At 32.1% G+C, this 288,358-nt stretch overlaps 1 protein-coding gene across 1 annotated transcript; it reads right to left on the reverse strand.

The window, feature by feature from the left end:
• Positions 1–91,353: 91,353 nt before the first annotated feature.
• Positions 91,354–221,905, reverse strand: LOC124368994. Its single transcript, XM_046826591.1, has 6 exons — positions 221,832–221,905; positions 211,346–211,377; positions 120,502–120,536; positions 114,219–114,350; positions 97,266–97,380; positions 91,354–95,887 (listed from the first exon to the last, which is right to left on the reverse strand). The coding sequence occupies exons 3-6, from the start codon at positions 120,523–120,525 to the stop codon at positions 95,595–95,597; spliced, it is 564 nt and encodes a 187-aa protein (XP_046682547.1). The 5' UTR covers positions 120,526–120,536; positions 211,346–211,377; positions 221,832–221,905; the 3' UTR covers positions 91,354–95,594.
• Between the last annotated feature and the right edge of the window lie 66,453 nt (positions 221,906–288,358).

The following is a 288,358-nucleotide window of genomic DNA, read 5'->3' on the forward strand; positions in this document are numbered from 1 at the left end:
ATTTTTAAGTATTTCTGGCAATTCAAAACATTTGACAATGTATAGGTGCGTATTATTCTAGTAATTTTCCTGTGATTTATGTTTTTTGCTGTTTCCAATGTTGTTACTACGTTAAAAAATTAAATCAAAATCTGTATTGTCGTTTTTATTTCCCCAAGGAATACTTAAACCAATAAGTGATTAACATTACACAGATTCTAATTTTCCGTGCGTAGTCTCTGTGTAAATGTGAAATTTTTTGATCATTTTGCATTGTTTTTCAGAGATAAATGTAAGACAATTTATTTAGCATAACTTTGTTAAGATTTTTAATATATTTATCTTTAAAGCATGCAAGGAGGCCAGAAACAACTTATATCCTCATATTATGGTTTCTCTTATGTTTTAAATTATTTTAGTATCTGTTACGTCATATAGAAATAGAGTTAGTTTTAATTAATTCGATTTCATTATTGCAGGGAATACCGTACGACCATGCTAAATATAAAAAACAAATTTCTTTCATTTATAAATAAAACTTTAATTCTAAATTTTATGCAGCACTACTTAATATTTTTCCATGTATAAAATGTACATTGACATTTTAAAGTTAAATTTCCTTTTGCCATCGACTGTCAAATATTTCCTTCCTATTAACTCAACTTAACTATTACTTATATTTGTCTGTATATTCTGTTTCTGGTTGTTCCTTGTTTTCACCTTATTTCTCATACCGTTAAAAATTTATTTCAAAATTTTTAGGCAGAGCGTTAAGAGAATAAATAAAAATAGTCATTTAAATTAATGCAGCAATGCATTAGTAAAGTAATTTAATTGTAAATAATACTACACCCATAAAGTTTAAGATTTTAAGTTGAGTTACATACATTTTTCACGGAGTACTTTAGATCCTGAGTTTTATTCTAAAAACTTTAGATGATTATAGAATATCATAACATAAAATAAACTATAGAACCAACTGAATAGACCTACTTCAAATGAACCATTATTTATGACGCTAATCAGCGATCAATATTGCTACTTCAGTCATGACTCAATTTTCACCGGTATATGACGTGATGACTCCGTTTGGCCTCATGTGCTTGGTTTTTTCTTTGATGCATACATCTGCATGTGTGTTTCATTTTGTATTCAGCGTAAATGAGATTCAAAAGTTAATAAGACATAGTCACCTCTGTCATGTTTTGACAGTCTCACAAATATAATAAATGTATGTGGGAATACATATATAATATATTAAAATTATACCTAATAATCTCGTTTTTAAGATTATATTATCTTAATATAAGTGCCACCATGATATTGATTTGTTCAGAAATTTGAGTTTCAAAATTAAAAATTGAGTTTATTTTTGGACAATATACCCTGTATACTGAATATAAGTCATAAAAATATATTATTTGAAGGTAATCGTAATTTTAATAGTTCCGTGGCATTGAGACAATGACACCTATGGTGGGTGTGGTGACTAATCTGCTCTTGAGAGTTTACAACGCTAGATATTGAACATACTGCTAACTGAAACTCCAAGGATTGACATAGTCTACTGTAGGTATATTCACAGTATCTTGTGGGTGGCAGGTACTCACCCCTCATGTGGTGTGGTGGCTACCCTGCTTTGATGGTATAAGCAGTATGCCAGATACTGCACATATTGTACCGGGTACTTAATTATTATAATCAATCGGGTAGAGCCATATAATAATATAGGTGGCAGGTGAATATATTATTTTGATTTTACGGCTTCTTTAGTCTAGATACTACACGCATATAAATTATTTTCTTTGTGTCTACCAACGGCTTAGCCATATTTATACAACAATGGTGGATTCATTTAAAAATTAAAATGGTATTCTGCATAAAATAACAACTTCACAGCAGCATAATAAATACAATACAATAAAATAACATCGTATGGCCATTTAACTAATAGAAGTCACAATAATCTTAGGCAAATTACATAAAGGGAAAAACATTTATTCCATTAACAGTATTAAACTAAAAACAACCTAAACTTAGATCGTATCAAGACCAGACAATAAATTAACTATTTACAGAGTATTAGAACAGATTGTGTTGAAACTTAACAAAACTAAACGACAACAGTAGAACCATCGAGTATGTAAATTTTCAGAGTATAAAGAAAACAAATATCACAATAATAAAAAAAAAAAAAAAAAAAAATTGATTTCCCAAAGTCGTCCATGGGAATGAATGTAGTACAAAAGTTTTAATTTAAGTTTTTAAATTATAATGTAAACTATGATTGGGAGAGCACCCTTCTAAAACAATGAAAATGCGGTAGATATCAAACCCAATCCAATTAAAAATTGTGGTAATTTAATTTTTTAATTAATGTGATAAATATCAACACGTTTGATAAGAAAATATCTTTTTAGTTAATAATAATATAAAACACATTTTAATGTATTTTGCAAAAAAGATCCACGATTATCTAGAGGTATTAATATTTCCATAAAGGATTTTCATTTTTTTCTCTATGGAGGGTAATAATTTGTATTTCTCAACGTGACGAAGATCCTGATCTAGGTAGACACAAGGTTCTCTACTTTAACACGTTCAATCCCGGTGACTCCACGGTGGCGTCGTGCACATGTCACATCACTAGTACCGACGACGCCGCTGTGGCGTCGGGTATAAGGGAGTTTTTAATCCACCGAACGTTTTACTATTTCATAATAAATCGTAATTATTGCTATATTAAATGTTTATTTAGATGTCTATGAACGCCAAATCGACCTTGGTTTCCGGAAATCAGCCTTCAAAGTATTTATTACTGCTCCATGTTTACAACTTGAGTTTCAGCTGATTTCTAGTCAGCTGTTCTGAATCGATGACTTGATTGCCGCCAGTGACTCACTGGCTGACTCGGATTCCCTCTATTTTCTCACCACTATTATTTGGGAGTTTAGTGACTTTCAGGTTACGAAATGTGTTCTGTGTGATCTGTTTCATATGTGAATAATTTTACATTTCCGGAAACATGGACTCTTTACCGTCGCAACGGCATGTAAAATCAGCAAAGAATACCATTTCTCATGATAAACAAAGCAGTTTATTTAATCGTAGTCTAAGCTCGCAGAGTACCGAGGATGAAGATATTGTGAGTGACTTCGACATTGACTTTCCCGACGAGCACTTTCGTAATTCGACGCCGGTGCCGGACGATGATGTTTTGTATGATTTTTCAAGGTCACCGTCACTTAAAACTAGATCTGCTACGTCTGTGAGCACAGTAGCCTCTACTTCCGGTTTACACAGTGTAATCCCCTCTCCTTCTCAACTCAATAATATAGAACAGTCTGCTGCTTCACAGTCATATGATTTGCCAAGACCACAAAATATTGCACGTAGGCCTACTAGACTCGTGGTTGCCCCTGATGTTCAGTGGACAAATGATAGTTCCTCAATGAAGACCTCTTATTATATTTCTAAATAGGGACTAAAAATACAAATGCCAAAAAATGCTGAACCTTTAAATTTTTCAAAACTCTTTGTAAATGACGAGTTTCTTGATTTGCTTACAACTGAAATAAATGTTCAAGCTCAGTATATAATAGGAACTACAAATAAAAGACCTCACTTTTGAATAAACCTTTGGAGTGAAGTAACCCAGGAGGAAGTAAAAATATGTTTGGGCCAATTGTTACATATGGGTGATATTCAGTGCCCCAGAATGAGAGACTATTGGAAAATGAAAGACTCATAAAGCTTTACAATATTTCATGTTCCAAGCAGTATATGAGCCGAAACCGGTTCTTACTTATTATGCAATGTTTGCATTTTGCTTGAAACACGTTAAGTGAAGAGCCAGTACCGACTTTACAAAATTCGGCCAGCCGTATAACACTTCAACAACACTTTGAAAGCTATTTATAAACCAGGACGAGAACTGTGCATTGATAAGTCTATGGTGTTATGGCAGGGAAGACTAAATTTCCGCAAGTACATCATTAACAAAAGACACAATTATGGTATCAAGTTATACTCGTATGTACTGACGGAGCCAAATGGACTGGTCGTAAATTTTGCTGTGTATGCCGAAGTCAATAATTTTGACCTTGGCGGTGTTGGTCATTCAAAAACTGTGGTCTTACATCTTATGCAAGATAGGCTTGACTTAGGTCATGCGTTATACATGGATAACTATTATAATAGTATTGACTTGTCCAAAGAGCTACTTGACCGGAAGAGATACACTACAGGCATCGCAAAAATATACCTTCCGAGGTTGTAGAAACCAAGGTTGTAAGTGGGGAGGTAACATGCTACTACGCTGATGGAGTTGCAATTGGTAAATGGCATGACAAAAGAGATGTACGTTTTATTTCAACATAACATGTCCTTGACATGAAAGAGTGTACGAATAAACGAGGTGAAACAACATTGAAACCCACTGCTACCGTTGAGTACAACAAGTACATGAAAGGTGTAGATCGTCAAGGTCAGATGCTGGCATATTACCCTGTCACACACAAGACTACACGGTGGTACAAAAAACTTGGAATACACATTATTGAGATTATGTTGGTGAATTCTTACATGTTGATTAAAAGCTTTTCTGGAATACAAAAACTCTCTCTTTATGATTTTCGCCTCTGTGTGGTTGAACGCTTACTACCACCTGATTATGTCTCCTCTAATCGATGAAGAATGTAGATGTACAACCAACGCCATGAATGAATGTTGCATCCAAGGTGCCTGTTGATCCTAGTAGAAGGACGCCACGATAGAGATGCAGTCTGTGTCTACTAGAAGGGAAACGAAAAGATACGATCTACTATTGTACTAAATATCCGGGGCAGCCTGGTCTGTGTTTGGACACTTGTTTTATTCAATTTTACTGTGAAAGATAAATGAATATGTAAACTTCTGGTAAATAACCATGCATTAACATTTTATTGTATTCGATGCATTGCGATTATTTGTGTTTGACAGAGTAATTACAAAACGGTTTATTGTAGCAATGCGTCTTTCATTCATCCCCATATTCTATTATCAGTAATTTTTTTAGTCATTAAACCGTGATAAGCAAATATTTTTAAGCAATGTATAAAAAAACAATATTTATATTCTACGCAATGACTACTGCGCAAATATTTAGTCAGTGTTACACGTCTCCACACTGTTAGGACCGATGACGCCATGGTGGCGTTAGAGCAATTTTAATATGAAAAAACTGTTTTTTTTTAGTGCTTATATTTCGTAATTATAAAGCTAAATGAAGAAATTAGGCTAAAAAAACTAGGTTTGGGATTTCAGGTGCTACAACCCGAAATAGGGCTGGGCTTACACGAGACATCTGTGGAGAGATGTCTGTGGAGAATTACTCGTTGGAGAGGGATTGAAGAAGTTCCGCAAGTTATAGACATAATTATTGGTACAAATATGTTTGAAAAGTTTCAGGGCCACTTCCTTTGGAAGAATCTAATGCAGGCAGCTTCTTTTCCACCTGATCCACTGAAAAGGCAGTCTAGATATTGTGTCAGGTCTTTCTATTTACGAGCGAGTGGTTTTGATACAGGAGTAGAAAAAAGTTAAATAAAATAAATTATTAGTTAAATTAAATAATGAAAAGTTCACATTTATTTATTCACGGAATCACCTTTTACAATATAGATCAATAAAATGCAACTATGGCTATTGGCCAGAAAGTTAAAGATAATATTGAGTTAAGCTAATACTAAAATTAATTCTAAGTAAATGATAACATTATTAGATTAATTAATATGACATGCAAATCAATAATAACAGATAATAATATTTTAACAACAACCAAATACAACAAGCAATACAACAACAAATAATAAATAACCAATATAACAGACATGTAATTGTGCTGTATGACTAGAAGTAATATTAGATGATTAGAAGCAATAAATTAAATGGAATAAATGAACTGAGAGTATCAAATTATTGGCAAAACAAACAGATGAAAATAGTAAATTAAAAATGTATAACAGTATCCAACCTCACAACATTAGAGGCATTCATAAGGAAAAGAAGCAACAGTAAGTCATAAAATCCACTAGACAAACAATTGATCATATACATTTAAATTGAAATAGATACTAATATTATTAATACTGACTGCTACTAAGTAGTAAATATAAGTCGTGATCAAACACAAATCTATATTTCCTCACATTGTAACACATCCTCAGTAAGGGAGCATCCAATTGCTTTCTTTGTGACTTTTCTGTACATGTTCTTATAGAGTTTACAAAAATCCAAAACACACAAATATTTCTTTAATTAAAAATTCCATACGTATAGTAATTTGTATAGCAGTTTTTAGAATATTTATAACTTTTTAACTGGTCGCAAAGATAAGAAAAGCAGTAAAATAAAATAGGTTTGAGAACTACTTATATCTCTTCTGATAAATTTTCTTCTTGATAGTAAGTATATTAAATTCTTATGAAACCAATGGAAGATGTAAGGGGCTCTGAACTTTCTGGATGAATCACATTGTTGAACAAGTTATTCAGACCTGTATTGAGTCGATCAGACTTCTCATTTATATCGTGTTCAAAGTTGAAGAAGTCCAAGGATGAATCAATGAGATTTTGAACAAGCCTCTCTTTACTTGAGCCAGACATGATCCTGAAGTAACTGTATAATAGACAAGGTAGTTTACCATGGATAAAAGTGGATAGTGATGATTTGAAGTCTAAAGTTGGTCCATTGCTCGTGAAACCTGTTGCTAAGCATTGAAGTCAATAGCTACTCCTCTATAGTTAGGGATCAATCTCACCTGTGCCATATAATAAAAGATGAAGTAAAGTTGCCAAAGAAGCCAGGCAGGTAAATCAACAGTTAAGATAACATGTGACGGGTGAATGGCCAAAGAGAGCTTCGTTGAAGACATAGCGACATCCATAGTCACTAAAGAAGAGCTACCGGGCGGACCTTAACGAGCTGGAGCTGCTGCCCCCGTGAGCCAAACACAAAGCTGTAATAACGCCGGTTATTTGGCATCATTTTATTTCTCTTTCCACTCACTTGTCTCTAATCGTACATAAGAAACGCGTGTAAATTATTGCGTGCACGCTACCATAACTCTAGACGCCTCACTAATGTACATCTGATTCACAAACTGGACATCCATATCGTGTCATTAATTAATAAAGTTCAAACTAAAATAAAACTTCTTCTTGAAAATAATCAATGGATTTAAAATTAAAATAAAAACTTCTAGATTACTTTTAAGTTGTAACTTGTAATATATTTGTCACTCAAAAATTTCACAAAGTTCTCACAGCTTGTCTTTTATTCAATTTTTAAAATTCAAAACTTTCACACTCTAATCTGATCTGGCAATTCTTCACTTTAATTTATCTTCAAAATTCAATTTTATTCTATTACTAATTTCTTTATTTTACTTGAAATATAAACAATATTTATACTATAAAAATGCTTCTGTGTTAGAGAATTAAAATTATTTCTTTTCAGTGTTAGAGAATTAAATTGCTGAAAGCATCTGTAATAATCACAAAACTCTTTTAGTATTTTTAACATGAAATTTTATATACATGTGCTCACTGCCCCAACAAGTTTTACATTGCACAGATCAAAAGGAAAAGTTCCTAAATTCCCATTTAATTTAATTTTCACAATATTTCTTTCCCCAAGATTATCCAAAATAACTAAGAATGAATATTGACTGGACTCCATTTAAAAGTTCACTTACCCGCAGGTTCGATGACGATTAGCAAGAAAAAAACTCTAAACACTTTCAAAGGCTTTACTCGTTACCACTACTACAGATTAACTGAGACGGGAAGTACCTCAGTAGTCTACCTTGAAGTCTACCTCACTCCACCTCTCAATTTCGTTATCAAACTCTCCCATCTGCGATGCGCGCCTCGCTGATAGAAGGGTTTTTGTACTGTCCAGTCCTTATCATTCTTCTGGGCCTACTCCTTCCACCGGTAATCCAGTTACCCCAAAATTAATATTTAATACAATCGGTACAAGGTCTTCAGGAAACATAATTATTCGATATTATGATAGATTTTCCATGACTTAAAAATTATAAATAATGGAAAATAAATATAAAATTAACATTTATTGTAACTATAAAAATAATTATTATGTAATTACACTGCGTATGTGCATTGTTATACACTTGTAATACTCATAAAATAAAACATAACTTTACGTTAAAATTAACTTTTATCATAAGCAAAAAATATATATATTTATCGATATACTCAGAAAGATTTATATTTATGATTAAATTGCTAATACTACGTAGAATAGGCATAAATTGATGTGGTTCTATTACTCAGTCTTAATTTAAAACTGTGATTTATTCGTTTAAAAATTCCTATAATGATGATTTTATTTTACTGGGTGTACATAACAATTGTCATGACAATGAAGCCGTTGGTATGCTTCCTATTTAACAGTTTTAATAGCATTTAACCCTAAATTAAAATCAGTCCCGATACTGTAAGCATTACTCTGTAATATGTACTGCGCTATGCGTCCGTTATGATATTATAATGTGCTCTTTGACATGTGGTCTTTAAAATGTTATTGTTAAAAGGTTCATCTCTTTATTATGTATTTTAAATGATATCTACACTGTATATATATATATATATATATATATATATATATATATATATATATATATATATGTGATACGCTGTATGTATATGATATTATTATTACGGTAAAATGGCAAAGTTAACGGTTCGTAAAAAAACTCACTATCCTCAGCTCAAATGTGACGAATATTTATTTTAACCGAATGTAGTTTTTAATATAATTAATTGCTTCTAGGTCTCAAAAATTTAATGATTACCATGTATAATGACACATTTTGCATAAATATTTGGCTCTGCCTTTCATATATATATATGTGTGTGTGTGTGTGTGTGTGTGTGTGTGTGTGTGTGTGTGTGTTTGTGTGCACTCGTGTGTGTGTTTGTTTGTTTGTGTGTGTGTGTGTGTGTGTGTGTGTGTGTGTGTGTGTGTGTGTGTGTGTGTGTGTGTGTGTGTGTGTGTGTGTGTGTGTGTGTGTGTGTGTGTGTGTGTGTGTGTGTGTGTGTGTGTGTGTGTGTGTGTGTGATTTCTCCACTAAACCGTCCTTAAAACAACGTATCCAGTTATAGTGTGGGGATTATCAGGTTTATGTGGTGTGGGTGGAAACATATACGGTATGGAAGTGCTGCGGATGTGGACATTTTCTCATTTGATATACAATTTTGTACTTGTTAACTGCAACAGGAACGATATTTTACTATTGTAAAATGTACTAAAAAAACACATTTTGTATTATCTAGAACTCTTAAACTATCAAAGAAAATTTTATGTTGAATGTTAATTCTGTTATAATTGTTAACATGTATGTACGTTTACCACTCAGTTGTACTATTTAAATTAACCCTAAGTTTTATTACATCATCTTTGCAATCTTGCAGAATTAGATAATCGTCACATATTATTTCATGTTTTATAGATTACAGCTACAATATTTTATTATCTGCAGTGATTTAGTAACTCTGACAGACTGTAACGCCGCCCCGCTGTGCTGCTTGTGTCTCGGGTTTATGCCGGAGGGCATTCAGAGACTGGTGAACATTGGAGAATAATAAAGTTGGAAATGGATTTGGAAGGTTTATCCAAACTTTATAATATCTCAAAGCTTTCATAACAGTTTTATAGCAACCGACTTTATGAAATAATATTATGCTTTATAGTTAACGAATGGTAAGAACGTGCTGCACTAGACAAGTAGGTATGAACACAAGCATTTGATTATATAGAATAAAAAGTGGAAATAATATATTCCACAATATGTATAAAAATGTTGTAGTAGACTAGTTAAGACAGATTTTTTCACAGTAAACCTAGTAATATAGTTATTATAAATCTAAATATATATGTGTGTGTTGAAAGATCGAGAGAGAGAGAGAGAGATTGAGGGGGGGGGGGTGTCCCATATGTCAAGGATAAATTCTAAGAGGTGATAATATTCTATTTTCATCTCACCATAAGAACCTGTGGTCTGAAAATATTGATATTCCCGATCTGATAGCAATGGTTCACTACTGTGAAATTATTATCCTTGATTTTCTTCGAACCTTTACATCGAATTCCATACGAGGTCTTCCTTCTCCATGTCAATCACAAGGTATTACGGCTACGAAGAAGGCCTGATGAATATTTATGAAATTGCGATAATCAGGGAATCGCAATGCATTAAGATACTTTGCCCGATACATGATAGTAGCCGTATTGCCATTGCCGTGGAATTCACCATACATTAAATGCATGTTTCATATTTACGCACAGAATACTGAGCAGGCATGGTTAAAAACTCTATTAGGCTAATAAATTTTAATCAGGAAGACCAAGTTTAGGCACACAGTGAAGTTATCAGACTAATAAATACCTACATGTAAGCAACACATATCGCACACAGATACTGGTGTCCCTCGGATTGTTATCTGGGACTGATTCTCTTTTCTGGTCAACAATCAATAATAGTTCTTTTAAATACAACAGCTGTTTATAATACAACGAATTGTTCAAATAGAAGTGTACATATCATTAATTATAATAATAAAATGAGTAACTTTTGTAATAATGTAAAACATTTTCTTATTATCAAGTGGAAAATTATATAATTATACCCTTTTGAAATTCCCACATCATGAACAAGTTTTAAGTTAATTATGTCAGTTTAGTAACGTCATACATCCTAGCACGAAAACAGGAATTCACAGACGCATTTGAGACTGATAGGGTTAGTCCAATTTTGTAATTTGTGGGTCATTATCATTCATGTCTAGTTGTAGTTTAATCTCATTGGTTAATTATGTCCCTAAAATTCTGTTTATAAGTTCTTAATAATTAATCCATCCAGAAGAAGGCATGGAGTTCATGCGACTTATTTATCGCATCTCTTGCCTCTTTTCTCTCATTACATGTGTTCTAAAAATTATGAATATTTTCTAACAGTTGTAAACAGAAAATCCTAGTTTCATGAAGTTCTCTTTTCAACACCTACCATTTTAACGTATATTCATTATATTAAAAGTAGGCTATGTTTTTGAATGAGGGCGTTAATGTTGGAAAATAGTTGGAACGTTACAAAATATATTATAAGAATGACATTTCATCTACTCACTTGTTTTATCTTGCTAACATTATAATTTATTTCTTTGTTATAATTTATACATTGGAAATGAAAAGTAAACTAAAATATACTGTTGAAATTTCGCATGAATATTTAGCAAATTAGAATATAAGTTGATTGACATTTTTAATTTTCTAATTTAAATAATGAATTTAGCATCACTCGTCAAATTTTTCCAAACCTGAAAAAATGTAATATAATTCTAGAAATTGTATAAAACATTTACGAAGGAATGCATTTTTCAAAATTCAGTCCAAGTAATGTAAGTGAACTATATGAAAAACAATGATAGTAACAAAACCTCAATCTACTCGTATTTATCAACTGCTCAGTGACTGTTTCTCCTCAATCATAAAGCATTATCTCCCGGCGGATCCAATCCTGGCTTTCCGCTTCCAGTCTTCTTTATCGACCCAGAACTGATGATGTAATATCTTTACCCTAGTTGCGAGATAATAAAAGAGGAATGATAAACAGATTTGTAACTTTTTTGGGAAACCCTTTATAAAGCTTTTATATTAAATAAGATAACAGTTACATTAGTATATATGCATGCATGATAATTATAGAAATAAAAAATTAATTTATGTTTGAAAATAATACTATTTAAATCGTGAACTGCTATTGGATTGGTAGTATTTTTACAATTAAAGCAATGAAACCGAATTTACAACATGACATCTCAAACCTTCAATTAAGAACATCTTAAATAATGAAAACTTTTTATAATTGTAAAATATTTGAGATTTTCGCAGAGTCGCGATTTCTGAAATTAGGCTATTCAGTGAAAGGTACATACATATTTTTAGAGAAGGAACAAACTACCACTTCCAAAGACGGTCGAAGTTTAAGACCGTCGAGTACTTAAAGAGGTTTCATAACTTAATGGGTTTCAGATATTTTGTGAATGCATTTGGTTATAATGAATGAATTTAAACTTGTTCTGGGCAAATTCTGAAGTTAGAATCCTCCTTCCATTTCAAACGTATCATATGGTGCAATAATATTGTGTAATAACTGCTTTTACCATAAATTTACTTAGATTTAGGAGTCCTCCAAATAAAATTTTTAACGTTAAAAAATCTTTGAACATCTCAATTTAACGTTATAATGAAATATTATTTACTTCTTGTGTACCTATAAAAAGTCACACTATCAGATTTGTGGCCTAAACACACTGCTATTTAAAGGTTAAGTCCAAATATTCTAAACATGTTGAGTAGATAGAAAAATTTTTCAGTGGTCATGGCTTAGCTCGGGGGAACGTGGCAAGTAACTAAAAAATGAATGCCTATGACGTCCCAGGAATTTGGAAGCAAATTGCATAGAAATCCGTAGGTAACTGCAAGCCACTTCTAGTAATTATAGATGACTGTACATTCAGATATAAATACTAGGCGTGGTTAATGAACAATTAATTAAGTAAAACGTGGTGCCAGAAAAGATTTATTATTGTTTATTTCTTTACCTTTTCGATACCCTCAAATTTTATCACCATCACACTAACGTGGCTGACGATTAATTCTTTCTAAGGGAAATTACATTCTTGATTTAAGGAACGCTATAGAAAACTGCTTCTATTTCCGTAGCTCACTATCATTTCCAAAGCATGTTTAAAGGAAAAGAAATTATAAGTGGATTACCACAGTTAAATATGTGGAGTTATTACGGCAAATGTGATTTTGTTCTCGTTTTCTTACCTGAGAAAAACATTACAACACAATAAAAATAATCAGCATACTATTAAGACTTAACTGTTTTCCTCCAATTCTTTTGTTCGGCTTTAAAGCATCCTTCACATTAAGATTCATGGTAACTCAAAATAAAACCTATTTTATTTAATTAATTTCATTTTAAGGATATACATATTTAGATGTTCTGAGTTCATGCTCAAAGGGGACGGACTTTCTTTAGCCGACAAAAGGAGGGATAAAATAACGAACCCTGTTATTAATGTTTCGACAATCACATCGATTGTCGAACCCTGGATTCGAACTGTGTTAAAAGTTAAGCAACTTTCTTATTTTTTAGAGAAATTATTTCTGTTTAAATAACAATTAGTGAATCAAAGAGCAATAACAGTACAATTAATTTAAAATTATGTGTACAGTTTGTGCATGTTTTTATGGTTAGTTTATCAATCTCACTAAAGAAGACGTCGCCTTCCTCCAAAAAAATAGTAATTATGGCGTTGCAAACCCTAGTAGCAATTCCAGGTGGAAGAGTATGCTGGCGGAATAAGCAATAGGAGAAGAAAGTGTAAGTGTTTAAAAGAGTATTTTATCTTTTGTAAGAAATGCGTGAGGAATCAGAAATTCAAATAGAGAATATAAAAACTGACATTGACAAATAAAAAAAAATCATTATTATTCTTATGTAAGTAAACTAACACAATAAAATCATAATCAATATGTAATAGCTAGAATCATATGAGAATTTACATGAAGAAAGAAATAACAGTACTGGCAAAAAGACTTAAATGGTGAAAATGCGGTAGTTAAATTAGAACAATAGTTTGTAATTTTGTAGAAATAAACGGCGTTGCCGGGCAGTGAAGAAGTAACCAACACTATAAAGAAAACAAGTACAAGTTTAGGAACCCAGATAGAGGATTAACGCCTGCTACCCCGGAACAAATAAAAGTGGTTTTAGCGGAAGCAAACCTAGTGGCATGATGGTGAATTTCAACCATCGAGTGCTTAATAAAAGTAATTATTGAAATGGAGAGTCAAGCGGAAGCTTAATGTATAGGACATCGGTTTTACCGACGGACTTGCTTTCTTGGTGTACGTGAATGTTTGAACCTGGCAAGAAGACGAGTGTATAATGCGAAGAAATAGGACTTCCTGTTCGTCTGAGTGAGTAACGGAAGAAGTTTGATTCGGGCAGAGGAAGGAGAAAAGATGATGGTGATGACGTCACTTGACCATGTGAATAATCTTGGGAAATCCAGAGGCCGCGCCCACTCATTTTAACCCCTAGCTTAAACTTAATCATGTCTTACGGACCTCAATTCAGATGTGTCGTATTCGCTTTAATGAACAATGGAGGTGCATTGTATACTGCAAACTAATAATGTTTACCTACGGTTCAAAAGAAGATGAAATTAGCTCCCATCCTGGTAGCTTATTAATTTATAATAAGCCCATGTTGTTTTTGTGTAGTATAAATTTAATTTCTCCAGATAGACTAAAAACTTATTTTTTTAAATAGTTTTAATAATTAAATAGAAGGAATTATAGGTATCAAACAACAAATTTTAAGCATTAGGAAAAACTTATATTTGTTTATTTTGAAAATTTTATAAATAGTCACACGTTGTAATTTTAACTGAAGTTGGAATACAGAATCACGAGATATCAAAATAATGCTCAATACTAAATTTTGTAACTTTTGATAGTTTCAGTTATAACTATAGAGCACCTGGTATTTTGATTTATCTGATATGCTGTGGTTTATTGTTAAATTAAAAATAGACACGTCACTTTTTATGTCTGTCCTTGCTCTTTATTGTCAACATAAGTATAGTATTGACTTGGTTTTTCAGGAGCAAGGCTATTAATGGAGATGTTCGTATTGTTTTATTTGAGAATGGACCTCAGCTAGATAATTACTTGATAACAATGCATAGCCAAGGGTTGTGTTCGCTTATTGATCAGCCCACAAGATTCTCTGAGGAAACAAGCACTAGCATTGAACATATATTTTTAGTCGAGTTCTATGATTGACCATATTATAGTTGGGTAATAAATAACGAAGTTAGTGGCCATCAAATGACAGTTGTTAAAGTAAAATGTAATCATGTTAATAAATATAACTTTAATGAGATAACTAGTTTAAGAATAGATTATGAACAATTAGTTTTACGACAAGAGCTTTGACATGTTTAATTAATATTGGGCGTATTCTTAAAATAATACTTTTATAGGTTTAGATATTTTTTTGGATAGTTTGCAACATCACATCTTGTATTCCAAGGTAAAATTAAGAAACCTTGGAATGAGTAAATTTAAACTACCGATGAATGACAATTAATGCGTTTAATAATAAAGAAACACTATTTATAGAAGCAATCCTTGTACAACCTAATAAAATTACTTTCAGATCTTCCTATGGATAATTTAATATTGCACTTAAAGTAAAAATCAGAAGAACAAAACACGACTTTTATAAAAGAAAATTTATAGATTTTCAGAAAAACAAAAAAGCAGTGGAGAACTACAAATAAGCTAATATAAAATAAATTATGAGCTGAAAACTAATATTAAGTGACGCAAATAATATTAACATACAGGATTAAATCAAAGTTGCAAATATGTTTAACGATTTCTTAATTATATTTACTGATATATTGACAAATAAAATTAAAATGGATATTAATGAGATATATATATATATATATATATATTAGGTAATTACAATGCAGTCAGAAATGGGTTTTCCCAAAAATGATCATATTTAACAAACTTGCTTTTCTCGTATTCCATTTATGTATTTGAAATTATAAGTATTGTAAATCAATTAGAAAAGAGAAAAGAACCAGGATTTGACGAATCACTTCTGTAGTAATTAAATATAGACTAAGTAACATTGAGTATGTACTGATGTACTTGATCAATTGGAATAAATAGTGGAATAATCCCTAATTATAAAAAAACTTAGAATAACAAAACTATTAAATGAATCCTAAAAAACTATTGCCTTACGTTAAATCAATGTTAGAAAAAGTTGTTTGGAACAAATCTGTTTTTTTTTCACAATCTTTAGAAGTCACAAGAATACAACTGATGACTTAGGTTTTATGTTATAGGTTTATGAAGGCGTTAACATAGGAAGTGTTGTGGAGGGATTTTTGTTGAGGTGATGAAAGCCTTTGATACTCTTGATCATAAAATGTTACTTTCTAAAATATATGCTGCTAGTGTCCGAGGTATTCCTAAGTGGTTTAAATCCAATGTATTAGATATAAGTCATATCACTTAAATAATAAGGCATTCAAATAATAGAAAATTTGCTATGAACATTTCGTTTTTAAGTACAAATTATTTTACTATATTTGCTAAGATGATTGCAGTTTTTTGTCAGATTTAAAATTAATTGTAAAATCCTTTTTAGCTAACTCGTATTTGATAAGTAATTTTATAAGGAGTTCTCAAACTAAACTAGTCTGATGTAATTACAAATCAACACGTATATTGTATAAGGTCAGAATCGACGGGGGATTCCTCCTTTTTGAGTAACATTTAGTACAAAAAAATTTAAAATGGTGACCTGTCTAAGTAAACATTTGTATGGTTATCAACCAGATACTTGTACATTCTTACACTTATACAGCAGATTTGTTTCTGTTATGTTATTAGGAAACAATTAACAGTTATAATTAAAATATAAAATTACTAAAAAATTAAAATTTATCACCCCCAAATTCTCAATTACTCACAAAAATGTAATTTTCTTGACTTTATTTTATAATAAGGATTGATTATGCGAAATAAGAACCTAACTACTATTTATATAAAGTTAGATACTTTTTTAATTTATATTATTTATTTAATTTATTTTTAATTATTTAAGATTCTGTACAATGTTTTGGAGTAAAAATGGCATTTACTGCTTTAGAAGTGAAAAAATTGTAAAGAAAAGCTCGAAACACAAAATGTAAAACATATAGAATGATTTTCCATAATGTGCTAAATTGAATCTGGTTTATCTTGTTGGTACAAACGATATTAAATATCTTGAAACTATAAGAAAATGTCAGAGTTAAATGGGAAACAGCGCTGGAATGTATTGCACATATTTATTTCCCTCTGGTAATGCAGTTTTATAAACCTCAATATTTGTTTTTCATTTTCCCATCTCACTTAGACGCCGTGGGAAAACCTATGCAGAGAAAATATTTAAGATGTATCAAGGTTACATAATAATCTACATTTATATACTGATTGTAATTTAAGTAAGGTGACACAGATACTTTATTGTTAATAGTTTTACATGTGGCAGTAACAATTCTCGTTCTTCAGTGGAAATCATTTAGTTTAAATAAATTTATTAATACATCTAATTTCTACGAATCCCTGTAAAGTACTGTAATATAAAACAGTATTTGTTTTCATAAGGACATTTTCATATTTAAGGGGATTCACTATTAAAAATAAGGTAAAAATCATGATTTTTTAACATTTTGTGTGTGCTTATTTTGTCTATTACATTATACTACAAAATAAAAATATGTAATTATTTTTGTTTCAACATTATAGCAAATATTATTCTTTATAGGTTAGTATGAAAATATGTCCCCCTATTTATGAATATATTTTTATTTTTATTCAATATTTATGAAAAAAGGTAACTCGACGAAAGATTTGACAGCTGATCAGCTGAATTGACTTAGTAGTGAAATAAGATGGAATAAAACACATTGTGTGTTGCTGATCGTGTGACTATTGTTTATACTGATCACATTTACTAACTTATTAATTGTTGGTAGAGTGAAGTAGAATGGGCAAAATATTACACCATAAATGAACAATAATATTTTAAAAATATATATGTAGCTGTATTAGATTTAATATCTATTGAATTGGCAACTACTGACAATGATGATGAATGTGATGGAAGCAGATATATCTAGACCTCGTACCTTAGGAACTACTAGCACAGTTTCCAATAAATATAGTCCTTTAGTAGATAAAGATGAAAGTTTCCAAAAATATATATTAGTGGATATACAAACGTACATCATACTTAGCATACTTCGAATAACATAAATGAGTAGGTCGTCTGGAAATAAATTAATTACCAGCGTAGTGACTGCAATCACGAAGAATCTTTCAATACTTCTGAACAAAATGTGACAAGGACTCACACTACTGTCGTTTGACGTAAATCGGAGAGCGATTCCAGGTTTCTATTACCGGAAAATGACATAGTGGAACTTTTAGCATAGCCTTAAATATGAAACCTATAAATGTAAGGCCTACAATTCGCATATAAAGTATATGGACAAGTAATAAGTCAGTGTTTGAAAGGAAGCGCTGGAGAAAGGTCGCAAAGAGGTTTTTTTTAAGCTTATGATATTATAAATAATACTTTGGACGCACCTGGAATAATAAACATCTCGGTCGGTTTCGATGGTAGTTGGCAGAAACGAGGGTTTACTTGGAAAATGAAATAAGCTACACTAGTTTCTGGTTGTGATTTTAAAAGATTTATTCATCTGACTAAGTTGAATATCAACAAAAATCACAACATAGAAAAAGGGCGAACATCTGGGCGACAAGGCCTATGGAAATTTGAAATGTTTGAACATCGATAAAGTGACTACTTACTAAAAAATTCAATTCAGAATAACTTGTGAGATTTAGAAAAAATTAAAAATCTATCTTTGAAACTGTAACAAACGGTTCATCAACTTGTTATAGATAAACCAAACTACGACAAATGCTCTCAAGTGAAAGAACCTTGGTGTTTTTATAATAGGACTCTTAGACTAGCAAAAATACCGGAGTCAAACAAAATAGAATAAGAAACCCTCTGACTGAAAGAGTTGTTTGCAAAATACTTCGCCTGTATAAAAGTTTATCAAGTAACAATTTGCACAGAACGGTGTGTTTCTGGAAAAACGCTGAACGCCTATGAAGCACTGCATAGCAAAATTTGGTCAAAGTGTCCTAAAATTACTTTTGCAAATTGGAAAAGTTAAAAACTAAAAATTAAATTGGAAATTGAAATATGTGCAGCAGTATGCCAATACAATTGTGGACATAACCAAAGTATATTGGACCTACAAAGTCAGTTGGTCGAAGTCCCGGCACAAACACAGAAAACATTGTGAAGATGTTTGACCAAAATAAACTTAACTTGCTCAAAGCCGCAAACAGAAAACGTTTCAAGATTATGGAAGAAATTTTAGACATCGACAGCTACAAGAAGAGCAAATAAAGAAAGAAAAAAGAGGGTTTAACGTACAACGCTGGCGAGTTTTAATTGAAAGCAGACGCCATATAATGGAAGGAATTTATTTTATTTTATTATTATGATTTTAAAGATTTTTATTAGCAATATACATAAAACATGATAGGATTTCATTTGTTTACCAAAGTTATATTTAATAATAAAAGATCATAAACAATATGTCTCGAGAAGTGGCAATTGTTCTGCAGTAACTTTAAAATTAACGACATAATGTTCTTAAATTTAAGTATGAATCAAAACTTACAAACATGATGGTTAAGATACCAAAGGTATACACGATAATATATAATAATGTAATCTATATTACGCACCCTCCTACCCGTAACATAGACCTACAGATTCTCCGTTCTGAACCATTAGCCATGTAATAAATATACGGGACACACTTACAAAGCACCTCCACCACAGACAAAACTGGCAATGAACAGAATATTTTTAAAGTAAAAATTATACATTTGAATTATTCCACTCTGTGAGGAAAATTGGACAATTTTATTATTTGTCAACGCAATATTCCATTTATTATGTACATTGAAAAATCTTGAATTAATGTTGCTAACAGGGATTTTCTAACAAAATAAAGCTAATTATTTTGAAGCTAATTTATGTAAAGCTAAATTATATCTTTAAAAAATTCATCATATTGCATGTACTCTACAGAGACAGCTTAGTCAGCTATATTTCACATTAAAATGTTCGAAATAATTACATTTTAAGTTTTATTTCATTTCATGAATGTGACAAAACATACAAAAGGATCTCTATTAATGTTATGAAAACCATTTTTTGCATTAATGTATTTAAATACCTACACTATTTTCTTCTAATTGACCTATTTAAATTCCTCCATTGGAAAAATTTTTTAGATTATAAAACGCTTAATCATAATTATATAATTCAAAATATTATATTAAAATTTAAAGGATTAATCTATTTACTTAAATGGCAAGTAGTCAAATTACAACAATACAGCAACAAGATACCATACGAGTAGATAAATAGGAAAAATATTATGCACTAGGAATAATAAGACCATATGACCAAAAGTAACCACCATCATATTTATGGTTCAACAACTATAAACATAACAACAATTCAAATAAATTTATGCAATAAAGGTAGAAACAGGCTTAAATAAATATAACAACCATAACTAATTTTTTGGAAGTTTGACGGTCATCTTCGTAACAACAGCGTGAGGTTGTTACAGAAGATACCACATTCCGATGCGAGAGATATCCTTTTCTCACCAATCTAGCCATAGGGCTAGACTACTCAAAGTGTGTAGCATGATATTTGCGATTTATAACATTATATTAGAGGTTCCTGTTTCCTTAGAGATGTTACATTGATTATTGTGTACCGATTGTATTAAATTTTAATTCTGGGGTAACTGGATTACCGGTGGAAGGGGTAGGCCCAGAAGAACGATAAGGAATGGACATTACAAAAGAGGCTGCTATCAGCGAGGCGCGCATCGCATATGGCAGTGTTTGATAACGAAATTGAAAGGTGGGGTGTGGTAGACGTGCCGTACCTCCCGTCTCAGTTGGTCGGAAGTAATAGTAACGACTAGTCTTTGAAAGTGCTTAGAGTTATCTTTTTGCTAATCGTCATCGAACCTGCGGGTAAGTGAACTTTTTAACTGGAGTCCAGTCAATATTCATTCTTAGTTATTTTAAATAATTTTGGGGAAAGGAATATTGTAAAAATTTAATTTAATGGGAATTTAGGAACTTGTCCTTTTGATCTGTGCAATATAAAACTTGTTGGTGCAGTGTATATACAATTGTATGTAAAAATATTAAAAGAGTTTTTAGTGGTTGTTACAGATGCTTTCAGCAATATAAATAAAAATTTCTAACACTGAAAATAAGTAATATTTAAAGAAAAGCAAAGAAAATTAGTAAGAAAAAATAAAATTGAATTTTGAAGATAAATTAAAGTGAAGAATTTCCAGATCAGATTAGAGTGTGAAAGTTTTGTATTTTGAAAATTGGATAAAAGACAAACTGTAAGAACTTTGTAAATTTTTGGAGTGACGAATATATTACAAGTTTGAATTTAAAAGTTATCAAAAAGTTTTTATTTTAATTTTAAATCCAGTAATTATTTTCAAGAAGAAGTTTTATTTAAGTTTGAACCTTATTTATTTCAGAAGATTTTCGTTTTCCTTTTTTGAACCTCACAAAAATTTAAATTTCAAAACTAACCCCTCATGTGCCAGTAAAACGGTAGAATTGTTTCAGTAAGCATGTTTATAAAACTTTATAACGAAATATTTATTTCGATTACCGTTTCGGGGAGCGCTGGATCCTCCAAAATTAAATAACAATGTCGAAAAAATACGTTAATTATAAAGGACGGTCTATAACTTTAAGCATCAAAGAAGGAATATGATAAGTATATTTTGATAGAAAATTGCACATCTAAGTATATGCTCGAAAAGTTTTTATTTCTAGCTCTTGCAGAGTATCAACACTGATTTAAAATATATGCATTCGATCAAGAAATACAAGAAAATGTGTTTTATAATAGTTTTCATTGAAGCTGATATTAGTTTTCCTAAGTGACAACATAGCAAATTAGGTATTTCCCTTTCTAGTTGAATGCTTATCCCTTACTAATTGAAATAGTTAAATAAAAACAGTTCTAGTTATAAACGTAAATGGTTCAGATATCAAAAACCTTAGTTATTTCTTGCTTATAGGATTCTCAAGTATTCCTTGAATAGGACGAGTGTTTGTTCCTATAGGGAAAATTGATACTACGGGGTGAACGGCGATTCACCCTTGATTACGCTGATTCATACGGTACCTAATATTGTGAATGTAGTGTGATAATTGTTGTCACAGTGTTTGTAAAAAAGTAAAGTAAAGTGAAGAATGTCTTATTTTACCAGGCGAAGTTAGGGCTAAGAAGCCCTCACTAACACTGAGGCTAACACTGTTTGTATATAATGTTGAAGAAAGAAGGTGTCGACGTCATTCCTACTTCAGTAAAGTACCTGCTATTGGTAAAGGTAAGGGTTTTGACAGTATCGTTTCTTCAGCTCAAGGTTACCTGACCAGCAGTTTTTTTACTATCGATTTTTCGTACAAGTTTTACTTATTTTTATCATTTTTTAACTATACATGTCTTAAGAAATATTAGGTTCTTATGCTTTTTATAAGAAAACTATTATATATATATATATATATATATATATATATATATATATATATATATATATATGAAACTGGTGTTGTTTCTTGTTTCTAGCCTTCTAGCGACTAAACCGTAAGTCGTAGCTGAAATCTAATCGTAAAGGGGATTTAGCGAATTTTCTGATCTACAAAATAGGCACATTAGTTTTCTCAGCATAGTTTATTTCAGTTGTTGTATTGTTGTACTTTGTACTAATATGTCACAATATGTCCCACATTATATGTTTTTATGTGTCAAATTCATGAGTATAGAGATAGATGATATATATTGGCTTAAAACGTAAAGCCGGTCAGACAAGTTTGTTGCATTCTACAGGAGTGTCTTCCATTCTAGAAAATTACATAAAAGCCAATTTCCACCACAAAGGGGTTGGAGTGCAACCTTCCATTAGAGCGACAAAGTGATCTGAAAAACTTCGACGCCAGCAAGAACAGTCTGCTGTATTTTTACCTTTTACTAATTCCTCAATATCACGATTCACTTTGATATTGGTTTAAAGAAATATAATTATACTTTTTTTTAATAAACTCAACACATTTCGTATATGTATAATTGAACTTGTTCTATGACAACTTTTACATCAATGTCACGACTTAGCAACGAACTTGTATGTATGTTTTAGTAACATCTATGAAACATTACACGCACTCTTGTCTAGGATAATTAGTAATAACTGTAAGAAAGGTGTATGACCAACACTAATATTAAGAAACTATTATAATCTATTTATATACAAGTAACGTCCAGTGAAAGACCCATCACAAAATTTCCGAAAGTACAAAAAGGATTTACATGAAACTTTGTATACATGTCCATCTTACCTCTTAGGTATTTGCTAAGAAATGGTTTTTAAATTACCCCAGCATGACCACGGAAATCCGTGAAGACCACACTACTTTAATGACAAACTTTACAACATTTAAAACTGTTTCAGACATTAACATATCCAAGAGGCTCCCACACGAGTCCTGCAAAAAAGCTCAAGGCGAGGTTTTTTTCATGATTTCATAATAAATAGAGAGAATTCGCAAACAAGTATGATATTATAATAGGATTGTCACCACGAAATCCCGAAAGAACAGATCGGGTTTAAAGTAAATTTGTACACTTTAGCACCTATTAGGTGTTGACTAAAAAAATGTATTGAACATTTCACAGCCTGACCACAAAAATTCGCAACTAGGTTAGAAAACTACGTTTATATATTTATTTGTAAAAGAAATTAATTCCATTATCTTATGGTACCCTGCGAATGTGCATTCAAGATTAATATTCAATCCTATGAAAGTATTTAATAAAATTCTATGAAACTATTTAATAAATAAAAATTTTTATTAATTTCTTTATTTAATTTTTGGAAAACCACTTTTACAGCTATACTATTAAGCTCAAAATATCTTCAACGTACAAATACAGCTTCAATCGAATTTGTATAAACTCCTGAAGTTTGTTAAAATTAATTGTAGCGTAAAGAGGAAGTAAATATTGACAATACACTGCCCTGAGATGTGTTTTTTTCCTTTCTGGAAAATATTCCAATTTATTTAGTTATAATGAACTAGTTAATTAATATTTTGATTGTCTTTTATTTATAGTAAATATTTGATAGACCAAAAACACATTATAAGGGAGAGAAGTAATTTCGTTACAAAATAACATTATTATACAATATTAGTGTCAGGAACGTAGAGTTTAACAAACCGTTATATTGCATGTTACCACCTTAAAGCTTAAATCACCTTTAATCAACTCTAAACTACTGAAATTAATTACGTCACGAACTCAGCGGTACTTTTTTTTACATGTTCAAAATCGTATTACCACCGTCTAGGATTATAGATCAATAAAAGTTCAAGTATATATCTTAGTTTACAACATATCGTAAAACTAATTAGGAAAACGTTAATTATTATTTTTTTTACGTACTTACGCTGATATTTCACCTTATCTCTTCCATATACAGCTATAAAATGATTTTAATTGCAATTAGTGTGTGTATCACTAAGAGCCTGACAAGGCTTTCTAGAAATTTGGTCCTTGTCCATGTCTGTACTAATGACCGTTCATCCGTATGATCATATGTGTGATAACTATCGATACAAAAAGTCAAAGAGTTTTGAAAGTTGGTACATAGGTTACTCTTCATCCAACTTAGACTACTCTATCTAATTTAGAGGGCAAAATATCAAAGGGCAGTCTGTCTGTCTGTCCGTCTTGCCGCCTGTGCTTTAAATCTTGATAAGAAGGTTCGAGAGACTTTGAACTTGCAACATAGGTTCTATTGGTCCAAGGAAGAACTCTATTTATTTGGAAATCTGGAAATGAAACTCTGGTCCATTCGTCTGTATGTGAGGTTTTCCCTACTTATAAGTTATATCGGGCCCTTCAGTTATCACGTTTATTTCAAATAATATAAAGTTTTTACTGTTCCTTTTATCTAATAAAATCCATATTTTATCAAACACGTAAAGTTATGCTAGAGAGATTTGCAGATTAAAACCTGCAGGCAATGAACCAGATTAATATCATGATAAAATACAATTTTCAAAGCGAAATAAACAACGTATTTTCTACTCGACCTATAGACCTACTAGAGCACGACCATAAGATTTGTTGGAATGCGAGTGTGGTGTCAGAAAATACGATGATGGTAGCCAAATAATATATAGATACACGTAAATATTTTTATCATGAGATTGGTCATTTGATCAGAGCAATTGTTCAAAATTGATAGTTCAATGTGAATACTTAATAATAATAATATTATGATGATTTTATATGTTTTACATACATTAGTGTATTAGTGTTGCAAATTCCGCAACAGACAATACATTTTTCTACATAATAATTAGAATTTTGGAGTAATTCATATAATATAGCTTTTATCCCTACTTTGTAAACCTAAGAAGAATGAAAGATTTACTATTCAATCAATAATTAGAACATAATCTATATGTATGCATATGTACCAGGGTTTAAAATACGGACAGACCATTACAAAGTTTTCTTACAATTATGAATGCAAGAGATTATGGATTTAAGTCTGCAACGTTAAAGTACCTACCAATCGAACAGCAAGTACAACAGTGGGCGGAGCACCAACGAGCATCCTAGTACAGTATAAGCTTACAATCATTGCTTAAAATTCTTTCTTTAAACAGTTAGAGAACTGTAAAATTTTTATCGTCATAAACATGGCAAAAAAAATAAGTGTAATATCTTTGTACGAATACCCTCTTTTGATAATATTTAGTTCACGTTTTCGGTATTAAAACATGTTCGGATAAATTACTTTAAATCTGTAGTATGAATTTTCGATTGTACCATACCACGGTATATTGAAAACTTAATTCATTCTTGGGACGCTATGAAACACTTGGATTTTACAAACACAGTATATCGCATATTACATACTTTGATAGTACGGTAAAACAAACGTCAAGAACGCTTGTTTTAAACAGCTGAATTCAACACAGACTTATGCTATAAGTAAGGATATTTCCGTTAAACATATTGATCTGTCTCAGCTTCGATGCTAAATCTAGCGATCTTTGTCCGTAGATATTTATTTTGCGTGTTACCACCGTCAATAAATCAATAAATAATAAAAATCAATAAATAATTTTGATAAGATAAATGTACGCGTTAATCGTTATTAGTTTGTATTAATTAATTATTGATTATTTATTAACTTACCATTAATCATAATTGCAATTACGTTATACACGTTAAGGTTATATTTTAGGGTGATTAGACTGATTTTTTAAAGTAATTTATCCGAACATGCTTTAATACAGAACACGTGAACTAGCTTAAGAAAAAATGCCGTGAGATCGGCTACACCTTCGCCTGGTGCAGGGACGCCAAGTTCTTTGCCAGGAAAGATGAGGGAGGGCCTGTAAAAAGGATCACCAGCTTCGAAGATATTGAAAAGCAAAAGTGAAGCTAAGTCAGAGTTTGTTGTTATCATGCTAAAGTAGTAATTTGTTTTCCTCTTATAGATTAGTTTTCTTTTTTAATTTAAAATTAAATTATTGTATTTTCCTAGCTAACATAAATATTTTTAATGCCGGAATATTTATTTTCACTGAGTAGTTTTTTTGTTGACGAGGAGGGTCATGACTTAGTTTATGCAAATATTAGAAGTTTGAGGAAAAATTTTAATAAATGTTTGTTGGAATTAAGTCGATTAAAAACAAAAATCAGTATAATAGTTCTTTGTGAGACCTGGATAAGTAGTGATGAAGTGGGGTTATATCAAATTCAAGGGTACAATACATATCATTGTTGTAATAATACATATAGAGCAGGTGGAGTGATTTGCTACGTTGATATTCAATTACGGGTTACCATTTTAGACATTAAATTTATAACTGAAGACATGTTAGCATTAAAAATTCAGATGCATAAAGCTTGTTTTAATTTATTATGTATGTATAGGCTACATAGTTTTCCAGAAAACAATTTTACCCAGGAATTGCAAACAAAAATAAGTACTTTAGGGAATAATTCCATTTTAATCGGAGACGGGAATATATACCTACTAGGGGATTCTTTAGCAAGCCAAAATTATATTACTAAGATAAATGGTTTGGGATTTTCACAAATCGTAAATTGTCTTACTAGAATAACTTCCCAATCAGGGACTTGCCTTGATCACATTTTTATAAGACATAAAAATTTAGAACTTTTTCGTAGTGCAGTTTTTGATATCGCATTGACTGATCATTGTTTACTTGGTTTAAAAATCATGAACACAAAATATGATGAAGAGAAAATAGATAACAATTTTCCATTTTCAGACAGTAAATTTGTTATTGACTACAACTTAGTAAAAATTAAACTGCAAAAAGTAACGTTTGCGGAAGTTTACAAAGAAAATGATGTAAATATAGGTTTTAATATTTTCCATGATATGTTGTGTAATGTGTTAAAAATTAGTTGTAAAAAATCTGTAAATAGAGTAACCAAGTTACAAAGACCTAAAGCCATAACTCCATGGATAAATAACACACTTTTGTCCAAACTAAATAGGAAAAAGCAGCTGTACAATATTTTTTAACGAATGCCGTATAACAGAACCTTTAAGGAATACTTTTATCGTTTTAGTCAAAATCTTACGAATGAAGTAGATGAAGTAAAAAAGCGTACTATGCAAAAAAATTTTAGATTGTAAAGGCGACTCAGCACTTCAATGGAAAATTATTAATGATTTGACAGGAGTTAACAAGAACAAAAGTATTGATCGAATTGAGTTAGATAATGGAGAAACCATAACAGACCCGTGCCTTGTTGCTCATGAAATAAACAAACATTTTATTTCGGTGCAAGTAGACTGTACTCAGACCGAGAGTACTCAGATCGGCCATATTAATTTGAGAAACAGATTAGCATCTTTTTTTTTATAGAACCAACTACATTATTTGAAGTGTTGGAAATTATAAAAGGCTTAAAAAATAAGAAATCCTCCGGATTTGATAATATCAATACGAGTCTTATCAAAAGTATAGCAGAAATAATATCTCCTGTTTTAGTTTACATTATCAATCAAAGTTTTAGCTGTGGGATTTTCCCAGATAAATTAAAGGCATGTGTTGTAATTCCAATATTTAAGAAAGGAACTTCAATAAAACTGGACAACCTGCGTCCCATCAGCCTTTTATCGGTTTTCTCTAAAATTTTTGAAAAAATAATGAAATTAAGGCTTGTAAAGTATCTTAATGATTTCAGTTTTTTTAGCCCAAATCAATACGGTTTCAGAAAAGGTAAATCGACGGAAGACGCCCTTGTTAATGTAACGGATTTAATTTAAAATAGTTTAAATTGTAGTAATAAATCGACCGGTTTATTTATTGATTTTAGGAAAGCTTTTGATTTGGTAAATCATTAAATCTTATTAACCAAATGGAGGCCGCGGGTGTGAGGGGAGTGGCTCTCAGCTGGTTCCGTTGTTTTCTCACGGGCCGGGACCAGCGAGTCCGAGTGGGCGAGTGTCTCAGTGAGCCGCTACCCGTCACAGCCGGGGTTCCCCAAGGATCTGTAATTTCTGCTACATTGTTTTTAATTTTTATAAATGACATGTTAGAGATAAATTTTAAGGGAAATCCCAGTGTTTTTGCAGACGACGTGGCTCTTTTCTATTCATATAAAAATATCGAAACCTTATCTAATGACATGACTGACGATTTGAGGTCGCTTAGAAAATGGTGTTCAATAAATAAAATGTTCATTAATGTTAATAAGACAAATTATGTCAATTTCGCCTTTAAGGGATTTGACTTGGTAACAGATTTAAAATATCACGATACGGATTGTTTAATGGTAAATTGTTGTTGCGATGACATCACTAAAGTGCCGACTTTCAAATATCTAGGAGTAACATTAGACGAAAAACTAAATTGGGAGTCACATATTAAAGAAATTTTGTCAAAATTAAAATCATCGATTAGGAAATTCTACCTTTTGAAAAATTTTTGCTCCACAGACCTATTAAGATCTTTATAATTTGCTTTAATTGATTTTAGAATGCAATATGGATTAGTTTGTTGGGGAGGGACATATAAGTATTTAATAGACAAATTAAGGGTTGTTCAAAATCACTTTCTACGAATAATACTAGGTAAGAAAAAGAGAGACAGTTCTTTTCCATTGCATGTAGATTTAAAAATACTGCCTATTCAACATCTGTACGTATTTAAGGTTCTAAGGTTATTTTATTTACGGAGTAGTGGCAATACCGGAACGACTGATCTTTTATATGCAACTAGAAGTATAAATAGAAGAAATTTCAGAATGCATAAAGTAAATAAATCATTTTTTAAACATTCTTTTATATATAGTGGACCATCATTTTTTAATAGATTACCTCAACATATTAAAGAAACTAATAATATAAAGTATTTTAGTCTGAAAGTAAAATTTTGGTTGTTTAGTCATCACGATATTGCGATTCTAAAAACAGATGTTGGCCTAAATGCTTAACTATTTATTTTTATTCTTTTTAATGTAAATAATATTTTAAGAACTTGTTTGTTTTAGTATAATTAGCTGTCCCTTCATATTTTGTAATCTGAGTAATGCATAATTTGTATACTGTAGTTTTAGTTAGTTTTGTATAAGTCTTAACTTCTGGAATATAGTCAGCTAAGTCTGACAGACGCCACAGAGTGCGGCTTAACTGGCAGCAACATGAACATTAGACCTGGACTCAAGAAGTAACTTTGTTTTTATATTTTTGTTTTAACTGACCACATTACTTGTAAAAGTGGTCAGTCATTCCAGAGTTTTTTAAGTTGTGTTATCCATGTGTATTCTATTATTGGAATAAATCATTATTTTCATTATTTTTATTATTTTTATTTATAAAATTGCCTACAATAATGTGGCTCATAAATATAGATTTGTCACTCAAGGCAACAAACGCTTAATGTTATGTGCTTCCTTCCTAAATGCCTATTTTATTTTAGGAGAATGTAAAGTAAGTAACAATTGTTGATACAATAACGTTAGCGAAACTTTGATAAACTTAATTTGTACAATGTAATTTTATTCAACGATATTTTCCGTTCTAATAATTATGAATATATTTTTATCTAAAGAAGGAATTATAATCAATCAATCATATATTTATTGCTTTCAAACAATTTTACAGTGTATTTGCAAACTTCAATAAAAAAAGCTAAAAATCCTGCAATTTGCTATTCTAAGATTGATTCACTGCTCGAATACATACATTAAATTACATTCTCCCTCTCATTCATACATGGTTTCAGTATCGGTACTAAGTTACGAAAATTTAGTGGTCCCAGTGGCGTAACATGAACTCATCTACAGAGTAAAACACTTCAAACACTAAAAGGTCCTTTAATTGAACTTTATACAGGGTTGGGTTGTTTACATTTTTTATGCTCTCAGGGAGATTATTAATTAATCTGACACCAGCTTGTGAAGGAAGTTGTTCAGATGCCAGTGTTCTATGATGTTGCATCATGTAGCTGTCCCCACCTCTAGTATCATACCTGTGGACGTCCCTGCCACGCACTAACTCACATCGGAATCGGCAATACAGAGCTACCCAAGATATAGAGGCAGGGTAAAGTCAGAAAACCATGCTCCCTGAAAGCATCGCGGCACGACTCTCTAGGATTCAATTTGCACATAATTCTGATGACTTTTTCCTGAAGCCTGAAAACTCTGTTGAATCTGATCCTGGCACATCCACCCCAAAGGCGTATGCCGTAGGTCAAATGAGGATATAAAAGGCCAAAATAGGCCATCTATAGAATGTCAAAATAGCAAACCTGTGCCAAATTCCTCAGGGAAAAAACGCCTGAAGCAACCCTTGCACATACATGCTAAAAAAGGGACACTATTGTAACAGCGACGCACCGTCTAGACATTGTTGCAGCTTTGTACAGTCATTGACCTCTCGACCTAGACCAAGCCTTGTGTTAAAAGGGACCTCTCCTGGGGCCTACGAGAAGAAAATTCCTGATATTTATCGACTAAAGACATTCCACTACACTACTCTAGTAAGCAGATAAATAAAAAACTGACAAGGCTTTAACTGTCAGAGAGTGGTCGTAGGTCGCTGCTGTACCCAGGACATGATAAGTTTCATGTTTGAGTTGTAATGTGAACATAATGAAATACCTGTTGTTTTAGTATAAAATTGTAACTGAGTAGATGTAAAATCGGTATGCTATAACAACGTGATCTTACCAAATGCAAAGTGGTTAATTTCAGACTTTGAATTTAAAGACAAATCCGGTTTTAAAATATGTAGTATGATAAGGTGAACTCAAAACTACATAAACTGTAAAATAACCATATCTGATGTCTTAATTTCCATAAAACATTGTATCGTCAAGTAATTTGGAGAGGAATATTCTACTTATTAAAGCAGAGATCTTAAAATTAGACTGAAAATAGAAGTGAATATAAAATACGATTAAATATTGGTCTTTCAAGTTCTTGATACCGATGTACATTTCTAGAAGTTCAGGCTGTATTACATCAAAAAAAGCAAACATATTTGCCATTGGCTAAACTTATATATATATAAGTATATATACATATTTATATGTATATACGTTCTTTTGCGATGTGTGGTTTCAGCAACTGTAAAGATTATAAAAAAATACAATGGAATGACTGAAAAATATTTTTAGGGCGAAACCTTGAGCTTTAAAAAGGAGGATGGATACTTTCGGCCGTCCATAATTTATGAGAACATGCTCAGGATATGGATATGAGAGTGGTTTGTGAAGTATAATCTTCTGCTGCTAAAGATTTATTAGTGAAGGTTTCAGGATGGAGTTTACAAGCACTAGACGTACAGCTATCACAAAAATGTTCATACTTTTTTTTATTAAGAAAATATCACTGCTAAAATACATTTCAAAATAATCCATTGAGTTCTGATGCTGCATATAACGGCTTTAACAGTTGGGCTGTTTTAGACTGAATTCAATTCAAAATCATACTCATGTAAACATAGAACAAATGAAGGTAGATTATTGCATTAAATAACTATAAAACACATATATAAACTTGCCTAGTTCAATTTTTTTAGTTTATATTTACCAGTGTTAATTTTTAATATGTTTTTATTATATAACATTAGAAGTTTTTGTGCTAATAACGCATAGATTGGTTTTATCGTTAATCATTAAATGTAATCAGTCCAAAAACCTTTAAAGAACATTCCTTTAGAATTAACCAACACTATGAAAATATATTAGCTCTAACGTAAAGCCCTAGGTATTCTATAACCTTATTCCTTACCTACTTCAATTATATAAATAATATTAAATCGTTTTATCTGTTTTAAAAATGAATATTAATATTCAGATAAAATTTTATCTAATATAGGCGTTACTATAATTGTAGATACGGACAGAACAGATGATGACAGGCTAACAATAAAATAGTATATTTGACTGAAAGTTAACACTTCTGTCGTATATAACGGATCTTCTACATCCGTGACAATGTGCAGTGTAAAGATAAATATTTAGGCTTCCTTTATAAATAGTGGTAAGAGTCATTTATCTACATTCATAGCTCCACTATTCACTATAAATGTTCTCTTTATTTAGGGAAATAGTAGTCTTATAGAGTATATTAAATATGCAAAATTATGAAGCTGTAGGTAGATGCAACCAAAAGAATTATGAAATCATTTGAGTCATACACTTAATACATTTTAAATTATGAACTGGTTTACAATAATAAATCAAATATAAAGCTTCATTTACAAGTATTTAGAGAATGGGTTGGAACATTTTTGGCTATCAGCCAGAACAACAACTCTATTCCTTGCCGTTAATTGAGGTGGCGAGGAGCTAATGGTCATTTTAGTAAAGGAATAACGAGAAGTTTCTAAATCCTATATTATATACAGCCGCATGTGTAACTCACTCACTCACTCACTGACATATAATCATACTAATTCTAACATAGTTCTAGAAGTGCTGGAAACGTGAAATTTTGCACGCACGTCGCTTGTATCTTCAAACCTCCGGGAAAAGTCTGAAAACCGGAGTTTTTTACTTTTGAACCCCTCAAAAAAATTCCCGAACGGACCCCTGTTTTGCCCTTGCAGGCTTTCCTTTGAAGCCCGATATTGGGTGTGAAACCGTTGGAGCTAGCCTTCGATCTGACGAAAAATTCATAATCAGGAATGAAGTGAACTACAAAAAAGGTCCAGTGACTTTTCGCTCTAACTCCATCGGTTCGGCCGCAAAACGCGATTACATTAAAATATTTTGAAATTTTCGCCTAAAAATTTACATTTCGGGCTCGATAGCGGCTAAACGGTTGGTCGTAGCTCAAAACAAATTTTCAATGGGATTTAGTAAAATGGCGTGATCTACAAAAAAGGTTCAGTAACATTTTGCCCTATCATCAACGGTTTGGCCGTATAACGCGTTTTAATGTATTGATTTTCTAAGTTTTACGTGAGATTTTGTTTTCTGGGTTTTATTGCGGCCAAACTCCTAATTTTAGCAGAGAATAAAAATTTTATTTTATTACTAATTAATGCGATCTACAAAAAAGGTCCAGTGACATTTTGCTCTATCTCAATGGGTTCGGCTAATAAATGTAAATATTTCGTAATTTCTTTTTAATAACTTTGTTTCTAGAGTCGATAGCGGCCAAACGGTTAGTTCTACCTTAAATCTAAAAACTTTTATGGCTATAAATTGATGGGATCTACAAAAAAGGTAATGTAACTATTTGTTGTATGTCCTTTAATAAGCCAGAAAAACGCTATAAATAGCTAAATATTTGTCGTAGATTGGCAATTTTTGGAGTTTTTAAATTATTATGTGACTAATATTTGTGTAATTCATTCCAGATTCAGTTTGCACTTGCTTTGCTACGTTAACGAGTGAATACAACTCCACATTAGAAACTGGCTGAGCGTTAGTTAAGCGTCAATAGTAGATAGGGACAGAGAAAGATTTTATTATTTTCACAGACACAACACCCTCTAAAAAGGCCCAAGTGTGTCATTAACCCCCGGTAATATTAACCCCCCCCCCGGGGATTTCCTGGTATGACCTGATAACCTCCTGAGTACATTCAACCCCCTGATGTGTTAACCCCCCTGGTAAACATTAAACCCCCCCAGGGAATTTCCTGGCATGACCTCATGTCCGAATTTGACCAGTCACCAAATCTCTTAAACCCACTGGGAAGTTCCTGGTATGACCAGATAACCCCCCGGAGTCTTATCCCCCGGTAACGTTAACCCCCCCTGGGAATTTGTTCAAATGACCAGACAATATCCTGACGAATTTAAACCCCCTGATGTCTAACCCCCTTAACATTAATCACCCCCCCCCCGGGAATTTCTCGCCTTGACTAGATAGTCTCCTGGTGACATTAAACCCCCTGTTCCACTTAAAATACTGCCTTAAGGTCGGTTTTTATTATGTTTATACTAAACAATTCAAGATAGCTGACCCGTGCAGACTTTTCTCCCGAGCTCATTCCTGGCTAAACCATAGGTCGTAGATCAAATCTGAGGGCACAATCGAACAGCCGCAAAACGCCCTCAAAGTCAAAAGTTTGGGTAAATCCGGAAAATTAAACTATGGTATACATACGTCCTCTGACTTTGGTTAAAACCAAATTCTTCTTGTCTCCAAATTTCACGAACACATAACTTAACTCTTCTACCACATCAATTGATTAACATTATACACAGCACATCTTTTGGCTGAGCGTTAGCGAAGCATTGCGACCCGTAAGATTCTCGAGAACGGATACATAAAATTTGGAAACTTCACGTCTGAATTTAGCCAATCACCGAACTACGCTTATCCCCGAATTTAGCCAACACCCAAATGGGGGCCTGGGGGCGTAGCCCCCAGCGAGCCGAAGGCGAGTCTAATATATATACAACCGCATGTGTAACTGACTGACTCACTCACGTATACTAATTCTAACCTACTTCCAGATGAGTTAGAGACTTGAAATTTGGTACACAGATAGCTTTCCACGTGTAACCACCAGAAAAATCCCGAAAAGTGAGAATTTTTCATTTTCAACCCCTCAAAAAAATTCCCAAAAAATCGCGCATTCTTCACCCCTGCAGGCATTTTTTGTAAGCCCGATAGCGGGCGAACCGTTGGAGCTAGCTCGGATCTGACGGAAAATTCATAGTCAGGAATGAAGTGAACTACAAAAAAGGTCTAATGACTTTTTGCTCTATCTTCCATGGTTTAAGCGACAAAACGCTCGAACATTTGAAATTCCAGAGATTTTTTCGATAAAAATAATGTTTCAAGCCCGATAGCGGCCGAACCGTTGGTCGTAGCTCAAATCTGATTGACCCATCAAATTAGCAAATTGCGCGATTCTACAGAAAAGGTCCAGTAATCTTTTGCCCTATCTCGATTGGTTTGGCCGAAAAACGTGATTATGTACAATTTTGTTGTAACTTTTACGCGAAACCAACAATGCACGCGGACCAATGGCGCATTGGTGTGGTGCATTGCTTTACAATATCAACAGCTACAAGCTAAAGAAAACTTGCCTTTGGAATGATGACGTATTTATATGTCCTCACTGCCAAGCACCTCTGTTCGCGGAAGAAGAAGATAGAAAAAAGTGGTGTTGTGGAGAGGGAGCATACAATGTGACCGGTTTACCACCTCTCAATGCACCATTCTACTTTAACCGACGCTTCCTCGACAGAGCGCGTGCCTACAATGACCTCTTTGCTCTTTGTGCCCTCGAAATTTCTGGCGGATACCGGCACCCAAGTGGCCTCTCATTCTTCAAAATCGAAGGGAGGATGTATCACCAGGTGTGCAGCTTGGACGCCCCCGTCCAAAGGTTTGTTACTGCGGGCGGTGACGTCCAATTCGTAAATCGGTGTCGCCTTTATATCGACGATGGCGAAGAACGCAGAAACATAGCCATTAGTAGATCACTTGATGCCGCCACAGTGGACGAAATTAAAAATTATTTAGATTCATTGAACCCTTATGTCCATGAATTCCGGCGGTTAAGTGATGAGCCCTCGGTCAACGCTCACTTAGAATTCCAGCTGACAAGTCGAGCTACTCATGGCAATGTTCTTGGTGACAGGCAAAGAGGTATTGAAGTGCACGCCGTGCTTAGTTGTGATGACGCAGTCACTGAGCCTCGTCGGCTCACCGTCTGGAAAGTGGGGGCTGGAAGACCTTCTACCATCGATCTCTTTAGTCCTCTGATGGAGCCCTTCCAGTACCCGCTTCTCTATCCGCAAGGGACTTTGGGTTGGCACATCGGCATGCTGGATAATAACGGGAAAAAACTTTCTCAGTATAACTATTCACGTTGTCTCTTGCTCTCCAATCCTCGTTTTTCTTATCTTGGCCGACTTTCTCAAGCTTGGCAGGTCGAGATGTTTGCGAGGTTTGAAGAGGAGAGACTTCGTTTTATAAAATTTTCACAGTCAAGGTCGTCAGCCCAAAATGCCATGCGGATAGGACAGCTGAATGAACTTCTTGACGCTCAACGTGATGGTCTGGCAGGAAGGCAGGTTAGCGACGACATCGCTCGGGATGAAACAGTCCAAGGCGAGGGTGGGGCACAGCCTGGAAAGATTTACCTCCCAAGTACGTTCACTGGTGGGCCCAGGTACATGAAGATCCATTACGAGAACGCGATGGCTCTCGTCACACGCCTGGGTTCACCAACGTACTTCCTCACGTTTACTTACAGCGCGACTTGGGAGGAAAACAAGAGAGCGTGTCCTCACGGCAGTGGACGCAGTGACCCTAGCACGGCTTGCAGAGTCTTCCAGATCAAACTCCTCGAGCTTCTTCGAGATCTGCGGAGCGGAGCGATGTTCGGCTGCACTAACTATATCGTCTACGTCATCGAAATGCAAATGAGGGGCCTTCCTCACGCCCACATTGTGTTTAAGATTGACGGAGACGGTCCAGTACAAGCAGACGAAATCGACTCTGCAATCCGCGCGGACATCCCCTCAGAAGAAGAAGCCGGTGGAAGACTCAGGAAGTTGGTGTTGCAGCACATGATCCACGGTCCTTGTGGCACTGATCATCGCACCGACTTCCTGTGCTGGGACGCTGTGAAGGGTCACTGCACAAAGTTCTATCCTAAGCCTTCATGCCAGACAACCCACGTAGATGATAGAGGATTCGTTCAGTACAGGCGGGATTATAGTAATACTGGTAAAATCAAGTCACGCAACAGGTCTGTTACTGTTCACGATGGATGGGTTGTGCCATATAACGCCGCACTACTGCTAAAGTATGAAGCACACATTAACTTGGAGCTTGCGTCTACTCGTCGCGTCATCAAGTATCTATTCAAATACCTGATGAAGGGTGGATCACTTCAAAACGTCACCGTCACTCCTTTGTGGCAACAAGAGGACGAGGTAGAACACTATGTGACTAAGAGAATGGTTGGTGCAAGCGACGCATGCTGGCGTCTCTTGGACTTCCCAATCTCAAAGTCAGAACCGACAGTTGAGTGTCTACCCGTCCATCTTGAGGGTAAACAGCACGTCTGTTTTCGTCCCGGTGATCTCACCTCCGCGATAACTAGATCAAGCTCCAAGTTAATATTGTATTTTAACAGACCTGTTGATAAAACTTTTGACAGTTTAACTTACCTGACATTTTTTGAGAAACTACATTATTCATGACAAAAGACCAAAAACAGAACCGATATATGAACATCAAGACGGGAAACACTTCATCACACCTCGCCAGCGTGGAGGGAAGGTATGTAGGGTCTTTTGGGTCTCGCCTAATCGTGGAGAACTCTACTACCTTCGGATGCTTCTCTTGTCAACACCTTGTCGCGGCTACTCCGACCTCCTGTCACGCGGTGGTCCTGATTGCCGTACGTTCCAGGAGGTTTGTCGTCAGCTCGGCTTGATTGAGGACGAGGATGAGTACCGCGAAGCGCTGCGAGAGGCTTCTGGGTTCATGGTCGCTTCGAGACTTCGTTCCTTCTTCGTGCTCCTTTGTAATATGGGTGCTCCTGCAGCAATTCTGTGGGATTCCTTCCGTGACACCCTTTGCGAGGACCACTTGGAAAGGAGCCCGCTTGACCCCGAAAGAGCGTATACACTTTCCTTGATCGATATCGATCGCAGTCTACGTCGGCAGGGATTGTCTTTAGTGGATTGTGGTCTCCCCGACGTGCAGGATGACACGACGGAAGTGGGAAGGGAGCTGTTGGACTATGGCGAGCACCAACAGCGGGCCATTGTCGAGGAATGGGAACAAAAGCTCTCAGAAGACCAGAGACGCGTTCTGCAACACGTGCGTTCCCTTCTCGACAACCCCGGTGACCGCCGATCCTCAAGAGTAATCTTCCTCGATGGTCCCGGGGGATATGGTAAAACGTCACTTCTTCGTGTCATACTGGCACACACGTGCGTAGTTGTCGTCAGATTGCACTGGCCGTCGCCAGCTCGGGCATCGCTGCTGGAAACATGCCTGGTGGTTCAACGGCTCACAGCATGTTCCGGCTTCCGCTCGATCTGGGCGACGGGTATGGCGTTTGGAACATAACCAACGGGTCCCAGCGCGCAGAACTGATAAGAGCTGCACAGCTCATCGTCTTCGACGAGGCCCCGATGGCCCATCGCTACATCTTTGAGATCCTCGACCGCTCGCTTCGAGATCTCATGAACCGTGATGAGCCATTCGGTGGCAAGATCTTTCTGTGCTCTGGAGATTTCCGGCAGATCGCACCCGTTGTTGTAAAGGCACGAACGGCAGATGCCGTCGCGTGCGTTTCACTTCGGGCCTCGCGTCTGTGGCGACTGTTCCGCGTCTTCTCTTTGACGACACCGCACAGGACGAGCAGTTCCGTTGACTACTCTGACTTCCTTCTCGCAGTAGGCAACGGCACTGTTCCGTCCACAACTTTCGGGGAGGGTAGAGAGAGTGACAGACTTATTCCCTTGGCCGAGGTGAGGTATGTCACTGCATTACAAGTGCTCATCTCAACCGTCTTTCCTGCCGACGTACTCCGCGATCCCGATCAGTGTGCTCGTCGTGCGATCCTCTCGACTCTGAACGTGAACGTTAGAGAGATCAACGACATAATCTTGAACTCTGTAGACGGTCGCCTTCATGAGCTGCGAAGCGCCGACACTGTGGACCGTGAAAACGATGACAATCTGGCTGTTGAAGTCCCTCTACTGAACCAGGCTACAGGCAAGGGTGTTCCTGATCACGTGCTGCGACTTAAGATCGGCTCGGTGTGCCTCATCATGAGGAATCTAAATATCGCTGACGGCCTTGTAAACGGCACTAAGGTCATTGTGACGGCTATAAACCAATCGGTTGATTACCGTCAGACGCCCTCACGACGCGCAACCTATCGGTATTCCTAGAATAATCTTTAGGTTCGCGATCGTTGAAGGTTCGCCGTTACTTGTCCGTCGACGTCAGTTTCCTCTGATGCTGGCATACGCGATGACCGGCCACAAGAGCCAAGGTCAGACAATAGATCAGGTCGGAGTCGATCTTCGCACTGATTGTTTCACTCATGGCCAGCTGTACGTCCTGCTCAGTAGAGTTCGATGTCCGGAAGACATAGTTGTCCTCGTCCGCCCCGAAAGGGTACAAAATGAAGTCGCCTACGCGAAGAACATCGTGTACGGCGAACTTCTTCAGTGAACCGGATTGAGATTAGCAGTAGGCTAGGGGGCCTGCCCAAACAAAACTCCCCGTCGAGATTGACACTGGCAGTAGGCTAGGGGGCCTGCCCCAAACAAAACTCCCCGTCGTGATTGACACTGGCAGTAGGCTAGGGGGCCTGCCCAAACCAAACTCCCCGTCGTGATTGACACTGGCAGTAGGCTAGGGGACCTGCCCAAACAAAACTCCCCGTCGTGATTGACTAGGCAGTAGGCTAGGGGACCTGCCAAAACAAAACTCCCCGTAGTGACTGATTAGGCAGTAGGCAATGGGACCTGCCAGAACAAAACTCCCCATTCTGATTGATGCGGCAGTAGGCTAGAGGGCCTGCCAAAACAAAACTCCTCGTCGATGTAAATAGTTTTCTGTATATATGTAAATATATGGTCTCTATGTTTGCCGGCCTCCCCGTGGCGAGACTGGATACGTCATGCTTGCATTTAAAGCATTGACAAAACTAACGGGCAAAACAACAATTTCAACAATACATTATTAACAAATAATTAGACACAAGTACATACACAACTAAATATGCAAAGATGTACACGACATTGAAGATTAACATTAACCAACGATTGATGTAATTTTGTTAATAATATATGGTCTCAACGTTTGCTGGCCTCCCCGTGGCGAGACTGGATACGTCATGCTTGCATTTAAAGCATTGACAAACTAACGGGCAAACAACAGTTTCAATAAAAAAACATTATTACCCAATAATTTTTACACAAGTATATACACAACTAAATATGCAAAGATGTACACGACATTGAAGATCAACATTAACCAACGATTGATGTAATTTTGTTAATAATATATGGTCTCCACGTTTGCCGGCCTCCCCGTGGCGAGACTTATCCCCCGGTAACGTTAACCCCCCCTGGGAATTTGTTCATATGACCAGACAATATCCTGACGAAATTAAACCCCCTCTTGTCTTAACCTCCTTAACATTAATCACCCACCCAGGGAATTTCTCGCCTTGACTAGATAGTCTCCTGGTGATATTAAACCCCCTGTTCGACTTAAAATACTGCCTTGAGGTCGGTTTTTTATTATGTTTATACTAAACAATTCAAGATAGCTGACCCGTGCAGACTTTTCTCCCGAGCTCATTTCTGGCTAAACCATAGGTCGTAGATCAGATCTGAGGGCACAATCGAAAGACAAAATTAAATTTCCAACAAGAAAGGTCCAGTCACTTTTTGTCGTATCTCTAACGGTTTAACCGCAAAATGCCCTCAAAGTCAAAAGTTTTTACGAATCCGGAAAAAAATCTATGAAAAAGGTCAATTTTTAAATCCCTTGTCATTTACTTAATGTCCGGACTTAACCAGTCACCGAATTCCGCTTATCCCCGAATTTGCAAGCGTTTACTTTGGGGGCCTGGGGGCGTAGCCCCCAGCGAGCCGAAGGCGAGTCTTAACTATATCATGAAGTGCTGAACAAAAGAAAGGGAATAGTATCAATATTAATTTATAACAATTTATTTTGGTTTATTTTTGTGCCATTTTCTGTCATTGAGTACACAATTAAGTGCATAAATATGAAGTTATAGTGATTTGTAACGTTAGTCATTGCTGCCAACTTGGAAAACACAGAAAATATCTTAGATCATATATTACTCCATATCGTTAAATATCTGAACTCATTAGAATTTTGATCTTCACATTAAATCTTGATACTGATATTTAATGTTATTACTTGAGTCTTGATTTCATGTGATGCTGAGATGTCAATGAACACTTAGATTGCTTTTATTTGTTAAGTTTAACATTTTTGTTCTTGATTGATTAATATTCCAGATTAGAGAAGTACATTATCTATCTTCATGTTTCCACGAGGATATATATTAGTAGGAAATAGCCATATTTGCTGCATTAATGAATAACAGTTAATTGTAATAGGCAGTCATGAATAAAACATATTATTTGGAAATAATTAATAAAATACCCAATACTTAAAAGAACGGAAATAAAACCCTAATTTTTAGTTTAAATCCTCAAATTCATACTTTAAAATTAGATTCAAAGCCACATCGAATATAATATTACGAATAATTCTTTAAACTCAAAGCGAAACCTGGATGATGTTATTACTTATTTTTAGGCAATCGATTTTCAGTTCTCGCTTTATTAATTCTAAGCATGATGTGATAAATTATGAAGTTTTCACATAATAACTTTTAGTTTTTACGTACAGGGAGGTGTACACTAATAAATGAAAATTATAGTGTTTGCGGAATTTGGCTTCGTGAATAAAACATACCAATATACCAAAATATACTGTATAGACATGTACTAAATAGCAAAAATTCGTTTCTAGTTATATTGTGGGATCATTCTCCTTTATTTTATGTTGTTGTTGTAATCTGGATATAGTAAAGCTTTAGTATTTTGCTAGGTAAACTAGGTAAATTTCACTAGCCCATCTATGATATATTACGTTTATTACTTTACCCACTAGATTGATTCATTGATTAGAGAATAGGAACGATAACCTAAGGGTCACCAGTTGTATTCTGCCACGGGGCCATCGCTGGGGTAATATACTCGTATTTGGATAAAAACTTTTTTAAGGTGCTTTGGGAATTGTTTTAATGTAGAAAACACCTAGAAAATTAATATCGCTATCTTTTCCTGAATAATACTAAAAACGTAGATGAGTATTTTTACATAATTAATCTCCGCTATCTCAAAACATAAATTATGCAAATCCCTTTCTGACTCTTATAATATCACAATATGTAAATGAAGTGACGTTTAAGGTCTGTTTTAATTTTCTTTTGTATTTATGATTAATATTGTTTAGATTAAAAATTACGATTAATTTTAACCTTAAATACTAATCCTTACCTCTACAAACGTCTCTGTGATATGATTCAGCTATAAAATATTTCATATAATTCATAGTCATATTTAATAAACTTCGAAAAGAATTTACGATAACTGTTTGGCAAATTAATAATTGGATGAATATTTTGAGAGTAATTCTTTATAATAAAATCGAAATTAGATTAATTGTATATTTACAATTTGTTACTAAAATACTTGCGTATACATACATACATATATATATATATATATATATATATATATATTATATATATATATATATATATAAAACCATGATAACTTGTAGCCTCTATAATCGTTCTCAATACGATCTTTCACTTGCCTTTACTTAGCTCTTATCAAGTGATTATACCAGAAATGGTAATGCAAAAGCTTTAAGGTAAATTTTTATTGCCTAACTGTGACACGTCATCTCAAAAAGTTACTTTTTTTATAAAGAAATGAGAATAATGAAAAACAGATTTTTTAACACATTTCAAATGTGAAATGTAATCCTAGTATGTTTAATTAAAAAAAACACATATAATTTGTTTTGAAGTGGAGGGATTTCATGAATATTAATGATTTAAAATTCATGGTGGTTTGAGTAACAACACGAATTCAGTTTTAGTTTTTTACGAAGAAACATTTTTTATACAATGTCATTACACTTACATACACAATAACATGAAAAAGAAACCCACGCGACCCAGTGTGGTGTTCCCTTGAGTAACATCAAGCAAAATGTTAACAGTTTTTGTTATATAACCAATGGTTTATTTTGGGAACTTTAGGGTAGAATATATTTTTTGTAATTTGGTGATTCTATATTTGTGTAACGTGATAATGGAGCTGGATAACGCTCTTGTGGGTTGCACCACTATATGAAACAAGGCAGCTCTGGATATAACTGAGCCGTTTTCTTTAAATTCGGCATCAGTGATTACAAAAACTAACAAATAATGTAGAAGCTGTTATACACCGATATTGAACAATATTATAATATTGACTCGCCTTCGGCTCGCTGGGGGCTACGCCCCCAGGCCCCCAAAGTAAACGCTTGCAAATTCGGGGATAAGCGGAATTCGGTGACTGGTTAAGTCCGGACATTAAGTAAATGACAAGGGATTTAAAAATTGACCTTTTTCATAGATTTTTTTCCGGATTCGTAAAAACTTTTGACTTTGAGGGCATTTTGCGGTTAAACCGTTAGAGATACGACAAAAAGTGACTGGACCTTTCTTGTTGGAAATTTAATTTTGTCTTTCGATTGTGCCCTCAGATCTGATCTACGACCTATGGTTTAGCCAGAAATGAGCTCGGGAGAAAAGTCTGCACGGGTCAGCTATCTTGAATTGTTTAGTATAAACATAATAAAAAAACCGACCTCAAGGCAGTATTTTAAGTCGAACAGGGGGTTTAATATCACCAGGAGACTATCTAGTCAAGGCGAGAAATTCCCTGGGTGGGTGATTAATGTTAAGGAGGTTAAGACAAGAGGGGGTTTAATTTCGTCAGGATATTGTCTGGTCATATGAAAAAATTCCCAGGGGGGGTTAACGTTACCGGGGGATAAGTCTCCAGGGGGTTATCTGGTCATACCAGGATCTTCCCAGGGGGGGGGGTTTAAGAGATTTGGTGACTGGTAAAATTCGGACATGAGGTCATGGCTGGAAATTCCCTGGGGGGGTTTAATGTTACCAGGGGGGTTAACACATCAGGGGGTTGAATGTACAGGAGGTTATCAGGTCATACCAGGAAATCCCCGGGGGGGGGGGTTAATATTACCGGGGGTTAATGACACACTTGGGCCTTTTTTAGAGGGTATTGTGTCTGTGAACATAATAAATATTCCTCTGTCCCTATCTACTATTGACGCTTAGCTAACGCTCAGCCAACTCCCGAAGTCACTGAACCTTTTCTGTAGATCACGTGATTTCCTAAATCCCGTTTAAAATTTGTTTTGAGTTACGACCAACCGTTTAGCCGCTATCAAGCCCGGAATGTAAATTTTTAGGCGAAAATGTCCAATATTTTCACTTAATCGCGTTTTGCGGTCAAACTAAGGGAAATATAGTAAAAAGTCACTGGACCTTTTTTGTAGGTCATCTTATTTCCTAAATAAAACGTTAGTCTTATTTTGACCTCCGACCAATGGTTTCGCCGCTATTGACCCCAAAAACAAAAGTTTCGCGTAAAAGTTACAACAAAATTGTACATAATCACGTTTTTCGGCCAAACCAATCGAGATAGGGCAAAAGATTACTGGACCTTTTCTGTAGATCGCGCAATTTGCTAATTTGATGGGTCAATCAGATTTGAGCTACGACCAACGGTTCGGCCGCTATCGGGCTTGAAACATTATTTTTATCGAAAAAATCTCTGGAATTTCAAATGTTCGAGCGTTTTGTCGCTTAACCATGGAAGATAGAGCAAAAAGTCATTAGACCTTTTTTGTAGTTCACTTCATTCCTGACTATGAATTTTCCGTCAGATCCGAGCTAGCTCCAACGGTTCGCCCGCTATCGGGCTTACAAAAAATGCCTGCAGGGGTGAAGAATGCGCGATTTTTTGGGAATTTTTTTGAGGGGTTGAAAATGAAAAATTCTCACTTTTCGGGATTTTCCTGGTGGTTACACGTGGAAAGCTATCTGTGTACCAAATTTCAAGTCTCTAACTCATCTGGAAGTAGGTTAGAATTAGTATACGTGAGTCAGTCAGTCAGTCAGTTACACATGCGGCTGTATATATATAGGATATGATGTATTAAAATGTTTATTTCATAAAAATAAACCACATCCGGTTCTTTATGAAAATGATTGCAATACCCAGTTGTAGCAGCTCTTTAATGCACATGATCAATTCTCTAATACACCATGTCCAGTAAACATTATGAAGTACATAAAATAAACTCTAAATTAAAATTAAAAGATCTTCACTTTATTACTTATTTTAAGTACTAACTCAAAACGAAACATAAATGTCAAACCTTTCGAACAGAAACTCTAAAGCAGAATTTAATATAAGTATGCTTTATTTTTAACATTGGAAATTTTAAGTGACACGTGGGGAATAAGAATATTTTTATGTTATTGTAGGACTAATATAATAATTATACGCCCACAAGCTTCGTTTAAATGTGTGTCTGTTTCACAAAACACTTACACAAAATAATGTTAATAACATTGGCATATTGGTGATATTAACTTATTTTTTATATAATTAGTGTTTTGTTAGAGAATCTTAAATTATTTGATCAAACATAGTGTTTTAGTGATATAAATTTCTAAAATAGGAAACTAAACACCAAATTGCGTGAAAATTCACATCTTTATAAAACATTTTACATAAATTTTTATACTGCTATCAATTGTGTCTGATTAATTTAAATTGTAATTTATTCTAATTAAGAAGACACAAAATAGATAGGGAAAAAGGTTTTCATTTTTGTCATAAGAGTGGCTCTCCTAGCTTCATAGCGAGTGATCGTAAATCTTAGATCTTATTATTATTTGAAATTTGTAATTTTATAAAAATACTTTTATGAAATATATACCTTAATACCTTACAGATAGTGCTGTTTTTATACCGTTGGGTAGCTTTTTAAATACGTACAGTGAATAATTTTCACATTATCCTTTGGTCTGTTACTAGTTCTACTAGGATAATATTGCTTACTCTGTGCTATTGCCATATTGAGACATAAAAGGGACAATGAGGAAATACCAGATAAAGCACGTAGCGCAGTGTTTCTTATATTGCTATTTTGGGTTATAAAAAGACTTTAAGATAATAAGAAGACATAATACTACTAAATGCCATTACACTAGGACGTAATCCAGCTCGGAATGATGTGGCATCATCTAACTGATAAACAACTTCTGGATGAATTTGTAAACACGCAGTGTGATACAGGCATACTTAGTGTATAATGGATTTCTCTTTCACTCTTACCAACCCTATCTTACCAATTGTTTAACTTTTCATCTGAATCAAGTAGTAACAACTGCCTTTGACCGCTTACTGATTTGGAACTGATTTTTTCTCTCCAATAACTTCACATAGTCCAACATTTGAGATATATTTTCCCGCCATTATGCAGAAACGTTGATTTTGGAATATAAACAGAGGCTTGAACAGTACGTGATACATTAGGCTTATTAGTCATGAATGATGAAGTCAAACAGGGAGGTGTAAGATTGAAAAAATTAAATGGATCTCATGATAGAAATCATACCGTATGTGAGATTAGCAGTATTTGCTGCAACAGTTTGTTTAATGTTTTGCTACCAGTAAGTAGGTTATGTATATAATATTTATATACAATTAGTGAAATTCTAAAAATCTAAATAACTAAAAGTTTTTGCAAACTTGTTTTTGAAAATAGTAATTTTTATTTTGTCATGAAAATAGAACAGGTAAAGCACAAAAATATGTTTCTCAATTAAAAATAAAAATCTATTTAAATTAATAACTTAAGTCTTACTTATAAATACGTTTTTTAGTTAATATATCTTTCAATATTTAAGAAATTTAAGAAAACTATCACTTATAAATGCCAATCAAATTCTGTCCAATTCAGTTATTTGACATGTATGTCTTAATCTCCACCGCGAGTAAGAATAGTAAACTACTCGTTCCATTGATATCATATCTATGGTAATGACCTGATAATAACCACAACGAAAACCTGTGTCTAGGGTGTCTAGTTCACACACATTTGAAGGCATTCATAAACATTGCCAAATTCTACCGCATACAGTGTATCAAAATTTTCTAGAATAATCCAACTTTAATTTCCCAAGCAATAAATCGAGGAAAAGCAGGGAGGAAAATGAAGGCTAAAAATCTCAAACATTTCTCCAATTTAGAATAATTTGATGTCATTAAAATAAGTGATTTCAAATCATCATCTGTCTACTTTTTTTAGGCACACAATTCAAAGTTAATGAACATTGTTATATATTGCAATATTCACTAACGTGAGATGCAGTTATTATATTCGTATAGCCTCTTCTGAAGTATAAACGAAAGTGTGGATGTTTGAGAACGCCTAAGACGAGATGGATGAGAAAATGTGCATTCATGATGAATCACGTCGAAAATCTTCAATGGGCACTGTAAGTCAGTCATCTGTTCGATGACATGTGAGGTTCAGATAGAGGATATTAATCTGGTCGGTTTATAAAAAGACCATCAAGGGATACCCAACCGACCTGTCAGAATTAGGTAGAAGCTTAAATATGCTATCGTATTCTTGGGGTGGTCAATACCGTCTCTCAGGGAAGGTTATAGTACCACTTGTATCTAAAACCTCAGGCAGACCTCAGTATCTTGTAAGCGTCTGGATATTGCTTATTTATGTACCAATAATTTTTCAAGCAGTTAAAGATAAATATTCTTTATCCTTGTCTTTCCATAACATGTTCATAAGTTTACAATCCTCTTCTTGACCATCATATTTTGTCCCATTGTTTCAAATGATACAACGCGGTCTGACGAAAAAGCCGATATCGATATTCTTGATAGTATTCCCACTTTCGCCTGTATTGGTGTCGTCTGTGATTGTAATTCTTGTACTCAGACTAGTGCTCGGGATTTTCATTCCGTGCTGTGACAACGCCTGGCCTAGACTCCAAACAGCTTTTAGGTATGTTTAAACCCTTTTCTTTATCTTCATTTATTCTTTCTACTCTAAACTTTTATACATAATAATACCTCAGCCACCATACGGAGATAACAGTTTCCAATTCTCCAAATATTATGTTATACCTTTTATAACATAGAACGATGGCAAATGTCCGAAATCATGTTATCCTTTCAAACGTTCCATTGTCAATAACAAACATTAAACGAAGACCATATGTGATAGTAAATTTCATTACTTGTCTTGGAAATAACCTATTGAGGAGCGATATTGCACTTACGCCCTTGGCAAAGCCGAGCGTGAAAAAGTACATTTTATCCATTTAAACTAATTCTTGAGGTTATTATTTAACATGAAATTTCACAGATTTGCCAAAACATACTAGACATGTATTACATCATAAGGAACTTAATATTTTGTTCGTGTATGTAGAATACTTTTTTTAACTTTTTTCCAAAAAAAAAACTGAAATATTTATTTTTGTAGGAAGTGCCTGTTATAATGTTTATTGGCGCGCGGCGTAATTGTATGCGTGTTTCTTTCTACATAATATTTGAGTTTATGTACTTATACTTTATGACTTCCATTTTAAATACGCTACGTAAATGAGTATTTCGTTAGTTTCCAAAAATAGTTAAATAAATAAATCCTGTATAACGTAATGTTTATGGATTTACTTTAGTTTTAAACAACAGAATGGTCTAAAGCGGTGATTATTAATAAAATATCATGTATTAAGAGATCCTTCTTAACCCTTAAGATTTAGATACATAACTCCTTCAAAATTATTAATATAAAAATTTTATTATTACTCTTTAATTTCATCTCATGTATAGTTAATGTAAAGTAAGTAAATTGTGCAATCCATTATAATGTAATTACTATTGCAATCGTTTGGTAGACCTGCTAGCACTGATAGCAATGTAATCACGCCGTGTTTTGTTCATGTTAACCTATCCCAACAAATAAATTAATGAATATACATATGATTAGTTTATCATATTGTATCGACGTCAAGATCAAAAAGGGATACTAATATCTAAGGTGAATTCAACTTAAAGCTCATCATGGCAGTCTCAATTACACTTCATATAAACTAAGCCATGATGTAAGGATAATCTTTTATCAAACATAGTCTACATATCGTAAACTACATTATATAATGTCCACAGTAAATATTTTTGTATAACTTCAATATGATGAAAACTATTTATATAGTGAGAGAAAAATCTGGACACAATCTTATATAAGGTGCAAGAAATAATCTTGTAAACTGAATTTTGATTATTTTTTTAAATAAGAAAGAAAGGAGCAAGACGCACATCATTTTGAACTACCAGATTCTCACGAATACACATGAGAAATCTATTTAAAGATATTTTTCTAAGAATTTACGAATTGTCAAGATCTGCCGATAAGTTAAAAGTTAGTTTTATTTTGTCAAATAATTACACATTTTCAGTTAGAATATATCACTGAAGATTATCGTTCTAAAGTATGTAATACATGATACAAGTTGTCTAAAAAATATTGCATAGTTATGTTTAATCACAAGCGATTTAAATAAACGTTCTTATCATGAACGTCGTTATTGATGTTTCAGTTGAAACCACTCGTTTACGTCGAGCAGCAATAAAAGACAATCTATCCCTATTGGAGATACTGTTATGAGTTGAATTACTCTTTTACGGCGCCGGTTAGTCTTAAATGTCTGTAAATGGATTCAGAGTACGTGGATGTTCTTGTTGAAGAAACTCGTCGTATAAATTGATGGACTAAAAATAATATTTTCAATGAAATTTGAGTTTGTAATGATTTTCTAGACTGTCAATATACAGAATCTAACGATGTTACAATGTTATTACAAATTCCACAATAATAAAAACAATAAAACAGCAATAATTGAGGGTATTTAATGTAAGGTTTTAAACCATAGAATACTCTTGTGAATAGTCTTTAATACATTATAATTTTATTTTTGAACTACTTGGTGAAGTTAGCCCAGCTGTACAGTATTTCCTACTACACCACCATCATGACACATTAAATGTTTGGTGTACCAAACTTTAAAATAATTGCTTATAAATTATTTTGCAAGGAAATACATACACACAATAATAAATCTATATATATTGAAAACAATTTCTATACGGCAATAACTTGATTTTATTCTAATAAAGATTGAATCACAAAAAGTCATTGCTCTGCTGGGACTCGACCCTGATCTCTCTCTCACTCACATGGCAATCGAAAGTCCGGGTTCGAATCCTGAAGGAACAAATACATTTTTAGATTCACTCTTTATTATTTATATTATATATATATATATATATATATATATATATATATATATATACCTATGAGTGGGTGTGTTTGCGTTTGGTTGTGTACGAACTTTTTGCGAAATTTGTGGCTCTAACCACAGAAATCCACGCAAAGACTCAACCCTTCATTGCAATGTTTTATCACATAAAAAATTTAAACAAAAAAAAATACCAGTTTGATAGTACATGAGTTCTTTAGTAAGGCTTAAGACGAGTTGGTTTCATGAAAATCGTGAACACTGCAAACAAACATTATACCTTTAATTAAAATATTAATAAAATTTATTATCAAAGCATTAAAATGAATATTAAACAATATTACACTTTATTGAACTCATATCCTGTTACAGTTTAAGCAACACTGCCGATATATGTAGTCTATTTACTTTCCAATTTTTTTTATTAGGTTCTTACTTACTTGCTCTTCTTTCTCGACATATATTTTTATATTTTATACATACAGGCGCCAACCCCCGTAGATTCACCTGTCATAGTCTGAATGCGATGTTGTGTGTATATTTATAGTCAATGTAATTAATTTCGATGTTATTATTTTTTGTCCCATTACTGATTTTTCTTCTACTAACCAAGATAATAAATATACATACACAGCTATAAGAACCCTATTTTTGTAAAAAGACAACCTATAATTTAGGTTTGATAACAGTCTTTAAATATAAAGTCAAGGTTAGACATTGTCTCTCATATCTGCACTGCTAGCAGTACCTGCTCTTTTGCAGGCAATTTAGTAGGCGTTGCATTTGTATGACCGTTGCTGGTTAGAGTGCATTATATTTCCGACACTAATGTTGAATTTGCCTTGCTTCTACGATCAAGAAAATACCTCAAAAAGTTTATATTTGTGGCCATTATAATTTACTTTGTTATATAGTAACATTGTCATGTATATTTAATATTTAATAAAAATTTACAGCTAAAAGTACAGTCTTTATAAACTAAAAATTATTAATAATACTTACGAAACGTTTATTTACTTAGAACATTTAGAGCTGTAATTTTTACATTAGATAAAAAGCACAGTTCAGCGAACTTTCATCGTAGCGTAATCTCTCTGACTGCTTCAAATGGAATCTTCGATGTCAAATTCTCAACATATTATGTTTTGTGGCATATTGTAAGATAGATGAGTACTTAACTAATTGCTTACATCTAAAACGGCGTAAAAAAATATCTACTCACTATAAATGCAATCAAATTGTAAATAATAGACAATGTTTACTCATAACAGGTGATTACATTAGAAATGCTCTGTTAATTAATATTTCTCAACTTTAAAGACCAGTGGAACGTAGCCCGGAGGGATTATCAAAATAAGAATACGCTTATATTCATTCCAGGAACCCTAAGAGTGTCCATGTAAAATTTCAGCGCAATCGGTTGAATAGTGTACGCGTGAAAGCGTAACAAAGAAACTTACTTTCACCTTTATAATATTATTAGGATAACAGCTTTAGTGAGGTTGTGTTTTTTTTGTTTCATTAGTAGTACTACGAGTATTGCTCGTAATAGTAGTTTAACTGTGATTTAATTATGTCATACTATAAGTTCCATTAAGTAAAACTGTGATCTACTAATGTTGTAATTAAACTGCTATGATAATTTTGATGTTCTAATATTCTACGACAAGTATTTACAGAAATTATTTTATGAATTTGAGATGGACATTTATACATTTTGTAGGGTTTGTGCTTGTGCGTTAGGAAATGAGGAGGAGGTTTAGCCACAGTTTATAATTCCTTAATACGAGTTTAACAAATTAAATATAAATAAACTATTTTATAACATTGCTGGAACATTACGAACTTATTGGAATAACATTACAGATTTCAGATCCGTATATGCAATCAACTCAGAGTATAGTTTGTAGTATTGATTATTTCTTAACGAATTATCACTTCAGTTGGATAACACTTATAATAATTGAAATATAGTAATGGTTGAGGACACACATATAAATGCTTATTGTCATTTCTAGAATCATTTATTATATTATTTGAGTATTTTGTTGCCTAAGGTACTGGATAGAGTAAGTTATGGATTGGGGAAGAATTTAGAGATGAAATATGATGTTCATCTTTCATTTGCAGTGTATCTATTAGAAATGTTTCTACATTTGAGAAAATTCTAGGGGGTGGTCTTAGGTTTAAAATTTTGGATATTTATCGTGATAGATTAAAACTGGGGAGAGTTGAATTTGTGAAATTTGTGATTAACTTTTGTGAACCTGCCTATAACAGATAAAGCAAATAAAATTTTAAACTAATGAATTTGCCAAGATAAAACTCACATATGTCTATCAACTGTATAGTCAACAGTCTTTTTAGATCAATTTAGGTTTATAAGTAAACCCCAAAGCAATGAAGAAACGAAAGTAGATGACCAATAATTTTAAAGATATAAAATAGCAAATGGATAGTATATATAGAAAATGGAAAGCCAATCCGAAATATAGCTTTTATTAGATTAACTACACTTACTTTTGGATTAGAGTAAACATTAAAATTAAAACTTGAATAATTCTTTTTTCAAATCAATAGAAATTATCCTATGAAACTTTAAGAAGGAATAAATATAATATTAGGTTGATTCTCAGATATAAATTTCGATAATCATACAATGCATATCGGACATTGCAAAATATAACACATGGATTTGCCAACCAATACGATACATGTGTATGCAAGTTAAACATTGCTGTGCTAATAATGGTAGATTTACTGGTACACTTAACAATGCCAAACTAGCTTATATATAAGTAAGGCAACCACAAAATAGATTAAATGTATTATAGAGACCTGCTATAAGTAAAATGCTCCCGAAAGAGATGGGATTATGTATAAAGATTTTAAAATATTATCTGGATTCTTCGCTCCTGCTTTTGTAAAATCTAAAGTTATACGGATTAATTTGGGTTATTTCCAGGAATCTAAAAACCAACATACTTTTTAATTTGTGCTTAACTAAATTTATAAGTTATCTAAACTTCTTCAAGTTAAATATTTTAGAGAGGGTTGCACAATGACAAAGATAAATTTCAATAGAATTAATAACTGTAGGAATATATTGTGTTTTGATGTGTAACAGGAATAATTTATGCTGAAATAGAGTGAAGCCTAGGCAATTGTGGGTGTTAATAAAACGTCCTTAGACAAATACCTTCTGTCAGAACCGATTTAATTTGTGTTGGTTGTGTTAGGAAAGTAATAGACTATAATGACATAGGAAATGATTCTACTATCAGAAGAATATGAATGAATACTCTGCTGTAACGTGATTAAAAATATGTTATACAAGTCGCAATACGTTTTCCGTCACGTAAGGTTGTTTTCTTAAATAAAAGAAACTGTATTATATGGGGTGGTCCATGAAAATAGACGCCAAACCCTAAATCCGTAACAGTTTTCACTATCAGCATTGTTTATTTTCTTTGCATTTTCTTTCTATACAAATACTTCCTCAGGTCACCCTAAATCTTGTTACCTAGATGCGATTAATCTATGGACTTGATGTATTGATTATTATGTAAGTCGTTTGTTTTTTATAAATACTTATAGTCAGAATTTCGAACCTATTCTTGTGGTAAAATTAATATATAGAAAACATTATGATGTTTTGTAATGTACGTTTTATTATTTTGATGAACTGTGTATTTTTATATTTATTAGTTACTACCATTACATTTATAAATCACAATTACCTTTTAGTTAAGGATTTCCATTCATAAATTTTAATTATATTGCTACACAATAGCTTTCACTCTCAATTTACAGCTACGATAACACAAAATCATACGTTTCATACAAAATAACCCCAGTGGTTAATATCCTGCCTATGTAGCTTGTGGGGGAAACTGTAATGTTCATAAAAAACTGCAACCCTTGTACTTCTTACATGACAATGAGTTCAAGCGAAATAGTGTTACTGTATTCTTTTAACAACGTTTAGTTAGTGTGTAACGTTAAAAAAAGAAGTATGAGGAAGAATAGTAAATCAAATATTTCTTACTTGATGAAAACTAACAGTTTTCCCAGCAGGTAAAATATTTAAAGAAATAGTTTTTAGTGATGTGAATGTTTTCTTGTGAATGCGATGAATGGAGAAAAAAAAACACGTGGACTATCAATCTACTGTTCCAGTTCCTTTTTGTCCATTTTTCAGAACACTACGTAAATAATGGGGCACAACATTATTTATAAAAACTTTTCCCAATATCCTTTCTTCTATTCCAAGCATCTGATTAATACAAACAGCAGATTTAAACTCACTACGCCACTACACAGTACACTAGTCTCTTGATATCTAGATTTAGTAACTATTTATTGTTAGTATAAAGTTGATAACTACCATAAACTAGCGGAGCGAGATACAATTGAACTCGTGTATATACATTTTCCACCTTGTATTTTGAGAATTGTATGAGGTGGCTACTAAAGAGCAAGTCCAAGAAGTCCTCGTCGCGTCTAGGTACGAAGACCAATAGATGTAATAACGGGGTTAACCAATCATCATCTCTCTTGAGTGGGAGAGATGATAGAGAAGAGATGATAAACTCATAATTGATTGAAATCGATCTAAATTCACCACAGTCTTGCTTCGTGTGCATGACATAACTGCAGTCGTTACCCAATATTACTGTAATGAAATTTAATGTTTCGTTAGAACTCGTTTAAACTGTACATAATGTCCACCTTTTTCCACAACCTAACAGCTTTAACGATAGTTACATAGATGTATTGGAAGAGATAATTATTGATAAATCTAATTCCTTTTTTATTTAACCATATTCTTTTGATTATTCACCCTGATCAATACCACTGACCTATTTGTCTAGTTTAACAAATTTTTCAATTATTAAAGTTCCTTATACAACTAAATGCATAGAAATGCCAAATGTATTATAACATAATAAACATTGTGTGTAATATTTACTTATACTATCAGTAGACTAATTAGTAGCTCTGACATTGTACGAATAACATGATAATATATAAACTATGATATATCCTTTCCGTGTCAACCACTACTATTACATAAATGAATTGACCGACAATTTGATATAGTTATATAATTTAACTGTTGTATATCATGGTCAAAAATGTTTCCTCTAATTAGTATAGCTTGTCGTGAATTATTATTATAATATTTAATTAATAATGTATTATTTCAGAAAAAAGCAAATCTATTTTATTCAATTCAATCAATACGTGTGCGTAAAAAACGGCTAGTGTTCATATGAGTCCTTCAAAGATTTTGAAAAAATATACCCTGAATTCTCCTATCTATAATTAGACGTAATATTGTCTGGTAGAGTCCCAGTGTGGTTACGCATAGGCGATTAGCACATGTCACGTTAATTATTCTAATGCAAATATTAACAGTACATAAAGTCAGCTGGCTTCCCTTGAGAGAATCTATATTAGCTCTGTTTGCAGCAGACGCTTTACGTTGCTGCCATACTGTACTTTGCCAGTCATACTGCTTCATAAATAATTTAGAGCAGGAAATCTCTTAATTACTATATAAAATGGTAACTTTAAAAAATGTATATCTTAAAGTAAATACTAATTTTATAAGATTTATAGTTTGTACAATCCACAAAAGTTACCATATGGAATGTTTTAAAACCGTTCAACATATATTCACAAAGATTTAATATGAATTAAATTCTTATTAATACAGCAATAAAAATAAATTATTTGTTGAGTCATTTTTGCTCTGCTTGGCGACAAGTATAAACAAATTAAAACCGACAAAATTAATTAATTAGACTGATTAATACATATTTTTTATTTGAATTCTTCCAATTGCTAATTGTAGTCGTCTCATTAAAGTATAAATTACTTCTAAGGGCATAAACTACAGGAGTTGAAGTAGTTGAAGGTAGACAAATTTGCCTAACTAAGCTCATATTACCTTTTTAAACAATAATAAATTATCTGTTTGAAATTATATTTATAGTCTGAATGATTATTTAGGATTTAAAATCAAATTAAACAATTGTTTAATCATAACCTTAAATTCAACATTAAGTACAACATACGTAACGAATTCCATCAAATATATTCTTTTATAGTCTTAAATTACTATGTATTAAATACACAAATAAGTAACTAACTAGTAACTTAAAAATTTGATGCTAAACATCTGAAATATAAAGCCCTTGTTAAAATAACTATGTGATTATAGTAATTTAAACAGTTTTAAATTTCAGCAGATAATTTTAATAGCGTAACATTGTACCGAATGACGATAACACATGGGGGTGGTGACTTCTGAGGTCGTAGTAATAAATACTCGAATTGCAAAGTTTATTTATAAGTTCAATTTAATTAGTGAAACTTACAACCGCCACTTTTAGTTGGTAAATGAAATGTATGCCTTGCCACATTGCTGCCAATTAGAGTACAAGAACTAAAAATGTATATCTGATAGGTGGGCCTAAAATATCCAATGTTCTATGGAATTATGCCTACGATATTTTACTTTATAAAACTTTAAGATTTTACTTCCCTTCGCAATATGTAGACTCACAACCCGGGCGTCGGCGTCTTGGCACGAGACATTGAAGCTGTAGTCTAAGAAGGGTTATTTCTAGTCGGTAATTACTAGAAGAGGAGTAGAAGTTATGAAAGTGGTAGCCATCTACTCAAATAATACGTGAGCTCGCCTAAAACAAATTCGCGACGGTATTAGCCATTTAATGAGACAAAAATCTTATGACGACAACGTGCTCGTCAGAATGACGACGCCACAAGTAGTATTCATTTCAATCAAGCAAATAAAAGATCTTCAAGGGTAAGTTACTTTACTATTTACAACTTTACTTTACGTTACATTCATTTTTATATGTTTGGCATCAAAGGGCTAATGTAATAATACGAAAATATAAATTTTACTTACGGACATAGCGCGCGAGGTGAAATCGGTCACGTAGTTGGGCTGCTACAAAGGGTTACAATAAAATATTCATACGCGTGCCAATTAGGTAGTTAGTCCACCGATAATTTAGTTCCGGAACATTGGATAAAAAATAATATTAAGTTGTACTGGCTACATAGGTTGTCAAATTTTGCATTATATAAAATCTAACTAACTAACGGTACAACATATTACGGTGAGCAACAATCTACATGCGCTGAAACAATTTTATGATCTAACAAACTTTTTCTCTTTGTAAGTGAGCCGGGTCACAATTCTCGTGCCCCTTTCGGTTTTCCCGACTCTTTTTTGTTATAGTGTTTTATTCTGTTGTTGGTGTTTGCTCTCGTTGACTCTTCGAGGCTTTGGTGTCGTCTGCGACTGGATCGAGAGAGTAGCGACTTTCACTTCTGTTCAGACCGTTACTAGTGAAGTTTATTTTGTTTTTACCCTTTTATTTAGTTTTGGGTTTTGTTTTGGGTTTTGTTCTGCCCCAAATGTCTGGCTAAACAACGGCTGTGTCAACTGACGAGTGAGTAACCGTTCTCTATTTATATTTTAACTTATATTTGTTCGTTTAGCAGGTTAACCTCAATAAGCGTGTGGTTCTGAATTTAAGTTATAGGTTCTGGGGATTCTAGTTTTGTATTTATTAGTTATGTGTTATTTAGTAACTTGTCTCCTTTTCTCCCAGCCTTAGGAGGCGCTAAATTGTTTTTTTTTACTCACCCTTGAAACTGGCAACTTTAACTTTTCCCATTGTTTTTGTTTCTTAGTCTAACTGTTATTTGGGGGAATTTAAATTGGGATTTATGTTTTCCGGATTTAAACTTTTATTCTGTCAACTCTAGGCAAACTGTTTTCACCCTGGTTCTAAGTTTAAGTTTTTAGCCTAGATAGGGCCTAGAGTTTAATATAAGCCTAGATGAAAGGGTTTCTTAGGCTATCTTTTGTTTCCCTAAATTTTCAGGGGGGATTTACCTTATTATAGCTGCAGGGAGCTTTTCCCTGCTTTTCAGAAAGTTTTCAGCTAATTCGGTTCAGGAATTAACTCTACATAGTGTATTTTATAAGTTTTTTCATAATTTTAGTTTCCTTGGTAGTTGTCTTGTATTATGGTTATTATTTTTTTTTATTGTACCACCAAATGTTTATATTAAGCTCTCTCTGCTTGACCCAGATGTCCCTGCTACTTTTACTAAAGGTTCCAACTTCTTTTGTGCTTGCTTTTACTTACTGTTAGTCTTTAAAGTTGAAAATTCTGACCTTATCTTAATTTTTTGTACTTGGTTATATGAGTTTCTTTTGTTTTTTTAAACCAAAGGTTTTCTAGACTTACCTTTTGTTTTGTACTGTAACTATTACTTATGTCACAGCAGTTAATTATAACTTTAACATGTAATTTCCTGTATATTTATTGATTATAATAGTTTTTACCTTCTAAATTTTTTTTTACTATTTTCTTTTTTTTTCACTCTTAATTCTTAACTTTTATTCTTTTGAACTGTTTTCATGTACCCAGGGCTTCTGAAACTTGTTTATACACTTTTACTTTGTTGAAATGTTTACCTAGCAAGACAGGCTATAGAAGCACTCTGTGCTTGCAGGGTTCACGAGCTCCAGCTCCAATGTCCGCCTCTCCCATGATTCTTGGGCCGGGTCCTTACACCGGTGCCATGGCGGGCTACTAAGGTTTTCCTACCTGAGGACATTATTTCTCTGTGATACCCTGCTGTGATATTGTCTCAGTGTGCCTGTTATTTAAGTATTGTTATCCAGTTTGTTATCTAGTTTTAAGTAGTTAAGTTTAGGTTAATTCTATCCTTCCAGGAACCCGCCCTGTGCCACAGGACTCCGGGTGATTTTGGCTTTTCCTGTTTGAAATTTGGCGCTCTAAATTCTATCTAACTTAAATTTATAAAGCTTTTTAATTTTATCCATAAGTCTGGGTTGACCACTTATAGTTTTGTTCTCCAGGTGCACCTGAGTAGGCAAGCTTTCTGGGTAGTTTTGTCTGCGTTTGTCCCCTTGTTTTTTTTCTTCTCAAATATTATATATATATTTTCACTATGGCTGGCCATCCACGTTCTTTCTTTGCCTTTCCTTTCTCTCTCTCCGTGAGTCGGGCCCCGCTCCGCTTCAATGGGAGCACGTTCTTTGTTAAGCTAGCTTGGTACGGGCGAGCGGAAGCGGGGTGTGGCTCTTAAGAAGTATTATACCATATTTATAAAGTTTTTTATAAATAATTTTGTGAATAAAGGGATCATTATCCTTCTTTTAAAAACCGTTTGGTTAATATATTTGCTGTATATTACGAATTGGTTTAGTGAATCGATTCAGGAGCAATTTTAAGAGGAAGTTCTTTACCAACTACGTTTAAACTCTACTCCATGGTTTATATTAGGCACAGTACAGCAACCTTTTACGTACAAATGCAGACCATTTTTTGGGACTAAAGACATTCGTGGTACAAAAACGGTTTCGCCATTAACTACACTGTACACGCCATGAAATCGTAGTGTACTTAAAAAACGGTTTCCAAGATAAGTGTTTTATTGTATAGTTGAGAGGGTAGAATATAAAATTAGGAAAGAATAAAATTATAAATATATATAAACACACACACACACACACACACACATATATATATATATATATAAACAAGATAAAAGATTTAGCAACATACAGTAATAATTTTTGAAATAAAATTATGTTAAGTGTTCAAATTGCTTTCTATGTGTTGTTTGGCAGTGTTCCATCTTATATAAAAATCCATTAACAACATTTTGTAATACACCGGTATTCGTTGAGCATCTTCCGTATTACGCTGGGTTTGCTATCTAATTTAGGAATTATTAGTTTTATAAAATTGTTGTTTAAAATATCCCCATAAGTAATACCCTAGAGGTTTTAGGTCACGAAATCTAAGTGGCCACTCAAATTTCGCCCTACGCCCTATCAAACGTCACTGAAATCCAGCAGTGATCTTGCATGTACAGCGTAATGAGGTGGTGCACCATCCTGCAAAACCATAGTCTATTAAAATGTTGTACCATTAAAGCTCGTAAAGCTGGTACAATGGAATTTATCGTAAGTAATTAAAAAGAATCCCTATTACTCGATTAGTTATTTATGGTTGACCCAACAACGTGGGAGTTAATAATCCCAGTCGCAACATTAACTTTGTCTAGTCGGAGCGTATGGCTCTCATTGACTCAATGCGGATTTTAATCACTCCAAAAATGTCAGTTGTGCTACTTACTTCTCCATTAAGGGTAAAAGGTGGTTTCGTTAGAAAACACATTACCTAAAAGGTTAGGTGTGGTCACACTTAGTCATCATACTTTACAGAATTCGACTGTTCGGTCGATATTGTCCTTTGAAAGCTCCTGGACTAATTTAACCTATACGGATGATATGAATTTTTCTTTAGCAGTTTCAGCACTGAATAAGGACTTACATCGTTATAAGAAGCATGATTCCTTATGGGGATGTAGGCTCTATGAGAATCGTTTGCAGTATTACTAAGGAGTCATTTCCATTAGTAGTACATAAGGATCTACCACTTTTAGGACGATCTTTATCACTGACTGTATCCTTAAAATGTTATACTGTTTTGAATACAGTGGACTTCGATATCAATGGTCTGTTGGGAAACGTGTCGTTAAACAAGTTTTCAACTTCTTCACAAGACCGTTCCCGTTCACCATATCCCAAGAGAAAAATTTAAATCAAATGATATTTTAAGAGAAAAATATCAAATCACCATAACCACATGACTAGAAAAATACAGCAATTTTAAAAATACTTCTAATTAATAATAACTGACGTATGATTCGTTTTTTGTAATGAACAGCTGATTAATTCTGGTGTATTAGATGTTTGAATTTTCTTCATAATTTAAAATTATCCAGTTTTTATACATCAAGTTTTAACATCCAATGAACAAATAAAGTCTTTTATCTAAAAGTTTACCGCTTTTAGTGATAAGGCATGTCACCAAGAGCGTAACCAAAAAAACAATTTGTGCAAAGAAGTTTATTGCATAAAAAGTATATATCAGTAATGGTTTTAAAAATATAAAGAGGTTTCAAAACTTTTTAAACACAATCCATGTTCAATTTATGTTCAATCCAATTCTTAACTTTAACTAAGCTGTAAAGCAGCAATACTTTCTTCGCCCAAGTTTTGAATTGTGATCTCGGAACATAATAATAAAATTATGTATAATACTAAACTTAAATTTACTCATAAGCAACATACTCAATAAGAATATAGTGAACATATATGTAACTGAACAGTACACAAATACCCAAAATACAGTACTTCACTCCTGAATCTGTATGATTGAATATGTTACTGTACTCTTTTACGAAAACGTTGAAAATTATAACTGAAAAAGATTTTCAAAATTAAGTATGGCGTGAAACTGTGTTTATTGTGTAATAACCTATATAAATAAATGGATAAGGAAGTAATGATTAAATGTTTACTACGCAAGTGAATTACTTTTCTAGAGTAAATATCCCAAAACAGGCTTTCATATAAGACATAAGTATTCAAGTAATAAGTTTTAAGGACAATATATGTTTACTTGAAGATAAGGTAGTTCTATGCGTTTCTTATAAGTTGAAGCAAATTACTATAGCATATAAAATAAACTCTAATGAAAAAAGGCAATTTGATCCTCCGAGTTCCAAACGTTATTTCGTGTACGACATAGTGGAATTTATTACAGTAAAACCGCCACCTAGTGTTAAAATGTAAAGAAAACGGTTTATTAAAATTACTATAAACTTATATAAAAACTACTACAGTATAAATAACCTAGATTTATTTAATAACATACATTCTTGATTGTCCTTCACCTTCCAGTTGTTCGATAAATGTAAGTAGGTGGTAAATTAGAGATTTTCTAGATCGTATCAGACAATTTCAGAAATGCAACGTTATTTGTATACAACGCTGGTTATAGATGAATAAGAGAAGGCAGCGAGAACAATTTGGCTATAACACGAGTACCTACAAACTGACTAACACATAATAAAATTAATATCACATTATAACATTAAAGTCTGATAGCGAATCCTTACGGCATAGTAGAAACGCTTTTCAACACCGTTGGGGTTGCATAAATAAGTGTAGAAAATTCACAATTAGACGTGATTTTCTTTTTCTTGAAGGTCATAGGGTTAGAGCTCTGAAGTTGAGAAATAAAAGAAATCCCATTGAAGTTAGTAAATTAATAAACGTTCCATTTGTATCAAGTGACCCATTAAAATGTTTCCAAGAGCTAAAATGAGATGGACCCTTAGCACCCAACGTAGTATTAAATCATAATCTATTGAATTTTGCTTTGTAGTTTAAAATCTTAAACGCTGAAATGTAGATTCCAATTATGAACAAAACTTTTTTAATAGTCCAAATTCAACTATACTAATATTAAACCTTACAGTGTGTTTATTAATTTAGGTTTTAAAAACTACACTGATGAATTAAATTTTTTCCTTCAATATTTGTAGGTTTCTTAAAACATTAAACAAATTAAGAGAAGTGGAAACCTCGTTATTTCACTTTTAAATCTAAATTAATGTTCCTTACGAATAACGTAACATTGGTGATATTAGAAACGATATATTTCAATTCCAAAGCATTCGGTGGCGTTCCCATTTCCAAACAGTCTCAGCAAGAATCAATGTCCCTTCTATCAGGCGTTCCCTGTTCCACCGTTGCATCATGTTTATGTATGGAACGGAGGTTCAAATCTAATGTGGATAATCTCACTCACTATTTACTAGGATTTCCGTAAATAAATATTCTGTTTATTAAGGCAACATTCAAAGTGTTTGTTTTTTATTGGCCTTTAATAGGTCACGTTATTCTTGTGTTAACATACGTGTATGTAGTTATTAATGTGCTATGTTGTATGTATACATTTACGTTTCTGCTAGTTACAAATGTGAGTTATGTTTTTTCACCAAACCTTTGGCATATATACATTTTTCGCAAAGAATTTCCATTCCCAAACAGCACTCTGATCTAAGCTTCCATAACTTTAGCAAACGCTAAGGCTCCAGTTAAAAAATATAAACATTAAATCTTTGCTTTTTATCAACACCTGTGGCGTGTTAAATGTACGGAGTGTTCTGAAAAGGAGATTATAGACTTATGTAGCAGATAGTACTCATAATTTCAAACTTCAAACAAAAAACAGCCCATAAATACTAGTCGAGAAATGCGTCGTTTAGCCGCTAGCTACAATTTTGTTTTAATCTCTGGAACTAGTGAAGATACAAAGTAATCGTGTGACTTGGGTTAATATTAACAATACCTATTAATGGTCTTTGTTAAAAATGTTTGAAATTGTTGAATAACAAAACAACCATTGTTTATATAAATATTTCTAAACATATATTATATTTTTTAAATTATAAAATATTATATTTTTATTGCAATACTAATATTTCTCTTTCGACAAAATCCATCAATGTATAAGTGAAGATGCCACTTTGAACGTATACCTGCAAAGCCGGGTCCAACAAACATTATGTCAGGTGAATGGCATCAGCTGTTTTGGTACGTTTCTGGACTGTCATGTACCAATGCTACATGTTATACCTTACTGTCTTGATTTATTGTCTAGAAAACTCCCTAATAACTAAACCGTTAGATATTAGCATTATTTACCTTTTACCGCGGTCCTCTTCGCCGTAGTCTCCGACCAAGTGGAACACAACCACCACAGTCCAGGGAATCGTCGAAAACAATCTTGATCTCACTTATAGTGTCATGTGTATGTGTGTTGGTTTGTTACTAGGGAGTGGTCTTAAACAAATTCGTTTATGTTGTAGTAGGGTTTAGTTAAGAGATATTCTTTGAGTTTTTTTAGTTAAGTTTTAGTAATATTTGTACATTTACACATTTATGGAAGTGTATTAAACAGTTTAGCCCCCATAAGTTGTGGTGTTTTGCTGGTTTTGGTTTCTCTATGTTGTGATATGATAAAGTTTATTTTGGCATTTCTTAAGTTATATTTATGGACATCATTTCTATGTTTGAGTGGGTTTAATTTTAAACATTTTACTGTTTCTAGGATATAGAGGGCTGGGAGAGTTAAGATCCGATTTTATGTGAAAAAAGGTTTGCAATGGTGTTGAGAATGTAGTGAGTCTAAAATTCTCAGTGCTCTTTTTTGTAGAGTTAGGATTTTTTTGTGCAGCAGTCTGATGCATCTTCAGATCCTCAAGCTATAATGCCGAATTTATATGGCTTCCAAATAAGGCAAAGTATGCAAGTTTTACGCTTTTTTGTCTGTGGTGGCTCAGATACTTCTCATAGCGAAAAGTGATAGTAGCTTCTTTTCCAAAGTTGTTAGGTGGTTTTGCCAGGATAGATTATGGTCAAGTGTTATGCCTAGAAAATTAGTATGTGTTGCTGTTTCAATTGATGCTGGTGTATTGTTTTATTCTTCTGTATTTCGGTTTGTAGTTGAGACATTTAGGTTTATTGTTTTGGAATTGTTGATTTTTAGATTTAGTGATGAGCAAATTTCGGTTGTTTTTTTATACTTTCTTCAATTTTATCTATGTTTAGATGTGGTGTTGTGGGAAATAGAATAGTGGTGTCATCTCCGAAAATGATGCAAACTTTTTCAGTGGGTACCATGTCTGGAAAAGATGTTATGTAATTTATAAAAAATAGTGGTCCGAGGATTGAGCCTTGGGGAATTCCTCTTGGGAAATTACTTCCTATTCTTAAACTAAATTGTTGGTACTTAGTATATCCCGAAAATACCACACTTTCTAAAAAAATGCTGTCTCATATAGCTAAACGCTGTATGTATTTAAATAAATCTTTTGAAAACCAAAACATTTATAATGTAATTTAATTACATACAACGCTATTTTAATGCTGTTATGGAGAAAGTACGTCAAACGTTCAATGCAGTATGTTCCCTCACTGACTCACTCTCGTCCAGAGTACATAATTTACTGACACCATAGGTAAAACACATATAGAAGTGATATCCCGACACATAAAATTCATCAGTAATCGATGACGTGGATCACCTGATATTCACAATGATAACCCCGATTGAGGTGCGTTGTGAGATATTACGTAATCTGTCGTCCAGTCTTTCATGTCAGTATATATTATTAGAAGTAGTAATAAATAAGTATAATTTATACTAATGAGAATGTTTATTTCAGATTCATTTTACCATTCGCTTAGCACCGTGTCTTGAATCTGACGCTGTTGCAGACTTGACTCTGGAATCAGGCGTTCACGTCCGTGTATAGAGATCCAAAACTGAACTATTATTGTAGCTGTCAGGTAAGATTGATTCTTAAATAAAAGAAGCTGTATTATATGGAATGGTCAGTGAAAATAGACGATAAACCCTAATTCTGTAACAGTTTTCATTATCAGCCATTTTTCGTTCTGTGCATTGTCTTCCCGTGAAAAGTTCTCTTTATGTCACTCTAAATCATGTTACTATTGACGCAAATGAACTTGTTGTATTAATTATTTTATTTATTTTAATATATACTTCTACTCAGAATTTCGAACCTATTGTTGTGGTATGGTTAATATATACTAAATATAATTATGTTATGCCTTTACATTTTATTATTTTGATGAATTGCGTGTTTTTATATTTTAACTGTGAAGTAACATCAAATTTTCAAATCAAAATTATCTTTTAGTTAAGGATGTCCATTCATATATTTCAATTATATTGTTACACGATAGCTTTCCCACTCTTTTGGTAACACAAAACCACACGTTTCATAAAAAATACTCCTATTGGTCAGTATCCTGACTATGTAGTTTGAGGTGGAAACTATAATATTCATAAAATACTGCAACCCACTGTACTTCTTCATAATGTACTTCTTATACCACAAAGAGTACAAGCGAAATAGTGTTACTGTATTCTTTTGACAACATTTAATTACTATATCACTTTTAAAAAAGAAAGAAAAGGAATTTTTCATACTGGTTGGAAACTAACAGATATATTTTCGGTAAAATATTTAAAGAAATAATTGTTCGTGAAGTGAATGCTTTCTTGTGAATGCAATGAATGGAGTGCAAACATGTGGACTATCAATCTACTGCCCCAGTTCCATTTTGTACTGTTCATCACTAGGTTTCAGGGCACTAGGTAAATAATGGGACATTATTAAAAACCTTGTCCCAATTGCCAGTCTCCCATTCCAAACATCTGATTTAAACGCACTACGCTACTAAAAATACACTAGTTTCCTGATATCTAATAAATAACGGTGTATTAACTATTGTGTTTAGTATATAGTCAATAACTACCATAAACTAGCGGAGCCAGATAGAATTTCTCTAACTTATATAAATTTACCACCTTATATTTGGAGAATTTTATGAGGTAACTACTAAAGAGCAAGTCCAAAAAGCCCCCATCGCGTCTCAGTACAAAGACTAATAATGTAATAACGGGGTTAACCAGTCACCATCTCTATTGAGTAGAACCAAGACAAGGTCTTTACTAAATAATCTAACTTACGATTAGATTCAAGCGGCCTGAATAGGCGCTCGGAATTCTATTTTCCTTGGGCATTATCTGTAGCAACAAAGTTTTGTGTTCGGATTTTTCCATCAGTTTTTCCTATTCTTCCTCTAATAATTCTGTCACTCGTCACAAAAAAGTATCAAACTACTTGAATGTAATTAGAAGGTATCGAGACATTCCTGAGACAGTTCATATTTTGGGATAGTGTGGTCTCGATGAAGAAATTCATAAAAAATAGTTTATATCAAACCAAAATATTAGCAGCTTTTAGGATAGAACATCGCAGTAATACAGACGTATACTAAGATTTCAGTTGTATTACCAAAATTTCAACAAGTTGAGAACCGAAAAAAACGTAGTTGATAGTTAAAATGAGACTTTATTTTCCAAAGGTTGGTACAAACAACACCAAAAGATAACACAACACCAGATTGTTGTTGGATTTATAGATGATACAATTAAGGCTTCGGAGAAGTTTAACCAGTACTCAAATAAAATGTGTTATACGTTTGTGGTTGCTGCTAAAGAGAAATTTATTTGAGTAAGTGGTCATTCAATAGCAGCATCGCCTAGCTGAAAAAAGCATTTCAATATCATATGGTGAAAAAACTATACGCATATTTCCGATTCTGTCCCTGTGTTATCCGGGTTTAGGAATGTCCGAGTAGGTTTGAACCTTAGATGCCCTTTTTAAAGTTGTATTGTTTGTAAATTTATCTTAAAAATAGTTGTAAATGATAATTGTTTTTCTTTATATCTTGATAAATCCCTGCTTTAAATCTTCAATAATTATACAATCGATTTAAGCTTGTGAAAAGCAATATAAAAATCAATAATATTATTTTTAAAAGTAAGTGACTATAGATTATACACAATTTTTATATTTAAAGTTTTAGTAAATAAAGTACAGTTTTTTAAAAATAATTTCATCGGTCTTATTAAAGTCCTATACAGGGTAAGGTTTTTGTGGATATTAATATCGCAGTTAAATTAGCGATAATTTTTGATTTTGTCGATAAAAATAATGATGAGTCAATGGATGATTCAATAACTATCGTTCTGATATGATAAACACAAACAAAAAGAGGACCAAGAATCCCATATAATTCATTATTGGAACGTTTTTCATTATTGTAATGAGTTTAACTATTGACTGGTAATTGGAAGAAACACCGTTATATTAATAAAAAGTAACAACATTAAAATGTTACTATAGCTAATAAAATTTCCTCTCATTCTAATACCAAACTCGGAATGAAAAATTATTATGTAGGATTGCAGTTGAGTCCCGAACAGTGTGCCGAGCTTGACGAGATAAAGGGACCAACAAAATCAATTTATTCTCGCGCCCACTGTGAAAATTCCTGCCACTGTTATCATTGGTGCTGGTTTATTTCCAATACCACACAGAACCTAGTGAAGTAAGTATGTCAGAGACTCAATGAACTGCTAAAACTATCTTCCACTTGACCCGATATGGATGATGGCAAAGCCAACATATTCTCACTGCCAATGTAAAACCACCTGTGGCACTGTTGTCGATGCTGACCTATATTCAACCAATCAATCAACACCTTTTCACTGTATGGTAATGGTTCTATAATAATAATAATATACAATACATATTATATTATACTAGTCAAGATTAAATAGTATAAAAGACTTACATTAAATATAATAAACGTAGCCTCATAAATGATTTGACATGTCATACATTCTATAATCAACACATTAAACCAATTAAAAACTAATATAACTTATATTACTCTCCAACAAGCTAAAAGTACCGTGAACTGGATGCTCTCTTTTCAAGCAAGGGATTTACTCAATTTTTAGTGACTTAAAATAGTCTGGCCTGGAATCTTTCCACTCCAACCGTGTAAAGTTAAATTTATCACAGGTTTCACACGGGCTCGCATATCGTGATCGGTATATAGCAACGCCATCTATTACATTTTAACTAATTAATTTGGGCATATATTATGATATCGTAAATGTATAAATGTGGGAAAGTTTTTAGGTACTTCCTTCAAGAGATTTCTACATAAGCTTCCGAGACGTACACGATACGTCAGAAGTGTAATGATCTACGCACAGGGAGGCGGTACTCAACCTAACCATTCCTGGCTACTCTACAAGAGCCACTGTAAGGGGTTACATGCGGGTCCCTGTCATTGAGATGACTGTGAGCCTGACGAACACATACTGTGTAGCGAATGCATTATACAGCCGCTTGTCTCCAGTGATGAGAGACCTGCAGGCCGTCCCACTCACGGCTACTCTACAAGAGCCACTGTAAGGGGTTACATGTGGGTCCCTGTCATTGAGATGACTGTGAGCCTGACGAACACATACTGTGTAGCGAATGCATTATACAGCCGCTTGTCTCCAGTGATGAGAGACCTGCAGGCCGTCCCACTCACGGCTACTCTACAAGAGCCACTGTAAGGGGTTACATGCGGGTCCCTATCATTGAGATGACTGTGAGCCTGACGAACACATACTACGTGGCGAATACATTGTACAGGTGGTTGTCTCCTGTGATGAGAGGACCTGCAGGCCGACCCACTCACGGCTACTCTACAAGGGCCCCTGTAAGGGGTTACATGCGGGTCCCTGTCATTGAGATGACTGTGAGCCTGACGAACACATACTTTGTAACGAATGCATTATACAGCCGCTTGTCTCCAGTGATGAGAGACCTGCAGGCCGTCCCACTCACGGCTACTCTACAAGGGCCCCTGTACGGGGTTACATGCGGGTCCCTGTCATTGAGATGACTGTGAGCCTGACGAACACATACTGTGTAACGAATGCATTATACAGCCGCTTGTCTCCAGTGATGAGAGACCTGCAGGCCGTCCCACTCACGGCTACTCTACAAGGGCCCCTGTACGGGGTTACATGCGGGTCCCTGTCATTGAGATGACTGTGAGCCTCACGAACACATACTACGTGGCGAATACATTGTACAGGTGGTTGTCTCCTGTGATGAGAGACCTGCAGGCCGACCCACTCACGGCTACTCTACAAGGGCCCCTGTAAGGGGTTACATGCGGGTCCCTGTCATTGAGATGACTGTGAGCCTGACGAACACATACTGTGTAACGAATGCATTATACAGCCGCTTGTCTCCAGTGATGAGAGACCTGCAGGCCGTCCCACTCACGGCTACTCTACAAGGGCCCCTGTAAGGGGTTACATGTGGGTCCCTGTCATTGAGATGACTGTGAACCTAACGAACACATACTGCGCGGCGAATATATTGTACAGCCGCTTGTCTCCAGTGATGTGAGGCCTGCGGGCTGAACCAACCGGTCCGTTCAAACAGCTGGTTATACCTGGCTGCGGATGGTCGGCTCTGTTAATTCTCTCCTCACTCGTACTTACCATTGTTAACTCCATTTTACTATAACTACTTTCATCTGTCTTGCCTACATGTAACCATATATAATAGTTTAACCGCTGTTTCATTCTTTTCTTCATTACTATTATTGAATTTTGATTAATTATTTTAACACTGAAATTGTGTTATTGTATGGATTTTATATTTATTTATTTATTATATATATATATATATATATATATATATATATTCAGATATCAATTTTCTGTTACTATAAATATTGCTTTTAAGAATAACTTGCTGACAACCACAGGCCGCTTCCAGTGTGTGACAATATTTTCAAATAAAAAATGAACTTTAAATTGTATAATATTTAGACTAAAGGGTAATTTTACTATTAAAATTATTTTTTGCAGACAGGTAAGGTGATAGTAAATTTAAAGCATTAGTTCAAATATTTTAATAATAATCGATGTGTATAAAATCGCTTAGTATTACCCAATAATGTAATATCTCCTCTTATAAATTCCCCCAACAACTGAAAAGTGACCAGAAAGAAGGAATAATATTAGCTTACAAGGGTCCTCAATTTGAGTACGTACAAGCCTTCAGTAATTCACTGGAAATGTCACCAGCACTACTAGAAATTTAGCATTTTTATGGCATTTATTATCTCAGCCTGTCTGACGGGATACAACGAAATGAAATATACTATTCTAGCAAACGAGTTGTCAACATTAGGTATAAGTTCTGTTGATCTGACATTTAATTCATCTTCAACTGTAGCAAAATAATTGTTTATAATATGTTATACTTCTTGTTTATCCGTTACTGTTTTGTAATTATATCTAAGAAAGTAATTTATGGGATTTATTTTGTTACTCTTTTCATTAATTTCCAAGCTTTACTGTTATTCGTTTAGTGAAATTTTATCAATTACAAATCAGTTTAAGAAATAAAGTTTAAAACGTGTTACATGCCACAGTTCTGAGTAATCCAGTAAAAACAATCTGATATTCGCCATCATCTCGTTAAGTTGTCATGTAATTAGGTGAGTGTTAAATAAATAAAGTCGCTAATTTTCTATCCTTGCGTAATTCTCATACAGTAACTCACCTACTGGAAGCCAGGTGGTAGAGCCATTTTTATTGAATGAAACTTGAACTCTGGTAAATATTTATCTATGCTTCAAAATAAAATAATTTCTGCCTTACAACATATTTCTGGTGATAACTTTGGAACACTCTGGTTTCAACAAGATAGAGCTCCGCCACTCTTCAGTTTACGCATAAGACAGCATTTAAACCATGTTTTCCCAGGCAAATGGATTGGTAGAAGAGGCGCGATAGAATGGCCAGCCCGATCTCCTGACTTATCCCCACTTGACTATTATTTCTGGGGTTATCTTAAAGATCAAGTTTACCGGACCAAACAGCTTGATTTGGCAGAATTGAGACTCTGTATTGAAGAAGAAGCTGCACGTATTCCAGTAGATGCAATAAACAACGCCTTGTCAGCGTTGTATCATCGGCTGGGCTATTGCCAAGAAACCGAGGGAAAACAATTTTAACGCCTCATATACATTCAAGGTAGGTTAATTATGTTTACTAATTGTTACAAATTGGAAGGAAAAGTTAAATGTGTTACATTAGATTACACACAGCTATTTATCAACATTTCAAATTCAAGCCATCTTTAAATAGCTGCCATTTCGGGCTCGGTTGTCCGTTTAAAGTCGGATTTGGGGTATTGTATTCTACTAATAAAGACCTTTAATTTGATGTGCATATCAACCTATGCTTATATTTAAGATTTTCTTCCGACTCCTTGTGGGCCGTCCCCCTGAAGTGGTAGCGGCTCATTGAAATTGTAGTAAAATATTGTTTCATGCCCAATAACAGTGTACCAACTTGTATCGCTCCATCTATAACGGTTTTAAAATATTAAGCCGTCCCGGGACTTTCACCAACCTTGTATATTGTCATACATAAGGAATCTTTGTCTCTTTACTATTCATCCTATTCTACCTCAGATATGATGTTAATTAAAATCCAATATCACATCACTGTCTATTCCTTCTCAAAACTCATGGTTATCAGATTTATTCTCTTAAATTAGAGCTAGGTTTAGGCTGATTTAGAAAATATTTCGACGTTGGAATACGTTTATTTAACGATTTTACTATAAAAAAACGTGCTTCAGTTTGCGAAAAGAGTATTTTACTGTTTCCAATTTTCAGATTAGATACAAATGTATCACCAACAACAAAAGGTTTTGGATTTAAATAATGTAAACAATATTTTGTGTAAGCCTTTTATTTAAATTAGTCCAATCCTGCACAAAAATATAAAGATAATTATGTGAACCACTTTGGTATATACCAATATGACTGTTATACAACTATAATAACGGGACTATAGAGTGCTAACGCCAAAAATACATGATCTTGCGTCCGTTCACAACAATAAATATATTTGTACACAATGAAACAAATAAGCACTCTTAAAATTTACATATTTGAACCAAGTGTCTTCAATAACAAGTGCTATGTATGTGATTCGTGTTTCAATTTCAAATCCAAAGCATTAATACGAATCTGCTGGATATTGAATCGACTTCAAGTATGTAAAACCTTTCTTACCTATCTTACAAGTTATACATTATATAATTATTAATACGTGTTGATTCCGTTGCATACAGCTTAAATTGTTGTAATCAATAACAAATGTGTTTAGAGTAAAAGAGTTTGGTTCCTTTACGAATATTTAATAATGTCTGGAATTAGTAGAGAGTAAACCATAGAAAGTGAATACAACAAGGTTTTTACGAAAATTATGACAATTTTGTAACCTCTACTTTTAATACAAACAATTATTTTTTTTAAATTACACGAATCAAACTAATATAACATAGAGAAAAAAAGAATAATTTGTCATAAATAGTTTACTGTACTGTATTTAATCAGGTTGGAAAAAGTAACACTAAATAGTACGGTAGCTAGCACTTCATTATCTTTATGTTGGCGAGACTTGACATTACTTTTAGTCTACATGTGTATTAAAAAACTAATATAAATTTCGAAATATGGTTATTGTTAATTTGAAAAGCAACATATTTATAATATTATGGCATAATATAACTGTATCTGGATGATACAACTTTATGGATGAGAATCGTGTTAGTATCCATAAAGCTTCATATTACTGATGTTTTAAGGAAAAAATATGAGGTGAGATGCTTTCTTTAAAACGATGATAACAAATTGGCCCACACCACCGGAGGCTTTGGATTGACTAGTTTAGGAGGTTAATACTGCCTCAGGTCCTGACTAGGTTCCGAATAGCACCATCAGGAAGACTGGTCGTGAGTTATTTGTATTTTATAACACTGCTACCAGGTGGTTTGTTAAACTAATATGTTCTATATCCTGGGAAGAGACGAAAACGTTTCACATTGTTGAGAAATGAAATCTTATATTAGCAAGTAGACTTTAGGAAATATCTTCCACGTTCAGATGGGGCCTAATAGACTTAATGTACAGATCTTATCCAAATTTCTTAGGTTGCGCTACCAGTCACAACCCGTGGAAAGAATTGCATAGCACATATCTATCTAACATGTTTCACGTTTTAGTATATTTAAATGTCAATGTCAAGAATCGTAATATATGGCAACTGTACATAATATTTTGTTATTTAGTTCAAAATAAATGTACATTTCTGTTTTTTTTTTCATGCACCATTTACATTTGATTTATTAAACCTCTAAACAAGAATTTAACATTTAAAGTTTTATCAAGTTAAACAATTTCAAATGTGTTCCTGATAATGTGTTTGCCATTAAATTACGTCCTATTAAAGTTTGATTAAAAGTTATAAATTGAACTGGGTAAAATAAACAATGTTTGTTTTCTGTTTATCTATCTTTTACGAAAAGTACTTTAATTTAAAAACATTTTCAATAGGTTTACACATATCGTACTTTTTAATGCATCGATGTCAAAGAAATAAGGAATAGAACACCCATAAATAGGGTAATTCTTCTCACTATATAAATATTCCTGTGCTTATGTCTACATATCTCATTCAATCACTGCACTTTTAGTAACACGATTTTGTAAAGGGATGTGGATGTATTTCATATAGAAGGTATAAACGTAATTTGGTATTTATTATGAAACTCGTCAACATTCTAAGTTTGAATTATGACGGACACGTTGTATATGCAACCGTTTTTATACATTGTTATGGATAAGGTATGCCATGTTGTAAGGGTAGTGTCTTGTTAAACTTTTATGACGAGAAATTTCTCTGTGTAAAGACGCGGGAATGTGTACTTCTAACACATCTCTACGGGTAGGCGAAGGCACTTCTCTGACTTCTTTTATTGATATTTGCGACTCATTAATGCTTCATAGAGATATCTCTGAATTGAGTTAGGCTATATCATTGGAAAGTTACTCAGTATACTACCTCCACTAAATAAAGGAGTATATTTGCTTTAAAACTAATAATTGACAATATATTTAAAACAAGGCCTATTTTCGAAATCAAATTTTTGCTTACATTGTGCAAACCGTAAATTTTCATTGAGGTACGAAGAATATATAAGAAAAATTTCTTCACCCAAGTTTCCTATTGCTTGGTATTTACATGGACAACCAGAATAACCTTATTCCGAAGGCATGTATTTTTATTATTACGAAACTTTTAAAACAATAAAATATAGTACATTTGATACGTAAATAACATGAAATATGACGTCTTAAACACAGTACATTGTATACCTTTGCCTATTACTATAATACCCTAGAAGGTTTAGATCTTTACGTCACTTTCGCTCTAATATTTTATATTTTTACATGCAACTGAAATAATATTTTGGTTACATATAAATTCAATATGTTTTTATCTTAGTGAAAAATGTTGCATTTTAAATCAAAATATTTTTTAAATCCAAAAATTTAAAAATCGTTATGGATAAATTAATAAAATAAACTTATGTTGTACCGTATGACGATAACACATGGGGGTGGTGACTTCTGAGGTCGTAGTAATAAATACTAGAAATACAAAGTTTACTTAATTAGTTCAGTTTAATTACGAAAACTTAAAAGCACCACTTTTTAGATGGTAAAGGAAAAGTTATGTAATGCCACGTTGCTGCCAATTAGAATATAATAACTAAAAAGTATATCTTCTAGGTGAGCCTAAAATATCCAATGTTCTATTGAATTAGGCGTACGACGTTTTACTTTACAAAACAATAATATTTCACTTCCCTTCGGAATAGGTAGACTCACAACCCGGGTTTCGGCGTCTTGGCACGAGACATTGAAGCTGTAGTCTAAGAACGGTTATTTCTAGAAAAAGGAGTAGAAGTTGGGAAGTGGTAGCCATCTATTCAAACAACACGTGAGATACATCAGCTACGTAAACTCGCCTAAAACAAATTCGCGACGGTATTTAGCCATTTAATGATACAAAATTACTATTTATAACAACGTGCTCGTCGCCATAAGGACGACGCCACAACCTTTATCTATCTCAATCAAGCAAATAAAAGATCTTCAAGGGTAAGTTACTTTACTATTCACATCTTTACTTTAACGTTACATTCATTTTATAGGATTTGGCATCAAAGGGCTAATTTAATAATACGAAAAGATAAATTTTACTTACGGTCAAAGCGCGCGAGGTCTGATCGGTTACGTAGTTGGGCTGCTACAAAGGGTTAGAAGAAAAAAATTCATACGCGTGCCAATTAGGTAGTTACTCCGCCCAATAATTTAGTTCCGGAACATTGGATGTAAAATAATATTATATTATACTGGCTGATTAGGTTGCGAAATTTACATTGTATGAAATTTAATTAACTAATTTACGGTACAATGTATTTCACGAATATTAGACTATGCGTGCGGTCACACTGTGCCAAATTAGAATTTAAGATTTTTGTAGGCATTTAACAAAAGATTTTGGGCGGAGAATTTTCACTAAAAGGCATTACCTGTCATTCACCTGCCATTTCTGGACTATCCTGAAGTGCGTATAACGAATTTTATAAGTTCTTCTTAAGCTTCTTTAAAGTAATGGCTCTCTTTAAAAGTCAGTTAATCGTCTGTGAGCTAATAAGTACAAACGCAGTGTTTTAGTCATAAATATTTCTGATTTTGATATTTGTTTACCTTATCAAGTCTAGAAAGAACTATCGCTGTAGTTTCCTTTTATAACTGAAGCCAACTAATACAATTAGTGACTACATTTTAAATTGATGTATACACGTTTTGGACTTGATGATATGCGAATTAAAACCGCAGGGGCTTAAACAGCACCTGTGACTTCGGCTCCATTGTTTATAAACTAAAGTGGGTAATCCTGTAACCTATTGTTCCCAGTCTTTTGTTTGCTGCACCAGCTCTACCTCTTACTGCAGATAGTTATGACAATTTGTTCCGTTGTAACTATGAATGTCAAACATATTGTTTAAGTGCCGATTAAAAAATAGGTATTTCTTTCAAAGTTTGTATTCAAATTTTTCTTAGTTCTATAGCAGTGGCCAATGCTTTGTATATTTATTTGCAAAGAACACATACTTTTTGTTTCTACGTTATGCTTTACTCCATATAATTAGAAATATACTGATAAGTTTGTGAGTTAACAATATGCATATGTTTATGCATTAAAAGGTGTCCAATTCGTTTTATAATTTAATGTAGTATTCAGTAAATTAACAGATTAACATTGTGTAAAAAGGATAACACAATTTCAGATATTTCCCATCGTTACTTGATACAAAATTAGAACAATTGCCAAGTGTCAAATTCTTGTTAATTTTGTTTTGTTTCGATCTCTTCCTTAGTTAAGAGTAAATTTATTCGCTATATACGATATTTAAAACTTCACGAAAACCTAAAAGTAACTCAATCCAATTATAAACATTAAAAAAAAACTGAAATAATTTTATTTTACAGAAACATTGGCCTTAATATAAAAAAATATCAATGAATTAAAATCCAACTCTTTAAATAGTATCAATAAAAAATGTAGTTTGATCAGTATTAATCCTACTACGACACAGACTTCCTCTTAATCCTTACGAAAGGTATGATTTTCATTCTTTACAGTATCTATATATAAAATGGATGCTTTTGCTTTTATTGGTTTTAATGTAATATAATATACTATTGTGTTATCTACTTTCAATCAAATATATTTTCAGCAACTCTTTATAATCAATATTAGATTAAATTCAAAACAAAGTCATCACATATAACTAGCGCATTATCTTTAACACATTTCTAACCTAAATTTAATTTCTTTCAAAATACTCAATTCAATATATTCTAACACTTTTTTATATTTAAATTCATTTATCTATTTAATCTTATTAATAGATAAAACTCATCAGATAAAACTCGTCTTAGTTGTATTAATTAGGCCAGTGATATTTGACATATAGCTATCACTTCATGTTAAGAAGCAAAACAATGTATAAATGATTTGTTATTAAACGTTTAGGAAACGTGGGAATAGTAGAATAATGGGTAATGTTTTAAGAATGAACGGAAAAGAATGGGATTTATAAAACAAAATAATTCAATACAATTAAATAATAGAATGCAATTTGTTATAAAGCCAATGTTTTTAATCTTATTTTTACAGATACGTTTTATGTTTACGGTGAATGTTTTTATGTTTTAAATAACTCGATAAAATATATCTCGTTTTGTTTCATTTCACATATACCACAGTGCATGTTGTTTGGTAAATTCTGTTATTTCAGTTTAGTAGGAATTGTGATAAAAATGTATTTTCAAGACAATATTAGGTATATATTTGATGTCACATATTTATTGTGACACATTTAAACCATACATAACTGTGAAAACAGTTTCCATGTGAATAACCAGTGCTCTGCTTAGCCACTATACGAATATTGCTATTGCTTTATTGAATTCCCGGGGTTTATTGATTATTCCTGCTAGAGAAATAAAGAATACGGATATTCCAACGATTTCTTTCCAAAAAACGTAATCTATCACGAGGAGAATGATGTTACCTATTACTATCACTTTAGCATGTAGTATTGAATAATTGTAAATTTTTTATATGCTAAATTATCCATCTATGTATAACTGGACCCATGTTCAGTATTAAAACTCTGTATGTATTAAACATGAGACTTCAATTCAGTTATTGACCGTTTTATGTATGGTAATTAATACTCAAATGTCATGAATATATGTCTACGTACTATTTCAAAACGTGTCCTAATATGTACATTATAGATATTGAGATTGTAAGGTATGTTTTATTTTTATATCACAAACTGTTTTAACGAATACAAAAGTTAAATTTTTAATGGAAGATTCTTTGGAATTTAATAAACCTTTCCACTGATAAATATGATAAATAACCTACAGATGAAATTGAGCTAAAAATGAAGTATTTAATGACTGACTAGCAGTGCTAGGTTTAAAGGAGCATAATCATGCGGGGTCAGCCAAAGGGCTAAACATGTTCATACATTTTTTATGAAAGCTTCTGTATAAGCCTCTATATAAGCTTGGAAGTTGTAGGTGATACTATGATTGATGATGACAAATTTGATGTTTTTTCTGACTCCTAGCATTCTTTTTTGGTAAAAACTTAGCGCCACAGAACCCAGTATAGCTGAGCCGCGCTCGTTCGTGCCCACGAATTTCAGTTACTCTGATAACGGTTCTACCGTTGTTGTCCAATATCCAATGTATCCTGGCTCGCGTTTCCACCGTTATTGTCACGTTCACGAATTTATTTCAAATTTTATTACCCATTTAGTTTGTTTACCATTATTTAAAAATCAATTTGTATTTAGAATCTTTTTGGTTTCTTTTCTCATTTCTTGTAATAATGCCACACATATTTTCCAACGCCAAGTACGCAGATATGGTTTATGTGTATGGCATTTGTAATAGCAATGCCAGCTTCACTTGCAAAATATCAATGTTGGTTTCCTCAACATAGGTTACCAGGACATTTGTAAATATTAGTAAAACTGGTTGTTTTCTTACCGCAAGAATTTCATCTGATTAAGGTTTTCAACATGAGGTCGATGCTGAAAGTATTCTTCAAGCTGTTGAACATAGTTCCACTACTAGTTTGCGGAGAATACCTACGTAACTGAATATTGAAAAACTCGTGTGTTGCGAACTTTACACTTACACAGATTGTATCCATTTCATGTACAACAAGTACAACAACTTCAGTTAGGAGACAATGCTACGCGTCTGCGAATCTTTGAATGGATTAAAACGCATCATTGTATGGTTTCGAGAATATTTTTTTATGTCGAAGGTACATTTCCTCATGAGTGTTTAAAACTCCATGAATTTTCATCAGTGGTCAGATGAAAATCCTCAACCTGCAGTGGATAATGAGTTTCAGCAGCGCTGATTTTCGGTCAATATGTGGTGTAGTAACTGATGAATTAATTAGCCCTTTCATATTACAGAACCCACTTGTAGCAGAAACACACGTAGAATTTCTATGTAATGGATTGTTTATTTCTCAGGAAAATATATGTTTTTAACTCAAATGTAATTTTTTTAAACGGTGCTCCTCCGCATACTGCTTATCGAGTTAGAGAATTTTAAATGAACACTTTGCAGACATACTGATTGGTGTTGGAAGGGTTATTAAACGGCCACCAAGTTCTCCAGACCTGACCCCTCTAGACAATTTAATACGGGGTTGAATGAAAAGTGAAGATTACTGGAATGTTTGATGCTACTGCCCTGATTTGTTAAATGCTTCCATAACTACATTGGAAAATTGTGCTATTGTCATCCCTCACGGTAAGTGTAATCTTCTAGTTCACACTAGTTATATTGATAGTTAATTATAAGTTTCAATATAATTGTAACAGTTTCATGATACACGGATCGGGAACTAAATTCTCTCGTTTAATGTGTGCCCTTTATTTTAACCGTAATTCTCATTTTAAATGTGTTAGGAACATTAGTGAACAGATGTTTAACGTTAAAACTAACAAGCACGTCAGTTTGAGCAAACTTCAACGTGTTTTGTTCTTGGCGAAATCATTAGAGTTTTTACTAAACGAGACAGTTTGTCTTCGGGATTCCCAAGATCACTTTAGATGTAATTCCCACTTGGAGAATTCGGGAAACTAAATATTTGCTGAAGCAGGCCAGGTTTGTAAACTCATAGGAGGCTATTTCAATAATCTATACTATAATGTGGAGGAGTTACTTTAAGTAAATATTTTCCGGTGTGTTTTATAATTATAATGGGATATCGCTACTTTATACGCTAACTTATTCATTTAACCTTTATTTCAAATAATATATGAATTATTATCGACATTTGCGAGTATTCAAAGATTGTATCAACTTATCTTTATCTTTATACGTTACTGTATCTAGTATAACGGTAGCGATACCTTTGTTGGATAGTAATATTTTGACTTTAAAATTTTTTCCAATGACCTATACAAACTTGAATGATTCCTTAGTAAAATTGGATTTTGTTGGAGGATATGTTTAGTGAGAGACCAGCTTGTCAAAGAAAGCGATCACGCTGTTTCTCAGGTAACTAGAAAGTGGCCGACTCAAGTCCAATTATGTAGTGTGGGCTTTTACTGGGTTGTAAGTCATGGTACATCGTCAAGTACTGGTTTAACCCTTTGTATAGAACAGCAATTTCTTTTTGCCTAGTAGTACTCTGAATTACAGGCGTTAAAAATTTTTTATCGTTTGCAACTTTTTTTTTTTTTTTTTTTTTTTTTTTTTTACTCAGAAGGTAAATAATTTTGTTAGAGCATGATTTTTTTGTTTAGAAATTTTTATTTTTATTGTTAGTTTTTACAATATTTTAAATGGATTTGGGATGCTGTGAAGAATAATTTGTAGATTTTGCCAGTCAAATTAATGAGTCTTTTCTTATTTTATTTCAATACTGCTTTGAGGGATTTTTACTTCCATGATAAAACCAAGTCCAAATGTAAAAAAATACTGTTATGCTTTCAAATTATTTATCTTTAATAACCGAATTTATACAAACAATCGATTAATTTGTAATGTGTTTTGTTTAATATTAGTAAATGAAAAGTAAGTATCTCTTGTAGTACCATTGGTATTCCTTAATTACTTCCTATGTGTTATTTCATTCATTTTTATGTAATGAATGCTTATTTTTAAAGAAGAGAGAATTATGTTATATTTACGAGTAATATACTAAATCTAAGTAGTAATTTGAATTTTAAATTTATTAAAATCAACATAACGCGTAAAGGAGCGGAGAAGAGACGTCATTGTGGACACGATCAACAAACACACGAGATACTCAAGGTAGTCTGCCGCAGGGCGACGTCTCGTCACAGGTCTTGTTACTCGTGGGTTTAAGACAAAGACATCTTTGTTTTGCTCTTTTCGCTCTTCGTTCTATACTACTAACCCACAAAAAAGCAACTTGTTTTTGTATGCTAATCTCCTTAAGTATCTATGAGCATGATTTCTAAAAAAAAAAAAAACAAAATAACTTATAACACAAGTTTAATCTAAAACTCTGAATGAAATAATTGGTTGTATTTATACCTACATACTACACTCATAAGAAAATACTCTAGCATTTACATAGCCGCTACATTCTAGTTTAATACTGGCCGGTCAGATCACTTACATTTTAAAAATAATCAATTCGTACAACGCCTTGAAAAATCAAAATATAATACAAACTAAAAGAAGATGAAAGAATTAAATTTGAATGTTTTGACGATTGTGTGTATTTGATTTCCTAACATTGTTATGTATATATTATTTCCTTATATTCATCGTTTCACACTTTCTTCTCAGAGCAAGAAACGGACCACTAATTATTTTAACTTATGCTACTTATTGGCAATATACATCGTCCACCGTACGTTAGTCTATCACTAGTTGTTGTGGTTAAAGGTCAGGAGAGTGTTGTGTTGCCTTTATTTAATATTTTGTTAATGAACATTTTCACAATGTACCTCAGCTACTTTGACATTTCTCTTTGGATCATACAGGGTTGCCTATACGGTTAGTGTAAGACTGGTTTAAGACCATAAATCTGTATAAACTATCCATACTCTAAATTTTGTTAAATTTTAGTATGGATTAAATTAAAACTTAATTTGTCATACGAGCTGTATACTTGTATCTCAGGACGGTAATTAATTGTACTTGAATTCTCAAGAGTAGTTCTACCAATCGGGGGTCATTTGTCAGTTGAATGGTCACTGGTTATACGGTTGAGAGCATTTAAACAACTAAAGTGTTCTGCAATCAGAATGAAAAAAACTAAGAATTTAACAGAGATGATATTAATTAAAACACGTAGTAGTAGAGTCTTGAGAGCATTTGCAAAACTTATATTATATATTCCAATTTGTATTTTGACGCAGTGTTATGATATGCTTGACAGTTTGATGCGGATATAGTTAGTTTAGTTCTGGTGCATGCTCGTTCTGGTGGCACGAATAAAATTTAACACATACTTCTTCATTAAATGCAAATTTCTTTTAGCAGGAATAAAACTGTCATAATTTTTAATGATTTAAGGACTTTTATTATAGTAAATTATAATAACAAATAATAATGTTACTGCTTACAAAATAATTTATATTATAAGTCTTCACGCTGGTGTTTGGTCTACCAGTTATATATATATATATGTAAAACAGTGAAAATAAAAATATAATTTAATAGCAGTGAGTATATAATAATATTGGGTGGTTAGGTAGGCTCTTTTTTAAATATTACGTGGTAAGTACTAAATATACTATGTCATAAATATAATTCAAGGGAACGGTGGCGAATTTATTAAACCAATGTTTCTATTCCAGTTCAAATACCAAACATGTACAAATATATTGTCCTGACAGTATCACACTAGCATACACTGACTGAGGCTGTTACATTCTAAAACCGGGATCGAACCGAGATAAATTCAGACATATTTTTCAGTATTTAACTACATAAAATTCAACTAACATAAATTATTCATTTATAACTCGTTATGTTAAGCTTTTCATGCTAGACAATTTAAAAATCCTTACTGAATCGAAATTACTCTGCAAAAGAATATTACGATGAGAACCATTGAACATATGATAACCAGTTAACCAAACATAACGTGTTCAAATATTACTAGACATTAATTTAACTCTCCAGCGTTACAGCGGTTTTCAATCCACCACTGGTAAAAATTATGCCACCTGAAGTTTTATAATTCTACGTATGAAATAACGCATGCCTTGAAATAGTAAAAAATTTATGTACAATGTATCATACTATACTTCTCATAATGAGAATTCTAACATCCATTAAGTAATATATATTAAGAAATATTTTATCAACGATTTTATTCTCTTAAACTTGGATCTTTATGATGAAATATTATTACGTATAAATATATATGTCAATTAAAGTAATATGCTGAAGAAATTAGATTTAATATATGAAAGCCTTTAATAAACCTTGTTACAGTTGGTATTTAATAAATATGCAGTAAAAGACTGCATAAACAACTTCATGAGACATTCTTCTGTCATAGCTCTTACATGTGTAACAGTCTTCAATAGTAATAGACAAAAGTGATAATTGTCAGCTAATGATATAAATGACTAAGACAGCCGTGTTAAATGATGTCAGCCCTGCTGACAATCAAACTTTATTGAAATACGATAAAAAACATTATTAACTGGCTATTGTAAGTAAGTATATTCTTCTGATATAACGGTTATTGTGGTTGGTCACTGATTTCGTTATTTTTTATCTAACCGTGGTTGGAAAGTTCTCTCAGGTCACACCATAGGTTGGGGACCATATCGGCATCATTTGAGTGTAGACGGGATATTACCGTAGTATATTTCTACAACTAGACTTATAATTGAAGAAGATTCAATGCCTATAACCAAGCAAGATATACCAAGATACATGTTTATTTACTAAATACGTATTTCTTGCTTGGTAGAATGTTTGTTGTAAAATTAAATTCCAGAAACTAATACTTCGCTGTTAATAGCCGTGTGGCACATAATTTTATTCAGAATTAAATTTTCTGCAAGTTTCTTTGTAAAAATGTGGGTCTTCAATGCCTATTTAACAAAATAACTGTCCGTTAAACCTTAAAAAAGTGTTTTCAAAATTATTTTATTTCTGTTTTTTGTAGTATAACAAAAAAACTAAATGAGATACAGCTATGAGATGAACTTTATTAAATTTCTCATCTAAAAATCCGTTAGAAAAAGTTGCATTCGCCTATAAATATCTCTTCATAAACACGCGGCAAATCATCATTTGACCTCCTGCACACAATTTTTGGTGAAATCTTCAATTGGCCATAACCCAGTAAGGAAGCATTTCCGGACCCATGTTTATATGAACTTTTTTCTTTATTTTTTTATAGTAAAATCAGCTCAGAAAGTGCCGGTAACACTAACCGAATCACCCTGTATAAGATACATTCCCCTCATCACGTGCTTAAGTAATTGTGATCGAGTCACTAAATTGCTTTCTGCCATTGCTCAAACAAAGATTTTACATAGTTTCTTACCAATTGTCTATAATTATGTCATGCTATATATAACGACTTGGATTGAAGATATTAATATTCCAGAATAATAATATTTAAATTATCAATGAGACATCCAAGATGATATAAAATATTTATTGCTTAGTAAGCTCCGAGTGGATATTCAGTAAAATTTATTACTAGATTTTAAAACTATTAAATATTATCTGGTTTGTTTTAAATAAAAATAACAGTTCTAAATTAAAATAATGGATTTATTTTAAACTGGCAAATTAATAAGTTCAACGTTTTAGAATTTTCAACGCAAGAAATAAAAATATTAATCAAAATCAAACTAAAAATCAGAGCTCTCTTCTAATATAAAATAATAAAGTTTTCAAATAAAAACTAAACACCACTTGGAAATAACTAAAATAAAAATGTTCACTTCTTAGTTCACTCAAAATTCAAAAACTTCTATTTCAACTAATTTTACCTTAACTTTCAAGTCTTTGCAGCTTAGATACAACTCTCTCAAACAATAATTAATGTTCAATTAATTTCCAATTAATAATTCACAATAAAACAGTTCCAATTAAATTTTAATAAATTACTCAATTACCAAATCTCAATTAAAGTTATTAACAAAGTTCAATTTTAATTAAATTTTCTTGCAAGTATGAACCAAATGCAACTTGTATGATTCTATTGTGTATGATTCTATGAAACTGTTCATCGAGAATAAGTTATTCAGATTGCTCTGTAGTTTCTATGAATTTAACTTTTTCCTATAAAACAGACAACAAAATTAGTTTAATATCATATCTGGAAGGTTATTTCAATATAACGTACAATAAATTTGGTGCTTACCTCAAAATCCCTCGCTGAAAGAAATTTAGAAACACGGCACACTGTAATCAACTCAATTCACAAAAATTACCAAAAGAAGGGCGAAAATTATGAGCTGGCTCTTATATACTCTGCCCCTCCAATCAATTCTGGTGGACATCCGCGGTGTTCTCTCATTGGTCCAGCTGTATCAAACAAGGAGAACAATAGCCGTAACTAGACAAGTTCTAATCAATTTAAGGCAGTCAACCGCCTTCCTAACAATTTAAAACTACCAATAGTAACTTGCCAAAGGATTACATATTCGTTTTTACCCTAACTTCTCACAATCTAATTTGAAATTAAATCCACATATTTCGTTCCCAACATTTTCATTTAATTTAACTTTTAAATAAAAAAATAAACCAATGGAGCCCAAAAATATGGAAACCAAACCAATGTAGCTTTAAAAACGCCTTGAATATATGTTTCATTTGATATATATATATAAACTAAATTAAACAATTATTTTTTACAGCTTTTTAAGCCTATGTATTATATTTGGTTTTTTTAGCTTAACTAGTGTTTATTATAGAAAATACAAAATGGCTGCTAGTGGTTTAAACGAGAAATTTATCAACCTTTGTTTATAAGACATTACCCTGTGTGTGTGTACATGAAATAATGTAAAACATTATTGTTTCATTTTGTTTAGTATTAACAAAACAGCGTCTGTTAAAAACTTTAAAACACTAATAAAAAATTCAAATATATTAATTAAAGATTTACTAGACATTGAATAGCTGAGAAATTTCATTTAAATTCTAACGGTACTTGTTTCTACGAAAGCCGTCAATCCATAAGTGAGTACGACCATATAAGCATTAAATTGTTATTTTTCAGAACTGATTTGTGGGAAGTTGGAATCAAAGTGCACATGATCCAAAGTCTTTAATTTGGGCAAATTGAAAAAATGGAAGTGAATTAAATGGGAAGAGTTTAGCAAAATTTCACTAAAACTGTAAAAAAGATAAAAATTTCAAAAAACTGTAAATAAGTTTGGAACGTGTGCATTTTAGAGCTGATTTGAGAATCATGTGAATTTTTAACATAACTGATTGGAACATGTGAGCTATGGAATTACAGACTTTCTAAGAGTGACTTCAGTCAAAAAGGAAAAAAGTAGTACTTCCCCAAAAAATATAAACAGTATGTTTTAAGCGAAGAAATAAAAAATAGTTAATAATAAAAATCAACTTTAATGTGTTAGTAAATTGTAAATGTTAAACTTTTCTAAATAACAATACTCGAACGTTTTTACGTGGATCACACAAGGCTACTTTATTGGACAGACGAAGCATCATGTATGGTTTTGTTATAAAATTTGAGATTGTCACTATTTCTCTAGGTCTTTCCAAAGTGCTTACGTTGAAGTATCTCAAGTTTTTTCTTGTCCTCGGTCACAGAGCTACTTTTCTCTATTGCGTCAGGATTTAGGTTGTTTCCCGAATACTCTTTTTTGTGAGAATCTGTTCACCCAGGCCATTCACATATGTACTCTTCCCTCCTGATAATTTCCTGCTTTGGTGAAATGGATTCTTCTTCTACACTTTGAAATCTGGAAATTCCATTGTTTTAGGTATTGCTGACTGTTGAGGACAAGGCAGAGAATATGACCTACTTCGCGTTAACTCCAACTAGTTTCACGGTGGCATAAGCTGGAGAATACCATCGTTTTCCACGTTTCTAAGAGATATCATTCAGCCTGTAGCTAGCAAATATCTAGTAGTGATTAGAGTAGTTGCTGGTATGTGGTGAGATGTTGCAATCGTGTTTTCTGCACAGATCACCTCTGGCTCCCGTATTAGAAAATTATATAATTTCCTGTACACAATGTATACGAATATGCCTACCTTTGGTCCCGTTTGTGTCAAGTTGGTTTCAGAGTCAGATGAGTGTGCTTTGTGTTACGGGATGTGAAAAATGGTTTGAAGGGGTCTGTTTATGAGACCTTCAGTTAGTAACTACTAAATTAAATAACCTTGAGAGATTTAGTAAATTAAGAGTAATGATGTTGCAGGAGATCAGTTGTATGAGGATCATATTTCAGAGTGTAACTATTGCTCTTGGCGTTCAGAATTTTTATCGTTCACAAGCTGAACGATCAAGGTTTTTCAGACCTCTTAACCTCCAATGTTAAAATATTTGAAGTTCACCATTTTTTATTGGGCAAAAATATTCGAAAAATCTCTCCCTATGGTAAATCTACATGCCTTATGATAGTCTGGCTGTTCGCGTGTTTAAAATTGTAGATTATGATACTTTGTGCAATAACGCACACGTTTTATATATATATATAAAAAACGTGTATAGATATATATCTATATATATATATATTTTTTATCATTATCATTCATAGTAAATTACACAAAGAAACTTTTGAAAATTTATATACATTAAAACCAATACGATCAATAAAAAATAATTCAAATACATCAAAATTAAGAAATTTAGAACAAGCATGTCAAATTGTCACAAAATCTAAATTTCCCTATGGATTAAATCTTCGATAAATTTTAATCATCTGAACACTCATCACATCTTTACACCCACAGTTTGAACATATGTTTATCATTTCAAGAATATTATGCTTATTAATTTATTTATCTGTTTACATGTATGTTTTTAATTATTTTATGTGTTTTGTTATGTTGTTTTGACCTGAAGAAGCGTAATGCGAAATATAGTCAATTAATATTAATATGTTGGCCTTTTTCTACATATATATATATATATATATATATATATATATATATATATATATCTCATGGCCAAAAAAAACTTGAGAGTAAGCACCTTCTACTGTCCCGAACTACCTTGAAATTAAGACAAAATGCAGGTGTGACTAATTTAACCATTATGTTTCCACACGTAATTGTTACAAAAAAAATCATTCACAATGGCAAGTACGAAATTTTATGAACTTCTGTTACTGAAATATAATGTGTCTTTCCAAAGAGTTAGGTCGATCCAAACTCATCCGGTTAAAAACAATCTGTCTTCATCCCTAAGTAATATTCTTATACTCCGGTGGTGGTTCATTAAAAGCAGGTATTGTTACTAACCGCCTGTAAACCACTTTTGATAACAAGAGTGCATTTGTCCTTGCCACTATTAGTCTAGCTCTCAATTTTCTAGTTGGTTCCATTTATAATCCCCCTTCAAGGCCTATTTGCGTTTACAGTCATTCACTCCCTCTACCAGAACAATCATATTCAGAACCATAAAGGAGTATCACTTAAGCCCGTTTTCTGCTGTGAGAAAGATGATATTACTAAAGGAGATGACTGGCTTTAGTAACAGATATGCATGATATCCATTACCCACCACTCATACTACCTATCACACAACCTACAGACCAGCCAACAACATGGCTTTGCACGTGGGAAATCCAATGAAACTAATCTTTTGCTCTTCCAAAATTATGCCTTTCGCAAGAAAACTAAAGGTAGACACAATTTATCTTTACATTAAATCTAAAAGGCTACGAAGTCGATCCTCCATTGTCTTGAAATTCTAGCTGCCTCTGTGATTACTCTATGTATGTTAAAATCGACCCTGTCAAATTCTCACCTATTTCATGTATCCCACAGGCCTCGCTATTGGAGGGCCCTATTTCTTAAATGTGTTTGTAAATGGTCTTCTGGAAATGGATGAAGACCTTAAGATATTTCCGGAAATTCAAATTCTCTGAAAGTCCTTGAAATAGATTACACTAAATAGACGTATAGTTCGTCAGAAATAATATGTCTGTGAACTTCAGTAAATATTCTACCGTTACTTTTAATAGAACCAAAGTCTCTAATTATGTATTCATTCAAAGACTTCATAATAGACGGCCGTTCATTTTAGGACTGATATAAGATTCTATAGTCACCTGGGTAAGATTTGCAATCTGGAAAATAAATTCTTGGATTCATGTACAAACTTCTCAAAAGCACTCAAAGTTTCAACTTCGAATTGCGGCGTTATATGGCAGACTACTGATACTATGAACGATTGTAAATTCTAATGTGCAGTGCCTAGATCTCTTAGCTAAAGAATAATAAAGACCAGATATTATGGGCACGCCCAAAATGTTTCATGAACTACACCACCACAAGAAACAATAAACAATGTTTCAAACTTATCTGATTGCAAAATCCGATTTTTTAAACCTTCCAATGCATTTTTAGGCTTATAATTTAACTTTTCTGTCTATAAACATAATCTTCTTTAAATACAATACCATGCCGATGGTATGAATAATTTTATAAGTGTATAAAATTATTATTGTAATAGAACATATTTTAAGAAGTTTGTGCATTTCCCTTAATTTAGTTTCAATTAAATTACATGTAAAATTTGTAAAGGAAATAGGATCCTGGAAAATTATTTTGGTAAAACAAGCTTTCGTTCACTGGGAAGGATAGGAAGGGATCATATGGATCCACAATGAGTATGCTACTGTGCTGTTTAGAGTATTTTATGAACATATATGGATGCTCAGGGAGTATACTATTGCAATGTGACTGTGTAGGGTATTGTATTAATATGTAAGTATATTTGGTTTAGTTTTTTTTATAAGAGCTATTATTTAACCCTAAATGTAGTAGTTATTCATCGATCTGAATGTAGTTGACTGGGATGCTTCTCTATTAGTCACCAACTAGAATCTAGTATAAATGTACTGTTTTTTTTTCATACTATACCAACTAATGAAATAGATTTATTATCTGTATGTTTGTAATAAATACACTATCAAAAATAGTTATTTATGGTGAAAATAGATTTGTCCATTTAAAAAAAATAATATATCCAATGGATGGTTGGTGCCGATCATTAGTGAGGTTGAGTGGTAGAGAGGGCTAAATAGCCCTAACTCCGCCTGTTAAATAAAGGCATATTTCATTTCATTTCATTATGTTTTTTTTTGTTTTGAAACACAAAAATGTATAGAATAAAATAAATGTTTGGAAATAAATCAAACGCTTAGAGAAATTGTACTTTTTCTCAAGGAATAACTGTATGGTTTTAATGTTTAAAATCGTAATTATAAAATTTTAATTAAGTTAAATATTTACTATTGATAAATGTATAACATTTTACTATATCACTACTAAATATTGTAATATGATAAAATAACAATTTTACTCAAGTAATAAAACATACACCTGTAATACTATCATTATAAAACATTATAAGGTAACACGTAAATTTATATTTTTGATGGCTAGTGAATAGATCTTGTATTATTATTTATATCATTTTTGCAAAGTTACGCGTCTGTTGAGACGTTGAGTACACCTCTCTTTTAAGATTATACTTTAGAGTCTTACTATACTAACTTACTTAGTATACTTAGAGTATACTAAGAGTATACTTAGTATACTTAAAGAGTATAACTTAGTATACTCTTAGTATACTTTACTTAGAGTCTTTGATGTGAAAACTATGCAAAATATTAGTTTTGGCCTTCTTTTTTGACTACTCTTTGTCACTTTGAAGGGACTTTGACCCCAGATTCCAGAAGTTAAGTTTAAGACAGCATCAGTTTTTAGACGCAAAACTTAACGAAAGATGTAATGGAGCTAAACTCAACATTCATATACATAAGTTAATTTACGGAGTACTCCTGTTAAGCAGGCAGTATATCTTTAAGGACACATTGTGCCCTTAGGTCTATTTATTTTACAAGTAGTATAAAAGTTACTCTTTTAAGGAATGGCAAAAGGAAAACAAGTTATATTTCAAAATTGTATTTCAATTTACATAGATGACATACATACAAGAAAATACTGTTTATTTCATACTTATGTATTAAAAATATAATTATTTACATTCGTTTCTTTAGTATTAATGTTCTTAGTAAGCTGATTAAAATAAGTTTAATATTATTACACTAAGAGGCAAAAACAATTGTCTGAAGTTAGTGTAATATTCTTAACTGCATGTATAAAGAATACAACAGAGCCCATACAACCATAATTTATTGAAATTACATTTTATTTCATACATTTATAAAAGTCCACACGTTCCGCAATATATTTGGGTCCAATTGACTTTCACAATCTTTGATGCATAATGTATCGTTAATAAATACATTGATGCCATAAAGCGCTATTTGAGCTAGTAACCCATATTAAACAATATTATATGATGCTACGTCTAACATAATATAGATCAAATAAAGTAAGCTGGCTGAATAGATTACATTTTTAAACGTTGCTGTAATTATAAACGTGGTTTTTACAAAATAATACTAGGTACCAAGTTTCAGTAATATAAAGAAGATTTCCATTAATTCCACAACTATGTACATGAAATATTTTCTCAGTACAAATATTTCGTGTAGTTATATATACTGTGATGGGGTGAATTCAATCGTGCTAATAACATAGACGGGAGACAGTGAATTAATATGTATATACACCGTCGGCGGCAAGATCCTCTTTGATATGTACTAACAGTAATTTTACCTTACCTCTGTGAGTTTCTGTTTAGCAATACACCCGTAGCATTTACACCTTAGGTCTACTTTTTCAGGAAACCGTTGATACTGTCATAGAATCTGTATGGTTTTTTGTTGTCAAACTAGTAAATAATGGTAATAGTAACAGCACAGCTGATAAACTACTTTGATGGTAACTGAAGTATAATGCTGAATACAAAATATCATAGTAATAAAAGCGGTACATAAACGTATTCATTTACCTTCATCAAGTATTTTGTTACGCATACGGGTAGTTCTTCCCAAACCTTTGGCAAAACTGTGGTCTGAAGACAGATAAGTTAGTTTCTTTACCTTAATCTAGACGTAGATTTATTTAAAGATTTAAACTGAAATATTCTTCAAAACATTAAAACTGACCAATTTATAAACATATATGCGCAAATAAAATTACACATGTATGGTATTATGTCTTTATCGTGTTGCATATTAATTTTTTCACAACATGTATTCTAATACGAAAGGTTTCTTACATCATTGTATCAAAATTATTTATGATAATTGGGGTTTGCTATTTATTCTTTCAATAAATTGAAATAAAATGGCTGAGATTTTTAATATAATAGAGATGGTACCATTTGTTTACATCATTTTCAACAAAGAAATGAAGAGTATCAACTGAAACTAAAAAATGAGCAATGCAATAGGAATCATGTGTAGGTCAATGTTACTTAATTTATATTTTACTTCTTTGCAATTTCTAACTTGGTTAATCACTATTTAAAACTATTTAAATAGAGAGGTCTTTTTTTGTCTGAATAGTTTGAAATATGTTTTGCATTATCAATTGTTTCCCCTAATAAAGAATGATCGTTTTAACATAAAATGCGAATGCAAAATTGGAGATTGAAAGTTATAAATGGACATTAATATTAACTGAGTTTAATATAGTTTATAATATTATTATAATAATCATTTGCACGTTAGTTGGAATCTACATCAAACATCGTTTCTCTAGTAATGTGATATTTTCCTTTTTTTCTAAGAAAGCACCTTTTTTCCTAAGACTGAACCACATTTTTTCATAGTAAAACGTAAATAAATATTCTTAATTCTTTTTCGCGGAATAAAACCGACGTGATGACAACGACTTTTACACTTATTATATAATGCATATTTTAGTTTCTACTTTGATATATTAATTTGAAGCTATGAAACTATTTGATTAAACTAATCAGGATTTGTTGAATTGAAACGTCTGTACTTCCAGTTGGAGGGGTAATGTAACAAATAAGGTTAACATAGAGCACATATATCAAAATATCTGGTCTACTCTTAAGAACAATTGAGTTTACTAACATACATGATTCAAGGTAATTAAATTGTAGGGTTTTTAAATTAAACTACCAATAACTAAAACATATAACTAACAGTTCAGAAGATACAAATCCAGCAAATCAATTTAAAGCAAGCATTTCACTAATATCCAAACTAGTTATGACCACATTTTGGCTCAAGAGTTTAAAAGTATACAGAGTGTTGATACTTAATAAAAAGAAGTAAAATATATAGATTTCATAATCACAATCTATAATACCTAAATCGGATACTTTACTCAAACATCGACTAGTGTCATGACGTTTCATTTGTCATGTAGCATATTTGAGAATAATATCAATTACGGAAGCTATCAATGATTTAGAACATAATATGGCTAATATAAAAAACATGCTATACACTTTGGAAGAGTAGCTTTCCACGCCTAATCGCGTGTATGTAAAAATTAATGTTTTAAACATAATTGTGGCCTTAGACATTAAGAAAATAATTGAGTCATTAATTACAATTTGGAGAAAAGAAACGTGGATACAATAAATAACACCTTCCAAAGGTAACTTTTATATATATATATATATATACAGTATATATTAATATCATAAGCAATAAATAATAAATATATTATGTGTAAAAGGCATACTTAAAACTATCTGGAAGTCCAAAGACAAAATAAATTGCAGGAGAGGATTAAAAAGTCAAATTAGTATTTGGACATATAAAAATATTGGATAACTGATATAAAAATATTAGCTAAGAACGTATTTTCCAAGAATTACTTATGCAGTATTAAACAATATTGTTTCATTTATTATCTTAATACTATTTTAAATTTAAAACTCTCATTGTTACGTGTTTTAAATTTTGGTAAAATAATTAATTTTAGTCAATAAAATAAAGTTAACATGATGGTTGAATTTTGTTAATTGCACCAAAAGTTAAACTTGGTGCTTACTGGTCTTCTCACTTACAATTTCAATGCTGTATCTTATCAAAGTAAATGTTTTTGGCCTGGTTTATAGAGTGGAAATAAACACAAAATGCACATTCATATAGAATATTTGAAAGTATCATCTGTTCACAGATTATGTTTAGATAATAAGAGGGTTCAATATGTTTTGAACTCAAAAGACTCATTAATATTCATCATATCTGAACGTTTTGCTACTCTCATAGAAAGTACTATACATCATGTCTGTAAACGTAATAGACTTAATACAATAGGTGGTAGAACACTAAAATCTTACTAACCAAATCACCTTCCAAACCAAAAAATAATCAGATTTTTATGGTCATATTTAGAGATTTAATACAAAAGGTCAAACGCATAGAAGGGCTTTATCTTATGTAGTCTTTGGGGAACATGAAATGTGTAGGTGCTGTCGAGAAAGGAAACTCAGGTGCCCAGAAGTCTCTTTCAGATGACCATTATCTGTGGAAATAACGAACTAACAGCGTTACATGTTGGACTAGTTCGTGTAAATTGACCAATACATTAATTGTATTGTTCCACTAACAGAAAAAACTGTGGTACGTATGCAGTTGCCAGATTAGTGTATACTCCCATTAGAGTGAAGCTAGTGTTGATAGGCACATGTTTAGAAAAGAGTAATCCAAATATAGACCAAGAAATAAACGCTGAGATCAAACAGTTTACCTGGGTAATAAAGGGCTGCTTAATGGTACAAAGAACTCCAGACCACAGCATAGTTTGTTTTTACGATAGGACCGAAAATTATACTAATTTCTAAAGTGAACGAACAAAGTTTCAAAGAATTCATTACAATTTATGGGATTCCATTAATTGCCATGTTCAATTATTTTCTATTGGTCACGGGATAAAATACTTGGAATAATCCTGGAAATTAAGTCCTTTTAATACGTTTTTAACTGTTACCTAATATTTACATTTCCAACAAATTCACGTTTTTACTCTCATATAACACATTACTGATGTTTAAAAAATAAATCACTTATGAATTGAACTAAGGAACACAAACATTAAATTTACCAACGACTATAAAGAATTGTCTGCGAATACTGTTTCTCAGTTCTTTGTGAATTATCCATGCTTCTCACTGCCCAGCTCCCATAATGAACGTTTTCAGACGACCCAGGCCACCCGACTAGGCCGATCCACTGATAGTGCCGTTTGACAGCCGATAACACTGACCGCCGGCACATGCGACGGTTCCGAGGCGATCCCTGGTCAGTCCGGATCGTATCGGCAGTCGATCCTCAGCACCAGAGCGATAGCGGCTAGGTTTAGCACGGCTATCAGCAGGAGTACACCGGCCATGACGGTATTCTGTGGAGAGACGAAGAGTGACCCGAGACAGAACACGAAGAGGATGAGGTGCAGCACGACGGAACACAGCCAGAGGATGGTGAGAGGAACGGCCACGCGGACCGTAGGACCCAAGAAGCGGAAGAGCGAGAGTGGAGGCGCACAGGTCGGGCTAGTGTAGCCGCTGAAACCGCGGCTCGTGTGGATGCTCACCGCTGGAATATACAACATTTTATTATGAGTAATGCAATTTGGACTATTAATTATTAATTCGATTTGGGTGTGTAGAAATCTTATTTTATAATTTTAGTCAATTTAATACATTATGCTACGAGCATCATTTTAGGAGCTTTATTATCATTTGTTATTATGCTACATTACAAATCTTCTGAACAGAGCCCTCAGGTATTGATTGATATATCAGTGTATTATTATTGTGAAAGAGAGAGGCAATAGTTTTGTCTTTATTTTACAGGTTGGCACGGTGTCTTAAACAAGTCTTACTTTATTGACTCTCTTTAGAATAACTTTGTAAAACGTGACGATATGTTGTAAAACAGATGTTAATTTATTTTTTTCGTATTGAACAGTCACGCAAACAATTACTTCTCTTTCTCAGGCATCGTTCCACTGAGAATATTATTTAAAGTAGAGTGGAGTGGAAGTCCCGATCAAAAAAGCTTTAGAAGCAAATAGGTAGACTCCCACAATTATTGGGTTTATACATACTTACTCCGGTTCATTTATTGGTGATAATGATTTTGAACTATCCTATTTCTATCATTAAGTTTTATACTAGGTTATGTTTTATTAAAAGTATATAATTATATCAGCTTTTAAAATACTACAGTAGTATACTACGTCTATAATATATGTACACAACTTTTCTCATGACCGAAATGATCTGGAAAACATATGACTAAAAGTAATATTTACCAGTTCAAACAATATATTTTTACATATAATGCACACTTTGTTACGTTACATTATGAGCACTGACTGCTAATCTAAGCTTATAATGACAACCCTAGACAAACATGAATGAAGTATGCAAGTTTACATTAGTTACTGGTTATTAGTTATTGGTTAGTTTAGTTTAGTTGTCATTTAGAAGATTTCTTAATTATATTAAAACTATATTACATATCTGGAGCATGTTATTTATAATACTTCAATTACCAGTAAGATAATCGCTTTTAATATATTTAAATAAAGCTTCTAATTATTCTTAATTGTAGAAAACTGAATTCCTATACATTTATAGATACAAATTCTAAAACCTAACGTAACAAGAAAGTTGTGAACAATAACCAGGCTTTAGATTTTATTCCATTTTCAAACTTTAAGAGGCATTACTGTTTGAAAGAAACTTCAAAAATGACCATCATTTTATAAACCTGTGGCAGAACTTGAATATAAAAATTAATAGCCAGTATTTAATGTTTTCTGAAAGATAGATGAAAATTGATGACCACGCTTTTTAAAATTTTCTTCTGCTTAATCGTTTTAAGATACCAGTATCGGGCTTAGTTAATATGGACTGCTTGTATATTGCTAATGTTTTGAAGACCAATGAATTAAAAAAGAAAGAACCTGCGGCTGCTACTGTGAGGACACCAGCCGGCATCCCGAGGCCAAGATGGAGACGACCTCGCTCCTCTATAAAAGCTACTGCTCCCATCACTAAAGCTGATATACCGCAAACTATCTGCACAGACAAGTAATAATTTATATACAGTAAACAGAGGACTAATAATAGAGATTTATAAACAATTATTCAGTACAAAGCTCTCTTCAATCGTTGTTTTTTCATCAAAATATTTGCCCTACGAATTACTTCAACTACTATTTTGCACACAGCATGTATTACAGTAAATATATTAATGACACATTTCAGTGAACTTTATTAGTCTAGATAATAGTTTATAGCTAAGAGCAATGATGATTTATGTAGCTGTTGACAGGTTAGGTCTGTCAATAAACATACATTTGATTTATTAGTTATCTTATTATTCGTAATTTTAAGTCTACTAGTAGAATATTCTTTTTTTTAAGTAGTTTCCTTCAATTCCTAGAATGACGATACTTTATCCTCAAGGTAACGATATTGTAAGTAATCACATGTTGTGCCTAATTACAATCCTCTCTAAAAATTCCTCTTTAAAAAAAGTAGAAACTAAAAATCCGTTTTATTTACAAATATCAACTTATCGTTAAAGTCCAAATTCATCAACATACACATAACGTAGCTATGGTGGGAGGGCTATGTGAATGTCAGTTCAGCCTAAATTCTCATTCCTCTTAGAAAATCTGACGATGTCGAAGACTCCTGGTATCAGGAGTAATTTTCGACTTGAGAGCCAAAACATTCGGCCACAAAGTACGAGCTACTTCCGCAATAATGTACTGAATTCTGTTAGAAAAATTTGCCTACCTAGCCAAGTAGCCCCTCAAGCTCTGTCCGTAAGTTTTAGTTTTAATATTATAATATTAAAATAATATTATAATAGTTATAAAGCCAAGAACTTATTAGAATTATTAAGATTTATGTATCGTATTTTATTGTAAACGATAAAAATATGCGTATGTTATTGTTTTTTACTATGCAATTAGTGATCTAGCATGTGTTTCACCCATCTATGTAAGCAGATTTTATTTTGTAATTCATTTCTCCGCTTAAAACTAATTACAATTTGTATTGGCAGCATTACGTTGTAGCCACTTTCGTGGAGTTATGTATTTTCTTATCAACCATTTCTTTTCTTCAGTGTTTTTGGATCCATGAATTGTAGTTATTCTGTATAAAGGGGACTATTTATATTATATTTATTTATGCTTAAATTAATGTAATATAATATTAAAATATTCTATTTTAATTTCCTTTCCACTTTCTTACATTTACGAAGTGTGCGTTTCGAGATGCGTCTGTATCACGGCAGTCACGAGAAGAAATGCGAGAGATAGCATTAGCATAAGCAACAGGTGCTCGAGCTGCGTCAGCACCTGCTGACAATAGCTTTGTGCGACTGAGGAGAAGCAGACTGAGCGAAATGAACTAGGAGTTCCACGACCTAGCGTCCACACGCGGGACTTTCTAACCTTTTGACTTGAAGGATTGAAACCCGTGCCCAACGAATGTCAGACAATTATGGACTTCTGGGATTTCTCTACAGAGTGAGAAAACGGCAATCTGAACTCACACAAGTACATCAGTGCGGTTCAGTTTTGTCAGCACGCGCCGAAGAAACTCCAGCAACCGCATTTAATACTACCGCATGAAGGAGGTTATTAAATGCTTTCAACTTCCTTAACTGGTCATGCTCCAGTGGTCCTCATCCTTACTAGAAGCGATTTCATCCGCAATCTGGGTTGCTATACACTCCTCAGCGTTAAAACGGATTTTTCACTTTCAAAACTAAGTTCCTTTATTCTTAAGTTGACGGTTAAGACATAAAGGGACCAACCAATTGTCACGTAACTTCAGCTCCTTTGGGAAACCTTACGTTGAGTAAAGGACTAGATACTAAACTTAATTAATCATCGGCGTTGTTTAGTCTCTTCCGACACAGATAAAAGCTGTCGCTGTTGTAGCATTTGCTACATATGCAATTTAAAAACGATTTACTAAATATTGGTGGGAGAAATAATATGCGAAAATATTTTAGAATTAGTGATGACAAAATGTAGGTAAATTGAATTATGTAATTTCTCAAGAAAGTGTCTGCGTATGTAGGATGTTACAGTAAGACAGTTTTTACGGTAGTATACTTTGTTAACAGGTATACAATGAGAGTTGACTCTTGTTATCTCTGACCCTTTGATTGGATAGTTTGCTTATTATAGTTAGCTGGTTAGTGGAAGGGGTCGGCTTAAAAACCTACGACACGCGCTTCTTTGGCGTCTTTTAAGTATCTATTTTTGGTAAATCGTTAGTGGTTTGCGTTTTATTTTGACGTGACAACGTCTTAAATTAGGTTGCGGCTCGGAGTCACTCATGAAAAAGTGTAACGCCCAGTAACGTTACGATGCCCGTCCAGTGGGTCCGCCCGCACGGGATCCGCACGGGATAAAGCAGATAACTGTGGGTCCGCCGCACGGGATAAAGCAGATAATTATGTTTATTCGTGAAAATGTGGAGTGCTTAGATTCGTCATTTACAACAACTACAACAATAAAGGTAAATAATTGTACACTGATATTTCATTATCGTAAACTATGATTGATTGATTAATTGTTAGATTGACACAAAAGTTGAGAAACTGAGTTTATAGGTTATGTCATACTATTGACAAATGTTGATAGTGTTAAGTAAATTATTAGTTTAAATCACTCTGCAATCAATCGTAATTCAGTCGATTGAGAAGAAACAGCGCGTATTGCTAGTCAAACATTTAAAATAACAAATTATAACCTCTAACCTGTCATAACAGTGCGACCAAACAAACGAACTAAACCGACCAATCACCACGCGCGGAGTTAGAATTTAACTGTGTTTAGCAAGAATTTCAAATTCCAATTTTAGTAAATGTTTTATTCAACTTTACCATTTACAATAACAAATTTTTAATTAATTTCAAATTATGTACAATGTTTTAGTAAACAAAATATATTTGTATAGTTAAAATTTGTGCAATTCTTATTTTCATTCAATTCCTTGTTCCTATTGTGCAATTTAATAATATTCATATCAATAAATATTCTACCGAGAAAAAGACGTTGTCACGTAAAATCTTCGCCCGTAAAAACCGACTTTACAGGCAACCATAATGTTTTTTTACCGTACCATTCTGTTTGGGAATTTGCGGATATTGAATAATTTTGTTTCAAAGGGAAAAAAGAATATTTGAATTCACTTAATAATTAACACAAGTTTTCATGAAAGTTCATGTCGTTGCAGGTATTTCTCAAAGTAAAGTCTCCAAATTTTGGTATTATTTCAAAGTTAATTGTAATAACCAGTATAAAACAGTAACATGAATTTGTATACATCAAGACACAAAGTTCTTAGTAAATATTTTTTGGTAAAACATAATTAAATTACAGATTGAACTTCGTGTCTGTACCAATAGTGACATGTTAAGAAATAAGTAATATGAAGAATTTTCAGGAAATGTTTAGTTCAATATTATATTACCTAATTTATAATAGAGAAAATTACATCTCATTTTGAATTAAATTATAAATTTTATTTTCTTAGAATTGTATAAGAAAGTTACATTTATAGTTAGATTTTGTTTTTCAAACAAGAAGTTTTATATGAAAGAAGAAAGTATTTTCTTGAGAAAACTAATACAACAAAGGTGGTTGTGTAAGCTTTTGTGAATTAAATCCAAACATCTAACAGGATTGTTAAGTTAAGTCCACTTTCATTTAAATTTAATTAACTAGTAATTAATGAACTGCTTGTTAATAAAATATATTTAAAGTGATTAGAGAAAATATCCTCCTGTCTGTCTATGTACCCTAATAAATATAATTAATTAGATTTTAGGCTGGATAATTAAGTGCATTTAAAGTAATAAAAAATTACGTAAATGTATTTCGTTAAACTTGCGGATTACTCTACAGCTGTGTTGTAGCGTACTCAGTCAAAGACCGAGAGCTCTCTCTTCCAGTACCATCCCAGTCAATGTAGAAGACTATACTTTAATACTATGAACAGAGAAGTAGCCGATTGTGTGAGAAGGGCATGACGTTAAGTTTGGGTTGCTGTAGAGAGTTCAACAAAGAGAAGGAAGAGATAGCATCTGTTTGTTTATTTTTCCCGTCAGTGAGAGCGGGAAGTTTGGCTGAGGAACATATGGAGATAATTATTAACGGAATGTCTTACTTACACTATGCACTGATTAAATTTTTCAGAGAGACTTTTTACGTGTTAAAGCACAATCCTAATACTTCATAACATTTATCCATGTTACTTTTTTCCAAGTAAACTTTTTAATTTGTTTTTCTTACTGGTAATGTTTAATGTGAAAAAGATAAAGTAAAAGCTAAAGGTCAATATTTATAGCATTTCACAGGGACCACGTTAAGGTTTCTGCAAAGCTAAGTCTCTTGATTAACTATGTTTTTTTTTTTTCATTTAAATCAGAAGTGGCGACAATATTAAATGGAAATTTATTTAACCTGTTTCGCAGAATAATTAGTTCAGATTGAGAGAAACGTTCGAGTGTTTTAGTTCAAGCTTTTAATGAAACTCTAATAGTAATTAACATATACTAATTAAATCTAAGTAAATACTTCTATAATTCCATGAATATTTTGCAGCTAATAATAGAAGTACAACATGATACTGCAATGGTTTAAGGATTTGTTGGTAATTAAAAATTGATTGCACAGTATAAGATAACGTGCAATAAGTTATACGTTGTTTAAGTATGGGATAAAAATAACTGAAACGAATTTAATGTTGATAAATACTAATATGTTCAAATATTACAAAGAAAAGCATATATTGCAATCAAAATAATACTATGCTGCTTGAAGAACAAGGTTTTTAACATTAAATCATGAAACTAAACAAAAATGTACCTACGTCAAATTGAATATATTAAATAAAAACTTCTACATAATAAGAAATGAAAATACCATAAGTAATCCAAAAATATTTCAAGAACATTTTGATAATTAAAATTGACATATAAATTTCAATAATATTGTGTAAATGGTTTGATATTAATATCATAATTAATTCACGTTCGGCCCTATGGAGGAATACAATTCCAAACGAAAATGGCATCTTATCTTCTTAGAATCTCATTTGAAGAGAGTGTCTCAATTATTAAAATAATAAATGATTTCAATAAATATTTATTCACAAAAAGGTCTTCCTCCAACAAAACTCGAACTCAAATCTATAATTTGCCTGTAACCACTACACAAGTATGCCCTCACTTTTTGTGAAATAATTATTTTGTATTTGGCTGTATCTGTCACACGTGTTTAAAATAACTAAACTAATATGATATGTAAGACCAAATATCTCTCAAACTACTATTAATATTCATTACGTTTTGTAAACTATTGTACAGGCTAATTTAATGTATTACACCATACATATACAATTTTACTTTTTACTTTAATTGATAGTATATTGTACCTAAATTATTTCTAGTTAGAGAATAAAACATTATTATTATCCTTTTAATCGTACTTGTGCACACTGCACAATGATCATGTATACAGTATCATAAGGGATTGGAATGATATTGCCACGGAAGTTATGCAATCCGTTTAGGGAATTTTTAATGTAAAGTAGATTTTTTGGTAAAAATGTTAGTACGATATGTAGATTTTGAATATAAATTTAGTTTTGATGAAGTTCAGCACATTTTGGGATTATTTTCTTGTACTCCTTAATTAATATTAATTATGAAGCTGATATGAATGAATTTTCATGAAATATTTACAAATTCCATACTTAATTTCATCAGTTAAGTTATATCTTTTTGTAATGAATGATTAATCCTCCATGTCTATAGTTGCAATTAATTATGTCTATATTTTTAAACTGTTGTATAGCGGTTACATGAATATGGAGGAATATCTATGGAAGAAACAAATACTGTACTACCGTAAATGATCAATCGCATTAAAACTAGTTTAATGGGATATAATGCGATTTCAAGTATGTTAACATGGATTTATATCATTACACTCTTCTTAAGATGCCCAGAATATTACTTTAAAACTATCATCTGTGAAATAATAGATGGTTTCATATGTGAAATATATAAACTAATTACTTCACTATTGTTGAATAATAAAAAGGCGACTAAAATAATAATATTGATTGGAAGCTCAAATAAGTGATACCCCACTACCTGCCCCCATTATATGGCACAATTGAACATTGCAGTTTTCAACATTCAGTCCAAATAATATAAGTGAACGATATAATAAACAATAATAGTAACAAAACTCAATCTAATATTATGTATTTATTGCTCAGTGACTGTTTCTCCTCAAGCATAAAGCATTATTTTAAAACGGATTCGATGCTGGCATTCCGCTTCCAGTCTTCTTTATCGAATCAGAACTGATGATCCAATATCTTTAACCTCGTGGTCATAACGATAGAGAGGCTTATAACTTTATAGAGACACGTTTATAATAAACCTTTAATAAAAGGAGAGATTAGTTAATAATGTATCCATGCATAATAATGGTAGCGATAAAATATCATTTATATGTGAAAACATGACTATTTAAATAGCAAAATAGTATTGTATTTGTAATATTCTAACACTTAAAGCAATGAAAGATAATTAATGACAGAATGAAACCACTAACCTTCAATTGTGAACATTTTTAATAATGAGAAAATGTTAAAGTTACGAAATATTTCAGATATCCGCAAAGTCGCGATTTCTGTAATTAGGCTAGTCAGTGAAAGGTAAATACATATTTTCAAATAAAATGACAAACTACCACATCTAAAGACGGCCAAAGTTTAAGACCATGCAGTATTTAAAGAGATTTCATGATTTTACGGATTCCACATATATTGTGAATATATGTGGTTATACGATGAATGAAATGAAACTTATTCTGGATAGATTCTAAAGTCAGAATCCTCGTTCCGTTTCAAAGTTATTATAGGGTGTAAATGTATTATGTTATAAATGCTTTCAGCCAAAAAATACTTAGACTTTAGGATTCATCCACACCAAAGTTGTCCACACACTACTGAAATCCTTAATCCTTTCAAATTAAATTTTATGTAGTGATTTAGTGAAAAATGGTTTACTTTCTTCTGCACTTTTAGAAATCTCACTATCAGATTTTATGGTTCCAAAACACTGGCACTGATCTTTAAAGTTTAAGTACAAATATTATAAAACTGTTGAGAAGATAAGAATATCTTCCAGAGACCATGACTTAGCTCAGGGATGTCTGGTATGTAATTAAATAAATATATGCATGTGACGTAGTGGTTATTTAGAAGAGAGTTGCATATAAATCAACAAGTAACTGTATACCTACCTCTATTAATTGTATATGACTTTGTAGCTTTAGATATTTTGTTGCTTTTAAATTACGAATTGAGGCTAAAAAGAAGTTTATTGTTACAAACACGTTATACGTATGCTCCTTCTTGATGACTAGACCATCACACGAGAATTGTTTCAATGTGCAATGAAAAGTACACATTTCAACTTTGTTAAACTCTCTGGCACACCAAAGAGGGTTTTTTTTAGAATTAGTAACATTTAAAACTATATCAGTGAGAAGAATGTATTATCGCTTAAAGGTTCTATTACTTATTTCTTGAAACGTAATTTCCTTTAGTCATGTCATGCAGAATCGGATCACAAAGTAATTATTATAATATGGTACAGCTTTTATAAACCCACCTGTATTGTAAAGTTTGTGTCTTACGCATTATAGAATAGCTTTTGACTGTTCAACAACAGTGCGAATAAGTAAATAATCAAATACCATGTCAGTAAAACTAAGTGTAAACATTTTTTCTTGCCACCTTAAACAATATTGAGTAGGAACGGAGCCAGATTATTAATAATCCATTAAAATGTTAGCAAAACTATCTGTTCGATGATATTGTTTGCTAACAATAAAGTGTACTTATATGACACTTTTTCAGAGACCAGCTAAAATAAATTACATACAATGTATGTTATTTACCATAAAATACAATGTTAACTGCACAGAGAATAGAAATTACAAATTGAATTACAAATCTGAACTACAAATTCACTAAATATTAAAAAAAAAAACAGTCAATGAATTGAACCAATGTTGAATATATTACTTGGAGAAAGTAATATTACTGCAAACTGCAAAAAATAGTACTGTAAAATAGGTTAAAAGTAAAAACATGTTTTTGTAAGATTACAGTTTTGTTAGCTTGATTCACTCAAACACCATATTCAGGCGGAAAGTGAGATATATTATATATAAAATATTGGCCAACCCTACAAACACCGACTGTTTTGGGTTAAAATGCGAATTTATTTCGCAATAGTCCGGTGATGAAACCATTATTTATGTGATTGACAGGGTGTCAAGCTAAGTAACATGTGAGAACAGAAAAAGGATATTATTTATTTCTTTGCCTTTTTGATACCCTTCCCTTTTGACTTCCACCAAAACCATTGTGGCTAACGATTAATTCTTTCTACGGGAAAATAATCCTCTTTATTTTACGAAAACTATTGAAAACTGCTTCTATTTTCGTAGCTGTCTATCAGTTATAAAACGTCCTTCAAGAAAATGAAATTCGAAGTTGATTACTGCAGCAAAATATATAAAGTTTTTTTATGGAAAGTAAGGTTTTGTTTTTGTTTTCTTTCCTATCAAATAAGTACAATAACATAACAATAATCTTCATGCTACAAAGACTCCAATTTATATTTTTTGTTTTTTTTTTAAGTATTCTTCGCGTTAAGAGCCATAGTAATTCGAAATAAATTATATTTTATTTATTTAATTGTATTTTATACCATCATTGTTGTTTTAAAGATTGTAAAGAAGGTATTACAATAATTCAACAAAATATAAAAAGCGTTGGGAATAACTTCGATTTGTTTAATTTAAAATTTCAATCTTTAATAACAATTCTACATTGCAATTTCAACTGAAGTTTGGAAAACGGATTAATGGATCACGAGACACCACAATATTCAATACTAAATTCTGTTACTTTTGCTAGTTGTGGAAATAATTCTAGAATCGGTTGGTATCTTGGGTTATCTGTAGGATCAATTATCTGAATATCGGAACAGCTAGACTCCAGTCATCTGATATGCTGTGGCTGATTGTTCAATTTGAAATAGACAAGCCACTTGTTATCGTCCACATATGTATAGTGTTGACTTGTTTTTCAGGAGGTGGGTGATATTTTAAATTAATTTCATAGCTACAATGTGGTTGGTTATTCATGGAGTTGTTGATATTGATTTATATGTGAAAGGATCTTAGTTAGATAATTACTTGATAACAATGTCTAGCTATGGATTAATTTCGCTTACTGACCAACACACGAGAGTCGCTGATCAAACAATCGCTTTCATTGAACATATATTCTTAGACTAGTTCTCTGATTAATCATAATAGTTTCGTAATATATAACGAAGTTAGAGACCACCAAGTGACAGTTGTAAACATAAAATGAAATTATGTTGCTAAATATAACTTTAATTAGAGAACTAGTTTAAAAATAGATTATAAAAAAATAGAGAACAGCTTTTAAACGTTTAACTGGAATTGTGTGTATTCATTAAGTAATACTTCTATAGGTTTTATTATTTGTTTGGATAGTTGAAAATAAAATATCTTTTATTCCAAAGTAAAATTTAATATACCTTCCCATGTAAGACTTAAACCACGGTTGAATGATATTTTATTGCGTTTAATAATAAAACAATGTATACAAGAAATTATTAAAACAGCCTAATAATATTACTTTCAAACCTTCTTATAAAATAGTTTAATAACGCACTTAATTTAGAAATCAGAAGAACGAAATACAACTTTTATCAAAGAAAATTGATAGGTTATCAGGAAAATCTAAAATAATTGTGAACTACAAATGGGCTAATAGAAAATAAAATAAACGCAGATGAAAAAAATAATATTAAGTGACGCAAATAATATTATTGTACAGGATCAAATTAATGTTTAATATATTTTGAACGATTTATCCCTTACTATCGATGATTACCTTAAAGTTATAATTAAAATAGATGTTAATGCAATAAAAGTGTTACGTAACGACAATGTAGTCGGAAATGATTTCCCCAAAAATACCCACATTTTGTAAAATCACTTTTCTTTCATCCAACTTCTATATCTGAAATAAAAAGTATTGTAAATCAATTAGGAAAGAGAAAACACCAGGATTTGACGAAGTCACTCCTGCGGTAATTAATAAAAATAGACTATTAGTCTACATAGAGGATGTGCTCAGCTACTTGATCAACTTGAGATTAAGTAGTGGAGAATTCCCTTACATTTAAGAGAAACCTTTATATAAAAAATAATAGAATGAACTCTAGACATTATTGCACAATTGCCTTACGTTTAATCTCCTCAAAAGTTTTTAAAACTCGTGTGTTAATTTTTTATATAATAAATCCTTTTAGTTACAGTACATCTGTAGAATTCTGAAGAGTATAAACGATACCTTTTTAGATGTTATGAAACAGGTTTATGAAGGATACAATATAGGAATTCGTAGTGGAGAGATTTTTGCTGACGTGATGAAGGCCATTGATACTCTCCAGCATATTTGGTTTACTTTCGAGAATGATTAATGCCTGTGTTCGAGGTATTTCTTTGAAAAATGTTAAATTTTGTCTATTTGATAGAAGTCATATTATTAGAGTAGAATGTTTTTATAGCAACACTGGTATAGTAAGACACGGTATACAGCAGGTTTCGGTATAATCAGGACCTCTATTTTTAATTTATATGAATAATCTATGTGAAAGCTCCTTTAAAATTTATAAAATACTCAATACTTCAATCTCACGCCCTTTGCATAACATATTGTTTGATAGTAAAGATAGTTTATAGCAAGTAAGGAGTAACATGCAGGACGACGGAAATGATTATTTAATATGATGGTTCACATAAAACTGTATGGTCAAAAGTATATAAATTTCAACTTGTCACCTGACATTGTTTTTACTCACCCTTTGAAGCACTATAACCTGAATTGTAAGATCCTAGAGCAAATAAAATATATCAATTAATTAGGCTGAAACTTTTCAAACTATCTTGGAACAATAAATTATTTGAATACATTAAAATTTTATTTTTGCCTAAGTCTATTTGCAAGAAAGAAGTTTTAACAGCATTATCATGCTTTGATAAGTTTAAAAATCGAATATAAAATAGAAATTCGGGGAGGAGCATACCTTGCAAGTTTAAAACCAATAATAACCCTTCTAAACACATTGCTAGAATGGTATCAAACAAAACTAAATTTGAACATACCGATCCTTCATTTAGAGAAATAAGATTAAATTTGCCTTTCAGATTTTTCAATAACATACCTAATCAAATATAAACATGTAGCTGGACCTTTTTCTACTTACAAAAAAATAAGTTATTTATATAGGACGTAGCACTAACTTACTATAATGTTTCTTGATTGGTAGGTGCTGTTTGTTTTATTATATTTTCTAAGATGATCGTTGTTTTTGTAAAAATTACAATTGATCGTTGAATCCTATTAGCTTACTTCTATTTGGTAAGTACTTATAAATTATAAGGAATCATCAAACAAAACCGGTCAGATGAAATTATAAATCAACAAGTACATTGAATAGGGTCAGAATTGGCCGGGGAGTCCTCCTTTTTGACTAACTTTTAGTATAAGATGTGAACATCAAGAACACGTTTCAACCTATATATATGTGTGTGTGTGTGTGTGTGTGTGTGTGTGTGTGTGTGTGTGTGTGTGTGTGTGTGTGTGTGTGTGTGTGTGTGTGTGTGTGTGTGTGTGTGTGTGTGTGTGTGTGTGTGTGTGTGTGTGTTATATTTAATATCGATCAATAATTTTTTTTATTTGATGTATGTTGTCACCATATGAGTCAAAATGTTTACAATTGTGATACTGATGTACACAATATACATGCGCTGCATTCCTTGGCCAGGTAAAAAATAAAAAAGAAATTAAGTTTATCCAGTAAGTGAAGACAAACATTTGTCTATGTCTATTTGTATAAAATGTTAGACAGACTTTACAATATGCAAACTAAACCTTATTTTGTAAGGGAAAAATAGAACAAATGATTTATAATGTGCTTATTCAAATAGCAAATGTTCCGTTAAAAGGTACAATTTCTTAATTCATTCTACTATTATAAATAGAGTTTTAAAAAAATATTCGCATACATTTTATTGGATTTCTAATCTAACTCCTAATATAATATACAATACTCAAATTGTATAAATATTGTACAAAGCAATAAGTAGTAAAACGATCGCAAAGATTCTCAGCAGGTATGCCGCTTGTCGTCAAGGTGCCTTTGCTATGATCACTTACTCCAAGCAAAATAGCTTTATTTATGTACTTTAGCGAGTTTTGTGGAAAGAGAGGTGGAATTCCAGGGTCGACGTACCGTCAGCGTGAATAATGTACTACACTGTACAGCCTCATGTTGGGCTTAGGAATGCCAAAGGCTCAAAGCGAACGTACTTTTCACTTTTTACTAAATATAGTTTAAATAAAAGGTTAACAAACAAACCAATAAGTCTGAAATATTTTATTTTGAACTGGTAATGGTAAAAATTCAGTGGTAATAATTATATTAGATGAGTGTTTAAATGTTACTGAATATATCCTACAGCTCTTAAATAAACAAACAATATATCAATATCTGATAGAATTTAAATTAGGTTGCGATAGGATTCTATATTCTATGTTTTAAATTTCATTAAACTAAATATCAGAAATGAAAGACAAAATTTGTATTACAACACATTTAAATGGTAAACTCACTTATAATTTAAATATAAAGCTGGGAAAACTTCATATAAATTTACGCAATCACTCCACTAAAACTCAATTATACACAACAATGTATATTCCGTGACTGAAAATAAAAATTGGTTTATTAAAATAAAAACCAAAATATTATTTAAATTATGCTTGATGCTACTTACTTATTTTATTAAAGCCTTTTATCAATGTTTTGTAGGAATGCAAAACATGTACTGCTGCATAAAGAACTGAAAAACTTGTAAATAAAAGCTAAATTTAATCTGGTTTATCTTGTCGGTGCAAACGATATTCAATATCTTGAATCTATAAAGGAATTTCAGAGTTAAAAGGAAAACAGCATTGGAATTGATTGTACATATTTATTTCCCTCTGGTAATGTAGATTTAGAAACCTCAATATTACTTTTTCAGTCAGCCATTTCCCATAGACGTCTTGGGAAAAATATGTAATAGCCTGAGTGGCAGAGCAAACATTACACGGTACAACATGGTACATAACCGGTGCCACGGTTACATAACATATATTTAAATACTGACTGTAATGTAAGTAAGGTGATGGGGGTACTTTACTGGTGATAGTTTCACGTGTAGCAATTTCCTGTAGTTTATTCAGTGGAAATAAGTTACTACTAAAAAAATTCAGTATTTTTAGAAACCCATTTGCAGTTTTTCATGACGAAATAGCCGTAATGTGAAATAGTATTTGGCCTGACACCAACTTTTCTCATTTAAGGGGATTTGTGACAGAAAATAGATAATAATCATGATTATTTTTAAGTTTATTTGGGCATCTTGTTTATTGGTTATATTAAAAGATAAATAATTACTCATGTTTCTACATCATTAAAAACATATATATATATATATATATATATATATATATATATATATATATATATATAATTATTTTATTATGTTGAAACATTTGATATAAAAGTTCCTTATTTTCACTAAATGGTAATTCTTATGAAACTTTTGTATTTATATGAAGAATGGTGACGTAAAAAAAGATTTTAACAGTCAACTGATCAGCTGATTTCACATAATGGTGAATTAATATGGAATAAACCATTTTGCTGCTGCTTGTTTTATTATTGTTTATTATATTTTCTAACTAACTAATTATGCGTAGAGTTAAAAAAGTGGGCAAATTATTGCACCTTAAATAAAGAAATATTTTTTAAAAAGGTATGACGTGTGGTGGTATTAGATTTAGTGTCTAATGAAATAGGAACTGATGAAAATACTGATGAATATGATGGACACATATATGTCTAGATCCCGTGTCTCTAGAGTCAATAGCACAGTTTCAAATAACAGGTTTGAAGATCTCGACAAACCTATAGGGTTTGCGCTTTACATTACATATAGTTCTGTAGTATACGTAGACATTCACATGAATATCAATTAGTGGATATAAACAAACTCACATAGTTCTTAGAAAAATTAAAAAGCCCTTAATGTGTGTGCGTGTAGTCTGCAATGAAAAGCATGTTGGATGAGCATAATTGTTATTACTGTAAATAGTTCTTAAAAATTTTTAATGTGTAGTGACTGCGTTGAAAATAATCTTTCAATACTTCAGAACAAATAAGAAAATGTGACAAGGACTCCACACTACTGTCGTTTGACGTTAAATGGAGAAATGAAAATTGTATAGTTTTATTATTTGGCTAAGCAAACTTTCGATCAGCACACACACACACACACACACACACACACACACACACACACACACACACACACACACACACACACACACACACACACACACACACACACACACACACACACACACACACACACACACACACACACACACACATACACACACACACACACACACACAAATATATATATATATATATATATATATATATATATATATATATATATATATATGTATATAGCAATCAATATATATTTCAATAGACGTGCATAGACGTTCATATATATATATATATATATATATATATATATATATATATATATATCACTATTAAATTGATGCAATAAACATAACACCAGGTTTAAATAAATATAACAACCATAATAAATTTTAGAAGGTCTGAAACTTAAGGAAAAACGTTCGTAACAACAGCGGGAGGTTGGCATAAAAGTTTTCACGCTCAGATGCTAGATATTTCCTATTCCAAATAATATAGCCATAGGGCTTTACAACTTAAAGTATGTACGATTAAGTTATTTGTGACTTTGAAAATCACATAAGGTGTTACGGTTCCTTTAGAGATATTACATTGTTGATTGATTCAATAGGCATACGAGTATTTCTAAAAATGTATGACGTGATTTATATTTCCATTAGCAACTATAGTACGGAACGTTAGCCTTTCAAAAATAAAATAACGAAACTGATCAAATTATTATAAACGTATTAATTATAAAGGACGGTCTATAACGTTAAGCATTTTAATATCTTTACTGTGATCGATTCGTTTCACATATATGGTATTTAACAACGTCACATGGTCCATGTTGGTCATGTTAAAAACATACATGATGTCTATTCTGATAGAAAATTGCACATATAAGTATATGCTCACAAAGTTTTTTTTTCTAGCTCTTGTAATTGCCTTGAATCACTGGAAGAGTATCGACAGTGATTTACAAATAGCTGTATTCCAACAATAGAAGTGTTTTCTTACAGTTTCCAATGACTTTCTGATATTAAATATCAGTGGCAACATTGCAAATCAGGTATGCCTTATTGAATGATTATTTTTTTCTAATATAAATTGCTAAAAATCCAGTTTTAGATATAAATGTAAACGGTTCAGATATTCAAAACCTTTGTTATGACTTTGTTATAGGATTCGCAAGTATTCCTTCAATAACTCGGGGGTTTGTCCCTACAAGGAATATTATCCTTCATGGCAGATGGTAATTCACTCTTGATTACGCTGATTCAGTACTACGTTGAATGTTTTGTGATAACGTTTGCCATAGTGTTTGTATATAGTGTTGGAGAAAGAAAGTGTCTACACCATCCCTACTTTAATAAGGTACTCGTACTTGCAAACGATAAAGCTATGGATTTTGACAGTATCTTGTATTTACCTCAAGGTAGGCTTTATCTACAGAAGCCCCACTCTTTCGGAATATGCCATAACTGCTATTGAACGGTCTCCTATTATTTACATTCACTTTTTGGCTTACTGCTACGACTGTTCGGCAGTTGAAGACCGGATATTGTACAAGGAAATTAGCTTAATAGAGATTTAAAGGTATAATCCGTCAGTTTTTCACATAAAGTGTTCTTCTTGACATCTCAGATAGAAGCCACGAGCTATTGTAGCCAGTTCAAGGTGGCATTATGTAAGGAGAATCTATTATATAATCACAGATTTATATTATTACATGGAGACATAGACTGAAAAGTACTATGACTATATTGTCTGTATTGGAGATTATATGATGGACCTTTTGCAATCAGACACATTATAATGATATAGCAATTTTTACAACAGCCGTTACCCGACTTTAGCCGTAATTTTACTATCGGTGTTTCATGCAAGTGTCACATATATTTTAGTTTTTTTAGTATTGATGTAAGGTCATATTGAATTGTTATGCTTTTTAGAAGAAAATATATTTAAACATTTACAATATACTCATTTTTTATGTACACATTCATCATATGAGAACAAACTTTATAAAATATCAAGCTAAACATATTCAAAAACATTTAGACTTGAATTTGAAATAAATATCTATATACGTACAAATAAAGCTTTCCGCTCAATTAGCTTTTTCAGTATTTGAATAATGTCTACTTCAAAATACAAAATTTTCCATTTTAAATGGCGTTTTATATCGTTTCATTGACTTCTAATACGTATTTATATTCTATATTGGTATTTTATACTGGTAAATATGTTCGATAAGAAGTACGAAACCAATTTAATTACACGATGAGGAATTTTACGAAATTACTGGAAATGTGTATTTATAAGTTTATTAAATAGTTTGGCTATGCCAGTCTGTAATGGTTGTGCTTATCCAAATTGTCTGTTACGGGTACATTTTACTAAATTATAAAATAATGAAAGTTACCTGGAGAACTCTGAGTCTCAGGACAACAGCAAAGGGGTAGCCCGTGAAACCAGTGAGGACACGATCCTCCGAGGGTGTGATGTCGACGCATTCCTGAACCTGGAGCGAGTCCTTCCTGTGGTTTAAGCGACTCTGCAAGTAGCGAGCAACAGTTAGACCAAATAAAAACTACCTATTTGATGTAATTACAGCTACAAAATGTTAAATTAAATTCTATTGCACAAGTTGTTTAGTGTGCTTTATTAAATATTTTTGTAAGACAAATGTAATATTATTCCAGAACATAATGGTATAATTATGAATTTTCCAACAGTATTGTACTGTAAATTAACTGAAATATAAATGTTTAAAAATTAACTGAAGTAAAATTAAATATCATAGTTTGTTACAGTTATTGCATTGTTTTACTTTGTACTAATATTCAACACAATATATTATGTTATAACTGAAATTCATGACTATATATATATATGATGGATATTGATTTCAAAACACGTAAAGCCGGCCCGGCGAGTTTGTTGCCTTCTAAGGGAGTGTCTTTCATTCTAGAAAATTACATAAAAGCCAATCTTACACCACAAAGAGGTTGGAGTGCAACCTTCCATTAGAGCGACAAAGCGATCTGAAAAACTTCGACGCCAGCAAGAAGTCTTCTGTGTTTTTACCTGTTACTAACTTTTTAATCTCAGTATTCAATGAGATATTGTTTAAAAACCATAATGATTATTTATAAAATAAATTCAATACATTTCATTCGCGTATAAATGACCTTGTCCTATGATAACTCTTACATCAGTTATGACTTGGCAATTTTCTTTTATGTAACGGGTGTCCCACGAAGAGATTTAAGGATTTGATTACATATTACTTGCCCAGTTATGTACCAAACATTTTCAAACTCTACACAGTTCATTAAAGAGGGTTTAAAAGTATTATGTGAGAATTTCAGCTCTCTAGAAATTGTTGAAACAAAATTGTGGCATTTTGAAAAACTATAATTTAAAAACAGTAAGAAAAAACAGTATTTTTGGTTTTATAACATAGCCAATTGAAAAACCTACAATCTCAGTCTACAATTATTCGAACTGTAATCCATCCACAGCGATACACTGATAACAGCGCTTAACAAATTAATCTTAAGCTCTTACAAAGAAATTTGCGGCATCTGTAGAAGTTCCTCTTCAATTGATTGTTTCTAGTCCTCATCATTATTGATGATACGAGTAAAAACTTTTTTCTTTTAGTAACCCCATAGAAAAAATCACACACAGTTAAATCTGGGGATCGGGGTGGCCAACCTAAAAAGTCACTTCCACGTCCAATCCAACGGCCTTGAAGGCTTCATTTAGTAATCGCTTGACAGGATTTGCGAAATGAGGAGGAGTGCCATCTTGTTGGAAGATTTGCTTGATTCATTTCTTGAACCGTAAAATAAGGCAAGACTTGTTCATTTAAAACCTGTTCATACCTATTCCCAGTCAGTGTACTGTCTGAAATGTCGTAAGATAGCACCCCATTACAACTGACTGCTACCCAAACAGTAATTCCTTTTGATTTGAGTAGAGTCTGTTCAAGAATGTGTGGATTAATGGTGTTGTAATAATTACAATTATGCCTATTTACAACAGCATTGTGGTAGAAAGTGGTCTCGTCTGAAAAAACATTTTGAGTATGCCAATTAGGATCCAGCTCATGAACCTCAATGATACGAGAACCTCAAATCTCCTGTCCGGATCATCTTCAAGAAGATTATGGACAGATGATGTATGGTACTCCAAAGTGAGTACCAACATACCAACTTATAACACAACATATCAACTCATTGCGAAGTTTTGTAAATATTAGTCACCGACACTAAAATTATAAAGCTTTCTGTTTACCATTGGGGTTACAAGGAGAACCTTTGGGCTAGAAGAGAAAAATGTAAATTGTTTCCAAACCGAACTTGAAATGTTATATTTATTGAAATGTGCTATTGGTGTTTGAAACACCAAATTAAATATGGTTTTATTAGAAATGGATATATATCAGACTTGACCGCCAATATAACATCCAAGTGCATGTCTGCAATCACTGATAAATAGAACTCAAGGTCCGGTTTACGGCTGTTATCAGCTGCCCCCTTTATTGTACTCCCGTCCTATCACTTTTCACAAGCAATACTGCTGTGAATAACATCACAACACTGCAGGTGACACCTCCAATGAGTTTACTATTCATTTCATACAATTTACTTTGAAAGCTATTGTTTAGTTTAAGTTCTTATTTATTCGCTCTTATTTTCTCGACTTATACTTTATTACTTTCCAGATACAGATCCCCCCACCCAGGTCTAGCTGTCATGGCCTTTATCAGAGTATTCAGATATCATACTGTTTGACTGCATTACGATATGTTATTTTTCTCACTTTTGTTTTTCCTATTACCATCTTTATGACACTCTTTTCGTAGCTTCTCTATAAGACAGTTTTAATTAAAATTTTTCTGTTTTTAATAAAATGTAACTATTGTTTTATAGGTGTTCTATGTTTGCTCATGATTCTTTTTTTCTTAACATAATTTCTTTTGTAACGCAATGAAATTTTCAGTTAATCTCTATCCAGTAGCAAATTATTTGTATATAAAGATCTCTCATTAAGTAGTATAGGTTCTAGGTGATAGCACATGTTGCAATCCTCTTTTTTGCTTTGAATTTTGAGGGCAACGTTAACCATTGCACAGGTGATGAAGTGGTGGAAATCAGTAAGACTCACCTATCCTATAAAACTCAGTAGCATCATCTAATGTTCTGATATAGGTAGGATGAGAACTATATCAATATTCATCAGTAGTACGTACCAAAGCAATCTGCAGTCGACTCCTGAAGTTACAAGGATAATGATGTGATATGGTGAAAAGTGATGCCTACTGCTGTTCCGTATCCTATTAAATCATTTTTTGGTTTATATGTATCGAAAATCGAGATTAGTGACAGAGTTTATTCCCTAAAATAAAAAAGATAAGTGAGTAATATTTACACCTGAAAGACGCCATGAAATAAATACACTGATTTATCAGAGCTTGGCAAGATGGTTGTGTTTCCATAGATTTTTAATGAAGGATTCCGCTTTAAGTATAAAAAAATACAACATGCTAGATTTACGTGCATCATTTTGGTTAACCGGATCTTTTCGTAATATTTACCTGGAACGAGGATTTTTCCAATTTATTGAACACTTAGGACGATGCACAGAGAGGCAGTACATGAGGAAGAAGCCTTTATCTCTAGCACATCTAACAAAATTCTTGAGCTGTATGCTATCATGCTGGTATCTTGCCAAGTTAGAGACCTCATAAAACTACTGGAGCAATATATTGATACTCTTGCTAAAAATTTTAGAAAATGGAGATATTAAGCTCAATTTTCATCATATAGACACGTATTAAATCATTTAAATAAAAATAGGTTCCCATGAGCTCCACAGGTACTCTTACTGTGTTGTTTATATGATGTCATAACAGATCGCGAGAACCCGTGAGGAACACGTCGTAAATATTAGATATATAGCTTGAAATATGGATAGATAGATTTAAATATTTGAGCACAATGATGAATATAACGGTGCTCGATATTGATAATACTCGTATAGGAAATTATTATATAATGGACCTCGTGCATTAAAGAGGGTCTGGGGTCATAAAATGTTGAATTATTCTAATGAATATCACAGTTTTAAGCGATCTTAGGGAAGAGGACGACAACAACGTAACAATGTACAAGGTGAGTTCTACGGTTGGAATCGCTTCGAATGAAGCCGCACTTACATCCAAATATTTCAATATCTATAAACTATAAACACGTACAAATACAGCTTAAAACGAACTTTATACACCCCCGAAGTATGTTACATTAATTGTAGGGTAAAGAAGGTATGGAGGAAAGAAATGCTGACAATACACGATTGCCCTCAAGTGTTTATGTTTCCCCTCTGACAAACGTATCAATGTATTTGTTGAAATGAACAAAATGTTGGAAACACATACAGAATAGGTGTCTATTCTGTACAAATTAATAATTATATTGTATTTTAGAATAAAGAAACATTATTTTTCGGTCCTTTATTACTACATTATTCAATGTATTTAGTTCAATTTACAACGAATTATAACAAAACAAATAGGATTGTAATATTTTACGAAAATATAAACATTAAAGGGGTTTCAGATTAAATATATTTGATGGAATAAATCTGTTTGAAGACATATCACTCGAGTTAAATAAAATATTATTAATAAAGAAAAATATCAGCAAACAATAATGCAGAAATAAATGTGAATTACATAAAAATTTGTCAGTCGGTTGCGTTTTTAAAAGTAGTATAAAATTTAATACAGTAAATATATATAAATATGATACAAGATTAAAGAATTAAACAACACGTTACTTTGAAATTGAATCCCCCGTTCACTTATTTCAGAATATATAAACATATTACTTTTATTAAATGCTCGAAAAAATCTTATCTACAGTTCTCCGTCGGTAAAGCTTTCCTTGCATTAAATAACAGGTCGCCATTATTCATTTTAATGATTTATTCAAATATTAAATATCAATTGTAAAATATTAAATTCAACAAATACTCCTGAACGTTAAAATAACTAATCTAAACCAAGGCTTTATTAAAACAATATTATTACTTAGTAATAAAATTTGATCAGTCGTTTATATATTCACACATCAAAAGCTCATAACATGAAAAACTTTTTAATCTGTCAGATTTTATAGTGGTTTCATTTATAGTAAATTTTAAATTCATTAATATTCCTATTTGTATAAAAGATAATTCATGAAATTAATGCAAAATGTAAGGGAGCGAAGTAATTTCGCTACAAAATAACATTATTATACAATATTAGTGTCAAGAACGTAGAGTTTAATACACCGTTAAATTGCATGTTACCACCTTACAGCTTAAATCACCCTTACTCAACTCTGATCTACCGAAACCAATTACGTCGCGAACTTAGCGTACTTTGTTTTTTACATGTTCCAAATCGTATTACCACTACCTACGTTTCTAGATCAATAAAAGTTTCAAAAATATAATTTAGTTTACAATATGTTGTAAATTTAAATGGGAAAACATTAATTATTTTTCTGTTTCGTGTACTTACGCTGATGTTTCGCTTTATCTTTACCATATACAGTTATTAAACATAACGTATTTTACTAAAAATATACTTTAGTCGGGTAGATAATACGTTATTTTCAACTATAAGTAAAATTACTGCAAAACAGTGCACGGAAAATGTAAATATTCCAAATAATAAAATACCACCGTAAGGTAGTCTAATCTTGCATACATATACGACATGACTGTATAACAACTTAATAATCACTTCTAGTTATAGCTAGTATGTTGTAATGATTTAAATTGGAATTAGTTTATGTATCATTAAGAGCCCGGCAAGGCTTTCTAGAAATTTGGTCCTTGTCTGTACTAATAACCGTTCATCCGTATGATCATATGTGTGATAACTATCGATACAAAAAGTCAAAGAGTTTTGAAACTTGGTACATAGGTTACTCTTTATCCAGAGTAGACTACTCTTAATTTTGAGACAAAATATCGGGAAATCTGCCTGTCTGTCCGTCTTGCTGTCTGTGCTTTCATTCTCATTTATTACCTAAACTATTCTCAGGACAAAATTTCTAAACTGGTGGTTCACATGGGTTTTACAGTTTGTGAGTAAATCTTAAATACAATTTATTTAGACTTAGCAATCAATAACTCCTCCGTGTTACATCAGGAGTGTAATAAAAACTCATGGTCTTATTAATACCAGAACCCGTAAGAAGAAACTCTTCTTGAAGCAAATACTCTTATACGTTTGGATTTACTATTTCCTGTATAGAAAATTAAATAAAATAATAAACATTAGGAATCACTTACCCAAACCCAAACTCATTACAGTTAACATATTCATTGATAAGGATAATTACTTTCGCATATTGGATTACCTATTTGTTATGTAACCAACATTTCAATAACCAATATGAATATTTTTTATAATTATATGATGATTTTTACATGATTTTACATGCATTAGTGTTTTAGTGTTGCAAATTCAACAACAGAAAAACATTTTTGTTAAACAATTAATAAAACATTTAAAACTCAATCACTAATTAGATGAAAATTCAGTTAGAAAATCTAAGGTGGTATCAGAAAAATGTCCCTCGTTATAAGGCATAGCACCTAACTGTTGTAGATGAATTTTCAAATATAAATTCAATACTTACTCCTTTGTGATCTATCGTCTTCATGTTGCCTTCACCTGTAACAAGATACATTCCTTTATTTACATTTTCGTTACGAGTTTCAAAAATATATGTACAGGTCATACTTCAAATATTATGCCTACTTTTTATTATACCCCCATAACTTTTTATTGACGCCACTGTTTACTTATATTTTGGAACACTTTTCTTTTTCGCTTATTTGCTTTATGACACTCAAAATTTACTTCTACTAATTATCTATATAATAGGGATCACGTAATGAACTAAATGCGCTAAAACTATTTCACCATTCTTAAATTAAAAGATTATTTATTCTTAGTACAAAAACATCCTTTCGCATAATCAGTAATGTAACTTCCCGAGAGTCACGTAGCATCTCAAATTACTTACATCTCCAGCGCTGTGTGTGCTTTATACGGTCGTGACCTGTCATTCCATTGCGTAATAATAGCGACAAGTGACAGGGATGTTCACAATTATTATACAAGTGCCGGAGAAAACTACTGAGTTTCTCAACACAAGCTACAGATCCCAGCCATATCCCAATTCAGATGAGTGTCAAATTTGCACTAAAAACAATACAATTCATCACCAATGAAGTAAAATGTAATGCCAAACGTATTTTATTCTATAGGGGAGTTCCTGTAACATAACTAATGTCAACCAGGAGGTGAAATATACGTCGCAAGTTGGAAGAAGAGCAACTCCATTGAATTTTAATTAATTAAACCTATTTTATAACTTTTTTACTAATAGATTGTAGATTTATTTTGTCTTTAATGTTTCATTTACTGTGTGTCTATAATTTAAGGTTACACATTTAAAGCTTTCTGTCATGATTATTTACTGGCCGATCATTTGACACTTTTCAACAAGAACACTAAGAAAATGTACTACTATATTATGTTGTCAAGATAAATGGTGGGTGAATGAAAAGTATTTAAAATTCAATAAATACATTGTACTTTGATGGAAACTGCTTTTACTAAATACCGATGAAAATGTAATAGTAAAAATATTTATTCTTAAATCAACAAACAAAAACAGTGAACTAGAAACGTAACAACCATAAACAAATAAACACTTAATTGATCAAACTGTATCACGAAGTTTATTGAAAGATAAAAACAGAGATAGTCAGACAAGCGACAAATGTCATAATAATTAAATTTATCACACTAGAGCATTATTTAACTGAACAATGGACATTGGAGAGTGCGTACTGTGGACATTCTGTAAGATAATGGGGACAAGTAGCATTGGGAGTGTGAGTGCAATTTAGACGTTAACAACTTACCGTAAGTTCATCGGCTAAGTATTGCGAAAGATTTCATAGACCTATCACGAGTGTAGACGACCAGAAAGCTGACCTGGCGATCACGGGTAATTCCGAGATCGTCTTATGCAATTTTGTGAAACAGAATATAATAATGATTAGTGCTGTTTGAAGTATGAACAAACCTTTTGTTGTTTTACTGAAAACTTTCCGCCACTAAAATTCAATTGTATGGTCATAAATATTAGAGCTGTATCGACTTACCAGGTCACTTTCATGGAACCAAAGAATAATTTAAAATTTGTTTTGAAAATGTCAAATCCACCTTAATTTCAGCAAAATTCAAACATTACTCAAATGTATTAGCAATATTAGCGAGCAATGTGATTTTCATAATTGAAACGTATATCGAAGAAATGTTACTGCATTTAAAATTTGTGTCTGTTAAATTGAATACGCTTACACTGAGCCAATGCATAACATAAACAACTTGGTGTTACATTAAAGCCTGTTTTTAGTAACGTTCACTTCAGCAATGTCATCATACTGGAATATTATGATGCTTTTATTCTTTGGTTCAGTGTTGCAATATTCTACTCCCTAGATTCTTGTAGTATATATAAATTGATTTGAATCATATATTTAGGTTTTCATTAGTAACAAGCTATAAAAAACTATTAGTATTTAGTACTTATCGCCCAGTATTCTTTTATTTCCAAAAGTAAAAATATAATTGACTTATACATGTGAGATGGCAGGATGTTTCTTTTTATTTCTTTCATGATCTTAAATGTATCAAATTGAACAGTCGATTACAATTCTGGATAACTATGCCAACTGATTGATTAATATTTTGTCATTTTTAACTATTATTTATTTGCAATAACCTATAAAATATATTTTATTCTAACATAATATGCTTAACATACAGCTTCAATCACCTTATTTTAACGCCATATACAGATAAAATATATGCTCATAGGTATTAAAAAGGAAAATATAGGTTAAATAAAAGAAACCTTTACTGTTTATCTTTAACAGGATTACGGTTACATTGGTGGCTTATCAATTGTTACTTATTTTATGATCTTCTAAAATAAAATAAGCATGTACGACGGAAGTACATAAAATTTAGCGATTGTTGCTTTGAGTGACAAATTTGCACTCATTAATCACACCGGAGAAGACATTTTATAAATCAGTAGAATTTATTATAAGATGCCCTTAAAATATAAGCTTAACGAGTATGTTGCAGTTCTTATCAATGGTAGGTTTATTAAATACTATTCACTTTTAATAAATATAAACAATTTCTTTTTTAAAACAAATGAATAATTATTAACTGAACAAATTAATAACGATGAACGCGTACAGTTGGCTTGCCAATAATAATTAATGACCTACTGGTTTTGAATTTAGTGTGGGAGAGTGATAAAATATCTTACATTAACTTGCCTTTACACGTGCAAAATTTTATGGTGGGAAAATAGACAACATTAATCCAATATTAGAGTAGAATATGTTACACAAAACTACAGGGTTTTGTACGCCAGTAAATACATTTCAGCCTTCAGAGGTGACAGTCATTCGTTGTATCACTTTCAGGTATTAAAAAATTACAATTTTCTGTATAGAATGTCGCTGACTAAGTTGATGTACGTAGCCTTTAAAAGTAAACCCATAGCTAAATCCATAACACTTAAAATGTTCAATGATATATTTCTAAATAAAGTGCTACCTCTAACTTAACTCCTCTGCATGCCGATGATAATGTAAGCTGGTATCTCGAAGTGTTCAATTTGAATATTGACCACAAAATGAAAGTTGCCACGAATGTTAACCACTAAGTCCTTGACAACGAACATGAATAAACTAACCACAAATTAATTAGCTGTAAGGCTAGCCAATAATTAATAAAAGAAATGGCTTCACCAGAAGAGTTAAGCACGTTCAACTGGCTTCAAGCATCAAAAACAGAAGATAAGAACTTAATTACTTTTATTATTTACTATATTTTTATTTATTATGATTAATATTTACAAGCCTTTCTTGGCCTTATAACTATTATATAATGCAAAATTAATACTATAGGACACAAATAGAGGAATTTAGCACCGTGAGTGAGGCATTTCTAACGAAAAATCACCACACTTATACAAAAAGTAGGTAATTACCTGAGCCGTGTAAAAAATAAGTGTCCATCACGTTTGTTTTACCGTAATATCAAATTGTATTACTGCGTTTTTATAATCCAAATATTTCATAGCTTCCCAAGAATGCATTACGTTATCACTCGTACTGTGATATTTATTGTACAATCGAGAATTCATAGTGTAGTTTTAAAAATGTATGTCCAAATAAGTCTCAATACAGAACATGTAAACCTACTACTGAATTATCAATAATAACACGAACCATACACATACATATACTTGTGTTCTTTACCCTCCTTGTACGATAAACAGTCACAGTTCACTAAGTTTATACTATACTAGGATGCTCGTTGCGGCTTCGCCCACTGCGGTTTTAGCTGTTCGATTGGTAGGTACATTTCAGTTGCAGACTTAAACCCATAATCTCCTGAGTTCAAATATGAATACCATATGAAAGCGCCATTGCATTCATTAATGTAAGAAAATGTTTTCAATGCTCTATCCGTATTTCCAACCCCGGTATTCAATATATATTTGCGGCCCTCCACAAGTTATGGGGGGGGGCTGGTTGAAACCGCCATGTGAGTACCTACGGTACTTAGGTACTCGTGCTGTTATATGTTAAATAAATATATGGTAGGTCTGTACCTACTTGGATGAATTAATGTTGTTATTGTGTCTGAATTATTAATTTTTTTTATTTCTATGCATGGATTTATTGTTGAAATGTATATACATTGAACGGCAGTGGATGATCATAAAACCTATTACAGAGTCACTTCTCACAGAATTAGGTTAGCTTTTCAAGAACATATAGCGAGGGTCTTTTCGTTGCTTTCAAGATTGGTGCATGCTCACTTCAACCCTAGATTAACCAACTGCTTTCAGAAACTGAACACTTCACGCACCACGCGGAGTTTCCCTCACCACCTGCCGCTGCTACTGTTACAGCGAAGAATCTGAACGCGAAACCCAGCCGTATTCGACAACTGCATCTTTAATTCTACGGAGGCGACTTCCAGTAATTTATTTTCAGGTTATAATATCGCCATCCAATTAGAAGAAACAAAACACAGCAAACCTTACATTATTTTGGACAAATATAAATACAGATTGGATAGAACATTGGTAAGCGAAAAAGCTACTTGGAGATGCTTGGGCAAAGACTGCTCGGCATCAGTAGGTACAAATTCAGACTATACCGAGCTGATAAGCCGCAAGAACTCTCACTCAGGGAAACACCCGGTTACTATAAGATCGCTCATTCCTGTCTCATCATCCCCTAATATAATCACGCCAAGCAACAGCCTCCCGACAACTGCATTGGTATCCCAACTTCTTTTTAAATAATAAATGACAGACTCTACTCAAACTGATCATTCAGACTCCAAAGAAATAAATCTGTTAACAAAGGAAATAATAATTTAAAACTTGACATAGAAGATATTAGATCCAAAGCCCTTAGTCTGGTTAAAGATAACAAAACCAAACTAACAATTATTGAATATTTAATTGATAACATAAATAGTCTAAATTTGAAACTATAAGAAGTAAAACAAATAAATATAAAATGGAATAAAGAGCATCTAGTGTCTATATTATATAAAGCTAATGCACTGATAACATCGGCACTTCTAATACTCACATCTCACAGGTTTCTGCCTCTTGCTGAAAAAATGGACTATTCGGACCTAATAACAAATTTATCTTCATCTTTAAAATCAGTCCTAGAAATCATTCCAAAGTAAGGTCAAGAGCTAACGGTATGAATAAATATAATTTAGACATCGTGAAAAACTATGCAACCCTACAGTAGCATGGCAGAATCTTCTCCAGATTCAAGATTTGTTATCGCAACATTGCCTACAATATTTGATCTCAGTTCTTACTTGCGTGAAAACAAAAATATAAGAAATCTTAACGCTAACTTGAAATATTTGGAAAAAACATAGACAACATCAGAATACTACATCTAGCCTTGAAACAGCGGTTTCTTTTAAATGGTGTTCACTTGTATCAGGCGTGCATAAGGAATGTTACCATTGATTTGTTTAATATAATTGAAAACTGGACAATGCAGTCACGATCTCTGCCCTACAACTCAAAGACGCCAGGCAACATTCGAGTGTCCGTGGCCGGTCCGTCTGGTCTTCAGCCCGTTGAGTTGTCTCAGACTATGGACGGTATGGTGGACTCGCCGCTGGCACTACCTCGCCCGACTACAGCCGCCTCACCCTCATCAAGCCCCTGCTCGCCCAGTCCTGAGTGTTCGACTTCTCGCTCTCATGTTTCATCGACCCGAAGTACACCAACATCAACATCAAATGAATCTGTTTTAGCCACACCAGCTTGTATGATCAGATAAACTCAGTTCATGCTGTAGACATTGTGACTGGCTCGCAAAATCCCTCCCAAAAAATGTATTAGTATGCTCCGATGCAACCTGCATTGCCTTAATGAATAATCACCTAAATTGTTTGTGATTATACCTACTATATTAACCTTTGCTGAACACTAGTTGAAACAACACAACTCCTTTCTGTTACATACGATTAAAATTATAATCTGGCCTCGTACCATCTAAAACCTAACCGCTTACGGGGATGAGTTTGCGTTTTAGTGAGAGACTTCTTAAATTTTAACACACTTTAAAGTTTATGGTTTTTGCTATTTACAGGCCACCTAACCAAATTAAGAGGCATTTAAAATCGCTTCTTTTAAAAGCTGCATGCCGTATTAAAACGTGTGACATTAAAATATCTTAAGAGAACACTTTTAATCTATAATTTTAATATTAGTCTATTATACAATAAAAGTAATAAACACAGTTCATAGATTTATTGAAATTTTACAGTTTACGCCCACAAAATTTTGAACCGACATGCATAAGTAAAGAGTCTTTGAATGTGGTGTTTCCGATCACCTAGCGCAGTGTATCGCTATAGATACAATGCCTATTAAGAATATAAGAGCTAAACACTGCCTTTTTGTCTCTATAAAGATACATTTCAACAGAAATAACATAAATAGATTGATTTGTATTTTAAGAAACAATTCCTGGAAGTGTTTTATTTGGTTTAACCACTAAAAGTAATACAAATGTGAATTTTAACTAAGTTTTTAAATATATTTAGTATTTATTTTGACTTGGCGTTTCCTTTGGTTAAGAAAAGTAAATTTGAGCCAGTTGGGAAGGGCTGAGTCACTCGTGGGTTTACAATATCGAATGTTCGAAGGCGAGATCTTCACCAGTAGTCAAAACGTTAAAATGATCCGAATGTCATTGCCTATGTAAAGGAGTACAAGGAAGGTTTTAAATAAATGTTTCAGTGCCACAAAGAGATTGCATAACAAAGATTTAATGCGTAAATAATGTAACAAACAGACAGAAAACAGCGTGAAATATAATCAAGTGTGAGTTGCAACAAGAGCCAACTAGACCGGCCATTAATCTGGAGGACTGTCTATAACCGACTCTTACGTTGTTTCTTATCGTTTTAACAAATATTTCAACAATTTTGCAACAAATTAAATGTTTGCACAAACGTCCAAAAATCTTTTAAAGAATTCAATGAGATATAACAATATAATATTTCAAACTTTGAACCCATTTTTATAGACGATATAATGAAAATAATACCGGAAATAAAGTCTACTCGGGCAGCTGGCCGGAATGGTATTCCTTTTTTTCCAAAAGAATGAGCCTTAATTATTGCTCCACCCCAAACCCACTCAATAAACCCCTTTAAAATGGAGTGTTTCGCAACAAAGTAAAATTGTCTTCTGCCACTCCAAGTTTCAAAAAATGCAATTAAAGTCCTTACAAAGCTATAGACCTGTATCCATTAATCCTTACATTTTCTTTGTTTTTGAAAAGGCTGTTCTATATTTTTTTAACTGATTTCTCAGAAAGTAACTATCGCCGTCATTACTTTCAATTTGGATTCCGAAAGAATAAAAACATACATTCCGCCTTTTAAAACTTTTCTCAGTAGGGTCACCACTGCTTTGGATGAGCTACTAAGTACCGTCGAAGTATTATGTGACCTGTCTAACGCTTTCTCATCTGATAAACAAGTTATCAGTCTGTGGTGTGTAGGGTAAAGTAAAAGAATGGATCTCCTCTTTTACTGGAGATATAGGAAATCGCCAGTAAAAGATCATCATTAGAGATCACCCATTTCTGCAACATGTCTCAATGTTCAACACGGAGTTACAAAGAGGTGTGTAGGGCTACTTTTGTTTCTGATCAATGTACGAGTAAATGAAATTTCCAAAATTTATTTCAAACTGCACTCTTATTTCATACACTGATGATGCCACCTATTAAGAATTCAACTATGTCATCACCTTGTATCATAAATTACAAAACTGAAAGAGTGGTTCACCAATAATGGCTTACTTTTAAATAAAGAAAAGATATTCCCAATAAATTTTCATTTCAACTATCCCAGGGGTGCTATAGCGGATGATTCCTACCTCCAGCCACTGCTCAACACTACTCCGATAGGAATGTTTCTGGGCCTCCAGATCGAGGCAGTGTCACCTAGGGAGCTCACGTGAGAAGAACTTTCAATCACCTTAAATAGAGTCCACTATGCCATTCTTACATTACAAAAAAAATCATATATATATATATATATATATACACTGTATCTTTTCTAGGGTATTCTGTTTTGGGGATCTACGCCGTATTTGATTTGATTTATACAAGTATAGTATGGAGGTGAAGCTGTATCTGGAAACCAATAAAGTACATATCAATAAGATAAGAACTTAAATAAAACAATAAACATGTAAAAAAACTACAATAAAATCCTGAAAATAAATTGTTAATAACAGGACCACATTATTGCCCATGAAACGAAAGAGGAGGGATTCAATAAAGAGTGAACAGACAGATGCATACGGCCACAGTCGTTAGTATTGTGGAGTGGTGATAATGGAGCAGCTGATAACAGCCTTGCACTATAAAACTGTATTGATTTTCAAGCTTATTGATTGATTATGATAACGGAAACCTTAATTGACAGCTTTTGCGATCTAATAATAAGATACTTTTATACTAGCATTGAAATTAAATTAGATTATATCGACGAATACTGCTTGTATGATTAATATAGTTTACATTAGTAGACAATATCCCCATATTTTGTGATAAATAAAGGTTTGAGTTTGAATATTTTACAAAATTATAACGTTAAAAACGTCTTCTGAGAATGACGTAACATTTTTAAATCTTTTTTACGGCAGCTGTGTTTTTGCACGTCTCTTAAAATTAAAATTAGTTATATTATACATTCAGTATGCGGAAAGGTATGGTTTTTGATCACAGATTTTAGCAATTTTTAAAAAGATTTCAATGTGTTTTCGTTGGCAATATAGTACAGTTTGTAAACTTAATAAATAGAAGTTTTTTAATATTTCAAGATCACAGTTTTTAAAAGTATTTAAATGATTTATTAAAAATGAGAATCGTCCCTTTGATTCTGTTATATATTTTTTAATTCACAATTACAAAAACATATTGTATTCGTTTTTAATTATTTAGTCCCACAAGATTCATTTACTTTTTCCTACATTACCATCAAATAAATACTTTGTTCTTCAACATATTTTTTAATTTATTGTCATAAATATAGCAAACATTAGTTATTAATATCATACATAACCTGCATCAAGTAGTACGAAATTCGTGGTAATGGCACGTGTATAAAAGTGGCAACCCTCATTATTGGTTTGGATTTAGGGGACATGGATATTATTATCCATAGCAGAGGCGATAAAGGGGTGTACACTAGTGAGACGCAAAGTGCCTAAGCCACTCAGACGCTACCGCTGATGTTTTGCCGTGGCGAAGATGGGTGCAATATGAATATTCCTTAGTGAGAACCAAAGACGGCTGCTTCTCTTAGGATACAGATTCTGAAACGTCTAGAGTTACAGTACAATGGTGCATAAAGGCTCATACTAGTTTCTATTACGGTTGATTTATATTGGAAAATAAACATGAATTGGATTTGCCACAATCAATAAAAGGTGTGAAGTGAGGAGTACGAGTACCTCAGTAATGTTTTGTTTCCTTTAGCTTTTAATGGATAATACTGATATATGAATGTAAAAATAAAATTTGTTATAATTTACATGACCCATTTTGAATAACTTGGAATTCTCTTTACATTTAGCAGTAATCTGGAATGGCTATGCCACCAAGCTTTTAAAAGATGTTCAAAGGCCTTATGGCGGTCCTGAAGTTGGTGCAAGGATGTCTATTTATATTTCTGCGCATATTAAACTATATGTACTCTAAAGTTTGAATTTGTTTAGTCCCTCCAGTTATCACGTGTAATCTGTGGAATTGCCTACGTATATAATCTCATGCTGTTAGAAGATAAGATAAGACGTGAGTTCATTGGCAAAATGATAGTCGCTGAAATGTCCAATCTTAACACAGACTCATCCCTCTGCGTAATTTTCAGGACTACTATATTTCTATTCTATAGAATTTATGTGGACACTTCAACTTCTTGTATGAGAAAGTGAACTTGACCTAAAATATCCCAATCCCATCAGAAGGCGGTTTACTCTTAACACAAAAGGCATCGTTATTGATAATCATTGGGTAGGTTCAAAAATCCCCAGTGAATTACTTGCATACTGCCAAATTTATCAGGAATACCACCGTATGCTCTTTACAGGTAGTGGTTCAATTGTGGTCTTGCGAAATCTAAACCCACCTAATCTAAAGTAAAGTAAAAACCATCAAACTTCAAGTGAAAACTGAAAAAAACACGCACTTGAGTCTCTGGTTTTAAAGAAGTTAATTTATTTATACTACCAATTTCTCTCAAACAACACACTTTCACTTTTATTATTAAGACCACCATATTTCCTATGTGCCATTGCATACAATACATGTGCCATTGACTATCAATAAATCAGAGGGAAAGGGTTTGAAAAAGGTTAGTTTTGGTAGCTTGTCCCAGATCAGTTTACCAGACAGTCTGCTAATCCTCCATCTTCAGAAAAACCGAGGAATGTTGTTTAATAGATGATACTGAGGATTTCATAAAAGCCAACAGTACAAATTCTTAAAACTAGATACAAATATAGAGACGTTCAAAAATTTAGTATAACAGAATCACAGAGCCCAAACCATTTATATATTTAACGATTTATAATTTTATAAACCGCCAACAACATTTAAATACTGTTTAAGGTTGTGGTCTTTAAATTAGTGAAAACGTCGTATTTAATAACTCTTTAACAAGTTATGCTATAATTAACACCAAAACTCATTATAATCTTTAAACAAATAAAACCAAATATCCAAAATATGTTGTTTTATCACAAATATCTTATGTTTATACATACCAAATAGATAATGAGTAATGCTTCAGTTTACACTTTGTATTCTAATAGACACCGCAAATCCCAAATATCCTAGAAAAAAACGGGCTTTAACATGTTACAACTTAATCGTGCATTTTAGTGGAAGACGAATTTTTAACGTAATTATATTACGAAATATTAAACCATAAACATCTTTAGGACCATACATATGTCCCATAGCTACTCTTAAGACGGCGTCTGATACCAAGGATTGAAATATTGAAACAAAGTTTTAAAGACTTTCTTTCAATGTATGTAATAGCGCTCGATAATATTCATAATTACACTCATGAGATAATAGACTTCGTGTAGTAGAGGGAGGCAAGGTGCAAACCTGGTGACATTCTAATGCCTATCACAGATTTTAGCATTTTTTGGGAACAGTGTGAGATCACCGTAAGTGCAGTTGTCAATCATACACAGCAGCGTGCGAAGCCGTAAAGGGCGTGCTAGTAAAATTATAGATTATAGACAGTTTACTGATTGGTTTTATTGGAATAAATGAAACTGTGTTTGCTCTCAGTCTTAAATATTTCATTATGACTCAAGCCCATGAAATGTTGCACTGTAAATTGAAACTATCTCAAATACTAAACCTGATACCTGACATAAATAATAAGTGCCTTTATTTGTCATTTTAAAGTAGCCATTAAATAAAAATTTCAGAAGTATAACAGATTTTTAATTAATTTCAAATTTTATTAGTTCTGATCAGATTGTTGTATACCAGTTTGTTTATGTTTCGTTTAGCAAGCCAAAAGAAATGGTCACTTCAACAAGGAGCGACAGTCACTTCAGTTGCGGTCCGAGCGCCGAGGAGAAAGGACGTCTTATCTCGTTCCGGCCTTATCTGAGCGCCTGCCTTGACCTGCCTAGAGCCTACATTACTGTACATGTCTGGTCTGTTCTAAGTTTGTATATTTCGTTCTTAATTATTTTTGTTCTATTTTCTAAATTTCACTATGAGTGTTAAGTGTGGGAAGTGTGACGCCTTGACCACCGCCGGTGACGCGGCCGTGAAATGTACCGTGTGCAAGTCGTCGTTTCACAACACGTGCGTGCGGAACATCGCGAAGACTAAAACTCGTTCGTGGAAGTGTGAAGGGTACTTCGTCAGTTTCGTCTGTTGAAAAAGACTCTAGTGAGGACAGAACATGGTTTCTAAGTGCCCTGGAAGACTTGAAAATTAAAATTAACTCTAACACCGATGAAAAAATACTTGGTTTACAAAATGAGCTGTCGCAATTTAAAGCACAACTTGAAGACATATCGACACGAACTAACGTTATGGAATCGTCTCAGCAGCACCTAGTACAACGCTGTGACATGCTGGAGCAAGAAAACGTGCGACTCCTAGGCGAGGTTCTCACAGCCCACGCGAAACTCGCAGACATTGAGCAATACACATGCGCCAACAACCTGGAGATAATCGGCATACCTGTCACCGCAGAGGAGGACGTCTACACCTGTCTGGAGATGCTATCGGGAGTCATTGGCGTAACCTACAGACGAGATGACGTCTCGATCGCCCATCGGCTTCGCCTTTATTCCAAGAAGCTCTCGTATCCGCCGATCATCGTGCAATTTACTACAAGAACAGCAAAAGACACCTGGCTGTCAGCGGTGAAGCGGAAGAAGACCATCGAGACGTCGGAGATAGCAGCGGCCCTACGACCGGGTAAAATGTTCGTGAACGAACACCTAACGGCCTACAACAAAACCCTTCTTGGACGTGCCAGACACCTTCAGCGGAACGAGAAGCTGCATTTCGCTCGATACGTCAACGGGAAAATCCTCATTAAGCAGTCCGAGGATGCATCTCTCATCCGAGTCCAGAGGATGGCGGATATGGACCAATTTGACAAGTGATGACAATACATTTTCAGTACCGTATATCTTAAATGTATGTATGATCTTTTTTTTGTTTTTGTTTAGAGACGTTTGTTTGAGGTGTGTATTTCTTAGTTTTAAGGATGTATTTTGAAATTATATATATATATATATATATATATATATATATATATATATATATATATATATATATATATTCTCAAGTAACTTTATAGAGAATTTAATTCGTATAATTTGGGAAACTATTGAATCACAGAAAATCACATAAAATTTACCTTTAGTAAGTTGAACATTTATAAATCTGTCTTTATATTATTACAAAATTCAACTAATATTAATTACATGTACTAATTACTATGAGTAATAATGTTTTATATATGTCACCTAAGATGTATATCAGAATAGTTCTCACTCACATTTAAATGTTTTATATTATTGTTTTCATAATTTGTTATCTTACGTGATTTTTTTGGAATTAATATCATTACAGTCTAGTTTCATTACATTTTAAACAGATGTCTATGTACAAGATGTGTAATTTACTGTTTTTAATCACTTATTATGTGTGTAAAATAATTAATACAGCAAGGCCTTTTGCTTTTCTTTTAGAGTATAATTTTAAGTTCATTGTTACATAAGGATTGTTAGAATGGCGCAGGTGGGCTGTTGCTGGATGATGTTCGGTGACAGAGATGAAAACACAAACTTCGTATTTAATAGCTGTTTGGAACTGGATAGTGATTTTGATTGCAATCGTTTTTTCAATGAAGTGCCAGTAGACGGTAGTTGTAAAATTTTGCACACAAACATTAGAAGTTTTTCAAAAAATTTTGACAATTTTTTAGTATATTTAGAGTCTCTTTCAACTAAGTTAGATATCATAGTTTTAACGGAGTGTTGGTTGAGTGGGGGGGAGATAGCTCACATTGACGGGTTCGACTGTACAATGACAGACACACAAAATAACAGGAATGACGGCGTCATTGTGTTTATCAATAAACGTTTATCTGCTACTGTTACACAAATAAACATTAACCAAGTTTTCGGCTTATCTTTGGAATTCAAACTTTGTAATAAAACGTTTAACATTTTAGCTGTATACAGAACTTTCGACAGTGATATTGTTTCTTTTGTAAACGGGTTAGAAAACTTTTACAATAGCGTAAGCAAAAACAAGACGTGTGTATTTTTGGGTGACATTAACATCGACCTACTTAAAACTGATACAATTACCGACTCTTACCTGAATTGTTTACTGGGCGCTGGACTTACTCAGTGCATTGACACACTACCAGAGTGACACATAATACATCTACTTGCATTGACCACATTTTTGTTCGTTTTCACGATATGAGAGGTGTTAAAGCCGCTGTTGTTCATTCATATGTCACGGACCACTACAGTACTGCACTGACTATCTCTACTACTGATAACATAAATACTGACACTATTACAGAGAACCGTAGTCGCACCTACATTGACCACGCACTTTTAACTAGACATATCTCACAAACCCACTGGAGCCCAGATTCTTGATAATTATGATGTTAATCAGTCTTCAGCTTATTTTACTACTACATTGAGCAGCTGTATTGAAGCCTCTAGAAAAACAAGCAATCATTGTTCGTCAAGATTAAAAAAAATAAAGCCTTGGATAAATTCGGAATTAATTAAACTCATTCGTAAGAGAGACAAATTAAGTAAAAAACTAAAAAAACAACCATTCAATTTATTACTGATAAATACATTTCGATCCTTGCGACATACATTGGAGCAAGACATCAAAAAAGCAAAAAAAGATTATTATAGGGGGAAAATAAATGAGTCGAGCAGAAATCCAAAATCGTTTTGGGAAATTATTACACGAGCTGTCTGGTAGACATAACCACAAATAATCGTTCCCTTTCGAGAAATACCTACCTGGCTCTTCAAATGACTTGAATTTAAAATTGCAAATTTCTAATGATTTTAATTCCTTTTTCACGTCTGTGGCCTCTAGGTTAGCCGGCTCACTCAACTCTGGAGGGGCTCCGGTCATCAACGACGCAGACTATTCGCTTGACCCTAACTTTACTTTCAATACTGTCACTCAACTCGACATAGTACGTTACGCCATGGGTCTTCGCGGAGGGTCGGCACCTGGTCATGATGGTATCTCGGCCTTCGTTCTTAAGGATAACATACATTTAATGTGCGCACCTCTCTTGCACATTGTAAACCTGAGCTTGACTTCGGGTGTTTTTCCGGATAATTTAAAATTAGCAAAAATTATTCCACTGCATAAATCCAATGACTTCACAGACATGAATAATTATCGTCCAATTTCTTTGTTAATTGTTGTAGCTAAGATTATAGAAAAAATTGTCAAAGACCAACTTGTTTTCTATCTCCAACAGTTTAAAATTATTTGCAATTCTCAATATGGGTTTAGAAATGACAAAGACATATCTGATGCTTTATTTCACGTTAACAAAGGTATAAATGAGGCAATATCGAATAATAAACGTAGTATGCTAATTTTTTTAGATTTAAAAAAAGCTTTTGATTCCGTTGACAGAAACTGTTTGTTACGAAAACTTGAGTTCATCGGGGTGCGGGGTAGCGCCCTCGCGTGGTTCCGTAGCTATTTCACAGATAGGCTACAGATTGTCTCGCTAGGCAAGGTGTCAAGCGATGTTTTGCCAGTGGACTACGGCGTAGTCCAGGGTTCGAATCTTGGCCCTGTTCTTTTCTTAATTTATATTAATAATATTTCAAAGCTTCAAACCAATGGTAAATTAACTTTATTTTCAGACGACACTCTTATTTTCATTACTGGTTCAACGTGGAAGGAGGTAAAAAACAAGGCAGAATCAGACCTTTTCTTACTAAAAAATTGGCTTGACCAAAATATTTTATCCTTAAATATATCAAAAACCAAATTCATGCCTATTTCGTTACGTAAAACAACTGATTACCAACTCGATAATTTAAAAATTCATGTCTGTAGAAGTCCCTTTAATAACGCGTGCTTTTGCAGTGGAATAAACAAAGTGTACTAGTATAAATACCTAGGAATTTTATTTGATTCAAATATGAAGTGGACTGAACATGTACAATTCTTAAAAAATAAATTACGGAAATATATCTTTGCTTTTAATCAGCTTAGTGAAATATTAGAAGAAAAAGAAATTAAAATGGCCTATCATGCTTATATTCAGTCTTTGTTATCGTTTGGTATTATTGCATTTGGAGGAGCTTATAAAACAATTTTACAACCGCTTTGTGTAATTCAAAAATCTATTCTTAAAGTAGCATTTAAAAAACATCGGAGATATCCAACTGATAATCTTTTCTCAGAAATTGGTGTCCTAACAATTCGTCAGTTGTTTGTAAAATTTATTTTAGTTCATATGTATAAACACTCAGAAAACATTTTCGAAAGAGTATCACATCCTCATAACACCCGCTTCTCTGAGAATGTTGGTATAGTTGTTCCGCAATATGTTAAAACCTTTTCCAAAACAAATTGCTTTTACTTATCTCAAATTATTTATCGTAATATGTGTCAAAAATACCAGAACGCTGATTTGCTCAATTTACCCTCTCCCTTTATTTTCAAAAAGCAAGTGACAGAGTGGCTTATTGCGCTGAGTTCGGAGGACACCGAGGCTGTTATCTCTCTGGGCCGGCCTGACCGTTGACCTCACAACATAACATAACACAATACAATACACTCTCACCAACTCACTTACTGCACCCCTCCCCCACATACCATCACCAATCATCTACTATTAATAGGCACAAGTTCTTTCAGACATAAGTAGAATGAGATAGTTATATATTACATATTAGACAGTTCCAAGGTGAAACCCAGACTTACTTTTTCTAAATTATAATAAACTATGTTTATCATTGTTATTTTATTTATTTTTTATTGTTTATTTCTTTTTTTTAATCGTAATATGTTAGTTAAACTTTCTTTTAACTTCTTAATTATCATTTCCCATATTATTAACTTAGCTCACACTGCAACTTAGTCTACCCACAGGCTCTTGCCCATGTAGACAATTTCCTTTTTTTTATTATATTAAGGTGTTTTTAGTTATAATTAGTTACACTTATTTTAAGATTATTAATTTAAAAAATTAATCAACAATATGCTTATTTTTTTTTACTTTTCTTTCTTTAGGTATGCACCATGTATATACTTGTGGTTGGGAATAAAGCGATATTTCATTCATTCATTCATTCAGTAACCCCTTACTAGCACGCCTGGATAGCCATTGAACGGAGAAACAGTGTGACAAAAATGGCCGTGGTAGTTAGAGAGCCCCTAGCTAATAGAAAGCGAACTAGCGTGTCGTTCCGTGACGTGAAACAAAAGTTTTTCCCCCGTGCAAACATACACCCATAGGCCGCCAAAAGAAGAAGAAATTTCATTTATAAAACAGAAGCATATACGAAAATTACTTGTAAATAAATTACTGAAACATCTAATTGATTTGTAGTATAAAAATGTATCACTCAACCTAAAAATGAACAATTAGGTATTTAATAATTACATTTTACAGTATTCACTGTATTTCCTATTATTGTGTTTCTAAACATGAACTATTTTATTCCGTCACTCAAAAAGTGTTTCAAAATTTGTTTGTGTAATTTTAATTACTTAATAATAGTAGTACACAGGATAAAATGTTATGGAGAACTAGATTTACAAGGCAAACGTACTTAAGGAATTGAGCCTTTTCTGGTGTTGTATTTGTTTCCTCATATTTATAAGTAAATACATTAATTTTATGTATATTTTCGATTTAATACATACCATTACACAAAATGAATAATAGAACGGCAGCTAGATAGAATACTGATACATATTAGTAAACATCCGTACTAGCACAGGTAGAGATGAAAATGATATGACAAAGCTAAATTGTGTTACAGAAATGCAGACATATATCACATGACAAGTTACGGTCAATAGGAATTGAGACAGTAGTTTTCGTAACGCTGCAAGCTCGTTTGTGCAAATCTTTAGATCAGGTTACTCGATATCATATAAATGATTTGTTTTAATTAGAACTATCATTAATTTACAATGTTAACCGTAAAAAATTGTGAACGTTCGTTATAAATATATTATTGGACTATTGCACTTTATTATTTTTATACTCAGGACATACTAAAGCTTTAATGTTTTGCTTACCTTGTTTCACTAACCTATCTATGATTGCTTTTATTATTTTTGTTATTGCTTTACCCACTGGAGAGATTCATTGATTATTTAGTAGGACTGACAAGGGTCACCAGTTTCATTCTGCCACTAGGCCATCGCTGGAGTAATATATTCGTATTTGGATATCGATATTTGAAGGGGCATTGTAATATTTTTAGAATGTAGAAATACCTGGAGAATTATTAATTGTTAAACATTCCCTTAATTCATATCGCAATCTTTTCCTGAATAAAACTAAAAACGTAGATGAGTATTTTTACATAGTTAATCTCCGTTATCTCAAAACATTAATTATGCAAATCCCTTTCTGACTCTTATAATATCACAATATGTAAATGAATTGACGTTTAAGATCTGGTTTAATTTACTTTTGTATTTATGTTTAATATTGTTTAGATTAAAAATTAATATTAATTTTAATCACCACTAATAATTTTTAACCATTGCAAATTCTGCTCTGTAATATAATTTAGCTATAAAATATTTAATACAATTCATTGGAGAATGTTTAATAAATTAAAAACGTAGCAACTTTGAATTCAAACTTTAGGAGGGTTGTAATCTGTAAGCAATTCCAAATTATATAAACTAAAATTATATAATTTTTTTATTTTGTTACTGCAATAGCCGTATATAACTATGGTAACCTACAACCACTATGATCTTCGTATTAGTATTTTATAATGTTTAGATTCAAAATTAATATTAATTTTACTCGCAACTAATAATTTTTAACTATAAAACTTCTGCTCTGTAATATGCTTCTATACAATATTTAATATAATTCATAGGAGAATGTTTAATAAATGAATAATATAGTATATTTTGAATTCGACCTTTGAGAGTGATTACCTGTAAGCAATTCTAAATTATATAAATTTTATATTTTGTTACTATAATACCCGTATATAACCATGGTAACCTGCAACGACTATGATCTTTGTATTAGTATTTTATATTGTTTTGATTTAAAATTAATATTAATTTTAATCACAACTAATAATTTTAACTATAAAACTTCTGCTCTGTATTATGATTCTATACAATATTTATTATAATTCATAGGAGAATGTAAATAATAATAATATATATTTGGAATTCCACCTTTGAGAGTGATTATTTGTAACCAATTCTAAAGTACAGTATATAAACTAAAATTAAATAAATTTTATATTTTGTTATTACAATAGCCGTATATAACCATGGTAACCTCGAACCACTATGATCTTCGTATTAGTATTTTATAATGTTTAGATTCAAAATTAATATTAATTTTACTCGCAACTAATAATTTTTAACTATAAAACTTCTGCTCTGTAATATGCTTCTATACAATATTTAATATAATTCATAGGAGAATGTTTAATAAATGAATAATATAGTATATTTTGAATTCGACCTTTGAGAGTGATTACCTGTAAGCAATTCTAAATTATATAAATTTTATATTTTGTTACTATAATACCCGTATATAACCATGGTAACCTGCAACGACTATGATCTTTGTATTAGTATTTTATATTGTTTTGATTTAAAATTAATATTAATTTTAATCACAACTAATAATTTTAACTATAAAACTTCTGCTCTGTATTATGATTCTATACAATATTTATTATAATTCATAGGAGAATGTAAATAATAATAATATATATTTGGAATTCCACCTTTGAGAGTGATTATTTGTAACCAATTCTAAAGTACAGTATATAAACTAAAATTAAATAAATTTTATATTTTGTTATTACAATAGCCGTATATAACCATGGTAACCTCGACTAATAACCATAACTAATAATTTTTAACTATAAAACTTCTGCTTTGTAATATGATTCTTTACAATATTTAAATATAATTCATAGGAGAATGTTTAATAAATAAATAATATAGTATATTTTGAATTCCAACTTAGAGAGTGATTATCTGTAAGGAATTCCAAATTATATAAAGTAAATTATATAAATTTTATAATTTGTTACTATAATACCCGTATATAACCATGGTAACCTGCAACCACTATGATCTTTCACTTGCCTTTCCTTAGCCCTTAAACAAGTGGATAAACTGCCGGTAACGATAAACCCCGGCAAGATCGTTGGGGTTATTCGTTATTATTCATCTCATTTTAAGAGGTTGAATACATCTTTTAGAAGGAAACGAGAATAATTAATAAAGAAGATTTTTTTCAATTATAAAAAACCATTTATAATCTGTTTTTAAGTGAAAGGGCTTCATAAAATATTAATGATTTAAATTCACGAGTTTTATGGTTTAAGAATTATAACGAATTTTATTTTATTTTTGCTTAATGAAGAAAATCTTTGTTTCATAAAATGTCATTACACTAAAAGAACAAGTTATAAACTAAGAATATTGCTTTTATTGTCCTCTACGTCCAACCTATAAATTTCCAGAGATTAAAGTTTAACGTACCTATTTTAAATTCTGGTTTAAAGTTTATTTTCGTAAGCTTTGACAGGTATATTTTGTTTTGAGTTATTATTTAATATGAATATTAAATAGGAAGAGATCTTTAATTTTGATATAGAGCTTATTTTATGAATTTCATAATTTTTATTAGACACTGTGTATAAATGCGTTTTAGAGAAGAATTTATCATATACGTTAAAGAACTGATACAACTTGGTATTGCAATCATTTACATAACGGACTGGATGTAGTTTATTTGTGTAGAATAAACATTGTAATACACTATAACAATGTTCAAATGTAGATTACTTTAAGGTTAGAAGAATAATTTTATTGATTGGTAGTTACTGGTGCCGAGTTTAATAGTTAACGGCTCGGTTATATTCAGAACTGTCTTGCATCGCTTAATGATACAATACACAAGAGCGTTATCCAGCTTCATTGTTAAATTGTACAAATACAGACGCGTGGAATTACAAAAACATATTCTACACAAAATTACCCAAAATAAACCCTTGTTTATATAACAAAAAATAAACACTCTACTTGATGTGACTCTAGGGAGCACCACACCGGGTCGCGTGTGTTTTCTTTTTCATGTTATGGAGGGACCACTAAGCCCACCAGCATCGTTTAAATGTGTGTCTGCTTCGCAACACAATATATGACAAAATATGGTTATTAAAATTGGCATATTCAAGATATTAATTAATTTTTCATACTATTGGTGTTTAGTTGGAGAATCTGAATTTTTTCAAACGTTGTGTTTCAGTGAGATCAGTTTTAATAAATGAAACTAAATACCTAATAATATTAAAATTCACTTCCTTGGATCACCTTTTACATAAATATTTATACTTTTATCAAATGTGTCTAATTATTTTAAATTCTAGTTCCTTCTAATAAGAAGATAAAACATTGGATATGGAAATAGGCTTTCATTTTCATCAAAAGAGTAGCTCTCCTAACTTCATAACGAGATTAGATCCTAAACCCTAGATCTTATTATTAACTGGATTTCGTAAATTATATAAAAATTACTTCTATGCAAATATCTTACGGAGAGTGCTGTTAAATAGTGTTGAGAAACTTTGTGAATATCCGTAGTGAACTGTTTTCAATCTAGCGTTTCGTCCCCTGCTAGTTCCTGTAGGAAAATATGGCTTCCTCTGTACTATTGCTATGGTGGGACATAAAAGGAACAATAAGAGAATACCAATCAACTCACTGAAAAACAACTCCTGGACGAATTTGCAAACACACAGGGTGATGCGGGTATAATTAGTGAATAATCGATTGCTCTTTAACCTTACCAACCCTATCTTACCAATTGTGGAATTTTCCATCATCAAGTGGTAACAACAGCCTTTGACTGCTTACTAATTAGGGACGGATTTTTCTCTCCATAACTGCACATAGCCAAATATTTGAGATATATTTTCCCGCCAGAATACAGACACCTTGAAATTAGAGAATAATTTTGGAGTGGTACATTAGGCTCTTTATTCATACAAGATGGAGTGAAATTGGAAAAATTTAATAAAGCTCATGATAGAACCCATATAAAACGTGTGATTGGCAATATTTTCTGTACCAATTTTCTTTGAGTATTTTTTTAGTAGTAGTTTCATTACTTATATGTTTTTTTAAATTTGTTTTTGAAAGTTGCAACTTTTTATTACTTTGCTATGAAAATATAACCTGTAAAGCCAAAAATGTTACTTTCAAATTAATAAAAATAATTAATTCGAATTCAGAATTTAAATATTGCATACAAGAATTTTCCAAAACGTTTTCAGTTAATATATTTTTAATTATTTTTAAATCTAATAAAAGTTTTTTCTTTGAAATATCTTTCATCTAAAATGTTTATAAAAACTATCACTCATAATTTTTCCAATCAAATTCTGTCATACTCTATTCATATCACATCTACGTCTTTATTTCCAACGTGAGTAAGAATATTTCGAACAAGAATACAAAACTCTCGTTCCGCTCATATCGCCTTCATAGCATAATTACCGGAGATTGAACTCAGCAAAATCCTGTGTCGAGGTTGTCCAGTTCACGGCATTGAGCAAAAAACCTCTTTGCCACATTTGGGGCATTAACAAACAATTCCGGACCATAGTGCATTGAGTGGATAAAATGCTATCAAATTACCCAACTTTACTTTATCAAGCAAGAAATTGAAACAAAGACAGGCAGGAAAATGAAAGCGTAAAATCTTAAGCACAACTTAAATTTCAAAAGAATAATTTTAAATGCCATTACATAACTGATTTTCTTCACCCCCGTACTTTTTTTAGATGCATCGCTAACAGAAAATGAACATTGTTATATATTGCAATATTCACTAACGTGATATGCAGTAAATACATTCATAGAGCCCTGGTGTATCAAGTTTAAATTTTCAATTTCCTCCGTCATCGTTTTGATGAAAAGTGAGGTTTAGTTAGAGGTTTTTCATCCCGTCGGTCTCCAGAAGGACCATTATGGAGGATCCGCGACCTCCCTCTCAGAATTAGGTAGAAGAATTTTATATGGTAACGAATCCTTAGGGTGGACAATAGCTTTTCTCGGGGAAGGTGATAGTACTTTTTTTATCTAAAACGTCAGACAGACACAACCTTGTAAGCGTCTGTACGTTGTTTATATATGTTAAGCATACCAATAATCCTTCAAGTAGTTCAAGTAAAAACTTATTTATCCACTTCTTTCCAAAGCTTGTTTACAAAAGTTTACCTTAAGGGATGGTGCATATACAGTAAGTATAAACCAATAGACTTTTACAGAAATTTTCGTAATACCGTCATATAACATATATTTCAGCATAAATTATACAATATATTAAATCGATTCAAATTAGAATTATTTCATAATTTATTGAACACAATAATAATGGTTGTTACTTATTAAAAATATATTTCACGCCATAACGTATCTAAATTGTTGTATAAAAATATTTTAAATATTAATTATTTATAAAATGTAGCAAACTTTATCAAAATCAGCACTAAAGTACATCAATAACGCATGTGTAATAGTATATTTCATTACTTGTCTTGGAAGTGACCTATTGCGGACCGAGATTGCTATTAGGCAGTAGACAAAGCCGAGCGTGGAAAATACTATAGGCTACATCTATTTCAGGTAGTTTTGAGCTTTTATTGCAGCGATCATATGTAATGTCACATCATTACCACAAAATACTAAAAACCATTATGTAATATAGAACTATGTTTTTCGTTTTTATAGCATACATTTCACAACTTTTACGAAAAAACCTCTAATATAAACTGTATGGGTGGTGCCTGTTATAATACTTATTGACATATGGTGTAATTTTTATGGGGGTTTCTTTCAACCTACGTTTTAGCAGTAGTGTTTCTAGTACTAATATTTGAATTTCTGTACTTATACTTTTTTACTTCCATTTTTAATATGCTTCGTAATTGAGTATTTCGTTAATTTCAAAAAATGTTTAAATATATTATCCAGTATTGCATAATATTCATGGATTTAATTTAGTTTTAAGCAACAGAATAGTCTGAGGTGTGATTAATAGTAAAATAACACGCATTTACAGATCTTTATAAACCTGTAAGATTTAGATACATCCCTCCTTCAAAATGAGGGATTTTTAATATTCTTCCTCTTCACGTTCATCTCATATATATATATATATATATATATATATATATATATATATATATATATATATGTATATATGTATATATTAATATAAAGTAATAAATATAGCAATATATTAATATATACATATATATTAATATAAAGTAATAAATATAGCAATCTATTATAATGAAAGTACAATTATAATATTTTGCTTAATCTGTTTGCGCCCACAGCAAAATAACTTCGCTGTGTTTTACTCTAATCATCCTATCCTAATAAATAAATTACTGTATGGAAATATTTTTAATTATCATTCTGTATGGACGTCAACGTCAAATAGGGATAAAAATGTATGCGGTGAGTTTACCTTAAAGCTCAGTTGCGGAGGTATTAGTATACTTCAAATTAATTACAAACATTTTCCACTAAGCTACGTTATACGATTTGCTACACTAATAAAGTTGTAAAATTTCAACGCAATGATAACTATCTATAGAGTGAGAGGAATATATGAATACACTCTTATATAAAGCAAAATGAGCAAATAATGGTATGGTATGATTTTATGTATGTGAGGTAACAGCGAAGATCCGTCGGATTGGATTTTCAAACGGGGAGGGAGGGGCAAGAGGCACATCATTTTGAACTACCACATTCTCAGGAATACCAATGTGAAATCTATTTTAAAATATATTCATTTTTGTACGAATTATGCACTGTCGAATCTGCTTGTTAAGTTAAACAATGCATTTCATTATGTACAAAAATGGCCCGTGTTCAGTTTACATACAATACTTAAGGCAATCGCACTAAAGTATTTAGTACATTAAAGATGGTTGAATTTTACACGTCATCTAAAACATGATGCATAACAATAAATTAACTATCATATTGTTTTATTAAAATAAACGTCTAAATGTTAATAAACGTTCTTATCACGTGTCCATATTGGAGTTTTAATTAAAACGACTCGTTTACACTGAATAGCAATAACGGACATTCTTTCTATATAGGCAATACTGTTATGAGTTAGATTACTATGAATTTGTTCTTGTTGAGCAAACTTGTAATATAAATTGATGAACTAAAAAATAATAAAGTTGGAGAAAATTTACTTTATTAAGATTTTCTAAGCTTTCAGTACACTTATGAACTGGAAGGTTTCAAAGTTTCATTAAAAATTAGGCAATAATAAAAAGCTACATTTAATGAAAGATCCATTTCTTGTAGAATTTCAAAATACGTAGTTCTCTTGTGAGCAGTATTAAATAAATGATAATTTGTATTTTTAATAACTTTCTGGTGGTGACCCAGCAGTTATTATTACGGCTGCTTTGACAGTCCCTTTACTTTATTTCATAATTTAATATTACAGCATCACAATAATACATTTTATATCTTTATGTACCAAACGTTTAATTAATTGCTTAGCTATTAGCCTGATTTCATGTTAATAATAATTTAATCACATATCGGCAATTGAGAGATCCGAGTTCGAGTCCCGGCGAAGCAAGTACTTTTTGTTATTCAATCTTTATTGAATTATATAGGCGCGCGCGCGAGTGTGTGTCTGTGTGTTCAAGTTCAAGTTCAATCTTCTTTATTATCTCAAAATACATAGATAAATACAATTTACCTCCCAGTGCACCTCAAGCGGCGCGTGCGGGAGTTAAGTTGAATCATAATTACAATTATCTTAGTGTCCCTTGTCCAATTCATATTTCCATAACATTGTCTTCACTTAAACTAAATTTATAAACTAGCAAAAAGCAGTGTAGATCCCATAAATGGTATACCACGAGATTATTACAATAATACTTAGAATAAAGCAGCATTAACAGTTATACGTACAAAAACAATGTAATTACAAGCATTACAAATTTACAAGCAATAATATATAAATATGTAATGTAGGTGATAACAAGCAATATAATTTGAAATTTCCTAACTAATACATTAAAATTCTAAGCAACTACAATCAATAAATAGATAAAAATAAATAATGCAGTGATAACGATAGTAAGTAATAAATATTGCAGTGGTAAACAATAGAATCTGACATTCCCAAACCAAATAAATAAATAGTCTATGTATAAATAATCCAAGTGTGCAACAAGTATTATAAATAATATATACTTTCTACAAGTACAACTTTAATACACTTTCAAGCAAATACCTTTGCAAAGTTATTTGCTTGCAATGCACAAAAACAATGAAATAACAAGAAATACATATTGACAAGAAATAACAAATAAATATATATTATAGGTGGTGTGAAATTTAATAACATTTAATAAACTATAATTATAAAATATAATAACAAATAATTTAATGAACTATAATATATGAAATCTAATAACAATGAAATAAACATTCCAAGTGGCTACAAACAATAAATAAGTATTTAATAAACTATTCAGTAATAACAATAGTACGTAATAAATATTGCTTTGGTAAACAATACAGTTTATTTTTTTTATTTACAAACCAAATAAATAAACATGCAAGGTAGTCTAAGTTGTAACAAACAGTGTAAATCATATATATGGCTGTGATATAGTACAATTTCAACAAATATTTAAACTATTTCTTTTACAAAGTTAATAGCTTTAATTTTGACTTTATTTTTTATCAAATATAACCTCATTGCCAAAGAATCTGACAGTCAATAAACAATTTTGGGCCAAGATAACAAAACTGATGTCTACTCGATCCCTTGGTAAAAAATGGTACCTCGAGTAAAACATAATTACTAGATCTGGTAGTTCTGTTTGATGGCTTTAGATTGAACATAAATAAACTCTTTTGGATATACATAATTGAGGCGTACTTATAAATCTATGTGAAAGTTAAATTATTGTGTTCTGTAAAGAGGTAGCCCATTCTTTCATTATATTTTACATTGTATATATTTCGCAATGCATGTCTTTGGCTCGTTACCATAGGTTTAGAACAGTGGCATATGCACCTCCAAAATGCAATATCCCATACCTGATGGTACTCTCAAACCAAGACACATACACCTGCTTCAACTGGTCACTCCTAAGGAAATTTTTCAAGTGGTAAAGTGCATAGTTTATTTTTCTTAACCTTTTTGTTACATAGTTTACATGTATATCCCACTTAAAATACTCGTCAATATATAAACTTAAATATTTCACACTTTCAGCTATTTCTAGACTAGAACATTCACAGCTATATACACATTAATGGGAATGACAACGCAGTTAAAATATGTCGTGCAAATAGTCTTATGTTTTTTATTATGAAAAAATGTAATACACTTAGATTTATTTACATTTACAAGCAATCGATTACTGATTAACCAGTTAGAAATCTTCTGCAAGTCATCATTGATTCTTAGAAATAATCAACGTCTATTGTAAGCCCCACATACAAGAGCAGTGTCTTCTGCGTGTGCAAAAACAGAAAAATTAAGATCCACGTTCAACATATCATTTATAAAAATAAGGAATTCAACTGGCCCCAACACTCCGCCTTGTGCTGTTCCGTAATTCAAATCTAATGTTTCACTATACTAGTTCTTAAATTTTACAGCTTGCTTTCTTCCTTTGCAGAAGGACTCCAACCACAACAAAGCCAGGCTGCCTATACCATACATCTGAAATTTTTGTATAAGTAACGTATATCAATTAATCCAAAAGCCTTTTGGAAATCTAAACATATAGACAATGTATACTTATGGCTATCCACAGAGGTGGTAATACTAGCGATATGTTTACCCACAGTGTGTGTGTGTGTGTGTGTGTGTGTGTGTGTGTGTGTGTGTGTGTGTGTGTGTGTGTGTGTGTGTGTGTGTGTGTGTGTGTGTGCGTGCGTTCATACGTGTTTGTGTTGTAATAGTCGCAATTACGAATATATTTTCGAATTATCGTGGTTTCGGGCTCTGGTGGTTATGATCGTCTCTGTAAACACAATTCCCTATTATGAATATTATACCCCACATCGCAAATTCCTAATAACATGTGCACTGCAGATAAGTATGTGACTTTGTATATAATTAAAAGAATTGAGACCTACATTGTATCCGCACATCAAGATGAAACGTATAAAAGTGCAATATAATGCTTTAATATGCATCACTATTTAAAGAGATCGGTAGGCCTATAGTGTCACGTATAATTTCAAAACATTGCTACATATATGAGCATATCTTAATCAGTTTTGTTAAAATTTAGATAATTATAAATGTCATAGCTATAATTTGTAATGGATCGTCTTCAAGTTTTAGAGGTTTCTGTAAAGTACTCGTAGTAAAGCATATTTCAATGCTTAAGTACGGCAAATCTTTAACGGCGATGAAACCTTCAAGGTTTTGTGATCAAGAGTATGTGAGCCAGTACAATACTCCATATAAATCTCTTTGGCTTCAGCACTTTTTCCCCCAATCAGCGCCATATTTTAAATGTATATCAACGCGGTCCCCATTGCTGTCCATAACCATCTTATAAATAATTACTAATTCATGGGAATAAATAGTATCACTGATTGCCAATAAAAGCCAAATCCTAAGTGAATCATTACATTACCATCTTATTTTGAAACATCTGTCTTTTTAGAATTTTTAATTAGAAAACAGCTATTATTGGTGCCAAGGCCAACAGTTAAAAAAAATCAGTACTTGGATCTCTAAAAATATGCTTTCGATAAGAATACATAAACATTCTGAACTAAAATAGGTGCGATTATTTCATTCTTCAAACTGATTTCAACAAATGTGGGCTTTTTTTTTTTTCGGCGTTACATTGAAAACAAATATTATTATTCCATCTATCATTTGAGATTGATAGAGTTATAGAGATATACAAATTTGAAAACTTGTTAATGGTGCCATTTTGAAATGAAGACTGATAGTATTTTTTTAAATCTTGCATTCATGTTCCCTTAATAACCTTAACATAAATGCTAAATTTTATGTTGTTCGCACTAACACGTGTTAAGATATAAAAAACATATGAACAGATACACGAACAAAGAAAGATAGTACGTAAATTTTGATTCAATAAAATTTGTTGTTTGTTTTTTTCTGTCTACTATCATATCATGAAGATGTGCCTACCTCTCTTGAAACACTCTAAGTATATCAGCGTAGAAAATATATTTTAAATTAATTTTATATTGCTCTTTTGTATTCATTGCGTTTAGATTTAGTTTACCAGTAAACTCTAGTTTTCGTGACAAAACTATTAAAAACTATACTGATATCGAGCGTCATTAATTTCAGTATCTGTCTTTTAAGGTTTATTACGAGGACCGCTTATCAATGGTTACGCTAATCAGCCAAAAACAATGGAGAATCTGTGTGCTTGTTATCAAAACTGTTACGGAGTATGGTTTTATTGCATATAATTTATTATGATGACTATATAAGACAATATACTTATGATTAAATTCACAGTCTTTCCACTTTCAAGATATACACCACGTAAGGTAAGAAGTTCTGTTATGTTGGAAATTAAATTTACAATTCTGTAACCATATTTCAACTTATTTTATTATTGGCATATAAGTAACCATGATGGGCAACAAGAAATAACAGAATAGCTAAATTTGCAAACAAGCTGAGAATAATCATGTGATATTTTATAAAGAACGTTATAATTTTAAATTATATTTTTTATTTTTTATTTAATTTTACTTTATACCCAATTCGTGGACTGCAAATTATTTAAAGTACTATAATTTGAAAGAAATATAAACAATAAATCACTAAGTGAAAAATATTAAAGATATGATTATGCGATGAATATTTTTTTTAATTGTGTTTGCAGGAAATTATATGTAAGTTGTTGTTGCAGGAAATAATGTTTAAGAAGCTCATCTGTTTCTGCCTGCTAGTAACGGTAGTTCGCACCGACATAACGGTAAAAGGAATATATATTTGATTATATATTTAGTTATATATGATTTTATTGCCCATGACTTTCAATGTAAATACATATTTAGCTTAAAAATATAATTTAATAAAATATATCCATAAACAACGGTTGGATAAGCAACTAAGAAAATGGAAATTTATGGGAATAGATACTTCTTGATTTACTATGTTAATACATTTATTTTTATGCCTTATTACCTTTAAATTTAGATTACAATTTTTTTACATATAAATAGATTAAATTACACCGACATAGAACAAACATTAATAAATTTTCAATACGTCAAATTTAATACGCTAGAGAGAGTTATTGTTAAAAAAAACCAAGTAACTGACACTCTTCAAAATATTAATTTAAGAAAATGAACAAATGATAAGTGATTATTTGACATTATATATATTATATATATATTGTGTGTGTGTGTGTGTGTGTGTGTGTGTGTGTGTGTGTGTGTGTGTGTGTGTGTGTGTGTGTGTGTGTGTGTGTGTGTGTGTGTTGTGTGTGTGTGTGTGTGTGTGTGTGTGTGTGTGTGTGTGTGTGTGTGTGTGTGTGTGTGTGTGTGTGTGTGTTGTGTGTGTGTGTGTGTGTGTGTGTGTGTGTGTGTGTGTGTGTGTGTGTGTGTGTGTGTAATCATAATATATATATTGATCCCTTAAGTAACCTTTAAAAAACCTCAAAATTAACAAAACTTTCTATCTAGATCGAAATTAAATTTTGAAGGCAATTCAAGAATTAATAACGTGTGAATTAGAAATAACGTGTGCAATCCTCGTAACAAACGAAGGTGCGGCATTTGTAAGGTGTTAATAAATTAAAAATATTTGTAAAGTTTTACAACTGAAAAAGAATATCCATTAACCTCACATTTAGTAACACTGATTACACCACGAAAAACGTTATTGATGTAACCTGTAAATTCTGTTCCAAATATTTTATTGGAAAACTCATTACTCCATTAAGAGTGATTAACCAATCATGGGTTTGGATGTTGTTCATCGAAATTATGAGAGACCATTATCTGAAGGTGATATTCAATACAATCAAAATAAACTAAAAAATTTCTTCAATATAAAGTGAATTTACATTACGGAGACAGATCATACCTTAAGTACTAATCGGATTAATTTAAGAAATGTTGAAATCGAACATCAATTTATTTTAAAATCAAGGTAACCTGATGGGTTGAACCTAAGGTGATTCTCTTTTCTTTCTTTTACATGTTTTTAGTTATATGTAAACGTTTACAAATATTCTACATATTCCGATTTGAACTTGTTGTATATGGCATTTATTAGTAAGAAATGTTGCTTGCTCATGCTATTAATTAATGTTCGAGCTCTGTTTGTTCCTTTTATTAATTATTGTGTTTTTGATTAAGGGTTCCGGGGACCTGCAATTGAAACAAGAACACTGGTTTGTTTGTATTTTTATAACTTTTACCTATTTGGAAACGTATATATATATATATATACAGGGTGTAACTGAAATACACCGACAAAACTTCAGGAGGTTGTTCCTGAGGTCAAAACAAACGAACCAAAAAGTTCCTATAAATGTATGTTCTAAAATGCATCGTTTTCCGTCTGTCCGTCTGTTTTGTGTTTATTACATTACATTTTTTTTCTAAACAACCATTAAAGGTACAAAGTTAAAACTTTTCAACATATGCTAATCTAGTAAAGATTGTCAATTTTTTAAAAAATTTTAAAATTTTTACTCAACAAAATTCAAAATGGCGGCTAGTTAAACTACTTCCTGTATAAAAAATTTACTAGTATATAAAAAAATATAAATTTATTTATAAAACGAACGGTACCTCAGTTTTTGAAATCGCTCAAGAAATAAAAAAGTTATGGCATTTTTCTTAACCTAGTAACATATCACATTTACAAGTTTTTTTCTTGTTTCAAAAAACTACAGTAGCCTACAATTGTTTAGAACATTCAACAAAAATATCTCACATTAAACAAAAGAGTTTTAAGCTGTCCTTATTAAGAAATACGGAATAACTTAACAGAGCAACATTTATTTCAAAATATTAGGGATCACTTTACAACAAATTGTTCAATATGCCTTCCATTTGATGCGATGCATGCATTAACACGTCTGGTCATTGATTGCCGAGTTCTTTCAAGTATTCCTGGTGTATTCCTTACAGTGTTACACAGGCTGCAGTGATACGCTGTAAAAGGTCATCCCTGGTATTAACTGGTCTTTCATAAACTAGAGTTTTCAAATGGCCCCAAAGGAAGAAATCGATTGGATTTAGATCTGGCGACCGAGGCGGCCATGATACAGGTCCCCCTCTGCCTATCCATCTTTCCCCATAAGTTTGGTCCAGAAATTGCCTGACATCTAGTCTGAAATGCGCGGGGAGCTCCATCATGCATGAACCAACAGTGCTCTCTCACACCCAAGGGAACATCATCTAAAAATTTCAGGCAATTCGTGTTGTAAGAAATGTCTGTAGTTTTCACCATTTAGTATGTCAGGTAATACAAAAGGACCTAATAAACAGTCTCCAATGATGCCTGCCCAAAACATTTATTTTAAACTGCTGTTGATGTCTCCCTTCATGAATGGCTTGTGGGTTTTTCATCAGCCCATTGATGCATATTGTGGTAGTTGGTTATTCCATCTCGATTAAAAAACAAGCTTCATCTGTATACACAACTAATGATGTAAAACCAGGGTTGTTAGCTTGCTGATAAAACCATTGGCAAAACTGTAAAAAACGCAATGGAAAGTCAGCTGGACCAAGGGCTTGTACACGCTGATAATGGTACGGATATAACATCTGCTCATGTAGAACTCGCCATACTGTCATGTGGTCTACCGTTGAGTATTGCTACTAACTGCCTATAGTACTTACGCCTGGATCTTCCTCTACTCGCTGTAAGATGTTTTTCTTCCAAATCAGGAGTTCTACGCTGTCTCTGTACACCTCGGTCTGCAGTAGAAGGTAACAAAGTGCCAGTCTCAATGAAGTCGGTTTGAAAACAGCAGCAAATGTTTTGAATGAGTAGGTTGTTGTCGATTTGGAAATGATTCGTAATACAGGGCTGGATGCTAGGGGCGAGACTATTACCGTTAGCTTTTCCATACATAATATCATGTCAGCTTGATGGCTAAATGAGTAACCTGCCATCTTCAATAGAATAAGAGCACTATCGACTAATAATGTTTCTACAAGTGAAATAACAGATCATATCTTGTCAAAAATAAACAAGGAAATGACTTACTTATCTGAATTCATTGTTGTTCTAATCAGCTGTGTCTCAACATGAAAAACATATTCAGCTGTTTAAACCATGAAAGTTGAGTCATGTAGATTGCTTGTTTACAATGTCGTTTTTTAAAATTTAATACTAATTATCATGTTTAAAGTTTTTTAAACCCAAAATATCGTTTTATTTTTATACTGCCTAAATACTTACATTAACTTTTGAAACAAGAAAAAAAACTTATAAATGTGATATGTTACTAGGTTAAGAAAAACGCCATAACTTTTTTATTTCTTGAGCGATTTCAAAAAATGAGGGTACCGTTCGTTTTATAAATAAATTTATATTTTTTTATATTCTAGTAAAATTTTTTATACAGGAAGCAGTTTTTGAGAAATTTCACCATCAAAGATTTTAACTAGCCGCCATTTTGAATTTTGTTGAGTAAAAATTTTCAATTTTTTTTTTAAATTGACAATATTTACTAGATTAGCATATGTTGAAAAGTTTAACTTTGTACCTTTAATGGTTGTTTAGAAAAAAAATGTAATGTAATAAACACAAACAGACGGACAGACGGAAAACGATGCATTTTAGAACATACATTTATAGGAACTTTTTGGTTCGTTTTTGACCTCAGGAACAACCTCCTGAAGTTTGTCGGTGTATTTTTCAGTTACACCCTGTATATATATATACGTTTCCAAATAGGTAAAAGTTATAAAAATATAATCTTTATATATATATATATATTTCTTGTGTGCGTGTGTATGGGGCTGAACTCCTCCTAAACGGGTGGACCGATTTTAATGAAACTTTTTGTGTGTCTTAAGGTGGATCCGAGAATGGTTTAGATTCACAATTCGGTCCAATTTAAATAGTTTATTTAATTAATTTTTAATAATAAATAATTGTTGTTGATGTTGGAGTGTTTTACATTGGATCCGCCAGACTGCGCTACGTCACGTAATACAAAGTGAACTGTTACTTAACAGCTGTTAATACTTTCAGCTGAAGTTCATCAAAGAGGCAGAAACATTTGTTTACATTTAAAATTTCAACAATTGTTATTGTAAAGTGCTTGATCAGTAGTGTAATGCAGATTGCAAAGATGAAGTTTCGCCAATTGTTCTATGTAAACACTATAATATTACAACACAGCCATAATGTTTTTCTATTTTAATTCCAGGTTGCCCCGACAGTTTGTGCTGCTATCAAATTTGTGTGTTGTTTTGTAACATCGTGTAATTATTGTGCTAATAATACATTAATAGAGATTGAAGATGTTTAAAGTGCATAAAAACTATAATTATTTATTGAAGTTATTGTACTCATGTTGCAAATTTATTGAAGTGAGTATATTGGTCGCTTAACCTCAAATAACCTAAGAAGCATACAAATCAAAAGGTTGTGTTTCTATGTGTGAATAACTATATTGTTAACAGTTTAGATAATCAAGTTTTAAACTAATTGGATTTTTTAAAATTTGTTGTAATTTATATTTTTAATCTGCATTCAAAATTGGTCACATAAGTTCAAATTAAGTAGCATAGAATACAAATCGCATGTGTGAATAACTATTGTTAATAGTATAGGAATTGGTTTTAAATTCAATTCTGTTGGCCAGTTCTGATACTATACTGTAATTTGAAATAACTATAATGAAATTTGGTAGTTTAGATAGGCTAATCAAAAATATCAATAATTTGATTGTGATGGTGGCCGCTTATTATACTTCAGCCCTATCGGAAAACCATCTAATTTGTTTGTGTATACTCCTGAAGGATTAACAAAAAATATTGTACATTCAATGGCATTACGATAAATTAAGTTGTAAATTGAAAACATATACCTGTTATAAAATAGTTTGTTTCAACTTTTTACCTTCAGATTAAGTAAGTTTAAGTTTTTATTTAAAACATCCTCTACATTTCACATCACTCATGTTATACTCACACACTATCGGTTGGTGGAGGTGTGATTAAATGCACATGTAATGAAGTTAGATATTGTAATAACTTTTTAATAGACAATTTTATCAAAACAGCCCAGATTGTTACAGATTAATCAAAGTTTAAAATTTTCGAATTAAAGGCATGTGTACAGGATAACGTCTGTCGGGTCTGCTAGTATATATATATATATATATATATATATATATATATATATATATATATATATATATATATATATATATACATATGTATATATATATATATACATATATTTATTTATTTATGTATATGCACTATAATTCGTCTCATCCAAAACTCTTCTCTTGGATCAGAAGTGAGACGACATTGATAAATAAGTATTCAAAAGCTTATCCTGAGTAAACTTCTAATACTACAGATTTAGATGATATAAGTCACTTTACGGGCATTGTGTGTTTAAGAATAAAATATTCGATCTATGGAAATGTATATAATTTCGATTATTAAAAAATCCTTAATATTTTAGATACGTTGTTTTGTTTCGTAGTCAATATCCATACTAGATCGGAAATTTGCAATAGCCAAAATGAAAAACAATTTCGAAGCTAAACCCTATTTGATACAACTTAAATTCCTTTTAGGCTGTTTTGAATAATATATCTTATATCAATATTTACCGTCGTTGCATGTTACAAAATTAGAACAAAATTATACTTAATTTGTAAAGTACAATGATACCAAATGTGCGAAATCCTAGTTGCCTAAACAACTCAATAATAAGCAACTGTAATTAAACAATTGCGTTTTATTAATTCTATCTTTTATATTTATCCTTTTTTTCAAAATATAAATATGTACATTTAAGAAATACTTACATGTATATAAAAAAGAAATACATTTCTCACTATCATTTATATATTTTTAAAACTACTGCCCAGCTAGTATTATCAGTTTCAGCTAGGGTACCTGGATCGGCTACAATCAAACTTACCAACTAAAGCTTATATTATTAATATTTTGTTCCCACCATTCGAGTAATATAATATACTCAAGCGTATCAAGGTGTATGCAGAATTGTGTATTCACTTTAATATTTAATTACTGGGCTTTTGAAATTTTACTTTTGTACAAGTAAAGTCTGGTAATATTATTTCAAATGACATTACCCATATATTCAAGATTCATGTAAAAATAAAAGGTGTTTACAGATTGTACAACCAGTAGTGTTTGATTTTGTTCAACAATTTATAGATATTAAAGTACGATTCGTAGTGTTATGATAGTGTGTAATAAAAGTGTAAAAACCTTTGGAACACCAGTTTCCACATTTATAAAAGTACATTTATTCAAAATATAATCATTATATAAATAGTTATATTCATGTAAAACAAGGTAATAATAGCAATCAAGCATACACTACTACATGTAGACTTGTATAGCACGTAAATACACCGAGAGTAAATACCTGTATCATTTTCAGGAAGAGATCTCCAGCTACATAGAGACAATTCCCACAACATCCAACAGTGTGGCCCAAAATTTAGAAGGACTAAAGAAAGATGGAGCAAACCCAAAGCATAATGGAATTTTTGCTAGCTCCTTGGGCTCGCTTTTTGGACTCGGGATCGGTGCAAATATCCTAGACGTGCATGCAGGTGCAGGTATAGGTCATGGCCGTGGAGGCTATGGTGATATGGGCTAAGGGTTTGTTGGTAAACCTGCGACAGGTCAACATTCACAAGAACCCCGATATCCACTGTACCCATGGTATCCACAACATCCACGGTTTCCTCAAAATATGTACCCTGGATCCATGGAACCACGAGTTGTCTTCTACCCAGATTTCCCTCCGGATTATTTACCCCGGAACCTATATGCCTGAAGGAACGCTCACGAGCGAGACCTCCAACGTGTTACCTTCCCCCTTGCACATACATCGATTTCAGTTGGAGATCTCATTGAATAGAGATCTCCCTACATAATTCTTTGTTCAGCACTTCTAAAATATATATATATATATATATATACAGTATATTCACTAATAAAGCATCAAAAATACATAAAAATTGCATTTCTTTTTATTAAGCGCACCTAAAATTTCTCCATGTTTCTAATAATCATTATAGCTTATGGGTTTTCGGATAAATTCCATTATTATAAATGTACTGTAATTAAATCAACAGATAACATAAACTATGAATAATTTAATAGGCACCCTACACTCTTAATTACAAATAGCACTAAAATCATTGTGTAAACGAGAAAAAAAAACTGTTATAAAAAATCTTAAAGAGAATAATATTTCATATTACATTATAAAATTCCTTTTTTAATCATTTTATAAATATAACTTTAATGGTTTTGAAATTTTGTGGGATTTAAAATCAAATATTTGAAATAGTTGTTAATAAACATTTGTAGATAATAAATATGGAAATAAACAGTTTAAAAAACGGTTTGTCCTAAAACATTTGCTACGTATATAGCAAAAATCAAGTATATACATTTTTTTTATTTCATTTCATTTTAATTTTAATTTAATACGAAATTCCACAAGGAAATTAGGTATTAGCTGCTCTAATACCTAGAGACAGCAATATACTTCTTTTTTTATAATTTGCACTGTCATAATATCATTTTATTCAAACATTTATAAAGAGTGGCCATGAATTACTCATAATTATTACCGCATGTTTTGTCAGATCACAATAAGAAATGTCTCGTAAAGTTATTTTGTTCAATTTTGTTTTGTACAAAGAATATATCTTTAAACTGAATAAATGTGTAAACTTTAAATTCGTATTATAACTAAAAGCCGTTTTTGTAAAAAGTTACTCATACATATCATATCAGGTTTCAACATGGTTGCCTTACAAATTTTTAAATTGAACTAACTTTAAAAAACACAAAGGGCAGTAATGTAGTTTAGATCAAATTAATCAATAAAAAGCTTACACGCATTATAACAAGTTTGATCTATTGCTTATTAAACATTACATAGTTGTGACGATTTGGGAGTGTTACAGTTTTAAGAGACTAGTGATACTCTATCTAACATGCGAAGCCTCTAACTACTTGTTGGGGTGAACTCTCTATTACCATTCTGTTACTACGAAGAACACTAATCACACAAAATTATGAATCTGGTGCTATTCACTGAGAGTTTTATTATTTCATATTTACCACTTTTTGTATTATGCATGCTAATGTTACGAAAAGTACAATAATTCTGAAATGTAAGTATCTGCTACTACAATGAATTCATACATTTTAAATTTTACAAAAATTAAATTAAATATTTAGTAGTTGCCAATATATTCAGGAATGGAATTATTTTTGTGTAACACTATTAAATTTTACTTTTGCAATATTCAAGTAAATAAAAATTTAAGACTAGTAATTTAGTTTGGGAATTTGTCTCCATTTTCAGTGAAATAATTATTTTTATATATTTATCGTAGATAGAAATAAACACGCTTTAAACAATGGTCTAAATGGGAGAAAATAATAAAATTAATCAATCATTTTACATCACATTTTTAAAACGGTCTATATAGCATAGAATACTTTTTCCTACATCGTACGAATTCCATGCACATTTACTAAACATCAATATTAATGAGTTTAAATATATATATTAAAATGGGTTATAATTTTCTATTCTATAGTCATTAGTTTCTTATTGCCTAAGTTTTTAATTTCAAGTTTACAAGATTTCTTATTTCATTCACCATTTTTTCTGTTTTATTTTTTTTATTTTTAGTAAGATCTAGGAAGTGTCGTGAACGTTGAAGGTATTGCTTAAAATTTATTATTAAATATGTTTCCTAAAATATTTAAATTCTACAAGTAACTAATTGTAATATGACAGTTTTGCTCTAGGTATTGCAGTTTCTATAATAATTATGCGATGAATGCTGAAAGAATATTCAAATTTTATTGTATCTAGAGAAAACTGTACTATTTATTTACCTTTGCTTCGTAAAACACACACACACACACACACACACACACACACACACAATGCGCGCGCAAATTCCTAGTGCAAATTTCCATCTGTGAGAATTTTTTATAGTCTAGTAATTTTTAATTAAGCAATATACTAATATGCAGTTGTAAATTTGAAGAATAAAGCGATTTTAATTGATGACGTATGAAGTAAAAAAGATAAGTTTGGAATTTCACATTTTGTTTGGTTTCGTTTATTTGAACATTTGCTCCTCTGGAGTAGTACGGCGAATCAGTATTATGGACTTTACCACTGCAGAAGTGCACTTGCAATAACCGAAAATAATTTTAACTTACTTAAGATAAAACTGTGGTTACTTAAGAAAATCTGTAGTACTTACTACAGATTTGCCACCTTAAACACCGTTGCTAATAAAAATTTATATCTAAACTGACTAAATGACTGGAATTAAATGTTTTCTTCTACATTTATTGACAGTCTGAAATATGCCATATATCTTGTCCGTGGGGCGTACTGAAAAGCAAATGACTTTCACCTTGTTACCGTGTCTAGCTTTGATTTCTTCATTGAACTCGTGCTTCACCAAGTATACAATTATTTTCAAGATGTTCCGCCTCATATATTTCACAATAGGGTGACATTCATCATGCTGTTTGTATGGTAAAATAATTATCGCAAAAGTTTTTCTTCCACATGCAGTACTTTTCACAAGTTTATTACGTACTTATAGACCAATAAAACACAACTAGAGTCCACATGGACTTAACATTAGTGTTTGTATCATCATGTAAAAACCATTTTATACAAAGAATGGCAAAAATAATACTATTTACAATTCATTTGAAAAACATTTTATTGGTTGTGAGAAAATTCATTTATGGGAAAATACATGATATTTTAATAATGAGTCAATGTGAAAATCAAAATTATCAGTGAATAGTAAAGTAAATAATAAAACGTTGACACGTGACATTTTCTTGCTTCCTTCGACGAAAATTCCCTAATAACGTCATCAAAATTTTTGACGTCCCTAATAACAGTTATGAAGCCGAGGGTTTATTGTAATAGTAACATTCATATTTTGTATTGTTATTGATCAAATACATTCCGATATTTCCACTTTATTCCTTATGATTAAATCCAGAAGTGAAGTAGCACCTGCTTAACTCTTCTTGCGAAACAGATTTTATTCCGCTTTTTATTTCTCAACTTAAAACTAATTACGTAGTTTGGAAGTGGTCTTAGGCGTATTCGATGTAACAGCATTGTCAGATAGCATCTGCGTGATTTCCTGGATTTTTTGGTCAACAAGATTATCCAGTAGCATCCATGGTCTTCCACCATTAGTGGGTCTTATACGTATATACAATAAGTAAATTTAACGAAAACATGTTAATTTGTCCTTAATTAAATTTATCATGTTAAATTTTCTTCACTTTAATTATTTTACAGAGAATACACAATAATAAATATAAACTTCACCAGGATTAATAAATTTAAGATTATATTATGTTGCGATATCGCAACAGGAATAATTTATGTTGTAATGGAGTGTTTAGTTACTATATTATAACGATTAAAAAAGAAATATGAGGAAGAATATGAAAAAAAAAATATTTCTTACCGTTAGTTTCCATTCAGTAAGAAATATTTGATTATTGAATATTTGATACGCTCGGTAAAATATGTACAAAATCTCCTTCCCGTGAGGTAATGTTATGTTGTGAATGTTATGGAAAGAAAACACGTAGACTATCAATTTACTATTCGCGTTTCTTTTTTATCCTGTTCGCCATTATTTTTCTCTTTACTACTTTACAAAATTTGATTTTGTATATCGTCTTTCACGACATTATTTACAAATCATTCTCTATTTCCATTCTTCTATTCTAACCATACAAGTAGCAAACATTTTAAGATTCTACGCCTTAAAAAGCACATTAATATCCTAATATCTAGTAAATAATTGGCTAGTCAGTAACAATTCTGTGTCCGGTATATAGTTAATAACGACCCTAAAAAGCGGAGTCAGACAGAATTAACCTTACATATATAAAATTACCACATTATACTTTGATAATTTTATGCCTTTATTAAATAACAACTCACCGCGTCTTAGGCCAGTAGATATAGCAACGAGTTTTAATCCATCGCCATATCTCTGAGTGGGAAAAGGACCAGGACATTTCATAATAACCCAATATTTGTTCGCGCTCAAGCGACCTGAAAAGGGCTCGTAATCCTATCTTTTTTGGGCTTTACCGGTAACAAGAGTGGTCTGTGCTCTGATTTTTCCGATAATCTTTTATATCTACACTTCTATACCTATCTACCATTACAAACATTTTCAAACCACTAGTTAGTAGGTGTCAAGACAGTTAATATTTTGGGACATTTCAGCCTCGATGAGGAAATCCATTAATATTATTGGATATGAAACCTAAATATTACAATTCTTTTTAATATTAAACCGCATTAATACCGATTTTAGTTCTTAACACGATAAGAATCGAAAAACGTAGAGGATAGTCAAAATGGCTGTTTACTTTCGAATTAATATTTTGAAATCTAGATGATAAGCAACAGTGGGATCCGCGGAGAACGGAGACATCACTGCGAACAAAGGGGTAAGCGAGTGCGGACGGACCAGGTCACCTCCGACGGAACATGTGCCCTACGACTATATCAACGAGACACTTCTAAGTAGTACGAGAAAATAGAGCATTGACACCCAATACGACACTAATCTGCCCAAGTGAGAACAAAGTGCGAGACTTTGTGAGTAACCGTGGCCGGACCATATCTCCAGAACGGCTCCTACGATACGACTGAATCTTCAGGCTTCTAAGGGACGCTCCTGGATGGCAGATAGACATACAGACAGGGCCACGCGACGTTTCCAATAAGAGACAGCCGTTAAATCGGACGATAGGTACAATGGTAATTTCCAGTTATTTTTTTTATATATGAATGCCTAAAACTATATCCAATGCTATCAAAGAGTCAGCTGAATATTAAATACTATAACCGGCACTACTGGATTATTGTAAATATTATACAGTTATAGATTTTTTAAGTAGTTCATCCAGTACTCATTTCAAGCAAAGACCATGACCCTCGTTGGAGTTGTGGTGCTGAGGTGTGTCTGGTGTATACACCTAAAATGGAAAATCTTGACCTAGGTTTGCAACTGCTGCTGGATAAAAGTTGATTTAACTTCGTGTTAACTCAGTAGCAGGCTCGCCAAACTGAAAGAATTATTTCAAAATTAATATTGGTGAAACCCCATAGCCATATTCCCGGTTCTGTGGCTACTTTAGCCGGGTTTATAAGTGTCATAGGAGTATTGAACGTACGTATTAGTCAAAGGAAGCCATATTGACACTGAAGCTTTTACTGGTACTTTAAATATCAACTGGTCACCAAAAAACCCCCCAAAAACATTTAATATTTTGCGCGTTATTTAGGTCACGAAGAATAGGAAAAATGGGTATATAAGGTGAAACGTTCACTATAGATCTAGCACTGTTTCGGCTGATAGGTTTAATTTAGCTGTAGTTGAATTTCACTCTTGTCAAAGTACGATCTTCAACGATGGTAATTGTAGACTAGGGAAGTCATTTTAATAATAAATACGGTAATTCCAGTGATGTCATAAAAGTGCTGGTGTGATCCGCATCAGTGAATATATAAGTTAGATCGAGTAATAATGACGTGTCAAAAAGGCATCGAAGCATATAATTAACCTGACCACTTACAGATAAAGAAAAGAAATAGGAGTGCCACATTCGAATTAGCAGTAAGAGGTATTTTTGGCCACACTAAAATAAATTGGGGTTCTAGATCTATTTCCTAATTCACTGTAATTATAGTAGATTATATAATGGAAGTCTTTCGTTTCCATGTTAAATATTCCGCGTTAGAATTAATTAAATGTCACGGGTAATATTTCTCGTTTTCTGTATGAATCCATTTATTTAAGATAAATACCAATGTTTTTTAGTTTTATTTATTGTGTTATAAATTTATGACATAATTTGCTAATTAAAAAAAAGTCAGTGAAAACACATTGGTTAGTAGAGTGAAAACGCCGCCTACCGCATCAGAATACGACGATCCAGTCAGAAATGGCAGCGCATAATGTACTTCACAATGGTTACCTAAAACAAGCCGCCATTTCTGATTGGATAAACCTTTTGAGATGCGGTTTGCGGCATTCAACTCTACTAAGTGAGCTCTTTCAAAACTCGACCCATGCTTCAATTTAAGATTTCCATGTTTTCCTCTGTGGGCCGTCCCCCCATGGTTGGCATGTCATGGTAATAGCAAGGAAAAATAGTTTACATAGCCATATGACACTGTGCAAAGTTTATAGATGTTATCTCCTATGGTTTTTAAAATATTAAGCCGTACCCATACTTTTCAAACACCCTGTATATATATATATATATATACAGGGTGTTTGAAAATATATACATATATATACATATATACATACATATATACATATATATATATATATATATGTTATACTAATTAACTTCATAACATTGATTTAGATATTATTCTTTATTTACTAAGCATTTTTCTTACCTCTATTAATTCTTATTTATCTTTCCAATTTTCAAAATTAATTACATAAATACCTTATTTTACTTACGTATTATTAGAATGAAAACTGTGTATACGAGCAAATCGTCTGATTGATTTCATTCTTAATAAATCAAATGGAAAGATTACTTGGTTCACTCTTTTAATGATTCATTCTTTCAAATAAAATTAATCTTAAGACTTTGGTCATTTACAGCAACAATTTATGTTACTTTCGGTAATTTAAAAAAAAAATTTTCTAAATAGTAGTCTTCACTCCGATGATATTCATTTTAAAACATACATACCTTTCTTCACGTTTTATATTTTTTAAATCTATCTTAATAATCAAATTTGTACTACTTGTCTTTCTTTCTACCTTGTTATATCCTTGCATTATATTTTCAGTTATATTACTTAATAAAGTTTTAAATAATTAATATAAAATGCAATAATATTATTTTTCAAGTAAATGGCTAAAGAATAATATAAAAATGTTTCATCTTATACGATGTAAGTACAGTAATTAATGATTGATAAAAAATGTGTAATTCTTATGAAATTTTAATATAGTGTAAGGTTCTTTTGGATATTAACACCAAAGTCTTTAATGGGTGGTTATTTTGGAATTTGTCTAAAAAATACAGTTTTTAATGGATAATTTAATAAGTATTTGTTACTACAAGGGTAAAATTTTAAAATTTAAATTAAACACAAATAGACACACAGGCAGAACAGCAAGCATTTTATTACATTTATAATAGAAATAAATGTATTATTAGTATATTTTACTATGTTATGATGATGACTAAATCAACCTTATATTACTCATAAAACAAACAAAGCATAGACACTATTACAATTCATGGTTTTCCCCTGTCATATTAATACCACACTGAGAAAGCCTAATGATATAGGTTTCCGTTAATCCCCAATAGTGTATTGAGCTTGATGAGATAAGGGAACCGACAAAGCCAATGTATTCTCGCTGCCACTGTGCCTGACACTGTTATTGTTGGGGCTCGTTTATTTTCAATACCACACGGAGCCTAGCGATGTGGATATGTCAGAGATTCAGTGAACTGTTGGTACTATCTTTCGCTTGAGTTGGGGATGATGGTAAATCCAACATATTGTGACTATCACTGTGAAACCACCTGTGACTCTGTTATCGTTGATGCTGGCCTATATTCAATCAATCAATATTTGTTTACTGTATGATAAAATTCATATGATAATAATATATTGTATACAGTAAATGTATAGTCATGTATAATTGTCATGAATAAATAATATGAAAGATATGCATTAAACAAAAAGCAACATAACCATTTAAGAAATGAACTCATCTCAAACATTCTACAACTAATACAATGTAATATTTAAAACTAAGATCAGTTCAGTTACTCTCCAACAATAAAAGCACCCTGGACTAGATGCTATTTTGTTTTCAAAATGTTGAGGCAGACCACAAGCGAGTGATAATAAACTTGTCTCAGACTCACACGGGGTGGCGTACCGTGATGGTGCATAGCAGCGCCATACTTTAACCTTTTCAAATATTATGATATCGTAAATGTGTAAAGATGGGGAGATTTTTAGCTAACTTCTCTCCAGAAATTTCTGCACGGGATTTTCCGAGTATACCAGCCGCAATACGCACTTTTCTCCTCTGCATGATATTCAACTTCTTCTATGTACACATTTCACGAAGTACGATGTACCGAGCCTCAAACATGAAGACGATACCGTAACTATGATTTAAACAATCCGAAGCAAATTACTTTTAGCTCTTGATTATGGTAGTATTTTTCAAATTGGGACACGAGGTAATACGACAAAAAAAACCACATGCATTCTTAAATATTTCACTGTTGTTTTATTTTCCTTAGACAATTTCAATATAAGGATGCTGAAACAGTGGTTTTTTAATATCTGATAAACCTAAAGTAATACTATATTGATGGTAATTTAAGTTCTTATATTTTTTCATGTTTAATTTAGACGATCAAATTGTTCTCGTAAAATACAAACAAAATTTGTCCTAGTATTGGCCTCTTCAGAAAACAAAAGTTTATCTTAACCAGTTTCAGACATTTGTTACTACATAAATATTGTAAATTACTCTTTATGTTTTAGGTAACACTCTTGCTACCTCTGTATCTTGTAGAGTGACACCTATGCATTGCAAGCCTCCCACCTGTTTTAAATAATTGACACATTCGAAAGGCCTAATAAGATCCTTCACCATACCTACCGTTTGCTGCCTTGATCCAGTCTTACGACCATTTGGTGGTATGAATGCTCATTTTCAAACTAGAGCGGCCAGTAACAAAGCCAAACTGTGTGCCTGTTCTCACTAATCTACTGACATTGCCGGAGCGAGTACCGTGTTTGTGGCTAATTTTTTTCACAAGTAGAGCTGTGTTTGTTGGTTTAGTTGCCGTAGCCTATCGACCTACCCCTGGTGGATGACGAATTGTATTAAGCTGGCTATGTGCTTGAGTTGGAGCCGCTCACCGACAGCCAGGTGAAGATGTGCGTGGCTGAGATGCGCGGTGGCTCTGCTCTTATCTTTGACGTTTTTTCTTCTAATATTTATAATATTATAAATTTTCTTCCTCCTGTTAAACAGTAATCAATCTTAGGTTGACTATTTTTGCCAATATATTTAAACTGGCAAAATTTATATCGTTACGGAAGGGAAAGAGGAATTTGGACATTAGCAACTCTTGACCCATCACTTTGCTTAGTGTAATCGGAGAAAATAAATTTGTAAACCAAATTTCGAAACTATTTAGAATTTAATAACTTAATATCAAAACTACTATTTGTTTTTAGACAGAGAACGAATACTTCTTTTCAAAATTAATATACATAAAATAAATTTACCACATGCAAATTATAAAGTTCTCTTATTTTTCATGGGCTTATCTGAAGCCTTCAATTTAATTGGTAGAAATGTATTGTTTAAAAAATAAAATTTTCTTGGTGGAATAGCAATTGCAATGCATGGTTTGAAATAGTGCAAAATGGTTTGACAGTTATGTAACTGAAGACATTTGCAAAAAATAATCGAAATAGTGTTTCTATAGAAGTAAATTAGAGTGTCGTCCAAGTGAGTACGCTTGGCACTTTACTTTTTATAGTTTATATAAATAACTTAGAAGAGATAAATGCAACTGGAATATCACAACTATTCGCAAATAGGACAGTATTTTTGTAAAGCAAAACCTGGCAAGATGTTTGTCAGGTTGCTTCTAACAAGATAGTGATAATTCAACATTGGTTTCATACTAGCTGGCATTTTTACAATAAACGTCAATAATCTCCTTAAGAATGTGAGTGAACCCCCAAGGAGCTGCTATTAGTGCTACACTCGTGGGGCAACTCGGCTAACAAGGTCTGTCAGTGTCGGTATATCGAGAGAGTAGAAAAGTACACGTTTATTATCTATATATTGACGAAAAACTTGGACGGGACACATACATCGACTATTTAAAACCTGGACATATACAAATTATTTACGTCTTTTATAAAAATATCTGGAATTTTAATAAATTAAAAAATATTTCTTTTGCATATTTATAATATATTTTACAGTATGGAAATTTTATTGGTGAGGGGCGTTCCAAACCATATTTGATCAATTAAAGTTTATTCAGGTATCGATACTTAAGGAAGCTCTAAGTAAAGCTAAAATTTTGACGTTAACTTAGTTGCATATATAATAAAATCTTCTACAAGCCATAAAACCAATATTATATCAGAAATGTAACGATCTATACCTATAGGCACAGGGAGACGATCTCAACCGAACCACTCACGGCTACTCTACAAGAGCCACTGTAAGTGGTTACATGCGGGTCCCTGTCATTGAGATGACTGTGAGCCTGACGAACACATACTACGTGGCGAATACATTGTACAGCCGCCTGTCTCCAGTGATGAGAGAACTTCAGCCCGAACCAACCGGTCCGTTCAAACAGCTGGTTATACCGTCTGCGGACAGTCGGCCAGAGCCGAGGAGAGAATTAACATTCTCAATAGAATGTTAATTCTCTCCTTACTCTTACTTACCATTATGAATAAAATTTAATTATAACAACTTTCATCTGCTTTGCCTTCGTATCAGCATATATTAGCTATTCAAATGCTGACCAAGCAATTTCTTTATTTTCCTTATTACTATTGTTTGATTTCGTGCAACTTGATTCTAGATAAAAATATTGTTATGTATATATAATGTGTGTGTGTGTGTGTGTGTGTGTGTGTGTGTGTGTGTGTGTGTGTGTGTGTGTGTGTGTGTGTGTGTGTGTGTGTGTGTGTGTGTGTGTGAAATATATTTTGAATGCTGTAAATGTTACACATGGGTGATATAAATTAACACATTTGTTTATTTTGTTATTCATAATCTACTAAAATTAACGTTAATTGTTAGAGCTAAATTCATGCTAGATTTGCACGTCCATTTTAATTGCAGAAATAAACACTGGTAGTGGCGGAACAAGGATCGCCTGATGGGAGGGGTATTTATTCTTGTATCATACCAATTGGAATTGGGGTAGGACATCGGCTGCTTCTGAATCGAAATCATACAGTCCAATCACACTATATAGCCAGTGCAAATTTGTTAATTAAGAACATGAACTTAATTTTAAGAGTTAAGAGACAGGTTTTATCAGTGTTTATAATTTGAAATGTAAATAGAATAAAACAGTATGCTGTTATTTTTGCTTGTAAACTTTAACAATATAATAAGTGCCAATTTTGGATACGTAATTTAATAAACACATTGTATGGTTTAGTTAAGATAGTTTAATTTGGACCCCGCTGACAAGTGTTGTACTTAGCGGGACCATTGAAATGTAAGGTGTTGGAAATTAACTATATATCTGTGGACGATATTAATGGGGTGCTCATTAGAGGGTGTCACAAACTTCTGTGGACGATAGTATTCATCATTTCAAAAAAAAATTCATATAATCATAGTTCAACAATATCTTGTTGGGGTTAGCCGCCATTTTCCATTTTTTATTAAAAACAATATTATCTCTAAAACTAGTTAAGCTAAAAAACCAAATTTGGCACATAAGTTTGGAAACACACAAAAAGAAAATAATTATGTTATTTTATTCAATATTAACTTAAAATCTTAAAAGACAAAAAACCAGTATAGTTAAACAAAACATTTACAACACATAACTATTTTAGCCAATGTTTTAACTACTCAAATGGTACTTGTTTCAACGAAACCAGTCAATGCATAATCTAGCACGACTATCTTAAAAGTACTCTTGCACAAGCAGGGAGCAGCAAACATATTAACTTTTTATAGGCATAAACTGTTTTGCACAGGTTAAAATAATTTTACAAGATATTAGGGCCTAAATATTTTATTCCACTTTTTATAAAAATCCAACGATACTTTTTCAAAGTGATTTCAACGACTTTTAAAGATACGCTCGTGGCAAGCATGTCACAGTCGAGAGGTATCTGTTGTTTGTTGATCCTGGCTTGTGCAAGTGTATTTTTAAAGTAGTTGTGAATGCTCACGCGTTGACGGATCTTGTTCAACCAAGCACCGTTAGCATTTTAGTAAAACTTTTCATATAGTTGGTGTCTAGTTATTTTGTCATAACTGATGCACTACTGTTAATGCCTATCAAAAAACAAAATGCTAGCTGTTCACGGCTTGTGTAAGCCTACCTTGAAAGTGGTCCTTGCTAGTTTATTTATTGACTCATTTCGCTAAAAAAAAGTGCCGTTGGATCTTTAATGAAACTTTAAAATATTAGTTCCTAGTAAGTTTTTTATAAATATGAAGTTTTTTTGCTTTATAACTTTTTAACGTACGCCATTTTGATAGTATTAAAGAAAATAACACAATTATTTACTTTTCAGATTTTCTCTTAAATATGCAAACCTATGTGCTAAATTAGTTTTTTTTAGCTTAACTAGTTTTAGAGATAATATTGTTTTATGAAAAAATTAAAAATGACGACTAATGGCTAAACAAGACATTTCTCAACCTATGTTTGTATGACATTTTTTTTGTTTGAAATGTTTAATAATATCACCCATGGAAGTGTCAACACCCTTTTTTGAACACTCTGTATATATCGCTTTCTGTTTACCATGGCTAAATGTGATGGATCTCACCCGTTTGCAGAATAGGGCTTTGAGATTTGTTTACGATTTGAGGAAGTTTGATCACTTCAGCGAGAACCGAATAAGTGCTGGAGTGCTATCGGTGGAGGGCTGCTGCCATTCTAAGACCGTTAAACTGATTCATAAGGTTCTTAAATCTTCGAGAAGGCCAGCATATCTTAGGGGTAAGCTGGTTTTAGGCACGAGGTGTGTCAGCGCTCTACTTGACAGGATGATCTTTTTAAGGATAGTTTTATATACAGGTATAGGATGCTTCCTATATTATTTAATTATTTATAGCAATCTTTATATTTTTATTAAGAGAATTGTGAATTAATATAATAAGTGAATTGTAAGATTGTGATCCTTCCAGCAGTGCTGAATTTCTTGTCAATTCGGGTTCGAGGAATGCTAGAAGCTTCCTTTTGTATCTAGGTATTGAGCATAGGTTACAGGTTTGGGTTGGATAGGTACCATCCAATTCAGACACAATTGCTCAATTTTGATTGGCCAATGTTAGGTTGATTAGATTGTGGGAGGGATTTCTAGATCCTTCCGGTGGCTTCAACCACGTTTTCAGGGGATTTTTTGCTGTGTGCTCAGAGAGAGAAGTTCGTGTAAAGTGATAGCCTACTCTTGCCGTATTGATTTTCGGTAGGAAGGTTGAGTTTGAGATTAAAATTCTTTTCAAAATTTAAAGTTTAATGTTTAAATTGATTGATCTATAATAGTTATTTTTGTTAGTTGATGAAGTCTTCAGCAGATGTGTGAGGTACTGTGAAGGTTAGAATTTAATATTTAAATAGAAAATTACTTGATGATATTTTCCTGTTCAATTTGGTTAAATCAGGAATAGCCTACTGAAAAAGAAAATTTATTTAAGGTTCTGAGATTCTATATATATTTTAACAAGTTCCTAAATTTAACATTCAAAGCCAAGCGAATAATTCTGGGTAATTCAATAATTTGTAAATTGGAAATTTACAGAAAATAAGTACTTTGAAATTGATACAATTTTGAGTGTAACTGGTTGGACATTGTCTTTTTTCATATATTAAATATTAATATTACCTTAATTTGTTTGATTTTTATTTTGAGAAGAAGTCTTACTTTATTATTTGTTTCTCTTTATATTAGAAGATGATTATTTTATTTTGAAATTCAATGAAGATTTTTATTTTGAGTTTGTGTTGAAAACATTAGCACTGAGAACTTGAAGGACACAATTATTGAATGATTTGATTCATTGTTAATTTTAAGACTGAACTTGTGAACATTTGATGGGTTAAAATATGAAATAATTGAGAATAAATTCAAAGTAAAAAGATAGCTTGGCGTTGCTGTATTATTGATTTTAAATTTTATTAAAATTACTATGATTTTATACATAGTTTAATTATTGAATTCCATTGGAACTTGTGCATTCTTAAAATAAAGGGTTATTAGTTCAGAACACAATTGATCGCTCTTATACTAAAACAAAAATATTTGTAATTGGTTTATAGAAGATAACCTTACTATAGACACGTTACAACAGGGAAAAAGGCAATTAGACTCTTTGGACCAAAAGAATATAATGCTCTACCCTCTGCAATAAAAACATTCAGCCTTAAATTTTAACCTTAAAATTGAAGAATAGTGTTGAAAAATCTTTAACTGATTAATGTTACTCGTATTTTTATTTTTGTGGGATTTAAGTTAAATGAATGTTGTATACTTTGACAGGAGTTGTCATGTAAAGCAGAGTTTTAACTTTGATGAGCGCTTGACCAATAAAGACATTTTATTTATTTATTTACTTTTATTTATATATTCTGTTACCATAAATTATATTTTAAATAAAAAACTCGCTGGCGCGAACATCCTCGGCCTGTGTGACTGTTTCAAATAAATAAATCAAATTTTCATTATTTGCTGTATTGAAATTAAAGGGTAATTTTATTTGATTCTGTTTGATGAGTTAAATATTATTTGCATACAGGTTAAGGTGGTACTCCGTTTAAAAACATTAGTTAGAATGATTTACTAATACTCGATGTTTGTGGACTTGCTTTGTACCACTCAATGATATACTATCTCCTCCTTTAAATACTGTATTATAAAAGCAGTTGTTAACAATTATTTAAAAATAGTGGATCGGAAGGAATAATGTCAGCTTATAAAGATCCACAAATTGAGTTATGCGCAAGCCTTCAGTAATTCGCCTGAAATGTCATCACCACTACTAGAAGTTTAGCATTTTTATAGCATTTACCATATCAACCTGACTAACTGGATAGAATGAAATGGGATATGCAGTTCGAGCAAACGTTAAGTAAAAAATCCGTTGGTTTGCCATTTAATTCATCTCTAGATATAGCAAAAGGGTTTTTATAGTATTTAATTTGTCTTATTAATCCACTACTGTGTTATAATCGGTATGTAAGGAAATAATATTATAAGCTTTTATTGTGTTTCCGTGGTCTGATATTATTCTGATATTATTAAGTGTGAAATATGTGTAAATCACTTACTTGTTTGTGTTCAATTACTTTGAAGTTTTAACTTTAAACTTTTAATTGCTAGTGTCAGTTTTTCAATGTATGGCTTGAAATGTTTATGACGGTTGATAAAGGATTCTAATCTCATCCTTTTCGAATTTGTTTTTCTAGGGAAAACTCAACAAAGATAATGATTTAAAACATTCATAAAGAAATTAAACAGCTCATCTATTGGTACAGGGTCGTCTGTAGTGTCCAAAAAATGTCAACTTAATAGGAAGTTTAGAGTAGCCAAATCATTGGATGCCAAGCAGTGCCATATATAAAAAATATGGTTCGGACTCTTTTACTAAGCCCACTAAGGCAGGGATAAATTGTGCTAATTGGTCTGATAACCTAAGATAGCAACATTTATTTTATCTTCACCACTGTTGGTCATGGCCCGATACAATAGTCATTAGCCCATGAACCTTTAGCAGGGGGTAAAATCGAATTGATGAGTTTACAACCTGCCTCAAGTTGGATGGAGACAAGCAGGTCAAGCATCTCAATTTGTGCTTGAAGAAACAGCAAATCATTATTAATATTCTCAACTGTTATAGAGTCACATTTATTCATAAAGAGTACGTTTTTTCTAAAGACGGCAATTTGCGGGCAAACTCTTCAAAATTTCCAAACTGGTAAAAATGCTTACAGAAACGATTAATTCCCAAAGAAGGTATTTAGTGAAATTTAGTGCCTACAGTTTCAAATTTGACTTTCTCAGCATAGAAATATAACTTAATGAATTTATGTATATGTATTAAAATTTATATAACCCTTTCAAGACATAATCTGACATTATTAAGACAGGAGGATCCTCATTTAAAAGCCAAACTTTAAGACAATCAGCTTTTCACTTAATAATGAATATAGAGATGAAAGTGTTACAAAAACCTCCAGCCAAATTTGTATCACAAACATAAACGGTGTTTAAACTATCAATACCAATATACCTTCTGCATGAATTTGGTTTTGGATATCTTTTCTAAAAACGTGGTTTTAAAATTACAGAGATATTACATATAAGATCTGAAGCTTACAGAAAACTTCACGAGAAGCCAGCATCGCAACCAGACTCCATTGCAAGTCCTAGACCAGATGCACCCTTACGCTGCTGGCCTACTGCATCGATGTTCAAGGCATAATTTACCACTAATTACCGGCTCTGCAGAGGCTTAGGAGGCGAAAGGGGAAAGTCAAGATAAGGAGCAAAGATAAAATCGGCGACGAAGCCTCCAAGTCAGGGAGATTCACCAATCTCAAATGGACTTTTTGGTGCAATTACACGTAATGAAGGGTATTTTTGTGATTTAAAAACCCCCAAATAAGATATTTCACTCAGAATCCAAATGGATAGAATGCTCTTGCCCATACTGTATAGATTGAGCCTATACCGAGTAAAATGTTCAACCGACGAAGTATATGCAAGTGAACCAACTATAAACAGTTCTGTCCAAGTTAATCTTTATTAATACAGCAGCCATGCGACTGGTTGATTCGGTGTGAGGGAGAAACCAGTCTCCAGTTTTAGTGTCTAACAAACCTTATTATTTTAACTGTCAGCACTGCAGATGGTTCTGGATTCTTCATATAGAGCCTAGTGATGTAGTGTTGTCACAGAAACCAGTATACTGGTATTCATGTCTTCAGCTTGACGGTATATTGTCACCACCACTTTCATACGTAATGTATCACACTGTTGATGATGCTGGTCTATTTTAATTTCTAACTCAGGAATGTGAAATATTTTCTAGATTGGAAAAACTGCTGCAATATAATAATTCATGAATATTTAAAAAGTGTGCCTGACTCTGATATTATTTATATATCAATTTACTATAGTGTTTTCAGTTTAAAGATATCTATATGTTTTAAATTGGTCTTACAATGTAAGAAGTACTTTATAAAGTACATTTTAGCCAATGATATTTTATTAATGAAAATAAGTCAATTTCTTTGAATTTTTCTTCATGTGTGTCCCTATAACAGCTGATATTAACCCATTTTTACTGTAAATACACATTTTATACTGACTACCTTATTTTAATCTAAACTATCGTATAATTCATTTGTATCAGTTAAAAAACCGTTAAAAGAGTCAAGTTTAAAACGAGTTACATGCCACAGATCTGGTATTCCATTAAAACAATCTGATATTCGTCATCATCTCGTTAAGTTCAGTAATTACGCCAGTGTTAAATAAATAAACTCCCCAGTTTTCCATCCCTGCGCAGTTGTCATACTGTAACACTCCTTTATTTTCAAGTTTGTAAATACTCGTAAACGCAATAAAATATATTGAAACACGGAAAAATAGATGATGATCAAATGTTGTCAATCAATACACCAGATTACAATTATTGGGTCAAACGCCAAGAAATAATATATGTTTATAATATATCGGTTTGGTCTAGAAACCTTTCAGATTTCAAGGCAACTTAATTTATCCCACATACGAAGTACTAACATTCACAGTAAAATACATAGGGTGCAGGGACTCCCTTTTTGCATCAAGTGCTAGTGGCTTCACAACAAGTTTATTATTTTTAGTTTATCATATATCAATATAACTACCAATATTATATCATAAGGTCAAAAATAATTTATCGCAAATAGTTTCTGGACTGTATTTAATTAGGTTGAAAAAAAAAAAACACTAAATAGTATCATGGTTACCACTTAGAGGATGCCTTCCTTATTTTATGTTAGTGAAGCAATCTTTAAATTATATATATTGTCAAATATAAGCAATCTTTGTCTCTTTACTATTCATTCTGTTTACAAATAATATTATAACTCAGATATAATTTTAATTATAATCCAGTTTCACAAAACAGTCTAATTCTTTGTCAAAATCATAGCCTTCAGGAAATTTATAGCAAGGTTAGGCTAATTGAGAAAACATAGGGACGTTGTAAAATCGTGCTTCTATTTGCGAAATGTGAAGGCCTTTTAATTTTACTGATTCCTATACATTCTAACTCCATTAAACAAGATTTCAGGTTATGTATTTTTACCACTAAGGAGTTTTTAAGTTAAATGATTTAAACAATAATTTGTGTATATCTTCCATCAAAATCAGTCCAACTCTGTACAAAAACAAAAGAAAATTGTGTGAACCGCTTTGGTATCTACCAATGTAACTGTTATACACCCATAATACTAAATCTATAGAGTGCTAACGTCATAAACTACGCGGTTTAGCGTAGGTTCCCAATAATAAATATATTTGTAGACAATGAAACCAAGAAACACACTAAAAATATACATATTTGTATCAATTGTCTTCATTAACAACGGTTCTGTATGTGATTAACAATAACAATTCCAAATCGGAAGTATTAATACAAATCCGCTTGATACTTAATTGTTTTGCAAGAAAGTAAAACCTATTTTATAAATTATACATTTATATTATTAATACGTTTGAGTCCTTGGTACACGGCTTTACACAGTTAAATTGTTTTAATCAATAAAAATGTGTTTGAATTAAAAGACGCTGGTTCCTTTAAAAAGATTTAATAATATGTAAAATTACCAGGAAGTAAACCTTACAAGGTAAATGCAACAAGTTTTTTATGTACAATATGAAAATAGTTTTATCACCTCTACTACGTTATTTAATGCGGACTATGTTAGCCCTTGATATTTGAGATGATGCAAAATTACAGGAATCAAATTGCTGAACGCCAGATTGTGGTATTCTCTTGAATGTTGCCTGGAAACTAGCTATTAGGATTTCTGTTTGTTTTTGTCTCCTTGTCTACACGATGACTGATGTAAAGTTTTGACAACAACTTTCAGTTTTAAGGTGAATGGTTGTTCGACATAGACAGACAAAAAGTGTTTATTTGAGTTAAAAGAAACAGTGGAATTGTGTCTCATGATAAGACTATGTCCAACTACCATGAACCATAAGAATGGAAAGGAATTGATTAAATAATTATCTCATTATGTTTTTAATTTCGTGATTCCGACAGACATTTTAAATTCAGGTATTGATAACAAGCTGTGTCTAAATAGTTTCTTTGTTTTCGTGATATTAAATGCATCTTTTTCCACTGTACTCCATAACAACATAATTTCATATCCTGCAATTTAATGATCTGACTGTAGAGGTCTGAAACTGTAAATATCCCAGATTTAAAGGTAAGGCTGTCCTAAAGGATAAGACAGAACATAAAACCGATATACGACAACCGGTCAAAATTTGGTACATTACTGTAAAAATAATCTAGTCAGGTAATAGTTTTAATAAATGCCGAGACATTTAACAATTAGTTATGATTTTATTATTTATTCTTTAGTGGCATTTATATTAGAACCTAATAGCGTCAACGGGCAGGATTTATTAGTGTGTATTAAGCTTCCTGATGAGATTTTAATCCTGTACACTTCTGAGGACTTCAAAAATTTGGTGACGAGTGGTTAAAGATGCTCACACTTTGACAGAAGAAGAATCATTTTGTCCCAGGTGATGACGGTCCGATGTTGATTCGGTCACTATACATCGACGGCCAAGTGGCCATCCTCATACTAACAATGATTGATTGCAAATCCGTCAATGTAGAATAAACATATGACACATTGAATACTTGCAGGGTGCAGAAGCTTTACATAGCGAACAAGAAGTAAGAGCTGAGCTAGGTTCCAGATGTTAATGTCCAGATATTAAGAGTTTTATGGATGAGAACGTGATACAAAAACGCTTCCGAGGGATGTTTTAGTTGGGAATTGTAAGCTATTTCCCATGGTTAGTAGATGAGATTCTTTCCTTAAAAAGATTATTAAAAAGTTGCCCCGCACTACCATAGGTCTCGGATTGACTAGTATTGGAGATTAATCCTGACTAGGTTCCGTACAGAGCCATCAAGAAGATAGATCTTGAGTTGTTTGTGTTGTATAACACATTCACCAGGTATGAATTCAGAAGTCCTTTTACCTGAAAAGTGACTGAACATTCTTGTTTTTAAGAAATGAACTTTCAATATTAGTAAGTTCACTTTAGGCAATATATTCCAAGTCCAGACGGGGGCTAATGGATTTCATGTGGCGATGTAAGTTCCTAAGTTCCATAACTCCCACCCACATCTCTTAGGTTGGGCTGCCAGTCATAACCCACGGAAAGAATTGTGTAGCATATAATAAAATTATCTGAATCGCTTCATGCTTTAGTGTGTTTAAATGTTGTTATCGAAAACATCGTATTATTTGACAACTGTACATAATGTTTTATTATTTATTTAAATACATTTCCAATATTATTTTCATTCATTGCACCATTTACAATTAATTTAACAACCATTAACAGAAATGTTTAATTTTTTAGTTTTACCTAGCTAAAAATGTTCAAATGTGTATTGACAATGTTTTTGTGACTACATTAGGTCGGATTAAAGTTGTTATTAAAAGTAAATTACTTATTAACTTAATCGGATACAATAGACATAATATATTTGTTTTTTTATCTCTTCTAAAACGTAGTTTAAGTTCAATACAATTTCATGAGATTTTAGACGTAACATACTTTTTCATGAATCGGAGCCAAGGAAATTATAAAAAGATAAACTACGAAGAGAGTAATTATTCTTTCTATATAAATATTCTTTGGTCTATAATTCAATCACTGAGTTTTTAGAAATTTAATTTATATAGGGAACTCCTTAATGTTCTTAGTTTGGATAATACATATTAAATTGTATATAAAACCGTTATTATACATTATTCTGATTAGTTATGCCATGTTGTAAGGGTTTTGTTTCATTAATCTTTTAAAAAAGCATACTTTTCTGTGAAACTGTACGGGAATGTTTACTTTGAATACATCTCTACGGAGAGGAGGAGGCACTAATAAAAATTCATATTTTGATACATCGCAACTAAAATTAAAAAAATCCCTTACATAAGTAAAAACTTGTAAATAGCGACATGATTGGTGTTTTAAATAATTTTGGTAGTCTCCTTAAAACGAACAAAGTGTGTATTAAAATTTGTTTTGTATCACAAAAGGTTTTTTAAAAGTAAGAAATATTTGTTTGTCAAGTAATTTGTCTAATGTTTTATAGTAGTACCTTATCCATTCATAGTTTTTACTAGCTAAAAAATATTTGTATTATAAGGAAACAAAACATTTCATATTAACACATTTTTAATTATATTGTATTATTAAAAATCGTAGTATTATTACTTCACAGGTAAAACAAAATACTTTTGTACTGTTCTAAAACTCATGTTTGTTCTATCAGATTGAAAAATATTTATAGCAATACAGTAATAATTTATAAATTAACTTTGAAAAAATTTCAATAATATTACTTAACTTATATTTCTCGTTTACAGGTTCTAAAACTGCAATATATTATTTTCTAAACACAGTTCTACTCTGGAACTAAAGCTATCTATAGCTCGCAACACCTCTTGGCCATTAATCAAACTCACAGCATTCCTGATTCACTGAATCATATTTTTTATTGTTTTCATTTGGGTAATGTACGGTACACTAAAATTTTAAACCACACCGTAGGTTCAAATCCGGGCATGTCAAATCAGGAGGATAGTTGACGCACACCGCTCCTATCGATCTGTCTTCCTGAATATTATTCATTGAGAGTTTGTCTAACCTTATTGGTATAATGAGGTAGTAGCCCATCATGCATGAACAACATGTTTTCCAAGTCTTCGTCAGCTAAATCTATCAGTAAGTTAGGCAGATGATTAATCAAAAAGTTGTAAGAGTCTGCAACGAAGTGTTCTGCAGAGAGACCTTCAATTTTGGAGGTTTTGTAAGCTACCAACAATGTAACAAACCAGGTATTCAAAGTCCAGTATATCCGATGACCAACCTCATGTATCCAGGGTGGATTCTCAAAGGCCCAATACTTCATGTAATGGCCGTTCACTTCGCCTTTACTGCGGAAAATCTTTTCATCACACCACAGTACATTACAAAAGAAGTATTCATTTTATTGACACATTTATCTAGCCTATACATAAAAATAAAAATCTATGAAGGTAGTCATTACCATACTTGGTACCAAACTCTTGGTGTAGCGATAACCTGTACGGGTGAATTTTATTGTCTTTCGAGATCCTCAACACTGGCCTTTGGCTCACACTTCAATCTAGAGCAACTCTCCTAGGAGAGTAACTCTAGATTAAGCAGACTTCCAGAAGAGTCAGTGGGTCTGAGTTGAACCGCAGGAATAAATTCTGGTGTACTATCTCTTCTTAAAGGTTTAAACAATATCTTTCCTTTAATTTTGTTTAGTTGCACGTGTTTTTCACGCACATGACAAGCAAGTGTAGGAAAGGCCATTCACGATTGAAGTACTCTGTTTTGGTAGCGTTCAGCGTAGAGATACGCTGCAGCTTAGTTCTGAAAACAATCACCTAACACCATTAGCATTTGGAATGTTTCTTTGTTTGTGTACGTCCATTTGAAAAGACTAATTAAAAGCTGTTGAAAAGTAAACGAGGTTCCAATATAAAACTAACAGGAAGTAAATCAACAATGGCCCATCACAGCTATTACTGTCCCACCTAATTATCAGATGTAATAATCAAGTTATAAATCAATCATAAGATTAATTTTACAATAAATGATTTATACCTACATAAGAGTGGAAATTACAGCCAAAACATTACCCATGTTTAAAAATTAAATATTCCTTTTTTGTTTCAAAGGTAATTTAATTTTTGACTATTTAAACATCTGGGAAATCAATCGAAGTGAACTGCCGTATATTCCCTTACAAATAACCCTATGTTTTATCAAAATTTGGTTCTTTCAATATGACAGCAAACAATAAATGTAAAAACCTTATCTTAACGATAAAAATATATCCTTCCTTTCCTTTTTTTTATATTTCCTTCCTTTGCACGATGGAAATATCGTTTTATTTTGTGCGGAAGCATTTATTGCAACACCATCTAAAATATCGTGTATTACGCAATTTATCGTTTAAAAAAACCTTTCTCAAACTAAGCCAACCTCCTCTCCCAGCAAAAAAGGTCCTTACGCAATATTTAATAAAAGTATATGTCAAATTAAGGAAAATTTTGATTTAAAAACCCAAATTATTCTTTACTTTATATATTTTATTCATAAGGAGATAATAATTTAAATTTGCACTTAGTACCTTCAGTTTTCGAGGTCAATGCCAAAAGTGTCACTAAAATACCTAGGGAAAAATTACTGAAAACTGGTTTATGCTTATTTCTCCAAAACCATTGGAGATACCAAAGGTTTATTATACACTCTTTTAAATTTAACGATACCTTTTAAATCAAGTAAAACCTTATGCTATTACAAAATTTTACTTATATCAGTTTTTAATTTTTTAAATTTGAGTTTTTGGGCCAATATCAATATCCTATTAAAAGTAGTCATGTAGCATATCAGAATGAAGCTCAGTTTCTTGTGAGCAAGAAATCGGAATGTAATCAAACAATACTCAAACTGGTAAAACATACAGGGTGTTCCGTATATTTCAACATCAAAAAACGTTTTCAAACGGATTAAAATAATTGAATTCTGTTTCCGTTAATGACTTATATTCAACAAAACCTTGCGAATGATATATGATTTGCCCTATGCATACATGTAAATTTTTAAAATAGAACACTCGACTTTTAACTTTGGAAAAATTTACATAGATTTCGATGAATATATTTTCAATGGACTCCCCAAGCGGTATTTATGGGGAAAGCTCTTTGTTTTATGTCAATACACCAAATCGTTCTCCCTCTATAGTTACTGCAATAGTGGTCTGCCTCACACCGTATACACATCTCGGACGGGATGATAGGCAAATTAAAACCGCAGGGGCTTAAACAGCACCTGCAACTTTTACTCCATTGTTTATAACTAAAGAGCGTAATCCTGGAACCTATTGTTCCCAGTCTTTTGTTTGCTGCTCCAGCTCTGCCTCTTACTGCAGATAGTTATGACAATTTGTTCCGTTGTAACTATGAATGTCAAACATACTGTTTACGTGACGAAAAATGGGCATTTCTTTCTAAGTTATTATTAAAATTTTCGTTAGTTCATAGCAGAGGCCAATTATTCATTTGTTTTTCTTCAATAAGCAGATCCATTTTGTTTCCGCGTAATACTTTATGTCGTATTACTATATTATAATGATAAGTTTGTCTTATAGCAATACGTTAATGTTTGTGTATAAGACTTATATAATTCATTGTATAATTTATTATAGTATTCAGTGAATTTATATATTAAAATTATTTAAAAGGATAACACACTTTCGAACATTTGCCAACGTTACACGACACAATGTTAGAACAATAACAATCTCAAGTGTCCAAAATCATGTTACTGTTGTGTTTTTTAAACTCATCCGTAGTTAGTAACGAGTGTATTAATATTTATTATTATTATCATTTTTATATGCCTTATGAAAACTGTACAAAAACCTAAAAGTAACTCAGTCATTCTTACGGATTCAATTATGAACAATTCTTCTTCTTCTTATCTTAAGGAAACATTGGTCATAATGTAAAAGAACTAAGAATGATTTCAACTCCATTTATTTAAATAGCAATCGCTCAAAAATTATAGTTCGCTTGATATTAGATACTACTACGACCTAGATTTAATAATAATTCTTACGAAACTGTTTATATTCTTTCCTATAATAGATGCTTATTGTTTTATTCATATGCCTTATATATTGGTCTTACTATAATTTACTCTATTTCTTACTTTGTATTCTATACATTGAGCAAATTACATTTCTCAACTGCGGTTTATAATGAATAATATTTTATTCCTTCACTAATTGTACAACAATTAGTACAATCAGAACGTGTCAGAAAGAACTTCTCTCTTAATAAAATTTACCATTGTAAAGTAATAATCATTATAAGGTAAAGTTACAATTAAATTCATTACATATAATTAGGCTATAATCTTTAACATTTCTGAATTAAAACTAATTTATATTAAAATAGTGAATTACTTACAATTAAGAGATGCACTTTCAGTTCAATCCATTTATCTATGTAATCTAACTAACAATGAATCATTCAGACGCTGCACTAAGCGGAATGTAAAGATTTACTTCTGTCTTTCATTTTTGTGTGGAAATAAACGTGATTTGATTTGATTTTTTTTATTTGTAAAATGGAGCTAAATTCAACATTCGCATAGCATTAATCCTTCCCACCATACATTGTTTGTAGAAAACAAATTGTTTAGATGGTGCTTTAGGGTTTAATGTCTATAACCTACTATTTTACATAATTTAGGCAACATCCTGTATACAATGTATATAATAAAATGTAATCAAATTAAATAATTGTAAAAAAGCCTTACTGGATGTTAAATCTGTGTACGAGCGGAAATATTGAAACTGGTGACGCATTTATTTTATTAGCTTCCGCTACCAGAGAAGTCAATATTGTTAACTGTTCCTGGTGGGTTCTGGCAGGCCGTATACTCTTAACACATATTTATCGTATTTCCGGGTTGATCTACAATACCTTGTTTTTGTGGTCCACTTTGAGGATCTACTTCTAGTACAGGCAATGTCATCCAGTATCACTGTAATGCTCATCTTAGTTGTATTGTTTAGACCAGTGACTTTTGGCACATGGCGAACACTTCACATTACGAAGCAAAGCCAGTTATGTACATATGATCTGTTAATAAACGTTTTAGTCACATTGGAATAATAGAGCAAAGGGTAATGTGTTAAAAAGGGAACGAAAATAAAGTGATTTTAAACAAATTAAATTACATAATTAATGCAATGCAACTTGTGTTTTATAGACAAATCTTATTTTGATAATCTCATTTTTATGGATATATTATATTTCATGTGAAAGGTTTTGAGCCTTTAAAAATTGACTAAAAATATCTTGTTTTATTTATTTCACATTTACCACAGACTGTGTTGTTTTGAGAATTCTGTTATTTGGTACAGTTGGGACTGCAATTACAATTTAATTTTAATTTTAGCTATGCAGTTGTTATAACAATAAATTTATTTGGACAACTTTCAAACCATGCGTACCTGGCTAAATTATAAGAGTTATTGTAATATCCCACCATTTGAGTAAGATTTCGATACTGGGAGTAATCAAACCCTGTAGATATCTAATATACACGCCTGTATCGTTATTCGTTGATAACTGAAATCTGGGGTTTTTAAACAATATAAAGGTTTAAACTTAAATAAGGAATAAGGAATCATGATTTGACATTTATTTTGTCCTAAGTTAGGTATATATGTACAGTACAGTATTTAAAACTATATTTAGAAGCTTTTTAAGGTTTATATGGATGAATAAATAATTTTAGTTTTATTAAATATTTTTAAATACCACTTACGTCAACAGAGTTTGTAAACCGACCATACATGAAATTATGTGTTCGATTCACCAGAAATACCAGAAATAGTAAAGTCCATTTATGGTTTCAAAGGACAGTATACACTTTATAAACTGTGAAAACAGTTTCCGTGTGGATAACCAGCGCTCTGCTGTGTCACTGTACGAATATTGCTAGTGCTATATTGCTTTATTGAATTGCGGGGGTTTGTTGGTTACTCCTGCTAGTGAAATACACAATACGGACATTCCGTTTTTTTACGAAAGACGTGTTTTCAATTACGGAGAATACGATATTACCTTTTAATAACACTTTGGAATATCGTATTGAATAATTATTCAGTCAATCTCTTTTAATGAATATATGAGGTACATTTTTGAATGTGTTAAATTATCTGTTTATAAAAAACTAGACCCTATAATTCAAGTATTCAAACTCTGTACGTACTGTACATTAGTCCTAAATTGTGTTATTGAACGTTATATGTAAGGTACATAGCATGAAAATGCCATAAATACATGTCCATGTTCTAAACGTGTCCTAACGTGCATTGTATATAATGAGTTGTAAAGGTGTGTTTTATTTATATCACAAATGAGTACGATATCCGGAGTGAGTCATATTAATTAGGTGTATAAATAATTGTAAACCGTAAATGATGCAACAAACACATCTTGTTTAGGCTAAAAAAATTCGAAGCATAGGGTAGGGCAAATACGCGTAGATGTAAACGTAACTGAACTGTAGAAAATGAAATGTAAAACAACATCCACAATTTAGAGATAACGTAACGCACTATTTACATTCACTATAAATGAACTTATTCAAACAACTGGTCTGCACATCTCTTAAACATATATATTTCTGGATGTTTTTACTAGTTTTCCTGTTTGCATTATACTTGTATAAGAGCCATAATTTTCAGCTTGACCCACTTATACAAAACTAAAAGCTCCCATATAAGCTTATACATAGCTTGGAAGTGGTCGGTGATACTTGTTCAAGATGACAAATAAGATTTTTTTTCTCACTCCAGCATACTTTGTAATAAAACCTTAGGGCCATAGAACGTAGTATGACACAGCCGCGCTCGGTCGGATCCATGAATTTCAGTTTCTCGGGCTGTGGTCCTACCGTTGCTGTCAATTGTCCATTGCATCTTGATTCGCGTTCCCACAGCTGTTCTCCATTGTCCACTGTCTTTTGACTCGCGTTCCCACCACTGACTGTTGTCCATATGATCATCCGTTCTTCTGCTCGCAGTTGTATTTTCCGCTGGCTGAGAGTGGTTGTTCCACTGCCTGCTGTCGGTTGGTGCTTGTCCCAGGAACGGTCTGTTATAACTATTAGTCTACGTACTTATCTGTACTGTACAATGAAATTTAGCAAACATATTACTTAAAACTAATATATTAAAAGGATTGAAATAAAAAACAAGCGTTAACTATTTCCAGTATTGTTGTTTAATAACACAGCGAAATAACAATAACGATTGTAAGAAACAGTTATGTACAAATATCCTATTCTGTTGTTAATTTCTGGCCAATTTTCCTCACACAAACATCTACAAAAGTTGTTATGGTTATTATGAGTTTTTTATTTTATTTTGTTTTGGTACTCATAACCAGTTACCATTTAAGTTATTACACTTTTCTATATACAGTTACAGTTTTGAAAAGTTTGCTTACATTTTACTTCATATTACAAATATACAGTAATAACATATTGTATCTTGCCAGACATTATATCCCTTTACGTTATCGTTGGTTAATGCCTTTCATACTATAAAGATAAAGTTTTATTTATTTCTTAAATATTAATACAATATTAAATATAACTAAAACGATTAGTTTGAATGATTACATTAATTTTCATACTTCATATATTAATCAAAGGAGCGTTAAATCTACACTAATAATATATTATTTACTACATTGCTTTGACACCATTTTTGTATTTAAGTACTATAACTTCAATTTGTTTAAATTTTATATCCAAATTCGTTTTGTAATGTTTGGTGTCTCATGCTATTTCATACTAAAGTTTTCTTTTTATACACTAATGAATTTTCACTGTCCATATTCAGTATTTCCTAGATTGATTTTAGGCTGTAAAGGAGAAATTTCTGAAAGGGTTGGATGTTAGGCAGCCTAGCAGTAATTACTCCAAAACTTCAAAGGGTCGGTGTGTGATATTCAATATTTGAATGTCAGCCACACAGCGATCATCAAGGGTATTACGGAATTAAGGCTAAACATCATGGCTCAGTAAATATGCTTTATCATGCTAATACTTACATTTAAAATATATTATTGGCCTATATGTGATGTTACTCTGTTTGTATCTACGATCGGTGGATATTTATTTTGTATCACTACAATCCTCTGCCTTACAATCTAATATGTTGCATATCTATATAACTATATGCCACGTACATGTTAATATTAATGGATTATAAAGTTAAAACCAACAAAAATTGTCAAGTCCGAACCAATTAGAGCTTTCCATTTGTATGTTTTAAAATGCACGTGGAAACTTTAATACTGTGCTTTTTCACACTTACCATATAGTAACCAAACTGTGAACATTTTACTTATACTTTTGTTATTATTTTACAGAAAGGAATTTGGGGCACTGGAACAAACTGTCTAATGCTTATTTTTAAAACAGAGAGAAACAATAAAAAGTGTTAGTTTGAAATTAAATCTTCATTAAAATCAACATAAAAGTGAAGGAGAAGAGAAGAGACGTCATTGTGGACACGATCAACAAACACACGAGATACTCAAGGTAGTCTGCCGCAGGGCGACGTCTCGTCACAGGTCTTGTTACTCGTGGGTTTAAGAGAAAGACATCTTTGTTTTGCTCTTTTCGTTATTCATTCTATACTCCTAACGCACAACAAAGCAAACTAAATCTTTTTTTCTGTCCTAATATCCTTAAGTATCTATGATCATGTTTACTTTCAAAAATTCAATAACTTTTAACACAATTTGCAAAGTTTAATTTAAAGCTCAAAATTTAAATTATTTGTCATATTACCTACGTAGCATACTGGTAAAAATATCTAACAATTACATTTACCTAATTTAAAAGCTCTCAATATCTAGTAGGTCAGATTACTTAAATTCCCTAAATAAGCAATGCATACAATCCTTGGAAATTCAAAAATACAAAACAAACCAAAATAATATGAATATGAATAAGCCTCTATGAATTTGATCATCTAACAGTATTTGTGTATATTTTCCTTATATCCATCATCTTACTCCTTCTTACCATAGCGCTCACTAAAATAACTTATCCTAAAAGCCCCTGCATTACTGAAAAATTCCGTAAAACTCGATAGTCCAGCACACGGGATAGGCCAGTATTATTTTCATTTACGATACTCATTGGAAATACAAACCATACGTCGTACGTTAGTCTATAACCACTAGCTATTGTGTTTAAAGTTTTGGAGAGCACTTTGTTTCCTTTATTACGCGTTTTTTTTAATAAACAGTTCCAAAATTTACCTCAGTTATTGGCCTATATTTTAAAATGGCAAATTTCGTAAACAGCGATATTTCTCCCTGGATCAGAATACGACTGGTTTGTGACCATACATCTGTATATACTATAGATATTCTAAGCTTGGTTAAATTGTAACTTAATTTGTCGTAAAAGCTGTGTGCTTGTATCTCAGGCCACGGTAATTGTAATTGGATCCTCGAAATTAGTCCTACCAATTGGGTGTAAATTGTCAGATGAAGGGTCACTGAGTTATAGGAGTGAGACAATTTTAGACAATAATTAATATTTCTTCGCAATCAAAGTGTAAAATTTTATAAAATAAACATATATTGTATTAATTATAACACGTACGTAGTGGAAGTTTGAGTTCGTAAAAAAATATATATTCCGAAGTGTCTTCTGACGTAGTTCAAATCTGAGTGATACTCAAATGTCACAAACAGACGTAAATAAAGCATTTTCTTTCTCTGCATGAAAACAAATTAACCCTTATCGCATTAAATGCAAAACTCCTTTTGCAGTAATAAACTTGTCATAATGTTGAGTGTTGTAAAAAAATAGTTTTTTTTATAAATAAATTATGATTACAATGTAATCAGGTAGGTTTCTGTTTACAAAAATAATTTTTAAATATATTTATTCTTCTGACAGGTATTTGGTCTCGCATATATATATATGTGTGTGTGTGTGTGTGTGTGTGTGTGTGTGTGTGTGTGTGTGTGTGTGTGTGTGTGTGTGTGTGTGTGTGTGTGTGTGTGTGTGTGTGTGTGTGTGTGTGTAAAACAGCGCAAGTACAAATATAATTTAATTAAAATATGTGGATTTTATATTTGTCAAGGTTAGCAGGCTGGCACCCCAAGTGTTGGATTCTGCTTTGGATCCCGGTGCGCGTCTATTTAGAATTTACGGATTAAAAGTGGAGGTATCCAATGAGTTTTAAATACGAACCTTTCTAAAGTAGACTGTATAGCACGTTCTAGGAATAAATTTGTACAGTAAAAAACAAGTTACATACTTAACAGGTTCTTTTGTAAATATTATAGTGATAAGTACTGAATATGCTATTACTAACAAAATAATAAATATAAAGATAACGATTCTATCATTTATTTCTATTATTACCTATTGAATCAATTTTTCTATTCTAGTTTAAATACCAAACATGCACAAATATTATGCATAAGTATCATATAAGCATACTCCGGCAATTACATTTTAAAACCGGGATCAAACCAAGGAAAATTCAGTGATATATTTAAACTGCATAAAATTAAATAACATTTTTTCATTAACTAACATAATATAGTTAATATATACAAATCATTTCGTATTTATCTAATCACTGTTGTAAATGAACTCGAAGCTCTACTACGTATTCAAAGACGGGAGAGTAGCTTATATTAAGGTTGCATTTTCACAAAATATAGGAAACATCAGCACTAATCTATCTAGGTTCTATGTGTTTGTACGTATTTTTTGAGTCTTGAATTACCCTCTCTACTCCGTAAGTAGTGTATATATATATATATATATATATATATATATATATATATATATATATGAAGGTTGGTAAAATGTTTTGTAGTCCACAAATAATACTACTTGTTAAATTGCAATGTACTGAGTATACCATGGCAGATTCCCTGGAAGACTTTATCACCTTGCTAATGTTGATAAATAGGTAAGGATTACACATTCCGTAAAATAAATAATGTTTAATTTAGATAATGTGCCTTATATTTCTTAAAATATATTGCAATTAAAGGTTTGTAAATTAAACTAAACTTTTGATTAAATTATGAGGTACTGTTTTAAATATTTTTCTTTCGGGATATTCAGTTTCTCAATAACAGAAAAAATTATCTAAGTTAAATAAATCACTACGGTTACTCAAACATTGTCATACTCTGAAAACTTATATGCTATATACGTTAACTTTAAATTGTGATTACCGACTTTTAAATACATATTTTTATGCATGTTTATTCGTTAGCAGTTTGAAACCTTTTTTGATAAAAAATATGCCATTAGTACTGTGAATTTTATCGTACAGTTTGGATAAATTATTAGTATTCACTTATAGTTAGCACTTAAATGTTTATTATTGTATGTCGTTTCCATACGTGCCTCACAAATTAATAACTGCTATTAAAATTTCTTATCAGGTCTCTGCAGCGAAGAAAAAAGAAAAAGATACCAGTAGTATTTAATGTAACTAAGCCCATCAAAGAATACCTGTACTTTTAATTATTTTAAAATATACTAAAGTAAAATTTGGATGATATTGAAACACAATAGATGTTATAAATAAGCATGGGTCAAGTCGTGCATAAGGTTAAAGAACAATATTACGGCAAAAACAATGTTACTGAATGTATTGAATTGCTACATATAATCTACAAGACGGGCACACAATACTGGCTTAGAATACCGTGGGCAAAAGCTTCTCTGTATTGTTTTGCAGATATAATTTGAGAGAAATAAAACACGATTTTTTTCATAAAATTTCAGTCTTATTTTTTTATTAAATACTTGGTTCAATCCACATAGCATGTAACAAAAATAATCATATTATGGCCAAGAGATATAAACGTACGATATGAATTAGTGTTAGTAACCTTGGCTTTTACCTTATTGGTCTTATCGTATTCAAGAATCACGATAGAAATAATTGTATGTAACATCGTATAATTTTTGTGCTTAGATTTTTAGAGAATTTTGTGCCTAATATAGCATGGAGTTTACTCATTATCTAGCTTATAAAGAAAGTTAAAACTTTTTTGCATTTGAATGTGCAAGTTAAAAATTGTCTTATGCTGTATACAATGGTTTAACATTCTTGGATTGAGTCATACAAATCACGTTATATGAAATGATTTTTTAAAAGAGAAAATATTTAGGACAACTGATGAGTGATTCCTGAACAAGAGGTCACCGTTACATAGATGAGTAGATGAGCGTAAGCATAGCATGAGCATGAGGATTTTTATGCATTCACAAAGAATAACTTGTATTTTTCAAATCGGACTTCATTGATGTAAAGCTTTCAATATCTCTATAAAATAATTCAGTTCCACCAACCGAATACAATTTACGAATAAAATTATTAGTATGCGTTTAGTTTACAACGGATAACCAATTAATTATATGTGAATCGGCAATGTAAACAGATTTTTAGGCCTAAATGTAGTTGTATAGTGGATTCGAATATTGTTATGTTTATCTAAATTAATTTTTTTTTTAATTTGGAAAAAAACATTTTATTGAAAACTGTAGATACACGATTTTTGAGGTATCCTATGGGAACTTTTAAATTGCCAATATTTAATAACGAATCATTTTGTTTGTTTTATTTATTTAACTACTACAAGTTCAACTGTTATGTTAATAAAACATATAAAGTCTCCCAGTCAAGTATTATAGTTATATGGAAACTTAAATTCACCTTCACCTTACCAGGTAAACTTAAACTTTCATTCTCCAAGAAACAACATTTAAACAACAATAAATTAGTAGCTCTTAATAACAACTCTATATTTTTGATTATTTTAACATGCAAAGAATGTATACCGGTGAAAAATAACGGTTTGTCATGAGGTTTTAACGAACAGGAGGTTGAATCTAGCAACTCAAAACATAAGCAGTATCACCCTATAAAATGAAGAGTATAATCTAAAATTCTTTAAACATGTCATTAGTTGAAATTAATTGACATAAAATCATCAATCCAGAAAACTGACTTAATGACATTGTATTTGTATCTTTAGAAGTATGCTTCAACATAACATAGAATGAGAGCGTAGACCTATATAGCTGTTGGATGAAGATTAAGCCATAAGTTAAGAACAATGCAGTTCTAATCACTATCAGAATTCATTTTATCCTTGGACAATTAAATTGAATATTCAAATATTAACTACAGATTTCATGTAACCGTATCACTTCTTCCTACATAGTCACTAACAGGGAATACGATTTCACCGTTCTAGAGTGAGACGAGTTAGCTTTTTACACTAAATGTTCTTCAATGATTTATGATCTATAAAATTGTTATGAAACTGTATAAGAGTAATTCGAGTTCAATAAATAAGACCTTTAAGCTTACTTCAGAAATTCTCCATCCCCTCAGCTTATTTTAATGTAATCAACACAATTATTAAATTTACTGTTCCAATAAAACAACAAACACTACAGCACGGAATTGTGACATCGTCATTATTAGTAACTTTAATGCTCTGATCAACTACGAGGATAATTGCTTCTTTTCTTCTGGGTGTACTTTTTATTGATCAGAAGCTAATTTATTAGTTAAATATATGTAAAATTACTGCTGTCAATTTTACATATGTTATAACCTATGAAATAAACGATTTTTGATTGATTGATTGATTTTTATTCCAGAAATACAATAATTTCCACAATACTACTGATTGGTTATATTAATCTGCCGAAGCTTAATATATATCAGCATTACATATGGGTTTTCCTATAAAGTATAAACTGACTGATGAGTGCCCTGGTTGTGTAAAACTGGTTAGATAAGGCATACTTAGCCTTATTAAAAGATTTCATGCGTTGGTTGACAAAAATATTCTACTGACTCAGAGTTATCCAATTTCTCAACAGGATATTACTTGAGAATACACCACTAGCTTCAAATTAGGTTTAGTTATTTTCCCCCCATTCATCTTACTCTACTCATTTCCAAAACCTTATAAATTATAGTGAGGAACGTAAAAAAAAGATTAAGTGGGATTTTTTGTGCAGTAGCAGATGGAACAGAGAAGACAAATAAAAGAAAATGCAGACTGGAATTTTCTCCAGAGTTCTTAAGGTTAGTGATGTTATGCGTATCTTACAATCTGGTGCCAAATACAATGTCAACAATTATTGACAGTGATAGTCCAGTCTACAAAATTGTCAAGTTGTTCAAGAAAATCTTTCCAAATAAAATGTAAATCTTTTGCTCCAACCTATTTTCGAAAAAGGAGCACGACTTCTATTATGGCTGACCACGACCGCGAATCTAATCATCCTGTAACATTACATAATCAAAATCTTCACTGAGCGTATGTTTTATACTTGCATTCTAGTATAGCGTTTGATTAAGTCGACCATAATATCTTTATTTTAACTTGGAAACTTGTGGACTTAAGGCTACTTCTAGCATAAGTGATGAAAAAGGACTTGTAGTCAGGTTTTATGGCTACCTTTCTGACCAGTTTACTGCTACTTCGGGAGTACGTGAAGGATCACTGCTCGGACCGTTATTTTTCAACTTGTAGGTTAACGACAGCATGTCTGTACTGTGCGTCAGGTATAGCATGACCGGTAACTTCGAGATGCCCAGAAGGCAAGGAGTCGAATGAAGTGATGGGGGAATGGAGTGTCTCAGTCAGTTGCCGTGTTGTATCTTATGTACTCTGCAACCTTGTATATGCGCCGCCCTAAAACATTATCTTGTGCAAATTCACGTGTAGTAAGTAGTACCATTTGTTTCATCATTATTTTTGTTGTTTTGTGCTCGTATTTATTAAACGTTTTTATTAAGTCGTTATAACGTTTTTAATAAAAATGTGTAATGGAAATTAATTTAAAAAGAACAATAGGACGTTGAAAGGTTATACACATCGAAAACATGTAGGTAATAGCAAATGTTTACCACTTTATGAAAAGTGAAGCGGAAACTAAGACACCTATAAATTTGAAAAAAGTTCATAGAGAGTTTTTACAGGAACTTGAATGTCATAAAGCACACTAATACATATTCCAAAGAACGAAAAAATAATTCCATTAAAAATGACAACAAAGTAAGGAAACGCAAACATATTAAAAGTGATCTTGATAATTATGATTTGGGTGTAGTCCGAAAAATAATAAATGATTTCCATCGACAACATGAATGGGCTTCATTAAAATCCTTATTGAATCAATTAAGAGAATGATTTAAAGGGAAATAAGTAGGCATTGATAACATTTTACTGAAGTTAGTATTTCACTGGAAGAAATTTACCAACAACAAAAACATTTTAATTTATCCCTCAATATCCGAGAAGTGCGTATAAAATGTTCAAAAATTTAACTGAATACAGAAATGGTAGAAGGCAGATAGTGGTCAAGGATGAAACATATGTTCACTCTGTATACACCAAACAAATACTTAGACTTATGGTATTACTTTGGGGCTAAATACGCTATTAAGTAATAGACAACGCCTTATAACTGTCCACAGAGGTGGTTAACTTTAATATTGCTCTACTTACGTTCAAACCAGGAAGGATGTCAGGAAACTACCACAGTGAAATAAATTACGACAGTTAAGAAAAATGCGTGAACACTAAATTATTCCCAAATCTGAAAGATAATTGTGTTGTTGTGATAAACCCCCCTATCATCACAACAAACAAGACGATCCTGCAGCAACATCAAATTGAAAGGCCAAATGGCTACCTAATGGTACGTACGGTCAAATGGCTTTCCGAGCGTAATATTGCTCACTCAGGCACAATGTACAAACCAGAGCTCTTGTCAAAAGCCTACAAGCCTACTTGAAAAATTTACAAAATATAATTTCCTAAAAGTAGACATATTTTCATACGTTGTAAAAATAAATTAAATAAATGTAACTGTTCGCAAATAAGTAACTTGTAATAGACTCATGATTATTATAATAATTTTTACTATTATATGTTTATTTATAATGAAAACTAAATACAGATCTTAAATTCCCATATATTTAAAATTCTATTAAATCTAAATTGGTTTCTTTTACTATAGAATAACGTTTCTCGAATCTGTACTAGTCTGCATTACAATTTTTAACAGTAATGTTTAAGATTTATAAGACTATAACATATTCGTGTAAAAATAAATTACAAATGTTTAGCAAGTTTAACCTAACTAAAATACAAGTATAACCAATATACATAATGCAACGCAATACCTACAAATTACTGATTTGGACATTTCCAAGACAGTGACACGGCCACGTCGCCCTGCACCGCTGAACCAGGAGCCGAAAACAACGAGCTGCGATAGTAGTAGCATCGTATCCACTCCGCTAGCCCAGACTGTACCTAATATTCTATTGTTTGCAGACGGTAGAAAACTATTCCACCAAATCAACTCACACAAAGTTTGTCTGAGGTTGCAGAGTGACCTTAAAAAGGTTGGTGTACTCCAGAGTGTGTACAACCAAATATATTTAACATCCATAAATGCTCCAAAATCTTGTTTTATAGGATATAATCTCATCAATTTTGGATCTACAGTTTGCGTGGACAACTGTGTATATCGTTCTACATCTGTGTGTGAGCTCGGAGTGACCCTTAGTAATGATTTGAATGGTGAGGAATATATACGGGCAGTCTGCGCTGAATCATTGTTTCCATCAGTTATCCTACTGCTCTGAGAACTAACTTATGCGGCCATGTTTATCCACTCTTGGAGTATTATTCTGTGGCATGGTCCCCCTCCCAAAGTTACCTTAAGCAGGATTCCACCGTGTACAAACAAATTTGTTTGTAAGGTGTAAGATAGGTTATGGGTTCCGTGATGTACCAATGGCTGACCTGGCGTTAGAATTGTGCTTGGACTACCTTGAGATGAGACATAATGTTCGGAATGGACTGTTTTCGTTCAAACTTAAAAATTATTTAATTAACTCCATCTTTCTTTTGGGCTGTGTAAACTTCAGTTATCCTTCTCATACGAGATCATGTGCAAACGAAATACATTATGCAACCAATTACAAAGAAAAGAGTGCCATTGTACGTGTGAAGTACGTGTGCTTTGTACCAATATAGAGTGTATAGGGTAAGTGACTCCTTGCATATTTTTCCCGTCATTCTGAGTTATTATAATACATATTACTATATGATGGTTTTCTGTATTTAAGAACAATATTTTATACCAAACCACTAATATAAATGATCATATCTGCCTACCTAAGTCATATCTGTATTAAGTAATTTTAAAATTAGGAATAATTAAGTTAGTCCATTAAATTGTGCAAAACAAACTTTATTTTCTTCAAAATATTTTAATGCTTAATGATTTCTGGTTTGAAGATAACAGTTATTTAAGGTTTAGGTAAAAATTTTCATTTATATATTGAGAGTTGTGTAAACCTCAGGAATTAATGTATCATAAAAGCGATGAAACTGCTTTAAAATAATTTTTATTGCTGTCATTCAGGTGGTCACGGATCAGTGCTGGATACTTTATTACTGACCCTTTGGTGACAAAAACACAGTTCTAATAATGCTGTATAGTTATATTTAACTACGAAGTACACTACAATGCTATAAAATTACTGCGATCACAATGATTTAATGAATTTAGTGTGTTTTTTAATAAATTAAAAATATAAAATAATAATAAATATAAAATGTCACATAATTAATAAAAGTTGTAATTATATAGGGAACTAGAGAGTTTGATAATAGAGTTAATATATAATATGGTTCTTCTTAAGGGTAATAAAAAAATAAAAGAAATAAAACGGCAGCTATATTACAACTTATTACACAATGTCAACACCTTTGAACTAGTGGATTTTCTTCTTACAAATAATCTATTCCTCGTACTTAACATTGTATTATTAATTTTGCACTGGTATTAACAAAAAATTGAACTACCCGTAGCGATGTAAGTATGGTAATTTATACATATTTAGAAGAAATTGTGGATTTATAATTTAGAAGACAAAATTCAAAACAATAACATCCACTTCTATGTTTTTGATTTTTTACACCTGATGACTTTGTGTAATACAAAATTACACCATAGAATTAAGATCTGTAACCACATATGTTATCAAACTAAACTGATAGCGAATAGACCTATGAAATGGATTTTATTTCTTCTATATTTTGTTATGCGATTTTTGTTTGCGACCTTAACCTACACATCTGTTAAATTTCAAATTGAAATAGGTAGATTATTGGTAATAAAACGAACAACTTTCAATACGTACACAATCCTATGCTAGTTCGCTACAATTTTAAACTAAAAAGAATATTCGCCGTAAGCAATATAATCCCATATACATATATATACACTTACATTATCTACTTAAAACTAGGCTGGCTTTAAACAAACTACATGAGTACAAAACCAACTAACTGTCATTAGTTTATTCTGGCAGAATCTCATATTAACTAAAGTAGTCAATCTAATTACATACGCATCTGTTTAACCTAACACAGGCAATAATTACGTATTAGCACAAATCCATCTGTCTGCCACGATAGTAGAATTACCACTCATTCTGCCTTCTTTCTGTGACGTTATTCAGCATACGATAGTCCACGCAGAATCGCAGAGTTTCATTCTTTTTCTTCAACATTACAACTGGTGAAACTCACAGACTATTGGACAGCTCGATGACGCCGTCATTCTCCATTTCCTTGGTGATCTACCTTGCCTCCTCCCGTTTACGTAACGGTAACCTCCGGGGATTCTGGAGGATGGGCTTGGCGTCTCCAGTGTCTTTTGCATGTTGGACGATGGTAGTTCTCCCTTTAGGACCTTCTCTTTCTAGAATACATCCTCATATCTCACTTCATCTACTTGCTCCGTTGTAAATTCACAGCTGGATTCTGATACGAAGTTTTCCAGCTTTTCTAATAGGCACTTTGTTTCATACAGAGTTGACCGTACCTGGCTCACCACTGATGATACCACTGAGCAGCATCCCAGGAATGCAGAATAACCTCTTCTCTGCTAATGTTCATCGTCTTCTTTAAATATAGTACGAATCCAAAGGTGGATAGGAAGTCCATTCCGTCTGTAACATCTTTCCTAATATTGGCTACCAACGAGCGATGCTTGAAGCACCCTCCCTGATGAAAAAAGGTAGAAGTCGTCTCTCTGACCTGCGCAGACTCCTGTGTTGCTTTCCTTACTTTCAGGTTATTGGATCTATATTCCTCTTGTCACGCTGGTGTTAGGGATATTCATGGTGGCTCCGGTATCTATTAGGAGTCTTCTTGGCTTTGTATTCACCAAACTATTGATGTAGATACGTGCTCCCAGATAACATTTTCTTTGTACCTGGGGCCTTTAGTCGACGGCCGTCCAACCCTTTTCAGTTCTTCTGGTATTTGGAGACACTGGAGATGCCACTTCTCTTCACAACTTCAGCAACTTTTCTCCTTCTTACCAGTATTTAATCTCTACATCACCCTATTGATTATCTCCTCTACCGATGGCGGGCACACATCGTCAGCTTCCACAGCTCTCACTCGTCCATGGCCAAGAACACACTGCCTCACTGCTTTCAATTCGAGGGCCTGAGTTATGCTGCGCTGAGGTTTTAGAGTGGGCGAGCTTGTTGGTTTGTTGTGTTTCTGGTTCACGAAGACCGTCCAAGAATTTTTCCCCTGCTAAACTTTAGTAGACCTCATCGTCTATTGAAGGGCAAGCACTCCTCACAAGGCGAGCTATGTTAGTCCCAAACTCCTGTAAAGGCTCGTTTGGCACAACATCGCCGCTTTGACTAAAATGGCGTCCATCAATGGGCTGATGCTGCTGTCTCAAACAAAGAGAAAAAGCCCTCCGACGGCATCCTACCGTCCAGGATACGTAATTCGCGGATAACACTCGGGGTCCTGGTGCTCTATCGTTTGAAGGTTCCGCTTTCTTGGTAGGCTCCGCTTGCGTTGGTTCTATGCTGGTCTCGCCGCTCTCTAAGCGTCTGAGCCTCTCTTCCAATTTACTGAGGTTGTTTTCTAGTGCTGCAAATCCATCTTCTAATTTGTTAACCTTAGTTTCTAGATTAATAACTAGACTATCGACCTTTTCTTCTAAACTTTTCTTCTTTTCTTCTAATTTAGTCTCTAAAATGTTTTCGTTATTGTATAAAATTTTCATATTTTGTATAATTTATCTTCTGATTTTCTCATTAGTTACGAACATCGGAAGACTCAAATAGGAATTCATCTCGATCAATCCAATCGTAACCAACGCCTGCCATAACCGGTTTTGTAGCACAAATTTCGTCACCGCCGTTTCAAAATCTCGTTTTTCCAATTCGCGTTTCAATTCCGTTACTGTTAGGTTCGAAACCCTTACACCTATTCCAGCCATCCTTAGTACAGGAAAAAAACTTAAACTAAAGAGTGAGTCACTTAATTTCGTTAAAGTTCTCTAATCGAATAAACAAGATTTCACCACAACTTTAAAGTAAAAACAATAAAAACAAAAAACATTTTCGCCGTAAGCAATAATAATTCCATTTCTAAAACAAATTGTCACAGGATGTCCTTGAACTAAACACTCGGTAAATATTTATTTATTTATTACAATGAACGGCAATACACCTTTTTTACAATATTTGGTTTTACAAAATTACAATCCAGATCATAACTATAAATTAATCAGATCAACAAAACAGCTAAAACAATAACAAATTAACAGTAAACAACAAGAACAACAATGATCAATTAAATATATAATATTCTTAAGGGAAAACGTAAGTAGACTATGTATAAATGTAACAATAATAGAAGTAACAAGAATAACTAAGAAGAACAACATAGAACATAGAAACAGTAACATAAAAGAGAACACAACATAGAAGAGTAATATTGAATCCACTAAATATTTTTTAATCCTAAAACTCATCTATTAACCCTTTGGCCCATTCTCTCTATCGGGGCTGATCCATTTATTTGGAACATTCTCCCTCACTTTCGTAACAATATTGTGATACGGTGATCGGCAAAGAAACCTTTATAAAGTCAGTGTAAATGTGGGCATCATAGCCCGTAATACGTATTATGTTATTGAGAAATATCAAGATAAATTCCATAACTGTGGCACTGTGACACTCCGAAATTGACTTAGAAATGTATACTCTCAAATTCTAATCCAAACCTCCTTCTATCTATCAAGTAAGGATTTGATCTAAGGAATCAAGTCCTGAGGAAGAACGCTTTTTTAGGAATTCGCATGTCATGCCAATAAACCATGCTGATATTAGAGATAGCAATAGCAAATCAAATTAATATGTAATATTCTTATCAGGAATTCAGCTTCTTATGTCGAATATGTTTGATATTACATGTATAAAAACCTTTTTCAGTAATGAGTAAGAGCTCTGAGTCTCTTGTCATCAATAAGGACGACTGACACAATATTTTTATTCAAAAGGAAAGTTTCCTTTTATAGATTCAATTCAAATACTGAAAGAAAACTAAAACAAAGATACCGAATGTGCATTTGATCATAGGAAACAATATCCTGAATCTCACGTTCTAAGCAAGTTTAAGTTCATGATAAAAGTCTAGACAGCGTCAATCGATACGGGTGGAATTTCAACGTTTGAAATGTTTGACAAACTGTTATGTTCTGATATTTCCACCATTTCCAAGTTCTATATAATGAGGTTATGTTAAACTTATTTTATAAAGAAAGATATGAAAGTGAACATCCCTCTTCGTCTATCTGACACGATGGATAGAGATCTGAGGAGGTGAAGAGTAGTACAACACCACTAGAAGTGTGGTCACTGTAATGTACCAACTGGCATGTGACCTCGATGAGGCCAGTACTGATTCAAATCAATCATAAACCTTAAGGGTGATGACATTCTAACCCTGCCATGAAAACTAGATCAAGTGAAAGACAGATCATTCTACAACTGTACCACTAATAACTCCTATTAAAAGTGCCCATTACTTTTATATTTAAACTTTATTTATTTAAATCAGATTATAAAGGTCAGATTATGTGGTTTTAAATATTAAAGGATTCAAAATACTCGAAAAATCTTTCATACTTGTAATGGTATATATAAGCTGACAAAATGTTTAGGATACTGCCAAAGCCGATATATTTCCAATATCAGGATGAATCTGGCGAGATTGGAATCAGCTAATCCTGTGTATTGTCCAAACCGAATAATGAATGGGGTATGGTTGTCAGAGAAGCCTATCTCCTAAGCCTTCACTACGTTAGCAAGATTTCAGTACTAAAGTCGTGTATTTCAGCGCTGCCATGAGGACGTCTACAATATTTAGTTGTTAATAGAGTTATTGTATTACCAGGCTTGCTTCACAAGAGGAGGAAATGTATCGGTCGGTAACATAATACATTATTATTTAAACGAAAAAGCAATATCTTACGATTGATTGGCAATACAATAAATATTATAATTGTATTTGTTGCAAAGTTTTTATCATATTTTTACGTCCCTTAAATTCGATAAAGAATTTACTGAAGAAGACAGCACATCCCCATCTCCATAAATATCACAGGATCTAAAGTTTCTCAAACTATGAAATATCCAACTTGAGTAAACTTTGTTAAGAGCTTGATAAGATATATATGTATATAGTATTTGTTTTTAATAAACACCTTAGGTTATAAATACATGACAATGTTATTCATTTGAATAACATTAAGCACTTTCCATCAATTAAACTAATCTAAATATAATAAAGTAATAATTATTAAATATTTTTATACAAACGTATAAGATACGCTGATGAATGAGAAATACATTTCTACTACACTATTAAGGCAAAACTAATGTTCTGTGATTAGCTATTATACTTATTAAAGACAATTACTACTAATTAATCTAATCTGGAGTAAAATATTGTGAAAATGGATAGGATACTCAGCATCATTAACAACTCTTAATGCATGTAGGATCTAATATCGATTCTGATTAGTACTGAATGCCCTAAGTTAGCAAGAATTTAAACAAGCTCTTGATTGAAGTCAGACTAATTCTAACTGAAAATAAAAGTCTTCTATATGCACAAAACAATGTAAGCGCAGGCCTTCTTGTCCTCTGCTAACAACTAAAACATACACTTTTGGCTTCGACACTTTCGGTCTAAAGTTTGTACTCTTATTTATGACGAAATACTTATAGTAACTGTAGGCTGTTTTTCGTTAAACATTAATAGTATTTTATTTCTTTTTAAACACTAATAGTAATTCATTTCGTGTTTGCATATCTGTGCAAGTGTAAGTGTAATAATTAATTATATTTAACTTACATATTGTATCTGAAACATAAATTCAGACTTTTATTAATGTATTGATAAATCCAATTTCCAGTTTTTAATTTTGACTAAATGCGAGTTTACCAGTACCCGCAGATTCCTCGTATATTCGCTTTGAGATTATTAGTTTTGCTTGCTACATAGTTACACATATATATCTCTTGCTTAAAACTTGTCCTTATATGTGTGGATAGTTGTACATTAGTAGTAATTATAGAATATATTTTGGTTAAACATTTTTTGGAAACAATAACAGTATATATTTTTATTTTTAAATAAACAAATTGTCGTTATGTGTTGCCTATGTCAAAGCATATTTATTTATCTAAGTAAACAATGTTTCTGAACAGTTATTTAATCTATTTTCCATAATTTTTTGTATCGAAGGGTTTTTATTTTAAATGAGGCTTTAATTTAAAACAAATATTTTATGAGTAAACATCCACACCATTTTCAAAATAGTCTATCAGCGCTTCCTAACAAATCTCATCATCGTAAAAAATTCACCTTATGGGTACTAAAAAAGTGAAAAGTCTATACAAAAAGGTTCGACCATGAAAGCCTGATCCTAATTTGTAGGAAACCATTACGTTTTATAAGCGACATGAAGAATTTTGAGTATAAATACTGTATTAAAGTGTTGATTTATTTTTCAAGTATCGATATACTGACTCAAATGCTGCTTGAACAGTAACCTTTTTTTAGAATTTATATAATTTTTGCGTTTACTTATAACCTGTCTTAAATATAAGTTTTAATGGACACTTAATTCTTTGGGCATTGCCCAATTCAACACATACAAAGAATCATTTGTCTTGTCATATAAAAGAAAAAATATTTGTGTAAAAATGTTAAGAAACCATCCCAAGGTGTTTCGGTATGGAAGTTGAAAATGAAAAACCAGAGGAAGTGAAAATAGAAAATTACGATTTTGAAAACTCTTTTCCGTTATAAATAAGCAAAATATTTTTATGAAAAAGGAGGTTGTAAAGTATGCAATAAACTAATATTACATACAAAAACTGTTGTAATGCATTAGTAAAACAGTAATAAAACTACTTATTTTCCAAAATGTTTTTTACATACCATTAACTCACCATATTTTGTATTAGCTTTTATATGGTAAATATAAGAAAATTTAAGTTTACATGAAACTATAAAATAGTTTCATTATTAATGTGATTTCTATGGATACAAAGATCATACATTTTACTCAGTATCATATCATTATAAATTGAATTAAGTGTTGAATAAGTGTAAGGAAAATTTAAACTGTGTATATTAAAATACTAGATTCAGATCCTGTTTGAATAAAGTTCGTTTTCAATAGTATCGTTCAATTCAGTTATATGAAATATTGTTCAAACTGCGAGCGCTCAATACACGTCTGTTAAGTCCCCCTCTTACCACGTTGTCGATCCCACCGGGGAGTGACGTCACCGTATTTTATTATCCCTTCAGTACCCTTAACAGTGACCAAAATATGATAAGCTTTCATTTCACATTCCTAGCTGTGACAATAATTATTGGAACCTTATTTATTACGTCAACATAGTATTGTACGTTTACATAATCATGCTTTCTTAGTATTGTTTTACTGTTATTGGGGTAGAGTACCGTAAAACGAATACAGAACAAAACAAGCTTTCAGTGTATCATCAGCCTTAATCAGTTGTTTATTTTATGAAATAAGGCATTATTAAGGCTTATATGAGTTTTCTCTGCTATTAATTAACTATTGATTGCTTACTCTCCTATCGTTAATATCATTATAGGGTGCGAGGAATCTGACTGGAAAACATTAACCGGCCATAACATAACTCCTATATATATTAAATCAAATTTAAAATGAAAATCTATCTTTTGAAAAATTCTACATGAATCCAAGATTTTGGATTACAAGATGGTGTCTGCTGACGATAACGATCATAAAGGATATATATATATATATATATATATATATATATATATATATATATATATATATATATATATATAACGCTCTCCCTCACACTGTATATTAATTATATTTCATACGAGTATAGGATTTCATCTAGCACTGACTTACAATTATTCAAATCTTCCCACCTACTTCATATGCAAACTGTATATACGGCAACATACCTCCGACATATTTTGAACCCACGCTAAATACCCAATTTTATAGCCGTGTTATTCTCAAAATACGATAATTAACTATCCACATTTTAGAAACTAATAAATATACTTCCGGTGGAACTATACAAAGAAGTATTTTATCCCTTTAACATCTAAACGCAATCAACTTATTTAATAATTATATTATAAATTCAGATCATGCATTTTTAAGTAAATTTTAAGTAAAGAATTGCATATTCAGTTAAAATATTATATTGCAGTAAAATTTTTATATCACAACGCCAATTGGTAAATTATGCCATAATCGTTCAAATAAATCATTCTCACATATAATTTGACAAATATATTTTATGTGTGTTACTTAATTATGAATTTCATTACTTAATTATCATCGGGAACTGAATATTTTAGAGACCTGCTCATTGAAGTAGTTTTTTTATATCACCATTTATTTTCATAACATACCGATAAGTAAGAATAAAGGAATACGACAACAATATCTGAAGAACAATAAATATTGATTTTTTATAAAACAGTATGAATAAGAAATATTTCCTCACAATTTACACCAGAATTAAAAATTCAGTGACTGTTGAAAGTGATCAAAGATAAGTTTCAAGAACGGATTCATCAGCTAGAATAATATATTATAATTCCGGTCTGCTGGCGTTACTCGCGGTAAATCCGATAAAAACGTGGAAGAGTCTTTTGAAAAGTTCTCTTTATTAAAACTGCTTGGAGATAAAAAGTTAAAACATTGAGACTATTGTTTATTGACTTAAAAAGCTCTGGAGGTTAATTAATAAGTTCCTTAATTTAAAGTATATTCATTTGAAAATTTTTATTCATTGAGAGTACGTTTCAAACAACGTATGCACAGTAAAGTTACTGTAGAAATTAGTAACTAAAAAGAAGGACTTAAATTATACATTATATGCAGCTAAATCCTAATAACTAATAACAAACTATTGAAAGCTGAGTTTTAAATAAAATGGCATTGAGTGACACAGTTTTTAAGATATAAATTTGCTTTGTAGTAAAATTACTATTTAAATCATATATAATCAGAAATTTTTACGTAATGTGCCCCTATTTTCTGAAAAATATTTCTAGGAGTAATTTTTCTAATGTTTTTATTAAAGAAATATATAAGAGCATAGTAATTAAAATGAATAAATTTAAAACTTTATTTGAAAGAACTTCTAGAAAATTAGTGACAGTATTAGATTAATAGGCTATCAAAAATCTAGGAAGGTATACGTGAGTGATACAAAAGTAATTTTTAGTTCCAACTAAATATACTTATCGTAATATACAAAATTATTTGATTTCGTTTTGACGTACAGTTGAGAGGGGTAACTACATTAAATTTATAAAAACATTATCAAGTTGATGGAAACAGAAGGGAGAGAGCAGTAGCAGTCCAATTACATCATTTAACACTCAGGGTTTTCAAAGAAAGAACTGTGGCCACAGAAACTTTTTCCACAGTCTAATTTTCTGTTGGTAATACTTGACATGCGCTTTGTGAATTATTACTGTCTTAACGGGTAAGTAAGTAATTCTCCTCTAATACTTATATTTCTATTGAAAAAATAATCCTATTAATATTTAGTTACATTTATTTGTTTTCTATCAACATTACTTATAAGTTTTTATGTATATAATTTTCATAATTTTTACAATTTAACATTTCTGTACACAGAAGAAAGAACATATTTTCAATTGTTTTAAATTAATATAGCCTGTTTAAATTAGATATTATCTGCAGAGATTCTTTTAATCAACAAAAACAAATAATTTAAATAATGTGAGAGACATATTTACTAGATGTAGGTTTGTACTGAAGGATGAACTTTGCGAGAGTTCATGCATTCGAGGGAGGATTACTTATTCATCCTAACTCGCGGTACAATTAAAGTAGTGTTTTAAAGTCCATTAATGATAATCAATATTTGTTTAATAAAACACATTTCATCATGAACTCTATCGTAGATTATAAAAAGAACATCCTGTTTCTTAATCCAAAAGGAGGATTAGGATACAGCTTATTATAAATTTACGTTTCGATATTTCTTAAACTATATCTTTTTAAATACGTGCTTCGTTATAGAAATGTATATATTTGTTTAGTATACAAACCTTAATCATTAACTAGTGGCATATAGACCCACAATTACGGTGGAAGAAAAAGGACTTATGATACCAGTTAATAGGCATATGCATGTAAGTATGGAAAAACATGTGCAAATTATTATAAACAGACACTTAAATGTATAATGCTGAAAATGTCTCAAACTTTCTTCCTTTCCACTCGAGACTTAGAGTTTTACCATTTCCGTACTTATCAGAAACTTCTGTCAAGTCCAAGTTAGGACAGTCTTGAGTTTTCATTGTTTATTGCTCTTTTCACAGAATTAAATATTAATCTTTCTTAGTATAAATTCTCATCAATTATGGTAATGCTAGGATTTAATGTGTAAGAAATTATGAACCTTTAGGTATATATGGAACTATTAATACATTATTACATTTCAAACAAAAATTTGTTAATTAACTATTATTTATTACCTTTTCGAAGCTGTTTACTGAAACGTATTTATAAATTTAAAGTTTCAAAATTAGATTTTCTATAAAATAAACTTACAGTACTTGCAAGAGTTAATAGAAACACGAGCATCAGCGTAGTATGCACCATGGTTTCAATTAAAGTTTAATCGTTTATACTTCGACTTAAAAAATTAACTGTAAAAATATAATTAAAATTTTAGGACGAAATGTTCTAGATAGAATCGTTGATATTATTGTTGAAAGCATGCATTAACTCTAAATAGTTGTTAATGAAGAGAAATCGTTAAACATTGATTATAGATATTGTATTAAAAATGTTGATTTAGTAAAAAACATACTGATAGTTTCCCCACACGATTGTTTTTTGTAATTAAAGTATTACTAAAATGGATTTCTATCAATTACCATTACATTCTATTCATCACAATATATTATGATACTGTTTATTGAGAAAAAGGTAAATCTTATTATATTTAAGACTTAAAACAAATCAATCTGTTTCTAAACATAGCACTTTGTAATCTACTGAATATTGATTTTATCCCCATCCCCGATAAATAAGCAAAATCGTATTCAAATTTACAACTCATCGGAAATTTACCCCATGAGAATATTAGAGGTAAGATTGTGTAGGGCTAGCAATATCTCAGACATTTCACAGCATTGTATCTTGCAAGTAATAGAACATTACGAGGATTGAATTCTTCTTCAGAAATAACACATGTGAAATCTTTATTTGTATACAATTACACACTGCTACCTTCAACATGTACCTCATTGTATGAGCACTGAGAGTTTTGAGGCATACAAAATCTTAAATTTATAAGATTAAACAACTACAAAACACAACAATGAACTTGCCAAAGTTTAACTTATAGCAATACGTGAAAAACAAAATCTCAAGGATATACCTGTACATCCAAAATAATCCATACGTCTGCATCAACACAAACCTTGTTGCTGAACAAAACAGGCGGACTGTACACACCCAACCTGCACGCACCACAGAAGATAGACTGGGCATATATATTAATTGTTATCGGCAGTTTATTTCCACTTTCTTAGGCACGCCAAATGAAATAAAAGCATATTATTGTGATAGTTTGGAGGCTGATGAAGAGGAGACACGTTCCAAATTAATTACGCCCTTTGACTTTTTTTCAAATTCGTGTAAAACAAAGTCATGTAAAACAATTAACTAGAGAAAATTGGAACAATATTAGAAACATTATCCAATAAGATGAACACGCACGCACACACACGCAAGCGTTAAATAAGGTCTACTCTTAACCTCACTTCCAACCATAGCCATTTTGTACTTTGCTGGTCGGCTAATAACTACAAAATTATATGTGTAATATCATATATATCATTATTCACTTTCCCCTATTGCATTGAGCATATAAAAGTTAAAACATACAGGCTATTTCATTTATGCATTGACAAAACTCTTATGAAACTGCTACATGATAAAGGTATGAATTAGTCTAGTTCTGCCACAGTATTTAAATCATATGCTTATTAATTATACGCTCATCAAGCATAATCGGCAGCCATGAGTCTACAGTTAACATCTATGTATTCGAGTTTAGAATATTGATTTGGAATGTTAATGTTTAGTGTTATCAAATTGCATACCTGGACCGGCAATCATGATGGGCCTTTGACTAACTTTTTAATATATTATACAGGAAACTTACATTTTATCCGGTCTTTTGAAACAGTCATTTTAATGTATCCCTTTAATAGATTGTACTTGTTGTAATACAAAATACTCAAAAGGAAGAGTATATTCTTTAGTTTCTTGAAATTTTGACTACTTAATTGTGCTGTATATAGATTATGTAACATGTCTGAGCTGAACAAAGTGTGCAGTATTTTTGGTTCCCAATAGCAAACTAGGATTACGTAGTTTTAATCATAATCCTTCTGATATTGAAAAACTCTATTCAACGAGTTTTTGGTGCATTCCACAGTAAACCTTACTGGAAATTCTGAAAATCTAAAGCTTTGATGTAATATTCAAACTGTATTAAATCATATACGGATACTCGGCACCTATATATTTCTGATATAAAGACAAAAATTGCAATGTTGTATAAACTTAGTTATTGTGAAATCTCAAGTTGCATTTTTTAAACAGAGATTGTCAGTGAATAACATACTCCCTGAAATTTTATTCCTTGTAACGTTGATCTAGTGTAGTAAAGACTCGGTATTTTAAAATACCTTACTCTATAGTTTTTGTATGGACACATGTAATCTGTTTCTACTCCCAGCTCGATGGTAAAACACAATCTCAAAACCTTTGTTGCAAATCGTAAGAGTAAAATCAACAAATATTAAAATCCCTTTTCACTTAATAAGCCCTAAGTAATCCCATTAACTGCTTCTAAAACCTTTCTACTGTAGTACTTGAATATTAGAACAAACTTTGTGGAAGCATGAATTCATGTTGGCCAGTGTAACTAGAATATTTTTTAAATAAAATGTATCACATCCAACTTGTGACAGAATCTCCAAATAGTTAAGGTATTAATGAACATTTCTTAAATATTATTTGGTTCTAAAAGAACCTCTTTATTCTGTCACATTTAATCACAATAGTAAAGTATTAGATGAAAAGCCAAAACTACTAACAAGATTAGATGAAAGTCTGTTAATCTTGTGAAATTCATCAATAGAACTATTTTTCTTTCTTTAATCACAGTAACTGAAATACGATTAGTCGTTCTTTTAATTTCTGTAGTGAAATATAATGTTTAACGTGCGTATATAAATCCATACATCTAACGCCATTTTATTATACTAACAGAGCATGATTCATGGAAATAATGAATTCACAACAATAAATTAACATAAGAAAATATATGTCCACCTGATCTACAATAAATATTGCAAAGAAGATTACAGAACTTTTAAATTAAGAGACCACTACACATTAAAAATGAATATATACATATATATATATATATATATATATATATATATACCGTATAATATTCTATAACTATTATATAATCATTCCGTTTTTATAGATCTTAAAACTGATGTGATGTATAGATCTTTAGCAACTCACCAAATATGGTATCTTCTTACACCATTAAGTGACAGTTGAGAGCTCATATAGAAATAAATTCTGGAGCTACACAGTGACTTGTCTCACATTCATAAACAAAGAAGTGGACTCTAAGAACATCATATATAATCTGCAAACAATATGTTTATCATAATATATCAAAATTTCTTCTTGACGAATCATAAAAATATTATTGTTAGTTATTATCATTTTCCAATTTGTCAAACATGAAAAAATTTCATATTCTTACTAGCATGCTGAAATAATTAGATTTTAAAATCAAGATCATTGTCTTTGTCCCAAAAGGTATTATTGGTACTACCTTACTTCACGTACGAGTGCCTTAGCTATTAATCAACTTATTAACACATCGCATGCTAACATCTTGCTGTAATATTGTAGTAATTGTAGATAAGTTGATACTGGTCAGTTTTGTTCCTTTGTTTTATTACTTCCCTGTTTTTCAATTTTAATACTTTTTGTTCTTACAGTTTTTTCTTTAGTTTTTTTAATACTTTATATTATCACTTATAAGATGGTTCGCTTATTGCTATAATAATACTTTGTTTGAGTGATATATATTATTTTTCCTCGTTATTTATTTTTTGTTTAACATCGTTTCATTGTTTTATATACATATATGTTGTTAGTATTAGTAATTTTTGGCTTCTTTGGTAAAATAAAACATAGTAAGTTTCTTTCTTGTACTGTGATAGTCATAGCTTAGCATGCATTTAACATTTGTTTGTAAAATGGTGTATACCGTAAATAAATAAATAAATTAATTAAAACTAATTTACATGATTCTGGTATTTTTAATATTTTTCATATAAACTACCGGACACGGGTGAATCTCACGGAAGAATTTTTTTACTTCCAGACTTATACTTTTTAATACTAAAGATGCACACCAAAAAGATGTTTTTTTTTATTTTGACATTTTGCATTTTAACCATCCTTTTACAATCGTTTCTTATTCAAAGTAAACACATTTTTGTAACTTTTTGGTTAGACTTTCTCTGGAACACATTTAGTCGCACGATGTATATCAACCATATATATCAATCAGTTTCAGTTCTCTTGAGAAAATGTATAATTTACACCATTATTTTAATTAATCAAGTTATGCCCTAAAGAAATACGTACTAAGGGGAGAACGATTTAGATAAAATCTCGACTTTGTATCTGTATAATGTAATGCTGCTATATATTAATGGTACCATTGTTGTCCGTCCGTTAAAAATATATTTTCTTACTGACTAGAAAGTGCTTAACAATTGTATTTTATTATGTAATCTCATTATTGTTTTGTGTTCCGAGGCATTCTGCATGTGGTTTTCAATTCAATTCATAATTAATCTCTAATTCAATTGTATCCCATCGGACGTAATTTTCAAAGCTACATATTGGAGAACACTTAAAATACGCGAATAAGTATATACTTAAAACTTAACATATTCTAACATAAATATTTAAATAAGGTTCCTTCATTATAAACCTAAACATGTATGATACGTTTAAAAAAAATATCTATTGTTATAATTCATCTTTATCAAAGACTCTTTTTAAATACTTATAGACTTATTAAGTATTAGTATCAACTAAAAGTGTTAGTTACCTGTTTTATAACATACATTTATTTGAAAAGCTCGTTGCCCTAACTTTGCTTTGGATTGAAGATTAAGGTATCTTAAATCTCTACTAAACTCAATATTTATGAAAAAAGTCATCAATGTTGGAAATATTACCTCTTCACAATATAAATCAAGCAAAGCATCATCTATAATACACGTGGCAAGTAAAGGGGCACCCTGCGGTAGCGCAGCATCCTTTGAAGACGCTCTGATTACGTCTTTATAGAGATCAAAGGCCAAATCTAGGCTATTTTAGGGGTTAAGGCATGTTCTTGACACAAACTATATAACTAGATTATTACTACTTACATTCACTCAACGTTGTAGGCTCGTGTTCTTTTCTGTAAATAGAGAGAGATAATTCATTATTTATAAACATTTTTAATATATATCTTAAACCTATAAAAGAAGAAACCTATAAACATGGTGCTCGCCAAAGGGATGCTAAGTGAAAAAATTAGTCCAATATCGAGAGGAATGTTAATTCAAACATTGTAGAGCCATGCTTAATCGTCTTTGTCTTAACTTCTAAAATGAATTTATCTTGCTAGGCACCTTTTCTGCACCTTATTTTACTCAATTTTGTTTTTTGTGTTTTAAAACAGAACCTGGCGTACACCAGATTTGAGTACCAATTGGCACAAACTTTTTAAATTTTATGTTTTAGGAGCCTAAATTCGAGTATATAATGACAATTACACGCGAATTCTGAGTTAAGAATAATTCGTTGTCTTAGTTATCATTTGCTCAATAAACAAAATTAATCTTTTTTAGTGATCTGGCGGTTGGACAGGGCGAGGTATATTTTAACATTATTGTGATATTTAATTGTTGACAAGAACTTGTTGAGTCTGTGATTGCTATGTTGAGAGATAGGATGAGCTCTCATGGCTATTAATGAAAAGTCTTGAGTTAAATGTCTTCCTAACTAAGAAACGGATAAAAGACAAATAAATTGGATATATATATATATATATATATATATATATATATATATATATATCATGATTGGCGCTAGTCAGACAGTGAGTATTTCCCTAGGTATATGCCAAATTCTATACATCTGACAATATGAGTTGTGTGCAGATCTGTGGTCCTCGTACGTTATACGCGGATGATTGTCAGCTGCACTTGTCATATAAGCCGGGCATGTTGAATGAGGCCATTGATCAAATTAACTCTGATCAGCGTAACACTCAGTGGTGACTAAACAATGGCCTCAAACCTACACAGTGCACGGTGTTATTCACGCGTTCCCACGCACGGTGGTGTAGACTCACATATCAACTTGCAAATCCGGATGTGACTGTGATATGGCAGTGTGACATGTTGTGAACACTTTAGAGAGAATGTAACTTAAACAACAAAACGAAACGTATTTTTCTTTAGCAGTAATTAGTCATCCGTTAACAACAATATTAATTGTAGAAATTGTATGCATATTTTAAATATATATATATATATATATATATATATATTTTATTATATATATATATATATATATATATATATATACTAATTTATTATAAAGTGGTCTAACACTCAAGCTTTAAGATCAACCATAATTTATTTTTAAGACAAATATACATTAAACCTTCAAATAGTGTTTGACCATTTAATGTACGTAACAGTCTCGTAATTGCAGTTTATAATGTGCAGGTGCTTTGATAAATTTTATATTTAGCAGAGCCGCCTGGTGGTGAGTTACATCAATAGGTATATGATATAAACCTTCTACGTGGGAAAATACATACAAATAAAAATTTTCATAATGATCGGTCAAATAGTTTCTGAGTCTATAAACAACATACAGACAAACCTTCATCCTTTTATATAAATATATATATATATATATATATATATATATATATATATATATAAAAGAGGATGATACCCTTTTAAGCCTTAAATTCTCCATTGGCCTGTACAGGGTACAGTACAAGGCCGATGGTACTGATGTCACATACTACTAAACCAGAGACAAGATTTGAACCTGCACTATCCCTGACTCATGCTCAAGGCCGTCGTCTTAGTACTCTTAGATATCGGCATTCCATAAACATTTTCAAGACCTCATATATTGCCTTCACAAAATCTATTACATAAATTTTCTCCGTATTATTTCTGTGTATAGCATAGCATCTAAAATTTATTTTATGTAAGATTCACAACGGATTCTTGTCAAGTCTGAAATTTGCAACTGAAGTCTGTACTCGTGCTAATGATAACAAGCTAAAACTGTTAAAAATAAATCATGAAACTGGAAACAAAATTGTTTTTATATTTTTAAACAAGATGACTGATACATAGATAGTGTTTTAGTTTGGGATAGTGTTTAACTCAACCGTGATGATTTCAAAAAATTTAAAGATAGGACGTACATAATAAAAAAAAAATATTCTTGCTAAACATTAAGATACAAATTTGATAGTATAAATCTATTTGGAACTGTACTACATGTGATCCATTATATATATATATATATATATATATATATATGTGTGTGTGTATATATATATATATATATATGTGTGTGTGTGTGTGTGTGTGTGTGAGTGTGTGTGTGTGAGTTGTGTGTGTGTGTGGTGTGTGGTAATAAAGTAAAGAAAAACACATTGACTACATACATAACTCTAGACTAAACCATTTCATTATGCCCTTTTCGTAAGTGGACAGTCATGTCTATACCTCTCACGATAGTAACATGTTAAAGTAGACACCCATAAAACGCCCACTTGTTAAAGGAAAATCCATGGTTATAAATTAAAAACTATGACGTTTCAATAGAAGTTAATAATCACCAATGAAAATTAATGACAATCAAGCAGTACTGCTCAAATAATAAATTTTAGCAATATTTATAATAAACAAGCAACACCTGCGAATCAATATGTGACGAAGTTTGGGTATTTTATAGGGATTTTTTCATCGAACATATATGTAATTACATATTATAACAACTATATAAGAAAAATTAAAGGCGAAATTGTGTGAGTCGTGAGAAGTGTGAGGAGTGCCGGAGGCAATGACCGTATCGCGGTGGTGTTCGCGTGTGTTTATTTATCGGATAACTATTAGATAAGACTGTATCAATCACGTTTAAAATTTATTCATATTACGTATATTTTAGCTTTAAACATCCGTATATATATATATATATATATATATATATATATATATATATATATAATATATATATATATATATAATTTATATTATATATATTACAGTTGCTAACGTGAAACATTAAATTTTAAAACTAATGGAAAATGAAATAATATGGAAAATCAATATCAGGAATACATGGAAAATTGAGTAATGTGACATAATAAGGAATAAGGCTAGTCATCAGTTACGCAATTACGTTAAATTGAAAGGTAAATTGCATTAATGCGTGTGGATTTGATAATCTGTACCGGCTTTGTATTTTATACTTTACCTTAGTTTTTTATTATATTATAAATTAAATTTTCATATTATTCAATTATTTGTTTACAGCTGTTCCAGGCCATCTAACTATTTATATAAGGTGGACGATATATACTACAGCCACACAAAAAACAAATTGTACACTCAATAAAGAGCTGTCGGCTATTTGGTAACATTACTTTTACTGGTTCGAATTTGCATAGTGGTCTTTAAATAGGAGGTCATCTACTCTAATCTCGAAAAGCTTTTAAAGTTTAATATAGGTAAAATAATCATTTAAATTTTGATTTACGACCAACCTTATAACATTTGTCTACTATCTATCTTATATCTTATACTATCTATCTTACTATACTATCTTTACTCTTTTAGAAATGACGGCCAAAAATATTCAATGTTGGGATTTTCTATTTTCCACGTGCCCAAATTAAATGGAAAATCTGACTTGCTATTATAATTCAGCGTGGTTTAGTTTATTAATCTAAATAAAAGTTTCTTTCAAACGATACCCGAAAATACAAGATTATTACAATTTTTGGGGCAACCTCCGACTACAAGTTTAAAAATCTAAGTTTAAATTTAATGAAAAATTTCAAATGCATGCATTATGTCGTGATTAAGATTAACATGGTTTTTCAAACTGAGTAACCTCCAAATTGAACGTTTTACCATATCTCCTAATGTTTCAAAGTGCCGGTAAAACAGTGTTTTCTGTTACTGTGAAGGATTAAATTACGGATTGAACTGAAGGGTAGTGCAATTTGAAAATTATTATCAGAAAATGAAAATATTCTTAGGTTTTCACAGTCGGTTTCTTGATTACCATCAAAGTTTTCCGATTTTCAGTGATTCGTAGCACTGTTTAAATAATTACATTCTTGAAGCATTTTAATTTCACATCTACATTTATGTGATTACGTTACATTTGGAAACGATGGTGAATTAAATCGTTGCAATATGAGGTAATGGTCCATAAAATAGCTCAACTGGATGCGGAAATAAAGCAACATTGCCGAGGGAAATTAATGACTCTATAATTGAATCTTAGGGTCATTCTATTTTTATCAGATATTAAATAATGAATATTACATTAATTTTAATTTGCACGAACCTTTACATTTACCGATATTCCTGAAGAAGTAAGGCAATGTACGTAGTTGAATGTTGTATCAACAAAAATGTGCCGCACCTGCACCTGCATACCTTTATAACAATGTAAAAAATAACGCTAGATCAAATGCTTCCTCAAAATAAATAGGTAGAGGAGAATAAGTGTACTGACCTGTTAGATCTTCAGATTACTCTACCAGATTACTATGTGTTGGAGAGACTCAAAGTATTTTTGTATTATATGAGGTCTACAACGAGAAAGATATGATGATAAGAGTCAGAAATTATCAAGTTTCCATCTCTGAAGCAGAAGTATTCGAATAGCTGTGGGCGCATTTGAAACCAGAAATGATCTTTGATTTCAAAACCGTGGAAGTCTTTTTAAACATTTATAATATGAATATACTATCTATAAAATGACTTCAACAAATGTATGTTTGTGTGCGTGTTCATGAGTATTTAACAGGCGCATGTATTTGTGATGTTCTCTATAATATTACGAAAATGACTTAGCAACCTTTCTGAATTAATTTAAAGGCTACTAATAATATGTATTTTATCAATTAGTTTACATTTTATTTTTTAAGACCGATGGCGTTGTGGAACGCTGACGCTTGTCTATAATGTTTCCGTAACATAACAAAATAGCCTTAGTAACATTTCTAAATTAATCACATTGTCGACTAATAATGGTTGCTTCATCAACTAATTTACTATAAATTACATTTTGGTATTATATGGTATTAATGTTGTAATTGCATTGCCTTTCAGTTTAATATGCATTATAATTATGGAGAAAAAAAAAAGGGAAAAAATGAGTTTTTGTCCACCATTTTGAAATGGTAGAAGAAAATATAACACGTTAAATTTAAAATTTGGTTAGTAAACATACTTTAAATTAAAAATACCATTATATTCTAAATATTTTTGTTAACAGTAAGCAGTTTTACTCAAAAGTATTAGTAATTCTGTGTGGTAACATTTGAAAGGAATCATACGTCGAATAATAAATTAAACTATACCGAATAATAACAGCAAGCTTAATTTGTCATTTATTAGATTTAAAAGATAAAAAAAATACTAAATTTAAATTTCCTGCAGTCATTTTGAATCAGATAGATATAAAAACGCAAAACTAATTTTAAAATGTTTGTCTAATCTTTAAACTATATATCACTGGCTCTATGTTTACATATAAATATATCGAGAATCGAGAACACTCTGTAAATTGAACAAGTTGAAACTAATGTTCTCAGCTAGCCGATAGCTTACTTAGTGGGATTACAATCTATTTGGTGGCTCTTGTTCATTTCCGTTCTCCTTATGTAAATAATGGATGAATGATCTGGAACGCCCTTCATATGTATATTTAACTTACATAAAAATAAAGATATACATTTAAATAGTAGTTAAAAGTACATTTCACATGTAGTTAAAATACTTATGTTATCATATATAGAATTTTAAAACACTTTTAATATAATAAAAATAACTAAAAAATATTTTTCCTCAATTGTGGTTTGTTTCATATATGAACATATAGGCATAGAGAGAATCTGTTTGGTTAACACTAATTATTAAGAAAACGTATCGGGTAAATCAAGTATCAAAATCAGAATCTAGAGAAGCATTCGCTTCAAGTAGTCACAAGTATTGAGAGCTCTATTCGATTCTGTGATTATTTTTTCCTCTCTACCATATTTTCAAAAGTATCAACACATTTGTTACTGAATAGCTCACATTTCATATCGTATCTTCTCATTATTAACATTTTAGATACGATATAACAACATACATTAACAGTGATGTTACAGGTTACATGAAACAATAAATTAACATACACAAACAATAAAGCCATGCCTCAGACTATGAAACGAAATTATTATTCTCAGGCGTGCTGTGTTAAACTATTTTCAATTAAAAACCAATGTTTAAATATTATAAGACGTAACAGGATGTGTGTTCGTTTAGTTTGTTACAAAATGTTTACATCGAATTATTGTTAGCACACACCATACTACCTTGCGACGGGCCAAGCACCACATGTACTGCTAATATTGTGAAAAAATAATAAAGAAACATTTCATTTGTCTGCGATAACTTACCAGAAAATAATCACATAAAGAACTCGTCCATGATGTCAGTTTTTGTCTTTTTAGTCACTCTACAAACACAGACCTTATATTTGGTATGTCATTTATTAACGTACTACAGTACAATTTACCAATTATAGTACCGTTATGGTTAAAATTAACTGGTTACTGAAACCCCATTCCATTAGTGAGAGCATTATTCTGTGATGTTATTATGTGGAATCAGTGAAGATTTTTTCACAAATTTCAAACCTTTCAAAGCTTGAATAAATAACAAAAGCTCTCAGTTTTTTGTTAATGAAGTAATATAAATTTAGTTTAAGGAACTGTAACCGACTTAACAGGTGAGATTGGAAGATCCTTAAAAAAAGCAAGATTGGGAACTGATAATATCTTGTAAAAATGTCACCAAGAATCCTGGCACCTTTTTTATCACTGGGAGGGACAATAACACTTAGTACCGGGTGCCCTTCAAGATGAGTAGGCATAATATTTCCAGTTATGAATCTAGCCTATTTAATTTAATACTAACTTACCTCACATAAAAACTATCTTTATAGGAGTAGATTGGTGCATTATATTTAAAACCAATCTACATCAATTCTGGTATTCCGAAGCAGATTAGATTAAGGACAAAGTAACTCTTTAACTTGAAGACATTAACCCTATAAACGTCATCGTACCTAATGTATTTTGGAAATGCTTTATGAAGGTGAGTGATCGGTAATCGAAAAGACACTCTGAATATATAGTTTAATCGTGTTTTAGCTGTATCCCATTGAACCATATAATACTCTCATATCTAGAAATCCAGGTATTTTTAGATGGCAGCGGTCTACTTAAACTCTGGAACAGTAGAGTCTGAATATAAAAATAATATATACATAAAGACGAAACACTGGAGAGGGACCATCGTAAAACAGTCTACAACCATTTTCCTTTCGTTCAGACAAATCTTAACCAGTCGGTAATCCAACAACATTATTTTAAAGGCTGTACGAATGTGGGCCGAGATATTATGTTGTAAAGCATCAATAGAGAGGCCTTTTTGTACGTAACGCATATGAAAGATCGATATTGGCATATGATGGGCTGTTTCTTTTTATACATTAACTAAAAATGCAATAATTAGGACGTACCTGCACATTGTAATTACGGGGGAGTGAAAAATCTAATTGTAATGAATTTTTCAAACTAATTATAACATAGTTTACATTTAGAAGGGCTACTGGCACCAACTAATGAATCCATTTAGTCTGATTGTATCTTTTTTATGATACAATCAGATCTTTTTGCCAAAAGTTTTTACTTTTGCTGGTGACAAGAATAAGAAGCCACAAACGGATATTAAGACCAGCATGCTTGATAAATTCTAAGAAAATACTGACCAGATCTGCAGCTTTCTCAGTTGGTGTCTCAGAGCATTAATTTTCACTTAAGCTCTTCCACGCGCAATGACTTTGATATTTCCAGAGACTCTTGATACTCTAATTTGTCCAGTCTTTATGACGTCTGCTTATCATAGGTCGCATGTGCAAATTATATAGGAATACATTTCTTTAGCTATATTAGAGGGGGTTTTAAAGCGTGTAGAAGGGCGCATCATTAGAAATTTTCCTAAAAACGACAAGTCTTAATCTGTTATAGGTAATAAAATCTTAAATATTTCCACCAGCCTCTAGAGAGAAGACACTAACGAATTACTTTAACAGAAGGCTGGCCTAAGTCTTCACACTACTCACACTTCATACTCATGTCCAAAATAAGCATCCTTGGCGATGGCAGTCTTGTAAAATTTTCAAAGATCCTTAGGTTTGCGAGACAGAATGTTGTTGTTTTCAGACCTTCTAGTCAACTTAAAATTGTTTATAGCCATGATTGTAGCTTCTGAGCTGTAGGGAATATATAAGACCAGATTACTCGCATGCCGTTGGTCACTCAGCTCAATATATATGCGTTTCTTCAGCGTAAACAAATGCACAATTATTGAGCTGAAAGACGGTACGTAAGTAATTATATGATTCTCTTCTATTTCATTTCATTTCATTTTCATTTATTTATCTCATTTACATATAATACAAATATGTGATAATAATATACAAGAGAAGGTACCCACATGGGCAAAAGCCTGTGTGTGTGAGAACCGAGTCCATCTTCAATATGGAGCGGGAAAGTCCTACAAAGGTTAAACTCTACTCCTACAGATACGAAAATAGGGCTGTGGTGATTAAAACAAATTTATATCGATTTTGATTGATTATTAACCATGAAAACATTTTATAATTACTTATTTACATTTAATAATGAATTTACAATGTACATATTGTATTAGTATAGGATATTTATCACAAAGATATCAAGAATATCTATTGATTAAAATACAATTGAGTACCACAAGTAGAGTTCCCATAATTATAGATATATTGTTTTATTAGTGTATGAATCTCACGAAACATTATTTATTTTAAACCCTATCTTACATTAATTATATTTAGCTCTCCTTAATCATTAAAATCTTAAATTTTTACACTCATTTTTAAGTCTTGTAGCATTAAATTACCGACATTTTCCGATTCTTATAATAATATGACTGTATATTTATATCCACCTTTTTAGGGCCTTTAAATTACCTGAAACCTAACTAATTCATAAATTTTAGGTTTTCATTGAATTTGTAACGATTTTTTTTGTCTAGATTCATGAATTAAAACATTATTGTAGACATCCATTGATCTTAACACTTTTACTTTTTTAGTGTTACTATTAGTCTTTACACCTTTCCGAAGCATTTTAGTTCTACTTTATGTATGTAATCAAAAAATTTTATAATTACTTATTTACATTTAATAATAAAGTTACAATGTACATATATATATTCGTATAGGATATTTATTCAGCTTTTACTTAGAAAAATTACCAATGAATAGAATGCGTTAAACTTTTCATTTTACTGGTGGAAAAAGTGTTTTACTAAAGCAGTAAAACATGTTTCTTGTATCAAAAACTGTAACAGTTCATTTTTCAAAACAAGTTTAGAGGTAAACAACTTTATTTGTATTGTTATAATTACGAAAATAAAAAAATTAATAATAATCTAAACCAACGTAGGTACACTTACTTAAGTTACTTCAAAGAATTCACCTCTACAATTCATTATTCACATTCCTATGATATTGGCATATCGAATGTCATGACCTAATATCATGCTGTTTAAATTAAAATACTCCTGTACACTTAATCATTATACACAATCAAAATAAAATGGATTCTAAATGAGTATAATAGGAGTAAAAGTTTCTTTAAATTAATTAAATTTTTATTACCATTAACCAACTCAAATCAACCATGGAATCATTTCACTTCAACTTTAATAATTAAGTAAATTGTAAAATTTATATTTATATATTTAATAAATTATATTATATATTTAATTTATATTTAAAACCAAAAACATCTACCTGGTTTTACTGATCGAATTTATTTTAAAACTTAAAATTTTAATATTCCATGATTATTTGTATTTTTAGAAGAGAAATTAATTGAATATGTGACTGTATTTTTACGTTTGACAACATAATGATTAATTCAATCGTAAACGATAACTTGTAATGTGTAACATACAATTAAAGTAATTACATTTTTCATTTATTAACACAAAATAGTTATTAAAATCAGACAGTGTTGTATTATTCATAAAAAGAAAAGTCCATCAAATACCACAGTCTTTACTTTGTTAACAAATTTTAATAAGAATTTGTATTAGAATATTGCTATGATATGCAGGTGAAATAATTTGTGAAATAATAAGTGTTTACATATGACGAATATATTTTTTGTGAAGTCACTGCACCGGAGAAGCGAAACTCATATGAACACAAGTTAGTTATCTTCAACAATGTATGATAAGTATTATATATATATATATATATATATATATATATATATATATATATATAAAACATAATATGTATTATTTATAAATTTTTATATAATACATGCTTTGTCTTTTAGTACTATATATATATTATTCAAAATTATTCTCATTTCTTGAAATTCATATATATGCGACATTTGGTGGTTTTTATTTTGTATAGAATTATTTTCTTGTTTATAAGTATATTCATATTATTTACGGAAAAAAATTATTTTAACAGTATACTTACATTTGTAAACAGTAGTCATGTAAGAACCCAGAGCACGCATCCAAGTCTCACCTAAACCGCATAGAGAGGCTAACACACACTGAACAACTTGATCGCACTGCTTGGTCGGAGCGCGCGTGCGTCTCGACATCCCATCACCCCCCCCCCCCATAAACAGCCCCCTCAAACACCCCTATGCCCCCTCGCCCCACCTGATGTTGGTGGCTAAGTAATCACACAGAGAGGGGAACTCACAATTACAATGTTAAGGTTCAGCATTGATGTTGTTAACGATTTGCCCTTTTTTGCGAGTGTGCGGAGAAATACTTATTTGAATTTTTCATTCACATGAAAACTCTTACTTTTAATATTTCTCTGGAAATTTGTTGTTTGGAGTATTAGGAACGAATTTTACCGACCCATTATTTAAACTTATGTACTTTTCAACATTAATTATTTTGAATTGCTATAATCTGAGCATCGGTTAAACAGGTAGTTATAAGCGTATATTGTATAGTGTCTATGTTTCATCTACCTCTGATTTTTGTGAACAATTAAATTGTGAACTGAAGTATTACCTAAGTTTAAAATCATCAATTTTGATGATTACTTTTTCAAAGGGTAAATAGCAGGAAAGAATTGGTTTAAATTCCCATTTTCAATATAGGCAGGCGTTATAAAATGTACATATATTTTAGTATTTCACATTAGTTCCACCAAAAAGTGCATGAATTGTTTTACGAAACACTGGTGTCACAATTAAAACTTTGATGTACAAAGCGGTACACTTTTTTGTGAAAACGAGACATAATTAAATTAAACTCAAAATATTGGAAACATGCCAACCGAGTTAAAGCTATGACGTATGTACACATAAAATGAAAGGATGTTATATCAAAGTATGAGAGGAAAAATTAATATTCTGCTATATTATTCCACGCAGCTGGAAATACAACGGTACACTGCATTAACATGTTTTTATTTATTTGAAAACTGAAAACAATAATAATTTGTTTAAACGAGTTTCCAACAACTTCATTAATCAAATGAACTCTCGTCAGGAAAGAACAAATAAATTGAACAATGATATAAACTTTATGACATGTTTTGTTTTTATATTGGTATAATATACGAGTATAGAGGTATTTTATTTCTCGTACAATACTTCACTGGCCACTTGCGTTTTATTAATACAATTAAAAAACAATCTTTTATTTGTTTTCAACATGGATTTAACATGTTTCAATCATTATAAATAACCAAAACATACAAACATAAATTCCCGGTAATCATTTTATATTTTATAAATTCCCTGTACATTTTACAATACATATATATATATATATATATATATATATATATATATATATATATATATATATATATATATCATATATATAACTTATTTTATTATAAGTATAATGTTAAAATCCTAATTTTTATGCCTATATTATGTATGTCTTCTAATAGAGTAAAGTAAACTCATATCAATTGAATAGGACAAGATGTTAAAGCTTTTCATTTGTTAAATTTTAATGTGACCAGCATTTATCTTCATTTAAATAAAGGAGCAAAAACACACATAAATATATAGAGTTATAACAAACTATTTTTTATGTAATCAGTGACACTTCATCTCCTGGAGGAGACAGCCCCGGAGCGGTGGGGGGGACTCACATGTTACCTAATGATGGTACAAGACTAACGACGAGGAAATTGCTTTTCCACCACTCTAACAAAAATAACACGTAGATAAATTACAAGTACGTTTTTGTGTCACACGTATACGATACACTATCCTCCTACGTGTTTAATTTTTAGTATTTTATATGAATACTTTAGTCATTTTTAAAACATAAATTATCGCATGTATTACAATCTCAATTTAGTTCTTGTACATTAAATGTGTATAAATGAATATGTTTCATTATAACACACTATTGTGTAAGGAAGAGCACATACCTGGTTTGAACTTTAAACCATTAACAGTGATAATAAGGTCAGCAAAGATGTACAATTTATCTCGTACTGTCATGTACTCATTATTTATTATCAGTCTACACGTATGCTTAAAATAATAAGCCTTAGGTGGTACAAGGTACTCTGCTGAGCTGAGCATAACAGGTAAGTATATTAGCAAATGAGCATCCTTTCAATGTTTTATAAAAGAGCAACGTATTTCACCAACATAATGTGCTGTTACATTACCCTTGAGTATGACATTTACGAGTATGTAATACGCAACCCAAAAATTTGCAAATCCTTTGTACAATTCTTGACTAGGTTAATAATTGGTTTAGGTAGAGTATACACAGTTCCCTCTGTAAACGACTTGTCGCAGTTTAAGAAAAAAGAAGAGTTTTCGCCCTTCAAAATAGTCCGATGTGTAGAGAAACAAATGTGTTAAACATTCTGCACTACCAAATTATTGCAACTATTTTAGTCTATACTCGTAAAGGAAATATTGAGATATTGCTGTTATAAGGGACATCGAGAACGTAGCTGTTTAAATAAGTTTGATGACACTTGCAGTTGGAAAAGGTCTGTACATACGTTTATGAGTACATAGACAATGATAATGTATTAAATGTAAATTAAGATATAATGTTTTGATAATAATAACTATTAAATTAAATTTCTACAAGAAAAATGTGTTATGGTATTATGCTAATAAAGAATTGTGTTTGCTCTAATATTACTTTACAATGTCCCAAACATTTTAGTGATGCTCAGTTTGAAATTAACATTTTTAATTCTCTTCAGATCAATACCTGAGGATAGATTTAGTAATAGGTTTTAAATATAAGAAAGATATGTGGATTATAATATTAAAATAGTAAAATTGAGTACTTAAAAATACTTGATGATCTTAAATTGTAAGAATAATCAAAACTATTTACAAGTCAGTGATTTGTATAAAACAATCCTACATTCTCAATACATAACATCATTTTAAAGCAGCATTATTTTTAAATATTATCTGGCGAAAATATCATCGGCAATTATATTTTTAAAATACTTCTCAATCGTCTAAAGCAAGTATCATAAAATCTTCCATATCTCCACCTTAGACCACATTTAGAGGACATCGGCATTCTCTACAGATTCCTCAAAGGCCATCTTCACTGTCCTGAATTATTTACGGAGATCGAAATTAGAGTTCCTGTCAAAACAAGGTTTCGTCACCTCTTTGGTTGGTGTTTCAGGAGTACTGTCTATGACTACAACAGCCCATTTCCAAGGATGCTCCGCCTCTTTATCATTAAGAGGGAAATCCAAAACTGTCGAAGCAGATAATGCAGATTAATGGCTGAAGCGTGGCTTACAACCGATCGCCTAGACCTAATTTCTCTCATGTTATTAATTTTGTTGTTGCCATTGTATATTTCATCTTAAACGCTATTATGCTTAAATTACTATTTATTGTTGTCATCTATATGTTGTTGTTGTTGTTGATATGAGTATCACTTAACTTTTATCTATAAACGCACCACCACTACTCATGAATAAATTTGGTGAACCGTTGGCAAGAAAAAATTACAAATTGTAGCACCAAACTCTTTATAAAGTTAGCTCCTAATATAAATTTTTATATAAACTTAAATAACTTTTGTACATTTTACGAAGTGAGAGTAAGTAACAATTACGTTACGTTTTTCTCACGAGTAAAATGGCAATGAAAGTTATTTAATTTTGTACTACAATAATTTTTTTTATAAAATAGGGTATCTTTAGTTACCCTAGACATTCTGGATACTCGATATCGAGTTAGTTACTCGAGGTAATTATTGAGACAGCCACTTTGTTTAAAACACGTTTCCGTTCTTAAATCTATAAGCCTTTATAATGTACGTCTTGTTTGTGGTTAAACATTGTCGTTTACCATTTTTATGTAAATAAATAATTAATAACTATTCTAAATCTGACCCTTGGTACTAATGAGTACGCTCTTAAGTGTTCCACAAACCTACAATCATACAATAACATTTTACAATAACAATATTTATAAAATCTTATGTTACAGTTTTTTAATGTCAAGGCAATTTCCTGAAACACATAGGTAGGATAAGATCAGGTCACTAAAAGTTGCAGAAAGCCATCCTCCCACTGAAATCCCAAGCCCACTGGGGATCTCCAATCAACCAAGACAATGACGCAAACTGTCCAAGAAGAGTTGGAGCGGAACGGGCGGGAATGGATGTTGTTAACTCTAGATCGTTACAAAGTTACCTAACACCGTTTAACAACATATTTTACTATACCCAGCGTTTGACACCCAAATAGATAAAAGCATACAGGATCCCACTAGGATAGGCTTCACTTACAACGCTTGCTCACTTAAGTAAACAAATTAACAGGCAACCTTACCGAAAAACTTATGTTAGGGGCTGACAAAAATAACATATCCTCATATACAGGGTGATTCATGAAGTTCTCCCCCCACTTCTACAGCACATTGTACTAGTAAAAATAATGAAAAAATGTTATATAAACATAGGTCCGAAAACGCTTCGTTAGCGAGTTACAGCTAGCGAAAAATTTTCGCCTGAATTCCTGGGTAAAGAGTAAAATAAAAGCCATACTGAACTTTTGGAAAGGTTAATTAAGTAAGAAATATCGTGGATTCTTATGTATTTTTACCTGATAAAGCTAATAAAATAGGTTTCAGAACTGTACCTGTAGTAGTTTTTGAGGGATTCAGGGTTAAATGCAAAAAAATTGGGGCACGAAACAATGTTTTTTTTAAGTTTGATGTAAAATAACTTTGTTAAATTGGAAATAAATACATAAAATCAACAAGCATTAATTGTATAGAATTTAATTCTGAGAAAATTGATATAATCAAAGTCTAAAATAAAACAGAAATAAGTACCAAAAAATCGATTTTTATTTAGTATAAAATACATTACTAGCTGTAAAGAAATACCGTACGGTATTTAGTTAAAATAAAACAAAAACAAAAATGTTTGTTCCTTAATGATGAGATAAATTGAGAAAACAAGATTAACTGTAAAATAAATTTGTTTGTAAATAAAAATATCATGTTTTATTACGTTGTATTTTTTTTTAAATTTACATCAAATGTTCGAAAATAAATTAAGCAAACATTTTCCCATTATTGTTTACTAATCATCGAAATGCAGTTTTTTGTTTTATTAATTTCTAAGTTTTAAGCAAAATTTAATCAGGTTGGGCCAACCGTATGCACCTTTTTATAATAGATGTTCGAAAATGAGGCCATCATTATCAATACATTTTGCAGCACGTTTTTGTATTGCTTTTGTTGCGTTTCTTAATTTTTCAGGACTTCCCTGTATCTGCCACAAGCCGAATCCATAATACGGGCAATTAATTCATCACGAGAATTCACTTTTGTCTTGTATACAATGTCTTTCATCCATCCCCAGATGCAATAATCCAATGGAGATAGATCTGGTGATCTTGGTGGCCAAGGGTGAGGCCCCTCCACGACCAATCCAGTGTCCAGGAAATTGATGATTTAAGTAAGCAGAAAACGGCACGTGAAAAGTGGGGAGGTGCTCCGTCATGCTGGAAGTACAAATTTTGTCTGAGATGTAAAGGAACATTCTCTAACAGCTGCGGCAAATCTTCTTGAAGGAAATGCAAATAGAACTCAGCATTTAGGCGTCCAGGTAATATGAAAGGTCCAATCAGCCGATTGTGCAAAAGGCCACACCAGGACATTGACGCTAAATCGGTGTTTGAAAGTTCTGTTCCACTTCCTCATGTGGATTTTCTTCTGCCCATGAGTGTTCATTGTGCAAGTTATTGACACCATCCCGAGTGAATTGTGCCTCATCCGTAAACAAAATACGCTTGTAGAGTTGATTATTAATATTCAAAAAAGTTGCAAAACTCCAAGCGAAGCGGACCATCCCCTAGCTGTAGATGTTGAACCTTTTGTTTTATGAAACGGGATATAAAATTTGTTTCGATTAAGTGACCTCCACACCGTTGACTGCGAAACTCCTATCCGCCTAGAAATACGTCGTGTACTTTACACCTGGACTGCGATGAACAGCCATTAATAACAATATCTTCATCAAGTTGGACAGCTCGTTCATAATTGGTTCTAGTACTTGGTAGTGATCCTGTTTCCCGAAGAGTACGAAAAGTTCCTGAAATTGTTTTGGTATCTGGAATCCTCCTATTAGGGTAACGTAGTTCATATTCTTCTACATCAGCTCTAGCATTACCATTACAGTAACCCAAAATAAAAACCATATCAGCGTATTCCTCTGATGTAAATAAGTAAGGCATTTTTTCGCTGAATAAACAATCGAATTATAACTCACAGAAAAATTGCATTTAATAACACGATTCACAGAAACCCGATCTCCTGCTGTAGCAAAACACCACTAATACACAGTTATAACGTAACAGTACAGAATTACCATTGTTGATCAGCTGTTATTCGTGCGTTACCAACTTAGAAATTAATAAAACAAAAAACTGCATTTCGATGATTAGTAAACAATAATGGGAAAATGTTTGCTTAATTTATTTTCGAACATTTGATGTAAATTAAAAAAAAAAAATACAACGTAATAAAACATGATATTTTTATTTACAAACAAATTTATTTTACAGTTAATCTTGTTTTCTCAATTTATCTCATCATTAAGGAACAAACATTTTGTTTTTGTTTTATTTTAACTAAATTACCGTACGGTATTTCTTTACAGCTAGTAATGTATTATACTAAATAAAATCGATTTTTTTTTTTTTGTACTTATTTCTGTTTTATTTTAGACTTTGATTATATCAATTTTCTCAGAATTAAATTCTATACAAATTAATGCTTGTTGATTTTATGTATTTATTTCCAATTTAACAAAGTTATTTTACATCAAACTTAAAAAAAACATTGTTTCGTGCCCCAATTTTTTGCATTTAACCCTGAATCCCTCAAAAACTACTACAGGTACAGTTCTGAAAACCTATTTTATTAGCTTTATCAGGTAAAAATACATAAGAATCCACGATATTTCTTACTTAATTAACCTTTCCAAAAGTTCAGTATGGCTTTATTTTACTCTTTACCCAGGAATTCAGGCGAAATCTTTTGCTAGCTGTAACTCGCTAACGAAGCGTTTTCGGATCTATGTTTATATAACATTTTTTCATTATTTTTACTAGTACAATGTGCTGTAGAAGTGGGGGGAGAACTTCATGAATCACCCTGTATAACTGAAAACTATTTAGTTTTTAATGTTAAGTAAACCCATAGTTTTGTTCTTTATATTGTTTCAATTACTTAATCAGCTAGATAAACATATTTTTAATTACTTTGCCTGGTTGCACTTCAAACACCAAATTAATGTTTTTATTAATACACTTTAAAATGCTTAAAATGTCTACAACTTTAATTAATAGTAACTTGTTAATTACATTTATTTATTTCTAGTAGTTTTTTTTAAATTAGTTGTATAACCTTTTACCATACTGCAATTGTTGGGATTTGCTGAATAGCGTTAGATTTATTTAAATAGTCACTGTTAATAGTTAGCAGAACGCACCTTTTCTTTTATTTTAACTTATTTTCAAACAGTTATTATATTATTGACAGTTTGAAATTAACTTTTATATTTGAAGCAATAGAATATTCACTATGGAAAATTGATTCCGTTACCAATGACCGGTACTCCTAGAGGTGGTGTACGTTTTTATTCCATTCCTCATCGCTGTGTAGTCTTGGTTATTGGCAATTTTGATAAGAATACAGGCTAAAGTAGCTAATGGTTGGCTATACATATAATGATTGGATGAAGTTTAGTATAATGACTAAATACGGTAGAGGAGTCATTATTGATACTATTAATGACAACACAAACATTTTATATGTCTGTGATGAATAGATCTGTATGAGGATATGCAGTATAAGGAAAACGTTAGCATAATCAAATTAAGGTAGTTTTGATTTTTGTTGTTTGATTTCTATTCAACCCGCTGAGAACAGAAGTATATAATTTCACTTTTCTGTTTTCAGAAGCTTTTAGCATTGTCCCTTTCCATATTTAAATATAAGTCGCACATGCATTTACACTAAATATTAAGCTATATTACAAAATTGTAGAACAAGAACGTACACATAAATAGTCAATAATAGATATTAAAAATAAATCTAAATGTGTTCACTTATGGATAAAGTTTTCTTATACATAATTTTATTTATTTAATAAGGGCTGATAAATGGCTTATAAAATGGAATTATCGTGATCGCACGATTCTGATCACAGGGGATCATGATCATTTTACTAGTTAGGAAATAAACCTGGAGCTGGGTAAGGTTTTTTTATTCAACTTATGATAACATTAGTAGTTTTATGATCAACGTACACTATGTATAAATAACCAATTGATATAGCGAATAACACTACTTCAGCAGTACCGACAACTATGTATACATGTATTACATTATATGGCCAACAATAACTTTGATTTTGTTTGCCAAGTGGCATTGGCTGCATTAAATTATTTGGACTCAACTAGATAGAATCAATAAAACTTAATTGGCTGTGAGCATGCAAGTAATGAAGATAATATAACGTGGATGTGCACCTAGGATCGACGTGAATTAGATATACTATATTGTAAACCAAGTGTTTTTAAAGCAAGGAGCGTTTTAACCTTACGTAAATAATCTGAGTTGAAATTTTACAAATTAATACATTAATAGAACTGTTAAACCAGTAACATATTTTTAATAAGTACTCTTTTGTGGTAGTGTTCATGAAAAATAATGGGGTCCAAATGGGTGATTTTAAAGTAAAATAAACAAACATTTTTAATGGATAGTATATTAGCACCTGGACTTACTACCTGTTTAGATACACTTTTTCAGTCAACAACGGACGGATTCTTATGTTGTTTCCCAAGCACCTAGGTAAGTGGAAAGTACAAGAAAACTTATTTACTTGATCACACGGTAAATAATTATTCAATTTATAATGTTTGCTTTATTTGGTTGTCTAAACACTGCTCCAGATATTATTTTAAAATTGTATCCTAATCCAAAATCTCCTCTTGCTTCTAAAATTGAAACTTTCCCTAAACTTTTATAACCACTAAAGCCATTGCAATCTTTAAATAGAGCGATCTATTACAGCCAAATAATTACCATTCTTTTTTTATTTTTTGCAGTTTCCAAATTGAAAAATAGCTCTTGAAAGGTAAGTGCTTGTTTATCAAATTTAAAATTATAACACTGGAGCAATTTGGATTTATCAAGAACAAGTCTACAATAAATACAGTTTTACAGTTTCAGTTGTCGATGAACCAATCAGTCGTTTCATGTCCTTAGAATATAACTGGACCTGCTAAAGACTTTGATTATGTGCATCATGAAACACTATTCCACAAGTTGGATTGGCATAACGTACGTAGTATTCAGTGCATATGGCTTTCACCTTATCTGAAACTCTGAAATCAAAGTTTGAGCGAAACTGGTCAGATCGCTTATGCCATCAGACACAAAGTTAATATGGCATATGATATCCCATAGGGATCTATCCTCGAACTAGTCTGGTTTCTTGTTTATGTAAACGAGCTGAAATGATCGGACCAAATTAGACGAGTGGTTCGGTGGGAGGATTGCATGACTCTTTATATTTCTTCAAATGCCCTGAAGATTATGAAATTACCATTCCTAGAACTGAGCCCGTGTGTTACCTTAGTTTCTGGAATCATTTATAAAAAGAAAAAAACAATTCAAATCAAATATTCGACATAGTTTTGAAATAGTATTGTAACCTATTATAGTTGTAGAGTACGTGTTTATTGAAGAAGCAGACTCAATTACATTCTTGGAAATGCACCATCATTAATAAATGGCTTGGAAAGACCATGTTGGTAAGTTCTTCAAAGGTAAATTCAAGCACTCATGCAATTTGCTATATGGGAAATAAATTCTTTTATTCATTATTCATTTATTCACTTTGAAACTTTTAACGAACATGCTTTCTTTAAGTTTCAAGAATTGTCTGTATTTGCATTATTTACTCTTAATCGTCATTTAAGATTCCCCCTGGGATAGCTGCAGAACGAAGGACTTTAGATTCGGTTCAAAATTCATTTCAGAGTAGTGTAGAGATACCTTCAGAAAGCTTGAGTTGTTAACAACTCCTGAGAGCATTGTGAAGGGGTTATCAATCTTGAAACTTACTTAATATTTAGATAAGTACTCTAACTTTGAAGAATCAACTGATGTAAATATAATCATAGCCTTTGATACTTTAAAATATTTGTCAACAATATCAACCATTGTGAGGAATTGTCGTTGCGTCTAGAATGTAATTGCTTGCTGTTGGTATGGCTTAACAAAAAAAATAATTAAAATGTACTAAATGCTATGGCACAAATAAGTACTTATCATCACCATCAAGAAAATCTTTGCCCCTTGACAACGAACAGCTTATTTTAAGTGAACGCTAGGCTAGTACACGGTCTTGGTGCATTGGCAAAGGGCCAACCACAGGTAAAACTATTTGTGGAATTATTGACTTACCACCTCCACCTTCTAGTTTTTCTAAATATACTGCAGTAATGCCGATAAAGAAGTGACATAAAACTCAATGGAAGATACTCGTACTGCAGAAGTAGCAGTGGTTTCGAGAAAGTAAACGAGAAGTTAGTGTTACTTTATATTAAACCTAGTAAAAGCGTTGTCACCATCTTCCACTTTTATACTGGTGGACTTAAAATTAATGTATTTCCGTTATATAGGACAAGAAATCGTTGTATAAAAATAAAAGTAAATATTCTGCTAATATCAGTGCTGTTGGCGTAGGGATCGAACTCTAAGCTACTATGAATATTATCAATAAACTCCTTGAAAAGAATCTACTCTATAAATACTATATACGAAATAGTGTCACAAAATTTATAAAATCTAACACATACCAATGTAAATTATGAACTTACTACACAAATTATATTGTATTGGCAACGTACAAAATCGTTTGGGAATTAGATTTAATTTTTTAAAACAAAATGTTAAATGTCAGTAGTGGAAGACGTTAAATCTTTATTTGGTCAAATGACACATAACCATTCAGAAGTATTATGGACTAGCTACTCAAAGGGATCAAATAATCTTGGACGAGTGGGTGTATCTGGTTAGGTGAAACTATTTCATTTATCCTCAAGCAATAACAAACATCAGTACGACCTATATCTTCGTCGGGAATAGGAGTTGGAAGACAATACAGGAGGTGAAAATATAGAAAAGCTGAAGCCACATCCAGCATTTACGATTAATCAAAACACTTCCACGTCACTGAATATTTGATGAAAATAAATTGAACCGTATTTCCTAAGTCTTATACAAAGAGAACTGTTAAGTAAACTTTGCAATGGCAAAAAAAATCAAAACGAGTCAGTGAACAACAATTTTGTGCAGTTAACCACTTTAACGATAGGTATTCATGAAGCTGTGACTACCTTTAACTATGGCAATATTGTAAGCTAAAACATATTGAGATAAAGATAATCCTAGATATGGGATTCGCTTAAGAAAAATTATGGAAACGATGAAGACGTTAAACGTGTTCGGTATTTATAAATGACAGTAAAAATCAATAATTATCCAAAAAAAAAGCCGACTAGAAGCCGGAATTTGGAAAAGGGTCCCTGAGGAAGAATTAGAAGCTAAGTACAAGGAGACTGAGCCATCCTATGGAGCAAAAAGTACTTGTCAGAAAGTTTTCAAGCTAGAGCTTTCAAATGTTTAATAGTTATTTTACTAAAACCTTAGTTGGCCAAGGTTTTACATCCAAAAATTAAAATATAAGATTTTTTTATAAAAACAAATAATTATCATGAGAGACAAAAAGTCAACGTGTAAATAACCCCTGCTGCTAAAATTAAAAAGTAATTTCTGAGAAAGGGTATATCAAAGTACCCTAATTTAACATGGGCGATATAGGGAGGTGTTCCTTTAAATAGTATACTTAATTTAAGATTACGTACCTTATAGTATATGTTTGTAGATTAGAGTGCTGCTGTTTGTACAATTAACATAAAAATAAACTAATCGTTCACGTTCTTATACTACAAAACATTGTACACGCAAATAAACGGTAAATTGTAGTTAAACCCGAGAGAAACAATGGTTTGCTTGACTGTTATAACATGACGTCACTGTCGGGCGCGACGTCACAGGCTAGAGTTGAGTAGGGGCAGGGATAGTCTTGCCCACCTCTTGTACTTTATACATCTTGACTTTGGTTAACATTGAATTACCTTAAAGAAGAAATTATAATTTTGCTATGTGTTCATTCATGAAGTCAGAGGACTAACATGTTCATAACTATGAATAGCAATATTATACGCATATAAATAAAGTTACATTTTCGTCATGCAGACGGTACGGGAGCCCTTCGACTGCAATCACAAATGAAGGGCGTAACGTCAGAATAGTTAAAAAGTTAGAATTTTCTCGGTTAATACTACATACAAATACTACTGATGGATAAATAAATGGATACTACTTTAAAAAAAGTATTGAATATCTGAAACCAACAGACGCAAAGCAAGTTAACCTTCGTTGCCCTCCACTGAAATATACATAAGTTCCTGTATGACTGTTGGAAAATCCTTGCTTCCTTCAGATGAGTTGCTAGTGTTAAATAGTGAGAAAATAAATGTAACAAGCAAAGTATAATCAGCAAACATTACTTGAAAATCATATAGAAAGATTTTTATGTGGGTCAAACGTAATAAAGTCCGTGGTTATATAAAAGTAGATTGTAAAAGTGAGGGTAAGAATTAAGAAGGAATAGTTTATCGTATCAAGAATGGATAAGCCTTCCCTTAGCTATAACGAGAAGAAAGGAGACGGGCATTATTTTATGCTTGTACGTTTATTTATGTTTGATATCAATGGCAAAGCCAATTTTACAACCTGGAATCCTTTAAAAAAACAGTTACTAGTACAGTACTAGATACTTTTAGAGATAGATTTATAACAGAGAATGAAGTGTTATTTGCAAAAAAAAGGATAATTTTGATCAATATCAGGCATTACAACATGTAGCTGAAGCCAGTTAGCAGAAATAATAAGCAAGGCCTATTTACTAACAAAAAATCTGAAACATTAAATTATTACAACATTGAATCACGGGTACAAAAATAAACTACTCAACTAACAGTAAGCAACTAATACTCATTGAATACATCTATTCTAAGTGATCTTAAACCAAGTTCATTAGCAAGGAACTCCGAGGAAACATCAAGATACTCCCAACCCAATCTGAATTCAACCAACCCCTGAAGAATATTCTTTGTACAGCCTCCAGACGATGCACAAAGCCGGCAGTGTAAGGAGACCAGACTGCAGACGCATACTAGACTCCTTGGCTCACCAGGAAATAATAACAATATTAACAAAGTATCCTTAGATTGCCTGGATTTCTCACTATCCTAGTTGAGCGCGTAATAAAACCAACCAGTCTATTAGCGGGTGTCGTTATGAGTTTATATTGTAAATGAAGGTAACGCCAGTCTTTTAAAGACATGATTCTAGGACCTACCTCACTCTTTATAATGTGTATTCAAAAAAGGAAATTTTAACGGGAGCGATGGAAGGTTATGATAGCACACTTAATATTAAACACGTTATTATCATTACACCACGTCACCGCTCTTTCCAGACTCATTTGCAGCTGTTTAGAGCCCACTGTGGAGCTGAGCAACGACGAAACCCAATGCATCCACCCCTGTTACTATCAACAGTGCATTAATATACAAACTGAACAATGAAGGTCCAAGGTGAGCCCCAGGGGAATAACAGATACTTGGGGAAAATCTCCTAACCTAACAACCTAACAACCTTACAGAAAGTCTGGTATGGTAGTCCACGAACCATCAAAACAGAGGTCCTATAATGCCATATCCCTTCAACTTCTAGACTAGAATTCCATGCCTGACACCAGACACCTGAATTCTAATTTGAAGAAGGCCATGGCAAAATCAACTTCTACTCTATCTAGTAGACATTAAGATACTATTAAATAATAATTTACGTTTATTCAGGACAACAATTTCAAAAACATTTGCAAGAGTGACGGATTGTTATTGGGTGGTACTTTTTCACATTAGTAAGGGGTGCCAGACTTTGATAAGAGGATCACATATCCATATTTTAACAATTGAGGAAAAACACCAGCTACTAAAACCTCATCAAACAAACGCTACAATGGCTCAGCAAGTATACTACTACAATACTTAATTAGAGAAGGTGGTACGTTGTTAGGGCCAGCTCCTTTACACGTGTCCAAACTGGGTAATTTAAATCTAATGTCCTATTCTGTGATGTTATGAAAGCTAATATCTTCGTTGATATTATAGTGAACACTAAATAATTAAAGAGCGGTTTAGATCAAACAGATCCAAATTGACGAGGAAGGAATTCACACTTCTCTTTCTCATTTTAATTTTGTGCGGTATTTTAGCTGACATCTTCTAAGATTCAACAAAACTCCAAAAGACTCGTGGTATTTTATGAAATACAATCTTCAACGTTTACTACACGAAGTCTATCTGTGTTCTCGTTATTTAGTGGATTATTCAAAGAATGTTTTTACTAAATATTAAATACATTCATTGATGTATGTATGATATAAAATCAGACTTTTTAAAGAATTACTTATCCATCTTATTGTTATAATGGCAACATAACAATACATAATATACTATAATAAAAGTTGTCTTAACAAGTATCAATTAACTAAATTTATATTAAACATCCAATTTTAATGACTGCAACAAAAAATCGTTTTCCAAGTTATACTTACTTGAAAGTTACTATGTAACTGGAAAAGGTATAGTCTTTATACTTCACTCAATATTTACGAAGGTCTAGGATTATCTATAAGTACGATGTTTATTTATTGAGATTTTAATTTTCTTTAATCATGTAAATTAATATAATACTATGGTCAAAGTAAGATTCTTAGAATAAGCCCGTACTTATTCATCAGTTTGTATCCTACAAGTGTAGGTTATTGCCGGGTTAAATTACGCAAGATTAAAAATATGTGATGAGTCGACTAGTTCACTCCAAAGTCAAGAAAGTGAAATTAGTTATCAGATCCAATACTTTTTGCGTGACCTCATGATCTGAATACACCATTAAATGAGAGAAGTGAAGTTCTTTTTGTCCATACACTGCTGAGGCCATAAAACAATATTAAAATGACAGAGATAAAACTGCGTCCTGCTCTCAATGAGTTGGTCAGATCAAAACACTTACGTATAACCAAATGATAATTTTAATACTTAAATTCAAGTTGATTTAGTATCTTATCTGGTGGAAAGGTTATCCCCCAACAATATATACTCAACCGTTGATGGAAGACTTCCAAAACGTCGTAAACGATTTGCCGATGACGCATGACGACTGTTTTCTCGTTACTATAAATGGAACAGCTGTACAGCAGGTGCCCGTCCCAACAATACCTTACAGTCTCGCACCGTTATGTTCACTAAAGTAGAGAGTACTGCATTGAAAATGTTTTATTCATTCTAAACCACAAGAAAATATATGCTATATTCCAAATAAATGTTAAATTTCACCACCATATTAGAAGAGGGTTGCAAAATTTAAAACCAACCGTAAAAGATTAAGTGCAATGATCGTTATGCTTATTATTAATATATAAGCCACACATTCCCACAAATTCATTTTGTTATAATATGTCAAGCAAATAAATTGTCGTAAAAATTATGCGTACTAGCTGCTTGATATGTTTGATTTAAACTTACGCAAGAACCTAATAGTAAATGTTATTTTTCTAAATACCCATTTACTCAATAATCCAACGCGTGACAAGCAAAGCTTTAATAAGTTTTGTTTTCATTGCACCAGTGACTGTTCTTGTTTTATGACTAGAGCAATTTTGTTAATTATATCAGTCTCGAGTACAACGGATTTAATTGAGTTGCTACTCGTATGTCAAACTTGTGTCAGTTATCATTAGCAAACACACATACAACTTCCGTACATCCAACAAAACTCTAACTCTTTAAAAATAACTATGTAGATTGTTCAACTTTTTTTATTTTAAAATGTTTAATGGATGTTAAAAATCTGTAAATAAAAAGTAAACTAATTTTTGTAATTTTCTGCTATCAATTTTTGAGATGCTACTTACCACTTACCACCTAAATCAGCTAGTTTCCGTCTGTTAGGTTTTTCTGCATTCGATCTGGGCCAAGTAAGTAAGAGGGTATAGAATTAATGTTGAGCTTAAGCTACACTGAAAAAGATTGTAACTTGCTTATGTAAACGTTCTAATGAACTTTGGCTTTAGCAGTTTGTATTGTCTGGGGTAGTGTAAACACTCTCCCATGTGCATTTACAACCTTAGCAATCTGAAACAACTGAACTTAGTTAACATTGGTGAATTTGGTATCCACTCGAGAATTACTCCAAGCTTTCAAACCTTAAGAAAATAAACACATTTTTGCACTTAACTGTGAACATATCTGTAATAAATAAGTATTTAACATTCAGAAACTATATGTATATTGAAACCTCTACGGATGGATAAATGGAGATCCAAAACTTGCATCATGATCACCTAATTATAATGATTCTGAAATTTTTAATGTTGGTAAATTAAAATCAAGAAAATTTGTCTGTAATTATTGCTTAGTTCTGTAATAAAATGCTTGGTTTTTTGACTGTTTGTTAATGAGTTTTAAGCATTAAGTAAGATAGATTATTAAATATATTTTTCTCGTCAAAGTAAAATTTTATTTATCTCTCAATACACAATTTTCTGTTTAGATTATGTGTATTTCTCTCTCTAGATTTTAAATTATGTAGTGTTGAGTATTGGTAAAGATAGACAGTAGAATACTTTATCAAATTACTCAAAATTTTTAGTAAATCACAAATTATTAAAAATTCCAAATATAAATTGGCATTAAATAAATTAATCTCGATTTAAGATTCTAAGTAATTATTTTTAATCACCAATTAGTTACAGGACCACTTTTCTTCCAAAAGCTTTCTCAAAAGAGATCGTTAAACAAATTTAAATTCAATTATAATATTTATGACTGAAAATTTAAAAATTGAACTCAAATATACTTTCTAGAAAAACTTGTACAAAATAAAGCCTTTTTAAACATAATTCAAAACAAATCAACTTTGTTTCTCTTATAAGCATAACTAAATAAAATTTAAATTAAAACTTCATTAAAACCTTCGTGCCACGTGAAAACTTCCTGTTACAGCGTGGACGATTCAAAGTTAAAACCATAATAGTAATATATCCCTTCCAAAATTATTTACTTTCCATCCTTAAAATCTTGATGTATTAGTTTATTCTTACTGTTTAATCTAATTTTCTATTGCAAACAATCTTTAAATAATATTAATATTGAAAACTTTACTTAAACAAAATCGTGCTTGAACTTGTTATATCTTCCAATATTGCAATTATAATTTAGCTAAACTTCTTATTTCAGTAATGTAACTGTATTAAACTAATACAATATTCCTTTGGAAAGAAAACCTATTTAGTAGACAATTACCTCTTGAACTTGAAATTCGAGTATAAAATTTCGACTCACTCAAACTCCCTCTCAGAACGTTTTTTGGACACGAAAAATTTTAAACAAAACCTAAAAAAATTAAAATATCTCAAAATGTGTCAGAGCCATAAGTACCAGCCCTTTCCACACCTACATTACTTAATAACCGAAGCCTTTGATTGGTCTCCGACCATTATATCATAAGGCTAAAGAAATGAATTAACAACTGTTCTACCCTAATGTAATAAGTTGTCTTAGTCTATTTTCAGAGAAATAGCTATCTTTCTGTACACAAAGTTCAGCAACTCATCAAGTATTGTTTATTTACCACTGAATAATTGTTAATCGTGATTGTATGAAACAAAAGTGCATAAGCTTATATAATTCAATTCGTGTATCTCGTCGTTTGGGAGTGAATGTTCATATAAAGTTCAATAATTATTTTGCGATAATTTGGTTTTATAATTATGATAAGTTGATTAAACTTCCCATTTTCTAAGAATGCGTAAAAGGTTATATACTAAAGTAACGTAATGGTTACGATGACAAAGAAGGGAGATTAAAAGGTTGGCACAGAAGATGATAAATGAAACTAAGGCAATAAACTAAATATAAGATAGATTATATAATTATCACTGTAACTACCTACATAGAAGAGTCCATGAGACCCATGTAGTAAAATAATTTATGTTCTAACATTTTGTTTTTTTCAAATTTTCTTTAATTTATTTTATACTCCTTAAAACAGCCTTAAAATGCGGGAAAACCTTGATTAAAATTGAACGTACTTTCAATTTTCTTGTAACCGGAAGTCATCAACGTGTTCAAACTTGCATAATAGTACCCTCTCAGACAATCAAGATCACTGGGATGTCGAAATGAAGTGAAAACACAAAATGGCGAGAGAACAATAATAGCCGTCGGAACACGAACTATTCTATAACAACTCCATTCTGAATTTACTTATAAAATTGTCATTTCATGTAACGACCGTCAATTTAATTTCATATAAAAACTGTAACTTGACGGTCTTTCTTTAGAAAATTTCATTTACATATACAAAGAGTACGCGACCTGTGTCTCAAGGTAAATGCGTTTTTTCTATAATATTAGATGTATTGAAATAGAATTCTAAATGAAAATGTTAAATCTACTTACGGCGTCCACAAGCAGCAGCAACAAACCGAAGTAGTTTACTCAGACGGCGGGAGCTAACTGATATGATTGCGTAATAAGCCTTATTACCTCCACTCGCCACTAGATTGCGACACCGGTAAGGATATTTTAGCTTTTACGATTTTTCAATTATACTTCCACACGGTATTTCCAGTTTCCACGAGAAGAATTCCCGACATTTATTGTGTACCTATTACACCCATCCAACACGAATAAATAAAGTTTCCAACAGGTTAAAGCCACATCACAGTTTTCATGTAATGTTCTTACCCGTCAAAATCAATAGTTTCAACATATAGGGGGCACCAATATTACACCTTTGGACGTATACCTATGAAAAAGGATGAAGGAACGTAGGAAAAGTAAATTCCTATAATGCGCGATTAGTATTAATGATGATTTTGAGCATTTTAATTATATTCCTGCCAAATTGAGGGCAATACGTACATTTCTTAAACTTTCAGAGAAATTAATTAATGTATGTATACTAAGAGAGTATTTAGAGCAGTAAAACAAAAACATTCAACTTATCTATTATATCAATTTACTTTATTAGTATAAATTAATTCTTCCTAAGATAAGACTGGCAAGAACATTGACGTAGACGTAGTCCTGTTCCCAAATAACACAAAAACCTGTGAGATTATCTTTAGAATAAGTCACCATTTTTTTACCCTAACTCTCCCGACTAAACCAGGCCCGTTACCTCGTGGATTTAGTTATGAATGCTGTCTTTATCGAGCAACATTGCATTCATCATCATTCGCAAATATTTACGGTGTATGCTGACTTGAGTGACATATTGGTTTTCACTATTTATCGTGATTCTTACCGCCGCCGGCGAGAGAGTACCTATAGTACACATGGGACCCTATTGTCGGTATACTTATTTTTAAACAAACTATTCAATATATTGAAATTAAACGTTTATTGGTCGTTTGTAAACTTCCACATTTAAGCTGTGAAATTTAAAATGTGGTTTCTTCCAGAATACTCGTGTTTAACTACGTTGATATGCATAAAGATCAGATTTGCACTACAAATAAAAACATCTTATCTATTTAAACTCCATTACTTTGATATTTTAAAGCATTTTCACGTAATGTTCAGACCACAGTTGTAAGGATGCCTAATTTATATAGTATTATACATAAGTATTCCGACCATTGGAGAAACAGTCAGTCCAAAGATCCTCACCAGTGAAATATAAACTCTTTCCCTCTAATTTATTGGTAGTTTTGACGCAACACACCTTTATCTGAAACTGCAGACGTTTACAGTGAAATCTATTGCCTGTTGGGGCTAGAAAAATTCGTAGTATAAGGCAGTTTATCTACGCCTCCCTTTTAAGGAGATCTAAATCGTGGATAAGATATCGTGTTTCTTAAGAGTCTTCATCTTAGTTTGGTTGCTTTACTTAACTTCACTTAACCAACATTGAGGTAAAGAACATGCGATGATTCACACCCTTCGCGAATCGAGTGTATACTAGAACTCCATAGGTTAGTACACAGAATTCTCAACCTCTTATACTGGATCTGATTCCTACATTGTGAGCTTACATGGAAGCTTCTAAAAATAAAAATGGTAATCATAGTTGGCTAAGCAAATTTTTTATGAGGATAGAACTTTCCCACAGCTATGAAACCCAATACGTAATAGCCTGTTGGTGTTTTGGATATATTCTGTCCACAAAACCGACTGGATTGGTCACAACATCACGAAGATTACCAGGAAAATTTATTCTTCTTTCTTCTTCCAAAATATTTCCATCCCCGATATTGAGTGATATGCCATAAAACTACTTAGTGGAGGGCATGTTCATGTTCACTCTCAAAGATATAACCCTAACTTATTTATTTATTTATTTCCTTTCAACGGTCAACGACCACTTTATAACAGTACACATAGTGCAAGGTAGCTAATTACCATTATAGTGCCCAGACATAACAGGGACAAGCCAAACATGCGATTGGACTCTATACTCCTAGACATGATTGACAGTGTACATAATAAGTATATATTATAATAAATATAACAGTAATGATAATAATTGTTGAGCAGATAAGCAACCTAGAAATAAATAACAGTGCAAAAACAAACTATCCATAAAAAGTAACAATGCAGAAAACTATAAATGGATAACAAGAACAAAAAAAAGAAATATATAAATGAACAACAATGTTAATAAAATAGTTTTAAATAAGTGACAATGCAAAAAAACTAAGAATGAATAACATGTAACAAGATCCATAAACACCAACAAAGTAAAAAAAAAATAAATAAATAAATAAAACATTTCACAATACAAACTACCATCCTTAACAGTAACGAGTGAAAAAACACATACAAAACAAATGCCAAATATAATAATGAATAAATAAATAACAAATGCACAAAGCATATAAATAAATAAAAACGAACAGCTACAATTATGGCAAAAGTGACAACTACATAGCGCTATGAATAAATTAATTAGTTCTTAAAAAAAAAGAAAAACATATTTATGCCATGCCCACATCACTCAACAAGTCCCCCATCTATTCTACTGTATACTGGAAAGCAGCCAGCACACGTCCTCTAATAATTACTGCCCTATCATTGAAGACGTCGAACCTGTCGCAGAAACCATTTCCGAGCCTGACCATTCTGGCGAGTGGACCGTGGAAGACGTAGGAACGCTGGCAATGGCGTCTACTAAACAAGTCGCGTGATCGAGTCCTTGCCAAGGGAATACGGAAGTCCACTTGTGATAGGAGCATCGGACAATCCAGTTGTCCACTAACCAGTCTCGTCAGGAACAGAACATCCGCGACGCACCGCCTCGCTTGAAGATCAGGGAGAAGAAGATCAGCCTGCAGTCCAGCAATAGGGATTTCCCTGTAGAGCAGCCCCTGTCGAACGCCCACCATTCTTACGAACTTCCTCTGCACAGCTTCCAGTTTCTCAATAAGACCCAGCTGGTAGGGAGACCAGACTGGGCTAGCATACTCCAGGAGTTGACGCACAAAGGATGAATAGAGAGTCTTCAAGACAAGGGGACTTGTCATACCGCGGGTTGACCTAGTGATGAAGTCCAGCATCCTGTACGCTCTTCTACATAGGTCGTCAACATGCTCATTGAATGAGAAGTCAGATGAAAATGTAACACCCAGATCCTTTATCGAGGACACTCTTCCCAGGGGTTGATCCCGCTCAATACTGTACTGAAAATGGTGCAGGTTGTGCGAACGACCAAAGGTCATGACAAAACACTTTGAAGAGTTTAACTTCATGTTATTGGAAACGCACCAATCCAATACATTATGAAGACTTGTCTGTAGACGTGCAAAGTCCTCATCGCTGGAGACCACGGTGTAAATCTTCACATCATCAGCAAAGAGTAGAGCATCCACCAGAAGAACGGAGGTGACCACTTGTGACCACAAGTAGGATTTTACTCGTTTCTCCCAGAGAGTAAGGTTCTAATAAGCACTGTCGTCTAGTACGCGTTCTCTACACGTCGCCTCGAATATTGGCACACGTGAAAACGGCTTTAGGGCAATAAATGATAAAGGTCGGTAAAGATTTTTTTTTTTTTTTTTTCAATAGTTTATATTTTTGTTTACATCTTGTTGTTTATAAGCTTCATAATGTTATTGTATCGCATTCTCTCGATTTATACACTTATTCTTTTTTTGTATTTTTGTTGCCTTATCGCTTGTATCAGCTATTGTGTAATTTATTGTAAAATGGTTTGTCCGTTAATAAATAAATAAATAGATTCAATAGGACACAGATAGGCGCTCAGCAATGCCTGTATGGACGGTGTTCACTCTGCCGTGTACTTTATGTTTGTACACTTCTCCCTTATCCTGGTACAGGCTTTCACCGTTTCTTCCTGTTGGGTTTTCTCTATGTATATATAGTTGGCTGGAACCTCAATACATGTGTCATTGGAGAGGCATAAACATTCAATTGTTTGAAAGTTTCAACCAGTATTGTGTTTGGTGGGATATTTACTTTAGTATTAATGATAGTATATAATCTTCATTAAAATAAACTCTCTGACCGTTTTCAAAATGTAGCTTAAGGTGAGTTACAATGAAGCCGCCATCTCATGGGGACTATCAACGATACTGTGGCTAACAATCTTCCCCGATGTGAGTTTCCATAGTCATCCGAAATGGCACACTTTATTTAAATCATCTTTATTTTGTCATGCATATAGCGGGGTTCTCCTGTAAAACTGTGAAAGCATAAATCCAGGCAACATTTTCCGCTAGCAAAACATTATTAAAAATGCGTTTCCTAAGCTATATTTCATTTCGTCCTTGAACACATGGATGTCAGGTTTTGAGATAATAACTGGTAAAACAAACATTATACTATGTACTTCAAATATATTGTTTAAAATTGACTATTGAAGAAAAACGTTTAAAAAGTTTGTTCTTAGTTTTGAAATAATAACTTACGAAGTCATTTCTTAATACCAAAGCATATTCTACCAAGTTACCATATTTAAGTCTTAACAAACAATATGTTACTGTAATTAATCCGGATTTAAAAGTACTAAAATACTAAGTTCACATATAATAAACGTTAGGTATTATTAAATTGGAACCATTCAATATTTTTTAAACATTAACATAAATATTTTATTTAAATAATCAACTCAAAACGCTAAACTTTAGGATTTTAAAATTCTGCAATTTCTCATGCATAATTGTATTGTCTAACAAACAATGCAAATGAACAAGAAACTGTACAGTAGGCAAAATTTTATTGTGTCCCCTTAGTTTAAATACTTCTATTCCATATAACACCCCCAAAATGGCTACGATATTTCTTCACGACTTCATTAGCTGATTGGGAACCAACCAAGAGCCACCAAACCAATCTCTTCCCATTCTCATAGCTTCCAGAAACAGCTGGATCATAAGAGCTACCATTCACTAAAAGGCTTTTGGCTTTAGCTACAAATTATTCTTTAGGTTAATGCATTGGTTTTGGGTTTAAATACTTCTTTTAAACAATTACGTTACAGCGGTTGTAGATGTCATTCCTAAATAGAGTATGAACATAACAATTTATGTAATTCGTTCAATAGTAGTGTTATGAATCTGTAGTATAGTGATGTGACATTTTGATCCATTGAAAACCGACTGAAGACAAGTATATGAACGTTTTACAATAAGTTCATGAAAGATGACTCGACGGAATGATATTTATTTATACAAATTGTAATCTCACAAAATATAAAACTATTTAAAACATGTAAATATCCATTAACCCTCCAACTGGCAGTCATTTTTTCCTATAGTGGCGACATGTTTTCGAGCCTCGTGCAAGGGTTTTTTTTTTAAATGTATTAAAAATATAAATTAAAAGTAATATATATATATATATATATATATAGAAGTATATATTTTTGTGTTCAGAATTAAACAAATAATAATATTAGTATTTAAATTTGGCCTTAAAAAAATGTTTACTAAAAATTTTTTTCCATGAAATTCAAAATTTACATTTTTTTTTTTTTTTATTTGGGGGGGACCATACCTAGCAAACCAAGTTATAGTAAGAAAACTATAAAAGTAAGATAACCATTTTGTGTCAAATTTATTCTAGTCTCAGAAACACATAAGCATTATACAAATTTATGAAACTATAATAACTCTATATAACAAAAAGCAGCGATGCGCATAAATTGTGAAAATAGGGTGTATATGTAAGAGTTTGCTAATAAAAAGTTTTACTAATACATTTTTACTTCAATACATGTTATATTGCATATTTTATTACTCAGAATGAAGTAAACTATACAGCAGTAGTAAAATAAATTTCATAACTTTTTTTGAAGAGTCCAAAAAAGTTTCATTTTGTCATTACTCAAAACTTTTGCGAAAACTTTTCGAGAAATTTATTTATTCTAAAATATATTTATTTGCACTACTGCAATATTTAACTAAACACAACACTAAAACACAAATAAACCTACTAAAACTTACTAATAAACACGATTCGTCACATCAACAACTCAGACGGCATCGACAACATGGCGGTCACAATGAATTGCATCATCTTCTTTTACGTTCCAAACTACGAACTTGTGCCGAAGAGGAATAAAACTATAGTATTCCTTAGGCTTTTTTTTCCGAATCCAATGGTGCATGAATCGAATCGATACGTTGCCGGAATATACTGTAATGAGTGATTATGCAAGGGAATGTTTATTCATCAAAATTTTAACGAACAACAATCCACAATGGGTTGTGTTTATCAAAATTTTGATGAACAACAGTTGGAGGGTTAATTATATTGTATTAATATGATTTCTAATTTATTTTATCCTAAATACATAAATATTATTTTACCCTCTTCATCTAAAACTCATGTTCATGCTGTAATAATTTTATATTTCATACAAACTTGTAATTTCACCAAATATAATTTAAGAATGTTTTATGCTTTAATAGTTTTTAACTAATGAGATTAAACTGTATATAAATAAATATTACGTCACTCCATCCAGCCGTTTTTCTTTGGGCCTGATTACGCAATTGACAAATTTTCCTACTTTAAATGCTTTTAAAATGTTCGTGCAGCGATAAAAGCATTTGTCTGCCCTCATTAAAGGGCTATGGTTAACAAATAAGAAAGTTTTCCCAAGTAAAATTCCATTGAACCACTGTAAGTGTGATTGATTTTTGCAATTAACATTACAATTAAAATATAACAAAAACCCAAGCCATTCATTTGAATTCGTAATATTTATTTATTTATTCGACTTAAAATATTAGACAAAATAAAGTCCAAGCCTTAGGTTTTCATATACAATCATAATTGTTATTCAATTGCGTTTCACGAATAAATATTTACTAATCCTCATCTTATGTATACGTAAGAATTGTTGATTGTTATAAACGTTTACAAAAATACGTTTTTACTACAATATATAATACTGAAATATTTTACTCACATAAATGTTTTGAGTGCTTTTATGTATTTAGGACTTAAGATTACTATGCGTTATAAAGTTACACGTGCTGCACATCTATTCAGTTTGTTATTTTGCCACTTCATAATACGCAATTTCTAAGGTAACTTGTAAGGTTATGAATTATTTCTCAGGTATCGTCATAATCAAATCAAGTCTATGTAAAACTATTATTGGATTTAATTCAAATGAATTAGAAATACAAACCAAATAAAATATTTTCAAACTCAAAATATTATTATTTAGATGTAAATAAAGTAAATAAAATGTATGAACTATAAATAGAAACAATACAAACTCCTACTTGGCCAATATGCATGTGCGCATGCTGTCTTGTAAATTTCTCATATCACAATCTCTTATTCAAAGCCTGGTGCGCAGTTTGAATTTAATATTATTTGCCCTAAGAATCGTTATTCTTCTCCATGTGTTTTTGGTCCTCGCTTGACTCTAGAGACACTAAAAACCACATTGTTTGAATTTAATCAATATTCTATCTTAAAAGGAGGCCAATTAAATTTGTTTTCTTGTTTCCGTGTTTTCTTCCTATGTATATAATTTAGAGTTTTTAAACTGTTTCTTGATAAAATCAAATTTTTGACTTTAAATAAAACCAAGTTATTTGTAAATCTAAAGTTATTAGTGTACTGTGTCAGTTTCCTAATAAATTTGATTTTTAGTCATACTTATTTTCTAAGTTTATAAATAATGCCATAACTCCTTATAAGTTTGAAAAAAAAAATTTACCAGCGTACCTGGCTAATAGAAAACACATCAGGGCAGACGAGTAACTTCAAAGGAAATATAAAGCATTTTGCTCCAGGCTCTATGCCGCCACTGCTACACTGCCTTCTGACAGTTGCATCAGCTACTTGTAAATAAATGTATATTTATAATTAATATTAATAGCAGCGGACTATCTGGTTTTAAAATTAATTGCGTTGATTTATGTCTAGTAACCTATAATTTTACTTATAAGATTTAAGTTACAAGAATAATAAAACATAATTTATTACTATTGACTAATTTACATATTCGTATAGCTACTTCAATACTTTTTATTGTTAACTGTGATTTATTTCCAATACATGGTCTAAGAAACTTTAAAGAATAACCGCTGTTTCTTGACGATCATGTAATTTAGTGCCATTAATTGCTGATAGAGCAATCTCCGTGTCCATCCTCGTCTCAATGGTCAAATTTTTTTTTCGTCTCAAGGAGTCATTTTTCGATACCAAGTAAATTCAAGTAGTAGTAGCAATAATAATTTATCAAAATGTCTGCACAAGTTCAGTTCCTTTCATTTGTATTAGGTTTAAGTCTAGTGATGTTTACTTTTATATATTTTGACAAGTTATTTTTTTTTGTGTGTGAATTTTGTTATATTATTTCAACCCTGAGTTGATTCATGGTACGTTTAATCGAGTTCTGAGTGTGCAAATATTGAGTGTGAGTGTGAGTGTTATATTTATGGTAGCCGAAGTAAAGTGTATAATTATTATGATCCTATTTTACGGTAATTGGGACGATCATTAAATGGTAAATCTTAAGTGGTGGATAAAATTTGTCTCACAGAAGCTAAATATACATACGTCTATACAATGAATCTTAGTAAAAAAGTTATGATCGCCAACACATAATCTCCTCCATTTATTAATCTATACTTTTACGACGTAAATACTTAATCTCTACAAAATTGAATGATTAGTACACTTGCCTACTGAAGTACGAAGACTGTCTGAAGGCACGATACGTTTGCTGTGCATTCTGTGGATACTTTTTCCAACTTTTATTTAATATTTCATATATTTTTGAATAAAAACTAACGTAAAATTAATAGATAACATGAAAAAAAATTGTGGCTAATTAAATAGGGTTCTAGAATCATGTTTGAGATATGAATGATGGTTACATAGAAGTGTTGGTGGCATGGAAGAGTACAGTTACGCAGTTTTAAATACGCGGTATCAACGGGAAGGGGATGTTGAATCTGATTATCTGCACATCTATGCTGGGCGTGGTGTTTTCTCTGTTGTCAGAGCTTCTAGCTACGACCTGATTAGCACCAAGCTATAACGAATGTCCCCAAAAAGAAGTAATGCCAGCTGGAAATATATATTGTCCTGAAAGAATAATAGAATTTCGCACATTTGCCATCGCTATATGGAGTGTATATAAATTATTCTTGCCATATAAAACAAATACATTTATACATTGTACAGTCCTATCTTGCTTAATATACCGTCTGGCTGTATGTTTTACCACAGAAAAATTATATCTTTAGATTGAAGAAACTATCAAAATAAACTTTGCAAATTTTCAGTCAAATTAGGAACATTTTTTTAAAACTGTTATATTAGGTTTCAATATGACAGCCATGCTTTAATTTCTCGAAATATGAGGTTTTATTATACATTTCAATAATAGGCAATTATAGAATACTCTTATATAAACATTTTATATTGCTGTTATCTTTCAAAAATAGATAATAACCGAGTAGTTAAGGTTTTAGTTGAGTTATTAATGTTGTTTGCCTGCTATTAATAATCAGATTATAGTTTTATTTAACAAATGAAATTACTAGCGTATTGATATCATTTTTAACACTTGCTATGAAATATGTTTAGATGTATTACATACTGGTTTACTGCATCAATCTTAAAATTTTTGTTGTGGTTTTGTATTCCAACCAAATACTACCTTTTAAACACATAATAAGTGTGTTTACACGATTTTTTATTATATTGTTTGTTACTTTAAATAAGTTTATTCACTAACTTTGCTAATGAAAATCAATTATGTTAAATTGTATGACTTAAATTGTATCATATTATTACACTTAAAAGCTAACATTACTAGATTATTGTTGCTGATTGTATTGCTGTTGGGACCAATTACATAGCGTGCTGATGACATAGCCGACTGTGGAAATTGGAATTTAACATTATTGTCTTAATATCTAAAACTTCTAATGTAATAATCTACGTAAAATGAGGAAACCTATTTATTATCGTTGGCCCGTTTCCATTCGTTTCTAATTTTTTTTTAACTTTTCAATCCTAAGGATAGGTGAGATTGCAAGTTTCATCACGTAAACTTACAATTATTGTATTATTATTATTGCTATATTAACGTTGTTTAATTTATTTAAAATATTTACGTATAGAAAAGCAACTTTTTCTGTTGTGTGACTATATCTAAATAATCTTCATCTCACACAATATCATTTTTGGCCCCCATATATAGAGGTAAGAATATTTTGATGTCTTTCAAATGCTTGTCTCATAATGTCCTCGATACATTTCTGGAAAAGCTGTTGGGAAAATTAATAGTGAAATATCGATTAGTTTAATTCTCCAATTTATGAAATGGGAAGAAGGTCTACATTTTTAGACGAGGGTCCGTTCTTATTCCAATATAACATGTACACATATACGAATTTAAGGTTAATTTGACCTGTCATAGCTCCACACAGGTGAGAATGGTCTGTGCTCTCATGCACAAAATTATTATCAAGTCAACTTTTTTCTATCGTTACGTGCAACACTTTTCAGAAACAAGAAGATATATGACTGCGTTATGATTACCCCAAAGTGTACCAGTATTCCAATTTTTTAATTAGTTAGTCTAGAAGTATGTCTTAGCATTAAGTTAAGGCAAAGTTAAAAAAATAAAATAAACCTATTTTATTTCCAGAAATAATGTTATATATCAATACGAAAAATACGGAATGAGCCTTTATTGGCACATAGTCTGCTCGTAGGCTAGATCCTTAACAACCAACTCTACGACAAAACTATATTTAATTTCAAAAACCAAATTAAACCCATTTATAAGTGTTGCATAAATATTTATTAAAGTATACATTGATAGCAAGAAACCAGAGAGATATTTACCAGGCCATATGAATGTGGGGAACCAAGGGTCGTAATAGTTTTACACCCCATACAAATTAAATTTAAAAGAAAATTAATTATTTAAAGAATGTTCGTTTTACTTTAATCTAGGAAAATTAGTGTAAGCACTGTCTTCAAAGGTGGTTACCAAAACTTATTAAAGCGGGAAAACGTGATCAGGTTGCTGTTAATTTTGGCATCAGGTTTATTATTGTGTTAAATGATTATTATGATTTGTTTTTACGTGTTTGTAAATTCGGAACACGCCGGGATGGTGCATTTAAAGTATGACTTCAAAACATATGGTTCAGTTTCTAGTAGTTACATTTTCAGGCTAAGAAGTATTTGCAATATCTTAGTATTAAGGCCCCGAGGCGTGCAAGGACTCTTTAAATCACACTATTTGTCTCACATAAGAACACTACTCAATCACAATTTGGAAGAAAAAAATTTAAATCACATATCAAGCTAATTAATCAAATATATGTGTTTCTAGAATCTGTATATGTATGTTAATGCAGGATTTGTTATGCTATATTCTCAATGAAAGTCATTTTCATGAAAAGCTTGTAGTGATAGGTATGAACACACTGCTAATATCATTTTTTAGTTCAAAGACAAAATTTAAATTAGAATAACATTCTGAATAAAGGAAAAAGCAATCTTTCATTATCAGCAAGAAGCATAAGGCTGGACTTTAAATGGCACCTTTAAACTTACAAAAGCTTTAAATTTAAGGTATAGAAAGTTATTGATTATATGTTTGACCTAATCTGTTTTATTTTAAGTTTTATGATCAATGTAATTTAGTTTTACTCTATCTAAAGAAAATTGACGATTAGTTGTTCTACTTGTATCCAAGATATCTATGGAAATCAGCAGCCAAAACTTAACATTATTTAAATTTAAACTTACATTATAACAATACTTTTTTAAATGAACATCTAAAAACAGCTATATAGGCGGGAAATAGCTTTTCTACATTATATCTAAAGAAACACATTGTGTAAAAATACTAATAATACGTTTTATAAACATCCACCACATGCATTGTATATGGCATATATCGTAAATATATTATGCATAGGCGCAACATAAACTTTGAATATTCAATTATTTTTATTTTCAGAGGTTCTTATGATAACGGTTTATAAGACTGAAATTCAATGCATAGGGATTTTAATCCTTGAGTATGCAGAAAATTCTCATAAGTTATAAAAATAATAATCAGTTGTTATACTTTCATAAATTTTGTCATGCTTTACTGATACTAGTTTTATGTAATATATCTGCAGCTTTATACGAAATAAATGTTAAACTGTCGTTAAATACAGAACATAGGACACATTTGTGTTACAACCCACTGTTACAAAACACCAGAACATCAGCAGAGATACATTTGGCAAAGACTTTTAGTTTAAGTTGGAAGACAAATGTTCCGCACAAACAGAGTTGTTTGGGTTGACTTGTTTTAATTGAGTTTGGAACGAACAGCTTCTTCTTGATTGTGCAGCAACTGAAATGTTACTGTTTAATATGAATAACATCGAAAAAACAGAGTCTTCTTGACTTTTAAACTTAAATGAACATTCAGAGCTTTTAAGGTGTAATTTCACTGCTCTACTTACAGAGTGCACTTAGCCACTCGCTCTTGGATCTGTTACTTTTTACGGCACGTAATTTGAAATAGTACAAATGTATTTAATGTTTTACTCCGGAGAGTAAATTATTTATTTACTATAAAATAAAAAAGGTATAATTAATTTGAAATATACGCAAGAAACTCCGAGAAAATAACTCAATTATACTAAACTAAGAGGATCTCTAATCCCTTTTACTATTCATCATCGCTTCGTCACTCAAGTCTTCTCACTGAATGCGTTGGAACCCCATGTTAAACCTGTACAAACTTGGCACTTACTGTATATATTAAACAATACATGTTATTAACTTCAGTATTGTCAGTATTACATTTTTAAATATTGAATAATTTATTTTGCTCGGTATCTTAATATTTTCTTCTATTGATTTAATTTATTACATTCTTTAATGCAGTAGTAGTGATATATAACATTTACATAATTGCTTTTCCTTGTTATTTTAAGCTTTTTTGTATTAGAGCATATGGTTAAAATCTTTCAAAAGCAAATAATAATTGCTTATATTATTGATATTTCTGTTAACACATTTCGATTTATCATATTACAACTTAAGGCGTGAAAAATAAATTCTTACTGTTTACACGAGCCGTAATAATGCAAAGTACGTTCGTTCGTAATGTTAAAGATCGTGTAAACTTTTCTAAGATTAAACTATTCACTGTGTACAGTTATTTCTAAAATTAATAGCATCAACAAAGTCAAACAAAGCAGTTTAGATGCGAAATTCTTGTTATACGTTATGTAAATTTATTTTCGGGAAAAACGTAGTATTCCAATTTCCCTGATAGATGCAGCAGTGCAGGGTCCAATTGTCAGGGTTCGAAGTAAAGCGATATATTTTCACTCTAACAGCGCTCTCTTTAAATGTTGATAGAAAACTAAATGGTTTGTATTATTAAGAAAAAGTAAACAGGAAGATTAAAGTGTTGTTCCTGATTAAATTTAATTGTTCTGTTTCATGAAGTAATTTCACAAACTTTCTCTGATCTTTATTCCGCGTTTTATGTAATTAACCCTACATCGGGCGCTAAAACGGAGTTTTCCTCCGTGTATTTTTTTATTATTAAAAATAGTAATACTTTTCTGATGTTGGCAGTCGTTTCCCGCAGTGTACTTCACGAGCACCTTTCGGGGAAGCGAAACAATAGCCTCCCGCTTATCTTTGTCAAAATCTGTCAGTATGAGTTCTACTTCCGTGCGAGACTGGACGATTCCTCTGTGAGCGCCCGATGTTATGTTTGTAGTGCTTGGACGAAATCTCCGTGAGCGCCTTATAGTGTTTAGTTTTTATGGAGTAATAATCCGTATGCGCCTAAATGTGTGACCTGTGATATAAGTGTTACAATATATTTTATTTGAATTTTGTAAAATGGAGAATGAAGACGAGAGACTTGTCAGTACAGCACCCGTGTGCTAGGGAACATTTCAGTACTGTTTATGGAGTGAACATTGTCGTTATAAGAACCAGAAGGAAAATGTTTTGAAACTTCGTGTAGTGTTTAAAAAAAAATTTTTAGTAAAGAATAAATTTTGATTTTAGAGTAATAATTTACATTACAATTGTATAATATGTCAAGAATTGAAGTAAGTTGTTTTTGTAAAAAGTTAAAAACTAAAATTAATTTCCATATATTATTATAGTAGGTTAAACATTTTTACAATTAATTGTATTATTCCTTAAAATAAATCATGTTGTTATTATACAGTAACATTTTTTAAGATTTTTGAATTTCGTATTTGGAAAATTCATTACATAAGAGAGTAATTTTTATTTAATTTCAAAAAATGAATATATTATATTTTAATATATTCATTTTTAGAATATGTTTCATGTTTAAATCAGTATGCATATTTAAACAAATAAAAAACAGTTTAAACGACTATGATATCCATTATTCGCTAAGCTGGAGGAAACCTCCGTGAGCGCCTGATGGTGTTTATAATTTTAAGCGCCTGATGGAAGGCCAAAGTGAAGTCCTCTTTGTTTACACTAGCCATAATATTGCATGGTAATAGTAGGTTTGTTACTAATATTAAAGATCGTGTAAAGTTACAATGTTATCTTTTACTTTCGAAAATAATTGCAATGCTTTTGTACATATTGTACAATACAGTATGTTTAAAATAAAATGAAATACCAACCAGTGTAACTCAGCGATTATTTTGAAGTGAGAGAAAACCAAACGGTTAACGGTGTCCTGTGATACATTCCAAGCTAACGCAGTTGCCATGATCCTGTACCGCTATTGTCTGCGAATTCCACTAATCTGTTGTTTATGTTTTATGTGGTGGTAAACTGAGTTATGCTATATTATACAACAGAATAAAATATTAAATATTCTAACCCAAACAAATTCCTTCTTACCACTAATATCACTAAGGTTTACTAACTAAAGATTAATATGGAATCTAGGAATTATCTAGGAAGTATTTAGGATAAACCTCGATTTATATTCCCTCTCTAAGAAATAGCTTGGTTCTGTAAGATATTAAAAACAAGTATTATTTTCCTACTCTATTACTTCTAGGCCTATTGCAATATATTATCCCCCTCATTAAGCTGTAAACCTTGTTGCAGCTTATAACCTAATCTTCATTTCGAACTATAATTCTGAGCGAAGAGAATGAAGCTTACATAGCTTGTAAAGTACAGTTACTATGTCAAAATGGTCTCAATGTGTCTCACATACTAACTGGTAAACAACAAGAGATACAATGGCAAAACCAGCTATTGGTATTCCCAGGACTTTGTAATGGGCTTCGGTCAGACGAAACAAAATTAAATAAATGCTTTATTAATAATGGTTTTTTATGTTTTGTGTGTCTTGTAAAACTTGTTTTATAATTTTGTGTTCAATTTCTCAATATAACTAGTGAGAGAATGTTTTATCTGCCTTACAATAACTTCCCTTTATCTGCCAGACGGCCATTTTTGGGGAGGTAGCTAACTCCATTGGCCCGAGTAGAGAGGTTACCTAACTTCAAAATAAACCCCTACTTTATTTTTTTATTTTATTTATTTATTCCAACGGTACAGACCATTTTACAATAATGTGAAAATTATATTGAAAATAATACAATGTAAATAAATAGTCAACATTAGCGTATAGGCACATAAAAAGCTGATAAATGTGTTATAAAAGTAACAGTTTACAAAACAAAAACAAAAAAGTAACAACTGCAACAACAAGTAACGAAAAAGAAAATAAATACTATAGATCTCATAACACCAACAACCTACAATAAAATAATTTAAATAGAACTTACGACAACTAACAATATAGGTAAACTGCAAGAAATTTTGAAAGACTACTTTGCATATAAAAATAAATATTAATATTAATATATTATATATTTTATATTATTTTTATTAATAATGAAAAGCAACGAAGATAAGTAACAAACTGTAATAACAGTAGCAAACTAGTATAACAACAACAAAATATATATAAATTCTAGAACTGCAAATTTAACATTAACAGTAACAAATAACAATAATACTTAAATATACTTTATAAATAACAATATAAGTGCTATGCATGAACTAAATGAATGAATAAGTTGCACGTATAAATCTGTAAAATAAAGTAACAAAAAGAACAAAGTATGGCAACAAACCACCATGCAGAAGGTAACAATAACAGCAATAAACATTATAGAATGGTAAAAATCAACAATAACAAACAATAATTATTAGCAACCAACAGCATATGCACAAACCATAACATAACTTATTGAAAAAGCTGTTTGTAACAGGTTGTTTTTTTATATTTTTTTACTATTTATAAGGGCATAAAACACGGAGGTTATTAATGCCCGTAGGGTTAACGGACACCTACACTTATATAAAATATGGTGTCACGTTATCAGTGCAAGGAATAGACAGCGGATCGCTGTGTCAAAGAAAATTATCACATTAAGACAATGAGAAAACAACAGCGATGAACGGAGGACTAAAACTAAATAACAAAAATAACCGAGAGGCTGTAAAGAGGCCCAATAGTTAAAATATGTCAGATCAATAACAACGATAATAAATATAACAAAAATCTAATGCTAAAACAAGGTAAGTTAGTAAAGGTAGGTTGTAAAGGGACCCACCCTCACTAATAACAAATAAATAGAAGGACAAAAGTTTATATAACTTAACAGGTACTCGCTCAGAACAAATCTTTGAGATAAGACTCGTTCTTCTTAAGAATTCAAAAAGTTTTACAATGACTGACTCATTATCCCTCAAGAGATTGCTTAGACTTGCTGGGAGCTGACAAGATCGTCTACATAGTCACGGCATTCGACCAAAATATGCTCGACACTCAGAGCCACTGCACAACGTGCACACTCCGGGGGATCCCCGCGGCTCATGAGGTACCCGTGAGTCAGCAGCGTGTGACCGATTCGCAACCGACACAACACTACTTCCTCTCGGATGGCTCGGAGTTCTCGCGGATGGCTGTTCCCCAGGGGGCTACTGTGTGTTTTATGGCTCTCAGCTTGTTGCACACCGTCCGAGACCAAGAGTCACCCCAAACTCGTCTTAACATCTCCTTCACCACTGGCCTTAGGTCTGACCCTGTCACCATAGCAGTAAAAGGAGGTAGCTCATGAGCACTCCCAGCAGCCCTGTCGGCAAGCTCATTTCCGGGAACTCCCGCGTGACCGGGCACCCAAACCAGAACAACCTGTATATTTTGGACTTGAAGTCTGTGAATGGCACATCGAATGTCGCGCACAAGGACATGTTTTGGATACATGTGCTTGATTGCCTGCAGACTACTAAGCGAGTCGGAGCAGATGACCAGCCTTCTGGTCCTGGGGTAGACGATGTTCAATGCTTTAAAAATAGCGGTCAGTTCTGCCGTGTAGACTGACGCTACAGAGGGCAGACAGAATCTATACTCACGACTCGCCGTTATGAACGCACATCCGGTGCCATCCTCAGACCTAGATCCATCAGTGTAAATTATGTCGCAAGGTGCCCGAGCACTTAAGAGTTCCCGGAAAGCCTGCGTGAACACTAAATTAGAAGTTTTTTCTTTCTTGTACTTGTGAAGTGACAGGACAACTTCGGGACTTAATACTAAACAGGGAGGAATATCACTCTGGTAGCATTGACTTACTTTGGTACTCCTCGATACCAAGGTCCGAGAGGAGCGCTTTAGCCCTTACTCCAAAAGGAGCTGAGATGTTAAGGCGATTTGCATAGACGTCGAGCAAGTCACTTTCAAATACGTGTTCATATGCCGGATTTTCGTGCTTGGCTTTAAGGGAGTGAAAATAATTTAATGTAAGTTGCTTGCGTCTCATATTCAGCATTGGTTCACTAGCCTCCGCTAATAAGCTAGGTGTAGGGCTTGAACGAAAAGCTCCAGTAGCCAACCTGATCGCAGAGTGGTGAATCGAGTCAAGCATTCCTAACGCGTTTGGCCGGGCAGAAGAATAAACCTGAGAACCATAGTCAAGGCACGAACGGACAAAAACTTTGTATAAACGCAGCATACATGTCCTGTCCGCGCCCCACTTGGTCCCAGTAAGAACTCGAAGCATATTTAGCCTTTGTAAACATTTTGCCTTGAGGGATTTTAAGTGAGGGATCCATGTAAGTAGGGAATCGAATGTAAGGCCCAAGAATCTCACATTCCGACTTGATGTTATTCGGGATCTTTTCAAGGTAAGTGACGGTTTTAAATAGTTTCTTAGTCTGGAGAATTTTACACATTGAGTTTTGGAAGTAGAGAACGAAAATCCTGTCCACTACCTACTCCATTCCTCCAGTCGCTTTATGGTTAGCTGCAGGGAACGCTCCGCCGTAGCAAGTCTTCTTGCAGAGACGTAAACGGCGAAGTCGTCCACAAAAAAAGAACAGCGCACAGGACGGCGTTAAATACAAGCCGTTATGCCGTTTATGGCGACAGCGAATAACGTGCAGCTCAAAACGCTTCCCTGTGGTACCTCCGTTCTCCAGATTGGTTGTGCTGGAAAGGTTTTGTCCCTAGTCTAACCTGAAATGTACGGTCAGACATGAACCCCTGAATGAAAGCCAGCATATTACCACTCACTCCCCATGCCTGGAAAGTATTAATGATGCCTCTCCGCCACGCTGTGTCCTATGCCTTTTTCAGGTCAAAAAAGACAGCGACTACTTGCTTTCGCTCAAGGAATGCGTCACGTATGGTTGTCTCAAGGGAAACCATGAGGTCCAACGTCGATCGTCCTTGGCGAAAGCCGCATTGCTCTCTCGAAAGGAGATTGTTCTTTTCGAGGAACCAGATTAACCTACGGTTTACCATCCGCTCCAACACCTTAGAAAGGCAGCTGGTAAGCGAGATGGGCCGATAGCTAGACGGAGATAGTTTGTCCTGTCCCGGTTTGTATAAGGGGATGACGTGGGATTGACGCCATGCTAGTGGGAAAGTTTGTTCCTCAAACACTCTATTGTAGAGCGCTAAGAGGGCCCCCTTACCCTCTGAGGGCAAATGTCTAAGCATGGCATAGTGCACGTCATCCGGACCAGGAGCCGAGTTGGAAGTACATGACAGTACGGAGTCCAACTCCTGCATCGAAAAACTTATATTTAAAGGGACATGGATTTGGATTGTTGAGTATATGTCTGTTTGTTCAGAATATTGCTTATGTATCAAAAACTCAGGACAGTAAGAACGTTTTGAGACCTCCGACATGGAGGAGGCCAACAGGTTGGCAACATCCCGGGGATCAGTCACAACGTCTCCATCCGACTTGAGTCCCAAAATTGGCAAAGGTTGGGGTTTGCCGCACACCGACCTTAACTTTCTCCATACTTCGCCCTTTGGAGATGTTCGAGATATTGTGGTCACGAAATTTTGCCATGTGGTTCTTCGGGAATTTCTGAAGACTCGTCGCGTTTTTGCCCTATGGAACCGATAGCTTTCAAGGTTTTCTTGAGTTGGGCGTTTGTTGAATCTTCGCAAGGCGCGTCTTCGCTCTCGCAAAGCTCTCGAACACTCCTCTGTCCACCAAGGAACATTTTTTCGTCTTGGTTCGGGTGATGTCTTTGGAATGCTGTCCTGAGCTGCAGTTATTATAGCGGTTGTAAAAAGTTCTACTACAGTATTTATGTCCAATGGAGTATTTATATCTAGTAATATAAATTGTTTTTGGAATTTATCCCAGTCACCTTTGTCGAGGATCCATTTTGGTCTTCTAGTGATATTCAACGAAGAATCAGGTATTTTGATCTGAATTGGGAAGTGATCACCCCCGAATGTATCGGAGAGGACCTCCCAATCAAATCTATGAGCAAGTTCTGGACTGCATATAGATAAATTTATAGCAGACCGACCTCCCGTCCTAGGACACAGGTAAGTTGGGGATCCGTCATTAAGGAGAAAGATATTTTGATCTCCGAGGACTCTTGCGACCAAGTTTCCCCTTGGTGTGGAATAGTCTGACCCCCAAATGTCCGCGATAACCATTAATATTCCATTGGATAATTTTAAATTCGTTCATGTTTTATTTGACTGTATGTAATTTTCTGTCTGTTTTTATTTTTATTAAGTTTAAATGTACCTTGAGTTGTTTGAAATTCCGATCGAAGCAGAAGGTCATCTCTCATTTCATCCTCATTAACTATGGAAAGTTGAGAGGAGCAGGGAGTGGGGTGTGAACCAGTGCTTCCCTTTGATCTCGCCTGAGCTTTCGATCGGATTTGGGTTTTTAAGTCTCTCTTGGAGAGACTTCCTTTCCTCCGCCGTTTTGGAATGGTTAGATGGTCGCTCTTTTCCTTTAGCGGGTGCCACGGGCACAGAAACTGGCCTGGGAATGGCTCCTGTTTGTTTCGGGGGTCCCTTTGCTACGAGGGCAGAAGTCGTATGACTACTCGCTTGTGTTTGCGGCAAGGCCTTGGCATTTAACTGCTGTACCAAGGCAGCGACCTGTTGAGTGAGTTCTCGCACCATGCCCTCCAAAGCGGAGCAGAAGGAGCACTGTGCGGGCTGGGCTGGAGGAGCAGAAGCGGCCTGAGAGTAGGAGATGTCTTTTTCTTGGAGTTTGTCCAAGTCGTCTCCTATACTCCCTACGGGCGTCGCCAAAAGACAGTTTATCTAATGTAACTAACTTTAATATCTCTTTCTCCTCCAAATAAATCTTGCAACTGCGAGAGCTTGAAGAGTGCTTGCCCTTACAGTTCACACAGTGCTCTTCTCCGCTTGTGCAATCTTTGTCATTGTGGCCACTTTGACCACATCGGCTACATGTCTCTAAGCCGGTGCATGTTTTGCTCGAATGTCCGAAACGCTGGCATCTGAAACATCTTTGGGGATTTCTGAAGTAAGGATTAACTTGAAGAGAAAGGTATCCTGCTCTAATCGTGGCTGGTGGGTGAGGGAGGGCGAAGGTCAAAATGTGACCTGGTGTGGGTTTTGGTACACCATTCTCGACCCTCGTTATTCTCACCACATCAGTGACGAGAAAATCCTTCAGTTTCGCTTCTGGGCAACACAGCATCTCGCGACTGAAAACCATTCCTTTACTGCAATTTAGGGATTCATGAGGCTGTACAGTGATTTCTACCTGATCATAAAAGGTCTTCATGGAGAGGAACTTCTAAGCTTGTAGAGCGTTCACCGCCTCAACCAGGATAGTTTCCGTTACGAAATTTCCTGACCGATGACGGCGAACCGCCTGCTCCGACTAATGCCTTGTTGATTACAAAAGGACTTACTTTGGACAGATTTTCGCTCTCGTTTTTGTGTTTAAACACAAGGAATAGTGGCGTAGGAAGATACTGTTTGTTTATGTTACTTGTATTACATAGTTTTATCTGCTTACTTATTTCTTCCCCATCTTCGGATTCTGAAGAGTGGGGACGTTTTTTATCTAAATCATTAATTGATTCTCTTATTACTCGGTGTGTGTTTTGCCCATAGGGTTGAGGTTCATTGCCCACATCCATAATTAGTAGTATAACCCAGCGCATCGTGAGTAAAGGTGCAAGCCGAGACACCGGGAACGGGTATACCCTAGGGTACATGTCAGCCGTAGCTTGGCAGGCAGCCCTACCCCAGTTGCCCGGGGCCCGGTGTTATCTCGTTTAACCGAGCCGGGAATTCATGCACGGCTCGGGCTCGCACGTGGCAACAGAAATCTCCGACATATCTGTCCATTACTCACTTCCTGACCAGGGACCGAAGTGGCTGTCACCAGGACTCATGTATATTGTTATGCCTCGGCAGAGCTAGCTCACATCAGCCTTCTGCTACTACACAGCCCCGAACACGAGCATGCTCGAGGATCTGTGTAGCAGTTCCGGTACTCCCAGGAAACAACAACACGACCCAGTCGGGGCAGGATTAGGAATTTTCGGTTAGATAGGGTGAGGTGCCACCCTAGTGCTTATTAGTGCTGTGTAGTATATATATATATACAATTGTTATGTACTTTGTATTACCATGTAGGATGTTTGTTTGGTTCTTAAACTACTGCTCAAAATATATTTATTTAGGTTTCAAGAGTTATGGTATATTGTATATTGTACTAGTTTCATAGTACCATTATTTTTGTCATAGTATTATTTTCTAAAGTATTATTAGGTCAAAATCTATTATGTGCCAGCAACCTTTCAACTATTCCTATAGACCCTGTAAACTGTAAAACAATGTTTTTCAGCTACTGGACAGTTTATTTCTGAGTTTCAAGGGCAAAATTGATCGACCCGTGGCTATTTCCGATAAATTCCGAGTGCCGATGACATCGGCTTTTCAATAATTGATTATTCTTTTACTAAATGTTGACACGTTTAATTAAATTTCAGTTTAAAAATTACAACAGAGTTTATAAACTAAATGTGTATTTTAGTCATATCCTACTTTTCTCTCAACATAATAAAACAGAAATTATCACATTATGTTTATTTATGAATATGTTGGAAATTGATTTATGGAACACTACACAAATACCAAGCATAAAAAATCATAACTCAGTTAAACGGGTATTTAATTTTTGAAATTTTTGTTGTTCTTATGTAAATAATGAATAATAAACTGATGCATACAAATAAATTAATATCATAATATTAAAATCTTTTAAAATATTTAATTTTTGTTTCTTTTAATTTTTACATTTTAAATGTTTTATTATTCAAGTAAATATAAAAAATATAGCCCATTTTCCCTTACGTAATAAAAAAATATCATCTCTATATACGAGTATTATTTATTTTTAAAGTAATTTATCTGAACACTACATAAACACGAAATGTTTTTAACATATAATTTTTTTTTTTTTTTTTTTAAATGCTTGGCACTGAGTTAGGTGATCTGGTATAAATGCTTGGAGCTGTTGGCAGCACTGTATAATGTTCTTGACCCTAAAAAGGTTTAAGAAATAGAAAGGAAGCAAATAGCCTGATGGCGGAGACATTAGTGTCAATATAAAAGTAATTAAATATTAATGGAAACAAAGGAAACATTGCTTATAATTGCTAAAAGACGATCAGATAATATTCTTAGTTTTCGAACGTTCTGACGCTAGCAATGCGGAGGCACCTTCGATGCTGCCTTGCACTGGTGACGACAATGAAAAACATCCATCAAGATGTTAAATTCACGAAACATAAGGTTAGGTTTTATTTATTTATTTCAACGGTCAACACCAATTTACATTTAACATACCCGCTTATATCGTAACCAGTCATTCCAAATGGCAGAAGAAAAATGTAATACATTTAAGTATTAACAGTGAGTGCAAACACATCCTAAATTAAACAATATCTTTGTAACAAACTATAAACTAAATAACAATAATTACAAAAATAAAAAATATGCAAATTATAACAAGAAATGAGAATAAATAAATCAATTGTAATAGGAACAATCAACAATGTATAACAAAATAACAACGTAACAATGGCAAGAGCTATAAAAAGTAAGAACAGCAAGCAAAAAGCCGTATTAACAAGAGAATGGTCATGAATGACTGTACAGATGTATGTGTTTGTAAGGTTTAAGTGTGGCTAAGTATAACATTAGTCAAGAAGGCAATTTTGAAAGATGCAAGAGATACCCCGAAGAAGTCAGTCCGGGTTGCAGCCTCACTTCCAACTTTAGGAGCCTTGACATGCCACCGTGGTATGCATAATAAGTTGACTCATATCTCCTGCGGAAGATGGTCATTGAGTGATTGCCACTAGGAACCACCAGCGCGATGTTGCTCAGGATATCGGGACAATCCAGCAGGCCGTTTACCAACTTGAAGAGCACAGTTAGATCTGTGCATTGACGCCGAAGTTTCACAGGGTGAAGTTTAAACTGAAGCTTAACAGCAGTTACAGGGGTACCGAGAAAGGTAAAACCCAGTCTTACCTAAACCCAGTCTATATTGCCTGTTACGTCTTAACTATTACGTAAATATACTGCTGCAGTCACAAATATATAATATACAATATATACTATGTGCTACATACCACATACACAAAATACGATTGACTATATGTTACAGGTCAAAATAAATTTCACCACTTTGAGTACTTATATGCCACTTTCACAAGCGCGTACGCATGTCTGTTTTTTTTATAATCTCATATATATATATATATATATGTGGTGTGTGTGTGTGTGTGTGTGTGTGTGTGTGTGTGTGTGTGTGTGTGTGTGTGGTGTGTGTGTGAAAGAATAAAAAAGAAAAGTACATTTAAGTACTTAGTGGAAGTAAGTAGTATATTATACTTTTATTTCCAACCAAAACCTTTATTTGGAAGATTTGCCTGTTCTAGATGCGTTAAATTCTCAAGATATATTGAATAAAAATCAGTATATTTGAACAGTTTTATATATATATATATATATATATATATATATATATATAAACTGTCGAAATATACTGATTTTAATTCAAGATATCTTAAGAATTTATCGCATCTAGAACAGACAAATCTTCCAAATAAAGGTTTTGGTTGGGAATAAAAGTTGTAAAACACTAATTGTAGGAGTTAATAATCATGAAGTTTTGAATGTAGGGTCATATATTAATTTTTAAACAACTTATTAGAGTAAAATCATCATATCGTATTTGATCAGAAGAATATAAGTATGAGAACATAATCTACAAGTGATTTTGACAATGTTTTAAATTTATTGATCAATTCAGTTTTTGGAAAATCGAGGGAAAATGTTAGAATAGATGTGATATTTAATTATGAAATGATAAACTCAAATTGTTTATGAAATTTAGCTACAAATGGCTCGCTAAATGATCTGTAATATTAAGTACAAGAGGAGTATTTCGTTCTCTGCAAAGTATCTAGATATATTTCTTTTTATAATATGGTTTAAAAAAAAACATCGAATATATCACAGCTCATAATCTCCTACAATTGTAACATAATTATCCTGTGATTTAAATCTTTGCAATATCGATCAATAGCTTCACAAATCGAGGGAGGTCAAAGCTTAGCCTGTAGTAAATAACTATCTGACAGGACAAGCCGGCCTAATCAAAGTTCAGTGACAAACAAATGGCCGTTTTCCCCGTTCACAGCTGATTGCATGGCGCATTCCACTAATGTTCACCGTGCATAACAACTGCATCACTGTTATTTACTAAACTATCGACTACTAATATAAATATTAAGGTTGCTAACATAGACCTGACCACTCCGCAAATTACCTGTTAATATGCAATGCGATTAATTGTTTCCTAAAATTATTCTTAAACATCATAAAATTCATCTACTTTTTTAATGAGTCCTACTTTTAAATATTTTTCAGTATTGACAAAAACGGATTCCGATTTTTATAAATTACGTATAATGTATATTACTGATGCTACAGTATGTTATTGAATTTAAAATAGTGTGATTAGACAGGCCTTCATCGTTAAAAAGCATCTCCAATAACAAATAGAATAAAATTACTAATAATCCTCTTATTTAAGAAAAAAAGCAAATAAATTCCTCTAGAGCCAAGTATAACATATAACTTAGGATATACCGTAACACTGTGTTAAGAAAAATAAAATCATATATGAGCTAATATTAAGCAATATTCACCTACACTGCATAAGGGTGTCTAAACAAATTTCCTAAAGTAAATCTTGAAAAGGAATATTATTTAAGGATATATGCGTTAAAAAAAACTTTACAATTTCCTTGGAAAGTTATTTAAACCGTTTCCTTTGTCCTCTTGAATTTAACATATAGAAAATGTTACATTTATGTACTAATTTCATAATGCCTAACAGCAAACTAGGTAAAGTAATGCATAATTAAAAAATAAATTTGGCCACAGACTAATTCTTGTATGTACGTTAGCAGTGATGCCACATTATCCGTACAATCCACTGGTTTTTCAGCCAAAGTACATACTGAATTTGTAGTTCAAACTGTATTTATGTCATTTCTAGATCTTCTGACAAAAATCGGCTAAATGGGCTTTGGCTCGAATAATAATTCGAACAACTGAATTAAGTCTATAACTGAATATTTAAACGCAAAATATTGAGCAGGGCACCGTCTGAGTCAACATCAGTAATAAATTGTTGAGGTGATTGTCACAAGCCTGGGAGTAAAAAGATAGTTGTTTTTCTTTAAGTATTTTTGTAAATTATTTTAAAATTATTATTTAGAGCAATAAACTTTAAAACTCTATAATTGTTATAATATGTTTATATTTTTTATTAATTGTATGCTTTGTTAAATATAATAGTGTAATTCTGGCTGTATAGTTTGTGATTGTAGTGTGCTACAAAGAACAGACGTCACAGTGCGCGGCTCTGTGTAATTTCAATTTAAAATCTTACTAGCTTTTTTGTTAATATGACCACACTACTTGTAAACATGGCCAGTTCTTATTCCATAGAAAGAGTTTTTGTTCTTTTTAGTGTAAAAAAAATGGTGGAATAAATCATTATTTCATATTTCATTTCAAATTTAAATTTCATAACCTTTTTCTGAGCATGACCAAAGAAACAGCTTTACTTCATTCTCAAAGACAGGTTTAATATCGAGCTTTATCCAGCCCAACCCATGATGAGATTGAGTGTTGCTTTCGTTGCGGTGCAAATTCAACCGAATTACAGTGAGAACAAACATTTTTTAGTAAAAATAGACGTACATAAAACCTTGATTTAACGTCGGAAAAGCTATCAATTAAACTAGGTCGACTCTTGTCGGTAGTTAAATTGAGAGATCTTACTCTAGATATATCTATTTGAACTGAAATATTATTATAAACTAATCGATGGAATTAGTTGGGATTGTTCATGATTATTACATATTTATGTAAGATAATGTTGCGTATAGCAAACTTGTAAACATAGCCAAATAAACTAAAATAAAGCTATTAACTATTGTTTTTATTTGTTGGAATTGTTCATGATTATTACATATTTATGTAAGATAATGTTGCGTATAGCAAACTTGTAAACATAGCCAAATAAACTAAAATAAAGCTATTAACTATTGTTTTTATTTGTTGGAATTGTTCATGATTATTACATATTTATGTAAGATAATGTTGCGTATAGCAAACTTGTAAAACATAGCCAAATAAACTAAAATAAAGCTATTAACTATTGTTTTTATTTGTTGGAATTGTTCATGATTATTACATATTTATGTAAGATAATGTTGCGTATAGCAAACTTGTAAACATAGCCAAATAAACTAAAATAAAGCTATTAACTATTGTTTTTATTTGTTGGGATTGTTCATGATTATTACATATTTATGTAAGATAATGTTGCGTATAGCAAACTTGTAAACATAGCCAAATAAACTAAAATAAAGCTATTAACTATTGTTTTTTTTTTTTTGGAATTGTTCGTTATTAAGAGAACTTGTATTTGTAGCAAACCTTATTTTACTCCCAATCGAATCTATGAGCAAGTTCTGGACTGATAATTTTAAATTCGTTCATGTTTTATTTGACTGTATGTAATTTTCTGTCTTTTTTTTATTTTTATTAAGTTTAAATGTTTGAAATTCCGATCGAAGCAGAAGGTCATCTCTCATTTCATCCTCATTAACTATGGAAATGCTTCCCTTTGATCTCGCCTGAGCTTTCGATCGGATTTGGGTTTTAAGTCTCTCTTGGAGAGACTTCCTTTCCTCCGCCATTTGGAATGGTTAGATGGTCGCTCTTTTCCTTTAGCGGGTGCCACAGGCACAGAAACTGGCCTGGGAATGGCTCCTGGTTTGTTTCGGGGGTCCCTTTGCTACGAGGGCAGAAGTCGTATGACTACTCGCTTGTGTTTGCGGCAAGGCCTTGGCATTTAACTGCTGCACCAAGGCAGCGACCTGTTGAGTGAGTTCTCGCACCATGCCCTCCAGAGCGGAGCAGGAGGAGCACTGTGCGGGCTGGGCTGGAGGAGCAGAAGCGGCCTGAGAGTAGGAGATGTCTTTTCTTGGAGTTTCTTACAGTTCACACAGTGCTCTTCTCCGCTTGTGCAATCTTTGTCATTGTGGCCACTTTGACCACATCGGCTACATGTCTCTAAGCCGGTGCATGTTTTGCTCGAATGTCCGAAACGCTGGCATCTGAAACATCTTTGGGGATTTCTGAAGTAAGGATTAACTTGAAGAGAAAGGTATCCTGCTCTAATCGTGGCTGGTGGGTGAGGGAGGGAGAAGGTCAAAATGTGACCTGGTGTGGGTGTTGGTACACCATTCTCGACCCTCGTTATTCTCACCACATCAGTGACGAGAGAATCCTTCAGTTTCGCTTCTGAGCAACACAGCATCTCGCGACTGAAAACCATTCCTTTACTGCAATTTAGGGATTCATTAGGCTGTACAGTGATTTCTACCTGATCATAAAAAGTCTTCATGGAGAGGAACTTCTGAGCTTGTAGAGCGTTCACCGCCTCAACCAGGATAGTTTCCGTTACGAAGTTTCCTGACCGATGACAGCGAACCGCCTGCTCCGACTAATGCCTTGTTGATTACAAAAGGACTTACTTTGGACAGATTTTCGCTCTCGTTTTTGTGTTTAAACACAGGGAATAGTGGCGTAGGAAGATACTGTTTGTTTATGTTACTTGTATTACTTAGTTTTATCTGCTTACTTATTTCTTCCCCATCTTCGGATTCTGAAGAGTGGGGACGTTTTTTATCTAAATCATTAATTGATTCTCTTACTACTCGGTGTGTGTTTTGCCCATAGGGTTGAGGTTCATTGCCCACATCCATAATTAGTAGTATACCAGCGCATCGTGAGTAAAGGTGCAAGCCGAGACACCGGGAAACGGGCCTAGGGTACATGTCAGCCGTAGCTTGGCAGGCAGCCCTACCCCAGTTGCCCGGGGCCCGGTGTTATCTCGTTTAACCGAGCCGGGAATTTCACGCACGGCTCGGGCTCGCACGTGGCAACAGAAATCTCCGACATATCTGTCCATTACTCACTTCCTGACCAGGGACCGAAGTGGCTGTCACCAGGACTCAGCTCACATCAGCCTTCTGCTACTACACAGCCCCGAACACGGGCATGCTCGAGGATCTGTGTAGCAGTTCCGGTACTCCAGGAAAACAACAACACGACCCAGTCGGGGCAGGATTAGGAATTTTCGGTTAGATAGGGTGAGGTGCCACCCTAGTGCTTATTAGTGCTGTGTAATATATATATATTATATATATATATATATATATATATATATATATATATATATATATATATATATATATATATACAATTGTTATGTACTTTGTATTACCATGTAGGATGTTTGTTTAGTTCTTAAACTACTGCTCAAAATATATTTATTTAGGTTTCAAGAGTTATGGTATATTGTACATATTGTACTAGTTTCATAGTACCATTATTTTTTGTCATAGTATTATTTTCTAAAGTATTATTAGGTCAAAATCTATTATGTGCCAGCAACCTTTCAACTATTCCTATAGACCCTGTAAACTGTAAAACAATGTTTTTCAGCTACTGGACAGTTTATTTCTGAGTGTCAAGGGCAAAATTGATCGACCCGCGGCTATTTCCGATAAATTCCGAGTGCCGATGACATCGGCTTTTCGATAATTGATTATTCTTTTACTAAATGTTGACACGTTTAATTAAATTTCAGTTTGAAATTACAACAGAGTTTATAAACTAAATGTGTATTTTAGTCATATCCTACTTTTCTCTCAACATAATAAAACAGAAATTATCACATTATGTTTATTTATGAATAAGTTGGAAATTGATTTATGGAACACTACGCAAATACCAAGCATAAAAAATCATAACTCAGTTAAACGGGTATTTAATTTTTTAAATTTTTGTTGTTCTTATGTAAATAATGAATAATAAACTGATGCATACAAATAAATTAATATCATAATATTAAAATCTTTTAAAATATTTAATTTTTGTTTCTTTTAATTTTTACATTTTAAATGTTTTATTATTCAAGTAAATATAAAAAATATAGCCCATTTTCCCTTACGTAATAAAAAAATATCATCTCTATATATTATTTATTTTTAAAGTAATTTATCTGAACACTACATAAACACGAAATGTTTTTAACATATAATTTTTTTTTTTTTGTTAAATGCTTGGCACTGAGTTAGGTGATCTGGTATAAATGCTTGGAGCTGTTGACAGCACTGTATAATGTTCTTGACCCTAAAAAGGTTTAAGAAATAGAAAGGAAGCAAATAGCCTGATGGCGGAGACATTAGTGTCAAATATAAAAGTAATTAAATATTAATGGAAACAAAGGAAACATTGCTTATAATTGCTAAAAGACGATCAGATAATATTCTTAGTTTTCGAACGTTCTGACGCTAGCAATGCGGAGGCACCTTCGATGCTGCCTTGCACTGGTGACGACAATGAAAAACATCCATCAAGATGTTAAATTCACGAAACATAAGGTTAGGTTTTATTTATTTATTTCAACGGTCAACACCAATTTACATTTAACATACCCGCTTATATCGTAACCAGTCATTCCAAATGGCAGAAGAAAAATGTAATACATTTAAGTATTAACAGTGAGTGCAAACACATCCTAAATTAAACAATATCTTTGTAACAAACTATAAACTAAATAACAATAATTACAAAAATAAAAAATATGCAAATGATAACAAGAAACGAGAATAAATAAATCAATTGTAATAGGAACAATCAACAATGTATAACAAAATAACAACGTAACAATGGCAAGAGCTATAAAAAGTAAGAACAGCAAGCAAAAAGCCGTAATAACAAGAGAATGGTCATGAATGACTGTACAGATGTATGTGCTTGTGAGGTTTAAGTGTGGCTAAGTATAACATTAGTCAAGATGGCAATTTTGAAAGATGCAAGGAATACCCCGATGAAGTCAGTCCGGTTTTCAGCCTCACCTTCCGAACCTTAGGAGCCTTGTCATGCTACCGTGGTATGCATAATAAGTTGGCTCATATCTCCTGCGGAAGATGGTAATTGAGGGATTGCCACGAGGAACCACCAGCGCGATGTTGCTCAGGATATCGGGACAATCCAGCAGGCCGTTTACCAAATTGAAGAGCACAGTTAGATCTGTGCATTGACGCCGAAATTTCATAGGATGAAGTTTTTAAACTGAAGCTTAACAGCAGCTACAGGGGTACCGAGAAAGGTAAAATCCAGTCTTACCTAAACCCAGTCTATATTGCCTGTTACGTCTTACCTACTACGTAAATATACTGTTGCAGTCACAAATATATAATATACAATATATACTATGTGCTACATACCACATACACAAAATACGATTGACTATATGTTACAGGTCAAAATAAATCTCACCACTTTGAGTACTTATATGCCACTTTCACAAGCGCGTACGCATGTCTGTTTTTTTATAATCTCATATATATATATACAGGGTGAGTTTTTTAAAGTGATCCAATAGCTAACTTTTTAATTACATGACTTAGCACCACACTTTAAATTTGGAACTTGCTCAATTTTAAGTTTCACTCAGGAATACACTTTCAAATTGTTTGAAGATGGCCGCCATTTTCCAATATGGTGGCCAACTTTAAAATCTTTTATGGAACACCCTGTATTTTATGTTGTTTTTAGATTCTACTCTACTCTACTACTGAGTGAAACTTAAAATTGAGCAAGTTCCAAATTTAAAGTGTGGTGCTAAGTCATGTAATTAAAAAGTTAGCTATTGGATCACTTTAAAAAACTCACCCTGTATATATATATATATATATGTGTGTGTGTGTGTGTGTGTGTGTGTGTGTGTGTGTGTGTGTGTGTGTGTGTGTGTGTGTGTGTGTGTGTGTGTGTGTGTGTGTGTGTGTGTGTGTGTGTGTGTGTGTGTGTGTGTGTGTGTGTGTGTGTGTGTGTGTGTGTGTGTGTGTGTGTGTGTGTGTGTGTGTGTGAAAGAATAAAAAAAGAAACGTACATTTAAGTACTTAGTGGAAGTAAGTAGTATATTATACTTTTATTTCCAACCAAAACCTTTATTTGGAAGATTTGTCTGTTCTAGATGCGTTAAATTCTTAAGATATCTTGAATAAAAATCAGTATATTTGAACAGTTATATATATTTCGTATTTGAAAAAATGCTTACACCTCCCCTTGCGTACATGAGGCGCGAAGCTTAAAAAGTTAATCCCTTGGAATATATTTGTGAGTTATCAAATTGTTACCCACGTTTAGCCATTATTTGGTTCTCTTCTACCAACATAATGTACTGTTAAATTAAAAGTTTAAAAATATAGTAGGTCTAGGGAAATATCATGAATATTTCCCCAGGCCTCTAAAACGGTTATAGCACTTTCCGCAGAGCAAACAAAACGTTTAGAGAAGAAAGAGTTATTGATTTGCAGCGGATTAAATAACTGTGGAGTTACATTTCTTGTCGCTGAATGTAGAATATTTGTTCCTTAACTGCCACTCATTTCATGAACTGTTCTTTAGATTTAAATATTTCCTAATTGCTTAAAATACGTTTCTTAGTTGTTATACCTTATTTTAATAAATACTTATCGCTTCAACAAATTCGGAGTTAATGGCATTTTTATAAAATGTTGCATTGCGACAGAAAGCGTATTCACAAGCGGGTCGTTAATTTATTCATTTAATATTGCAGGTGTCAATCTAGTAAATGAAAATAAACAGATTCTTATATTATTTTGTTTAATGAATATGTACTCTGCTTAATATCAAATGCAAGACATTTTATCTTATCATTTGACATGCATACTGAAACACAAATTGATATAGTTAATATTATTTTTACATGTCATACACAATAAAAAAAATGAAAAATATAGTTTGGAAATGAATTATTTTGTATGTTAATTCATTATTTGTCCTGAATAGCCACAATCACTCCTATATATTCTTTTGTGTTTCTTCCTTAAACTGAAACCAGAGTAGTACCCAAGTATAGAAAGGGCTATCGTCGGGAAAACAAATTTCCTCACAAAAAAAGCTGCAGAAAAGACCATTTAACAACAAAAGAATGAGTTAGCTTAAATAACCCAAACTTAAGGTATCTTGGATTTTGGTAATATATCATAAGTATGATAACATAAAAATATGTATAAATGTATTTGCAGTATTTATACCATAGAGTATGCAGTATTGAATTTAAATCATTCTTAATAAACTAAACATATTTCATGTGTGAAATTACTGTCTATCAAGTACCAAGTGGCTAGGAATGGGCTAAGTATATTTTATTTAACACATATGCAATGCACCTTCCACATTAATCCAAGAAGGAACAATAGAATATAGCCGTAATATCAATTAATATACAAAACAGTATTAGCTAATTATTAAATACAATTTAAACTATACGCGTAAATAAAATAAAATAAGGTTTGCTACAAATACAAGTTCTCTTAATAACGAACAATTCCAAGAAATAAAAACAATAGTTAATAGCTTTATTTTAGTTTATTTGGCTATGTTTACAAGTTTGCTATACGCAACATTATCTTACATAAATATGTAATAATCATGAACAATTCCAACAAATAAAAACAATAGTTAATAGCTTTATTTTAGTTTATTTGGCTATGTTTACAAGTTTGCTATACGCAACATTATCTTACATAAATATGTAATAATCATGAACAATTCCAACAAATAAAAACAATAGTTAATAGCTTTATTTTAGTTTATTTGGCTATGTTTACAAGTTTGCTATACGCAACATTATCTTACATAAATATGTAATAATCATGAACAATTCCAACAAATAAAAACAATAGTTAATAGCTTTATTTTAGTTTATTTGGCTATGTTTACAAGTTTACTATACGCAACCTTATCTTACATAAATATGTAATAATCATGAACAATCCCAACTAATAAAAACAATAGTTAATAGCTTTATTTTAGTTTATTTGGCTATGTTTACAAGTTTACTATACGCAACCTTATCTTACATAAATATGTAATAATCATGAACAATCCCAACTAATAAAAAACAATAGTTAATAGCTTTATTTTAGTTTATTTGGCTATGTTTACAAGTTTACTATACGCAACCTTATCTTACATAAATATGTAATAATCATGAACAATCCCAACTAATTCCATCGATTAGTTTATAATAATATTTCAGTTCAAATAGATATATCTAGAGTAAGATCTCTCAATTTAACTACCGACAAGAGTCGACCTAGTTTAATTGATAGCTTTTCCGACGTTAAATCAAGGTTTTATGTACGTCTCTTTTTACTAAAAATGTTTGTTCTCACTGTAATTCGGTTGAATTTGCACCGCAACGAAAGCAACACTCAATCTCATCATGGATTGGGCTGGACAAAGCTCGATATTAAACCTGTCTTTGGGAATGAAGTTAAGCTGTTTCTTTGGTCATGCTCAGAAAAAGGTTATGAAATTTAAATTTGAAATGAAATATGAAATAATGATTTATTCCAGCATTTTTTTACACTAAAAAGAACAAAAACTCTTTCTATGGAATAAGAACTGGCCATGTTTACAAGTATTGTGGCCATATAAAAAAAAACAACAACAAAAAAGCTAGTAAGATTTTAAATTGAAATTACACAGAGCCGCGCACTGTGACGTCTGTTCTTTGTAGCACACTACAATCACAAACTATACAGCCAGAATTACACTATTATATTTAACAAAGCATACAATTAATAATAAATATAAACATATTATAACAATAATAGAGTTTTAAAGTTTATTGCTCTAAATAATAATTTTAAAATAATTACAAAATACTTAAAGAAAACAACTATCTTTTTACTCCCAGGCTTGTGACAATCACCTCAACAATTTATTACTGATGCTGACTCAGATGGTGCCCTGCTCAATATTTTGCGTTTAAATATTCAGTTATAGACTTAATTCAGTTGTTCGAATTATTATTCGAGCCAAAGCCCATTTAGCCGATTTTTGTCAGAAGATCTAGAAATGACATAACTACAGTTTGAACTACAAATTCAGTATGTACTTTGGCTGAAAAACCAGTGGATTGTACGGATAATGTGGCATCACTGCTAACTTACATACAAGAATTAGTCTGTGGCCAAATTTATTTTTTAATTATGCATTACTTTACCTAGTTTGCTGTTAGGCATTATGAAATTAGTACATAAATGTAACATTTTCTATATGTTAAATTCAAGAGGACAAAGGAAACGGTTTAAATAACTTTCCAAGGAAATTGTAAGGTTTTTTTAACGCATATATCCTTAAATAATATTCCTTTTCCAGATTTACTTTAGGAAATTTGTCTAGACACCCTTATGCAGTGTAGGTGAATATTGCTTAATATTAGCTCATATATGATTTTATTTTTCTTAACACAGTGTTACGGTATATTCTAAGTTATATGTTATACTTGGCTCTAGAGGAACTTATTTCCTTTTTTTCTTAAATAAGAGGATTGTTAATAATTTTATTCTATTTGTTATTGGAGATGCTTTTTAACGATGAAGGCCTGTCTAATCACACTATTTAAAATTCAATAACATACTGTAGCATCAGTAATATACATTATACGTAATTTATAAAAATCGGAATCCGTTTTTTTCAATACTCAAAAATATTTAAAAGTAGGACTCATTAAAAAAGTAGATGAATTTTATGATGTTTAAGAATAATTTTAGGAAACGTTTAATCGCATTGCATATTAACAGGTAATTTGCGGAGCGGTCAGGTCTATGTTAGCAACCTAAAAATTTATATTAGTAGTCGATAGTTTAGTAAATAACAGTGATGCAGTTGTTATGCACGGTGAACATTAGTGGAATGCGCCATGCAATCAGCTGTGACCGGGGAAAACGGCCATTTGTTTGTCACTGAACTTTGATTAGGCCGGCTTGTCCTGTCAGATAGTTATTTACTACAGGCTAAGCTTTGACCTCCCTCGATTTGTGAAGCTATTGATCGATATTGCAAAGATTTAAATCACAGGATAATTATGTTACAATGTAGGAGATATGAGCTGTGATACATTCGATGTTTTTTTTTAAACCATATTATAAAAAGAAATATATCTAGATACTTTGCAGAGAACGAAATACTCCTCTTGTACTTAATATTACAGATCATTTAGCGAGCCATTTGTAGCTAAATTTCATAAACATTTTGAGTTTATCATTTCCTAATTAAATATCACATCTATTCTAACATTTTCCCTCGATTTTCCAAAAACTGAATTGATCAATAAATTTAAAAATTGTCAAAATCACTTGTAGATTATGTTCTCATACTTGTATTCTTCTGATCAAATACGATATGATGATTTTACTCTGCTAAGTTGTTTAAAAATCAATATATGACCCTAAATTCAAAACTTCATGATTATTAACTCCTACAATTTTAGTGTTTTACAACTTTTATTCCCAACCAAAACCTTCATTTGGAAGATTTGTATTTGTATCAACACATAAAAATATAAAAGTAATTTACACAACTAACCTACTTTAATATTATGCCGTGTTTAGATTAATTTCGCTTATTTCTTCATTGAGTCAAAATATCTGATAAAGTTATCTCAATGAAAAAATATTCATAGTTAATATTAGTTTCCGTACTGGTACAGTTGATGTAATTACTCAGAGCGGACAGGTAGTAAGGATGGTTGCTGTGGCCAGTTGTGATGATGAGTGCTTTGTGTGAATGTGTATTAGGCAGGGGGTTTGGGTGGTTTTAGCGGTAAGGATCTGTAATCCTTAGTAGTAAGGGTTTGCGGACTGATTAAGCACACATCCAGGAAATCCTCATCATACGATGCAACAGTTACTGCCATGTATTTAATACATATGTATTCAAACGGAATAAACCTGTAGATATCATTAACTATTTTTCTGAATGAGCTTATGCACAGAGAACGTGTATGAATGTACTTTAAAAAAATAACATAATAACATAACAGCTTTAACTTAATACCAATTGAATTATTGGAATACAATATAATGTTGAATACTAAATCCAAAGTGTGCGAACAGTTTCACACCGTTGTTAATAAGAGTAAGTCGTATGTTTAATCAATATCTTTGCGCACACGGTATATAAGCAAGAACATTCTAGACTGATTGTAAACGGAAACATGTATCGTTATCGGCTAAAACGTCAACTCGGGTTGTATGAACGTATTGAGGTATTGGCAGGAGAATGGGAATCCAGCTACGTACAGCAGGGTGGAATCTAAAACAGAGCATTTGATCTGAGTTGAAATGTTGGATTAAATGTTATGTCAAAAAATCATCACGGAGAAAATATAGAATTGTATAAAAGTGAACTTAAATTATAATATTTAGCATGAGCTCTCTATTTAGAACATTTTCCAACCTGCTATAGATGTTGGTGTAGATGAGATATTTTACAGAACGTTTAAAATATTCAGGACCTAAAGTAAGAGTGTGGCTTTTTAAACTTCCTAATATCATTCATAGACACCTTCTTAAAAAGATTTACAAAGTATGCAAGTACAGCATTATTGAAGCCAGGAATGGTCTACTGAGTGCATGATACAACCTGTTGGAAAGACATATCGACAACTGTATTTGGACTGTTTACAATGAGTACCAGAACAATCTGGCTTTAGGTCTTGGAGAAGCTGCTGTAACCAAGTACTTTTATTTAAGTTTGTATTGAGAACGGTTATGAAAGGAAAATGAAATCATTTGCATCCTTCATTGATCTTTCTTCAGCTTACCCCACAGTGTCACACTACCTAGGGAGAAGTTGTTTTGTGATTTCTTACGTCTAATTGCCATATACAAAAAAGCAGCTTAAAATAGAACTATAACAGACATAACAAAGCATGTAGCTGGGGCAACATGGGAAACTAATGCAAAAGTATTGCGCTAATCTTCCTTGTCTGCAGTATATTTCACTGTTGAGTACTACGCTCCCACGTGGTTAAATAGTACCCATGTAAAAGAGATTGATGTTCAACTACAAAGTGTTTTGAGAACAATACCAACTACACTAAAGCTAACCTCACTATCGTAACTTCCTATACTGTGTGATATCGCTCGCCCTGAAATTAGACACAAGGAAGCGCTACTAAAATAATAAGGAAAACTTACATCTGTACGACATTTACTCATCACGCTAACTCATCCGCAATAGGACAGCAGAATCAAGTCTCGAATATCACCTCTCACTGACTAGATCAAAACCGATGCACAAAACTTGTCGTACAAGGTGGACTTTTGAGGGGAGTCTCTTTGAGATAAAAAAACCATAGTTTTCCATTCTTTACCATAGACGGAACGGGAATACCTAACAAGGACGGGCGTTTTCTGAACTAGAGTTGGTCGAAATAACTTCTGGAAGGTTAAGTGGAGCAGGCTGAAGACGAGGCCTGTGATTGTAGAGTCCCAAACAATGGACATTTTGCGTTCTTGTGCTAGTCGATCGTTTTCATCAGAGATAAAGGAATTTCATAGAGCCAATAGCGAGCTCTTTGGCTTTATAGGATTGGATTAGGCTCTCTAACTGGTACATAATACACAGTACATGTATGTTACTTTAATTTTCATAATAGTACACTTCGCTGTATTTATTTTACTTATTAATTACTTTGTTATGAATTCTGATATGAAAACATACTAAAAAAACATTAAAAACATAGTAAGGTGTTGTTTATGAATGGATAGCTTATTATTACATACATTATACATTATAAAAATCATGCAAATTATAAGATGTTATATGGGTTTGCAAATTATTTTTTTTAATTTGGTTTCAAACCATGAATAATATTCTTTTTTAACGACACTTGTGTCTACATTGCATTAAAACAATATAAACTTCATCTTAAAGCAATGGTAAAACCCAGTTAACATTGGTCTGTATTATTAGAAAGTCTCAATTCAAATTATCCAACCAATAATTAAAAGCCTGTTTTACGTAAATTATACGTATTATGAATTAAACGTATTAAGGTTTATTGATAGCATGTGTAAAGTGCAGTATTTTGGAAGCGTTTTCAAGTGCGAAATCTGTTTTCAGTAACTAGTGGATTATTTGCTATATTTACTGTCATTTGATCCATTTCCCAAGTTTTCCTGATAGTTAGAAACATCACTAAATATCTTAGAATTGCTGAGCCTTAAATATGTATACATATACTATGTTACCTTTTATTCTTTTCCAGTAATATTTATAAATTAAAATCACCTCTGAAACAAATCTGATTACGTCGGTTTATATGTTATATTCAACTAACATGTAAAGAAACTCCCATATCTCTGGAAGAAAATGACATTTATATCAATAAAACCTAAAAACCAACCCTTTACTGGCCTTACCGCTGATCCTGCCGGTTCAATAAATGTTTAAAATTATACTCTTTATAGTATAGGATAGTATGATGCAGCAATCGTCAATAATTGGCCTGTCATAGCCATGAAGCCACATTAAAACGAGCTTGGTACGTAAGTATAACTTTTGCATATAATAAATAGTTATTAAGTCGATAAGTTATAAATATTAATACTAACTTAAATTATTAAAACTAACTCAACTAAGTCATCTCGGCAGAAAACTAATTAACTTGGGGTTAATACGTGATTCGTGTTCAACATTCGAGGTCAAGGGTTTCGTGTTCAAAATTGGGGGTAATCATTTTGAGGCTATCAGCTTGCATGATAAGCATACCATGAAGACAAGTTAAAGGGAAGTATTTTAATTTTGAAAACTATTTGGAGTGCTTAGCGATTTTAACAAAGACGTGCTCAGGATTAGCACTAAGGACATTGAAATTAGTACGATAGCGATTTGGCGCAGGAATAGTGTCAGTATATTGTGACAAATGAATAGCGTCAAAGTGTTATAATAACTTATTAGTTTCCAATCTGAAGGCTTAAGATTCATTTATTAGTCTCTGAACTTCATTAAAAAACAACTAGATAAATAATTTTTAAAACTTGAATTTCCTTTCTTTTTTAACAAAACTATCAGTACTTCTGTAACCTAACTGCCGTGTATCCCATCAAGTTACCCAACAGATACCATGTTGTTACCCACCAAGTTCTCTGTAAACGCAAGTGAATCGTAGCTGTTTGATGGTACATGTAATTCGAACTAAATTAACTATATAGTATGTCTTAGTTCAGAGTCCTTTTTCATTTTGGTATAACATTAATCAAGTTTAATCAAGTTCTTCCTGTGTTAAAGTGTGTTAAATAAAACGGCCTAAAAGACTGTGATCAACTTAAAATAATAAAATAGTAGGACACTAATGAGGGTAAAATTGCCCGTGCCAAAATATATATATATATATATATATATATATATATATATATATATATATATATATATATATATATATATATTCGTAAGTTGTGCAAGAAAGGCCATTAGTGAATTGATATTAAATACAAAACTATTAGTTGTTCCGTCATAACATGAAATTTTATTTCCACATATCCCAACGTTTATGTATGATGAAACACCCACCTCTTTATCACAGTTTAGATAAAATCTCAATCTAATATAAGGTAAAACTAGAGTCCAAACAAACGTTTAGTTTATTCAATTACATACGAACTATTCTGTTGAAACATTCTAGAAGTATTTTGGTTCAGATTTAAACTCGTAATCTTGAAAAGGTATTATGTGCTGGAATAACATTTCATTATATGTATAGTACTTTGCGAATATGCATGACAGTTTTGGAAAAACTATAGTCAGGAAGCGAATGCAGGGAATGAGACAGATTAAATGGTTCATGAAGGGGTGAAACTAACGTTTATCATATCAAGCAGTTAAACGATATTGCATTCTCGTGCAAGAATGGAACGCCATGAAGGGACATTATGTAATATGATAAATGTATTGTACTGGTACGTAATAGACGTACATAAGGGCTTTCACATTTACTGCTCTGTTGTATATACGATGGATGTTTTATAATATCATTCCAATGTTCTTTTTCATTTACATTAAGATTACTGAAAGTTTAAAACATTAAATTGGAGCTATAATGTTGTATGAGGGAACAAATTGCCGTGAATAAAAACTAACGGGACTACGATGGTTACGCAGGAAAATGGGGATGGTAATTCGTTTGAGAGTTCATATGAGGGAGTAAAATTGGAGCTCCAATCGGTTCTGACATTCAGACGAGAGGAGGTTTAGATAGAGATTGGTGTTATTGTCAAGAGAGGGGCAATTTGTTCCAAAGCATCGTTACGTTTGTATGAAGAAAGCAAATACCTAATCAAATCAAGATATGTAAAAAGCAGGTATTGTCCAATCTATTGTCCAATGGGAGTAGATTGAATCTGTTCCGTAAATATTGTAACAAAAAGAGCTCCTAAGTTATTTTTTAGATAAGTCAATCTCCTAATGCAAAATCATATATTGTCATAGATATGTTAAAATTTAAAATTTGCTAAAAGATATACATTGTAAACCTTTAAAAGAATGGGCTTCTGCGAAATTGTCATAAGTTGCTTTACAATTTCATGTTTTATTTCGTACAATATTTATTATAAGTTAGTTTCGAAAACAATAAAGAGTTGTATCCTTTAATTGAGTCCATATACTACTTTTGCGGCGTAATAAATACATTACTACTGTCGACTACTACAAATTAAACAAAACTGTTTGTATGTCTCAATAAATTTAATAAAAGATAGACTAGTCTGTACTAGGGCTAATAGTACTAACATTGTACACCTTAGCTGGTTCCAACATTAATTGAGTCAACAAAATACAAAACGGATTTTTATCTTTGTGAAAAGACGAATTGTTGCAGGCAGCTTCCTTGTAGTTTATCCTTCGTATCTATTATTTATGTAGCTAGTTAAATATGCGTTTAATTACAGTATGACAGCATAAAATTACAGTTTAGGTAGTTCACACATGTTGATGACATTGTTATTGGCAACAAATCACCTCTCACCAGTTAGGTTTTTGTATGCCAGACATCACGCGTCACATTATATTTTACTGGATCCAGAATCAGATGATGTTTTAACACTTTATTAATATATAAATATTAATATTAATCCATTATATCCCTGGAGTAAAGATTATATCAAGAGGCTAAGCAGTATCCGTTCTAGCCATATCCCAGAGCAATGCACCACGTGTCAACAATACGTTGGATATAACTTTAGTTCTTTTTATTACACGAATATGTCGAATTTGTTGTATTAACACGTCGAATATGTATTAATATAATTAAATTCTTTAAATACCACGGCCTCACTGTGGAGCGACATCTTCAGGAAACACCACTCGCGAAAGCTAAGAACTAAAATAAGGCTACATTACATTAAATTTCGTAATCCTCGACAGTATTTGGATGTTAATGTCGAGTATATTGGCACGAGGAGATAAATAGTTTTGCTACAAAATAAAAAGTTATTGTCTCGAGGTAAACGAACCACAAACTAGACAGCAATATGGCAAACTTCCAGATCAGATCTTCTTCACGAAAATGTATCTTTGGTGACAGCAGCTAACAAAATTTCCTGTCAGCTCTGTAGACAGTTAAATAATCAGGGGTTAAAGATAGATTCATGGTCAGATGTAGAAGTATTCTGGGCAGAGTTATAAAAATGTTAGGCTATGTACATGTCATGTTTAAAAATATCTCATAGAATTAGTTATGTATACCAAGGAGATTCTTGTACTGAGTGGTGAAGCCCATATGTTAATATTTTGGTACGTATGGTAAGAAATAATTATTCAAGATATAGGTACGAGGTTGAAGTAGTATCACCAAAGGTGCAATATCGTGCTAATACATATGACACTATATAAACTTCATATATATTGTGACGTGGTGAATGAGTTGTGTAACGTGAAGAGGCCTCAGGGTAGATCAAGTGCTGGGCAACCCAAACCAATCAAGGTCAAACCAAAACCAATCTACTTTGTTGAATTTATTTTATCAAATGTTTATAGTATTTAATGTAATATAATACCAATTGTAAATAAAGTAGAATATAATATTACTTTCTGAAATAAAATTCCCTAAACCACGAAAACTTCTGAAACGTGAAGATGAGAATTCTTAACTCGTCTTATATGGTTTTATCTCGTACATGTCACGTCGCGCCGCTAGTTTGTTGACTACGTCACGAGCCTAGCCGGTCCGCTCAGAACTGGTCAGCCGATTAAAGGCGACACGGCGACGGATTTTCACATCACGTCCCGTCCAAATTCGGACGGAATACTTTACACTAAATACAATGGGGGCTGTTTCTCCAAAAGTTACATCACGGCGCGTCATGTTACGACACGTAATATCACGTCCGGAATGACATTTCGGCGTCCGTGTAGACTCCATCCGCAGCACCAAATGACTTCGGGCGTGGTCGGGCAGGTTCGGCTAGCTCTGATAATTTAGGCTACTACTACTTAGTTCTGCAAGTATTTATAGTATATATTTCAACAATAAAATAATGTTATGCCTTTAGTTCTTACGTACTCGTTGACTTAAACATGAAACAATAACAATCGTATTGATATTTACAACATTAAGTTGTGTAACCAATGTTAATACTTACAATAAACTTTTAATTTTCACATGAGGTTCTATAATTTTATTTTTATTTTAACATAAGTAATAGTATGTGTAAACTTGCAGATATTTTAACGTTTTCAGCTATTCAACATTCCTTTTTTTAATATAAGGATCTACAGAGTTAAACACCTAATTCTTAATTAACATAATAGGCTCTTGTAAAATAGATACTTACCTGTATGAATTATTAGAAATTAATTTATGAAGCAGTCATTTATTAAACCAAAAACTTATAAGTTGTCCAGATAAGAGTTTTTTATATTATTTAATTTGCGACCAAAATATTCTCAAACTAATTTAGTTTGTACATTTATATTGATTTAATTATCCAAATGATGTTGTAGACAACTAAAACTCGATTTTTTATTCACACTAATTTACAAATAAAGAACTGTACAAGTTATATTGTACGATGTGTTCGGTTCAAATAAATGCAAGTTATAATATTTCGCTGCTTATTTAGAGATCTTCAATGGTGAGGATATAAGAAAATAGGAGGTACGTAGGCAATATGTCTTTCTTGTCCTTTTGCCTCAAATTTCTCATCAATATTGCAAACCAAGGACAATCGTGGTATTATTTAAGGATAAGGACTTGTAATTATAACCTACTGCATTATTGTGACAGAACATTCTTAGAGTAAGGCATGAATCTATAGTAGAATCTGCAAAATATTCTCTATTGTTTTAGAAGCTTCTTTGTAGTTTTTTTTTTTAGATTGTATATACTAGCTTATTTGAATCTGATTTTACATCATTAAATAAAGTAAAACTTTTATTTAAGAAACTGTGCCAAATCAACACTTTTAAGATTGTTTATATCTTAAGGCATAAATATAAATTGTCAAAATTTACCGATAATTAGCAATACAACAAAGATAAATAAATCGGTTATGAGGCGCAATTACCTATAGCGAAGACTCCTATGGTTAAGACAAATACCGGAACGCAAATGCCGTGACGTGACGATCCGCCCCCGTCTAGCCAGCAAGAACCTTGTTAAATAACGTGACGTGGCGTGACGTGATGACCCGCCTCCGTCTAGCCAGCGAGCACTCTGTTACATAACGTGACGTGACTAGACGTGACGATCCGCCTCCGTCTAGCCAGCAAGCACTCTGTTACATAACGTGACGTGACGATCCGCCCCCCTCTATGCAGCAAGCACTCTGTTACATAAAGTGACGTGACACGACTTGACATTTGTCACATTCTAGGTAGGCTTTTAAGCTTCCACATGTATTCCCAATAGGTCTATCTCGTATCCCAACATGTTGGTAGAGTTTGTAGAGTTACCAAAATTGTCGTGGAAATTAATTTATATTATAGGTTTTTAATTTGCGTGATAGCTAAAGGGCTTGAATAAAAGTAGGTTCAACATTCTCTGACCGTAGTTACACGTTTTATTTGCTGCTGTTATTTAAACATATATTCCTTGTATACTAAAGTGATTTGTAAGATCAGTAATATTTCTTAATGTAAAAATAACGAACTGTGAAAAAGGAAGCGTGAAGTTCCAGTCAAAAGTACAAAATTGATTTCATTAGATAAGTGTGGAGACAGTCTCTAGGGATTGAACGAAATGAGCAGTTTGTTGTTTGACACTGTATTTTTAAAGCTTCCTCTGGTTCCAACGTTTTTATTCCTTTTATTGACATGAAATCGCAAGTAAAATAAATAAATCTTCGTTTAACTTTGGTGACATAAGGACCGCAACATTATTCATTCCGTCTGAACTCTGATTAATTTATGTTAACACTCTAAATAATTAATTGCATTGACTTAAATCAGCTTTTTGCAATGTATCTTTGATTATTAGTATAGATATTCCGACAAAACACATAATTCAATTTTTTATTTCTTCATTATTTTTCTCTATTATATGGTACGTTTTATGGTACAGCGCTTTGTCGCTTTCTAGTAATGAAAACCATGTGCATGAACTGCGAAATTTATTTGTTAAAATAAGTTTCACATTCAGGCTTGACATAAAATGAAAAATTAACATAAGTATTTGATATAACGCTTTTACAAACATTCTCAAAACGAATTAGTGTTCAGTGTAAATAAAGCAAATTTTGGTATTATTTGGAACTTTTGAACAAAGTAAGAATTTGTAAAATTTAATGTAGAGTCCTACTGCCAGAGTGACAAATATATTATCCTTTTATTACTGTATAATTGTTTACTAAGTCCTTGAAGTTGTGGTAATCAAATGATAAAACAATAGTTGAAGTTTCTGACACATTAAACTAATAGGATATAAGAGTAGAGTATAGGGCTTTCTGGTGAGGCCATAAACTAAAAGTAATTAAATTATGTGAGTACGCTTGCACAATTGTCCATCGTCTGCCAAAGAATATTAAATGTGGTTTAGAAGTGCAGGCATTTGTCATACAACGGGCGGGGCGTGATGAACACTCGCTGTTAAGACCGTAAACATTATTCCTTTAAAAGAAACAACCTCCAATAGTTTTATTTTTTAACAAGGGAACTTTCATTGTAGTAGATTTTATGAAATTACAATTTATTTATTCTCTTTTTCTTCACCATTCAGCACCGTCAGGATGTGGGAATCAACGCCATGTTTTCTTCCTCTTCACTTGAAGAAGTTTGGGTAGGGACTTTTGACAGGATCCCTACAACCTATTACAAGAATGGTCTTAACGATTTTTTAATCTGAGTAGTATAGATAAGTAATTAAGTAGTACTCTGTTATTTAGTAAGATTTAAACTTTACTGTTATGTTTTTGTTTCAATTTTTACATTTTGTTTTGAAAAGTATTGTTCGAAACTATACATAGCCAAAGTTGAATGAGAATTCAATTCTTTGAAAAAGGGGTTTATGATGTGTGAAAAAGTCTGTTTCGGAGGGATTGATTATGTATTTCTTGACAGAGCGAATATCTTATGTTCATACTAAGATCATTTAAAAAATTAAATTAAAAATTTTAATATGTTCTTATATATAATGGATATCTCAGTCTGTCATAAATAATTTGCAACAATAATTCGAGGAAATAGTAAGAACACGTAAAACAGATATAAACATGCATATATTTCGATCTCATGTGTAAGGATTGCAGGAGAGTAGTCAGAAAACTAACAGTAGAACCACGTTTATATCACAAAAATGAGGCTCGTATTCTGGTGTCCCTTCACTCCTTTCTTACCGACTCCACTAACAGGATGGCTGATTTTGGACCTCTAGAACGTTCTACATATTCAGCTCCACAGGTATTGGGTGGAAGCTTGCATTCACTTTAACGCCTTCTATTGCTTCGAACAGAACATCTTATACTTCTATTATATGTTTCTCTTTATAAATAAATTTTACTTTTTTTCAAATAAAGCTGTCTCATAAATAGTTTTTTTGTTAAATACTTTAAATACCTTAGTGCAAATGCAAGATTCCCCCAATGAAACTTATTTTATGTTTTATATACTGGCTGTTTACTACAAACATAATTTAAATGGGGAGATTTCCTCATGCATTCAGATAAAACAGTAATATTGTTCTGGTTTGTACTTGTTATGATGTGTTTATGTTCAGTTTTAAATTCAACTGATCCTTTTCAATCCATATAAGCTACGGTAACAGCGGTAGTACCCTTCCTCCTCGTCTTTTACTTTCTTATCTCAGATCGTCAAACATACATTTATCAGCAAATTATCTGACCCTAAATTATTATTAACTGATCCAAATAGCCGCCTGAGAATTTTAAATTCTTTTTGCGCAGTGAAATCCCTAAATTTCCTACTTTAAATTTCAGCAATTATATGTAGAGTGGGCAAAATATGTTTATTTACTTTTTACTGTATTCAGAGAATTTGTCTTTAAGGGCTATAAAATTTATTCAAAAATACACATTCAAAAATATTTTAAAAGCCAAAAATCAATCGCAACACCTTAACATCACCAAAGTCACTTACCGCATAGCAGAACACACACGAATCAATACACGCGAGCGCGACATGAGATAAACCTGGCGACATGATAAACTGAGCTAAGTCATTAATGACTTTTTGCATCGTTTGTTATTAGTTGAACAATTTTACGATGTATCCTGATAACAACTGATTCACTCTCAGTCCAACATGATAAATAGATATTATTTATGCTATCTAAAATTAACGACTGTGCAAACAAGTTTGCTAACTTTACAAACTAGGTGGTCAATACTGCTAACCAAAGCCGAGTATTGATTTCAGTCAGCGATTTTCTTCTACAAGCACGTCTCAGCGGTTGAAAATTTTCAGTATCCCTCTTGGTAATAAATTGTCAATATCGCACTCTAAACAAACAATTGTTTAATATATAGTA

Source organism: Homalodisca vitripennis, chromosome X (assembly GCF_021130785.1).
Source record: "Homalodisca vitripennis isolate AUS2020 chromosome X, UT_GWSS_2.1, whole genome shotgun sequence".
Lineage (NCBI taxonomy): Eukaryota > Metazoa > Arthropoda > Insecta > Hemiptera > Cicadellidae > Homalodisca > Homalodisca vitripennis.

Excerpts from the sequence above, each read along its gene's own strand:
- LOC124368994 (XM_046826591.1), bottom strand. The coding sequence starts at position 120,525 with ATGAAGACGATAGATCACAAAGGA. Across the intron at positions 97,381-114,218 it reads TGAGACTCAGAGTTCTCCAG|ATAGTTTGCGGTATATCAGC; the intron begins GTAACTTTCATT and ends TTGTCTGTGCAG. Across the intron at positions 95,888-97,265 it reads CCTCACAGTAGCAGCCGCAG|CGGTGAGCATCCACACGAGC; the intron begins GTTCTTTCTTTT and ends TGTATATTCCAG.